The following is a 288,358-nucleotide window of genomic DNA, read 5'->3' as shown; positions in this document are numbered from 1 at the left end:
TTTAAAGATTAATGTTACAGGGTAATTTACTGCAACTTCACAGATGGTATTTGAATCTTTCTAAATGGGCTTTGGAATCCAGTGCCCAACTCCATATATTCTTAGGTTAACATTAATGTAAATGTGGAATTTAAAACAGTTCTAAAAGATCGTGATAGAAATTTCATTATCCCCCTTTGAAAACCATAAATTCTGAAAGGATTTCATGAGCTAATATTTTTACTTTACTAACATGTTTAAGGTATAACAAATTCCTTATATTTGATCACTAGTCCCTATATGTTGAGAATAAACAAAAATAAAATATATTACATGTTTTAAGCCATTCAAGTTCTAATCATAGGAGAAGTTAGTGTTCTTACTTTTACAGCTTCCTTTATGAAATGCTTTATAGATTCCACAAACACACATTGCTTTTAGTGTCTTTCCTTTGATGTCTATAAAAGACCCATTCAAAACTGGAAGTAAGTGCTCCTAGTGTGCACAACAGAATTTGGCTGAAGTTATTTGAAGCTACTAGCGATAACCTTTCTCTACATGTCTTTTGGTACCAACAATACTGTTAAGCTGTAATTAGTGTAACTAACAACTAATATGAGAGAGCAGACTGAAGGTCACTCTTAAGAATTTAAAGGTATTAACAGGTTAAGGTTGTAGGGCATCCTATCCCCCAGCTTAATCTGTTGCCTTAGCTGGTGAGATTTGTTGAAGTCATCGGTGCCCTCTAACCCTGAGGTGTTGCTCTCTCATAATTTATTGGTCACATGCCAAGTTCCTCTTTCCTGTCTAGCGAGATGACTTTAGAAATGGCATATTCATTTTAAATTTCTTGTTATCAATGCCTGCAGATTTTCAACCTTTTAATGTAGATGAAAGATTACATTTTAATTTACTTTAATGTTCTTGTCCTACCAGCCTTAGACTACATTGAAATTGTCACTTTACTATATTATAGAATATGATTTGTTAAGAAAATTTAATATGTTTTATAAGAGGAACACTTAAAATTTAACTACTAAATCAGATGTTGTATAACTGATTCTAATACACACTAAATATTCCACTTTTTATGGGCTACTTCTTCAAATTTAATTGCCCTCCTGAGGCTTTTGCTTATGTTTACAGTCAACTCTATTGCACTTAAATGATAAGAATTGAACAGAGGAATAACCTTTTGTTTTCCTGAGATGTATTTTACCCTTTTCTGGTATCTGGCTGTGGCTTCTTCCTCATCTCATTTTGTGATACCAACACATTAGCAAGAGGAATGCCACAGAGCTTTAATCATTTTTTTTTTCCTTTTCCCACAAAAGTCATACATACTATGATCATTTCTTTAATTTATACCTAGAAAAACTACAGAATCTTTTTTTTCTTTCAAAGCTACAGGCAACAAGACAGCACTATTTAGAAAGAATCAAAGGAAAACTTTTATACTACTACCTTAGTCTTGGACTGTCGTGGCTATTATATATAGATTTTTTTAAGCCCCCAGTATTTACTGTCCATAAAGTAACTAAATAACTAAATAAAGTTTTAAGGTTACAAGCATCAAACCATACAACCCCAAACAAAATAGTATTTTAAATGCACATTATCCCAGGTTTCTGGACCCATGGACATGTGAATATTTTAAAAGCACAGATGTAAAATCCATAGTTCTCATTTAAATACCACAAGAGATAATTAGAATTTTTTCTTCTCTTTAAAGTTTCTTCTCTTTAAGTGTCTCTTAAACATGAATGAGACCTCTCTCTCACTATTTTATACATATTCCTCAGGTGATTCTTGGATAAACTGTTTTTGTTTTAATAGTTATTTGTTTATTCTAATAGGTATTAGGAAAAGATGTGAATAAATCTGAAAATCATTTAATGGCTTAAACCCATTATATTATGGATTGGAACTGGGCATATAGAGAAAGTAATTTGATATAAAGAAAATGCTGGAGCCTGGACTCTGTGGCACATGCCTATAATCCCAGCAGCTTAGGAGGCTGAGGCAGGAGGATAACAAGTTCAAAGCCAGCCTCAGTAAAAGGGAGGCACTAAACAACTCAGTGAGACCCTGTCTCTAAACCAAATACAAAATAGGACTGGGGATGTGGCTCAGTGGTCAAGTGTCCCTGAGTTCAATCCCCACAACTATACTAAAGAGAGTGAAAGAGGGAGGGAGGGCAGGGGGTGGGGAGAAAGAGAGAGAGAGAGAGAAAGAGAAAGAAAGGGGAGAAAGAGAAACAAAGGAAATTCTGTATAGACCTGGCAATCTATGCATATGAATATATGAAAATGCTGCAAATAACTGAAGTTGGGGAAATAATGCTCTATCTAAACATGAAATTCCCATAATTTTTCTTTTAATCAAGAATTCACAAGATGTCCTTATCTCTTCATTTCCACTGTTTATTTAATTCATGTGTACTTGGCAGTTAGGTCTTTTGTTTTCAAATTAAGTCACCTATTCTGGACCTCAATTGGACTAGATGATATCTGTGACTCATTTCCTGTGATTTTTTTTCCAGACCTGGGGAATGAACCCAGGGGTGCTTTACCACTGAGGTATACCCCCAACCCTTTTTGGTTTTATATTAAGACACTGTAAAAATAAAATAATAATAAAAAAGAGTGTCTTAATAAGTTGCCCCAGCTGGCCTCAAATTTGCAGTCCTCCTGCCTCAGCTTCCCAAATTGCTGGGATTACAGACATGCTCACCATGCCTGGCTTCCTGTGAATTTTAAACTGCCTACAGCAAGCTTATCAGTCCTAAACTAATAAATTCCTCAAGGATGGGAACCACATCTTTATAACTGAATGTATGTAATGCCTAGCATAGTAACAAACCCAAATCATCATTAATGTGTTATTGATTGATCTACATATTCTTCTTCTTTTTTTACCCCAGTAGTAGGAACTGAACCTTGAGGGGCTCTACCAGTGTCTCACTAAGCTGTCCAACTGACCTCAAACTTGCAATCATCCTGCCTCAGCCTCGCAAGTCACTGGGATTACGGGCATGTGCTACCATGCCCAATACAATTTATATTATATGTTCTAATAACAAATTTAAGAATCTTTCTGCATACCCATATGCTTACCCCAAACTAATAAAGAATTTTAATTACTGCATCAATAATCTAAACCTTTTTACAAATGAAGAGGAGACTAATGCTACCCTTAAAGTTCACACACTGATTGAAATTTTTTCATGCTAACATTTTTTGTGCAATGGCACCAAGGATAGAATTGGAAAGTCCTTTTTTCTCCTTCTACACTATCTTATGATTAACTGTGAGAGTAAGACATCAAAGCTGAACTGACTTCAAAGCCTGTAACACTTTTGGTTTCTAGCTATTACTGTAACCAGCTGCTTCACCCTGACAGCAATTCATCTTACAGAGCTGCCTCACTGGGTTCCACCCCTCTGCTTCTCACCTTCACCTATCCAAACCTATCAAATTAAAACCTATCCTTTAAACAAATCTTAGAGTTAAACCAGTCCAGGAGTGTGCACATTTGCTTAATTTCAAGGTTTTACCATTAAAATAGATCAGATTATTTACTTATTTATTTATTTACTTCTTCCAAAATTATGCCTTTCACCCCAGGGCTTTGGTGTATATTAACATTAAATATAATGGTTTTCATTATGTTTATTTCAAAACTATAACATATATAGATAAGTAATATTGTAGTCACACCTTCCGTTTCATGTAGGCATCAAAAAGTGAAAAAGTGACAAGTGTGGTATTTGACCCTATAAATCATAAAGTAGAAAGGAAGAAATCCAAGAATTCTCACAAGTGCCTGAAATGGAATTCTTGGAAGTGCTGCTCTCTCTGGTAAGAGAAATGAAGATTCTTGAATATATAGTTCTCTGTATGAATGTTAATATAACATTTAAGCTTGCCCTAGACTCTTAACCAAGCAGCCTTCTTGTCATAAGGTAGTAAAATATTATGCAGCCAGTTTCTTGACCACTGTAGAACTCAAGTTGAAGATTGTCATTTCTTTTTTCATTTAATGGTTCATTTTAAAATCCAATGATATGAGTTTGTTCAGTATAGCTGTTGGTAAATATCCAGTACCTTTGGGAGTATCTCATCTCATGAGATCTAGTAGATAGAATCCACATTAAAAATCTAGTACCAAAATAACTCACAAAAGACCTACTTAATGATAGTTGTTCTAACCCTAAACCAGATATGAGGTTCTAAATACACATTAAGAAAAAGACTTTTCAGTGGTAGAGTGCTTGCCTAGCATGGGTGAGGCACTGGGTTCCATCCTCAGCACCACATAAAAAGCATAAATAAAATAAAGGTATTAAAAAAGGGAAGAGATTTTTTTTAAAAGACAGAGACTCTGATGTTAGGTTATGGAAATTAGATAGACTCAATATAACTAAATTGTTTTGATAAATGAAATGGAGACAGACATTATTACCCTATATACATATATGAAAAAAAATTAAGTTAAAAAAAGAAATGAAATGGGCTGTATTGCAAACTGGCAAACTTTCCATCTTTTGAAGCATTCAAATGAGGCTTAATGACCGTCTTCAAGAACTTTATTTTTCCCTGGTGCTGGAGATTGAACCCAGACTCTTGTGCATGATAGGCAAGAGCTCTACCACTGACCTATACCCCCTGCCACTTTTCAAGAATTTCATAGAGATAATCTTACGTTTGGTAGATTACACTAAAAAATCTTAAATATCTACTGAAATTATAGGGTTCTATGTTTCTTAAAGGACATGAGGAAATAGGATTGAATGATGGTAATAGCTTGTAACTATTGACTGCAGTCCCATATTAGATGAACTTTACAAAGAAATCATAAATAAACTGGGTACAGTGGCACTTGCCTATCCTCCCAGTGATCCGGGTAGGCTGAGGCAGAAGGATCACAAATTCAAGACCAACCTAGACAACTTAGTTAAAATCTTATCTAAAAATTAAAAGGGCTGGGAATGTAGTTCAGTGGTAGAGCACCCTTGGGTTCAATTGCCAGCACCCCCCCCCTAATTAAATAACTCTTAAATTAGTTTCTGAAAAGGATTTGAAAAGGAAGAGACATGATAGCCTTAAAAGACAAAAGACTTTTTGGAAAGAAACAAAATGGTACACATCTCTTCTGGTGCTGAAGTTTAGAAGGAAAGGAACGTACTCTGAAATGCTCAAAAACATAAGCATAAGGAAAATGAGAGGAAGGATTTTTTTTTTAAGAGCAGGACTCCAAATGAATTTTTAGACTGCTAGGGGGAAAAAAAAGGATTTTCTATCTGAATTAATTAAAGGAAAGGAACAAAAGAAGTAGGAAAATTAAATTTCTAGTTTTTGGAGAGAAATGGTAGACATCTTGAAATGTTCAATTGGATTTAGGAAGGATATTTAAAAAGTAGTTTCTATAAGGAAATAATGTGACCACATCAGCTTATGAACAGGATAGCTTTGCACACATCCATCAACAAATAAGACAAGGAGGAGCAGGGAAGAAGAGGACCTCCAGGAATCACATTGAGAAGTGATTAAAAAGTTCATAGAAGGTTTCACAGTAAAAACAGAAGGAATATATTCATTGAAAGTGGTAAGAATCTTATCCATAGAAAATTTCTTAATTGATAGTTCTCTCCATTTTTTTTGAGGAGCATATTAATTGCATAATTGTATAGGACTATGAAAGCACAATTTGAGTACAGAAAGATCAGAGTCACTAACAAATATGTGTCTTTGGTCTAATCATTAAATTTCTCTGACTTTCTCATCATTGTATTATATTAGAGAGTTAAGTATATGATCTTCCATAATCCCTTCCAGCTCTAAGATTCCCTTCTAATTCTTTAATTTACACAGAATTAAATAAACACTCTATAGCCAAAGAACTGGGTTTCCCAAAAAGCCATATCATAGCTTACCACTATTCTGCGTCATATTTTATTTTGAAATAGGAGTATGAACTATACTGAAATGATCAATTATAGCAACACCAATATTACTCAGCACTTAACATCACTACATTGTTATTTACTGATTGGGAATTTGTACCTATCTTCTTTTAAATTACACATTAATCTATGAATGAAATTAGTCTTATAAATCACATGTTAATAGAAAGTTTGGAGCAAGTGCAATTCTCTGAGTATTTTATGTAACAGTTTATACACATTTATCGCTGATCAGTGACATACTGTCCTCAACTGTTATTAAACCACTTACCAGTACTTAATGAAGAGAAATTACCAACTAATTTTTCAAATGTTTAAGTATATTCCTCCATATGTATATTATTTAACTTTCTAATTCTCTATGTATATGACCCTTTCAAGGATTCCAAATTCAATTCTCTTTACTCCAATAAAGAAAGGCGGGGAAGCAACTGTGGTGACAGTTCTGAATCCTTTGGCTGAAGTCCAACTTACTGGTTGTTTTACCACACTTAGTTCCACATGACTGAGTTGAGAAGGCAGAAGTGGCACTGCTCTGTGCTGACCTATTGGTCATGACCACTCCTACCTCATTCTTAGCATTTTCATCCTAATCTACTTCCACACATAATGTACTTCTGCAGCAGTAAAAGAAGATGTAAAAATCTAGAATCAATTAACCAATGCAATTGCTCAGGATGCACTGGGGTTTTTTTTCTTAGTGTTATAACTTAAAGCATTTGTTCAATAGCTACTCTCATGTGTTTCACATGTGAAAGAGAAATTAGAAAAAAAAAAGTCTCCAAAACCTAAATTAAACATGTATGTCAAACTGTTATCATAAATAGTGTACATTTCTTTCATATAAAGAATATACTTTAGCCTTCATCAAGAAAAATATGCCTTGTGAACAGCTGATTATACTGTGTACATTGAATCAGAATGTCAGAATCTTCTAAATAAATTGTTGTTATGGAATAAGGCAGAACTTCAGCTCTGAATTTATATAATTCACTCCATTGTAGATTTTTTTCTTCATCGAAGAATACATTTCTCTGCCATAAATTGTACTGAGTATGAACAGCAGAATCATTTGAGGTTCATTGAAAATATAGGAGAACATCATGTTTCCTGTCCTTTTGTTAAACTTGGCATATTGATTTTTTTGCACAGCTTGCAGCACAGAAATGTGATATACAGCTATGGCAAGACAAGCTAACCACATGTGAATTTGTTAAGTACTGCTGGATTAGCAGAAATTGTCTGACTGTGCAAATAGCAAGATTTGACTTCTGCAGGAACTCTTTATGACTTAATCAATTAAAATAACAAGTTTTGATTTTATTGCTCAGAATAAATCATTAGCAAAAATTCATTTTCTTTTGATCACTCATTTATAGGATGTTTACACTTATTTTGCTTCTTATTTCAAGCAAAGTAATAAATATGTAGAATTTGAACTAAAAATTCAAAATCAAATACAGAAAGATAAAGATATAACAAATGTTACCTATTGTTTTAACAGTGGTTTATAAATTTTCATGACAGTGAGAGTCTAGATTTTTATTTAAATTTTCCATGGCTCTTCATTTTTAATATCCTTTTAGCATTCATGCTTTCTGTTCTTTTAGGCTCAGAGATAGTGAGATTTGAATTTGACTAATACTTCTTACTGCATTTTAAAATAGAACAATGTAGAAAGAGAGTAGAAAGTAGAGCTGGTTTATTCTTTTCCCCACCTTATTAAATCCTCTTCTTAAATACATCCATTAGATTGCTCACCTTTACTGGCTTCAAAGAGTAGAGGTGGAGAAAGGATGAGCTATAACTCAGCAAAGTGGTTTCCTGTGGTTTCTTAGAAGTGCTAATATGCTACCTATCATATTTATAAAGTTCTCTTGAGTTCTCATAAGCAAATCAAACATTGTAAAGTTTTCTGCAAAATAAAACTGACAGTCTATCTAAAGTGAGAAAGTGTCCATAATACGTGTACATGATAATGTTGTCATCTACCTTTTGCAAAAATACTTTCTGTAAGAGAGTATCTATACACATAGATTTCTTTTCTAAAAGTAAGATTTAAAAGAATTTTTTTTCAAAATTTTCTCTATTCTCATTACTTTTAAACAGGTAGACATCTTATGAAATTATATGTCAAATTTATAAGAAAGTTTTTTAAAATTATCTGGTAAAAGCAAAAAGCATGAGTTGTTCCCCTAATAAAAAAGTTGGGGGGAGGGTTGGAGCAAAGAAGAAAGTGCCACTGGTTTGTGTTAGGTGACACTGTGCCCTGCTTGTCTAATTTGATTACACAGAGCCCCTGAAGCCTCAGGCAAAGCTGATTTTAGCCATAATCAGCTTCTTAACCTTTTGAGAACTAACGTAAACACTACCTACCAGTGTTTAATTATGTTGCTCTGCAACACACTACAAAGTGCAAAGGTAAAAGTGTAGAACTACAGTAACACGTTATGATAAAATTTAACAAGATAACAGGATTGCAGCAGAACAAGTTTCTATATAGGTGATAATTTTTAAATTAATAAAGAGACTTAAAGGTTCACTTAAAATATATATTACCTATAGTTTTTGCTTAAGTTCTATCTATAAGCATTTGAGCATGCTTGTACTACTTCTTCATTTTCACTATCCTGTTCTCTGAAATTCTTTTTATTTTTTTAAAAATTTTTTTGTAGATGGACCCAATACTTTTATTTTTTTTTATTTATTTTTATGTGGTGCTGAGGATCAAACCCACTGGGGTTTGATATATACTCATATACTTATGAGTATATATATACTCATATATGAGTATATAAGATGTCTCTTATAGGCATCTTTTAGACAAAGTCCTGTTTATTTTGCAGTGTATATTGTAAAAATATATTTGTATAACATCTTGACATATACAAAGGGGTTGCTGAAGACCACAGGCATAGATAGAGCCTCCACATGTGCTAGGCAAACACTCTACCACTGAGCCACAACCCCAGCCCCTCTTTGATTTCATACTATATGTAGAGAGTGAATACACATATATTAGTATATAAGAAATGAAAGAGTATTTATAGATTTCTTTCATTTTTCAGAGTAAACAAAAGTGATTGTATTATCCATACATGTAGAGTAAAATCTTTTTGGTTCACTTGTATAAATAATAAAAATTCATTAGAGGAAGAATGGAATTTCTTTATAGTTAAATGGAGTATCATAGTTACATAGGTAAGAACCTAATTTTTTGATTTAACAAGAACTTTTGATGCAGGAATCTGATATGCCATATGGGAAATTAATATGTAAAATTATTATTGTACTTTCTATAGTCGGTGTAACTCTGGTGTAGTGATATGAGTAGTGGAGTAGAGAATCAAAAAGGTTGAATAATGTACTTAACAAGAATGTATCTTCAAATCATACTTGGTGGGAAAACCCCAACAGGAATGTTATGTTCTCCTGAGTAAGAGTTGAAGTTGACCACAAGAAATATAGAACCATAAGCCATAGCCCATACTGGTAGGCCTCAGTACCAACTAGTAGGCCTCAATACCAGCAATTTTACCTGAAATTTCATACTCTGTAAAAATTCTGAAGGGTAGACTCAATACTCCCCAATGGTACATATTATAACAATTATCCTATATGAAATTAAGTTAAAGGAGAAGGAAAAGCTAAGTTAAAGGAGAAAGGAAAGCTTCAAACTAGTATAATTTTTTAAAAATCTAATATCAGTCCCTCATAAATAACTTGGATATGGTATATAGTTTATATTCTATCATGTAGTTTATGCCGTGGTTACCATGAGCTTAAGAATTGCATACAAAGAAGATTTTGGAGAAGTGAGAATCATAGGCTCTTTCAGAGTTTGAGGCATTAGGGCACATTCACTGAGCAGTGCAACCAGCTCATGTAGCTGAACTTCGCTATGTGATGAATAAAGCTGTCCTCATTAATAAATAGCTTAAAATCATTAATGCAAATACCATCTAAAAGGAGTTCAGGAGGGTTTTGTAACCATGAATAGTATTATGGGATAAATGAAGCCAAATATCAAGTAACTGGATGTTTGAAATGTTTTTCTAACTGAACTCTGTTTTTGTTTTGTAATTGATTCGTTAAAAGAAAATTATATAAAAGCTCTTATAGGCATCTTTCAGACAAAGTCCTGTGTATTTTGCAGTGCATATTGTAAAAATATATTTGTATAACATCCTGACATATACAAAGGGGTTGCTGAAGGCCACAGGCATAGATAGAGCCTCCAGCTGACTGGTCCAACCGGCTACCCTGAGGCCTAAAGGATCATGATCTCTGCTCCCTTATAACCTACTCATGGCCCCCCCAGGATGCCAAGTGCTATTTTAAAGGAAGTAGTATACTACTTTCTGACTTAGTATGCCTTTTCTTAGGAGGACCCTGAGGAAAAATATTTCCCAGAACTCTGCATCCCTGAACAATTATTTCCTTTTAGCTTCTGGACAATGAAAAACTTATTCTAGTAGTTCCCAAACTTTATGATAGTATTACCTGCACAGTTGAGACCTCTTCCCTGTTATAGTTAATTCAGAATGTCTAGGGTCATTTTCAAAGATCCTCAGGTCTTCACTGAGTTGGGAACTATTGACAGCAATTATATTCCCTCTAAGCTTTAGCCACTTGAAAGCTTATACCTAGATTGGTAGCTCACCTGTAGCAACCACATAGGACTGTTCATACCCATTCATTATTTTCTTATCCATTTTTGCTTTTGCCTTAAATTTTTCAAAAGTTTTTTTTACTTTCATAGAAATGTATAGTGTTATTTCAAAGGCTATAATTTAGGGCTGGGGAGATAGCTCAGTTGGTAGAGTGCTTGCCTTGCAAGCACAAGGCCCTGGGTTCAATACCCAGCACCACAAAAAAAAAAAAAAAAAAAAAAAAGGCTATAATTTACATACTATAAAATACATTCATTATTAGTGTATAATTCAGTGATGTTTTAGCAAATTTATAGTTGTACCACTGTCACTGTGATCCAGTTTCAGAATATTTTCATCACTCCAAAAGGTTTATTTTCATTCAGCTGTAATTAATCCTGTTCCTAACTACAGCTTCATAACAACCAATTGTCCACTTTCTCCATAGAGTTTCTTTTTTCTGAAAATATCACAGAGATAAAATTATAATATATGCAGTCTTTTGTGTTTGTTATCTTTCATTTGTGTAATTTTAATGAGATTCATATATGTTGTAGAATGTATTTGTAGTTCATTACTTTTTTATTGCTGAATATTATTCCTTTGCATGGATATTCCACATTTTATTTCTCCATCAATTGAAGGACATTTTCAGTTTTTGACCATTGTATATCAGGCTGCTGTGAGCTTTCATACACAAAGCAATGTAGGCATAAGCTTTCCTTTCTTGGGTGTATATGTAGTAGTCAAATTACTGGGTGACAAAGTAGGTGTATATAGGTCTTCAGGAAATTACAAAACCACTTCCCAAAGTTGCTACTCTAGTTTACATTCATACCAGCTAATTATAAAGTTCCAGTTTCTCCATCTCCTTACTTGCTATGGTCCATCTTTTTGATTATAGCCATTCTAGTGGATGTGTATTGTTATCTCATTATGGGTTTACTTTGTATTTTCTTAGCAGCCACTTGAGTATTAGTCATACTTATATCCTCTTTGATGAAAGAAATACATTTATTTTGCCTGTTTTTTTAATTGGTTAATTATTGTAGGAGTCCTTTATAAATAGACTTGAATACTTATTAGATACATGGTTTACAAATTTTTATTGCAGACTGTGGATTGTTTTTCTTTTTTTTTTGTTGTTGTTGTTGTTGTCGTAGGTGGACACAACTTCATTTCATTCATTTATTTTACGTTGTGCTGAGGATCAAACCCAGTGCCTCACACATGTAAGATAAATGCTCTACCACTGAGCCATGATCCCAGTACATGTTTTTCTTTTCTTAATGGTATCTTTTAAATAGCACAAGTTTTTATGAGTTAAAAAATTTTTTGATAAAGTCCTGGAGGTGTACTTCAGTGATTGCCCAGCATGCACAAGATCCTGGGTTCAATCTCTATCGCCACCAAAAAAAGAAAAAAAGAATAAGAAAAAAATTGATAGATTTTTGCTTATCACTGTTTTTCATTTATAGGTCATGTTTTTGATGCCATACCTGAAAAATTTTTGCAAATCCGAGACCACAAAGTTTATTTCCTACTTTACCATACAAGTTTTGTAGTTTTGGCTCTTAAATTTAGGTCTGTGATTCATGTTGAGTTGATTTTTGTAGTGGGATGTTGTAAGGATCTAAGTTCAGTTTTGGGCATGTGGCTACTAATTTTCCTAGCACCATTTGTTGAAAAATCTATCCCTTCCCTATTGAATTGTTATGAACTGCTCTTAAATGTCAGCTGACCTCAATGTGTTTATTAATAGACTTTATATTCAGTTTCATTGATCTCTAAGTCTGTTTTTATGCCAGTACCTTGTTTGTTTTGAAGATTGTAGCTTTATAATAAATTTTTAAATTAGGTAGTTTAAATTCTTCTACTTTTTCTTTCTTTATATCATCTTTAAGTGACCTTAGCGATTTTTTTTTGTAGTTTACTTTTACTTCTTTTACTAGATATTTGGAAGTTTTTATTTCTTTTGATGCTATCATAAATGGAATTCCCGATTTTAACTTTGAATTGTCTATTGCTAGTATAAAGAATTAAAATTATTTTTGCATTTGGATTTTGTTTTCTATGACATTAGCAAAATTTATTAGTTCTAGAATTTGTTTCTGTACAAACTTTAGAATTTCCTACTTACAGAACCATGCCATCTATGAATGTGAATCTAATGTGCCATTGATTTATTTTCTTACCTTTCTGTTCTGGCTTTAACCTCCTATACAATTTGAACAGAAATGGTGAGAGCAACTTTACATTCTGATGTTTTCCTCTTCAGGGTTGTTGTTGATGGTGTTGTTTTGTTGTTGTTTTTATTTCATTCTTGTTTTAGAAACTTGCCTGGATTTAATCTTTAGTATCTGTCTCCCCTTCAGGATGCACATTATATCTTTTTCTTTCTTTTTTTAACCTGTTTTCATTTTATTTGGGCTTTTTTCCTAGAGATTATCCTCTCACCTGCATAGTTTGATGGCCTGAGTTTTTTCTTAATGACCCCAAGCCAGTAAGGCTCTGTGGATGAATTTGTGAGATGCAGAGTGAATCCAAAGTTTGAAGTCTATTCTAAGCTTTTATTTTCCACCAGGCTTTCCCGGGACTTCTGCCAGCACTTAGCCTCCCAGTCAGCCCCCTGGTAGGCTCTCCGTATTGAATTTCTTTTGGCTAGTCTACTAGTCTGCCACTCACCCCAAGTAAGACCACAACCTCAGACTAGCTCGTAACACTGCTGGGAATGAATTCCTTTTCTTCTACTCCAAATCCCAGTAACAAAGCTACAAATATTCACAGATAATCCTACTCTGGAAGCACTACAAGCTGCCTCTATAGATTGCCACCATTATTACCTGTAGTTCAGCAGATTTTCACCAATAAACACTGCTTAATTTGTTGTTTGCCTTTTAACAATTTTGTATTTGACAATTCTGTAGCTCTTTTGAAAAAAGAATTTGCCAACTTCTTCTCTTGTCACTGAAAGTCCTGCCTGGGTTCTTTTTTCTTTTCTTTAGCTACTGGGGAATTGAACCCAGGGATGCTTTATCACTGAACTACATCCCAACCATGTTTGCTTTTTAACTTTTGAGACAGGGTCTCACCAGTTGCTTAGGGTCTCTTTAAGTTGTTGAGGATGTCGAAATTGTGCTCTTCCTGCCTCAGACTCCCAGGTCACTGGAAACACAGGCAATGCACACCCACCTGAGTTCATTTTTATATGCCAAACCCTTTCTGGAGTGTGATGAAAGAGTAAATAAATAAATAAATAAATATAGAATAAAATAAAGAATAAATGAGAGTAAAGGAAATATAAAAATAGGAATATAAATTTCTTATGAAGCAGCAATGACAGATAAACTCCTATGACAGATATTCCCAGTATGTCTAGGACTTGAAGTGGCTTGGTATTGCAATAATAGAGTTTTACACTGGCAGAAAATACAAAAAATCCAATCACCATTGGTGATTTTTTCATTCAGATGTAACTAACATACATGGTGTTGGGGGAGAATGTATGTGACCAAAAAAAAAAAAAAGAACCAGTTGGACGGTACTGCTACCCTGGGATCCTTTTTGTTTCATCATATTTTGTTTTCTAAGGTCAGATCCCAAAATTTATACAACTTTATACTATAGGAATGTTTTAGAAAATGCAGTGATAAAACTGCCAGATTGAAGGTTTCTTAAGTGCTACTGTCCAAAATCACCAGGCTTGCTTGAAACTAGTAATTCTTGTCAGAATATACACTCTCAGTGTGTGACTTTTATCTGCAGGTGGCAGAGCATATGTTTTAGCACCAAAAAGTGTAAGGTGGCAGAGGGAGGATATTTAATGTGTTGTAACCTCTTTTTATTTTTACTTTTCTTTTCTTATAGCTACTTAGTTCAGGTCAAAAGCAGACTATCTAAAATGTTTGTAGATCTTCAGAGCTATATTTAAATTAGGAAAAATTATTCCTAATCAATTTGGGTTATTTGTTTTTATTTAACATGAATCGAGGAATCGAGGTTATTGAACCAGTGCCTCCCATAAAGCAAAAATACGGTGGTATCTTATATAACTAACATCCAGAGGGTGGGTTCTTCTCTTCAAGTGGTTTTTCTAGCTAACTTATAGTTAACCCTGTACACACCACAGTCACTTTTGTTTTTATCCTTACTGTGTGTAACAATCCATATTCCTAATTGAGGAAGTAATGGTGTATGTATGACTGGCAATTAGGTATAGCTAGCAAATATCACTTGGTAGTTTCTAGTTAATATAATTCTTACTACATGATTCAGACCTATAATTGTGTGGATTAATCTTACTTAAGGCCTCTAGGTGAAGGACAGGAGTTATAAACTCAAACCCCAATTGATTGGTGATGTGCATGCAGGAATAACAGCCACATGTTGTCAGATTTTCTAGTTTTTCCAAAGAAGCCTTAAATCTGCATATTTATTTGAAGTTTCTTTGATTTTAGGAATTGTAAAACACAAAAATTTTAAAAACTATTATATAGGTTGAATAAAACAGCAACCATTCATTCCCATAGGTTACACTTTGTGACCACTGGTAGGGAAGAATAGAGTCCCTCTGACAAACAGCCTCTGCCTAAATATTTGGTCCTATGCTCTTGTTCACAAAAGCATGTATAATGTTCTTCCCACATGGTTGTCTTCACTATGTTACTGTAAAATTCCGAGGTAATGTGTTTTATTGGAAGGTTGTACTGAATTAGACATCTACAAACCTTGATTCTAAAGCTAATACTTTTTAAGCCTTTCCTCTCTTAACTAGGCCCTGGCCTAAGCATTTTATAATGTATTAACTCAATAAACTACAGTTTTAAGTCATCCTTAAAATTTTTATGGTAAGTCAATCATTTAACTTCTGAAACTATGTTTCATCACTTGAAAAATTATAGACAAATTTATTCCCCAATTTTTCTTTGTCTTGTTTTTCCAGAATTGTAAATATATATTTATGAGAATGTTCACAGCTATTAAGATGACTGAATAATTTGCCACTTCAGAGAGGCAAAACCTAATCAAACACCCATAGAAGTGTTATGAATTTTTAAAAGTAGTACCTGTGACAATATTCAGTTTTTAACTAAACAGAAAATGTTTTCACTAATGTCTTTCTTCATCAAAATTATAATAAATAAAATGAAAAATAATTCTGACCACATTAAGATAAAACTCATATATCATAAAATTCATCATTGTAACTATTTTAAAATGTGTAATTTAGTATCTTTCAGTACATTCACAATGTTTTGTAAACATAACCACTACTTAATTCCAGAACATTTTTATAACTCTTAAAAAAAAGAAACCTCATACCCATTAAGCAGTCATTCATCATTCCCTCTTCTTTCCTGCCCCTTGAAACCACTAATCTGCTTTTTGTTTCTGTGCATTTGCTATTCTAGAAATTCTATATAAATGGAATCATACCATATGTGGCTTTTTGTGTCCAGCTCTCTTCACCTAGAATGTTCTCAGGGTTCACCCATGTTGTAGTATGTATAAATTCTTTATTACTTAACTGAAAGACTTTTGAGTTGTTTTCACTTTCCAACCATTATTATTCATGCAGCTGTAAACATTCATGTATAAATTTTTGTTTGAACTCTGTTCACTGTTCGTTTTTTTGTGTATATACCTAGGACTGGAATTGTTGGGTTATACAGTAATTCTATGTGTAACTTTTTGAGAAATCACCAAGCTGCTTTTCTGGCCACATTTTTTACATAAGGTTTTACTGCAAAGAGAGACTCGTATATTGAAAACTTTCATATTCCCAGGCCCCCAAAAAAGTTTAGCAGTTAATCTCAACTATAAAGTGATGTGAGTTCAAATCTCTCTTGAAATTATTAAGCATTTCTCTGCAGACTTGAGTTTCCACTGGAGAGCTTTTATTGTATACTCTCTGACCAATAGATGCTTAATTGAGGAGTATGGGTATTGGGGGAGGTTAGTAACAAGACTTTGAGCTTTTTAATACACACACAGAGAGGAATGATGTCTTTAGCTAACACACACACACACAATTATTTTTTCTAATTTTTGTCTTCAGTTGAATAGGACAAATGCTTTACCCTACAATTTAGAAGCATAATATCAGGAAGTTTCAGACCCTAATCTGATGTGCCTTAAAATAGTTATAAATTAGGGAGGTATCTTCCAAGTTCTCAATAACTGTGTTTTAAATTTGTTAGCATGTCCCTGGGGGTGGGGGAGATCAACAGATCTCCATTAGAACCTGGGCCAAAATATTTTTCAACAATTGCCAGCTTTCTCTATTTAAAATTTCTGTACCATTAAAATTTCTAGGAAGTTTGAGATATTCTTGAGAAATTAAAATATTGAGCCTTTTAAAATACTAAATGGTTTTACATATATACTTTGAAATTTTGACCATGGTTAGCTTCCCCCATGGATCTGAAATATTTTGTTCTTGGAATTAAGCCAAATCTCCCACTTGCATGCATTTAACTTATGTTGAATGTACCCAGGCCCTGGCATTTGAATAGTCTTTTTTCTTTATCTGAATACTTTCTGACTTGAATAAAAATAATACCATAACTTGCTTCTCTCCTCTCCCCCATTTCCACTTGTAAGCAGATGACTTCATACTATGTACCTGCTGCCTTGTGAAGAAAGCAACCTTCTTGGTATGGTCTAACTCAGATTTCCTATAGCTGCAGGCTGGAGGGGATTCATGGAATAAGACCTTTGAAATTCTGATTTGAATTAGTTGATTAAGTAAAATTAATTTATGAAGAGGAGAATTATAGCAGAGCTTTTCTCATACTCTCAAAGGTATATATGTTCCCTCAAAGTAAAGATCTGATGGTTCTAACAACAGCTTAGAGAACAAACGGTCATACTTCCTGTGATACCACTGATGCATTGGGTGGTATGAGATTAAGTTAAGGATTTTTAAGTCTACATCATGCACAACCATAGAAACAAAAAGTTGTACCCCATTTGTGTACAATGAATCAAAATGCAGTCTGTAAAAATAAAAAATAATAAAATAATAAAAATAAATAAGTTAAGAGTGTATTTTAGTCAGACTTTCAACTGCAGAGTAAGTCATAGCAGTGCTAAGGAAATGGCAGAGACTCAACAATGTAAGATTGTAAGTTCACTGTAAATTATACGGTAGAATTGGGCAGAAATAACAGAAAGTGCCCTTTCTATTACTAATAAACGTGTTTTCTTTCATTTGCATTCTTGCCTTTCCCATCCTATCATACTTACAGTCCTTGTTTTTAGAAATAAAAAACAAAATTCTTAATTGTTTTTAACATTTTGTTATACTGTCTTTATGTTTTGTTATCAGTTATGTACGTATTCCCTAGCAGGTTTCCTTTACCTTCCTTGAAGTTATTTTGTGAGCATCTACACCGGAAGATGCCACTGTGAAAAAGCTAGTTTAGCTTATTGCTTCTTAGTCCTTTGAAATCTCTTCTAAAACTCACCAACTTGGCAGCCCCACGGAGACTGATAGACTCTTTTTGAGGGCAGAATGAGGTAGATGCCTATGAAGTGAAGGTGGCTTCCAAGAAATGGATTAAGCAATGTGGGAATGTTAGGGCACTGAAAGCACCAGACCACTTGCAGAGAGGCAGTAGCCAGAGGTGGAGGCAAATGCTCAAACTGTTAACATCAGCTGCCACCCTTAGGCCACTGGTACTTGTATAGAGTATCTTCTCCAGCAACCAAAATATGTCTTTTTACTATTTTGATCACATTTATCACTCTTTGAAATAGTTTTACCTTCCATTCTGCCTCATATTAATTCCCCCCAACCACTTGTAGTGTCACATCTTAGCACCCTTTTCAGTTTTAGTTTCTACAATCTAATCTTTTTAAGCAGACTCCAATTTCATCCACTTATTCACAGAAGCGCCTTAAGAAAACAAAAATAGCACTAAGAAATCAAAAGCACCCTGAGTCCTGGAGCAACAAGAAATGCAGTCACTCTCTAGTCCACCATGGAGAAAAGATAGCTTGTTAAACAAATGATGCTGGGAAAACTGGAAATCCATATGCAGCAGAATGAAATTAAACCCTTATCTCTCACCCTGCACAAAACTCAACTCAAAATGGATCAAAGACCTTGAAATCAGACCAGAAACCCTGCATCTTATAGAAGAAAAAATAGGTCCAAATCTTCAACATGTCAACTTAGGATCAGACTTCCTTAACAGGACTCCCATAGCACAAAAAATAAAAGCAAGAATCAATAACTGGGATAGATTCAAACTAAAAAGCTTTTTCTCGGCAAAGGAAACTATCAGAAATGTGAAGAGAGAGCCTACAGAGTGGGAGAATATCTTTGCCACTCATACTTCAGATACAGCACTAATTTCCAGAATATATGAAGAACTCAAAAAACTCTACACCAAGAATACAAATAACCCAATCAACAAATGGGCTAAGGAAATGAACAGACACTTCACAGAAGATCTACAAGCAATCAACAAACATATGGAAAAATGTTTAACTTCTCTAGTAATAAGAGAAATGCAAATCAAAACCACCCTAAGATTCCATCTCACCCCAATTAGAATGGCAATTATCAAGAATACAAGCAACAATAGGTGTTGGCGAGGATGTGGGGAGAAAGGTACACTCTTACATTGCTGGTTGGGTTGCAAATCAGTGCAGCCACTCTGGAAAGCAGTGTGGGGATTCCAACTTGGAATGGAACTACCATTTGACTCAGGTATCCCACTCCTTGGCCTATACCCAAAGGACTTAAAATCAGTGTACTACAGTGATGCAGCCACATCAATGATCATAGCTGCTCAATTCATAAAAGCCAGATTGTGGAACCAACCTAGATGCCCTTCAATTGATGAACGGATAAAGAAACTGTGGTATATATATATATATATGTGTATATATATATATATGTATATATATATAATGGAATATTACTCAGCCATAAAGAATAATAAAATTATGGTATTTTCAAGCAAATGGATGAAATTGGAGAATATCATGCTAAGTGAGATAAGCCAATCTCAATAAACCAAAGGACAAATGATCTCGCTGATAAGCGGATGAAGATACATAATGGGGAGTGGGAGGGAGGCAAGAATGGAGGAAGGAAGGACTGTATAGAGGGAAAAGGGGTGGTAGGGGTAGGGGGAAGGAAAAAAATAACAGAATGAATCAAACACCATTATCCTGTGTAAATGTGTGATTACAAAAATGGTATGCCTTTACTTAATGTACAAACAGAGAAACAACATGAACCCCATTTATAATTATAAGATAATATAAGAATGGAGGAAGGATGGACTATATAGATAGAAAAGAGGGGTGGGCAGGGTGGGGGGAAGGAAAAATAACAGAATGAATCAAACATCATTATCCTGTGTAAATGTATGATTACACAAATGGTATGCCTCTACTTCATGTACAACCAGAGAAACAAGTTGTACCCCATTTGTTTACAATAAAAAAAAAGAAGAAATCAAAAGCATTGTTAGCTTTTTCTCCTCATTGATAAAGGTAAGAGGGACGCTAACCCTGTTTGCACATCTGCTGTGTGCCATTCCCTTTATGTACATCATCTTGTTTACTCCCCAGGTTCATCTTTTTTTTTACAGATGGCTAAACCAAGATTCATATAGTTTCTAAGTGGAGAACTTGAGTTTCAAACCCGGATCTGGTAGTCGTAAACCTCACTAACTCCCCAACACCCGCCAGTGAGCAGGTGGGTGTTGGTTCCCAAAGTTAGTTGTGGTAGCAGCCTTGTGAAAGAGGGCCAGGGAATTTGTCTCCAGTTTTTAATACTTACAAATATATCATCTATCTATTTAAGGTAATTTTGGGAAAAGCTAATGGAATTTATGAGGAGACCAAAGTCCCTGCACATTTGCAAGTTATCCCTTCACTTTCCCTAAAGGACTTCATGGGAGTGAATAGAGTAAAAATTAAATAAGTAGTTGATAAATAATTTTAATTTTTAATTTCCATTTTTTATTTAAATAGTTGTTGCTTTTTTGTGCCAGTGAAATATCTCAAGTAAAAAAAGAGAGAATTTATTACAATTTTAACATGGTAGAAAGAGCAAACCAATAGAGAAAAAGTTCAAACAAAGGATTAGTAATTTAATAATGAAACTCTTAAACTTGAAAGTACCCACAAATTGTTTTTATTTTATTAGTGCATTATAGTTATACATAATAGTTGGGTTCATTTTGACAAAACCATATATGCATGGAGTTTGATTGACTCCATTTCAATTCCTGGTGTCTCCCTCCTTTCCCTCCCCTGTTCTCTTTTCCTAGTCTCCTTCCTCTACTGGTCTTTGTTTCACTCATTTATTTATGTGTTTTTGATTTGTGCTTTACAGAGATACATAGAGGAAGAATTTATTATGGCATATTTATACATACACATAATGAGATTTTGCTAAATTCATTCTACATTTCCTTCTCCTTCCCATCCCTGCTCCCTCCCTCTCAAGCTCCTTCTGTTCCATTAATCTTCCCTGTATCTTTATGATATCCAATCCCCCCTTTTTTCCCCTCATTTTTTCTATCTTATGAATATGAGAGAAAACACTTGACCCTTGATTTTTCTTTCTATTTCACTTAGCATGTTCCATCTATTTCCTGGCAAATGCCATAATTGCATTCTTTTTTATGGCTGAGTAACACTCCATTGTGTATGTATACCACATTTTCTTTATGCATTCATCAATTGACAGGCATCTGGGCTGGCTCCATAATTTAGGTATTGTGAATTGAGCTGCTATAAACATTGATGTGGCTGTATCACTGTAGTATGCTGATTTTTGTTCTTTTGGATAAATACCAAGGAGTGGGAAAGCTGAGTCACAGTGGTTCTGTTTCTAGATTGAGGAATCTCCATACTGCTTTCCAGAGCAATTTCACTAACTTGCACTCCCACCAGCAATATACAAGTGTACTTTTTTCCCACACCCTCACCAGCATTTATCATAATTTGTATTCCTGATAATTGCCATTCTGACTGGAGGGTGTTGAAATCTTACTGTAGTTTTGATCAGCATTCCCCTTAATATCCATGAACTTTGACAAATATATATATTTGAGATATGAGTGCAAATCCCCTTTGATATTTATATTCGAGAATGCAGGGAAGTTAAAGGAAGTTAAAATATTAAGAAGGAATCCTATAGTAGCACTGGAGTGAAAGTTAAGAGATCAAGTCCTTTCCCCACTCCACTCTTACCCAACCCAACCATTCTATTAGTTCACTCATTTAAATATATATATATATATATATATATATATATATATATATGATCACTGAACTGCTGCAAAATTCTATGCTCTTTTTAAAGGGACCTATCTTTGGGTCAGATTTTTTTTTTGTATATGTAAGTTATAGTCTTTATTGTCAGTTGATCCCAAAGGTTGCATAATAGTAAAAGGAGAATTAAAGTTCTTTATCCTGCCACTCTCAGTCTGAAAATTCCACCTCAATATGCAATATGAGAAGTAGAATCAAAATGTCAGAGCAGTTCCAAGTAGGTTAAAGATGTGTAAGCTATGATGGACTAAAATATTTACAAATAAGAAATTGGATAAGTTTATCCCACTGCACTCATTTATGACAGGCAAGTAAACCATGTGATATGCTTTAAGCCAGTAAAATAGCAAATTCACCCCCCTCCAAAAAAATCTATAATTTTAATCAAAAGTTTGTTTCAGTCATTGAAATTCTTTTATTGCTGCTTACAAACATTAAAGTCAATCAAAACATCAGTAGCTTTGCAAGATCAATATTTTTAATATGTTTGCATTGCAGTGCTGCAGATTTTTGGCTAATGGATCGCACCCATATTGATTTCCATGGGAAATGTTAGTCTGATACTGAAATAATTAAAAAAAAAACAGGGATTATTGGTTTGGAATTTTGAAAGAGATAGAAGTATAAAAATTGGTTATTGACTAAATTGCTTGGGGTGGGTGAACCTTGGGCACTTGCAATAAACTTGTAGCATTTAGTCATTACTGAATACTACCTTAGTCCCTTAAACTGAAAATCAGTCAATAACCTATTATAACGATGCAAATTATGGTAAAATAACATACTAGGCATATAAGAATCACATTTTTATCAAAATGGATATGCCTAAGTGTATGTGGGAGCGTATTGAAAGTGTATGCTGAAATGTAGTGACTGATTGTGACTTTGAGATTCATGCTGAAGATAGTTCAAGTAACATTTTTAAAGAGATAAACTGCTTCAAAATAGCAGTAAAAAGAAACATACAATTATTCTATGAACAGTAATGAAAGTGCAAACACTACAGCTTGTCAAATGACAGATTCTGTTATTTTGATTCAGAGCAAAATTACAATTGTTACTGTGTTCTCAAAGCACAGAAGTAATGTATGCAAGAATTAGATCAGATGCAAACACATTCTCCACAATGTGAATCTAGTGCATATTACATTGCTCTTGTTTTTCAGCCTTTAGTTATTAGGAAAGACATATTTTCATCTAGAAAGTTTACTCTATGTTTTCATTTGGTTACCATTATAAATTTATGAATTCTTTATCTATCAGTGGCAATCTAGTGTTTTGGAGAGAGGTTTTTAATATAAGTTCTGTGCAGGCTAATAACACTTAAAAGTAGCAGTTACATATTTTATTATTATTTTTATTTACTGAATTTTAAAAATTATATGTTATTCACATACTATGGAAATGTTTATTTGTTTTGAGGGAAATGGGGAATTAGGTTATAAAATGAAACTAAAAATTTGAAACTACGTCTTGCATTTTTTGATGCCATCTCTCTAATATAAGCCTGGTCAATATTTTTCTTTCATAATAAGTCAAGCTCTCTTTAAAAATAGACAATTGATTATGATTTATTCTATTGCAGGAGATGATAATAGTCCAGTGATAGCACTGGCAGACCTTATCAATTTCATATTCATCTTAAATCTCCATTTTTATCAAATTTCCTTCATTCTATTATGACTTGTTTTTATCTTTTATCATTATAACTAGCATTACCCTAAATTTAGTTGATAAGAATCACTTTTCCTATTGGGTTTGAAATTTATACCTGAATTTGACTTTTCTCCAACATTGTTTCTTCCCAATCAGTCAAGCTGTTAGGACATTCAGTTTTGATGGATCCAGCCTTCAAAATGATTTATGAGAGAGTAATCTTCACTGTTAATGTTAGGTATACCATACCTGAAAATAACCAAGTTGTACAGTAGATATATGCATGTAAGCTGCGCGCGTGTGTGTGTGTATGTGTGTGTGTGTGTTTGCTAAATAATTCAGTGGCTTTCAGCTGTGGATATTATTAGAAAAGTATCCATGGTCTTTAAAATGATAGGATTCTAATTCCCTAGCCTGCTATTTCCACATTTTCGTGTACGACTGCTCTTCCTATTGTTTATGTCTTTCTAAGAATCCCACCTGGAATTTGTGTCACTTATCATTGTCAGGAAGCATTATTTCCTCAACATATTGAGCTTGTGTAATCCCTGTTTAGAATTTCCAGTTGTCTAACTAGTCAAGGAATTGGGCATGGCAAAAATAGGAAATCATCAACTCTTAGATTTCCAGCAGAGCAAATAGGTAGTTCTGCAAAGCTCCATAGCCCACCCCCTCATGTGCCTTTGCTCTCATCTCATCTAGATTTTTTCATCTAGGTCACTAGTGCCATTTCTACTCAGGATAGTTATCATCTGACAACTTCCTGGTAACTTGTGAATTGGTCCAGAACATTCCTTGTGTCTTTATGAGGAGGCTCAGCAAAAGTTAATTTTACCTTTAGCTATGAAGGCACTGACTCAGAGTAGGATTGAGGTTCCAGAGGAGGGTAGATTTTATAAATGCATTTATGGACACTGGACATTGGCAAAATCTGTTGTACTCAAGTGACAGCACTCAAACCAACAGGGAGGACATTCTTCATGTATTGAATGTCAAAACAAGGAAGAGATTTTTAAAAATGGGAAAGAAAATTTCAAAGAGCTGTTCCTAATGCAATCTTCTGTTAATGGTTAGTGAATACGAATGTCAAAAGTTCATACCACAGTATGAACAAGATGGTTTGATTTTATTTTTTAGATAAAAACAGGCTTTCTGTATTCTGTATCATGCTGATTAAAAAAAAAAAGCTCCTTCTATAATCACACACTATTCAGATAGTCTATACCAAGCCTTATCTATAAGCAGCTGGAAAATACCTAGAGATCTTTATTTATTAACAAGTTATTATATATAAATATAACCCAGAGAGTGTGTGTAAGACAAGCACAGGCTCTGGAGCTGCATTGCCCAAGTTCATATTCTTTCTCTGCCATTTCCTATCTCTATGACTTTAGACAAGTTACTTAATTTTTCTGTGCTTCTATTTCTTCACTAGGATGAGGATTAAATACATGTGCAGCATTTATTACTTTATATACAATCTAGTCTGATATCTCTGCTTTCAGGAGCAGAAACAAAAGATTACTTTCTAGTAATTTTCTCTCTGAAATCCTGATTCCTGCAATGTGGGAGAGCTCTGGCATCCTGCACCCTCATGGCACCCTACTATAGTGTCTATTACTGTACAGTATCTATTTACTTGTCTCTTCTGCCTCCATTAAACTAAAAGCTTTATGAGGACAGAAACTGTGTCTATCTTATTGTTACTATTACTTCAATATGTAGTACATAGTTTGTACTCATTAAATATTTGTGTGATGAATGTTAAATAGAATATAATAAAAGAAGTATCACAAATATTAGAGTATTTATCTGTAGAATTGTTTAAAACTATTTTTTAGTTGTTGAAGGTCCTTTAATTAATTTATTGTATGTGGTGCTGAGAATCAAACCCACTGCCTCATACATGATAGGCAAGTGCTCTACCGCTGAGCCACAGCCCCAGCCCCATCATCTGTAGAATTTTTTGATTCTCTTACTTTCCTGGCATAAGAAGAGCTGAATTAATGAAGTATTGATTTCTACCTCTTTGTACTGGCCTCTGCCTAGAGTATTCCACAGACGCATCTTTTATTTCCTCAGGTCTTAATTCGAAGGTCATCTTCTCATTTAGTCATATCCTGATTACCTTATTTAAAATTGCATCTCTAAGCCTGGTGTGGTGGAGCACACCTGTAATCCCAGCTACCTGGGAGACTGAGACAGGAGAGTCACAAGTTCAAGGCCAACCAAGGCAATTTAGTGAGACCCTATCTCAAAATAAAATTTTAAAAGGACTGGGCTACTCTGCTACTGTAGCTCAGTAGCAGAGAATTTTCTTAGCATATGCACAGCCCTGAGTTCAATCCCCAGAACTGCAATCAATCAATCACTTATCTGTCCCTACTTTGTTCTATTTTTCTTTAACACGTATGACAGCCTAGCCCTCTATGTATTTTAGTTGTACTTATGGTATGTTGTTGGCCTCTCCTGCTCCCCTCGGGAATGTTGTGGTTTTGCTCACTGATATAGATTAAGTGCCTGGCACAGAGTAGACCAGGTTCCTTAAAAAATATCTGTTGAATTAAAAAAGTTGATGTTATAGGATTACCAATTTGCAAATAACTCTTTCTTGAAATTAATCATGTGTGGGTTTTTTTGTTTTAAAAGTGCATGCTTTCATAAAGTGTTTCTGAGAGTATGTCTTTAAAACTTATGTGGGATCCTAATGTCAGAGGCATTTTTTAAATGGCTAAACCCTAAAGCACACTATATCTTAAATATGTGAATGTGAACTTTTCAGAAGATGGATGCAGAATCTCTGCAAGGTTTTAAGTAAGAATAATTTAAAAATCTGTATTAAAACATTTCATTTTGACTTGGTGTTTTTATTTGAATTTTATTTTTACATGTTATTGCAGAAAATGCTACATTGCACTAATATCAGCAGGGAAAGTGGTATGCTGAAGTGGTGAGATATATCATTGTAACATTATTTTGTTACATCTTTTTCACTAAGATTAAACTATAATTTGGGTGTTTACTTGTTTTAATGCATTATAAGATCATCTAATACAAAATTGAACAAGATGAATATCAGTAGAGAAGGTACAGCAGTACAGAGTAGTGCATGACTGACATTGTGGCATTTTTATATATATTTTCCTACCAGTTCCCTACACTAGCCTCATTTTTTTTTTTTATTATTGTATACAAATGGGATACATGTTGTTTCTCTATTTGTGCATGGAGTCAAGGCATACCATTTGTGTAATCATAAATTTACATAAGGCAATGATGTTTGATTCATTATTTTTTCCCTTCCCCCCACCCCTCCCACCCCTGTTTTCCCTCTATACAGTCCTTCTTTCCTTCATTCTTACCTCCCTCCTTATCCCTAACCCTAAACCTAACCCTGACCCTAACGCTAACCCCTCCCACCCCCCATTATATGTCCTCATCCGCTTATCAGCGAGATCATTCGTCCTTTAGTTTTTTGAGATTGGCTTATCTCACTTAGCATGATATTCTCCAATTTCATCCATTTGCCTGCAAATACCATAATTTTATCATTCTTTAGGGCTGAGTAATATTCCATTGTATATATATGCCACAGTTTCTTTATCCATTCATCAACTGAAGGGCATCTAGGTTGGTTCCACAATCTGGCTATGGTGAATTGAGCAGCAATGAACATTGATGTGGCTGTATCTCTGTAGTATGCTGATTTTAAGTCCTTTGGGTATAGGCCAAGGAGTGGGATAGCTGGGTCAAATGGTGATTCCATTCCAAGCTTTCTGAGGAATCTCCATACTGCTTTCCAGAGTGGCTGCACTAATTTGCAACCCCACCAGCTATGTATGAGTGTTCCTTTTTCCCCACATCCTCGACAACACCTATTGTTGCTTATGTTCTTGATAATCGCCATTCTAATTGGGGTGAGATGAAATCTTAGGGTAGTTTTGATTTGCATTTCTCTTATTACTAGAGATGTTGAACATTTTTTCATATATCTGTTGATTGCTTGTACATCTTCTTCTGTGAAGTGTCTGTTCATTTCCTTAGCCCATTTGTTGATTGGGTTATTTGTATTCTTGGTGTAAAGTTTTTTGAGTTCCTTACAGATTCTGGAAATTAGTGCTCTATCTGAAGTATGAGTGGCAAAGATATTCTCCCACTCTGTAGGCTCTCTCTTCACATTTCTGATAGTTTCCTTTGCTGAGAAAAAGCTTTTTAGTTTGAATCTATCCCAGTTATTGATTCTTGCTTTTATTTCTTGTGCTATGGGAGTCCTGTTAAGGAAGTCTGATCCTAAGCCAACAAGTTGAAGGTTTGGACCTACTTTTTCTTCTATAAGATGCAGGGTCTCTGGTCTGATTCCGAGGTCCTTGATCCATTTTGAGTTGAGTTTTGTGTAGGGTGAGAGATAGGGGTTTAATTTCATTCTGTTGCATATGGATTTCCAGTTTTCCCAGCACCATTTGTTGAAGAGGCTATCTTTTCTCCATTGAATATTTTTGGCACCTTTGTCTAGTATGAGAAAATTGTATTTATTTGGGTTTGTGTCCGTGTCCTCTATTCTGTACCATTGATCTACCTGTCTATTTTGGTACCAATACCATGCCGTTTTTGTTACTATTGCTTTGTAATAGAGTTGAAGATCTGGTATTGCAATACCCCCTGCTTCACTCTTTCTACTGAGGATTGCTTTACCTATTCTGGGTTTTTTATTCTTCCAGATGAATTTCATAATTGCTTGCTCTATTTCTGCAAGGTCCATCATTGAGATTTTGATTGGAATTGCATTGAATCTGTATAGCACTTTAGGTAGTATAGCCATTTTGACAATATTAATTCTTCCTATCCAAGAACATGGGAGATCTTTCCATCTTCTAAGGTTTTCTTGAATTTCTTTCTTTAGTGTTCTGTAGTTCTCATTGTAGAGGTCTTTCACCTCTTTTGTGAGATTGATTCCCAAGTATTTTATTTTTTTCGATGCTATTGTGAATGGGGTAGTTTTCCTAATTTCTCTTTCTGAAGATTCATCACTTATGTATAAAAATGCATTGGATTTATGAGCATTGATCTTGTAACCTGCTACTTTACTGAATTCACTTATGAGTTCTAAAAGTTTTCTGGTGAAATTTCCAGGTTCCTCTAAATATATAATCATGTCATCAGCGAACAGGGATAGTTTGAGTTCTTCTTTTCCAATTCGTATCCCTTTAATTTCTTTGGTTTGTCTAATTGCTCTGACTAGAGTCTCAAGGACGATGTTGAATAGAAGTGGTGAAAGAGGGCATCCCTGCCTTGTTCCAGTTTTTAGGGGGAATGCTTTCAGTTTTTCACCATTTAGAATGATATTGGCCATGGGCTTAGTGTAGATGGCCTTTATAATGTTAAGGAATGTTCCCACTACCCCAATTTTTTCTAGTGTTTTCAGCATGAAGGGATGCTGTATTTTATCGAATGCTTTTTCTGCATCTATTGAAATAATCATGTGATTCTTAACTTTAAGTCTGTTGATATGGTGAATGACATTTATTGATTTCCGGATGTTGAACCAACCTTGCATCCCTGGGATAAAACCCACTTGATCGTGCTGCACTATCTTTTTAATATATATTTGTATGCGATTTGCTAAAATTTTGTTGAGAATTTTTGCATCGATGTTCATTAAGGATATTGGTCTGAAATTTTCTTTCCTCAATGTGTCTCTGTCTGGTTTAGGTATCAGGGTGATATTGGCTTCATAGAACGAGTTTGGGAGGGTTCCCTCTTCTTCTATTTCATGGAATACTTTGAGGAGTATTAGAATGAGCTCTTCTTTAAAAGTTTTGTAGAACTCGGCTGAGAACCCATCTGGTCCTGGACTTTTCTTTGTTGGTAGGCTTTTGATGACTTCTTCTATTTCATTGCTCGAAACTGATTTATTTAAGTTGTGTATGTCCTCCTTGTTCAGTTTAGGTAATTCATATGTCTCTAGAAACTTGTTGATGTCTTCGAGGTTTTCTGTTTTGTTGGAGTATAGATTTTCAAAATAGCTTCTAATTATGTTTTGTATTTCAGTCGTGTCTGTTGTGATATTTCCTTGTTCATTCCGAATTTTAGTAATTTGAGTTTTCTCCCTCTTTCTCTTTGTTAGTGTGGCTAAGGGTTTATCAATTTTGTTTATTTTTTCGCAGACCAACTATTTATTTTGTTAATTTTTTCCGATTGTTTCTTTTGTTTCAATTTCGTTGATTTCGGCTCTGATTTTAACTATTTCCTGTCTTCTACTACTTTTGGTGTTGGTCTGCTCTTCTTTTTCTAGGGCTTGAAGCTGTAGTGTTAAGTCGTTTATTTGTTGATTTCTACTTCTTTTGTTGAATGCGCCCCATGAAATAAATCTTCCTCTAAGTACTGCTTTCATAGTGTCCCAGAGATTTTGATATGATGTGTCTTTGTTCTCGTTTACTTCTAAGAATTTTTTTATTTCCCTCCTGATGTCTTCTGTTATCCATTCATCATATAATAGTGTATTATTTAATCTCCAGGTATTGGCGAAGTTTCTGTTTTTTATTCTGTCATTTATTTCTAATTTCAATCCATTATGATCTGATAGAGTACAAGGTAGTATCTCTATCTTCTTGTATTTGCTAACAGTAGCTTTGTGGCATAAAGTATGGTCTATTTTAGAGAAGGATCCATGTGCTGCTGAGAAGAAAGTGTATTCGTTCTTTGTTGGATGGTATATTCGATATATGTCGGTTAAGTTAAATTGTTGATTGTGTTATTGAGATTTATGGTTTCTTTATTCAATTTTTGTTTGGACGATCTATCCAGTGGTGAGAGAGGTATGTTAAAATCGCCTAGTATTATTGTGTTGTGGTCTATTTGATTTCTGGAATTGAGAAGGATTTGTTTGATGTACGTGGATGAGCCAATGTTGGGAGCATAGATATTTATGATTGTTATGTCTTGCTGATTTATGCTTCCCTTAAGCAGCATGTAATGTCCATCTTTATCCCTTCTGACTAGTTTTGGCTTGAAGTCCACATTATCTGAAGTGAGGATGGCTACTCCAGCTTTTTTGCTGTGTCCGTGTGCATGGTATGTTTTTCCTCATCCTTTCACCTTTAGTCTATGGGTGTCTCTTTCTATGAGATGAGTCTCTTGCAGGCAGCATATTGTTGGATTTTTCTTTTTAATCCAATCTGCCAGTCTATGTCTTTTGATTGATGAGTTCAGGCCATTAACATTCAGGGTTATTATTGTGATATGATTGGTATTCCCAGTCATTTGACTCATTTTTGTTTTTTGACATGATTTGGTTTCTCCTTTATTTGGCTATTCCTTTAGGCTACTTCCTCCCGTTGCTGATTTGCATCGTTGTTTTTTATCTCTTCCTCATGGAATATTTTGCTGAGAATGTTCTGTAATGCTGGCTTTCTTTTTGTAAATTCCTTTAGCTTTTGTTTATCATGGAAGGATCTTATTTCGTCGTCAAATCTGAAAGTAAGTTTTGCTGGGTATAAGATTTTTGGTTAGCATCCGTTTTCTTTCAGGGCTTGGTAAATGTTGTTCCAGGCCCTACTAGCTTTTAGAGTCTGGATTGAAAAATCTGCTGATATTCTTATTGGTTTCCCTCTGAATGTAATTTGATTCTTTTCTCTCACGGCCTTTAAAATTCTGTCTTTATTTTGTATGTTAGGCCTTGGTGTGGGTCTGTTGTAATTTTTATATTTGGAGTCCTGTAAGCCTCTTGTACTTGGTTTTCCATTTTGTTCTTCAAATTTGGGAAATTTTCTGATATTATTTCATTGAATAGATTGTTCATTCCTTTGGTTTGTTTCTCTAAGTCTTCCTCAATCCCAATAATTCTTAAATTTGGCCTTTTCATGATATTCCATAATTCTTGTAGATTCTGTTCATGATTTCTTACCATCTTCTCTGTTTGGCCAACTTTGTTTTCAAGATTAAATATTTTGGCAGAAATAGAGCAAGCAATTATGAAATTCATCTGGAAGAATAAAAAACCTAGAATAGCTAAAGCAATCCTCAGTAGCAAGAGCGAAGCAGGGGGTATTGCAATACCAGATCTTCAACTCTACTACAAAGCAATAGTAACAAAAACGGCATGGTATTGGTACCAAAATAGACAGGTAGATCAATGGTACAGAATAGAGGACATGGACACAAACCCAAATAAATACAATTTTCTCATACTAGACAAAGGTTCCAACAATATGCAATGGAGAAAAGATAGCCTCTTCAACAAATGGTGCTGGGAAAACTGGAAAACTATATGCAATAGAATGAAACTAAACCCCTATCTCTCGCCCTACACAAAACTCAACTCAAAATGGATCAAGGACCTCGGAATCAGACCAGAGACCCTGCATCTTATAGAAGAAAAAGTAGGTCCAAATCTTCAACTTGTTGGCTCAGGATCAGATTTCCTTAACAGGACTCCCATAGCACAAGAAATAAAAGCAAGAATAAACAACTGGGATAGATTCAAACTAAAAAGCTTTCTCTCAGCAAAGGAAACTATCAGAAATGTGAAGAGAGAGCCTACAGAGTGGGAGAATATCTTTGCCAACCATACCTCAGATAGAGCGCTAATTTCCAGAATCTATAAAGAACTCAAAAAACTCTACACGAAGAATACAAATAATCCAATCAACAAATGGTCTAAGGAAATGAACAGACACTTCACAGAAGAAGATGTACAAGTAATCACCAGATATATGAAAAAATGTTCAACATCCCTAGTAATAAGGGAAATGCAAATCAAAACTACCCTAAGATTTCATCTCACCCCAATTAGAATGGCGATTATCAAGAATACAAGCAACAATAGGTGTTGGCGGGGATGTGGTGAAAAAGGAACACTCATACATTGCTGGTGGGGTTGCAAATTAGTGCAACCACTCTGGAAAGCAGTATGGAGATTCCTCAGAAAGCTTGGAATGGAAACACCATTTGACCCAGCTATCCCACTCCTTGGCCTATACCCAAAGGACTTAAAATCAGCATACTACAGAGATACAGCCACATCAATGTTCATTGCTGCTCAATTCACCATAGCCAGATTGTGGAACCAACCTAGATGTCCTTCGGTTGATGAATGGATAAAGAAACTGTGGCATATTTATACAATGGAATATTACTCCGCAATGAAGAATGATAAAATTATGGCATTTGTAGGCAAATGGTCGAAATTGGAGAATATCATGCTAAGTGAGATAAGCCAATCTCAAAAAACTAAAGGACGAATGATCTCGCTGATAAGCGGATGAGGACATATAATGGGGGGTGGGACGGGCTAGCATTAGGTTTAGGGTTAGGTTTAGAGTTAGGCTAAGGAGAGCGGTAAGAATGAAGGAAAGAAGGACTGTGTAGAGGGAAAAGAGGGGTGGGAGGGGTGGGAGGGGTGGGAGGGGTGGGGGGGAGGGGAAAAATATAATAAACATCATTACCCTATGTAAACGTAAAAAAAAATAATAATAAAAAAAAAAAAAAGATTAAATATTTTGTCTTCAATATCTGAGGTTCTGTCTTTCAGGTGTTCTATCCTATTGGTTATGCTTTCTATGGAGTTTTTAACTTGGTTTATTGTTTCCTTCATTTCAAGGATTTCAGTTTGGTTTTTTTTTTCAGTATCTCTAACTCTTTATTGAAATGATCTCTTGCTTCCTGTATTTGGTCTTTTAACTGTTGATTGGTGGGATCATTTAATGCCTGTATTTGCTCTTTCATCTCCTCATTTGCTTCCCTGATTGTTTTAATTATGTACATTCTGAACTCCCTTTCTGACATTTCTTCTGCTGTGCTGTCATTGGGTTTTATTGATATAGTATCTAGGTTTGTTTGGGACATTTTCTTCCCTTGTTTTCTCATATTGGTCAGATGTCAGTGGGACCCTGAGATATTGCAGATTTCCTCTATTGGCTTGTAGTGTCCCTGTAGATTTCCAGTGTATCACCTCCCAGGCTTCAGTATCCTGAAGTCTTGGAGGAACTTGATAATGCAGTGCTTCCAAAGAAAGCTGCCCCTAGCCTGCTACTGGTTCCAGGGCTTGGAGCTGGCTCTGTGCGGAAAGGCTCTCACCTGGGGGCCTGTACCGCGCAGCTGGCCGTGTGGGAGGAGCCCACCGCCAGAGTGTGCAAGGCTACCTGGGGAAGACTCTAGCTGCCCTGCCCTGCTCTGTTAAGCCGCCCCTATCTGTGCCTGCCGCCCAGGCTGAGCTTCACCCAGTGGGGGAGACTCACCCCGTGACTCTATTTTAGTCCAAGTCTCTCAATGCCTCCCCTTCTTGAGTCCTGGGTTCTGGAGCGATTGGAGATGCAGTCACCCTCTAGTCCACCATCTTGGATCACCCCATGGACAGAGCCCGCGGCCGGAGGGGGCAGGGCCACCTGGAGAAGTCTCTGGCTGCCCTGCCCTGATCCCAGAGGCTGCTTGCAAATCGAAGCTCTCCGTTGGCTCGGGGACTTGTGGCTGGCTCTGTATAGAAAGGCTCTCACTGGGTGGTCTGCTCCGAGAAGCTAGCCTTGAAAGACGCCTCCCGCCGCAGGGGGCCGGGCTGCTTGGAGAATTCCCTGGCTGCCCTGTCCTGGTCCCTGAAGCCGCTTGCGGGCCCACAGCATGCCGCGCTGTCTCCGGTACTTGGAGCTGTTTCTGATCAGAAAGGCTCTCACTGGGGGGCTTGCTCCGAGAAGCTGGAGAAGCTGGCCGTGTGGGAGGGGCCCACCACCGGAGTGTACAGGGCTGCCTGGGGAAGACTCTAGCTGCCCTGCCCTGTTCCGATAAGCCACCTCTATCCAGACTTGCCACCCAGGCCGAGCTTTACCCGGTGGACAAGACTCACCGTGGCTCTGTTTTAGTCCGAGTCTCTCAATGCCTCCCCTTCTTGACTCCTGGGTTCTGAAGCGACTGGAGATGCAGTCACCCTCTAGTCTGCCATCTTGGATTGCCCCTTGGAAAGAGTACACTAGCCTCTTAAGATGTAAGTTATCTAGAATGAGTAACATATCAAATCCATGACATCCCCATCAATGCAGTAGTATAGTAATTCAGGGAAAAAGAAATAAGGATTACAAGAGAACTATTGAGATAAGTAAAAGAGAAATTTGGAAGAACGTATGATTCTATCTAGTCATAAGATCCAACAAGACATTAAGTGATTGAGAAGGGGAGATCCATTAAACAAATACTAAAAGGTGGGTAGAATTGGAAAATTCATAGAAAGGAGGAAAAATATTTCAACTAGGATTGTCACCATGAACAAGGACTTGAAAGTATAGGCTATGTGATACAATAAAATAAAGGTCATTTAATAGACAAATCATAAAAAAAACACATGTATCCCATTTGTTTACAATAAAAAAAAGACAAATCATGAGTATGAATGGAGAAAGAAGAAAACAAAAGTTATAAGTGTGAATGAGATACAAAAAATATAGGCCATCAACAGGAGTCCTAAAGCTCAAGAAATAATACCAAGAAATAATATATGGGATAACATCACATTGAAATGCTTCTACACAGCAAAGGAAACAATAACATGAAGAGGGAGCTGATAAAATGGAAGAAAATCTTTCCCAGCTACTCTTTCAATAGAGAATTAATATCTATAATATATAAAGAACTCAAAAAACTTAATACCAAGAAGTAATATGATAATAACCAAATAAATAAATAAATGGACAAATGAACTAAACAAAAAATTCAAATGGCCAACAAATATATGGCAAAATTTTCAACATCTTTAACAATCAGAGAAATGCAAGTCAAAACTACACTGAGATTTCCTCTCACTCCAGTTTCAATGACAGTCATCAAGAATACAAATGATAATAAATGCTGGTAAGATTGTGGTAAAAGGAACACTTGTGTACACTGTTGGGATTGTAAATTAATACAACCACTATGTAAGTTAGTATGGTGGTTCCTCAAAAGGCTAGAAATAGAAGCACCATGTGACCCATCTATCCCACTCCTTGGTATTTAACCCAAAGAAGCATACTATAGTGATATGTGCTTACCCATGTTTATGACAGCACAGTTCCCAATGAGTTATGGAACCAGCCTAGGTGTCTATCAACAGATGCATGGACTTAAAAAAATGTGGTATGTACATGTATATATACACACACATATATATACATGCACATATATATGAATACATACACATACATACAAACACAGTGGAGTTTTATTCAGTAATAAAGAAGACCAAAATTATGTCATTTTCAAGAAAAAGGATGAAGCTTGAGAACATCATGTTAAGCAAAATAAGCCAGACTCAGAAAGGCAAGGGTCATAATGTTTTCTTTCATATGTGGAAGCTAGAGAAAAAAGTAAAAAAGGTGATCTCATGAAAAAAGATAGGAGATGGCAGCAGGGGAGGGAGGAGGAAAAGGATTGGATAGGTGTTGGGTTAAGAAATTAATCAAATTATTATATGTGAATGTATAAATATGTAACAATGAATCCCACTATTATGTATAATTATGTACCAATAAAATATTAAAATAAGGCTAAACAGTTTTTACTTTATATTTTAGACTCAAGGATCAAAAAGTTTGTGAGGGAGGAAATGAACTATCTGAAAATTGATCTAGCAGCAATGAATAAAGTATATTGAGGAGGGAAGGCTGAAGAGAGGGAAAATGCAGCTAAAAGATTATTATTATAATCCCTGCCAAAGGTAAGTAGTCCTGAATGCTGGCAATAAGCATGAAAGGGAAGAAAGAAAATAGAACCCAAAGACATACAGACATATAATCCATAGGATTTAGCCATAAGAATCAACTTAAGCTCTTTCTTCAATTAGGACAGTCATATTTTTAGTGGGATTTCTGAAAGAATGGGACATAGGATAGGGAGGTTTCAGTGGAGGTTCAAGAAAGATTTTTTGCAAGTTGCATGCCTCGGAACCAAGACATTGCAATGGTATATTTTAAGACACTGGGCATTGGAAAAGTTGATGGAGAAGTAGACCTAATAATGAAGACTTAAGATTAATCTTTTTTTATTTAAAATTTATATTCTTTTAAGTTACTTGAAGATGCAGTTAATATTGGTTACTAAGATTATTAAACCTTCAGGATGCTCTCCTCTGGTTTTGTAAAGCAGAAGCATCCCAGAGTCATTGTAGGAAAGAGCTGACATAGATTAAGACATTATTCAATGGAAATAATCTGTTTTGGATGGGGAATGGATGGGGTAGATGTAAGAGTAGATCTTAATTTGTTCTCATTGCAATTACTACTCTCCATCTATATCTATTTACTAAAAACTGCTTTCAATTGCAATCTGTATTACTACAGAATATCACTCTGGTATATTTGCACTTACTCTTTGATTTCATGTTCCACTCTGATTTTTCCTTTCTTAAGAGGATAATCATGACTTAGCCTATTTGTTGTTTACACAATAGTTTTTTCTAGGTTCCCCTGCCCCAGGAAGTGAGTGATCTTAATTACATATGAAATCTCAAAAAAAAAAAAAATCAGACTTACAAAAGTTGAGAATAGAATGGTGGTCACCAGAGACTGGGAAGACCAGGAGAAAGGCCACTGGTCAGGGAAAGGGAAACATTGGTCAACAGATAATAAGTTACAGTAGATAGGAAGAATAAATGCTGGTATTCTATGCATAACAAGGTGATTATAATTATATTTCAGAATAGTTAAAAGAATTTTAAGTGTCCTCACCACAAAGAAGTTATAAAAAGTTGAGACTGATTTGATCATTCTACAGTGTATACATGTGTCAGGACATCACATATTGCTACCTAATTACATATAATAATTATTTGTCAACTAAAAATAAAACTTAAAAATACTAATCTCAGCAAGAAGGAGGATCCCAAGTTCAAAGTGAGCCTGAACAAGTTAGAGACACCCTGCCTCAAAATAAAAAATACAAGATTTTTAAAAAGTGCTGGGGATGTAGCTCAGTAGTAGAGCACCTCTGGATTTAATCCCTAGCATGCATAAATAAATAAATAAATCTTCTGTCTACTTGAAAATTGCTAAGAGAATGGTTTTAAATGTTCTCACCACTAAAAAATAAGTACGTGAGGTGATGGATAGGTTCTGCAGTGTGAAACTATCTGTAAACATCACATTGTACCCCGTAGATACAGACAGGGAAAACAAAGAAAAATAAAATAACTGTAGAGAGGGAAGAGGAAAGATCTTTAAGCAACTGGAAGAAAATAAGAATTTCTGTTTATTTAAGATTAAATAGACTTGAATGGTTTTAAATTATGTAAATAGCTACTAGGAATGTGAAAATGCAAAGAGAAAGTCGATTATAAGGATAGAGATACCTTTGAAAGCTGAATTTAATCAGCTCAATTTGGGGAAGAAATTGTCTTTAGAGAGAGGGAGGATGAATTTAATGCTGGTAGGCCTTCATATTTGAGGATGACAAGTGAAAGAACTCCATTCTGAATAAATTTTGTTTTGCTTTGAAGTAGGAAGCCAGGTCATGTACTCAAGAAAAGGGAAAGATTACAATCTAATGTTTGAAAAGTAAAGAATGCAAGATAGGCTTAGTTTTTGCAAATGAAAGTATCTAAATTTTCTACTACAAATGGTTACTCTAAAGAAAATCAAATAATTTTAAAAATTAAAATCCCTAATCACCCCATCTCTGAAAAATAACCCATTTCTGTTAAAAGTATATACACTTCCAGATTTTTATGAATAATGTAAATATGTATTAAACACAAATGGGATCATATACATATATATATATATATATATATATATATATGTATGTCAAAACATCAAGAATGAGTGTTTGGAGTAGAAGAAAATTCATCAAAGATCATAGAGGTCAAACTATTGGTTATATTTTTCACATAAATATTGAGAACTCCAAGGATTGTTGTTCCACTTGGGTAGAGAGAAGGATGCATTGAACACACACACACACACACACACACACACACATATATATATACACATATATATACATATATATGTGTGTGTTTCTATCACTTGATTTTCCTTGTTTTCTTCTAATTATAAAAAAATCTAGTTATTAATGTTTATATTACTTACTGTAGCTTATATATTTTATCATGTCAATTGTGTATAGATACATTATTCTTTTTAGCACATTGTATGTAATTGATTAAATGTATCATGATTTTATTGATCCTCTATTGAAAGTTGTTTATTTTCTTCCTTTTTAAGCTAATATTAACAGTATTAAAGTAAATATCTCTATACATTTTTCTAGTATTTCTGTAAAATAAATTTCAAAATGTGAAATTTCTAAGTTAAAAGATAGACACATTTAGTTTGGAAATATAGCACATTTCTTGGTAAAACAGTTTACATGTATATACTATTATTAATCATTTTAATCTTTGCTGTTCTTCAGAAAACTCAATTACATTAGTGTTTATTTGGTAAACAAGGAGGTTAAGTATATTTTTACATAATTATTGGCTATTTATACTTACCTTGTAAATTACCAGATCTTTTTTTTTCTATTGAGCCTTGGTCTTTTTCTTACTGATTTCTAGGAGTCCTTTATAAATAGTGGGTAATAATTATTACTATATGTGGTATATTTTTTTCCCAGTTTGCCTTTTATTTTATCTTGGTTATCAAGGGATTTTTCCATACAGAAGTTTTAAATTTTTATGCAGCCAAAATTATAAATCTTTTTTTCTACACTTTTTGGTTATTATGCCTTAAGTTCTATCCCACAATCGGTCATTTTCTTTTGTACTTTTATGATGTCTTTGACTTCTAAATCATAATACCTGGCAAGTTGTTTAGGATCACATAGTACAGTGGTTGAACAGTGTCAAGGACTAAGTTGTGGTGGACACTGATTTTTTCATAGGAGTGATCAGTTTATTAGCTAGGGAGAAGCCAGTCAACTGGGTTCATTGGGGTTTTCTAGGCAAGTGCCTTAAGTGGACAATGGGCATAGCAGATTAGGAAACATGGTAAAATATTGAACCATGGACTCTAAGCAGTTAGATAGGGAAGTGAAAACATAAAAGGACCATGGAGAGCTTTCTCCTTCAAAACAGTAAGTGGACTGGAAGCTCTGATTTTTTTTTTTTTCTTTTAAAGTAAGAAAAGGAAAGTAGGTTAGTTAAACAGGAGGTTGTAGTCAGGTTTGGGAAAAGTCTGAATTTGTTATTTCAGAGGAGTGCTGCAATGTTCAGAGTCAAAACATCAAGAATGAGTGTTTGGAGTAGAAGAAAATTCATCAAAGATCATAGAGGTCAAACTATTGGTTATATTTTTCACATAAATATTGAGGACTCCAAGGATCGTTGTTCCACTTGGGTAGAGAGAAGGATGCATTGAACACTGGATCTTCTTTCAGTCTTAATGTTTAGAATTTCAGCCACCTTGGCCATGGAGAAAATTGATCCAACTGCTTTAGTATGAGCTTGTTTCCGGGATCCTCAGGGGGGTTGGAAATACATCTGAGAAGCTATTAGAGCCTGGAAAGGTAGAAAGAGACAAAGAAGGTGAGAAGAATCTAGAAGGAAGTAGGGTTTTTATTTTTTATTGGTTCTTTTTGGGTTTTAGAAGAGTGAATAGTGGGTTAGTTCTCTTTCTTCCCTTCTTTATACACCTGCACATTCAGATTCCTAAATCACACCAAGAGATTTCAAGCAATAAATCCTGGGTGAGAAAGTACAGTCATTTTTTTCTAGTACATTTGTGGGAGAGAGCATGAAAAAAGAGGATGAAGGTTTGTGAATATTTTTTACATTTTTTAAAATTTTCTTTTCAATGGGGAAAATGCAGTCTATGGCCATACCACCCTTAACATACCTGATCTCATCAATCTGGAAAATACAACGTAAACAGAAAATAATTGTACTCAAATCTGTATACAAGTAAAAGGAGGAATTTAAGATTATTATCTCAGTCTTCTTTCCTTTTTTCCAACACTTAGTTAAAATAATTATTCCTCCTGCTCTTAAAAAAAAAAAAAAAAAAAAAAAAAAAAAAAAAAACTGTTTTGCTGCTAAAGTTTGTATTCACTTTATAAATTAAAAAAATAAAATAAAATGAACTTTCAACGTCACAAGGCTTCTCTATAATCTGATAGTTTCTTTCCAGAGTGAAGCTCAAGATAAATTAGAAAGCTTAGCAGTACCATTTTAATATATGACATTTCTAATGAGAAACATTACAAATATAAGATTTAAAATGATTTATGTCAATGACAAAAAAAATTGCAAAGCCACATGACCTAGACATATTTTTCTTGTCCACTCACAGTGAAATAGTTTGCAGAAATAGAACTTAGTTGCTGTTTATACAGGTTTGACCATGGGGTTTGTCTTTTTTGTTTGTTTGTTTTTGGGTGGTGCTGCAAATGGAAATCAGGGCATTCTGCAAGCTAGGCAAGTGCTCTACCACTACAACCCATCCATCTGCTGCCGTTTTAAGCAATAATCCTTTACACTTCATACTTTAATGGATAGCAACATTGCAAGAAATATAAATGCTGCAAACTGATTTGTTAAAATAATGTAGTTAAGTAATAATAATTACCTATATAATAATAATTCTACCACTTGCCCATTTTTAAATCTATGTTCATCTGTTTAATTTTGACCTTATGTGACATAGTTGCTAACTAGGAAATTGCACTACAGGAAATGTTTTTAAAAATTAAAAAGCACCTATTCTCCAAAGAGCTATGTAACTGGATCACTAAAATACAGATTCAAATAAGAACAATTCCGTCATAATAACTTTCTTTTTTTTAATTGCTAATTGTCTGAATCCTACCAAAATGTTTGTTGAGGATAGTGAAACTTTTGTGTATTTGTAGGTACAACTGCATTTCATTGATTCTTCTTTTAAGAAACTTTTATTGAGCGTATGCTATATGCATGGAACAGGAGATAAGTGGTGAACAGAAGATAAGTGGTGAAAAGGAAGATAACGATTATGCTGACAATTATAATAATAGCAGATAACACGTGTTGAATATTCCCATTGTACCAGGCATTTATGTGAATTAATCTTCACCGTAACCATATGAAACAGATTATATTACTATTCTGCTTTGCTGATGAGGAGAGAACTCATAGATAGGAAATAGTGCAGCCACAATCCAAACACTGCAAATCTGGTTTCAGAGCCAGAATTCTAACTATTAAATTGTCAAATACATTTATTTTTCCCAATGGAGCATACATTCTAGTAATTCACTTATTTAACCAATATTTAATGAGTATCTACTATGTGTCAGGCACAGTCCTAAGCCCTGATTTGCAGTGATAAAGAGATGAATAGAGCCATGACTTATAGCTTCCAGAGCCTCTAATAAACAAAGAAAGTATATCATATTAACCTAAATACTAAACATAATTAAAGTTATTAATAAAATAAGATTATTGAACAGTTGAGTGTCATTCAGTATGTTAAAATACTATATATTCAGAAAGGGCCATGTTTTTAAATCTTATAAGGAGTTTTTTCATCTGTGGTTCAAATGTATATCTTACTTTAAAAAAAATTTTAGCCTAATCAAAATTATTGAAGAGGTGTTTCTTTCAGGTGCTAGAAGGGAAATTTTTATATCAAAAATGAGACTTTTCATTCACTAAGTTCGTGTGTTATTTGAACTTAAATTTTATCTCAGTTTCAGGATTAATATTGCAATAACAATATTACAGTGTAGCAAACTGTTATTTCAGTGGATGTGATCAAAAGAATTGTGGAGAATATTTTTTAAGTAACATTATCTCCTAAAGTTAAAAAACAAACTGTTGAGTACTTTGCACTTTTTTGTCAAATTTATTAATTTACAACCCCTTTAAATATTTGCTGCTGGATCACACTTCTTATTTAAAATGTCTCCATTGGGAGAGAAATCGTATCTTCAACTCAGACTATTCTTTTATGTATAATAGGCTGAAGTAATTTAAGATAGTTTAAATGACCTCACGTGGTAGACTATTCACCTGTAATTCCAGTGACTTGGGAGACTACAGCAAAAGAAATTGAAAGTTCAAGGCCAGCCTGAGCAACTTAGCAAGACCTTGACTCAAAATAAAATAAAAAGGGGTCAGAGGTAGAATGGCCCTGTGTTCCATCCAAAGTAACGACAAAAAAAATTGTTTAAATGGAAAAGAAAACATCAAATAGTAGAGTTTCAATAGTTAACAAATATTTCAATTATATTAACATTTAGGATATGTCAAAAATTGAAACTAAAAACTCTTGCCTAACAAGTCATCATTTGACATTTGGAAAATTTGGTTAATATTGTTATAAACCACTCTGTGTATAGTTTGTAAATGAACATTTAGGCCTTGTTTTAGCTCTTTCTCCTTTCTTCTGATTTTTACTTGTCACTAATAATCTTACCACTATCTTCTTTTGACATGATGCTTTTGGACTGGGGATGTTGCTCAGTGGTAGAATGTGTATTTAGCATGCATTGGGCTCTTGATTCAATCCCCAGCACTGTTAAGAAGGATTTAAATTCTGGGATGCAAGGCCTGTGCCTGACCTCAGTGAGCTTGCACAATATAGCCCAAAAAGGCAGAAAATTCATACAAGAAAAATACCAATAAAACAGATAATACCATTATATTTTTATAAAATGTGGTTTGATAGGTTAGAGGTTGAATACTTCGTTCCTCATTGAGATAATTGAGCCTAAACTGGGTTTTATCAGAGAAGTAATAGCTAATTTTGTGGAGAATGGAAGGCATTCTGGGAATAGAAAAGTAGTGGGATCCAAGGTAGACAGAGCAGGGTAAATTTAGTAGCATTTTGGCTAGAGTGTCTTTAAGGAAATTACAAAAGAAGTTAAAAATAAATTTACATTTAGCATCTAAAGGGTCTAAAAAGTTTGACCTTTAATTTATAGGCCACGGAGATCCCTGGAGGTTGCTGGGGACCAATTAAGAGACAATTACAGGAATCTGGGGCTAGTGTCTCCCAAACTGTAGTACTTGGGACATAACTCTCAAAAAAGTAGAGACAATAATGAAAGTTCCTCTGTGAGGGTTTTTTTAATGAATAAGAGGAAACATTGGATATTAAATCTCCTTGGATTAACAATGCACATTAACACATTAAAGGCCTACACCAAAGAAACTCAAAATTTCACAAAATTATTTGCATATAAAAGACTGCATTGCATACCTATTCACACACACTGTATTGTGTTCCATTGAAACCACTGGAAATTTTGGTCTTATCTTTTACCTAACTACTTATAAGTCTACTTAAGAAATAATAAGAAAAAGGAAAAAATTAAATGTAGATTTTTTTTTTTTAGAAAGGGACAAATATTATTTCATCTAGACCCTATCTTTAATCCTGGTAATTAGAACTGAATATTACCTTTGACTTTCTAGTCAAAACGAGTAGCTTTTACTATTTGTATACCCGTCCTCTCTCCCTCACTGAACCATAAAATACCCAAGAATAAGATTAACCCCTGTTTTACATCTTTATCATCTCTACATCTGGTTAATAGTAGGAAGTGAAAAATTATTTGTCTAATTGAAAGTAATAAGAATACTAAAAAAGTTTGCTACTTGTTTATGGACACACAGCAAGGTAGCGGGATATATAGAAAATAAATGAATTGCAAGAATTTGTATAAGATTTTAGTTATAGGAGTGGTAAAGAAAATTGAAAACAAGACAGTATATTTTAGACGTAACTCTAAAACCCACTAACGGTATGATCTTCATAAATTTACTTAACCTCTCTTGGACTCAATTTCCTCATCTAAATTCTAGCTCCAAAATATCAGAGATCCCTATTTTCTATTACTGTAGATAATCAAGCAGTAACTAGATATGATACCTTTTACACTGGAAATATATCCTTATGAGAGACCACATTTAATTACACCAGAGTTTTAAGTATTTACCTCTTTATATCTGTACTTATATAATATTCCTGAACGTCACAACTTTTTCTGTTTTCTTATTTTCCTCTTCCTTCCAGGCCTATAAAAAATGATGGAATCTTTAAAAACATACCAGTGTGTATACTTATATAATATTAGGGCTGAAATTTTTGAATCCTAAAATGTGAAAGCTCCAGTTGTCAGAAGATCATAAAGTCTTTACTTTTAAGGACTGTTAAAAATCACCTTCTGTGAGATCTCAGCTTTGGGATTTTTCTGACATTTCAAGACTTAAATTTGAAAGTGTAGAATCTCTATAAATACAACGTTACCACAAGCCCAAAAAAGTCAAGAAATGCAAAAGGTTAGATTCTTACTAACTCCTCTCCCACATTATGCTCTAAATTGAGTTTTGTATCTTAAATACGTAATCAGAAATACTTGATATGAAATGCAGTTTAAATTATGACATATTAAGCTTTTCTCTTTGAATTGTGAAGAGTAAAATTGTGTATGTAAATCATGCAATATCACATTTTTTGCATGTGCCCTTAAGGCTTTTTTATGTTTTCTTCACATAGTCCCCTCATTTACAACTTTTATCTTGCTGTGGACTAACCATATGGGAAATCCACTATTTTAAACTTAAGCTATTTTTGTGGTGTTACTGCATAAAAAAATGCCTTTAGAGTGGAAAAATCATATATATTTTAAACAGATTATATAAATAAAAATTAATTTTTTCTGACGGTCATTTCATGATTCAATTCAGAGTATATAATTTTTAATTCCTAAATATTTCAAAGTCTGCATTTCCATAGCTAAGTGAAAATGAAAAATAATAAAGGAGAAGTGCATGAGACCTGGCCATTTTCAATGTGTTGAAGATTTAAAATCATGTGTAATTTACATGAGACATATAAATGAAAGGATAGACTTCACTAGGCTTTTTTTTTTTTTTGCTTTAAAAATAGGCTATTTCTTTCCTGCAGCAGCATCTCACATCTCATACATATGTGCATATTTAGTTTTCTATGTAGCTTTCAGTCCCAAAACACTAATTATAATTTTAAATTATCAATAAGATATAGGCTTAAAGTACAGTAGATGTTGAATTTTGTATCTCTTGTAGATTCCTTATCTAAAGAAAGCAACTTCTTTATGTCTTTATTTTCATTTTTCAAAAATTCTAATGAACTTTATAGCTACTTATATTTCATCTTTTAAACGTTAAAAACACTCTTTGGATTTATACTCTACTAATAGGTATATACCTTTTATGTCTAAGAAAATATTGCTGTGGTAATTCATCAGTGTATCAGGGAACAAGTGAAAAACCAACACGTGGCCTTGGTTCACATTGCACCACCTAAAAGCATTTGTTTGAAGCCCCTGTTGGTAGTACTTAAAGAATGGTTTGCCATTGATTTGTTTGTATCCCTGATACTGTCATTTACCAAAAAGCCTTGGTCATACTGCATTTAGGTTCTTGTATGTTTATCTTTGAATTACTGCCCTATATGATTATGATTGTCCCAACAAAAGTTTACCAGATAGTAGTTCCTAAAGATTTTTGCTATTGCTCTCATATTTTCTACCATGATTTTTATATATTTCTCTTCTAATGAAAGGTTAACTGACTTCTATAATTCTGTCATCTTTTGTATTTTGTACAACACAGACAATCATGTTAAAACTTCTCAGCAACTAAAAGGTGATTTCCATAGTAGGTCCAGCTTTGGGAACCATATAAAATGTTAACACTTCTCTGTAGAATAGAGCATTGTTTGGGGGTTGGTACCATGTAAGGACCATCCTATATCAGTCAGCTTCCCAAAGAATGTTTTGTTCTTTTTTGCATAATGGGATTATTTCTGAGAATGGCTCTCTTGGCCCCAGATATGCTAACCTCTCAAAACACATTTGGGTCTTTTAAGCTTTTTCAGTATGCTTTGCAATCATTTCCACTTATTATCCACTCAGTTGTTCCACTGTTCTCTCCAGTGTACATAAACATTCGGTTACACAGTGGGTAAGAAGTCGAGGAAGGACTGCAAACCCCAGGACAGGGACCAAGGCCCAGTTTGGTCTCTACTTGGCTAAATTCCATTTTGGACAGCTCATTGTTTTTCTTTGATGTGTAGGGTTTAATTGCTTATCTCTAGCCATAAGGCTCAAATGGTGGGAGCTTTTACAGAGAGAGCCATTTGCCCTTTCCTGAATTAAAAAACTGAATATCATTAACAGTTTATTTTCCATAGAGAACCATACTGTAAGTGTAGTACAAAAATGTCATTTTTGACTGGCCAGTTTTGACCAGGCTAGTTCCTGATTTGTCTCATGACCTCACAATAGCCTCTCATGCCAGCCTGGCCACAAGCTTGATTATTTTGTAATTTGATCTTAGTGGGGATTCCAGCCATGCTTCCCTGCTCGTGGGCAGCAGAACGTGGCAGCATGCCTGCTCACTTGCCTGAGCGCCTATGATCAGATTACGCCTTCTCAGCATTTTTTACGTTGGCTGCCTAAAAAGTTCAGAGAAGCTTGAAGTCAGCCCACTTGAGTTTTACAGGCCTCAACAGAGTGAAACAGAATAGGAGCTATTAATGAGCTCAGAAATCTTGTTCTCACATGTGTTCTGACTTCAGGAAGTCAGAAAGTCACTTGCCACTGAATACCTCTATCATTTAAATTTTTCAAAGTGAACTTTTTTGATGCTACAACTTTCCAACTTTATTTTTCAAACTATCTATTGGGCTGTAACTTTCAGCTTTTAGATCTATTTCCGTATTATGTTAAGGGTCTTCATAAAAGATGGGAAGTTCTACTCTTTGTTGTTTGTGTTTGTGTTACAAGCCATCAAAATTAGGAAAGCTTTCTTCTTTCATATTGTTCGTTCAGCCAAGTATTTGGGGGATGATGATATTTGTCAACATCTTTATGAAACAACATGGCTATATCCTGTCGAGGTTACAGAAGGAAAACACAGTGTCCAACCTGGCACTGTGACATGACATAGAAAATCAAGAACACATACTGCTTTCATTTCCTCATCCAAATATTCATTGAGCACCAAAAATGTGCAGGCTCTCTGTGAGGCACTGGTGATAAAGAGGCAAAATAAATGCTTAGTTCCTGTTCCTGGAACTTAAAATTTAGTATTGGAAATACAAGGATCTAGAATTTATTTAGAAGTTTTTAAAAATTATAATAATTCCAAAATTTGTAAATGGTGAACCTGGGAAATAGAGGAAAGGACTTTGAAGTACATTTATAGAGACTCCTTTCTCATGCATTGAGGAATTTTCTCTGTGATATACTTGTTCATATGACTGAACAAAATATGCAATACATAGTTCATTGTTCAAAAATGAAGAAATCACGATTATAGGTTAAGATATCTTAAAATCCAGCCAAAGCTCAATCAAAACAGTTTTGTGGTCTGACATTATTATTCATATGTTCAGTGGACCAGCAAGAAAGCCTCAAAAATGAAGCATAAACAATGTGATGCCAGTTTGCTTTAAAATGTCTAATATATGTTTTGTAAACAAAGCTCATAAAACTTAGTACTCTACTAATTAAATGACAAAGATTTTATGAATACATGAAAAGCCAGAATTTTAAATGCCTACAGGGGAACAGGTGCTGTAATGACATCACTCTGTGTCATGCAGTTGTTTTTTTTTTTTTTTTTTTTTCCCCGTTGATACTTGTATTTGGTCATAATGGAAAGAAATTGATTCCAAATGTGTTTTCTTGACCCCCTTCTCCATTCATGTTAGTGCCTAACCTTAAATGATGTTTCTACAATCTCGGTTGTATTTACAGTAATTATATGCATAATGTAGCATATTATTGTCTGGACTTCCTGTTTAATCAGTACAGAGCTTCTTACAAGTGCAGCTGAAAAGGGCAAACAAAATTAAAGCTTTATATACCAAAACAAGTTTGATTTGCTAAGCTCCCAGCATTCCAAAGTACACAAATTTGTTCCACTAAGTTTTCCGATGGCTTGCAGATGGGCAATGATTAATCAGAGAGCTAACTGTGAAGTAGTTTGCAATTAAACTGGAAAGCTCTGAAGCATGCTAATTGAATCAGAAAATTAGAGACACTGAACAGTAATTGGCTATTTCTCATGCAGCAGGTGCCAGGCCACTCATCTGTGGAACAAGGTATTTAAGGCACATTAGCACTAGTAAAAATACTTCTTGATATGGAACAGTTAGATTTTCTGCTCATTTTCACCATGGATGTCAAAACATACAGCTGTGCTATCTGGTACTTGCAATTCATGTTTGAAGAATTTAAGTTAGGTAAACATATGGGAGAAAAGTAGTGGGCAACCTCCAAGTGCCCAGGAAGCATTTTAGAAATGAAACCAAAAATGAGGGGCTAAGGTTTTTGTTTTTTCAACTCAATCACTTTTGCTTTCTTATCATACATATTTAGAAGTTGAATTTTCTGTTTAATGTTAGTTTAAAGCAACAACAGTATAAATCTAGTACTGCTGTGAGCTTAGTAGATACATAAAGCCAATTCATATCATGTCTCAGCATGAGTTTATATCTTCTAATTAGTACCATCATTTTATAGAGTGAGCACATGCTAGGAAAGTTTGTTTGCCATGCCAACAGGGACCAGGACATGTAGTTTTTCTTTAGTGGAGCGATCCTGCCATAGGATTGTGAACAATTGTAACCTAACCAGTGGGTAATCAGGCAAGAATGGGATTTAATGAGTTCAACAGTAGAGATTTTTTAATAATCATCATTTTCATATTATCAAGGGTGGGGCATGTGACTTTTCTTTCCCATTGGTTTAATTAGAGTTCAGTATTGTCATTAGAAAATGAAAAGTACAAATGAAAATAAAAATATACCAAATTATACAGTGTTGGGAAGCAGAACATTACAATATTCACATGTTAATCATATTACTTAGCAGATGATTGCAAAAAATAGTAAGTTCAAACCATGAGACATAAATTATAAATTATAAACTGTGCATAGGGGGTATGTTATAATTGTACTCATTAAATTAAGGTAGGGAGTTTTCTCTGCACAAATAATGTTCCTTCGTCAAGTTTAAAGTTTTTTTATAATATTTTATTAAGATTACTTGGCAACATGTTGTTTAAAAAAAGGTTTTAGGCTGAACACACACTTTACTAAATGTACAACACACTACAAACAATACTTTATGTCTTTAAGCTATACTTTTTATTAAAGCAAAATCTGCTGTTTGACAGGCCTCCTTCCCCACCCCCAATATACACACCATGTGCATTTTGCATTCTTTAGTTTGAAAGCAGTTCTGAAACATTTACATGATCAATGTCTTTAGCTTGAGGGATAAAGTTTGCTCTTCCATGGACAAGTGAGAAAATATTGATCATTTTATTCTATTTGCTATTTCTAAATTCAATATACCTCTTGAGTCGATAAGCGAGATCGAGAGCATATTCTTTTTTGTGTATCCCTGGTTGTAGCTTGTTCTCAAGATCCAAGATACATTTTTGATTAATCACGAATGCTCTGAGGTCATGGAGAGCAAATGTGTTTGTGGAGTGTCAGCTGATGCTGTCAGATAAATGTCTTAAGCTTAGCCAGGGTTCATGCCCCAGCTTTAGGCTGTGCCAAATGTCTCCCCTTGTTGAGGAAGATAACAGCTACACTGGAGGCGACTGAGCTGTTTGTTCACTGAAAGGGCTGACCTTGCCATATGGGGCTACAATCAGGTGAAAGAAAGAGTGTAGATGTTTTAATTGAAACTTTATAAATTTAAAGTTTTCATTTGATTGCGATCTTGGTATCCACTAACTTATATTCTAGGCTTCGTCACTTGTCTGATGATAATCTTGTCTCGTTTCTGATTAGACTCCTCAGGATAAGGAATTTCTCCCATATTGTTCTTGGTGTATTCTGAGAATATTTTGGCACTGTCAGTTATTATTAAAATACTACAAAGGCGTGAAGATGTTTATTGAAATGAAAGACATACATTTGTCTTTGGGTATGTGTGGTAGAAATTATTCCTGCTTTGTAGTGTTTTCAATTTCACTAAACAAAAATATGGTCTGGGCAAAAAGAGGTCACTTGTGTTAATGACCCTTGTCCATGTACCCTCTTATCTTCAGAGGACTCATTTAATCACATTTTCCCCCATTTACAGTAATTTGTCTTCTTTTACTAGACAGAGTCTATAAATAGGAAACAATGACAAACCTAAACTAACACCTGGAGAATGCTTTGTACTGAGGCTTTCTCTGTTTGAGACCAAAGGCAATAGGATTGATCATATGTGGTGCATAAACAAGTGAACTCTCTATAGGCTGTTTGTAGGTATTTGCTGGAAATACATTTTTAAACTCTTTTTTGTTTGTTTCATCTTATCCCAGTTTGTTCTTTTCTCTATATAAACTGGTCTACTTTTCTTTCCTCACAATAAGTTCATGCTATCATTGGTAAATCATCAGTTCTAATTAGATACAATAATGCTGTTAAAAAAAAGAAAAAGAAAAAGAAATAACACATCTGTCATGAACTCCCACTAGATCTCTTGGAAATGAGACATTTTAAATATTTTATGTTGAACACAAAATATCTTGAGGAAATGGTTTTATATTCTGTATCCCAAAACAAAACCATCAGTGTCAGCAAGCAGTGCTGCTTAAAAACATTCCATTTCAAATTATTTCATTTAAAATTTCCTCACACTTGAAATGTAGATTCTACAGGAGATATATATATATATTTTTCAACATCGAAAAGTAGAAAAACTTACTGAAAGTAGAAGAAAATAAAAGATGCTCTATTAATTTTGAAACCTTTTTTGAGCAAATGATACCGGAAAAATTCTATTTCATTTCATTAGCTAATGATAACTGTGTTTCATTCTATTGGTTATCAGTGAGCAAAATGAGTTTTGATTTGGTTTGGTATGAATTGCCTTGGTTTCTGCAGTGGCTAACATTAAAAACAGACTGAGTAGAAATGAAACAGACTGAGGATAATGTCCATGGTCAAATGTAAAACTTCTGGAGATACAATTAAAAGAGTCAAATCAAATTGACTTGCTATATCCAGTTTTCTAAATTATTTAAAAAACAACAAATTGACAATGCCCAAATCATGTTTGTAAATCATACTTTAAGTATAAATATGGAGTTTTAAATTTCTCTTTTCTTCATAGTTAAGCACAGTTTAGTTCTGGACTAAATTCTGTGGCTATTGGTTTTTTATGTATTCCTTACCCATCATCCTTGATTGTTTTTTCTCCTTCTCCTCATTATTTTAAGAAATATTTTTTGTGCATTAGAATATCAATGATGCATACAGCAACATTTCTGTCACTCCTTCTTCAAGACTACAGCCAAAATTCATATTGTTCTCTGTCCCATCATTTTAAAAATAAGGAGCATTTTTGTGCTCAAGACAGATGAAGGAAGGAAATTGGAATTGTTTGATTGTTGTGTAGAAGACTGATAATTGATAAGGATACAAGAAAATATTCTCCTATAATTTGGACATAACTCTCAACATGACTTAGACTCACCTGTGAAAGGAAATAGATTAAATTGGTATTGGCCAGGACTCACTCAGCTCTTCCTCAGTTACTACCTTCGTAACCAGTATTTTCTAATGTACCTAAACACTAACCAGTTCTTTCCATTTAAACAAGCTTTACTATATGTGTTAACATTTTTTTTCTTCAGGCTTATCTTCTATTTTAACCCTTTCCCAGTTATTTTTCTTCCCATTTAAAGTCTAAGTGATCATTTATTTTCATGTCCAGTCAACCAGTGTAAAAAAAAGTTAGTACATTAAAGAGGTATTTTTCCTAAGATTTGAGCCTCTTTTTCAGTATAAAAGCTTTTTTAAATAATTTGAGAATTTGTTTTGTAAATACTACACGTCAAAATTTTTTTCTATAAATTGTTTTCCTTCATCTAAAAATAACATATAAAGTCTGATGGTATTTTCTATTTCTGATTAGACCCATAAGTTCTAATTTTATTAATTAAATGTTAAGGATGATTTCAGTTATAGTTAAAGTTTTTTTAGGGGTGTGAGTTCTTAGCTCTTGTTTGCCTCTTGGAACAAATTCTCAAGTAATATTGTAATTCTGCATTATTCACTTCATCATACACAGTGACTTTTTACCTTTTAATTTTTATATTTATTCTTTACTAAGTATTAAAAAATTAAAGCTAGGTTTTCTATTCTGCTTTATAGTCTATACTTTTTAGTTACAAAACTGATGGTAAAATCATTATTAATGGCTATTACTCAGTAATACTTGCTATAACAGTCTGATGAAAGTCTATATTTTTTTGACTAATTTGGTTTCTTTAAGATTCTAGATTTGAAATTACTGTGCTTTGTTGGATAGAATCTATGCAAAATGTCTGGTTTTAGGAGTTTACTATGCTTCCCATGCTAATGAGGAAAACAATTCACTATTTTCTAATGTATAATCAGTGTCAACATTTTGTATATCACAATAGAAATCTTGAAACAGTACATTCTGGATGCTCCTGTGAGAGGCCAAAGTAATTCATTATAAGAAAATTCATTATAAGAAAATCACTTTTCTCTTATAAAGCATTCTTTTAAAAACCCAAGTAAGAGAAAAAAAATTAAAGGGTTATTTTAAATAGCACAATTGTAAAGGAAAGAAATTTGGAACTCTTTTCAACATTATAAAAAATGTACAATCACTATTTTAGTTTTGGACATGAACAGAAGACTGATCATAGTCCTTAAGAAAGTGTGTTCCTGGGCTGGGGATATAGCTCAGTTGCTGGGTTCAATCCCCAGCACTGAAAAAAAGAAAGAAAGAAAAGAAAGAGTGTCCCTTTCATGACTCATAATTTTTCCATATTCAGAAATGTGCAAGAAATATTATGTTTGTAATCTCCCATTATTCATTAAGCCTAACTAAAATCAACAATAAACAATGAAATTGTGCCTTCCATTATTCTGAGGTGACTACTCTTCTAAATAATCCGGGGTTTTTCCCTGGACTTAATGGCATAAATGGCATTTCCAAGTAAAACTAGTGGACGTGGTATGTGGCTCTGAGTTATATTTAGTATGCTTCCTTTACCCTCAGAGAAGCTTACTGAATTGACCTCAGTCTTGAAGAGCCACAGAGTCACTGTAGGCAGACTAAGGAAATGCTGCTCTGTTCAAGGAAGAGAAAGAAGGTCAAGCAAGTAGAGCAAGGAGAAGATACAGGTAAGAGCCAAACTGTTCAGGGCCTAGGAGACCCAACGGCCCACATTTTTATTTTGTCTTAAGTCAGTGGGACACCATGGGAGCATCTTGAACTGGAGAGTGATCTTATCTATTTTATATAGAGAAAATGGATTGGTAAGCAGCTGACCAAATAACAGACTGCTAAAGTAGCCTAGACAGATTATGGTGGTAGTAGGTATAGATGGAAAGAAGTGTCCAACATAATCACTTAGATATGGGAAGTGAAGTGATAGGATAGATGAAGGATGAATCCTGGATATTTGGCTTGAACATCTATGTGATGCCATTTACGAAGATAAGGAATTATAGGGGAGGAACTGCTCTGGGATGGGGATCACAAGTAAAAATTTGACATTTAGCCATGCTGTCTTTTTATGTTTAAACTTTTATTTAAGGAAATAGTGTAGAGATTAGAGACAAGTGTTAGGGTAAGAAAGGAAAAATAGCAAATGCATGACTTTTAAAAATTCTCTTTTACCAGCATATGGAACTTCTCACATGACCTAGAAGTTATTTGACTAAAATGTAAAAATCCAACAGCATATGATCCAAGACAGTAAAATTCACCATTGACCAACATGGGCTGTAAACACCCTCAAACTTTTTTTTTTCCATACCAGGGAATGAACCCAAGGACACTTAACCATTGATCCATATCCCCAGCCCTTTTTATTTTTTATTTTGAGACAGGGTCTCCCCAAGTTGCTTAGGACATCACTAACTTACTGAGGTTGGTTTTGAACTTGCGATCCTCCTGCCTCAGCCTCCTAAGCTGCCAGGATTACAGGCATGCACCACCATGCCCAGCTACACCCTCGAATTTAACAACCTCTGATATTACAGACTTCATTGAAGTGCCATTTGGCAGTGTGCCACTAAAGTTGGGAAAAAATGTTATTAGCCTCAATGTGACAATGAGCACATAACATGAAAAATAAGTTCTCTTTCCCTTGATACTCTTTTAAAAGAATTTTAATAAAATTTTATTAAAAATCCATAATTTAATGTTGCCTTACAAATTAAGGAACTCTTTTATACTTTTTTTTAATGACTGAGTAACCCTTGGCAAATAGATTTTCCTTAGGCACATTCAAACTTGAAAAAAGTGCTTCCTGTATCTTGTCTCATTCTCGAATCTTGTCAGATATGAAAAACCTGTTCCCAGATACGAACTCATTCTTCCAATTTCCACAACAGTAGTTTTAAACCATTGAAGGGATGTGATACAACTGTCTGAAAGCCATGCCCTTCAATTGTGGAGTTTTATCCCCTTTTAAAAAATAATCTTTTTGTGTGCTTGGAATTTTTTGTTCATTTGTTTACAACTTGAAGCAAGGTTGTCTGCTTTGGCTGACTGGTTTTACTTTCATTTTGTATGTGGTGGAATAATAGCATTAGTAAGGAAAAACAGAGTTAGGAAGGAATAAATTTGGTGTACACTTCAAAAATGCAAATTAGAATGACTCTTTTATAGTCCTATCAACTTAGATACTCTAGAAAGTACTTTAGAATGTTCCAAAATCATTATTAAAACATTTGAGGATCTTAAATATTTTTTGTAATTATCAGCTTGCTTTTGCACACATCAAATTATAGACCAATCCAGTTTCCCCCATGGCAGATCGACAGACCTGGTAGATTGAGTAGATGCGATGTCTGCATTTATATGTTGACTCTAGTAAAGCTATCCATTGTCTCTTTCATGGTCTGATGATCAATAAGGAGGGAACTGAATGAATGATAAGACAAGGACAGAAGACTTTGATAAGAAACTGCTCTTATCATAGTGAAGTAGTAGAGAAATATCAAAATACATAGCAAAATGATGTTGATGAATATCTCTGGGCTTATTTATACTCATGTTGTCATATTCCTAAAAACTTGGAAAATCATCTTAAATGAACTCAGGTTTGCATTTTCCTTTTTGTCTGTTTGATGTTTTAGAAAGTCCCTGATTTTTTTTCATCCTCATGTTGCTTTTTAAAGCTTCTGCCAGCCAAAGTCCTGTCCTCATTCTTTTGTTATTTTTATTTATGTGGACTGTATTCTATTTTGCTTTTATAAATCATAATCCTTACAAATAAGATGGCACTAATTCAACATAATATTTTCATTACTTTTTAAGTTAGAGTAACTTTCTTACCAAAGTAAAAAGAAACATTAGTAGAAAAAATAATTTAGTGATTGAGATTATTCATTAGAGTTCATAAAATTAGGTAAAAATGAACATTCTATTTAGTTATTCTTTATTTCTCCTTCACCAATAAGACTTTGATCTCTTTGAGGTAACCAACAGTGACATTGAGCTCTTATCCAGTGGCAATGAAATTCACCTTTAAGTATACAAAAGCTGTAATATGAATTTACATGTAAATCTGCTTAATAAACCAATGACTATCACTAGCTAAATTATGGCTTAGCTACCAAAAATGCAACTATGGGCATCTGTAAAGAATATTTGGAACCACTAACACTACCTTGGACACTATAAGAGGTGTGTAGATGTGTATAAAAGTAGGTATGATTCCTACCCATTATGAACTTACAGTTTAAGGAAAATGCTAATTTTAACTTCTAAAACTACTTAGCAGCCAGCAAACAGGGAAATGACTAGAGTAATTGAGAAGAGAGGTACATCAGAAAGGGATTTCAGTCTAAAGATGGAAAAGGGAGGTGAGGGAAGCAATGGAAAGGGTTAAAAAGAAAACTTAGTGTAAAAGGTAGAAAGAAATAATTAAGGAATATCAAAAACCTGTTCACTGCCAGCATTTTTATATATGCAATTCATCACCAAGAACTGATAAGACTTAAATCCTGTAACTTATTATTTTTGGCTTTTCTCAGAGTATATGAACTGGAGTTTACAGATTCATTTCTGGACTCCAAAGGAATAAAAATTCAAAATTTCCTTTTATGAACCACAAATTATACCACATTTCTTATATTTACAATTCATGAAAAAATTTATTTTTAAGAATTGGGTCTATCCTTATGCATTAGGCGTCCATGTACACAGATAGCAGCATTTACTGACAGTGTTCTATATCCAAGTACTATACCAAAACTAGAACCTTCAGGGAGAGCTTCCTGAACAATGAGTTTTGAACCAAATTTGAAGGAAGTAATGAGTTTTTGAGCAGGAATGTGACCTTAACAAAGCTGAGGCAGTGTTAATAAGAGAATAAAAATCAATCTTGTAAATAGCAGAAAGATCAGTAGAATAGAAGGAAGGGAACAGGGAGAGAGGAGTGGAGGGAAAAGGGAAATACTAGGGACTAAATTTGAGCAAATTATATTCCATGCTTTTTTAATTATGTAAAAAGGAATCCTAATGTTAGGTATAATTTAAAAGAAACAATAAAAAATCAGAATTTAATCTTATTGATTGTTAATACCTGTCATTGTTTAGAAGAATGCAATGATCATCTTTAAAATGGCCTATTTACCCAAATTTAATAATAAATCTCCTTTTCTCTGTCAAATGAGGCAGGACAAATAGTGTTCATTTCATGTTCCTATAAGAATGGCTATAGCAATATGTATTTTCATATTTTGATGAATTTATAAAAGTTGACCTAAGTACCAAGAAGTTCTGAACTGAAAAAAAAAAAAAAAATACAGCATTACGTTTTTCCTTAAGTTCCATAGTATAAAAGGTACACCCAGTTTCTTACCAAGAGCCTTTTTAAAAAAATCATCCTGATTTATTTCTGATTATTGAAGTGGGCAATATTCCTTCCATATGTCATCCATGTGAAATAATGGTGTATACTCTGATAAGATCTAGATGAAAGGATCTATGAGTCTACATTTATTAAAATGAAGGTTGAAGTTTTTAAAAGATACCTACCTAGATATCTTGTGTAATCTTCTATCAGGATTGTATCTCCATTTCAGTTTGTATGACACTACCTGTTTTGAATAGGATAAAGACTCATTGTTACTGTCAGGCCTGTTTTCAAACTAAATATTCATCTAGTCCTTTGTGGCTGCCATTTTTATCAGACATTCAGAACAGCTTCCCTTTGCTGATCTGCCATTTTCCTGCAAATCACTGTTTCACTTGTATGATTTCTAGTGAGACAAGCTTAGACCTGGCTGCCTTTCTCTCAGTAACAGAGAAAAGAAACGTCTCTGGTGTCTGTGCTGCAGTGAAAGTTGATTCATGTGTAAATTATCATTTGGCCTTTATTTGCTTGGCCTGTGGAGAGTACACATGCAGATAAAAGGCTTGATAGGTCAGGGCTCAGTACATGCAGGTTTCTCCGGTGGCCTCTATGATAGCGTTAGAATTGTTGTCATAGATTATCAGACACGCTCTGATGTCTTATCATTATTTATTTGCAGTTTTTTGTGTAAAACAAAGTCTAACAGGAAATGCTTCTATAGTAATAGAGGACCATGTACCTGGCCCTGTTTGTTTTATCAGCTTATATTCTAAATGATAAAACTTGGTTTGGATTTTCTTGATGTTCTTGGTGTCTTTACTATTTCTGCCATCAGTGTTTGTGTCTCCAGTCTGTCTCCTCTTTCTTTTACATAGTGCTTTAGTTTCTTCAAACTTGATTATGGTCCAAATTTGTTGTGAATGTTAGGTACCATCCTAGTAACATGTTCTATTAATCAAAATGCTGTTTGGGCTACATGTAGCAGCTTCTAGACACTATGGAAAGGAGATATTATATAAGCCACAAAATCTGTTATCTGTGCCTCAACTGGTTTTCTTTAAAATGGATTTTAACATGGATTCATTATTAACTTCACTATTGAAATAAGTAAACTGGGGTTTAGGTATTTCTAGTAATCAATTCTGTAGGGAATTTAATAGCTAAATCTGTATTCATAAGATAAATTCATATATATGTGTCTGTATATACATATATATGCATGTATATATGACACTGAGAAATACATTAATAACTTTCTAAATTTTTGCCTTCCAACTGCTTTTATTATTAAAGTCTTACAATATCTGTCCTAAGGGTAGAGATGATATATCTATTTGTACAACTTTTATTTATTTATTTGTATAATTCATATTAGGTATATTAATCATCACATCATGATTCATTTTTTGATGAAGAATGTTAGAAACCAAGGGGATATATTTTATAACACTTACCTTATTAAATTGATGTTTATCAGAACACTGTTGATACATGACTGACACCTTTGGTAAGCTTTCATCTTATTATAGTGAAATTAAATGAGTTTTAAATAATGCAGTTAATATAAAATACCACCTTCTACCACCTTTTTTTTCAAAAGTAAATTTTCACTGTTGAAGAAATTATGACTGGAAATAAATGCTTTTCGCTGGGCCAAAAAATGTGTAATTTTTTTATTGTAACTTTTGATATTCCATTAGGAAAACAACCCACTATTTATTTAGAACTTACTTGTGATTAACCACATGTAAGTTACCTTTATCCAGTCATCATCAAGGCCTGCATCTCCCCTTCCTTTTTCTTTCTTTCTGCTCATCCTCCACCACCCAGCTGAGATTTCCCAAACGACGACAGTAGTCCCACTTCCTTGTCATAAATATTCTTAGAGAAAATTTTTCTGCAGAGTTCATCCCACAGCCTTCTTTTCTGTTCCAAGAGGAGCAAGGGAGAGATGGGTATATTCAACCTACTGATCCCCTTCTCCTACCTGGTTAAAATAGCTTCTCTTCTCATTCTCTCCCAATTTTCTTTCTCAACACCTCCTAGGCTAAATAATTTACTAAGTTTAGCCCAAAGGGAAGGAAAAACCAGGAGGAAACTTTTCACTTTCTTTCAGAGGAAGAGAAATGTTAGCTCAGCTGCCTTACCCTTAAGTCCCAAAATAGAAACTATATTTAAAAGTTCATATTGTTAGCCTGTAAAGAGAGTGTGGCACAGATAACCCGATTATTTTATTATTTGATTAATGTCAGTTTGTATATTTTGGTTTCAATCAGGTAAGGGACTGAAGAAAGCACAACTGAAGAAAATAGACTGGCTCACAGAATAAGAGACTGGGTACTTGATACTGGTACTTTGAATACTTCCCCTCCAAAACTCAAGTGTGGCCAGTGGAATGCACTGAAAGGTGGGACTTCAGGGAGGTAGTTGAGTCATGACATTGGGGCTCTTGTGAATATAATTTGGGGCCCTTATAGAAGGACTGAACCCAGAGAACTCACCCCTGATCCCCTCCCACCTTCAGCCATATGGAGACAACAGTATTTCTCCCCTTTGGAGATTGCTGCCTTCCCCAGACCATCAAATCTGTGGGTACCTTGACCTGGAACTTCTCAGTCTTCAGAACTGTGAGAAATACATTTCTGTTCTTTTTTTTTTAATATTTTTTAGTTGTCAATGGTCTTTATTTTATTTATTCATATGCGATGCCGAGAATTGAATCCAGTGCCTCACACATGCTAGGCAAGCACTCTACCTCTGAACCCCAGCCCCAGACCTACATTTCTGTGCTTTGTCAATTAGTTAGTCTCAGGTATTTTGAGGCAGCAGCACAAAACAGATTAAAACAGGGTAAAACTCAAAAGATGAACTTGTGAAACAGTAGATTTGTATAACCCCAGTTCTGAATCTATCTACTCAGTGATCTGCGTGGAGAGAGGTAAATAACAGTAATAATAGGGATTATCATCTCCTTGCTCCTCACATGCATGAAAGATTGTGAAGAAGTCATATAATTCTGTTTGTACATTGGTATAATTGATGTCTTGTTAAAGACATTTAAGTAGGTGTGTAGGTGTTTTTAAATGTATTTCATGTATTGTGTATTGTGGTACATAATGTACAAATATAACATTTAAGTGTATCAACAGTTGTGGCAATTTCCCTAAGAATATATCTTATGCATCTGTGTTGAGATAGACTTGCTATAATTATGACAATTAAAGACATTTAAAAGTAGTAAAACAGATTTGGTTTATATACAATAATTTATTTACCCTGGTAGCTGAACTCAATACAATATCTCTCTTTGAATTTACTTTTATCCAATATGGGATGGCCTATTTCAGTGGAGCCTTTTTGCCTACATGGAATAGATTCACTCATCTAACTTAACCCCTAATACTTTGAGTTTATAGTTAGTATTCCAAAGAAGATTCTTTCAGAAAATACTAAGGCTGAATTCTATACTAAAATTTTAATTTAAACCATCTGGACTTTATAATTTACTGTAATTTGAAAGAATCCAATATGGGTTATTGTAAGGTAGTTATCATCTTCTGATTGAAAAGTCATTGAAAATTAATATTACTCTACAAAAGACCTATTCTTATTCATGAGACATGAGTTTCCAGAGAGATCTGTTTCCCTTACCACATATTAACCAGCTTCTTCTGCTTCCTCTTTTTTCCTTTTTTTTGCGGGGGGGTTGGTGTGGAGGGGTACTGGCCATATCCCTAGCCCATTTCTTTTTTTTTTTTTTTTTTTGTGATGCTGGGGATTTGAACCCAGGGCTTTTTGCTTATGAGGCAAGCATTCTACCAACTGAGCTATATCCCCAGCTCCAGCCCATTTCGTTTTTAATTTTGAGACAGGGTCTCCCTAAGTTGCTTAGGGCTTTGCTAAGTTGCCGAGACTGGCCTTAAACTTGTGGTCCTGCTGCCCCAGCCTCCTGAGTCTCGGTGTGCACCACTGCACCCAACTGCTTATGTATTCTTTCTGCCCTCTTAGAACTTGCAAAACACATGGCCCTCAGGTCTCTCCCTGACTTTACTCTTGACTTTTCAGCTGTAATCCCCCACCAGTCTCTTATCTCTTATTTTCTTTCATTCAAATTCTTAAGATTCATTTTTTCATCTTTTTGCCCTAGATTGTAGTGATGGCTGTATAGATTGGCTATAATCAATTCAGTGTCTATCCCTGATTTCATTAACTCTGAATAAGAGGCTTTAGGTCATGTGAAACAATAGTTGGTCCCTTACTTTCATTCCCAAAATAGGTCTAAAAACAATATAGCTTTATTAGAAGAAATAGTAAGTATTAAGAGCAAGTATTATGATTCACTCTCTGGTATATAATCTGTCTAAAATCACTATCCTTAGTTTGGGGCATAAAACTAGTAACATCTCCCTTGCTAAATGTCCCTTCTTCAAGGAAGTCCCCCTAGACTCTATGCTTCTAGCATAAGCTCTCGTAATACTCCATATTTCCATCATAAAACTCTCATCATATATCTCTATATCACCATAAAGCTCATCAACAGTTTCATAATTACTTATGCAATGTCACTGTTATCTCACAAACTCTTAAGGTCTGAGAAAATAGGGATCATACCTTTTTCACTCATCATTCTATCATTTATACTTGACATAGTATGTGACTTATCAGTATCCAAACATTTTTTTGTTATTTAGTTAATAAGTACCTTAAATCTGTAAGAGTCAAGTGGTCTAAATTTGATTAAAATATCCCCATTTCTGGCAGTGACATTATTACTGTGTGTCACAGAACGCAGACTCTGACTAATCCCTCTCTTCAGTATCATGGCAATCATCATGTTTTTCTCATTCTTCTATCTGTAATTTCTTTCTTTATTCCCACTACTACATCTTAATCCTGTCTTTTTTACCTCTAACTGGTTTCCCTATCTGTAATCTCTTCTCTGCTGTTTTATACTATACATCTCCCTAAAAATCAGATTTCATGTCTCTTTCTTCATGTAAAAAAATCACTTGCCCCCACCCCTACTTCTACCTAAAGAACGAAATCCAAACTTTAATGCCCTTCATATTCTTTTTCATGCCATATCTCTAATTAGGTCTTCTACTACTGCCCTGATTGAACTACCCAAACAAGTCTAATTCTGTTCTCAAAATAATTATGTGCATTTCTATCCATCCTTTGGTCACTTACCTTCTTCCTTCACCATACTTAACCATTTGTACTCGTCTTTCAAAATCCACCTCAAATTCCTTTTTTTCCCCATAAAACTGTCTTCATTGTGCAGTCTCTATAATCACTTCTTCTAAAGTTAGAAGACTTATTACCTCTGCCATTCAGCTGGTTTTTAATATAAGCTGCCTTATAATATCTATCTTTTTCATATGTACAGTATGATGGTGAGGACTGTAAACTGCAATCAGACTGCCTAGGCTTATATCTTGTCTCCACAAATTAATACCTGGGTAGCTAAACAATTACTTGGTCCTTGTGGATTTTAGTTGTGTCATCTATGTCATCTCTAAAATGGTGGTAATAATTTTACATATTGTGAGAATTCAGTGTAGTCATGCTTCTAAAACAAGATTATTTTAATATTTTTGATTAATCACCTATTTAAAAATACCTGTTATATGCTTGTTACTGTATAAAGAGACTAAAATGAAGCCTTCGGTTAACAAGAAAGTAACTTGGATCCTATTTCCCAGTTAGAGTATTAAGAGCCTTGAAGTTCATTCTTTCAATCCTTATATATTTACTGAATATCTGCTATCTCAAAACCCTTTGCCAGGCATAAGGAATTACAGGGAGGCAAAATGGAACTCAGAGTGGGTTTTAAAAGAAGAGTAAGAATACTTAAGTTCTGAGGAAGTAGGAAGATACTAACAAATGAGTGAATAGACATGCTTATTATATATAAAGGGAGAAGGATTCGATTCCCTTGTGTAGAATGAGAGTTCTTGACCTTCAGGACCATTTATAACGAAACCCCCCATCATTGTGCCTTACACGTGGTGAGAACTCTCGAAACATGTATTGGCATCAGTGAGCATGGTGGTGATGATGAAGACTTTAGAGCACCACAATTTCCAGCCTCCCTTTAGAGCTGTTAACTTTATTTGGCTTCTTCATTTCTTCATTTTCTACTGAATGAATGCCAGAAAGTCTTTTTCAAATTTTTTCTGTCTGATGAAGACTTAGATAATGTCTGCTTCTTTTGGTAACTAAATATCCCCCAAACTCAGTTTCATGCTTCAGTGAGAAGATATTATGGTATTGCCAATGGAAACCACTTCACATTTGGGCAACATCATGATGTCTAAATGGCTCAGATTCAAGTTTCAGTATAGATCCTGGTTCCTGCACATTTGCTGTCAAAAACCACTTTATAGGAGCCAAACTGTGGAATCCTTCCAAGTGTTAGGCACTATTAGAAGTACCATTAAAGTACTGCAGAGTTTCAAAAAATTATGAAATTCTGAATTTTTAAAATATAACATATTCTGTGATACTTTCATGAAATTTTATTTTGCCCCTTGTTTCTGTCATGAAGCTAAAGGTAATTGAAATCTTCATTTTTATACATCATCACAGGACTCCAAGTTGAAACTTCTATAAAAATTTTATACTGTTGTATATGTTAGTGAATATATAGAACAATTCTGGTTTTCAAATGCAACTGTGAAAAAGTACTTAGAGAAGTCATATATTGTTCATGGGGTTTGTTTTGTTTTGTTTTTGCTGTATAGCTTAGTCTCTTCCCTATGCCATGTCCCTCTCTACTTCCTTTGGTCAGCCTACAGGAAATAAGATACAAGTAAGACATCATACTTAAAATACAGTTTGTATAAGATCAGAAATTATTTAGAGGTAAAATAGTTTGCTGTCTGTCTGTGATACAATAATTATATTAATTTAGCACAAAATTAATCTCTGAGCTTCCTTACAATCAAGGCAAAAAATGGAATAATGACTCATTTGAAAAGGTATTTTTCTTATAATAAATTCAAAGAGAGTATCACATTTTTATTTACAAATAAATTATTATTTGTGAAATGATTTTAGTGTCCTTTATCAGAATATATACTCCTTGAAGTCAGTGGTTGCATCTGTTTTGTTAACCTTCATATCTCCAATTCTAAAATAAATATTAGTTGAATAAAAATGGAATGAAATCACATGGATCCTTATCCAAGAAAAATGGACTAATAAATGGGTCCTATCTTCCACCAAAGCACTATATAAAATGCATTTAGCTTTCTTTATGTTGTTGATTCTTTATGTCAATGATCACTAAAAACCTGTAGCATAGTATTAAATCATGATTTAGTGGCAAGACTCACTTGGGATATCACACTGATTTTTATTATAACTTACTAATAATTTTATATCACCAAAATGGGAAAATGTAGAGAATGGATAATTTAAATGTGCTTTAAACTCCTCTGTTAAATATCAGTGTCTTAACCACATTTTATGCAAGAGCTATGTTTGAAAATGTAAGGCTAAGACCTCTGTTTTGGATTTTGTGACCATATCTTATGTTTTGACTTAGAGATAATAGATAAGCTGATAGTAAAGTTGATGTCCATTAGAAACTTGAGAAACCTAACTTAAAATCCCATAGAAGGCTACTCAACCTTCATGGAAAAAAATGTTGTTTGTAACCTTCTCTTTATCTAATATAGATAACAGCCACTCAACTAATAGGGAAATAGGAAGCATTGTTTTAAAGAAAACATTGCCCATTATTTAGCAAATGTGCTAATATTGTTTTCAGTAGGAGTCTCTATATTGGTTTGCTGTATCCCAGGTACTATATGTTGGAAACATAGTGGGTTAAATCAGAAATTGTGTAATGCAATGCCATTTTCATTATAGGCAGACTTTATGTATATAACACTGAAATTTCATTTTAGTGACACCACAAAGTACAATTTGGAATAAGGCAGGTACATCTTAGATCCTTCCAACAGGCATTATTACTATAATTTCCTCAAGAGTATGACCTATGTCTTGTTTTTTTAATATGCCAACTACTTAACAGTATCTGAATAGACAAGGCACTCAGGAAATGTTTGAAATGACATTAACTGAGCTCTTGTAAGATTATCACACAACCTGTATTCTTCAGAACAGCACTGAATTTGGACTATAAAGTACAGATTTTTTAAACTTATTAAACTTCTCTGTTGGGACATGATCATCTTATCCATTTTTGTAATATATTTTGTTACTGAAAAATATAGAATATGTCAATGAAAAATCAAATATGATAGCTGTCTACTGTCCAGCTTCCCTACCAACTCAGGCCAGTACCCTGATGCATTGTTCTTGCCAACAGAAACTATATTCCAGTTTTCCCACTTCTTGTGCAGTCTTTCAAAGAATAATAGCAGATACTAAAAAATTCAAAAAGGAAGCACATTGGTTGGGAGTTTGTTACTATTCTCTGTGGTCTGAGGGAGGCCAGGCCTCTGTGGTATTGATATTCCATTCATCTTATCTCAAGTCTACAGATATTGAAGAGTGCCAACCTACTTCTGTGTACAATTCTCAATCTTCTCTCTGGCATATGGAAATCTCACTCTTTACAGAGGCTCATCTTCCACATCCGCAGTTCACACTTTCTGAGGCAAGACACATACAACACAACCAACTCCTGGCAAGGAGTGAGCACAGCATGAAAAATAAAAGACACAGAGGGGCCCTGACCCGAAGAAGCTTTAGCCAACAGATGTATATCCCTGGTAACCCCTTATTGAATTACAGAAGCTCCCCCATATTATTTTTACCATATAAATGATTATGCAAAGCTGCATCCTGAACAAATTTCAGAAATCTGCCTCATAATTGTTATAGGTAGCATTGGTCTGTTCTTTGTTTGGGGAAACAAAAGAAAAATGTGTAGTGCTGCTTCTGTGTTTCTTTTTAAAATCTACTTAAATGTGAAAATAAGTTAAAAATCAAAATAATGAACACTGTCTTATTTCTTCCTTTTACTTTATTTTTCAAAAATAAATCTGAATAGTACATAAATCCTTAAAATTATTTCTATGGGGTATAAATAGCTCTTTTTAGTGCAAGTCCTATTAACACAAAAGCCAAAAAGTAGCATCAAATTCAGTTTTAACCAAATAAACAGTTAAAATTGTGTTTCCCATATTTCTTGAAGCTTTTAACAATCATCTTTTTTATGATCTTCTCACTCAAATGATTGAGTTACTGAGAATAACAGGCTTATCCACAAGTTAGACGCAAAACATGTATTATTTTGTCATTTTTAGTATTTGGAAGTTAGCACCTACATCTTCCTAAAAACATTTAAAGAATTTTGAATTTTTTATTTTTTTCATAATGATATATTCTTTTCTCTAGAAAACATAGCATTTGAAGTGAAGTATTTATCTCAGAAAATGTCTGTTATTCATTTGTAATTCAATTCAACATATATTGAGCTCCCAATATTTTAGAAGACATTACCAGTCAGTCAGTGGATGTGCTTTGCATGCTTCTATGTATGAGACACTATTGTCCATGCTGAGAGGGGATACAGCAGCAGACTCAACAAAGTTCTTGCCCTGAAGGAGCTTACATTTTTATCAGAGGAGGTGAACAATAAACATGACAGCTGTTAAGTAAATTCCCAAACGAATGATTTCATGTTAGAAAATGGTATGACATACACTTAACAGGATAGTGGGATGAAGAGTGACCAGGGCTAGAAGTGAAGAAGTTGAGTGGTGCTTCTTCTCCAGCTAAGGGTGTCATGGGCAGCCTCTACATTTCTTTCTCCACTTTGGAGATGTATAGTTCTACTACTACTGCCCTTTGTTTAACTACTGGAAAATACCATATTCTTTTGTACTGCAGAGCAAAATAAGATCACTGACTGAGTCATTTTTATCCAGGAGAAGTAAAGCAAATATACTAGTCCCCACAGATTTCTTGCCCCGTCCCTTATGCATTACTAACTGGTTTTAAAAGGTGAAACTTGCCACCTATTTGCCACCACCACTTACACATATCCTAAACAATGGAAAGGAACTCAGATGCTGGGCAGCAGGGGAAAAAAAGCACAAGTGACCAATATATACCCTGAATAGAAAAGGTGACTCAAGATTAAAGGCTCAAATATAGTGAGAAAGTGAGAAAAATAGATGGATACTAGGCAGAGCATGAAGTTTTCTGTTACTGAGATATTATAACTATAAAGCTGTCCTGTAAAATGGTAAAAGCCAATTTCCAATTCATATATACATGGTCATTTTTATGCAAATGATAATATTTGTAAAATACTTTTACATATATAAATTGGAGTTCTCAAGAACAATGATGTGAAATGGGTATTATTGTCTTAATTTTGCTTGTGGAGAAATAGAAGTTCAGCAAAGTGATTTGCCCAGAATATCTCACCCAGAGTTTGTGTCTATAAGTCCAGTTTACTTTCCTCTACCCTACAGCTACTACTAGGTATTTTCAAGAGAAACTAGACATGAAAAGAAATCATCAGAGAAGTAATAGAATTGTGAATCTGAAGCTATGACTTACATATCAGTGAGAAAGCATCAGTACTGTTTTTTGGCAACAGAAGGCTATTGGGGTAAGAACAGAATAGAATAATGGTTCTCAGATTCTGTCAGAAAACTAATCAGTGATTTTCAAAAGGAAGGTTTCCAGACAGTAAAGTGGTGCTGTTGAAAGTTTTACACATGTTAGAGAAGGATTGGATAAAGAAAATTGGAGAAACCTCATGCCCAGGGTGTATTCAAATAATTTTATGAACAAATAGGCACAAACAGTTAGTACTAAATTATAATTAGAGAGGAGTTAGAAGTTCTGGTGTGCTCTTTCTCAGTAAGGTGACTACAATAACAGTAATGTACTGAACATTTCAAAAAAGCTTTAAAAAGTAATTTAAAAGTTTTCACCATAAATAAATGAAAAATTCGAGACAATAAGTGTTTAATCTGATTTAAACATTACACAGTGTATGCACATATCAAATCATCAACCCCACTAAGGTGTGCAATTTTATGTTTTTATGTATCCATTTAAAAGTAAATTTTCATGTGTTTATTCCCAGGGTTAGTATACCTGTTGTTGTTCTTGGAGCTACCTGATTGTTTTTTAAAGGCAATTCAAATAAAAATAAATAAATAAAGTAAATTTTAAAATAAGATTCAGTAGGAAGATTATTAGAGAGGAGGAAGGGGACTAGAGGAGGCAGGAGTGGATATGATCAAATTGTTATTTGTTTGTACAGATATGCCTCAGTGACACCCATTATTCTATACAGTTAATATGCATTAATAAGAGAAAAAGAAAAAAGTTAAGTAAGTAGACAAAATAAGTAATAAATTCGGTAAACCTCAGCATATCAAAAGGAATAAGGACAATATCGTAACAAAATCAGATAGGAAAATACATATTTTATGTGATGGTCCAACAACTACATATTCTATAGTATTGCTGAGGCTGGGAGGGTAGCTCAGTGCTAGAACCATGCTTAGCATCCCCGGCATAAGAAAAGAAAGGAAGGGAGGGAGGAAAGACATTTCTGTAATCTGTTGAGAAGGAAAGCATGGATACAATGTAAAGAAGGTATTTCAGGCTGAAGAAAGGTTATAGAAAAAGTAATTAATGCTTTCATAGCTTTTTCATTAATGTATAGTGTAATGTTCATGACTGTAAAATGAAGATAGAAAGGACCCCAGGCTTCATTGTAGAGGAAATTCAAATTTCAACTCTTATAGAAGATCATTTCTCTGGTCCCCTATAAACTCTCTTCTGGTGGCCACCAGAAAACTAGATGTCATTAAGGATTTCAAGAAGGTCATTACCATAGAAAACTATTACAGTTTTATTTTATCCTGTTTTCTGATTTTCTGAATACCGTAAACTCTCTGTAAAACCATTAAAAACATACAGTTCATCTGATAATTTTGCTAAATTTGTTCAACCAATTGCATATAAATTCCTCAGTATAATTTTCTACCAACTGTGACATCAACAGATATAAGAGATGACAGAAATCCATATCATTTTTTCATTCGAAAAGTAGTACCCTAACAGATGGCTGAGTTTATTTTGTTACTAAAATTGTCATTTTGATTATTAAAAATTATTTTAAATCAGTGATTTTAAATTAATATAAACATTTCAACTTTGAGGGGAGGCCAATACTAGTAAGAACTACTTCTATTTCCTTTTGTAAAACCAAGAGAAAATTGAAGAAGATTAATTCATTTAATCCTTCCACAGCAGGATCCTCTAAAGTAAAAGTTACTTGAAACTTCTTTGAGGACATTTTAGTACCAGATTATATTTGACCTCAAGTACTTTCTGCATCAACTCAAAAAGTGCTGTATTGTCTTCTTTTATTCTCAGAAAATATTAGGTACATTTCCTGATTTTGTGACTTCATTATCATAAATCTTCTTAAAGTGTCATATAATTTAAATTATTATTATATGCCCATTAGTTCTGCTGCCTTGGGGTGTAATGATTCATATTAGTAGTCTATATAATAAAAAGAGCTGATGAACTTTTACTGGACTGTCCTTTTGGGGCTATAATTCTCAACATTCTCTGGAAGCTTTGCAATTCTTTCATGATAAAGTGTTCTTACACTGTCTTTATTGTTGACAAGTTTACCCACAACTTGGTTACCTATAAATGTTAACCTAATACCATGTTGATCTAACAAATTCCTTACTTGAAGAGTCACCAAGCATAAATGTTCAGAATGTCATCCTACCCTGCAATATCTGTTGTAATTTGTCTCCATAGATTTTTTTTATTGTTTTTTCATATAATTATTAGTGCATATTAATTTTATAAGATAATGGGCTTCATTGGGATATTTGCATACATTTCTAAAGGTGCTTTGATTGTATCTACCCTCCCTAATACCCCCCTCCCTCTGGTTCCTTTCCCCTTCCATAGTATCTCCCCTTCTACTTTGATGTTGTCTTTTTTTTTTCTAATTTTTTAGATTCCACGTATGAGAGAAAATATGAGATACTTACCTTTTTACATCCAGTTTTATTTCACTTAACATGATGTCCTCCAGTTCCATGAATTTTCTTGCAAAGGACATGATTTCACTCTTTATATGGCTGAATAATACTCCCTTGTATACATTTTATCACATTTTCTTTATCCATTTATTTATTGATGGGCATCTAGGCTGATTTCATATCTTGACTATTGTGAATAGTACTACGATAAACATGGGTATGAAAGTATCTCTAATATATGTTGACTTTGATTATTTGGAGGCATATACCTGGGTAACTAGATCATATGATAAATCTATTTTTAGTTTTTTGAGAACTCCATACTGTTTTCCATAGTGCCTATACAGATTTAAAATCCCAATAAAAGTGTATAAGGGCTCATTTCCCCCCACATCTTTGACAACATTCATTTTTTTTTTCTTGATAATAACCATTCTAACAGGGGTTAGATGGAATCTCAGTATAGTTTGAATTTTCATTCCCCTAATGACTAAAGATATTGGATATTTTTTCATGTATTCATTGGACATTTATGTTGCTTTTTAATTTTTTTATTTTTACAGACTGCATTTTAATTCATTGTACACAAATGAGGTATAACTTTTTCTATAGTTGAACACGATGTAGATTCACACCATTTGTCTAATTATACATGTACATAGGGTAATGATGTCTGTCTCAGTTTACTATCTTTCCTTCCCCCTCTTCTTCCTCCCCCTGACATTTCTCTCTGCACAATCCAAAGTTCCTCCATTCTTCTTTTAACTGCCCCCCACCCCCCATTATGTATCATCATCCACTTATCAGAGAAAACATTCGGCCTTTGGTTTTGGGGATTGGCTTATTTCACTTAGCATGATATTCGCCAACTCCAACCATTTACCTGCAAATGCCATAATTTTATTCTTTATGGCTGAATAATATTCCATTATGTTTATATACCACATTTTCTTTATCTTTCATCTATTGAAGGGCATCTTTGTTGGTTCCACTATCTAGCTATTGTGAATTAAGCAACTGTAAACATTGATGTGGGTGTGTTACTGTAGTATACTGATTTTAAGTCCTTTGGGAATAAACCAAGGAGTGGGATAGCTGGGTCAAATGGTAGGTCCATTCTAAGTTTTCTGAGGAATCTCCATACTGCTTTCCAGAGTACCTGTACCCTAGGTTGCTTCTTTAAACAAGTTCAGTTCATTTGCCCATTTGTTGATTGGATTACTTGTTCTTTTGGTGTTAAATTTTTTTGCATTTTGTATATGTTATGGTTTGCATGTGAGGTATCCCCGAAAAACTTATATGTGAGACAATGCAAGAAGGTTCAGAGGAGAAATGATTGGGTTCTACCCTTAACCTAATCAGTGAATTGATCCCTGATGGGATTTACTGAGTGGTAACTGGAGTCCAGTGGGGTGTGGCTGGAGGAAGTAGTTCACTAGGGGCATTGCTATGGTATATATATTTTGTATCTGAAGAGTTGAGTCTCTCTGCTTTCTGATCACCATTCGAGATGCTTTGCTTTGCCACACACTCTGCCATGATGTTCAGCCTCACCTTGAGCCCTAAGGAATGGAGCCAACCTTCTATATGAATTAAGACCTCTGAAATCATGAGCTCTTAAATAAAGTGTTCCTCCTCTACAGTTGTTTTGGTCAGGTTTTTAAGTCACAGCAGTGAAAAAAGCTTACCAAAATAGATATACTCTGGTTATTAATTTTTTGTCAGATGAATAGCTGGCAAAAATTTCTCTCATTCTATAGACTGTCTCTTCCCTGTTGTTTTCTTTGCTGTGCAGAAGCTTTTTTAATTTGATGTAATCCCATTTGTCAATTATTACTTCTGTTTCCTGAGCTATTGGAGTCTGTTCAGGAAATCATTGCCTATACCTATAACTTGAAGTGTTTCCCTATGTTTTCTGTGAGTAGTTTCAAAGATTTCAAAGACCTTAAAGTAAGGTCTTTTGAGTTGCTTTTTGTACAGGATGATAGACAGTGGTCTAGTTTCTGCCTCATATCTATCTTTCTGCTATTTGTCTAGTCAGGTTTTTGATTTGTTGTTGTTGCTCTTTTTCCTCCTCCTCCTCCTCTGTTGTTTTTTTTAAATTAAATTTATTGTATTTTATTGTAATTGCTCTGAGATCACTTTAGCTTGGCTTTTTAAAATTATTATTTAATGGTTTCTCTGGGAAATTAGGAGTTGGTTGATTGATCCTTATCATAGTCTGATTAGAGTTAATATCATAGAATTTCATGTAAGATGCTTACAACAGTATAATTTTATTCATCCTCCTGTCCTTTATGTTGTCATTGTCATATACTTTGCACTCATATACTTTAAAACCACACAAAAAGTTGTTGTAACTTTTGCATTAAAGATTCAGTTGTGGGACTGGGGGGAGGTGTAACTCACTGGTAGAGCACATGCTTATCATCAGTGAGGTCCTGATTTCAATTCTGAGCATACCCTACCCTCCAAAAAAAGATTCAGTTGTATTTTTAAATAAATTAACAGAAGAAAAATGTTACTCTTTATTTTTGCACTTATGTTGATCATTTCTGGTGCTGGGCATTTCTTGTAGGTTCAAGTTTAATCTGGTATCATTCACCTTCAGCTAAAAGAACTTACTCTGTCATGAATTGCAGTACAAGTGTACAGCACATTCAATTTTTTTTATTATTGTATACAAATGGGATACATGTTGTTTCTCTATTTGTACATGGAGTCAAGGCATACCATTTGTGTAATCATAAGTTTACATAGGGCAATGATGTTTGATTCATTTTTTTTTACATTCTCTCAATTTTTGCTTATCCAAAAATTTCTTTACTTGAATATTTTTTATTTGAATATTTAAAAGGCCTCTTCACTGATTGAAAACCAAGTGAGTTGATGAGTTTCTTTCAGTATTTTAAACTTGTCATTTTATTGTCTGGTGACCTCTATTGTTTCCAGTTAGAAGTCAGCTGTCACCTGTATCATTGTTGTATGCAGTATCTTTTTTCCCATGGTGACTTTCAAGATTTTTTTCTTTATCTTTGGTTTTAATAGTATTACCAGCATGTACTCAGTTGTGTGTGTGTTGATGTTATTCTTGTTTTGTTTTGTTTTAATTTATGCTGTTAAGCATTTTCTGAGCATCTTTGATTCCTAAGTTAATGTTTTTCTCACTGTATTTGGGATTCATGGATACAAGTCCTTCAAATATATTTTTATGCCCTATTCTCTTTTTTAACTATTTCTGGGACTGTACATGTTTTATATAAACTATGTGGCTTTACATTTTCTCATGGGTCACTCATGCATTGTTCATTTTTTCCAACGTTTTTTATTATTTTTTTTTTCTTGGCATTAGGCATTGAGCCCAATAGCACTCTAACACCAACATCCTCAACCTTTCTTATTTTTTATTTTTGGACAAGGTCTTGCTAAGTTGCCTAGACTGACTTCAAGTTTGATGTCAGTGATGTCAAATGATCCTCCTGCCTAAGACTTCCTGTTGGCTAGGATTATAGGCTTGCACCACCATCCCCAATTTTTACAATCTTTTTTCTCTCTGTTCTGTAGCTTGGATTATTTCCATTGATTAGTTTTCAAGTTTATTTGGGCTTTCTACTTCCTTCCGTACTCCACTAGTAAGTCTATCCAGTGAATCTTTATTTTAGGTATTCTACTTTTTATGTTTAAAATCTCCACTTGGAATTTTTTTTGGTACTAGGGATTAAACCCAGTGGTGCTTAACCACTGAGCCACATCCCCAGCCATTTTTAATTTTTATTTTGAGACAGGGTCTCACTAAGTTGCTGAGACTGGACTCAAACTTGTAATTCTCGTGTCTCAGCCTCCAGAGTCACTGGGATTATAGGGATGTACCACCATGTCTGGTTTCCACTTAGATCTTTTCTGAGATTACAGTTTATCTGTTAAAATGCTCTATCTTTCACTCATTATAGCCATCTCTTAAGTCCTTAAACATAATAATTGTTTTAAGATTTTGTTTTCTAATATCTAGGTTATCTTTAAGTCTATTTTTGCTTTGTTTTCTTTTCTTTTCCCCCACTTGACTGTGGATCACATTTTGCTGTTTCTTTGCATACTTAGTAAATTTTTATTATATGTTGGACATTGTGAATGGTGAGCTATTGAGTCTCTGGATTTTGTCATATTCTTCTGAAGAGTGTTGGTTTTTGTTTTGGTGGGCATTTGAATTACTGGCTGATGGCCTCAATTTTGTTCAGTCTTGATTTTACACTTCATTATGCTGAGTTTTGCACTTAGTTTTAACATAAACTCTTAGAGCCAGGATATCATCTTTCCTCCTAAGGAATGACCCTTCTGGGTTTCAATGGAAAACTGTAGGTGTTTATGAAGTCTCTCAAAATTGGCAAGATTCAAACTCTTAACTCTTCTGTGATGGGCAGAAATGTAAGTCTCTGTTCATGTCCTTCAACTTTATAGTTGTAACTGTCTACCAGATCCTTGGAGTCTTCCCTATACGAAAATAGTTTATAATTCAACCAAAACTGATAAGAATTTAATGAAGATTGGGAATTATTTCTTTCTGTGGTTGACTCCTTTCTATAATAAGTTTCCCTTCCTAGTTTCTGACTGTGCTTTCATCCCCAAACTCCATCCTTAGGCACTGAAACACAATAAAGCAGCAGCCTTCTCCTTGGGTTCTAGCCACCTGCTCATTGGGAAAGGAAAGTCCTCTCAAGTGAAAAAACACCCAGTGCATATTCTTTTGTTGAAAAGTTTAATCTCCTTCAGTTCTGCCTGCTTTGAGTTACCCCTCAGTGCCTTCAAAGAGCTGTATTTTATATTTTCTTCAGAGTTTAATTATTATTGCCAGTGGAAGGGTAAACTGATTACTAGCACAACTACTCTCAGTATTATAGCTTTTTAAAACTGCATTTGTATTGAAATACAGTTGATTTTTTATTATTAAAATAATTCATTTTATTAACAATCAGAAAAGTATATGTTTATATGTAAAAGTCTGAAAGGATATATTCCAAGTTGTTGTGAATGTTAAGATTACTGGTGATTGCAGCTACCTTCTTTTTATGTATGTGTGTTTTCCTTTTTTTTTTTTTTTTGTATTAAATAAACTTAGGTACAGTAGCAAATCTTTCTTTTGTTCTTCTGGGCAAATGATTGGTTTGCGATGACTATAGTAAGATATGGTTGTGCTTCTTTGCTACACTTTATATTATAGTCTCAGTAGGCTAAGTATATAAAATCCTAGTAATCTACATGGTAAATAATATTCTTTTGGTATTTAGGAATATAGAAATTGAGACAACTCAAAGTTCAATTTTTCTCCAGAATTTCAAACATATTTATGGAACAGCCAGAAATAAATCTCAAATTTCAAGTCCCTTGGTTTAGCTGTGTACACTATTTCTAAGCCATCAGCAACAATGTAATACAGTAAATTCCACATTTTCTAATGAGTATAGAAAAAAATTATTATGGATAAAGTAAAACCTTAAATATTTTGGACCAACAAAAAACTTGTAGAACTAATAAATGATTTCAGCAAAGTAGCAGGATATAAAATCAATACCCATAAATCAAACATATTCTTATATGTCAGTAATGAATCCTCTAAAAGAGAAATAAAGAACACTACCACTTTCAAAAAAATAAAATAAAATACTTGAGAATCAGTCTAACAAAAGCGGTGAAAGACCTGTACAATGAAAACTATAGAACACTAAAAAAGAAATTGAACAAGACCTTAGAAGATGGAAAGACCTCCCACGCTCCTGGATAGGCAGAATTAATATTGTCAAAATGACCATATTACCAAAAGCATTATACAAATTTAATGCAATTCCTATTAAAAATCCCAATGACATTCTTCATAGAACTAGAAAAAGCAATCATGAAGTCCATTTGGAAAAATAAGAGACCCAGAATAGCTAAAGCAATCCTTAGCAAGAAAAGTGAAGCAGGAAGCATCACAATATCAGACCTCAAACTATACTACAGAGCTATAGTAATAAAAACAGCATGGTATCGGCACTAAAACAGACATGTAGACCAATGGTACAGAATAGAAGACACAGAGACAAACCCATGTAAATACAATTATCTTATACTAGACAAAGGTGCCAAAAACATTCACTGGAGTAAAGATAGCCTGTGCAACAAGTGGTGCTGGGAAAAATGGAAAGCCACATATAGCAAAATGAAATTGAACCTTTATCTCTCATCCTGCATGAAGTTCAGCTCACAGTGGATCTTAGGCACTAGAACAGAGACCCTGAGACTACTAGAAGAAAAAGTAGGCCCAAATCTTCACCATGTCAGCCTAGGATCTGATTTCCTTAACAAGACCCCTAAAGTACAAGAAGTTAAATCAAGAATCAATAAATGGGATGGACTTAAACTAAAAAACTTCTCTCAGCAAAAGAAACAAAAAATAATGTGAAGTGAGAGCCTGCAGATTGGGAGAAAATCTTTATCACTTGCACCTCAAATAAAGCATTAATCTCTAGGATATATAAAGAACACAAAAAACTTAACACCATAAAACAAATAACCCAATCAATAAATGGGCTAAGGAACTGAACAAACACTTCACAGAAGAAGATATACAATCAACCAACAAATATATGAAAAAATATTCAACATCTCTAGCAATTAAAAAGTGCAAATCAAAACCATTCTAAGATTTCATCTCCTTCCAGTCAGAATGGCAATTATCAAGAATACAAGCAACAATAAGTATTGGCAAGGATGTGGAGAAAAGGTACACTCATACATTGCTGGTGGGAATGCAAATTGGTGCAACTACTCTGGAAAGCAATATGGAGATTCCTTAGAAAACTTGGAATGGAACCACCATTTGACCCAGCTATCCCACTCCTTGGTTTATATCCAGAGGACTAAAAATCAGCATGTTACAGTGATGCAGCCAGTTCAATGTTTATAGCAGCTTAATTCGCCATAGCTAAAACATGGAACCAACCTAGATGTCCTTCAATAGATGAATGGACAAAGAAAAGGTGGTTATATATATATGATGGAATATTACCCAACTTTAAAGAAGAATGAAATTATGGCATTTGCTGGTAAATCAATGGAGTTAGAGAATATCATTCTAAGCAAAATAAGCCAAAACCAAAAAATTGAAGGCCAAATGATATGCAGTTACTAATTCACAATAAGACGGGGCCTGTAGGGAAGAATAGCGTTACTCTATATTAGGTAGAGGGGAGTGAAGGGAAGGGAAGTGGGGGTATGAATGATAATAGAGTGAAACAGACATTATCACCTCATGTACATATATGACTGCAAGACCAATGTGATCCTACAATATGTATAATCAGAAAAATGAGAGATTACTCTCCATTTATGTATGATCTAGCAAAATGTATAAATGCATTCTACTGTCATGTATAACAAATTAGAACAAATAAATTTTTAAAATATTTTGGGAATTTCACGTTAGTCACTGATTTTAGTCTCCTCTCTTTTAAATCTCTTACTAAATTGAGCAAACACAAAAGTTGACTGATTTTAATTTTACTACAGTTAACCCTCCAAGAACTAACATCAAAATGACAAGAAGGTGTACATTGAGATACCAAGGAATTTCCTCCTTCACTGGGTTGTTATCTTCTTTATAAATAAAATATGCTCAAAAATGGGTACTTAATGTAGTAATTCAGTGGTAGATAGATAAATTTAGACATATTTTAATTATATTCTTGTGTTTTACTAAATGGTTTAGTAACATGTTATAAGACAGTTAGAAATTAGTGTTCTTATTCTGAATTTTCAGATTGGTATTAAACCACCCTATATACCAAATAAAACTATCTTTTAAAATTCTATAGAAATGGATAAAAGTAAAAGGAAATAAAATTAAATCTTAATAGTTTTTAATATGTACTTCTGTACTAGACTGGGTACTGAAGAGTAAAGAAGGTGATAAGGACAACTGGCAAAGAGGGAAAAGAGGGGTGGGAGGGGTGGGAGGGGTGGGAGGGGTGGGGGGGAGGGGAAAAATATAATAAACATCATTACCCTATGTAAACGTAAAAAAAAAATAAATAAAAAAAAATATTATAATAGAAAAAAAATAATAAAATTCAATGTAGCTATTGAAAAAAAAAAAATAGTGCAGTAAAAAGTTTCATAACTTGTAAAATTTGAGTTAGATAACCGGAATGTATCTACAAAAGAGAATTTCTGTATCATTTAGTAAACATACTAAATGGCATGGTATTTGCAACCTGCTGAAAAAGAAAAATAATACATGTGCACATATGTGTGCAGAGTTAAAAACCTGAATGATTAAAACAAATGTTGTAGAAGGTTTTAAGAACTGGTGAATCTGGATAAAAGATATTCAAAAGTTAACTGTATTATTCTTGCAGTTTTTTAAGTTTGAAATTATTTTTAAATAATTTTAAGCAGTATTTCTGAGCCCATTTTCTTAGAATATATATTCAAATTCATTTTTATATATCAGTCTGAAATATCAGAATCATATCACTATGCATGATGTATTACCAAGTTTCTTATTTCTTAAAAGAAACACTTTTGGACTTGAGATTCTAATCAAAAGAAAATCTTCATGTTTGACTTTTTAAAAATCAGACAACTCATAGGATGAACTTAGGTATGGAGAAATATGGGAAAAAATATTGACTAAACAGCAATTTTATTAAGAATGAAATATTTACAAATGAATTTTATTCCATAGTTGTTTTAAATAAAAATTGCTTGTAAAAATATCCACTTAAATTGTGTGTATTTGCAACCATATGTGACACTCTAATTAAGCATCTGTCAACATTTCTACATATTTTAAATTTGTAGAATCTTGCTCTGGGGCCTAAAATTTCAACACTTAGAAACTTTCACCAGAGACCTAATAAAAAAATAGATTAGTTTTCTTTTTGGCATGAAATATGATTAAATAATACAAGAGAGTAATTATGGCAAAACAGATTAAGTGATGTGAAATTCTTATTTTTTCCCTTGTGAAAATAGTTTTAGTTTGAACTTTTCAATTTGCCTTGTGAGATTATTCTAGTTACTTTCAGAGATTTTTTTTAAATTGAAGAACTAATAGTAATACACAATGATTCATCTTATTTATCTTACTATGTAAGTTGATAAGATTCAAGTAAATATTCTTATAAACTATGTATTTAAGCATTATTATAATTCATGAGTCTGCCCTGATCCATGTTGTATAGATGAAAAACTCTTAATTCCATAGTTATGAACACTAAAACTGAATTTCAATAAAATTCTTATTTCTAGAACTACTTTCTTGTCGTTTGAATTTGCAAGAGATTCACTTATATGAATATATTTTATGTTTGATCCATGGTCATAAAACATGAACTCTTATGTTTGAGCCAAATGCTATTCTGAAATAAAATGTAAAATATTCTTGATTATAGAGTAAATACAGTTTTTTGTCTTGCATGTGTAAAATACAGGTTTAGGATTCAAGTGAAAAATTGTTCCCCAATATTCAAAAAACATTCTCTAATACTTATTTTAGATACTACATACTTGGGGTTGTATCATTCCAGGTTTTTAACATTTTTTTCTATTTCACCTTTAAAGTTAAGAAACTAGATTATATTTATAGTTTAGCATATTTCACTGAGACCCATGTGCTGCCCTTCATCCTTTTGATTGTTCCTTCATGTCAGAAAGAGATATGTGTTGTATATATGTAAAAATTCCACCTTCTGTATTAGTCTACAAGCTTATTGTACTATGTTCGAGAAAATTACTCTTTTAAAAAATACTGGAATGGTTACACAGAAACCTCATGTTTAGGAAATGACCTATTGATTGACTCTCTGAAGTTAGAAACATTGACCTTGAGGCCCTTTTCTCCAATAGGTTTGCTTTCATAGCTTATCAAAGATTGCTATCTATGGTCAGCTGAGAGCAAATGCTCATCTTCTCACACCCAAGACTTATTTAAGGTGCTGTTCTAGCAAAAAAAAAAAAAAAAAAAAAAAAAAAAAAAAAAAAAAGCTAATTGTATATATATATAAGGAAATACATGCACACATTTCTTATAAATATTATGCTAACCCATGACATTCATAGTCACTTTCTCCATTGTGGTAACTGCTTTTCTATCCTATCACTGTGGCATATATCATCATTTTATTTGGTGACATGGCTACTATGCTGCTAACTTCTGTGTTCAATGCTCTTCATTAAAAACACATAACCAAGAAAACTGAATCTAATAACAGGCTTTTTTTTTAAAGATAAAGTTGTAGAATGAAGGGAGTAAAGGAAAACCAATAGAAATTAAATAGGAAAACACATTAAATATTTGCATATGGTATACTGTTTACTTTCCAGTAAGAAAAATGCTATCCACTTGGGACTATTATTTTCTTAGGCCATCCATATGATCAAATCTTGTTCTCCTTTGAGCAACAGGGAATAATTAGTTAATTTTTTAATTAAGTTAATAAAAAATTGTTACTTTTTTATCTTTTTGGTGGTAGTGCTAGGGATCAAGCCCAGGGCCTTATGCATGCTATCACTGAGCCACATCCCCAGCCTGACTTTGCTGGGCCTTCTAAAAGATTCAGTCTACCATTGTGTATGTGTGGGAAGGACAGAATATGTGATAAAAATTATGTAGAGAGGATATTTAATCTTATTTTTTTAATCTACATTACACCAAAATGCTTCTGAAAATCTACATTGGTGTCCCAAATACAACTATCATTTTCTCATTTTCTATTCTAACACAAGAAGTAAATAGATCTCATTACTTAAAGAAAAAAAATAAGCAATCAAACTGTCTTAAATTGGCATCACCAGTTGGCTTATATTCCAGTAGTTCTCTATTGTGGAATTTAAGAGCCTGGGATTTGGCTTCAGCTAGTTCAACAAATATTTATTGAGAGTCTCTTAAGTGTCAGGCACTTTTCTAGCTTATAGGAATAAAGGGATCAACAAAGCAAAAACCCTGCCTCTATGGAGCTTATGTTCTTATTTACTAAGTACTGTGATGTTTAGAAAGTTCTGTAACCTTTGCAGACCTAGGTGTCTCCATCAGCAAAATGAGGATAATACCACATACTTTGAAGAATTATTGTCAGCATACATGACTTTGTGTGTGAAAGTGATTAGTGTCATGCCAGGAACATGGTTAATAATTTTAAGTTTGATTTTCATTTTATAAAAATGATAATAATTACTGTAAGTACACATTACAACCATATTACAAATTAAAATCTACCTGCTTAAAATTGATTTTTTAAAATTCTCCATATTCTGTGAACTATTCATTGGTAATGTTTTATGGTGAGCGTAATACCTAAGCTGAAAATTTTACAGATCTGCTGTCAGATTTGGAACTTCTATAATCTATTTATACATATACAGGAATGAACCCAAAACTACTTTTAGAAGAAAGTCTTGGCCTTCCTCCCTGAGGAACTCCTTTGCCACCGCCCGCTTTGATAGGTATTTGGGTACATGTCCTGTAATTTCTGGATACTAAAGCATATTGATGTATCCCAAAATAGCAAAAATAATCTGTCATTCAGATCCTTGCCCAAGTATGTGATCTCAAACTTTCTGTTGTACATTTCTTATTGGGAATAAATTAAAATAATAATAATATATGACTGTCTAAATGATGAACAGTCCATCCATCCCTTTAGATATGCATGATTTTATCCCTTGAAAAAGCCAAACTAGCCCAGACTATCAGGTCACCTGAAATACATCAGCTTAAAGTTCTTCTGAGTTACATCCCCTGAGTTTTTCTTTACTGTTGTGTCAAGTCTGCACTGAGGACTCAGCCACACAAAGCCACTGCTGTCCACAATGGTTTGCTCTCATCACCTAGATGCAGTGAATCATAATCAGTTGTGTCACCCAAAACTCAGTGAAATTATTGGCCATCTGGCAACTGTGAAGTTCCTTGCCTTATCCCTACTTTATCTAATTTCACTACTAGCCCTTTATTCATCATATAGTGTTTATATAAATCATCTCAAATGCTAGTTTTAGTAGAAGTTATGATTAAATAACTATTGAGCAAGCAAACATAACTTTATGGCTCTATTCTTCCATAATATGATATATAATATGATGTTAAAAATATTTACTATTAGAATATTGTAAAGGTTTATCATTTCTTAAATCCCTTGAACAGTTTTTAAATAAATAATATTTTTCTAGCAACAGGTTATAGCATTCTTTATTATTGTGATTCCTAAAGTATCTTTGTCTTGATACTATAGGTTTTTTCTTCATATACTGCTTCTTTTAGGAAAGTTTTCTTCAACACCCCTGTATTTCTACTGATGGATATAAATTTTGACCCCAAAGCATTGATATCTGAGCAACTCACGACATCTTATTTTCAGAAACCAACGTCTTCCTTTTTTTATGTGCAGATTAATCATCTAATTTAACCTAACAAGTGAATTCAAAGGTGTTTCCCATCAGTATGAATTTCAAAATTTTCTCTGTGGGATAGAAATAAAATAATAGGTGCCATCCACCTACACTGATCCCTGAAAGATATATTTGAGATTCTTTGGGAATAATTCCCATCCTTTGCTACTTTAGCAAAGTGTTGTATACAGAGCAAAGAAATGGAAGTAATATGTTCTTGCCAAATTCTCTAACACATACAAGTACATTTATTCTCCATTACAATATCTCAGATGGCGAGATTATAAATATTTTTAAACTCAGAGGTAAATTTAATTACAGAGGAAGAAAATTGAATTTCTTAAGCAACAATGAAAATTTTCAGCCTATTGATCATCTGGAAGTTGGGAGGGGGAACACATATGAAGCCCAATTAGAGTTTTGAAATGTCTTATTAGGATATTAGGATGAAGTTCACTATAGATGTGGTGTTTATGATTATAAACAGTGTTTCATAATTCTTCTTAGTAATTGTTTAGGCATATTCATTTGTGTTCAGTTTTTATTGTAAATCAGTCCTTAGTAGAAATTCATATTGAGTTTAATTTTTCATGAATTCTCTCTATTCTGATATTCTATAGTACTATCTGATGTTGAGTAGTCAGTCCTATCTAAAATATTCTCATGCTGTTTTCTAATCAAAGCAGTGTTTACTATTTTTACATAATATATTTGTGAGTATATTATTTAATTTAAAATTAATTAATTTGTATCAAAGGAAGAGGTTAAATATGTATCAGTAATGTTGTGTAAAGAAATTCAGGATCCTTTAATAATTCTTGGCATGTAAAAGACAGTTACATTGTGAGATTTGAATAGGGGAGGGGAAAATATTAAGAAAGGACATGATTTGGGGGAAAGAAACTGGGAATAAAATTAAAGTAGTATCAGACACAGTGAGGACAACTCTAGACTTGGAGACTGAATGTATCAAAAACAGTCTTATTTCCCCATTACCTTAATTAGGATGAAAAGATTTAAAAGTGTTAGAAGCATAACTGATACTTTCGGAAATTGTCAGAGTCTGTCATAAGGCATGAAGGAGCTTTCATGACCAATAGTCAGCAACTGGATAATATTAACTGGTCTTTCCAATGTGTATCATTTTTAAAAACCAATCAAAATAGAAAATGTATTGGGACCAATTTTATATTGTTCATAATAATTTACTTTGCATGATTTTATTTATCTCATTAGTTAATGGTATAAATATATTTGAGACTATCTTGTTTATAGTTTTAAAGTTTCTTACATTTTATAATTGGAAGAAAAAAATACATCTAAGAATTAGGAAAAACAAAAAAATCATTCACACATGGTATAATTGTTTATGTAGGAAATTGAAAATCTACAGATGAATTTTTGGGATAAAAAGATAATTCAGCAAGGTTGCTGGATACAAAATCAATATGGAAAAATCAAATTCATGCTTATATTTCAACATGCAGTTAAAGTAAAATGTTTAAAAGTCTATTTACTGTAGCATCAACAAATACATGGTAGTAAAAACTTAAAAGATATGTTTGTGGATTCAGTCACTCAACATATCAAAGATGTCAGTTTTTCCCAAATTGATACACAAATGCCAGCAAGATTTTTTTTTTTTAAGAGATAAGGGTCTTGCTGTGTTGTCCAGGCTGGCCTCAAATATCAGGACTCAAACAATTCTGCTTCTTCAGAGTAGCTGAGACTGTACACCTGTGCCACCAAGCCCAGCTTAGCAAAGTTGTTTTTGTAGGTGAAAGTTTCTAGAGTTTCAAGACTACTCTCACTTCTAATACCAACTGTAAGCTTAGATATCAGTAAAACTACCATCAGGTTTGATGATTTACCAGAATTACTCACGGAACTCACTGACAGCTATTTTAGTCACAGCTGCTACTGCTTATTACAGCCAAAGGATACTGAAACATAAAGAAAGAAAAGTAATTGATATGGGGTAAGGTTATTAAAGGAAGACTTACTAGAGGAAGTGAATGTGAAACTGGATCTTAAAGCTATTTGACACATTTTCTGAATTTTTTTACTGTGTCAGTTTACAGATATCAACTACATTAACACAAAATGTCTTTGTAGCCAAGTGCAGTAGTACTTGCAACTCTGGAGGCGATGAGGATCACAAGTTCTAGGCCAGCCTTGGCAACTTAGCAAGACTCTGTCTCAAAATTTAAAAAAAAAAACCAAAAACTTTTTTTTTAAATGGTCCTGGGATGTAGCTCAGTGGTGGAGCACACCTGACTTTAATCCCTCATACCAAAAAAAAAAAAAGAAAAAAAGAAAAAATGTAATATTTGCCCATCACAACCTCTGGACTTCAGATTTCTTAAGTGTGATGTGAAATTTCATTATTATTTCATTATCTTTATCATTTTTATTATTAAAATGAAATTTCATCTAGAGTCAGCCCACATCTTTACTGTTTTATATTTTCATATATTTCTATTTGTATCTCAGTTTGGATCAAGCCAAGTACATCTTGGGAATATGAGCTATTGATTAGTTAAAATTTGATTCTCTGAGAGTTGTCAGTTCTGACCATTCCCTAACCCTCTTTTGATGCTGTTAACAGTTTGTAGCTAAAGAGATCTGGAAGATATTTTGAGTGTAAATGCTTATCAACTGTTGAACTCTGGACCACCTCAATCTACCTCATCAGTTTGTTGGTACAAGCAAGAAAAAAACTCTGCTTCTTTCAACTTTTATTAGGGTATGCAGCCATCATTATATTTGAATATTAAAGGAATTTATTTCTTAACTCTGAAAGCCAGCACACACTTCAATATACTATAGCTTTATCAATCTGTGTTGAAGGTGAATAAAGTCTGACTCCAGCCTTCAAAAGCTTTACAGTAGTAACATCTCTGGCTGAACTTCAGAGTTGCCAGAATCACAGATATTCGGTCTCTGGGATTTGACTTCAGAAGGTAGGGACCTGGACTTTACTTTCTACTTTTGAAGACAAAGGAGATAATACTTAAACACAGGACAATGTGTTGAGAAACTAAAGATATTTTTAAAGGGAAAGGTCTTACAAATGTGAAAGGATTTAAGAAATGAACTGGGCCTAGGGGGACCAGAAATATTTGCAGAAGAGTTGAAGTCATGATAACCCTGAAAAGGCTGGAGCCAGAGAATGGAGGACTTTAACCCAAATTAAAGAATTTCTACCTATTTGATAGATTGGGGGAAGCCACTGGATATTTTTGAGTAGAGGAAGAAGTAGAGGACACAAATGATATTTTAGAATTTTTTCATCCATTAACAAGGGCACAAAATAGGAAAGAGATGAAAGGCAATGAAGTCAGTTCAGAGGCAGGGTCTCAATTCTAAATGATTGGTCATTAAATCTAGATTAGCTAGGGGGAATGGAAAGGAAAAAAGATTAGAAAAGCTTTGCTTAGGTGTACTCATCAAGATTTGTTAATTCATTGGATCACAATGTAGCAAGCTAGGGAAAAAGAAAAATCAGAGGTGACTCAGTCTGTGAGGTAGAGTGCTAAGAGAATGTTGTGCCCTTTCATAGAAATGAACTCAGTGGAAAAGCCTAAGAAACAAGCCTAGTTATGTCTGGACTCCTTGCAGAAAATGGAATGCTGTGATATTGTGTGCCCCATCCCAATGTCTAACCACATGACAAAACAATCCTTATTCTAAGGACTGAGAAATCAGAGGTATCACCACATATATAACAGAAGCAGAATTGTTAGAAAAAATGTTTGTAGTTCAACTTCATTTTATACTCACTACTTTTAAATACTATTTTACTAGGCTCTATTTCAAGTCTTACTGCATCTTCCTATTACTGTATCATTGGTTTTATTTATTATAAGTAAACTATCAGTAAATGATTTTTTGTACTTTGAAGTGTATAGAAGATTGAGGTTCCGAGGAGTTGGTGAATACAATCAGGAAGACTTCAATCCATCTTTCTAACTCCCCATAAGGCATTCTTCACATACCATACCAGCCAGTGTACTCTAAAAACGCAAATCAGATTACATTTCTCCCCTGCTTAAAACCCTGCTAACAGCTCTCCCTGCACACTTGGAATAAAATTCACCACAGTCTACGAGGCCTTACATGACCTGAAGGCTGCCCACCTCCCTGAATCATCTTCTACCACTTTCTCCCACCCATCATGCAGTTCTGTCACTCCAGCCTTTCAGTTCCTCACCTGTGAGAATCATTTTCCTTTTTAAAACCCCTGACTTTAGGAGTCTTGTTGAAGAAGTCGGTTCCTAAACTGACATGATGGAGTGTTGGACCTACATTTTCTTCTAGTAGATGCACCAACTCAGGTGCCCTTCAACAGATGAAAGGATAAGAAATGAATGGATATGTATATCACATTTTCTTTATAATGTGTGTGTGTGTGTGCGCGCGTGCACGCGCGTGTACACAATAAAATATTACTCAGCCATAAAGAAGAAAAACTTTTGACATTTGCCTATAAATGGATGGATCTGGAGACTATCATGCTAAGTGAAATAAGCCAATCCCCCCAAAAAACAAATGTCAGATGTTCTCTCTGATATGTGGATGCTAACACACAACAAGGGTGAGGGGAGGAATAGAAGTTCAGTGAATTAGACAAAGGGGAAGGAAGGGAAGGAATGGAAGACAAGAATAGGAAAACAGTAGAATGAACCTGATATAACTTTCCTGTGTACATATATGATACACCACAGTGAATCTCCATATCATGTACAACCACAAGACTGGGCTCCCACTTAGAATAAAATATACTCCATGTTTGTATAAATACATCAAAATATACTCATGTATAACTTAACAGGACAAATTTTTTTAAAAAAATGCCATTGTTCTTTTCAGAACTCTTTCTGCAGCACTCTGCCCACAGACATTACATGTGTCATTCAGGTTTTGGGTCAAAAGTTTTTTCCACTTAAAAAACTTCCCACCTCTCCTTCGTGTTCTTCACATTCTCTGTTGTGCTTTCTTCATAGTACTCCAACTCTCTGAAATCATGTTCGTTGGCTTCCTTTTTGTTTCTGGCAACTACTACTACTACTAGCAAGTATGCTTCAGAAAGAGTCTTGTGGGTAGAGTGACACATGCCTGTAGTCCTGGCAGCGTGGGAGGCTGAGGCAAGAAGATTGAAAGTTCAAACCCAGCCTCAGCAACTTAGGCCCTAAGCAATTTAGCAAGGCCCTATCTCAAAATAAAATATAAAAAAGGACTGGAGATGTGGCTCAGTGGTTCAGTCCCCCTGGGTTCAATTTCTGGTACCAAAAAAAAAAAAAAAAAAAAAACCAACAGTCTTTATGTATCTTGATCACCACTGCATCCCAGTACTAAGAAACAGTACCTGGCATACAATAAATACATGTATGAATGTATGAGTTAATCTGTCACAGGAACTCTGGGAAAACTGTATGCTCACAAAACACATACGTTATAGAACAGAATCCTCACTTGAGGAAGAAGGACCACAAAGATATTTGGTTTTTGTTTGTTTGTTTGTTTTGAGACAGGAACTCACTATGTTGCCCAGGATGGGCTCTAACTCACGATCCACCCACCTTTGACTCCCAAATACCTGAGATGATAGGCATGCACCACCATACTCAATTTGTTGTGCTTCTGAGTAAGAAAATAATTTTACAATTCAGTCAAGTAGCTTTCCCCTATGTTCTAAGAGTTTTATGGTTCCAGGTCTTACATTTAGATCCATTTTGATTTGATTTTTGTGCATGGTATAGGATAAGGGTACAATTCCATTCACATTCCAAGTCACATCCCCAGCCCTTTTCATTTATTTTTAAATAAATTTTAGATGTCAGTGGACCTTTATTCATTTATTTATATGTGGTGCTGAGAATCAAACCCTCACACATGCTAGGCAACTGCTCTACCACTAAGCCACAACCCCAGCCCCTGCTTTTCATTTTTTATATTGAGACAGGGTCTCACTAAGCTGCTTCCAGCCTCACCTTAGCAGCTGCTAAGGCTGGTCTCAAACTTTCTATCCTCCTGCCTCTGCCTCCCAAGCAGCTGGGATCATAGGTGTGTGCCACTGTGCCCTGCTATTTCATTATTTTTTTGTTCATTTATGGTGCTGGAACAATTTCATTCTTTCGCATGTGGAAATCCAGTCTTCCCAGTACCACTTATTAAAAAACCTATTCTTTCTGCATTGTGCCCTCATGGTGCCCTCATCAAAACTGAGTTGACAGTATATATTTGAATTTATTTCTGGGCTCTCTCTTCTGTTCTATTGTTTTACATTTCAGTTTTTATGACAATACTATACTGTTTTGATTACTATAGCTTCCTAATACAATACTATTTAAAATTAGTAAGTATGATGCTTCTTATGTTTTTCTCAGTATTGTTTTGGCTAGGCTGGGGTTTTGTGGTTCCATATAAATTCTAGGATTTTTTTTCTATTTCTGTGAATGGCATTGGAATTTTAATAGGGATTTGCTACAATATAGATAGACCTGGAGGACATTATGCTAAGTAAAATAAACACAGAAAAATATTGCATGATCTCACTTATGAGTGAATTTTTTTAAGTCAAATCTACAAGAGATAAAGAATAGACAGTGGTTATCATGGGTAGGAAAAAGGGGAAAAAATGGTAAGATGTAGGAAAAAGTATACAAAAGAATACAAAGCAGATTTGTTGGATGGAAAAAAATCTAGAGATCTAAATGTACAACAAGAGAACTATAGTTAATAAAATTTCATTAGGGAATTGTGTTAATAAATATATTTTAGCAGCTGGTCACAAAAAGTGATGATATGAGATAGGTATGTTAATTTGCTTCAATGTGCTAACCATCTTACTACCCATATGTATCCCATGGTATCATGCTATAAGTGACAAATAAACACAATAAAGTTTAAGTTTAAATAATACTAAAATAAAATAAAATGCCAGAAGAAAGTAACATAAGAAAACTAGAAAAGAGCTTTTGGCCACACTTGGACTTGAGTTTTAAAAGGACACAATATGTCCCTAGAGGCCAAGTCTTCTAGCAACCAAGTACAGTTCTATTCACTGTAGTCCTCCTGTTGAACTTCAGCTCTATAGATTTGTTCATATTCTATACCTGGTACTTTGTATCCTTGGACTTATAGCTTGCCCTCCTTCCCACTGGTGTGAAAACAAAAGCACTTTTTTTTTGTATTAATGAATATATTTAAAGAGCTTTTGCTAATCAATTAAGGAAAGACAAACTATGTAGGAAAGACAAAACTGGACAAAGTATGCAAAGTTGAAAACAAAAATCAAGGGAGAAATACTTATGATAAACATTTCTATGAAAAGATTCTGAAAAATCAAAAAAAATACAAATGAAAAAGAAAGTACTTCCCTACCAGCTCTCTGAGTTCAGTAGACAATTGAGGTAATAAAAATGCATCCATTTGTTATTGTTTGGGAGAAGGTTGATTCATAAGTAATTGCCCCAGGGTTCAATGTCAGAGACCAAAAGCTACTACAAGCTGTCTACTTCACCTCAAGAATAAGTTTACTTCCTAGAGTTGTCCCCTTGGATCTTAAACTACCCCATGACCCTCCTCCCCTCCTACCTCCACCAAAGATATACTTCATTGAAAAGTTACTAAACAAACAAAAGGACAGGCTTCCCCCCAAACTGCAAATGATCCAAAAGTTTCTGCCAGTGATTTCATCTTTATTCCTCTTTGCTGGGGTCAAACTTGACATCCTGTCTTTAGGGTCTCAACACAATGCCAGATCTAATAGACTTGCAACTATGTTAGAAATGGAAAGCGACTTGCCTGTATCTTACACAGCTAACTTAACAAGGCAGTGTAATGTGTTTACTGAGCTGCACTTAGCATTTCCCTTGCACAATCTCAGTGAACCCCACATCCTGCCATATTCACTACCTCCCAGCGTAGTGGTGTAACACTTGTCTTTTCTAACTTGTAGGGTCGCCATTAGAAGCCTTTCTGTGTTTTAACATTGGTATGTTTGTATTTTTTAAATTATATTCTTAGAAACTCTAATGTTAATAAATTTTAGTTGTATTTTACTTATTTTAGAAGGCACATTAGTTTTCATTGCTCTGGTATTTCTCTGATTCTTTTTAACTTTCTAAAAATAACTGCTGATGAGCTCATAAATTCATTAGTTAATCCCACTGGGACACAATAATACATATTAGAGACCTTCTGATTTTCATGTATTAGATTTTCTCAAGAATTCCCTTACCTGGTATTATCAACATAGCTATATTGACAAGGTATTCGTTACTTTCTAATTGCCCCTACTTTTTCTTGTTAAAGATCAATTTTTAAAATACAGCTTTGTCCTTTTGAAAATGTCATAGACACATTATCCTGTTAATATTAGTGTGTTTCATATCTTTGTAGTTTCTCACCTCCTTAATCGTAGGAACTTACAAAGTTTATTCATTTTATTACCTTTTGCTTTAAAAATGCATTTTTGGTGGGAGGTGCACAGTAAAAAGACTAGGGGCATGTGTTTGGTTTTTCCCCCTGAAATAAAGATATAAAAAACATGATCTTTTGTATTCAATGGTAATTTTTGTGAACAGTAATGTTCCCTATTCTAAAGAACCTAAAACGTAAATTATGCATAGATTATTCCATGATTGATCTAAGGCCATGTAAAATAAAATGAGTAGCAATAATTAGAATAGTGAATGATTAACCAAGAAATTCTTCTGGATTATCTTTTTGGTATAATCATTTACTCTACCCTCAAATTGTACATCACTGTTTACTGTTTATTATTTTCTATTTACCAGTAAACCTCATCTCTGGCAAATCTAACTCATGTGTATTTAATATCATTTGAAGAAAGATTTTTGCTTTCCCACAGAATTCATCCCTCTATTCATTGACAAGTATATAACCTACTTCTTCACTTTAAAATATTTGATTTATAAGGCTGGTGGTATACCTCACTGGTAGATCACATGCTTAGCATGCACAAGGCCCTGGATTTAATTCCTAGCACCAAAACAAAAAATTCAATTGCAGAAATCATATTTACATTCCACTTTTTAAGGCAACTGCTGTATTAAATGGGATACAGCATCAGAATAGTATACATCTGGCAAAATGAACATCAGGATTTGGGCTAACTCAGTAGCATATCTTGACATAATTTTTGACCCTCCAACACCTAAAAAAATTCTCAGCACTAAGATCAAAAGAAGTGTAGACAAGTATGCCTTGTAAGAAACACTTGGATTGGAGTCATCACAAGAAGCAGCAAGGGAAATAGACTAGACAGAAGATACAGTAATGTTTTCATTTGTCTTATTCTGTTCTTTGAGCACTCTCAGTGCTATTTTCAACCATTTTTATGTTTAATTTCTAAAAGCAATTACAGGAATGTAACCCCCTTCTTTGTCATTTCTATCACAAGATACTTTTTCTTAAATATGTAGTCTTTTGGGAAAACAAATGATACATTTTAGCAATTTGATCTTTCTCACATGATTTATAAACTCATCCTTCCTACTTAAATTTTCTAATCCTTTTGACTATTTGTGTTATCTTTACTGCCTTGAAATGGGTTACAATTCATTTTTACAAAAGTGATATAGGCCAAGGATAAATATTCAGTGTGGTATTTTAATTAGAATCTCCCCTGCCTTTTGGTTATTTCACAATGAACAACATCATCTTACAAACAGTATTTGTGGAAGAACCATAAGGAAAACAATAGGTAAGTGTTCTCTGCTTTGTATAAAGATAAAAGAGATAGTTAGAATAGGGTTCTAGTTATTGGGAGAATTAGTCTCTAATGTTATTTAAAAAGTTAACTATTTGTTTCTATTTAAGCTGACCTTTGATTACCTAAATACTTCCTATTATCACAAATATTATGCAATGCTTTTACTATCCTGAAATAAATTCCATAGTTAACATAATCTACCCATTTAGAAGATTGTTAAATCATTGTAATGCTTTCATTAATGTAAAGAAGGAATAAAGGTAATTTATAATAAAACTAATGTGCACTTCAATATTAAAAGTGCTTTGGAAAATCTATATGAACAGACATAATAAAAGTAGTCAGATACTTGATCCTATGCATAAAATCATCATGAATTTGACAGCTACAAATGCAGATTCATACAGGTATGCTTATTGGCAAAGCAGTACCATGGCACATTTCCATCAGTGATGAGATTTTCTCATGGGGTTAACCACTCTCAGTAATCTTCTGTAAAACACAAAGTAAACAATCTCTTCAATTTATGAGGTTGTTGCACTTTGAAAATTCAGTACATATTAAAATTGAGCTAAATATACTTTATTTGCAGAACAAATTCAAATTATAAGACCATATAAATATAAATAGATATTTCAAGTATAAGAATGGCAATGGAACATTTGAAAACCATGTGAGATGCAGAACAATTCATCATACTGTAGGATCCTACAAATTATAGGATGTCCACCCATCACTGACCTTCTCCCACTCAATGACAGTAGCCACCTTCCCATCATCTTGAGCACCAAAGATATTCCTTTAAATATCCAAAATATCTGGAGAGGTCACTACCATCCCCATTAAGAGCTACTGATTGAGACTGAGCAAAGGCACTTTTTTATAATGAAACACTGTGACCCTTTGCCTTTTACTTTTATATTGAATTGATTTTATAGATTAGGAAACTGAATTTGCCCCAAAGTGAATTATCCCAGCTAGAATAAGCCTGCCTGTTGAAAAGGATATAGAAATCATTCCCTGAAAACTGGAAGGCATTTAATGTGGGAAAGTCTTTTACACCCTACTTTGTGTAAGCCTCTCTAGATTAGGAAAATGGGGATCTGAAAAATGAAGAGAAGTTTACAGGCCCTAAAAAGGGGAACTTTTGATAAGGGTAATGTTGTGCCAAAGGAAAGACCATGCCCTGACTTAAAAGCTATGCTTCTCTTTTTAAAAAACATGGTTAATGATAAGTGAAGTAGTTTCCCTTTACTGCCACATCATTGCAGTAAAGGATCACACACACACACACATGCTAGGGACTGAACCCAGAGCTTCACACATGCTAGACAAGTACCACTGTACAACAGAGCTACATCTCCAGTGTTTTGGTTTTTTGTTTGTTTGTTTGCTTGTTTTTTTGTTTTTTTGTTTTTTGGTTTTTGGGGTTTTTTTTGAGACAGGGTCTCACTATGTTGCTGCTTGTGGCTTCAACCTTGATGATCCTTCTGAGTAGATGGGTTTGCTGGCATGTGCCACTGCATCTGGCCTAGATGTTTTTCAATTGGCCCAAACTTTAATCTTTTATATCCTTTTGAATAGATAATTTAATGGTCTAGTGTTTCTATATTATGGAATAAAATCACCAGTCTTTACTTCCTAAAGTAATGTTTTTGTTTTGTTTTGTTTTGTTTGTTTTGGGTATTTTTTTGGCAGGACCTCGGGTAATAGGATTGAACTCAGGGGCACTCAACCACTGAACCACATCCCCAGACCTATTTCATATTTTATTTAGAGACAGGGTCTCACTGCACTGCTTAGTGCCTTGCCATTGCTGAGGCTGGTTTTGAACTCTGAATCCTCCTGCCTCAGCCTCTGGAGTTGCTGGGATTACAGGTATGTGCCCCCATACCCTGCTAAAGTAATGTATTTTTTAAGTACTAGAAAGCTACTTTCAAAAGTTTTCATTTGCTGTTATGGGTAGATTTTCAGATTAAATTGTAAATATTTTTATTGAACTTTGTCCCTGAAGTTTTGAAAATGGTCTCCCAACATGATCTTAAAATGTGCATATGCAGCTCCCAAGATGGACATACAGTTATCCAACTTCCAAATACTATTGTTATTTAAAATCCACTTTCAAATTTTCAGAAATTTTATATAAAATATTATCATACCCTTATTTAGAGAGAATTTTCTCTCCCCTACCCCATTCTCCATAATTCAGTTGATGGCCTACCTCACTTACTATCTTTATTGCTGTTAACTTTCCTTCCTCTGACAGAAGCACACATTCTCATTATTTATACTCTTAAATTACAAGAGTAAATGTTGAGAGTCAGTGTAGGTACTCGATTATTTCAGTGGCTTTTGTCTTTTCAGCCAGGACTAATGAAGCAGAGTCATCACAAACTAAAAATAAAAAGCTTTTGTGATAACTTTATTACCAGGGAAATTTATTCATCCTTCAGAAAGATTGTCACCAGGAAAGAAGAAATAAAGGAGTTAAAATTGCTTCAGACCATTGACTCCTGAGGTCCCTCTAGATTCATAAATTGAATTGGTTTTCAAGTGGTGGGAGGAATTAGGAGAGGAGTTCCCTGAGAAAGCTTACAAATTGATCATATACTTGGTAACACTAGTAGGTGTAAATGTGATCACTATGGAGGAAATGCCAAATGTGGCAAGAAGCTTGGGAAATAGGTAGGAAAAGAGACAATTAACACCTTTTTCTTTCTGTGTGTGTGTGTGTGTGTGTGTTTAGGATAAGTGTTGCCATGTATTGTATATCTGAGAATGGTCTTTCAAAAGGAAAAAATACAGCTGATTTTAAAATATTTTTATAAGCGCAATTTAATAGTTGTTATTAAACAAACTGGGCTTGTAGATACTATAGAAATAGAGAAAGACATTTCATAAACCTGCCTGGAAACTGGGCCTGCTAGATATATCCACAAAGTTTTATTTAAAGTAGGCATGTCTGAGGACATGTAGAACAGATCAGTTATATATGGAGAATATAAATGCCTCCAAATTTTAAAAATTCCTTTATCAGTTGAATAAATCAGTAAAAATTGTAATAATAAAAGTGTTTTGGGGGGCTGGGGTCGTGGCTCAGTGGTAGAGTGCTTGCCTAGCATGTGTAAGGCTCTGGGTTTGATTCTCAGCACCACATACAAATAAATGAATAAAATAAAGGTCCATCAACAACTAAAAATGTCCATAAAAATAATTTTTAAACAATGTTTGGATATATTTTAAAGAACTTGAAATTTTATACACCTATTAATGCAGACAAGCATATATATAATTTTCCTCAAGAATTCTATTAAGAATTGTCAGAATTCAGTTAGGCACTTTAGGATCTGCCAGAATAAACCTACACTCATCCCTCCCTCCCATCGAATAATATTGAGTTGTGCCTGAAATGAGTAAGCAAATAGAGAAATGACCTCATTTTTTAGTCTGAATACAAGTAGTGTTGGGGGATATTTCTCAAGGGTATGACTTCAGTATTGGATCTTAGTTCCAAATGCAGGTTCATAAGGCCAATCTGCCAAGGAGAATAAGATGAGAACATCCGTGTGAGGGCAACTATGAAGAGAAGGGTTCTCCGGCAAGGCCAGTTCCCACAGCTAAGTCACATGCACAGATTGTAGCTTCCTACTCTCTGGCCGACCGACCGCAGCCATAGCATCCTTATTGTTGTAACTCCCAGATTGTGATACTGTCACAAAACTGTTGCTAAGCAACAAATGTGGTTACCAGGTCTCAGCGAATAGCTGAAGGGGAAAGCAAAGTGTTGCACCATTGTAGAGTAACCATAGCAATGACCTACTATTACAGACTAAAGAATTATCATTAACAATGTTAAAGTATCAGACAGAGGCCCTGAATTTGGAGACTTCCAAGCAATATCTCTGCATAACTGAGTGATCTAAAAAGAGATTTAAACTGTTTCAAAGCTATTCACTCATTTCTATGTGAGTCTTTGTAATTATTTTTATTTTTGAATTTAAAAAATTGTTCAGTTATGAAAATGTTTAAATGATATGAGCTTTCACAAGTAGTCAAAAACAGATTAACCTATTGCTTCATGTATTCTCATGCCAACATCAGTGTTATTTGCCGACTGTGTCAAACCGAAGATAGATTTGATTTGGAAAACAGTGCACATTAATATTAAATCAAAGCCATAGAAAGAAGCAGTAGTAAAATAAAATAGCCCTGTAAAATTGATAACTAACCTACGTTTTCTGGTTTCCTCCTGACAAAACAGGAGGCCTAAATGCTATTTTAGTAGCTACTGCTTTGAAACATTTTTTAAGTTCTTCTAGATCTGCCCCCTAAAACCGTAAAAAGGTCCCCCGCTAGGATACTTCAAGGCATAGTCTCTTGAATCTTTTCCTTCATTAAACATCCCACATAATTTGGTCCTAGTGACCTCGCTGAGACAATCATGTCTAACATCACAACTTCTGGGAGAGGCAAGACAAATCCCTTTCCCCCCGCCTAGGGAAGCAAAGACGTTTGGGTGCTCTGGGGCGGGTTGTAGAACGCGATCCCGCTCGCAGGGGAAACCAGTGCTGGTGCGCGCGGAGCCTGGGGAAGTGGGTGGCTGCCAGGCGGGAGAGGGAGTGGCCCTTCCCGCCGAGCTCCTCTATTGGCCCGGAGGGTTTCAGGCCCCGGACTTCCCGGCCGCGCCTCGGGCGACCCACGGGGCAGGTCCCGACCGCGTTCCCGCGTCGGGGACGTGATGGGGTCTCGGGCCGCAATCGGCCAGAGGCCCCTGGGACTTCGCACCCTGGGACTCCGCGGAAGTCCCGGTACCACTGAGCCCTGGGGTGGGGCCAAGTAAGCCCTCAGGTACAGGTGCTCCCAGGAGCTGCAGCGCCCGGACCATGCCTCGCTTCCCCTCGAGGAGTTGGCGCAGGGGCGGGGACCGGGCGTCGCCAGGGGCTCCAGGGCTGAGAGGACCCTGGATCCGGGGTCGAGGGCGTGTCGGCGCAGGGCTCCGGCTGGACGCGCCGCGGACCGCTGGTGCCTCGGCTCTGCCTGGCGGTCGCCACCCCCACCTGCGCCGGGCGCGAGCGAGCCCCTCGTAACCAAATCTGTGTTTTTCGGCAGGCACCGACCGTCACGAGCTAACTTCCTGGAAGAGCTTCCCGTCTATTTTCAAATTCTTTACCGAAGCCTCTGAGGCAAAGACCAGTTCCCTCAAGCCGACTCTGACGCGACGCTCCCACCGAATAAAGCACGAAGAGCTGTAAGAGGAGAGCGAGCGAGACGGGGGAGGGGAAGTCAAGGAACCACTCTGGAGCATGCATCCACACGTCGCCTAACTGCTGTTGGGGAGCAGACTCCCAGCCCCTCATTAGATTGTTTTCTTCCTAGAGCACAGGGTCGTGATATATACATCTAAATAGCGTTTTGCATTATTTCTAGATGAGTGCAACTGTCAAAGCAATATGGGTTCACTGGTCGTGCTTCCTGCGGGCTGAGCTCGGGCTTCGCGCTGCCCGTCAGCGCGCAGATTAAGGCTGACAGCGCCCTGCCCGGCGCGGCCGGCGCGGCTCTAATTGCCCTGACGGAGCCGGCACGGGCGCTGCGGGGCGAGCGGCGTCTGCGCGGTCCTACCGCCCGCTGCAGCGCTGCCGCTGCTTCCCTCATCGTCCACCCCCTAATCATGTCCATTTTTCCCCTCTGAAAGGAGCAAGCTTTTATTCTAGACTTCAGACTTCATTTTAACCAAGTTTTTCCCCGAGGGCATATTATGCCCCCCCCTTAGGAAGTACCCCCCATTGCCAAATTTAAATTCAGAACATGAATGCCATGATGTACTATGTAGTTTTGGGAGTGCAAATTGTTCTCTTCCTAACGATCTATTTTCATTTCGAGACCAGAAGAAAATCTTTGCATAAAAAAAATCTATTAAAGTACCGAATCTGCTTTACTGCTGAAAATCCTTGCAAGCTGAATGTGAGACTTTACACAAGTCTCAAATTTCAGAAGAGACCGTTTAAACCAAAACATAATGAGCAGATCTTTTAAGTATAGGTGTGAAAGGTCTAATTTTCAATGGAACCTCCAGCTATCTCATTAGGATTGACTTTACTTTTTATATATGTAATGTGTATTGAGTGGTATTGTGATTTAGATAACACACTTAAGTTTTGCTTTTTAAATCTTATTGTGGAGAAAGGTGGTGGTGGTGCTTGCCTTTGTTGTTAATCCTTACTAGAGTGATTTACTTAGAGCTTTCCTGAGCCAAGTCCTTTTACAGATAGAGTTTTTTATTATCATCAGAAAAATGAAACTCTGTACTCCGGAGCCTTTTTCTGCTGAAAGGCTAAGAAGGGCTAAAATGATTCTTTCTGTTTTCTTCTCCAATGGGTAAAGAGGGACATTGTGTGAAAGATTTTCTCCTCTTGGCCCAATGTCGTCATTTTTATTACTCCACTTCCTCTGTAGGGTTTTACCCTACAGTTTCAACAATTAAGTATTTTAATACAGTTAAGATTGGTCAACACTGAAATACAAGGGATAAAATAAGATTTTGCTGATTTTCAATTTAAAATATTAAAATTTAACATCAATTTTTAATTACTTGAATTTAATTATCTAGTGAAGATTGTAATAGACAAGGTTCTGAATTTAATATTTTTCATTCTTTTAAAAAGCATATGCAACAACTAATATGCCTGCCTTATTTAAGGACATGATAAAATGTACCCAAAATGACTTAGAAAAAATGCCTCAGAAAAAATAACCTGAAATCACTCACCTCATGGATAAATGTTTTTATATTATGTATCAATTACAGCAAGTTTTAAAACCAATAATATCTCATGCTGTGTTTGGAATACAGGCACATTCATTAGTTCCATAGTTTCAATGATGGCAAACTACAGTGATCTTTTTTCAGTGGTCATGTCTGTATCTTTTGATGTTATTTAAGCAGAAACAACATAAGAGGAAAAATGAAAATGGCATTTTATACAGCTTCTAGGTGGTTTAAAATGTAACCCCAATAATGTCAAGCACATTGGTCTGTGGAACTGACCCTTTTTTATCTGATTTTCCTATTTTAGAAGTAGTGGTGGACTATGTAAAATAATGGTATCTTCCAGTGAGAGGATTTGAGAATTGATGTGAATTGAATATATTTTTCCAAGTGTTACAAATTGTGTGGTGTTTTCAGTATATGAAAATGTTCACAAGAAACTAATTTTGTAGCATTAAAAAAAAAACACTTGTATAATGCTAAATATGTGAAGCTTCTGCAGCTGAATTAAAGCAAAGTAAATATGCTCAGTTTATAAACCAAAAGACTCCTATTCCTTCTCTCCAGTTTTCTCACCTCTTTTTAAAAACCTTTACTTGTAACTAGAGAAAAATCACTGTTTAATTGCCTTTAATACTTTAAAACTACTGGATTGTAAAGCCTTGTTTAACTATCTATAGAGAGCTATTTGCAAACTTAAGTTGTGTAAATGTAATTTCTACTTGTGGATCTGAGCTGTGGTGACCCAGAGAGAGCTAGGCAAACCATTCCAGACCACCAACTGATTACTGATCAGTTTCCTTGTTTGTAATGTAGGATTTTTAAAACCTGTTGATTATGGGTCTGTTGGTATAAATGTAATAGTTATTGTCAACTCAATTTTTCTGCAGTAACAATAGCAGTTGGTGGTAGCCGCCTGCTTACCGGTGGCCATTGTTACAGTATTTCTGCTCTGATCTTCTCCTCCCCATTTTTGGTGTCCTTGGGTTTTTTAGGTGAACAGAGGTTTAAAGTTAAGATATAGAGTTTTTACTTTAACTATATACTTAGTATGTAGAGCAAGTGGAATGGAAAGAGAGTTGTTGATGAATCTAAGATTCAAAATAGTCTTGCAAAATTTAAAAGCCACCTAAGCTTTGGAACTTTCTAAAGGTACCTAACCATGCAGTCATTAAAAACCTTCATGAATATTTGAAAGAGAAACCATCAACTTGTCATAATTGTTCTTTCCCATATTTCTGCCTTGTGCTTCAATTGGGTTGCATTCTTGTTGATATGTCAAAAAAAAAAGTAAAGCACAGGCATTTCCTATATATTATATATTTGTTTACCATTTTTAAATAAAAAGTTTTCCCAACAAACAGCAGCGTATTATTCTTGCTCAGAGTTCCTTTTTTCACCAGCTATATAGAGGTTTTTAAAGCTGAAACATAAAAGGAATAATGGAACAGAATTCATCAATATTTTAAGCCTTATAGGTACTTGTTTTTACTATTATTGCTATAAAGTAATATCCTAACTTCAGTTGAGTCACTATTTGGCTACCACTATTCGCAAAAGTAACATTTTAAGTCATTTGTTTTTACTATCTAAAATATAACTTTAGCAAGAAAATTTGATGCAGCATCAAACTATTGTTTCATAAAGTAAATTTTAATTTACTATAAATAAATGTGTTTTCCAAAGGGAGTCCAGGGAGATTAAATTGCTTCCAAATTCCTATATGTGAGTCCTTGATGTACTATGTTCAATCTGAAACTAACTTGTTTACATTTGTTTTACAGTTATTCCTTCCCTCAAACCTGTAACTCCTTTGAGAGGGTGTGGGTGACAAGATATGCTAACTATGTTATTACTGCTAATAAGTTAGAATTTATTTCATGTTTCTCTGGATTATGTGGAATTCCAATCCAAACATATGTGTGTGTGTCTTGTTATAATCATTGTTTTTACTGTAAACTGATAGGTTCCTGTTGGTGGCTGCACTCCTAATTCATTTAAGAAAGATTACTATTACAGCAAGTGTAAAAATTTCTCAAAAACTTTCCCCATGTCTCTGTGGGGGAAAATGTCTTTAAATAAATGAGAGGTAGTCTTATCTTTGAAATATGGGTGGCAAGGGGAGGGGGGTAATGGTGATTTTATGATTACTTATTAGGGACTGTAATAATATAAAATAAAAGACTCCAGGAGGTACTCCCTTTCAAAAATTGAATACTTTCCTTCCTTCCTTCCTTGTATAGAATGACTGAGTGGGAGTCTCTTGAATTGTTCGTCTTCCTTTTATCTAATATTCTATTAATCTCCAAAAAGATCAGTTTGAGTCTGGGAAAGGGTTTTTAATCAACACTTCACAGAGCTTAAAGCTACCCTACCTAAAGCATCAGCTTTGTTAGGCGGTTTTAGATTTAAAGCATTGCAACTGTCATGCACTGTACTAAAGTAAAGAATGTACACCAAGTGGAAGATGTTGAAAAGAGGGAAATAGCACAAAGTCGATTAGTGGAGATTCAAGAATAGAAGAGTCATCAAAGCATTCCAGCATTTATCTGGAAATCTATGTAGGGTTAAAAAAAAAAAAAGCAACAATGATAGTTTTAAACCTCACACTTAGGAAGGATGAATGTTGATTTAATTGATTCATTTGGATCGATGTTTTTAAAGTTTCACACCACTGATCTTTCATGTAGTGATGTCTTTAGCAGTCAGTGGTCTGACATGAGCCTTCTCAGATTTCATCAGTGGAACTTTCCATGACATCTAAAATTATGCAACAGCCTGTGCAATGTTAACTTTGGAATTGGGAGACCTCGATGCCAAAGTGCATATTAGATTGAAGAACTCTAGATAATTCTTAGAACAAAGGTTTTATAGGAGTAATCACTGTAAATGAGCCACAAAGGTTAAAGAATTGCTAGATAGTAGAAAGCCGTCCTAAAAGTTTGACCATTAAGTGAACATCACAGTGTGACCAGTATTTTCCCCTTGAATGTAAAAAACTTCAAAATGGAAATTTGGCTTAATTCATGAGACCTTCCAGGCAATATTTCCTAGTCCTTTGCTTTGAGATTTGTGAAAAACCTTTCACTATATTTTCTGTATTGTTGGAATTGAGTTCTGTTTAAAACACATGAAATATGTTTCCAGAAAGAAATCTAGAGAGGTCCTTCATTTTTTTCCCAGATGATTCAGCTTTTTCTTCTTTGGCTATTACATCGGGTGATATGGAAAACCATCATAGGTTAAAAAAAAAAAATGTTGAACTGTACTTTGTGACCAGCCTGCAGTGCCAATACAAAGAATCTGGAATGAAAAGACAACCAACACCCCAAGAATGATATGTCTCTTTTTAAAGTTTACAATTTGAATAATGAACTTGGATAGAAACTTGGCAGGAAAACAAACCATGGCACCATCACATCACCAACCATTTTCACTTTTCTGTCCAATTTCAGAGTGCATGTGTTTGTGAGTATTTCACTAGATCAGTGACAGCTCTTTATTTGCATAATTATATGCTCTGGTCTGAAGAGAAAACTAACCCCCAAATTTCATGGGTCACCAAACTGCAACAATCAATGTTTTATCACGTATGCTAAGCAAAATCTAAGAAGCTATATGAAGTTTCTTGGGGAGTTTTTACTCCTCAGAAAATTAAAGAGTTTTCCTCTCCTGAATAGATTCAAAATCTTTCCAAGTTCTTTGTAACTGAATTCTGTTTGAAGGCAAAACTAGAGATTAACATGTAGATCTGGATCGTAGACTCTAGCATTACTTCAAAGTGGCTTAAGAGGAACATTGTTGGTGCACTAAACCTTTAAATTCTAAATACTGCCCTTCATGCTATCAGGAAAAGTTGTTGGTCAAATTATGATTAGCCAAAATGGAAGTCCAGGCAACCATCATTGACTACAAAGTTTTCTTCCTTCTTTAAAACAGCTCAGGGTTTTTTAAAAACACCTAATAAAAATATGTCTGTGGGCACATATATGTGTATGTCTTACACACATAGATATCCATCCATGGGATGCAGACACCCATCCCTGTGCACGCCACCTGAAATATACAGACAGCATATACAGTATGTGTATGGCATGTCTATTTGGTGTCTGTAACACAGTATGTATTGGTCACCATGAATGTTTATAAACATATTTTCTGTTAAGTCTTTAATGTTCAAAATCTGCAAAGCATTGTATTCAATATTTTTAAATATCTCAAGTTCATTTGCATTGATAAATACTCTTTGTATGTTCTATTTGTATGTAAGGTTGACTTTATTTCATTAAAGAAAAATTGATTTAAACTGTTGATGTCTTTAGTTTGTAGGAAGTCTGCCAAATTTGAAATACAATAGAGTACAGAGACATAGTGACTTTTCATGGAGTTATTAAAATCCTGGAAACTATGTCTTTACCTACATTCTTGAGAAATACACTAGGTGTATGATTTAATTCTGCAAAAGGACTTAGGTGTGAATTTCATTTCAGAGCATATAATGCAATGCCTTTTATCTGAAGGGATTTGTCAGTTTTTTCATCAGGCAATTTACTGTCAACCAGCAAAACATCAGGAAAAAAAGAAACATTTGAGTGAAAATTTGAGTATTCTGTTCTCTAAAAATGAATGAGAAGTCTTTTAGATCAGGCACCAGAAGTTTCCTAAAATGATCATATTATTTCAAGTGAAAAGGAAAACAATTTCTCCCAAGTTTTTAATTAAAGTCGAATTACAAATTAGACATTTTCTCAGTTTTATAACCTAAAAAACTTACACTTGTGAGGAACACTGTTCAGGATTACCACATCTCACCTTTATTACTGTTATTATTGAAATGTTCACCTGGTTACACTCCCTCTGACCCTTTCCCCCATCTTCTACCTGCCCAGAAATGCTGTTGGGACTGAAGGTCTTGGATTCCTCTATGTGAAAATTCCTCAAAATTGAATCTGTAAAAACAAATAAGTAAATCAAAGTTCAACATTTTTATCAAAATGAGTTGGTAAGCAAATGAGTCAAAATGTAACTATAAGTTTAGAAACTGTGTCTCTGAGTTAGATGAATTGCATTTCATTTTTTTAAGTGTAAGCTAAGGAAAATAACAGACAATATTCATGCCTATTTACATTTTTTCCTCTATTTGACCTTTGTGGGAATATTGCTTAGAGTATCAGAAAGGGCTCTCAGTTTTCTGCTCTGCCAGAAATGCAGAAAAATCTGTTATTTCCCACTGAATTCCACAGATGAGGGGATTGACCCTATACCTAAAAGGCCTAGGTTTCCCTTTTATCATTTTCATTTATTTTTGCTCAAATACCAACTAATCCCATTGTTTCTGAAAAGGGCATCTCTGATCCAGTTCATCTTCATGTAACTTCCAAACAATTTTCAAAGATGTATTTTCTTCTCCCTTTTTAAAACCATAATCAAATAAATGGCTTTTTTCCAATAAATGTTCACACCTTCTCTGGGCACTTGGCTAATCAGGATTTATCAACTGAAGAAATATTGATGGTTTGTTGTGGTGGTTTTGTTGTGTTTTTTTGTTTGTGGGTTTGTTATTTGTTTTTGTTTTTGCTTTTGCTTCAGTAAATTACTTAATATCATCCCTTGGAATAACCAGCTCTAAAAATAACCCTAGCACAGAGTGTCACAATTTGGCTTTCATACAGGTTTGAAAGAAAACCATTAAAATTGCATTGATCTCAGAAATATTGATCTAGTGCTTGATATCAAATATCAAATGAAATGCTGTCAGTTGCTGCTGATCATTGTGTCAGCTGTTTGAATTCACGTCCTCTTCTTCATTGTCACATGCATTCATGTTGCTGAGGCTAAGTAAGATTTTCATGATTAAAACAATTAAAATCAACTCTTTTCCTGTTTTTCACATTTCTGGTTTGACCACAGATAAGTCTACTTGTTTGTCACATGATGTGTGTGTGTTTCACAAAAGTATAACTATTTACTAAGTAATAGGTTATGTTTCTCTGTACTTCCATACCCTAGCTTTAAATTTTTTTCATCTGTATACTGCCTTCTTTCTGGTCACCGGTCTTTTAAAGAATCAAATGTGTTTTTTAAAAACGCAGTTGTTAGAGCACTGTTTTAGAACTTAAAATTTAAACATAGCCATTTCTAATGTATGTACTCACACTACAATAGGTAAATTGCTCATTTTACTCTTGGTGACAGATATACCACAATAGACTTTGGCAAGTGTGAACTTTAGAGAATTATTAAGGTGAAATTCAATATATAATATCTATAAGTATATTCATAACTTTCTCAAACTCATGTTATCTAGGAGGTTAAGTCATACTCAGCTTTTATTTCCTGTCAAATCTGGAAAAAACTAATTGGGAGTACGTTTTGAGTCTTAAAACATCCTTTTTGTTTCCTCTTCTTTATGTTGTATATCAGTTATTACTGATTACATTACTTTGAAATATGGAACACTTTAAGGAGGAGACTCATCTATAATGATCAGTTTACATTGCTGTTTAAGCGGTAATGACTGAGAAAGAGCAGAACCCTCCTAGAACACTGTTGAAATTGTACAGCTACATTCGTATTTACACATTTGCGGGGAGGAGAATAAACTCTGGCCGCACGAGTTGGTGTCCCTTTCCCCATTTTACACCTGAGCTCGGGTTGAAGACAGCGAAGTGAAACGAATTGAAACCGCGCTCTTCCCAGCACCATGGACAGCGCCCAGCGCGCCCCCTTCCCTCTCCCCTTGGCCAGAACCCCAAAGTTCAGGCCTCGCCAGATTCCTCTCTGCGACCACTCCCCCATCATAGGAAACCGGCTCCTAAAAATCTTAGGATCTGAGCCCAAAACGACAGTACGTTTAAAGAAGATGCAGCTTTGTGGGTAGAGAGTCTTGCTTGCTCCATGCCCGGTGTTAATCAGAGCGCCCAGAGTTGACACACAATTTGCCTGCGTTTCTCCCCGAATTTGCATCTAAGTCTACCCTGAAATCAGCGCCGCTCTCAGTCATTTCTCTGGTAAGGGTCTTCCCTCCCCTAACCCTAACTTTTCTTCAACAAACTTTTTCTTCAACAAACTTGGACCCCTTAGCCGTCCAGCTCTGTACCGACTCTGATTTCTGTACCAGGAGCGCATTTTTTCCCTGGCTCGTGATTTCAGTCGCGACAGATCTGTCTTCCAGAAGACGTACGTCCACACCTACCCGGCCCTCGGTTCCATGGTTCTGCCGGTGGCTAGAGCTGTCGAACTAGCTCCGTGCGCCCAGGCATTGGTTAATTACCGACCGGAGAGAGGCGGCTCGGCAGCAGGCGCCCCGCCGGCCGCGCGCTAAAAAGCCTGACAGCAACTTATTTGACAGCACCAAAAAGGGGGCGCGACAGACTCAGTATCCATCACCTCTTCTCCTTTGCAGACTTCAACTCCTAGCTGTGATTTTCCGCACATCCCCTTGTTTGACTTTCTCTTTTACTGTCGCCTTATACAAAGTACAATGAAGGAAGATCACTTCCGTGTGGTATCTTTTCCATTGCGTGGTCTCCCTGGCAACATTGAAGTCGCCACTACTAAGACAAGACTAGTTTTTAAAGATTTCGAATTGCACCTTGCTGTATTGAAAATCGCCTCATTTGTTGGGCTCTGAGTGAAATCTCTCCTACCAAGAACTGTATTCTAGCCCCCCACCCCTCTCATCACTTTGGGAACGAAAATATTACGTTTAAAACAGGTCACAACCAAATTTCTATTAAAGATCAATCGTACAAAAATAGTTTCAAACAACTTAATCCAAACTTTTCTGAAAGAGTGAAGAATAAGTGAAAAGGGGAAGACTTTGGTGTCTTAAAGGGGTTACTTTCCTATGAGTTACCCTTTATAAGCCGATTTTGAAATTGCTTCTATATAGTAGCATGAATTGTAATACATTTCAACATAAAACTATTTTCTATTTGATGTGGTATTACAGTGAAAATTTTCAGTGAGTTTCTCAATTTAGAAGCAAGTTAGCCTTAAACCACTGTATTTTTCTGTCCCTTAAGACATACAAATATCTAAGTAAATCTTTTCACTGGTTAACAATTTAATTTGTTTTCTTAGAACAGCCATAAACATGTTTTCTCATACAGCACTGCTTGCGCAAACTTTTGGTCCTTTCCTAGTCTGCAAGTCATCCTGAGCTCTTTCTCCCCTAAGATAATTTTTCCTCATGGTTTGCTCATTCTTTCAATGTCAAGAGTCGTTTTGTCTAAATACTAACACAGATCCGTGGTACTAGAGAAATTTGGTCACACCGGGAGCTATTTAAAAGAGCGGCAGGACCCTCCTAGGAAAACTGGGGGAAACTCAACTTGGGGAATGCAGTTTGGCAGCTGAAGTGTTCAGGGTTGCAAAAGGAACCTGTTGAATAATAGTGACTTAGGGTCACATTCTAAGCTAGGGTGCACCTCCCACTTTCTGAACCCGCAGCTGAAATATCTCCATATGTTGGCATGTGTTTGGTTTGCATACTTTTTCAGGAAATCATTCCATAAATCGAGCTTTCATTTTTTAGTAAATATTTCATTCTAACCTTCTGAAGTTCAAGAGTAAGAAAAGGGAATCAGGTGCAGTGAAAGACATGAGTGTGGTGTCATCTTTGTCAGTGGGCAGGTGAATTGTACAGATTTGAGTGGACAGCATTTACTGAAGTCCTGGACACCTAGAGTTTGTTCTTTATCTGGGTTTGGGGGAATCTCTTTCTCTCACAGGAAATTTCCATTATGTCTGGGGAAAGGGAGAAGTAGCTAAGATCTTTATTTATTTAATCGGGGATTTCTTACTTTAAAGAAAAGTGTATTCCCGATCCAGTTTCAGAATGACTTAGGTTATTTCAAGTCAGAAACTCGTAGACCTGAGTTGATATTTCAGGACAACTTTTGCCAGAAAAAAGAGTTAAGAAGTTTGAGAAGCTCACTTTCCATATACTAAGTCAAAATGGTAAGAACATTGATCAGATCTCTCAGGAGGAGCTTCTTTAACAATGTTTGCTCACTACCTGTATGTGTTCCATGAAGCTTTAAATCATCCTAAAACACAGAAGTCCATTTTATTTTAATTATCTAAGTTTCTTTTAACTCCAACCCTACTATTCTATAAAATTGTTGCTGTTCTATCCATTTCCCCCTCAAAGTCTTTAAAAATAAGTTTCCTTATCTCTTGTCCATTTGTCAATGTCAGGTATACACTGCCTATTTAAAGAAAAATGTGTACTTCATTCATTATAGGAAAACAGGCTTCTTTATTTGGTTTCTTGGAAATTAGAAATTTCTAAACATTTTCCAAGATCCCTTGGGGAAGGAAGACATAAAAACCATAACAACCAAATTTCAAAAATGACAAAATTGGTTAAATTCTGCACAATGATCATTTGAATGCAGGAGATTAAGGAAATGACTTCAAACTTTCCTGAATGTTTTTGCATAGGAAGGCAGAGGTGTCTGATACCTGGCTTCCTCTTCTGCAACTTGACCTAGGAGCTATCTTGAGGAGTGGGGCGTTAACTCTAAACTTCTTACCAGACATCTTTTTAGCCAAACTGGTCTTCAAATAATTGATTTGGGACATGGATGACCACAGGGAGGTGGCAAAAGACAGTTACCCCCATTAAAAGAAACACCATGATTTCAGTCTTTCCTGACATAATTAAAGGCTTTGGTAACACTTCTTTATTTTGTCTCATGCTGTGAAAAAAATCACCTACTCCTCCAGTGAATGAAACTTTAAAGAAACTTTCAAATAAATTCTGTAGTGTAATATCTGCCCTTTAAATTTACTAGGTGTGCAAAGCAAGAAGCAAACCATTACAACAAGAGAATTACACTTTAGCTATCTAGTAGTTTAACATGAGAGAAAATGAACCTAGTTTTCAGTTTAGTCAACTTTTAAAGCTACAAGTATTCCTGGAAAGTAATACCTAACTGGATTCAATTTGTAGGAGATTCTAAAGTAGGATCTCAAGAAGGTAAAATATATCAAATCTCTTCAGTAAATGTTTGAGGGGGTTTTGTAAGTATTTGACAATCTGGTGGTCCACTAGAAGCACAGCATATTTAAATCTGAATCTTCATGATCATCTTTCAATCCTGAATGAGAGAGAGAGAGAGAGAGAGAGAGAGAGAGAGAGAGAGAGAGAGAGAGAAAGAGAGAGAGAGAGAGAGCCATTTGCTTAACTTAATCTGGAACATATGTTTGCACCAGTAGCAGGTTTTTTGGTGTGTGGCTGGGGCTGATCAAGTTGTAAATTTTCCTCTTTAGGTTTTCAGCGCCTGCTAGTTTCAGCCTAACACCTAGAGAGAAACTTTGTGGGATTCTTCACCAAAACAGCCAAGATTTGACAAAAGGTTTCCAAGCCACCCAGCTCAGTGTTCCCAGAGGTGGAACATTTCTATACAATTAGTTCCCAGAATCCTAAAAGCAACTAACAAGTTTAACTCTCCTTTGTTAAGGTATTGTGAAAATGTCTATATAGAGATTTTTTTTTTCTTTCATTTGCAACCATTGCCTTCTCTCACCTGCAACCCTTTCTTTAAAGGACAATGGAACGAGAGCAGTGTGTGCTGTGAAAATGACATCTTCATTCGACAAAACAATGTTCCAGGTCCTTTTGGTTCATCTTAATTTTTTTCCATCAGAAACTTAGAACTATTGATTTTCTTTCTTTGTGTTTCAACACAAAGGAGTTTTTAAAAAGTGTCTTAACTATCTGAAGAGAATCATTTACTCGTTAAAATATATGCACATTCGAATTCACAAATCACCCTTCCTGTTAAACAAACTTTGTGGCGACTTTTATTGAAATATTAAAACATAGACATGAATTTTTAGTATTTGGTCTTTAGATAAATCATACCACTCTTTAGATCAATTAGTGATATCCCATAATGACAAATGAAAGTAAACATTTCCCTAAGGTCAGTTTAATTTCATCCTGAAATGGGAATGGGGCATAGTGGTAGGAGTGGATAGTGGACACTGGTGGTAAATCTACAGAATTGTAAATATTCATCTGAACCTGAACCTGCTGATTTACCTTCTTCCTAAAAACCTCCATCAGATTACTGAAGAAAAAGTTAAGGAGGCTTTTGAAATGCATCACAACGAATAACTGAGCCATAAATGTGCCATACATTCAGGTGCAGAATTTCCCTAAATTTTTTTATTATATTGATTAAGATGAGCAGCTCCTCGCTGGATGTTACCTTAGTCAAAAGAAAACAAGGGCAATAAAATTACCAGCACTGTGCTAATCCAATGCCCACAACTAGTTCAGAACAACAGTGCTAAAAAGCCACTTTAATTCTGAAATGAAAGGTCCTGAGACGCCGAGCGCCATCTAGCAAGCAAAGTTAGAATCAAAATGTGCCTGAGTAGAGCACAGAGCACCGAGAGACCAGGGGATAGGGAGGCAATAGGGATTTATAGGTGCACTTGCTGCGATTTAACCACCAGACAAATCTCACCTAAACCCAGTACTACCTGCAAGTTTCTGCTCTTGGATCCAATGACCAATTCAAACAAACTTAACTACTAAGGTGAGAAGTACCATTTCTGCCTCAAGCTAAGGCTAAAGGACAGCTCCTCACAGGATTGCTTATTGTTTTTAATTAGAACAGACGGTCTCTCCATCTTATCCCTCCCTCCTCCCCAAAATGAGCCCATTGTCTAACTAGTCCCACACCTCCTATCCAGATGTGGACAAAGAGCAGTGACTGAAAAGCTCACCTTGGGCTGAAATAGCTCCCAGGGCTTCAGCGCAGAGGAAAGCGCATTGCCTTGCCGGAAAACCTAGCAGGGGTTGAGAAGTCATTCTGAGTTTATAAGGCTGCCCAGACTGCTCCCGACAGGCAGTCTGAACTATCTCTGAGTGGCATAAGACAGAGATTTACTTAACAAGCCATGAACGGTCATGGAAACTGAAATCTGCCTCCTAAATATAAACAGTATAACTTTATTCTTCTCCAGGCAACCTGGTCTTTGATTTCTTTTGGCTGAAAGAAAGTCAAAGGTAGCTAGGATGCTGCCAAATACCCCTGTTAGTTTATAACTCAAGGGGCTAAACAACACTCTTTCCATTTTTAAAGTTTTAGTGGTGTTACCTAATTAAATGAATATTCTTTGTAACTGGGTTAACAATATAACTACAAAATAAAGCTTCTGGGTTTTGATATGAAGAAAGTGAAGAATAATCTGCTTTCTATATAGGCAAGAGCCCCATACTTTTCTTTTAAATCAGTCAATCTGAATTCTAAAGAATAAGAAAGTTGATCTCAATAATATGTCTGTTTTCTAAAGAACTATTAAATCTTACTGGAATTTCATTAAAGCTGGAAAAATGCAGTGTATCTATGTGCTAGTCTTAAACTACTCCTAATTTCCCGCTATTGAATACTGCCTCTGTAATAACTCATTGATTCACATTGTTTTTAGAACAGAGTCAAAGCTTGGGTTTTCTATTGTTCTGTCTTCCTCCTCTTCCCGCATCTACTACAATTTTTCCCAGTAAATAATTGTGTAAAACAACTTCCAAAATAAAATATTAAAATATTTCAGTTGAGCTTTAAATGCTATTAATCTCAGGTTTGTTTCTCAATGAGAATAGATATAATAGATATGAAATAGCATTTCTCTTTATTTTCTACTATGCTATTTACTGTCCAAAACAACCACATCAAGAATAAAAGAAGCATCAAATAAGAATATACTCAGTATGCTTATTAAAGCATCTTCACAGGTTATAGTATTTACAGAAAAAAAAAATTCAACAAAAATCACAACCCACCCAACAAATCTTAACCAATAAACAGAGGACTCTAGAGCTTAACTGACAATTTAGAAAACATCTAAAACATTTCTACAAAACCTTGTCTCCATGTGCCTGAAAACAAGTACAAAAACCTGAGGATGGACAGTAGATAAAATTCTCATTCCCTCTCCTTCCCCTCTTCCCCTCTGAAGTTCAGAGGAAAAGTTCCCAGGTCAGTCTTGCTTCTGAATTGCAATAAAAATCTAACTTTGGGTGTATGTGTGAGTCTTGTTAAATAGCACATTTCTCCCATCGAGGTCTTCTTAAACATGGAATCTTCTCCTAGACAGGGTACCCAGCTGTTTAATTTAACATTGATTTATTGCTTTTAAAAGTAAATTTACACACATGCCAGCAGCGCTCTGTTTTGTTTCCCCAGACTCTGAGATTTATTTTCTACTTAGCGCTTGTCTGACAAAACAATGTCCTTTAACTTTATTACACATCGATGAGGAAATCTGTCTTATTTTTGTTCAGATTTATTGCTGTGTTATTTGTGGGGACTTCTGTGATCCAAAAGGACTGAGGTCTAAAAATAAATAAAAAATTAACCAGAGATGATCACAAAATAATAGTAAAAGTCTTAGATTATGGCCCAGTATATACCAACCTGCTGGTTTGGGGAGTGGTGATGTGGGACAGACAATGAGGCTCCCCTAGTAAGCAAAGTAACCAAGGAAGGGGGTATATTAATGGGCAGGTAGTGTTTGGGGGCGGGTAGCTAATCTGGGTCCTGTAGTATCTCCAAGTTCTCAGTTAAAATGTTCTCTGGAACTATAGGGCAGCACATCGCTTTGGTGTGACTCCTCGCCCGGTAGCTGCCTTACCTCCCTGCAGAACTCCCAATTATCACATGTTCATGAAGACTGAGCCCAAGGGAATTAAGATGGACTTTGAAGCAGCTTTTACGGTACACTTCATCTATATTTGGGTTTTCTTTAGTTCCCATTAAAAGGGCCACTTTCTTCTTTTCATTGATATATTGTCTTTGTGTCCTTCACTTCACACTCTTTAAAAAAGTTCTCTCATCAGATCAAGTGCAGAAAGGAGGGGACGACATAATATCCATCATGATCATGATAACAACAACAACAACAGCAAACAACTGGTCCTGTGGGTTCACCTCTGTTCTACAAGAATGTTTTCTCCTAAGGCGTGATCCTTCCATTAAAAAAAAAAAAAAAAAAAAAAAAGAGGTCAAAAATGGAGATAATAAAAGTGTTTCTAAGGTTAAATTATATGAAAGCAGGCGTTAAAAAAAAAAGCCTGTGTGAGACAAGCTCTCGCCTCCTGATTTCTCACAGAGGCATCTAATATTAATCTAAAGACTTTTGAATGAGGAAATGAGGACACTATAGCTTTTCTAGTAAGATGTAAAAATATGATGGGTTTTATTATTGGTACGAGGGAGAACTTTTAAGATATTCACTTCCTTTCCTTTACAAACATACCATCTTTAAAGATTCTTATCTGAAAGCCTGACTCCTCTGCTGCTTTATCCACTCTGATCAGTGAGTCCACAAAACACGTTAATATATTTCAATAATTTTTTTCCAACTCCAAAAAGATTTTTTGAAGTTAAGGGATCACTCTCCTGAAAACACATCAACACATGTTTGCGCACGCACTTCAAATCTAACCAAAAAGGAAAGAAAGAAAGATGAAAGGAAAGAAAAGGAAAAAAATGAGGAAAAAGAAAGGAAAATATCTACAAGGGGGAGGGGAAGTAACTGGGAAACACTGAAAATTCTCCTATTCATATTAGGAGCTCCCCCCTCCCCGTTTGCCCTTTGAAAAGGGGTCCTGTCATTCAGAAAGGAGCCGTTTCTTCAACCTCCTCCCCATCCACCCAGAAGCCGGCCCCCCTCAGCCTCGCAGCCCGGCCCTGGCCCACCCCGCGGCCCTCCCCGCACACACACAGTTTCTTCGGAGTGCTTTTTCAAGTAAGAGCTGGAGAGATGAGAGGTGCGGCTTCTCCAACGCGGAGCCAGACAAGTACTTCTCATCCCGGCAGAGCGCTGCCCGGCGCGGCCCGCCCGAGGCCGGGCAGTTCTTTTTATGTCAAGAAGCCACCCGGCATCCTGGGCTGGCCGCCCCTCCCCACTGCGGGACCGCGACGCCGCGCTCGGGCCCGTCACGTGGACGCGCCCGGAGCCCCCGCGGAGCCCTTTGTTAAACCCCTCGAGCCCCACGCGCGGTCGCAGAGGCTGGGGCGGTGCAGCGGGAGGGTTGCGCCAAGGTGATGACCCGGCTACCTCTGCTTTGCCTCGGCTCACCGGATGGCCCTGAAACACTTTGGGAGGATGCCCCCAAGCCCTTGGAAACCAAGATTCCCAGCTCTTTGGGGGAAACGGACCTGGGCCACCTCCAATGTTTCAAACCAAAGGCACAAAGGGCGGGGGCGAGGGGCCCAGTGGAGGGCGCGCCTCCTCACAGGAGTGTAACCACTGAGCTGACTTCCCTCTTCCTTTTCATTCCGCTTCACTAGTCAGTCAGAGTCTCTCTCTCTCTCTCTCTCTCTCTCTCTCTCTCTCTCTCTCTCTCTCTCTCTCTCTCTCTCATCACTCTCATCATCTGCCACGCTCAGAGGCTCAGTGGGTGGGAGTGTGTGTGTAGAGTGTGTGTGTGTGTGTGTGTGTGACCGTATGTATTTAGGTGGAAATTTCAAAAGGATATATCCTACACTTATAAACTTGCTAGGGTGGGGGAGGATGATCGCCAACAAATGGACTAGTGGGAGAGTTTAAGCAACTTATTCGGGAGGAAATAGGGGGTCAGATTTGGTCTAAGTGGAACATCTGCAAAACATTCAAGCAGCTTATTCAACAAAGAATCTAGCCATTTATTGTAGAAATAATAAAAAGCCACTAATGATTATGGTTCCCACCCCTTCCCCCAAAAGGCCAAATCCTAATGAAATAATTCAAAGGTAGGCCTCATTTCCTAATAGTGGAATTAAACAACAACAAAAAAGAGCCCAACTAAACTTTCCAGCTCTGCCTTCTTAAGGGCCTGGGAACCTTGCTGAGAAATTAGGTAAATAAAAGGCGAGTTGGAATTTCTGTTGAACTGAAGCTGCAGTGCCCCGATTTTCACATAGTTCTGCCTTGATATGCAATTAAATTACAGTAAATTCCTCTTTAAATAATAAAATTTGGAAGACTCTTCAGTATTCAAAGATGTCTAGGGTTAAGGAGCTTTTAAAACGTCAGTTTATAAATGGCTTGTGCAATGAATAGCTACCTTTAAATCCTAAGACCATTATAAATATGCTATACATCTGGGTGTCAGTTTATCTCTCCATATTTCTTTTTAAAATGAGGAAAGCATTCATAAAAAGCTACTTGGCACACTTTATTTTAGGAAAGCAGATGTTAATTTTTTCACGTATCATTTTATGACCAAGTACATGTGTAACGTTGGAAAGCATCCAGAACGCCTCTATTATTTGCTAAATGACTGTTAGTTGAGGCATATTATTCTCAGCCTAACCATGGTATAGGTTATATCAATAAAGTAAACATCTGTGGTTTTTTTTTTTTTTTAACCAGGGGAGGGGGATATAAAGAGTCGCTGAGGTTGAGTGTGTGTGTGTGTGTGTGTGTGTGTGTGTGTGTGTGTGAAGAGCACACCTGCATTGTAGCAAATAGGATATTTATATTGTTCAGTGCAAAACAAAGTCCCTCAGTCGGGCACTCGGGGATATTTACATGGCGGGAGATAAAGTTGAAAGTCTTTCCCGGCGTGCCAAATGGGATTCTCCCTGTGGCCTTCTGCGTAGCAAGATAACAGGTACTGAGCGCTCCTGGAGGCGTCGGGCCTTCTCCTGCCGCCCCTCCTTCCCAGCAGCCGGCCCCAGGCCCAGCCCGGGTTGAGCCAGGCGTTCAGGCTCTAGGAATTCCCAAGCACCGCGGTAATTTCAGCGGGGTTCCCAGCCTAGAAATATGCTCAGGAAGCGTCCTCATTTGCCCTGTGTCGCTCGAGGACGCCGGCGCCCAGGATAAGCCAGTGGCGTGATAATTAATGGAATACAATATTTATGGTCCGAGGTATTGACTCTGAGGCAAGCGCGCCGTGTAGACAGTCCGTGGGGGTCTGACAAACAGGGGGTGAGTGAACAAACATAATGACCAAAGTACTTATGTCTATCGGGTTTACTCACTTAAACCCGAGGTATGTAACATCGTGATAAATATTAATATCTAGGTAAGACAGCCCCACAGCACCGCTGTCCTCCTGAGCTCTCCCTTCCTGAGCGCTGCCCTTTTGCAAAAAGGCCAGGGAGGAGGTTTTTAACATAAAATGCTGCAAATATGAAAAATAGGTCACCAATAAAATTGGTCTCAGCATGGAGCGTAATTGCAACAAAGTGCCGCCGAGTAAAATCGAGAAGTGAGCTGGCTGAGGCGGCACAGTCGCGAACCATCTGGTGTGTATTAAAAGTGGTGCTGTAAATATTGCTGAGAGCTAATGCATTATCGGCTTCTATAAGTGCACAGGGCCTGTAAGCTTTCCATATGTTAGAATATGTAGATCGAGTGAGAGTAGGGAAAGGTGTCCTATCAATCACTGGCTTCTAAATCATTGTTTTGCCCACTCTTTGTGGAATTTTGGGTAAAAACGTAGGATATTCATGCTCACCCCCCCTTCCTTCTCTCAGCTCCTCTTTCTCTTTTTCTCTAGCTTTTTCTTCCAGCTCCCTCGTTCCATCCCCTCCTCCTCTCTCCCTTCTCTCCAAGGGGATAGGGCAGGCATTGCTGACGTCATTTCACATCAGTAAAAGAGTAACTGTTTCGGAGAGAGGGAGAAAAATTCATCTGTTTTTCATCAGTGCTAAAGTTTGCCTTTTTAATAGAAATGAGCTGCCCAGCCTGAGTAACCCTTCTGTTTTGAAACTTATAACCACCTTTTGGGGGGTGGTCCAAGAGGTTGGGAGATGTTCTTTATCCTGGGAGCCAAATTGTCCTATAAGTGGTTCTAATGCCAGAATCAGCTCTTATAGATAAAACTAATTAAAATAAGGTGCAAAGATGATGTCTCCTAGAGTAGATTTCACATCCACATCTCCTAGGCAAGTTTTGCCAAGGAGAGTGGATGACTCCTGGTTTCCTGATACTTTTACTTTGAGTCCTGGAACTTCTTCCCTTCTCCCTCCGTAATTCCACCCCACACACACCGAATTACCACACACAGTACAGCTAATAATTTTCCTGCTGTCACATTACTTTTCTGGTGAAAATAGAGTCCTCTTTTTTATTGATGATACCCCCACATTTAAGAGTTTATATAATTATCCCCTAATCCTCTCTGAGCCCCCACCCCATATCCCCTAGCTACAAGTTTTTTTTTTTTTTTTTTTTTTTTTTTCTGAAATCCAGGGCTAGGAAATTTCTCTACATTGTCTGACAGAGATCATTTTCTCTGTCCCAAAGTTGGCCTGGTCTCTTTCATTCTTCCTATTCCATGTCATTCCCCCCCTTCCCCTTCCTTTTCTCCAACATTTCTCCCTCCTGTACATGCATAGTACAAGCCTCCAGCACTTCCAGTGTGGATAAACCTGCTGGTCATGACAACCCAAGTTCAATCAGCAAATAAATAAAGCTCTTACTTTTTTTTGGCTGCCGGCTGCATTCCCCCTCTGGCCGTTGCCTCCTTTAATTATAGGAGCTATATTTCTTCCCTGGGAGACATTCGAGGGGATTTTTTTGTTGGAAACTTGTTTCTGCTGAGTTATTTTGGAGCCAGAACCAGTGAGTGAGTGGCCGGTACCCAGAGGCTTTGAGTGAAGTGAAGATTGAGACATATCGAGTTCCTTCTAAAAGGATCATTTCATGTGGGAGGTTGGACACAAAGTTTGCACTCGTGACTGGCATTCCAGTGAGAGACATGCATATTTTAAAACAACAAAGCAAGCTGGAAAGAAGGCTTAGGGGAGGGGGAGAAAACTTGGAAAGAAGTTACTAAGTGACAAACATCTGTCAACATGGGATAATTTGTACACTTCAGTGTAAAACTATCTGCCTAGTTTGATGGAGTTCAAGGAACAGTATCTAGGAAAGCAAAGTGAATACATATTTGCCATGTGAGATAAGGTGAAAAGACACCCCCAAATAAGTATGAAAATGATTAAAACTGCATGAGTGAGTATAATTTGAAAATATTTCTTAGAATAGTGGGGGTATCTAAAAGTACGTTTTCCTGATGGTTAATACAAAATTAGATCCTATGAGATTTTGAAATATGTACTTTATTTGAAAACAATGGAGAGTGATAAAGTAATAATTAGGATGCTAATTTTATCTTGTAGTAAAACAAAACAAAGTAGAAGAGAAACAAAAGCTTAAGCAACCCCTGGTTGCTATGTTCTAGAAATTTTTAAAAGTACCAGCTTTACGTGTGTATGTGAGCCAAACATAAACATCTACCTCTCTTTGCATCAACAAGGAGAAATGGCAAAATATTTTCAGAGGATTTTCTCTTTCATTTAAGCTTCGAGTTTCAACAAACATAATACCCTTTGAGAGAGAAAAGCAAAAAAAGTTCCCTCTTCAGGAGGGAAGTTTTAAAAAGCAGATCAGGAGAAATGCTGATAGTTTTTTTTTTTTTTTTTTTTTAAATAAGCTGAATATCGAACAATCACATGGAAGTTCAGGCTCCAGCTTCCATGGAGAAATCTTTTTCTTTTCCAGATCTGAAGACAAAAGGAGAGGAGGCCTGGTGGTGAGCGGATATCTCTGTTAGTTGTCAGCACAGGTCCATGGGTTAGGAATGCTAATGAGCCTCTTGGCCAGCTGAAGACTTGGTGTCTCTCTCTCTCTCTCTGTCTCTCTCTCTGTCTCTCTGTCTCTCTCTCTCTGTCTCTCTCTCTCTCTCCCTCTCCCTCCCTCTCTCCCCCCCCTCTCTCCCCCCTCTGTGTATGTGTGTGTGTTTGTGTGTGTGTGTCTGACGCACACACACACACACACACACACACACACACTCGAGCTCCTGCCTGCCGACTGACAAGCACACAGACCGACCCTCGTGCACGACCCTGTCTCTCTCTTTTTTCCTCTGAGCCCAGAGATCGATCGCTGACCCCACCGTTGGGCCAACGCTTTATTTATCTGGCTGCGCAATGATATTATCAGCCTTAAACGTTATATACAGCAAATGTCTTCCTAAATCAACACAATAGGATAGCTTGCAGAGACCAGCCTGGTCTTTCTTAAAGAAATCCTCGCTCTTTTTCTTTTTCTCCCTCTGTCCCCCAGACACCCCTTCTCCTTTCTTTCTTTACATTTGGGAGTATTTTATACGCTGGACTTGGGGGATTTGATCCTTTACTTTCAGCTTGGTTAGGGGAGACCTTAGCAGTCCAGGAGATGGATAGACACCATTATCCAGCTATCACTGAGATTCTCATCAGGGGTTCCCTTGTCAGCGGGATCCAACTGCCCAGACTCCTCTATTCACATGATCCGGATTTCTCAAAATTGGGATAGGAGGGAAAGCAAGGGGTGGGGAACCGAGTTGCAACCTTGCACCGTGTTAATTGTTTTCTTTCCTCTCAATTACATTCATAAACCTATTTTCTGCATTGCATGTTATTTCTTTGTGCTTCAAAATTGAAACCACGTGCAGCGCCTTCTCCCCTCCGCACACACAATAAATGCACTGCCCCCTCCCCCAACCCATCACGTAACTATTTACATCTTGGTTACTCATTCTGTGCTCAGACCCTGGGAGAAGAAATTGGCCCCGTGGGACAAGGTGAGGCTTTGTGAAACCATCTCTCAAATCCGAATCTCGGGCCCTCTTCTCCTGGGCTCACCTCTCGCTCTCCCCACCGCCCCCCTTAAGCCCACTCTTCGCACAGGTGGTTTAAGTTTACACTGGGAGAGAGCTAGCAGGGAGGACATCCAAGTAGAACGGCAGGTCTGCAGTGTCGGGCCAGGCCCACTTGCCACCTACTCTACACCCTTGCTTGCCCGCCAGTCGGGGCCAGTCGGAGTCCCCTGTGGCAGCGTGCGAACCTCTGTTGCTCCTAGATCCGTGCGCCCTGGCGCAACAGACCCTGCACAGGGAGCCACTACTCCCTGGGGAGTGTTCCAGTCCCTGGTCTTCCCAGGCAAAGAAATCCCACAATAAATAAATAAATAAACTCCGAAGGGGGGAGGGGAAGCTGGAAAATGGATTCGCTGACAAGGAGAGATAATAAATGAGAGGCGCTTTCAGATAGATATCTCAGACGTGAAATTGCGCCCAGCTGGTTGTGTAAGCAAACAAATAGTTTCATGTTAGGAACTCTCAACTTGTGGCTTGATGAATAGAACACGACAGAGGTAAATGGGTCTTTAACTCATTTAGGAATACAACTCTTTGGCTTCTCAAGTAAAAGGCCCAGTGACGCCACGGATCCTGAGCAGGCCCTTTAACAAGAGTTTTATTAGTTCCCACTTGTGTGCCCCTTCACTCCCTCCTCACGCTCCTCATGGTCTCCTATTTGCAGAGACATTGATGATTTGTTCTGAGGAATCCTGGAGCTGACGGGAGGCGATTCAGTAACTGTAGGAGATATAAGAAGTGCCTACCACTGGAGTAAGAGGAGAAAGATATTTTTTTAAATATACTTTATTTTTTGCTTGTCCTGAGCATGCAAAATCTCAGGTGGGCTGGGAACTACGGGGGACCAGATCCCAACAGCCCAGAGCGCAAAGCTGAACGGTGAGGTCTCCCAGACCCTACAAACACCCTTGTAACCGGAAGGGAGAAGTCCCGAAGGCACGAAATGGTCCTGGTCGACAGGGACCGCATCCTCCTCTCTGGTATTCCTTCCACATAGCCTGATCCCAGATAGGGACGTGGAGGGGTGGGGGGCGGGCGCGAGGGACTGCAGAGGTCTTACTTTTTCTTCCCTGAGTCCCTCATACCCCGATGCAGAAAAGGCGCGGCATAATTCCCTAGAGATTCCAGGAGGAGAGCACGTGCTAGGATAGCCTTTCTGATGTTTTCAGCAAAGCTTACGGCTTAAAGTAGTTTAAACTGACTTTAAAAGTTCCTAAAGTTCCTTGTCCAGCAAGTATTTGGATTAGAAAAAAAGAACGTTAACTTTCCTAAGTCACAGTTAATTTCATAAGGAAAGTCACCTTATGTGGGCTGCTCTCCAACTGATAAGATGAATTTCCTTTGGACCTGGGGAACCCGTTAGTTCCACCTCGACGAGTTAACCCAGCTCTACTCTCCCAATTCTTTAGGACTGAAACAGCTTTGACAGGCTGAGGCAGGGCTACATGCCCCAAGACAACCGTCTGGTCTGCACCTGTCTGCAGCCTTACACCGGAGTTCCATGGCTCCCCCTGGCGCATGGCATGAAGGCGGGCTCGGTACTCCGGAGCCTCCTGGCGGCCACCCGGGCAGAGGAAGCTTCTGCCTGCTCCACCTCACCCCTTCTTCAGGTCCTGAGCCATAGCTGCAACCAGGGTCTGAGAAATCACTGTGCTTGGAAGCCGGACAGCCCGGCCGCAACTGGGGCCTGCCGCTTTGCACTATGAGACCTCGGGTTACTCGAACTGCTCAACCCTCATCCCCTGAGACGCAGCCACTGGTCAATCCAGGCAGGAGGAGGACGGAGCTTTTAGATTGCCTGGAGTAGAAGGCCCTTTTCGGTTGTCACAAGGGTCAATCCACGGTTTAGATGCTGCCGTCTTGGTTTTTCTAAATTGTCCCTTATGGAGAGTTGATTCTCGAGTCCTTTCCACATTCCAAGAATGGAAAGCCTTTGGGTAACCTGTTGGGCCCAGCAGGACTGCCCAATGATCCCTGAGTCCCTGGAAGGTTCTGTCTTTCTGAATGAGACACAAAGTGATCTCTGATTCTGTGACTGTCTATGTGTCATACAGGTGGGGACCACCTGCCACCCAGGAGATAACAGGAGAAACCCACTGCCCTGACCTCCAAATAGGTGAGGATATGTGGGAACCCCTTCCTCCCTGGTTTCCTGTCAGACCAAAGAATTCCTGGCTCCTCCAAGAGCCCAAGGGAGTTTATGAGATCATATGAAGCCCTGCACTTCTCCCTGTGCAGTGGGGTTTGAGCCCCAGTTTGGGCCCAGGCTTAGAGGGGTGGTTAGGATTTCCCAGGCCATGAGTAACCCTGGACCCTGTGAGCAAGAGTCAAGTCATCACTGCTACTTTTGAACACTGGAGCAAAATCCTAGATCATCTCTGGCCTCTTTCTATACTGGGTGCCTTGTTCTTGGACCTTGATGTTGAAATTAATTGTAAAGTGTGTTTCTGATCTATGAAAATGTTTATCTGTTTTCATTAGAGGGATTGCATTGTAATGAATATATTTACATCTCATTTCAAGAAAGGCAAGAAAGATTGGTGAGCTTTCTGTGGTTGCTGGTCTCCCAGCCACCTCGGTGCCCTAACTGCAGCCCATCTCACCCCAATCCCCACACTCTGCCCTTAGGCAATAGAAGTGGGTTCCTATACCTCCTGTAAGGTGATCAGGAATTTTATATTAGCTCTCCTCACCCTCTCCTGACTTAGGTGTCCAACCTGCTGGGAATTCAGCTTGGGCCCAAAGAAGTCCTTGGGTGTGGTGCAGAGGATCACTCCAGGGAGTAGTTCTGGTTGCTCTAGGGCTTTACACCCTGCTGTTCTACCTTGGGTGGTCCCCAGGCAGCCTGATTTCTGATCTTGAGCCTACAGTGGTTTCTCCACAGTGAGCTAGGCCTTGCCCATGCTATGTTGCACTCAGAATACTAAAAACCTTAAGCGAATTGGAGTGCGGGAGCCTGTTAATGCATTTTTTGGGGTAGCACCTGGAGACTTCTAGACAGCAAATTGAAAGCAAAACATTGCCAGTGATTTCTGAAAGTGAAGCTCTTGCCTCATACAGGCCTGTCTGGGGCTGGGGGGGAGGGGGAGGGTGAGAGGTGTTATTTTTGAAGATCTGGCTTTATTAATACACTAAGAAAGAGCTCCCTTGGCAGTATGTGTTCTCACAGCTCCAGCTCAGATCCTATAAAACATTCATGCTCCGAAAGCTGTTACAGAGAGCTGCCCCCCACGCACACCCAACTAGAGGCCCCAAGGGGAGGCTTCTGCCCTTAAAGAGCCATAAGGACCCAAATGCCTTCTGGGAAGAACTCCCTTCAGTTCAACTCCCAACTCCTAGGTTCTGGGTCAGCGCCCTGCTAAGAGTCACAGGGGCAGGGGGCACTTCAGTCCACCCACCAGAACTCCAGGACCATCTTAGGAGCCCTCATCATAGGGTCTGGAAGGAAAGGGTAACCACAGTCAGATCTTCAGAGGAACAAAGTCAGAAAACTCTGAAGTAGAGGGCCTGACACTATCCTGGAGCTGGGGAGAGGTGGGACCCTCCAACCACTGGCGTGCACCTATCAACCCAAGGCTCAGAGGACTCTGAGCAGCACCCTTTTTTTTTTCTGCTCTGCTTAAGTACCACCCTGTATGTTTCTCCCAAATCTCTCCAACTCATCAAGTTCCCACCCAGCTGCTGCCATCACTGGTCACTGAAGCAGACTGTGTCTATGTTCTTGGTGCCTAGAGACAGCCCCAGGGCCTGACCCAGACCCAGGCTACCCCAGTTCCCTACCCAGATGTGTACAGGGCTACCTTTAGTCCACAAAGTCACAACCATTCCTGTCCTCCACCAGGGCATCCTACACTTGAGGACTCCAGCCTTTACAGAGCCTGGACCTCCACATTTACAAAACCAAGACAGTGACTAGTTTTCGTAAACTAGTATTCAACTCGGTATTGGAACTTAAATTTTTCTACTTCCCCCAAAATACCCAATTCTAGTAATAGTTGAGCTGGAAATTAACAAGGGGGTTCTCTTGTACTGATGACATCAGCCAAGCAACCACACACATGGGTTTTGCTAAATTCTTTTATTTTTGTTTAAATTTTCACTTCAATTTTAATTCTTGAAGAACAGCCTCGACAACATATATCGCACTCATTATAAGAAGCAAAGGGTTATATCAAAAATTATTAGTATAGAATCACAGGAAATCTGGTTTGGAACCAGAAAAAAATACAAAACAGATATAGATACATAGACACAGGACAAATTTTTTATAATTATTTGGAAAATGTTATTTCCCCCTAATTCTTGTTTCCTTTTTTCTTTATGCGCATACGATGTTTAAATTTTACAAAAAATGAAAATAAAGACTAGTATTTTACAAAATGAATAACAATGTTCGGTGTGTGTGTGTGTGTGTGTGTGTGTGTTTTTCTACATAGGATTCAGTCCATTTCCATATGTGTTGTTTTTCTGTACAGAATATATCCACATCCGTCCACAATAAATCCTGGAAGGTCCATTAGTCTCCTTCTGTTTTTTTAAAAATTCTTATGGTCCTCTCTTCCAAAAAATGTTTTCATTTTCTCACCAGACACAAGATCCTTTTTCTTTCCTTTGCAACGTGCTTATAGATCTGATCCTAAAAGAGTCTCTTTTTCTCCTGGTTTGCAGCTCCAGTTGCATTTCTGCAGGGTGGGCTGCTTCTGTCCTCATCATTCCTTCCCCTGCCTGGTCTGCCTGGCCCTCCACACCCGGAGTCCCCGAGGCTTTGGAGTCCTTGGCCTGGGTGAGTCCTCTGAGTTTCTAGGGGCGGGCAGGGGCAGGCAGGAAGCGCCCAGGGTCTAGGAGCACTGGATGGACATGTAAGGCCAGTTGAAGCTGCTCCCAGACAGTAACATATCTCGGATGAGAGTCTCAATGGGGGTTTTACCTACCAAACGGACGAAGAAGAGCTGCTCGATGACAGAGGAGGATACCGTGCGCAGCGAGGGCAGTCGCAGCAGCAGTTTGCCAAAGCGGCTGGGCTGGTTGGGGTACTGGCTCCTCACATATTCCTCCAATGCGCACTGTGATTTCTCCTGCAGGCTTTCGATGTGGGCGGCATCCGACAGGCCACAGGCATCTGCCGGAGCAGCCACAGGAGGGAGAGAAAGGGAAAGGGGGCACATGGTTAGCTGGAGAGCAGCAAAGGCACAAACAACAAGCCATTAATTTTTTAAAGAGAAGAAAAGAAGGAAAAAATGGAACTCCTCCCCTCCATACCTTCCCACTCTCTCCTTCACCATTTCTTTCATCAGCCCATATACAAATAAAAATAAATCAAATCCCCACTGTAGCATAGGGGAGCTGGAGAGAGATGCACACACATGCAGAGGCAGCAACCTCTCTAGATTCTTTGTTTTTCCCCTTTTCCCTTTGGATTAAATAATGTACGATGCTGGAGCCATCTTTGCTGTGTGTAGCAACCTGTACTCGCCTGCAGGGGAGCATCTTTCTGGCTGTGTTCTTTAAAGGGAGGAATTTCCCCATTTTGCCCCATTTTGAGGTGTTCAGACCCCTGTAAAAAGTATACAGCGTGGAGGCAATTCCTAAAGCCTTCTTGGAGTCCCCTCTCAAATCCAAGTGACCCCAACTAGAAAACTCAAGGAGAACCTAGATCGTGTACTGAGCACAAGTGTGTGTCCCCGCACGCGTGTGTGTAGGGGGGCAGGTAAGGAATCATGGGCTGGCAGTGCCTAAAATCAGATCAAGCTCATGCTTTTAGCAATGTAGGATTTGAGATCCACTATCTATGCAAGCAAAGAGTCTGCAGCAAATCCTCCTTGAGAGTATACACTTCTATCTGTGCCTTAAATCAAGTAATTGAAAATTGGTCACATCTCTAAACTGTATACTAATCAGGAGGAATATGGCTCAGTTATTCTAGGCAGCCGAAAGGAGACATCTTCGGTGAACAGACACAAAGCTGGGCTAGAGGCAGTAGCAGCTGTTGCCGGTTCAGAACCAGGGAGCGGGAAGTTAAAGGAAACTTGGGGGAGATAGGTTTCCTGTGGTAGGACCTAAGGAGAAAAAAAGTACCTCTGCACAATGATGACATCTCAAGATCTGTGCACTCATTTCATATCAACCAAGGCCCTTATTGGTCTTCTAAAAACATTTCAAGACATCAGATGATACTTTATCAACTAACCTGAGGCAAGCAAATGGAGGGTTTAGGTGGAATCAGAGGAATAGAGTGAAGGCTTCCACCTTAGTTCAAATACTTGTGTTGTTTCTCATATTAATAATAAATATTTTAGAAATAGGAAGATCACAGAGGCCCTTAGCTAGTCAGGAGGTTCACTAGAGATCAAAGACATAGTTTGCTAATACATAGATCTGTAAGAAATACATGTGTGGCAATGCCCCCAAAAGGACACTATATTTTTGTGAATGGGCAAGTGTGACCCTAAAGAAGACACCACGAATGATTCAAAGTGAAACCCGCATTCACTGAGTTTCTGAGCTTTATATCCTTATGTTTCAAGAGCTAGGATTTACAAAGCATTGTAATACCTTCATCTACAAGGCTATGGCCTCAAGCAAAAATACAAATAAAACTACCGATAATTCAAGATCTTCTGAGGCAAGTCCCCTTTGACCTCAGATTCAGACTGGGTTCCTTTCATATGTTTAATTACTAGAGCCACCTGGTTGAATGTATCCACACTGGCTTGAATTGGGAAGCCTGTGAGATTTCATGGCTAGCAGGGCAAGGGCAGAAACTCTTTGGGGTTTCACTGCTTAAAGAGGTGTGCCCTTGGTTCTGTTTGCTAACTTGGTCCAGTGAATGACCATCCTGCAGATCCATATTTACATATATCTTACTTTACATGAATTATCTCTCATTATGCCATGAATCACTTTCAGCCCAAGACAATGCAATATGGAAAGGAACCATTGATATCCCAGAAAAAAATTTAATGATCCATATGGCAACCCCTCAGATCAGTAAAATAGTTATCTGATATTTGGAAATAGGGCCCCCAGAGTGCTCCTACTCCCAGACAGGCCACTTCAAGAGAGAACCCCGGGAAAGTTAAGCTTGAGTTCTGTGCTCTCTGCTTCCATTTCTTTCCTTCTTTGGGAGTACAGTGCTTCTAGCTGGGCCTGTGGTCTCCCTCTAGCACGAGCCCTAGTTCTGGGCCTGGCTTCTCACCCTGGGTATTCATTAACCCCATTGCAACAGAATTTTCCTAAGTGTGGACTAAGAGTATGAACTCACATCAATTGGGGGATTACCGTGGCAAAGTTAGGCGAGCAGGAGGTGAAATGCAGTACATATTTACACTCATGAGTTATATTTCAGATAAGAAAAGGAGATGAATTGTGCAAAATCCATGTCTCACTTTTTATATGGTAGTGTCAATGTGGGAACCCTCAATATTTCTTCTACAGTGTATGGAAAAGAAATTATGTAAATAAATAACCATTACTGCTCAGGCCCTCCCGGCTTAGCCTTTGTAGTGCAGAGAATGTATTTCATGTTGTATATTCAGAAGAGTTTAGTGTTCAGGAAATATAGATGTAATCAGCTGCCATAACTAGAAATCAAAGTTATTATTGTGCTGAAAATGGATTTATTGTATTTATGTTAACTAGATGACTCCTTTCAGAGACAGTCTCATTTATTTGAAGGAATATTTAGGTGTATGAATTAATGAATTTTTTTTTAAAAAAGTAGTTTAGGTCATGACCTAGTCCTTGGATGCTGTCCAGAATATTAAGGATTAAACATACCATCCGGAGGCCAAATGTGAAAACCACCACAGGGGACCCCCCCGTGCCAGCTTCAAATACTTAGCCAGAGCAAACCACGTTGGACAATATGTCTAAAACTGTCTTTTCCATCATTCAAAGTTTGCTTAAAAGTTGGATGACTTTGAGAAGGCTACCCATGAATTCCCTTCTGGCTGGCAATCAAAACAAGTTTAGTCAAAAGTGGAAATGTGTTGTATGGAGGAGAGGGGGGTGAATTACTACTGACAGCTCTATTTCCATTTTCAGATATTCTGCTTGCAGTTTTCCAACAAAATAATATTATTGTTCACTTCTCGGCATCCCTTGCACCTTGAAGACTTGGTTCAAGAAACTTCTTTGGAAAACTTTTTTTAAAAAATGGTACACTTTTCACAGGAATGTTTTAAGATGGAAAGTTAAAAGAAAAGCATGAATAATTCCATAATGTTCCCCGCAGCCGGCACAGTCCTTGCCTCTCTCTGGGAAAGGGCACAAGATCAGTAGAGTCAAGGGGAGTCAAAGAACCTTGGGGGAACAAGGGGGGGGGGGAGACCTTTCTTGAGAAGACCTCTGTCCAGCTCCAAGTCACATTTCTGCTTCAAGACACCTCACTGGATGAGATTTTAAAACCCTAGCTTCCCTGACACTGGCTTGCTTCCTGATGAATTTGGCTAAAGAACCGGGTGGTGGAGAGCCAGCCAGGCCCCATGCCTGCCAGAGCTAAAGCAGCCTGGTCGCTGCTTCCCAGGCTCTTTGTCACTTTTGAAAAACACGTTTCCATCAGGAAGACTTATTAAGATAAAATGCATTCAAACACCAAGGAGGCTATTCAATAAATCTTCCATTTGTTTTAAGGTTTGCACTTTATCCTCTTGCAAAGAATACTCCTTCTCTCACCAGCGGACCTGCATTTGCACTGAAAGTAAAAGGGGGGCAGTCCAAGTCCATGGCTCTGGCCACCCTGCATACAAATGAGATACTCTTGTCTAAATAAATTATCTGCTGTTCAGATCGATATTAATACTACATTTGCTACATTGCAATATTGTGCAAATTTAAGAGTCATTTTAATACAATGTAAATACGATTCTTCACGCATGAAAGCCAAGAAATATTGATAGATTTTACCACTGCTTACTGTTCAACAAGGCCTTGGGAAAGTGGTTTTGCCATCTCTGCTCAAGAATGGTTTTAATTTGGCCTTTGGAGGGCCCCTCTGTAGGATAGATTTATTAGAATGGTTTATTTATTCTCCGAATGGAGGAATTAAAAACAATAGTGCCAACAATGGTGATAAAACTGCAGCTACCCCTACTCACAGTGGGCTCGGCCCAAGACCCAATCTAAGCAGCACTGTTCCACACCAGCCTCCTTTCTGGCTTTGTTTATATTTCCCCCCATTACCTGCTGTACGGGGTGTTTATATGTTTCCCTCTTACAGGTTACAATAATAAAAGGCGGGCAGTGTTCTCAGAGGCTCAGACCAGAGCCCTTCAAAGGAAACGTTAATGCACTTTCCTGGAAGTTAATTTGAACCATCTATCATAAGAGAAATTGTTAACATCCATGTTACAACCACCTACACTCAATTTGATATTTTAAAGGCACTCCTTTAAATTTTCAGTGTTCCGTGTGTTTTGCATAGCTATGAAATTTATCTCCAGGCCGGGAATCCTTTCTTATTTGCGGATTCTACAGTATTGCTTTTGTTTTTTATCTTTCTTGTTTAGATCGAATCCGTTTTTTATGACCCTCAATAACCTCAGCAACTGCAAACATGAATGGTTTCCGATAAGGGAAAATCAGGCAGCAATAAAGTAGGATTATTTATGATTTATTTGCGCGTATTCTTCTCTTTCCACCTCTATGTGTCTCTTTCTGTCGGGAAACTCATCCAGGGAAAGTGCCACACAGAGTAGGAAGTCACATTCCCACGTTCTCTTCCTTCCCTCTCCTCCCACAGAAATGCTGAGCTCTGGCTCACGCTCGCTCACACACACACACTCACACTCACACACACACACACACACACACCGTACACACGCGCAGCCAGACGGATCCACAGCACCGCCTCCCCCTCCTCCCCAGATGCACACCCACCGCAGCCGCGGACCCACGCCGGGGTCCCGGCCTTCAGGCCCGGCTGCCAGCGGGACGCAGCCGCGCAGCCTCGGCTCCCGCACTGCCGCGCTCCCAAGATGGCAGCGGTGCGGCCGGCGGGGTTCCCGCGCCGGGGCCGGAGACCTACGCCAGGCCCAAAGTCCGGTGAGCGTTCGGCCTAAGGCCGTGGCCCTGGCGACGCGGGAGACGCGGGAAGCCAGGCCTGGGCAGGGAGGCGCTTGCCCTGGCTCCCGGAGCGGCCTGCCCTCCCGGCGACCGACCGCAGCCTCACCTGACGTGAACAGCACGATGGCTTTGAGGCAGCTGTACTCGGCCGAATCGACGTGCAGAGCCTTGAGCTTCTCCACCTGCTCCTGAAAGATGCGGATGTGGTCCATGAAGGCCACGACGCGGTCGGCGGACATGGGCGAGGCGTGCAGGCCCGCGGCGGCCAGCAGCGGCGCCACGTGCAGCGGCATGGAGCACTGGGCCGCGTTGAGCACGAACAACTCGCTCCAGGTGAGGCGCAGCAGGGACACCTGGTCGGTGATCTGCAGATCCGGGAAGAAGGGGATGTTGCGGGCCCACTCGACGGCGCTGAAGAGCAGGCGCGCGGCCAGCTCGCAGATGTTCTCGATGCCCATGATGTTGTTGGGCTGCATGCACTGGCTGCCATAGCGCGACGTGGGGTAGGGCTCGGCGCGCAGCAGCAGTGAGATGTAGCCAGACAGGTAGCAGTGGCCATTGAGGGGGTCCCCGTTGGTGAGTGCGTACTGGCCTGGATTGGGCTGAGTTGGAGGCATTCTTCCTCGCTGAACCGCTGACAAAAGAAAGAGAGAAAAGAGGCAATGTGCATCCAGGGGGCTTGCGAACATCGCGCGCCGCAGCGCATCCGACACAATGCAGCAGCTTTTCCCGCAGCCACACACGCCGGAGCATATCTAAACCGTTGGTTCTCAAAGCCCACACCTCGAGGAGATTTTGGGCGAGGCCCTCCAGTTCTGCAACTCGATGTGTCCAGCCATAGCCTGCGCCCCTGATCATCTCAGCTCCTGCGGAACTAGGCCTGACTTCAGGGCCCCCAGCTCCGCAAGGCGAAGAAAGTGCCATCCAACCCCTCGGCTTCCAAAGAGGAACATACAAATAAATGAAATCCCATTTACCCCTCCAGAATGAAGCAAATCAGGGTTAAGGGGGAAAAAAAAAAAAAAAAAAAGGCGAAACCTGAGAAAGGTTGTGGTTGGAGGCAAATACCTAGCGGCCTCTTCATTTGCAAACAAGCAGCGTTTTGCTCATAAAATGTTTCCATATTCTCTTAAAATGCTATGGTATTATCCTTAACATAGATACAAGTTACATATCCTACTAACCACTTACAACTTTTGAGTAGAGAACAAGTATTCCTGTACCCCTCCCTTTTCCCTCCTCCCCATCGCCCCACACAAAGTTCTCACTATTAAAAGCAACAGAAAATTGAAATTTTTCAAGAAAAAGGTTTAACTTACAGTAGCCAAACATTATTGAAAAAAGTGGGAAATATAATTAATGTCTGTTCTGATCCGTGCCACTGCAACCTGCAGCCAGCTTTTGCCCAGTGAATGCACGAGCTTGCAACTGCAAAAACACTGGATTCATTAACCATCTGAATGCAAAACGTAAGCATGCTTTGAGTTCTTAAAGCTGACCAAAGTTTTTTTTAAAAAAAAAATGTGTATGTTTTACTTCAACAGTGCCAACGTTTTAAATTGCCATGTAAACAAAGACAACTTTAGGAAAAGTTAGGGCTACTGAACTCTCCCCCCAACAATTAATATAGATATGTCCATGTACATGTAGCTGCCTTATTTCAGGTTGTGCACTATTTTCTTAAGTTTGCTTTGATTCTAATTTCAATGCAAGTTCCAATGCAATTTAAGATCTTGAAGCATAATGGCTAGAATACTTTTTTCTAATTATAGTTTTGAACTTGGCAGTTATTTTTCAATTAAATGAGAGCACAATTCAAAGTTTTTTTTTTTTTTTTTTCCCCAAATGCCTACAAAATCTCCCTGGAGCTAGAAATGAAGTCGTCATATTTGCCTGCTCCTTGAAATCTGAAGGAATTCAATTTATTTTCTTGTGGCATATAAAATATAATTTTAAAGTCAATTACAAGAAGGAGTAATCTGCATTCTGCAAAATTGACTGGTTCGCTAATTTGACTATAAGGCATCTTTAATGATTGTCAGGAGATAAACTTTAACTATAAACAGCTAAATATATTTATAAGAAAAGTGCTGCATCTCTTGCCACATGAACATGAAGCATATCCAAATACATCAAAAGTTGTGTGTGTGTGTTTTTAAAGCAAACCCATACAAGAGGGATTAAATGATGTGGAAGCTCATGCCAGCTGCAGTCTATGCATTATGGCCAAATCAGAAGGATCGGTAAATGCCGTTGTAAATTGTAATTTGTATGCAGTATTTAAGCAGAGGGTGGAGTTTGATGAAGAAATAAAATGAGTATCATGCTTTAAAAAAATGACACTACTATGAAAGCACAGTTCAGTCACAAACTTTCCTTTCAAAGTAGAGGGGTGAAAACAAGGCCATAGCTCTGGAGGAGGCGGCCCCAGCTCCGTGAAGAGGAGAGGGAACCAGTGAACAGGCCAAAAGCCCCCCTTCCCCCCTAATTAGACCTACAAGTGCAATAAATCTCACTCCTCTTTTTCCAAGCTAAGCTTCCAAAAGGATGATGGCAGCAATGAATCTACAGCTCAGGGTACTCCAGCCCCCAGCCCTCTCCCTTTTAAAATAAAGGGTATGAAAAGGTGAAGGGGAAAGTGGAATGAAAAAAACACAGAAACAGTTTCCTGGGGGAAAATAAACATCCCTGCCCAAGTTCATGCCAGCACATCCCCAAGCATCCTCACGCACACGCGGGAAAGAGACACACACCGAGCACATCCAACAGAGGAAGGGAGGGGATTTAAGCCATAGCTCATGATCCCAGGGACACAATCCTAAGCAGGCAGCGGGCGGGGTGGGGGAGCCGGGGAGAGGAGAGGAGCGCAGGCTGGGAGGGGGAGGCAGCGGCAGCGAGCTGAGCGCGGGGGGGGGGGGGACGCTGGGGGAGGAATGCAGCGGGGACTGGGGAAGCTGGGACGGGCCGGGACCACAGGAACCCCAGGAACCCCAGCCCCATACAACAGCCACCCCGGCGAGAGAGAAAGAGAGCCAGGGAAGCGGGCTAAGCGCGGGGAGAGAAGCAGAGAAGAAATATTCACCTTCCCGCCTCATGCCCACTTTGAGGCACTTCTTGAGGCGGCAGTATTGGCACTGGTTGCGGTGGTGCTGGTCGATGGGACAGTTCCTGTTGGCACGGCATGTGTAAGTTAAGTTCCTGCGGACGCTCCTCTTGAAGAAACTTTTGCAGCCCTCGCAGGTGAATTGGCCGTAGTGCTTGCCGCTCGACTTGTCCCCGCACACCACGCACTCGATATGCTGCTGGCTCTGGCCCGAACCAGGCGGGCCCTGGCCCTTGTCCCCCGCCGTGCCGGGGGTGGCGGGCGCTCCAGGCTGGCCCGGGGTCTGCGGCGTGTGCGGAGCGCCCGAGCCCGCCTGCTGCTGCTGCTCGCCGGCGCCGCCGCCGCCGCCGCGGGCCGCCTGCGCTGCGGGGTTGGGGCCGCCGGGGTTGCCCCCGGCCACGTCGTCCTGCGGATCTCGCCAGCTGCTAACTACCATTGCCATATCTTTGGGCCCTGGGAGCGCTGGGGGGAGCCGAGCTGCTCGCCGAGGGCCGCGGGGCGCGCGGGCGCGCTGGGAGGGGAAGGGGAAGGGGAAGGGGGGAGGGGGAGGGGGCGGGGGGCCCACCGGGCGCCCCGGGGTCGCGGGAGCCGAGCCCGAGCCGGGCACCGGCCGCTGCCTCCGCCGCTGCCGCCGCTGCCGCCGTTACTGCCTCGGCCGCCCCGCTGCTGCTGCGCGCCCGCCCGCCCTGCTGGCGTTTTGTTGTGGTTCCTGCTGTTTTCTTTCTCTCTTTTTGCAGCCCCCCCAGGCTCTCAGGCTCCCCCCCCAACACCCCTGCTCCCCTCGCCCGCTCCCCCCGCGCTCCGTTCCTGGGGGGGCCGTGCTCTCCTTCCCCCCTCCCCACCCCCCGGCGAGCAAGCTCCCTTCTCTCGCTTTTTTCTTCTTCCCCAAGTTGCAAAATCAGAAATGGCACAGGCGGCAGCCGGGAGCGGCGCGGGGCGCAGCGCCGGGGGCGGCGGGCATGGGCCACGGCGCGCGCACACACTCGCCCTCCGCCTTGCCCGCACCCCCGCGCACACACACACTCGCACACACACTCGCTCACCCGCGCCGGGCGCCCGCCCGCCTGCTGTCCGCTCGGGCTACGCGCAGCGCGCGGGCTGAGCCGACATAGAGGAAGCCGGCGAGGGCGGAGGCGGCGGCGGCTGAGGAGGAGGTCGCGGCTGCAGGCGCCGCTGGAGCTACAGCCTCAACTGCTGCGGCTATCGCCGCTGGAGAAGCCCGGGCCGGGGCCGGAGTCCGAGCTGGAGTCGGGGCCGTTGCCCGAACGGGAGCCGAGGCCGGGACCGCCCTCGCCGCCGCCGCTGTCCCAGTGGGAGCCCTCGTGGGGCTCGGGAGTGCGGGGAGCGGGGTGAGTCGAGCAGGATGCCGGGCGAGGCTGCCGGTGGCGATCAGGGCGCGCGGGTGTCGGGGGGCCAGGTCCAGGGCCGGACGCAGCCAGCCATTCAGGAAGGCAGCGCTGGAGAGCGGGAGGCAGCCGGCGAGGAAGATCACACACTTTGCTCTTTTTGTTGTGCCGGTGGCGCCGGGCTCTCGCTGCCTTCTTCTTTCAAGAGGTGACGGAAGGGGGAGAAAAATACAAGATAATTCACGCCGGCGACGAATTCACAGCGAAATAGAAAAAAAATAAAAATCAGAAGAAAGTAATTGCAAAAAAAAGGAAAAAGAAAAAGCGAGAGAGACATCCAAAGTAGGTCGAATAAATAATCTTCTTTTCCTCTTTCTTGCTCCTTCTTCTGCTTCTTCTGCTATAACACACAGAGCTAGTTAAAAAAACCCTGGAGATCTCCCAAAAATGTTCTTTTTTTAGTATTTTAAATAAGTGCTCTTCAGCCGGGAACCAACACCCTCCCTCCAAAAAAAAATCATATATGTATAAAATAAAGATAAGAAGAATACGAAGGGGGTGCCTCCTCCTCCTCCTCCTCTTTTTTTTTTTTTTTTTTTTTTGAGTTTAGTCCTCTCTCTTCTGCAGGAATGGAGTAAAAGAGACAAGGAGGAGGGAGAAAAAGAGAAAGGACAAGAAGGGGAAACAACTAGTAGAATATGTAAGAAAAGAGAAAGAGAAGAGAGAGGGAGAAAGAGGGCAATAGAAGAGAGAGAAAGAGACAGAGAGACAGAGAGAAAGAGAGAGAGAGAAGAGGGAGAGGGGAGAGAGAGAGAGAGAGAGAGAGAGAGAGAGAGAGAGAGAGAGAGAGAGAGAGAGAGAGAGACCTAAAAATTGAATGCGTTTAAACGGGAGGACTCGCAGAGCAATGTTTCCGAAAGGGGGATCTGCGCGAATGTCTGTATATAGTGAACTTTGACACTACTATTGAAACTGACACGTTTCTATGGAGATCGCTGCCTTATATGGAGCTCGTGTCAAGGAGCCAAGAGAAGGGCTGCTGGCAACTGATAATCAAAGGCGACTGACTGGTCAGAGCCCTGAATCGGGGGGGAGAGAAAATGGGAGGCTAAGGTTAGCCAAGCCTCCTGCACGCCATTGGCTAGAGAGCCCCTCCCCCTCCTCTTTTTTCTTTCTTTCTTTCTTTTTTTTTTTTTTTCCTCCCCTCCCTCTTAGCTACCTACAGTCTGGGATAGCGAGGGGAGGAGGAGAGAAAGTGAGGGAGGGGGGTGTGCTTCTGACAAGCGCAATTTACATTGAGATCGCCCTGCGCTGCTATTTACTCTGAGACCTGATTAGTATGGGTCGTCTATGGTCACACACACACACACACACACACACACACACACACACACGCACCCGAGGGGGGGAAGGGGTGAAGAGGGGGAGAATGCCTTATAATGGGAAAAAAAACTAGAATGAGAATGATATTATTTTTATTTCTTCTGAAAAGTTTTTAGAATTAGATTTCATGAACGTGAAGAGAAAAATCATTCAGTGTTAGGAAAAATTTAATGGGACTAAAACCCCATCATTTTAATGATTTCTGAAATATACTGGGTTTAGTTTGTTTTCTTCTTTTACATAGAACCAAAATCTTAGTCTGAATTTTGCTCATTTTATGTACTTTTTTTTTTTTTAAAGAAAAAAGGTAGGGTCATCCTGCTTTTTGATCCAAAGTATTTCTTGATTTTAAAGGCTTAATTACGACCAAGCACACTCGTGAAATTTACAGCTATTGCCACAAATTCGATTCGAATCGACGGTTCCTATTCATCCCAAAGATGATTTTAAAATAAACTTTCCAATCAACCCGTTGTTTTCATCTTCATCCTTTTTTTTAATCCCCAGACTGTTTCATACTCCAAACAATACTTAAATAATTTTATTAATAAAACAGTAGTAAGTCCTCATATTGTTGTGTGTCGGGGGCTGTTAGAGCGGCCAGGAGTCCCAGGAAAAGAGCAAACGAACGAGGAGAGGGGGAGGAGAAGGGAGAGAGCGAGCAAGAGCAAGAGCGAGAGGGAGGCGGGGGTGGTGGTGTAGATACTAAGACCCCGATTCCCGAAGGTGATTGGTCGCAGAAGGAGGGGCAGGCGGGAGGAGCGGGTCCCGCCGCGGGGCCTGCAGGAATCGCTGGCTCCGGCTGCCACCTAGCGGACGGGAGCCGCTCCCGGGCGGCACATAACCGAGTCCCTCCTCCCCTCCCCGCAGGCAGCCTGTGCCTTTTCTCCAAACGAAGACACCACTTTGAAAATTCTTTCAATGGATTTTTTTTTCCTTGAAAGATCGTACTGGGAGAAAATGATACTTCTATTAGTTACATATTCTCCAATCCCACACTTGCACCCCCCTCGTTCGTTTTGAGATCGCTCCCCTAGGCAGGCTCAGGCGGGCGCGGAGCGGAGCGGAGTGACAAAGCCGCCGTTGCCGCCGCCAGGGGTGGGAACCGCGCTTTCCCGCCCACCCCTTGACTGGGGAGAGCGTAAAAGTTTGACTCAGCTCGAGCGTTCCGAGTTCCAACAGGCCCTCAGGTAAAGGTGGAAGTAAATGGCCACGCTGTATTGACAGAGGTAGGGTTTGTTTTTTAATACTCGTTCTCACTTTAAATTTCACCAGGGAGGGGTTTGTGAAGCACTGCGCGTTTGGGGTACGTTTTGCGCTTCTCGGTCTCTCTAGTCTGCAAAGTCGCGAGTCGTAGACCGTTTAGTGACGAGCGAAGATTTTAAAGAGCAGAATAAAGGCTTTCTCTTGTCTGCCCCGCAGCCCCTCCAGCTTGAATAATGGAGAGACTGCCAATGCACTCCGCGTGCGGCAGCCCATTGTACGCAGTTGATGAAGAGGAGGCGACCGGGGGGTGGTAGGGGCTCCTTGCCCTAGCCCCTCTGCCCAAATAAATGTGCTTGTGTTTCCTGGTCAGTTAAAAGATAAAACGAACATGATTGAAATAGACCGAAAAATGAAAGAAAGAAGGAAAAAAGGAGGAAATAAAGAAAGGAAGGAAGAGCGAAAAAAAAAAAAAAAAAGGAAAATCTATGTACAAATTTAAATTTTACTTCCCGTACAGTTAGAGGCAGGGAGTTCAAGAGCAGAGGAAGCAGGCATAGAGAGGGAGACTGAGAGGGAAAGAGAACGCGGAGAGAAGGAGAAAGTGGGAGAGGAAGCGGGAATCAGCGCCAGGGAACCGGAGGCCTGCTGGACGCCGGGTCCACAGGCCCAATCGCGCTCGGACCCTGGACTGTGCGTCGTGGGCACCAGAAGCGAGATTCGGCCAAGTCCTGCCCCATCAGGCAAGTAACGCAATGATTATCATTTCTTTTGAACTTGGGATTGGTAACACAGTCAGGCAGGGGAGGCAGTTTTGGTTCTCACACAGGAGACAGGAGTCGAGGCAGCCAGGGCTGGACGAGGAGAACTTTCCCCCGGGCCTTATTCGGGAGTTGCCCTTGCTTGGCCTCTGTCCCGCCGCGTCGCCTCCAAGGAGGTAAGAATCCTGCCAGCCCGTCATCAGTTCAAATTCAATACGGGTTTCTCCCATTTTGATCAGCTATTCCCAAACTACCCCGCCCCCGCTACGGCGGGAAACGGCTGCGGGCGCTGGGGAAGCGGGACTGTGGACCTTCAGGCTTAGCATTAGCTTTGCGGTTCCAGCCAGTGCGGAGCCTTCGCTGCAGTGCAGCGGGCGGGCTCTGGTGCTCGCATCTTGTCTGACTGCGGCCAGGACCTGGCGAGCTCGGCTTTTGCCGCCCACCTGCGGGCGCCGTTTGTAATGCGATCCCTTAATGTAACGCAATCGATGGCTGTCTGTTTGATGTGGGCGATAGTGTCAGCGGATTAAAAGGGACATCAAACCGTTCTCCCAAGCGGAGAAGCTGCTGCTGCTGCTGCTGCTGCTACTGCACCAGCGGCGGCAAAGCACTAGGATCTGCAGCCTTGCAGCCCAGCCAGACTCCTCATGCCTCGTCAAGGGGACTGGTGGCAGGGAGGGGGTCGTCTCCCCTGAGTGGGGACCAAGGGGGTGTGTGTGTGTGTGTGGTGTGTGTGTGTGTGTGTGTGTGTGTGTGTGTGTGTGTGTGTGTGTGTGTATGTGTGTGTGAGAGAGAGAGAGAGAGAAAGGAAGAGCCTCAATTAAAACCAACAAGCGCTTTCCCTGGCGCTAGGCAGGGGCGCGCCGTTTGCGTCAGAGGGCGTACAGGGCGGGCGCGCAGGGCTGGGGTGGGGGGCGGGGAGCGGCCGCCCGGACCCCGCCCGGGGTCTGTGTGGGCTCCGGAATGAGCCAGCCTTGCCTGTCAGGACTGGATCAGGGTCAGGCCTTTCAGGCGAGAGTTAAGGCAAGGTGGCGAGAGGACCAGCTGAGCCGGGGTGGGGGTGGGGGAGTGCAGTGATGCCTACCCATCCTCGGTATGGGCTCTTCCCGCTCCCACCAAACTTGCAAAGGCCCCTGGGACACAGCATGACCCTGGGGGCGGGTGAAGTCGGGCCCTGGAGGCCTTAGGCGAAGCTGAGGACTCTTCTGGAAAGAAGAGGGAGAGTGCTGTTCCCAGCATCCGTAGTCTAAGGAGTGGGGGTGGATGGCTGTTGGTAGCGGTGAGCAAAGCAGCGGAAGCCCTTGGTTTTCGGAGAGGAGCCACTAGCGCTACTTCGGGGCAAATGTGCCCACTTCGAGAGGGGTCAGGGAGAAACCGAAGCTTTTCCAGAAGGGCATAGCTCTCTCTGGGACTCAGTAGGCTTAAGCATCACTCTGGGCTCACTTTTTCGTCTTGACCCTGTGCTTCCCAACCTCAGTTGCACATCCACAGAGCGCTCCACTTGTATTCCCAGCCCCGCCTCCAGCAAAATGGCTTCGGTGGAGAGACAGGGGTCAGTCAGCCCAGGTCCTGGGGAGCCTTGACTTTCTTTCTTCAAGACTGTGATTTGATACTGTTCCAACTTGGCACTCTCGTCCTAGGCCTAATGCACCCCACACCCAACCAGGAGATAACGATATCTGTTGTGTAGGACACCTAATAAAAAAGTGATCATATTTTTGGAGGGGACCTGGGTCCCCAAACTGTGAAATTTCACACACGTGTCCAGGCACGTTCAGAAGTAGAAAACGCATTTTCCACCCTTCTTTTCTCCAGATTTCTCTCCCTTCCTTCTTACCTACTCCCTTCTCTCCCTGAAACATAAATTGAGTCTGGACATGGTCCTTGGACTCAGACCCTTTGTGCCTTTTGCCCCAGCACTCTACCAGAGGCTGTTAACCAGGCTGGCAGGGGCCCGCTGTTCTCCGTCTTCTGAAGATCTCTCTCCGGGTTAGATGGGGCGAGGTACCGGCAGAGCCTTTTCTGGCCTGGGCTCCACGGCCTCTTTTTCTGGACTCCTCTGCCTTCCTGGTCCCCACAGACCTGTTAAATGCACGCAGGTCTTGTGGGCTGCTAGCATCATGGTTGGGTGTTAATCACTTTTTAAAAGACCTATCACACAGCACTTGATGTCTCCCAGCCTGACAGTCAGTAAATGTGATCTGGTGGAAGACAGCAGCAGAGATCTGTGGCCGCATATATAGAGGTGACTTGAGTCCCAGGCTCCAGAATCTAGATCTAAAAGGTCTTTCTAGCCAGTTAGCATTGGCGCGCCTCCCGTCCCCCATCTTTCTTACCGTGAGGGCTAAACCATTCTTCACTAATCCTATGGCCTCTTTGATATTGGTATTTTGCTCTCCCAAAAACCACGGTTCACTTTGGCTTTTTGGTAAGTCACACTGAACAAAGGGTTTTTCCCCCGTTTTTTTGGTGATATTGGGGATTGAACTGGGGATTGAACCCAGGGACACTATCACTGAGCTACACCCCCAGCCCTTTTTATTTCTTATTTGGAGACATTGTCTCCCTAATTTGCCCAGGCTGGCCTAGAACTTTCAGTCCTCTTGCCTCAACCTCGGAGGTTCCTGGGATTACAGGCCTGCATGGGCCCTGCCAAAGGTGGCTTTGTAAAACCATTTTCTAAATCTAGTTCAAGAGTCCCAGAATCCTACAGATGACCAGATATGTATAGAACACTATCCTGTATAACTCCTCCTTACCCCTAAGTCCTGAAACAAACAAACAGTATTATTCTGTTTAAAGATACCACAGGACAGAAATTACCATGTTTTAATCAAGCTTATCTGAAGTGATGAATATGCCTACAATCTTTGGGAGAAAGATCAGTTCCTCTGATCTTGATGCAGACTTTTGCCAAAGAACTTATTTTAAGGGTACTGAATCAATTAGTGTCCCTTCGGCTAGGAAGTATACAGTTGAAGATGTATTTAAAATGGTCTTGCACATATTTTTTGGAGGAAAGGGTGGAGAGAGGCACAAGAATGCTCATCTAATGTTTTGTGATTACTAAAAAATGAAACCAGAACAAAAAGATCAATCCTAGCTCAAAAATCACTCCCCTACTCCTAAGACTGAAATCAGTCTGTATTGCAGCTGCTTAGCTGTAAAAAGTTCTGCCTTTGTCAATATGAAAACCAGTGTAGGAAGGCCAGGTTAAAAGCCAAGCTTCTTCTTTTGGTCTGTGTATTCTTAGTCTGCCCATATAGTTGAATGAACCATAGACCCAGGCTTGAGTGCTCACTATCACTCTGGTAGCCCAGGCATTTCTTCTTTGTCACCTTTGGGTTGAAAAGCTCAGAGATAAGTGCTTTACCTTAGTAATCGGTTTAGTTTTTCTATCTCAGACTGACCACTTAAAGCATATGTTTTGGAAAAGAGAGATAAGGGAGCACTCCCCCTTTATGCCTGGGTTCCCAATCAGAGGGCTCAGAAGTAGCATTGTGGGAGGATGGCTGGAGAGCAAGTGCTGACCTTTGGATGCAAATCAAGCCTTTTTAGAGAAGGAAAAGTGACAATCATTTCTAGCACATCAGTGAAGCCAGAGCCAAATATTTACTTTTTGTAAAAATACCAAGTCTTGGCTATCTAAATGCATTTGTGCAAAAAGAAAGAAAGAACTGGAGACTTTTATGTTATAAAACACATTTCTTTATTTTAAATGCCCAATTTGAGTGAAGAATAACTGCATGGCTATTCTTCCCAGGGAAAATGGGTTGGATTTGAATGAAAGTTGAAGTTTGAAGTTACAGCACACTGACAATACAATCTGCACTATATAATCATTTCCCTTAATAGTTACCTGTCAGAGCACCTATTTCTTTTACTACAGGATTAGCCCATCAGAAGTAGATCTGAGTTGGACATTTCACTGACTAAAAACTACTTGAATATGTTTAAGTCTTTAATGTCACTTTCTCCACTGTCTATGACATAAACTAGTGGAAAAATACTGGCTGGAAAAGCCAGCAGATCTGTGGTAGCTGTAGTCATACTGCAATCGTGTTTACCTATCAAAAGGTTGATCTAAATAGTAAGCCTAACATTTCCTTCTAAACTGTCAGTGAAAAGATATGTTTATTACAGTGTCTTCCCATCATTGAGAAAGAAGGTTTAGGTAAAGTTTAGATGAAAAAGAATGAGCACAGTACACCACTGATACAAACCACATGTAGCAGTAAATAATTATGACCCATGCTATGCTATGTATATTTTATTTACCCATGTCAGAGGTGAAAAAATAAATGTAGCTCATCTATGGGAGGAGTTAATAAAGTATTCCAGATGCATGATCTAACAAAACTCAGGGATAGTTCTGTGTTTTATTGTTAACCCCTTGCATGAAATCTTCTGAAGCTGAAAAGAGAAAGGAAAGGGCTTTTGTGCTAGTTGATCCTTGGCTATTCTAGGGCTCAGGTTGGTGTGAAAGGGATGAGGAGGTCACTTGAAATCTCCTTTTATCTACTCTTATTTTCTCTCTGGATCAGCAACTTTGAATAGACATCATCTAATCGCTCTTAATGCAAAGAAACTATGGGAGCAACAAAAATGCCTTTACTCCAGAATTGAATACATGCATGTGTACAGCTAGCTGAGCTCACATTAAACTGCATCTCTGCACACATGTGCTTAGAGATTTTCCTGGGCACATGGGTGTTTATATAAATATTTCTCATATTCTGTTGGGGGGTATTGGATGACTTATTTTGCTTTTTATGCAAAGTAGGCATATACATCTACATTTAGCTTCTCTACAAAATCCAGGTTATATTTTCAGCTGATTCTTTCTTCAGCTTTTTCTTGTTCTCACTTTCTGGACATAATTAAGTTTTTTGGGGAAAAAAAAAAGCAAATAATTGAGAATACAAACAGCCTTTTAGTGAAGTAGTCTTATTTCCTTTCCGTTTTCAACTGGAAGTCACACTGACAAGAGGATTTCTCCTCAGAGGGTGGAGATGATGTGACAGGTGGGAGGTAATGGGGTAAGACAAGACCTTTACTTTGAATTTCTCTCCAAGATTTTTTTTTCTTTTGTTCTTGCTTGGAATTAAATTGGTAAATCACAATAAATAAGTGGAAAATAAGAGCCCAGCATTAGGCAGTTAAAAAGTTTTTCTTCTATACATACATATCCGCAAATACTTGAAGCCGAGCAATTCTTTACAATTTCTATTGAACTTAGAATAATTTTAGTAAGTCTTATACTGACTAAACATCATTCAAGTTGTCTTCCTTAGATAGTGTTACATTAATTTCAAAAACAAATATGGGTATCTAATATGAATGGTTACCCAGAAAAGGATATTTAGTTTCTAGGAAGAAAGCATCAGGCTTTATCCCCTAAGTGGACTCCTCCATATTCTAAGCAAATTCACATTGCTTCCAGAGCCTGGGACACTTTGCTGTACATTTCTTTAAGGGAATACTCAGTTACCAGGGCTACAAGTTCTCATCTTAACCTACCAGTTTCTCTGCCCCGTATCCACATCCCAAAGAAACTTGGTTGTCAGGGTTGGGACCTTGAGTCTCCCTTCTCCTGTCACCAACCTGCTAGAGATTGCAGTTCCAAAGTTAGAGGTTGAGTGGGGGAGGATTAATCCCTCTTTAATTCCTCTCCTTCCTGCCCTCAATTCTGAACCCCAACCGATACATTTCCTTGGGTTTCCTGATGAATAGGAGCATAGAAACTGCGCTGACCAATAAAGATTAAATTAAGTAGAAGAATCCCAGCCACTGGATATTTGGACGCTCCGGTGGGGCGTCAAACCAACGTTAAACACATTTTTTCCACTCATTGTGCACAAATCCTGGACCTGTTGGTTTAACTTTAGGAAGAAAGGAAGGAAAAGAAGAAGTGGGTAGGAAAAAAGTCAGGGAGAAACCCCAGTTTCAAGGAAAAGTGAATTTATGCTTAGAGCGGCTGAAGGCAGAAATAGGGCTTCCTGACCTTTCTAATCTTTTCTTTCCTGGAACTACTCAGAGAATTGGAGGCTCCCTCTTTCCACAGAGGGCTCAGAACTTAGGATTTGGCAGGCCTAATTAACATTTATCCCTTAGGAATAGTGGGGTGGCCGGGGCCATGATGGGTGTGCGGGTGAAGGGCATGTTCAGAATCCAGTCCCTTCCTGTGTGGTGATTTTTTTTTTTTAAATAAAGGTTTTGGTAGCATAAACTGAGCTGTTTCCTCTGCTTACTACTCAATAGGAAAAACAATGGTTTTCTCTGTTGGTGTGCAGCAAGCTGGACACTGAACTTGAACCTGAGGTGCGGTAGGGCGACCCCTCTTCTGGGAGCCACCCGGGGCTCCAAAATATCAGTTGTTAACTCCCACCTGCTCCTCTAATCCCAGGGCGCAGTCCGGAGGGGCAAAAGGCAAGTCCCTTCGTGGCAAAGGCTTGTCCATGCAAATACAACACTGAATAAATTAACCTCAAACCAGCTAGTTGGGGTGTAGTAGTTTAGCAGGACTAATTGCAGACAATGTAGTTGAAATGACTTTTCCAATTAGCTGCTGGTTGGAGTTTAGTTGGAAGAACTGTCAGCTCCAACGATGGGTAATTGCTTTATTGCTCACAAAACTATCATCTATTTAGAACATATGTGCTAATTACTCTGGATGGGCGTCGAAAAAGAGACCATAAATCTAATAGCACTTAAAAAAAGTCTATGGTGCTTGTAAGCAATCCCAGTCCCTTATACATTCTTTCCTGCCCAGGTTCGCGTGATAGATGTCTGTCTTTCAGGAAAGCGAAGGTTTGGATTGGAGATGCGGACCGGATTCGCTGGTCAATTGCGTACAGGAGAGCAAGCGTCCCGTGCGTGCTGTGCTGAGGCGATAAATCACTGTCATCAAAACCAGTCCTCTCTTTAGTCGCGCACTTTTTTTTTTTTCATTTTCGCAAAAAGATTACTTTAGAAATCTTTTAATTGGATTATGCTGGGAAATTAATCTCCTTTAGCCTTGGCTAAATTTATTGTGGCCAGCATCGGGAGGAAAGCCCTGTAACCGCAGTGAGGGCTATGTCCCCTTGTTCCTTCCTTTCCTCAGCTCTCCAGGGTCTCCCAACTGCGTGCGACAGAGGTGCCTCAAGTCCTCAAGAGTGACTGAAGTGAGAAAGCTTGGAAAGACACATCTGGTAGGAAGGCCCCGGAGATCTCACGTGAACCTCCTTTGTCCTAAATGTCACGTTTCTGTCCCGGATTCTTTAGTTCCACAGCACCGTGCCTTTATCCACATGAAATTCTGGGGTTTTGAGGGTCAGCTACCAGGGAAGGAGGCTAGAGGAGCAAGAAGAGGAAGTGGGTGGGATGGAGGAGGACTGCCAGCCCAACTCGCTAGTTTGCCCTCTCTCCCGCATCCCTCCTTCTGGGTTTTCAGCAGGGAGCCGGGGCCCTAAGGACACTCTCCAATTTTCTGCGCAAAAACGCACGGCTCTTTTTTTTTTTTTTTTTTTTTTTTGCGTTCTTCCTGGCATAGCTCAGGAGACCGTTCCTACTGATGTGCGCAGCGGGGGCAATGGCTTTCTCCCCTCCATCTAGCTCCTTTAGCACCAATATTGTCAGGAGGTCAGCCCTGTCCCGAGAGGCTGCAGACTCAGGAAGTTGATGGTTGGGCCCCGCCGGCCGCGCCTCTCAGCGGGAGATAACAACATCTGCCTGAAACGGGATACCTACTTTTGCAGCTCAATTTAGCTCTTAATAGCAATCCTCTGAGGTGTGGTTAATTGATGGGGATAAAGGCGTAATGACTTGACGGGGAGACGCCAATGATCCTTTAATATACTTTTAAAAGAACAACAACTACCCCAAACACTGGCGAGTCATTGCTCTGTGACTGGGGCCCGGGCGAGGTAGGGATCTGGAGGGAGGGCGAGGCCGGGATCTGGAGGATGGTAAAGCGGCGTTGGTGCTATTTGTTTCTAGAGGTGTCAGTGCCTCCAGGGGCGAGAACCTGAGAGCCACCAGGGAGCGCAGGTTGGGCTGGCAGGGGGTTTTGCCAGGCTGCTGGAAGGGACAGAGAGTTTGGAGAGCTCGGGTTGACAAGTGACCTGGTCCATTGGCGAGGTAGAGCCCCTAGCCCAGAAAGATGCTACCCCATCCTGGATTCCACCACTCTATCAGTCTTCTCCCTGCATGGGACTAGTGGCTATACGCCCAATTCCTCAACCTACTCGCTTTCCTGGGCTAGAGCGACCCCTCTTCTAGTGTGAGCAAAACTGTCAAGTGACCGCGCTTTGCAGGAACTCCGGGAGTTAGACTGTCTGGACAACTTCTGAGAGGCTCCAGAGCCATCACAGAGAAGCACGCATCCATGTGCATGCGCGCGCAAACCGCCCGCAAAAGCAGAGCTCCAGCCCTGAGCACGTGGTGGTATTTAGTCCAGGTCTGCCTAGAACCCAGCGGCGAAGAGTCCTGGGATTTACTTGCTCTAGTGCTGGGTCCTGGCGGTCAGGTCAGAGCAACCCTTGTGCAGCATCCACTCGGACCTCTGCTCATTGCTCTTTCCTCAGCACCTTCCCTTTTACTTGCTTGGTTTATCTTTGCTCAGTTCTAGTTGAGTCTCTAGAGTATAATGGAGTGTTTCACTCTGCTCAAGTTCAGAATTTAGGTTCAAGCAAGCACTAAAATGGAAAGAAAGAAAAATCTATTCACGTTTTCTTTTTGTGAATGGAAACCCATCAGGGAGGGACGGTGATGTTCTTGAAGGTTTTGCAAGTTTTACGCTTTGGAGAAAAATAACCTTAACTCTTCAGGGTTTAGCTCTCTTTGGAAGGGGAAGGAGAAATGACTTTCTAATCATCTATATATTATTGCATTGAGAGACTATAGTTGTTTAAGACTGCAGCGATGGACCATCTTCCTCCCTAAGCCAACATAACCGGAATGAAAGTGTCCCACGAAACTTAATTTCCCCAAACCCTCTTGCGGAGAAGTATGTGTCTCTGGATGAGAAAGCTTCAAGGTCAAGGATTTGAAGATACGCAATTAAGATTCTGAACTAGCAGTGTTCTTGTCTTGATGTGGTTCCGTCCATTCAGTCACTGCGTAACTTCAGTGCGGTTATGCCCTCTATGGATCCCTAGGAAATCAACATTCACTGTCTAGCTTGTGACTCCTCCATGGCCCCAAGCCAGGAAGAATGGCAAACTGGGCTCCAAGGCCACAGCACTGATCTTCTGACTCCTAAGAGTCAGGGACAAGGTCCCAGGTCCAAATGCATGCTCTGGCTAGTGACTCCTGCTTAGAAGCTCCCCTACCGGGATGGAGTTCAGGATCTATCTGGCTTTAGGTCCTCTCTGAAGAAGGTAAACCAGGTTTTTCTGATTGGGTCGCCGCGGTCCTGAGATACCTCCAGCGGCCTCGGGTCTTCCAGAGCCCTTGATCACCGCAGCCCTCGGCGAGGTAGATCCCTAGGGTCGCACTTGCCCCAAGTCCAGGAGCATTCTCACCGCATTCAAGGGCCTTTAATCCGGTGTGTCTCACATCCCTCACTCCACAAAGGCGCTACCTTGAGAACAAATTCTTCATTCAGCGAACGACGCTCCCTTGTAGAGGGGGCCCCTTCCACCCTCTCCCCAGGGGCTCCAGAACTTCAGCCAGGTGCTCAACAACGACGGGAACAGTTCCGGAAGCGAGGCCCACATCCGGGCACCGACCCTCGATCTCGGAGTTGGTGGCGGGTCATTCGACGCAAGTACAGTAGCTCCCCCAGCAGAGGTGCCCGAGCCGCGGGATCAGCTCACTGGGATGTCGTCCCGACAGTGACAGGCCGTGCTCTTTCATGCGCCCAAGGCCATCACCCCACGAGCAGGGGTAGTGACAAAGCCCGGAACCTGCGCGGGGGCGGGGGATTCAAGAAGAAAGCCAAGACCCGGCCGTGGGGTGGCGCACGCTTTCCAAACCCCAGGTCTGCACTGGCAGTTTTCGTCCTCTCGGGTCAGCGCTGCAAACCTCTTAGGAATGGGCTTCGAGGGAATGTGAGCCAGCCCCCTCCCAAAACTGTACGGTTCAGAGATCCAACGTCGAAAGAAGCGGCTTTTGCGCGTTTTCATTACGCTTCTTTGCAGGCACTGCTTGGAGCGCTGAGCCTTGCAGCTCTCGCGGGCTGCCTGACAATTTGCCCTGTTTTGGGTAACCAGCCTTTCTCAAGTGTTAGTCTGGGAAGGGTGGGCAGCAAACCCCGATTTTCTATTTTAAGGAAGAACTTGGTTTTAAGAAGCTGGAAAGCCAGTGGGAGTTAACTTTGTGGCCTTCGATATTTTTTAAAACATCCATCTACAAGTCAGGAACAGCACAGGAAAAACTGGTGTGTGGTTCATAAAAAAGATCTTGAGAGACCATATCTCAAGAGTTTTTGCAGAGATTGCTTTATAATCTCTCAATTTAGAAAGTTGTTATGTACTATGGCACCAATACACTGAATAGTATCTTCCTTCAGACAGGGATTGAGAAACGGAAATACCACTACCTTCCGGCCAAACTGTTGTGAGGACCGATTACAGGGGAATTGAGGCTCCAGATGTTGCACTAGAATCGATGCAAGTGTGAGCAGGTAATGTGGAGAAGAATGACATTGTTAACAGAAAGCATCTAATTAACAATGACTTCATTTGATTGGAAGGATGAAGAAGGCTTTTTAAATCAATCCAGATTCACTGGCCTAACCTTGGCCAATTTATGAATATGGAGTCCTACCGGGGTCTGCTTTCTTTCAAAGATGTCATCTTAGAGGTAATAGCATAGGTGAAGTCATTTGGTTACACTGTGGAAACTTTTATAGTGCCTTCCTTAGGAGTTTAATTCAGTGCTTCTTCATTTTATTAGGAACAGACTGACTCCATCAACTGTGCTCTCCCTGTTTAGAGGCAGGACTGCTTGAAGCAATTAGGTTCACCAATTAGCATACTTTTACTGACCCCAGCAGCAACACCACTCCTTAGATTATCCATTTCTTCAAAGTCAGGGAAAAGCTGGAGCACAACATGCTTCCCAGGTGTCCATGTTCGGGAAACAAGCCCACAAGCAGGGCAGTGCAGCAGTACAAAAGACTTTCTAATAGTCCTGCAAATGTTTGTTTCAGCAACTCTGGTGATTTTTTAAAAAAATTTTAAGCCCCTATTCTGATTCTGGATCCCATTATACCACCTTGCTTTGACGTAGCCTTGAAAACCTCTCCCCTTTGGTTGTATTTTGGCAGAATTGCTTTTAAGAAAGTTAATTGTCTCCCTTCTCTTCTGTCCTCCTCTGTGCTAATGATGTTGTGGATGTGGAAACCTTAGGGTCCAGAGAGTAGAAGTCACTGAAGGACTACTTAAAATCCTTTTAGGTAATAAGAGCTCAGAATTGTGTGTGTGTGTGTGTGGTGTCCATGTCCATGTCATGCATGCATGCATACATGCATGTGTGTGCCCACCCACCTGTGTCTCAAATCAGAGGCAGAGGACAGATATGGGGAAATACATTATTTTTCTTAATTTTGAAGGTGCACCTGCAAGACTGTGTTACAATTCTTCCACTGTAAGCTCAATCAGCTGGTGGCCAACATCTTTAGTAAAATAAAATCTCTGGAGCCTAAAGCAGTCTGTGAAAGAAGAGGTTTTTCTCTTGTCACTGTCATGGGTAGTGAAGGGATTAAATTTGCATGGCTATTGTCCCTCTCTCTCTTCCCTAAAATATATATTCCTCTGTAAGTTTTCAGTAGATTAAATTGCTGACAGTTCATCAGTAGCAGTAACAATGTAATTCTCCTAACCTTATTAAATCAACAAATACTAGATTCATGCATTGAATTAAAAATGCATCAGCATAGCCAGGAATTGAGATTATATGACCACAGACCTCTGAATTGAAGATGTCACTCAAAAATTGGTTGTTTAACAGGTATTTAGTTTCTTTTTGTATTTTGGATCTGTGAGTAGATGTTCTTTTTTTTTTTAACATTTCAGAGACCATTTGTGATAGTTTAAAAAAATTTTTGAGTTTGTGTATTTTTGAAAAACCTTTTACTAATTCCTAACATTCCACCATGAAAATGATGCATGCACTTAACAATAGTAATACACTGTGATTATATAGTTCTTGTCATTAATTTTCATCTAGGGAAATAGTTCTACTCAGAATACATTATCTGGGTAAAGCATATTCAAGGTGCATAAATTTCTACATAAGCATAAGTAAATTTAGATGTGTATGTTTTTGTATGAGTAAATATACTCAGTGTGTAATATTGCTGTACATTGATTATTACAGTCTTTTTTTTCTTTTTTCTTTTTTGGTACTAGGGATTGAACCCAGGGCTGCTTTACTGCTGAACTACATGCTCAGCCCTTTTTATTTTTTATTTTGATAAGGAGTCTCACTTAGTTGATAAGGCTGTCCTTGACCTTGCAATCCTGCCTTGACCTCCTGAGTTGCTGGGATTACAGGCACATACCACCACACCCTGTTATAACAGTCTATTTTAAAAAAGAAATCACACCTTCAACACTGTCTACTCTATCACAAACTGAGTAATTACTATAATTTTTAAAAAAGTTATTTATAATCTGATTTGCTTGTTGAAATTTGCACTACAAAAGGTGACATTAGACATTCAAGTCTTTTTTTAACATATATATATATATATATATATATATATTTTTTTTTTTTTTTTTTTTTTTTTTTTTTTTTTGCGGTGCTGGGGATCGAACCCAGGGCCTTGTGCTTGCAAGGTGAGCACTCTACCAACTGAGCTACCTCCCCAGCCCCAACATATACTTTTTAGTTGTCAATGGACCTTCATTTTTATTTATTTATATGTGTTGTGGAGAATCATACCCAGTACCTCAAACATGCCAGGCAAGTGCTCAACCACTGAACCACAACCCCAGTCCCCATTTCAAGTCTTAAAACTTAACACAGCACTTAGCAAATTACAAATATCTCAAGTGTTATATTTTGTGGATGAAGAAATGCCTGAAGCTGGGCACGGTGGCGCAAGCCTGTAATCCCTGCAGCCCTGGAGGCTGAGACAGGAGAATGGTGAGTTCAAAGCCAGCCTCAGCAATGGCAAGGCACTAAGCAACTCGGTGAAATCCTGTCTCTAAATAAAATACAAAATAGGGCTGGGGTCGTGGCTCAGTGGTGGAGTGTCCCTGAGTTCAGTCCCCAGTACCCACCACTGCCCAAAAAAGAAGTACTTGAAATGTGGTTTACCAGAAACTGTCCAGTTAAATTATAGCTTAGTAGGTAAATTTATAGTTAGACCCTACTGAAAACAGGAAACATTTATAGCACCAGAAAGTTAGAAGGAAAAAGTAACATTACTCTAGTCAGATATTTTACTGTATTAATTATGCTAATTATTTAAAAATATCCCCTATTTGTGTCAGCCAGTATGTGTGATACTGAATTCTAAAGATATAGTCATTGGCCCTTGGGTTCACTGCACTGTGGAAGAAAAATCTTTATTTGACGAAACAGGCAATCAACTGAAATCTATCCTCTTTAAATAAACTGATTCTTCAGTATTTTCCCAGTGTTGGTGTAGGTTGTTGTCTGTGATGTCCCTCAGGGCTCTTTCCTCTGCTCTCTGATTTGGTATATAAAAGCAGCCCTGAATGATGGATTACTGTGTCATTGCAGCTAGCGAAGGATTAATTTGTTTCATTGATTTCTCTTTAGGCAGATTGCCAGAATTTGCTGCTTCCCACCTTTCCTCAAGACTTCTACAAGTAATAGACAGTAATAGCCTAAGACAAATCAGCTCCTTCTAGTAAAAATAGAATCAGGAAACTAAGAGTCCTAGGAAAGCTATGGCAAACTTTTTTTTTTTTAATTGACATACTGGGGAGAGCAATTAATAAACTATTTGTTTAAGAATTTTTAATTGAAAATATTTCTGGAATTAATAGCATACAACAAAACATGTCAATAGATTGTAAGTAAGCGTTTATAATGTTTAGTCCATAAAAATGTTTTCTAATTTGTTAGGATCCTGTTTGACAAAGAAAAAATGTTTTATGTATGTGGATCACAAATACTTTCCTTTCTATGCCAGATTTCAGAATCAAATAATATGTCAATACAACTTTATGGAAGTTTACCTGTACATTTTTATAGTGTCATTTGAATTTCTGGAAACTTTGGACAATGCCTAAGAGCATAGAAATATAATTGTCCAAAGAAAAAGTAACTTTTCTGATTAAAAAGTAGCATCTACTCATAAGAGAGAATTTGTAAAAATTAAAAATGGTATTTTGAGTATTTTCTTAAACCTCTCCTCTGAGCATTTAATGTAATATGAGTTTAATTGTCATTAAAGTCATTTATATAGACTGTATAATGTTTTCTTTCTTTTTTTCTTTTTCAATGCTGGGGATCAAACTCAGGGTCTCATGCATGCTAGCAAGCACTCTACTATTAAGCTAAACCTCCAGCCCCAACTGTAAAATGTTTTAAAGTATATACTTTAATGAATCATTGCCCTACTTTTGAAGAAATTAGATTTTTAATTTTCTACTAGTGTAAATAAAGCTGTAATGAATAACATTTAAAACCTTTGATCATTCCTATGGTTATTTTCTTACAATGTGTTATTAGAAAAGGAATTGCTTGGACTGAAGGAATAGACTGTTTTTGAAGATTCTTTTATAACAGTTGCCAAATTGTTGTCCAGAAAGAGTCTACCAATTTATAGTAGTACATATTTTTTTTCCCTCTAGAGATTGCATTCTAATTTATGTTGCATGAGCAAAGAAAACAGGATAACATTCTTTTCCTTGTGTTCTGAAAGCAGTGGTAGAATTTTGCATATACTTAGTCTTTTAGAAGTATTTCTCCTACTGCAGATGTGAAATAGGCTGGTTATACAAATCTATTTGTTTCTCTTCTGTAGTGCTGAAAATTATATTGATTTAATGATCTCAAGTTATACTTTTTATGCAATTAGTAGTGTAGTAAAAACTAATATTGTCATGTGCTAATGTCTTTTTTTTTGCCTCTATTGTGCTATGGTAGTAGTCCATGCATTATCAGCAAGTTTGTGCTTTTCCTGTGCTTTGCTGAATAGAAAAAGGAACATCTGTTTCCATTATATATCTGCATCATAATGATAACAATTAAATAGCTATTATGGTAGTATACAGTAAATATATTTTGTTGAATGACCTACACTTCCTTTCTGGAAAATTTCAGAGATACCAGAGGCACTTAGTTTTTACAGGTAGGGTCCATGTAGGGGTTTAGAAAGGCCTTTGCTTACTTTAGGTAAGTTATTACAGTTCTTATTTTTCTCAGTAAAATCAACCAACCAAATTCATGATTAAATCCAAGGTTTTCAGATGTCAGTCTGGAATATGTTTTTCTTAGGTGTATGTTTAGAGTACAAATTATTAGGTCTCTCTCTTAATGCTTTTGAATAGGTGTAAGATGCTACTAATCATGCAGTTCATTTTTTTGTGCCTTTTTTATTTTTTATTTTACTAAGTTGGAAAATCGAAAACAGATACAGCATATTTCACTTTTCTTCTTATATTAGGGGGACATAGTGATATTTACCTTTTAAAAAATTTGGTGGTTAGGATCCAGCCCCGGGTCTTGCATACAATGAATACACATTTTATTGTTGAGTTATATTCTCAGCTCCTATATTTACCTTTTAAGTTTAGCAGAATGTTTGAAACTATGCACAACTATTTCCATTGACCTTTCAAATTCCAGAGGAATGTTTTCATTTATTTTACTTTTTGGTTAAAGATATTTTGATGGTTATATTAAAAATGAGTAGAAAGTATTTCAGATGAAAAATAATTATAAGTAAAGAAAAATAAACACCTATATACCATACATCCAGTTTGAGAAATACAGCATTACCAGTACAATTGAATGTATCATTGAATATAGTTTCCAGATTATATTCCCTTATGGCTTCTTAAAGACGTAACCATCATCCCAAATTTGGTGGTGATTATCCTTGCTTTCTTTTAGGTACTTCTTTTTAACATGATCTAAAAATTTGACCTAACTAACCTCTACTTTAAATAAGTGAATTTTAAAATGTTGGATCTGTAACTGTTGTTAAACCCTTTTAAGTCTAATCACCTGTAACTGGGCATGTTTCTCTGTTTTACTGTCCCTGTTGTCCTTTACTGGTCTCTGATGTCTTTCTAGCCATCATTAGAAAAATATTTATTATGTCTTGTTTGACATGTGTAACAAAATGAAAATAAACTAAAAAGAGAAGCATAGAAAATGTCATCAAGACAATATAGTAAGTTACAGAGCAGGGAATAAAACCCAGTTCCCCTGAAATCAATTTAGGCACCCTTCTCTTCACTTTGCCTATCATTTTTTTGGGTCGTTCTTAAGTGAAAGGGAAAGAAGAGAGAGGGAGGTTAAGGAGAAGGACAAGAGAAGAAAGAAGAGAGATTTTTCCCTTAGATTTTTTTTTCCTATAGGGAAAAACAATATATCCATGTCATCTTGGAAGCTCCTCATAGAATGTTAAGACAGTGTGTCTCCTAGAGACTGTGAATCCCTTCTATATTTTTTGGACTTTCTTGGAAACAGTGATAGTTTGGTATAATGAGACACTCACTGAGCTCTTTAACCCTGCAGTTAATTTTCTGCCCTCTTCAGTCTAATCAGGGCAGGAAAATAGGAACGGGCAAAAACACAACTGTCTTTTTACATGTACATGTATCTAATTTTCAATATATTTTGCAGTCAGGACTTTAAGGAATTATTTTCTCCTTTTTTATGTAGTTCATGCTATGTTCGCATTACAAATGACTTTTTATTTGAAAATGAGTTCGTTCCTTGTTTCTGTTTCGTGACCAACTTGCTAGTCCTAAAGTGAAAATAGCACAAATAGAATAATGTGGAAACACATTTTTAAACTTTCTTTAGAGAAAAATCCTGTTCTAAAACTTAGAATTACATGCATGTACTTTCTTTTTCAGGTTTTTACTCAAACAAATTTAATTCATTCTTAGTTGAAATGATTAAGCTTGAATCATAATATTCATACTGTGCTATGCATCTATGAAAAAATAGCTGCAAAACTGGAGGTTGGAGTTATATATCCTATTGTAAAATCACATTTTCCAAAATCTGTTGCTTCGAAATCAAATAGTTGGTTGAGTAAATTATTTGCTTTTTTCTATAAACACATACTGGAAACTTATAATACCAGTAATCATATTTGTTAGAGTGGATGAAGCTACTAATAGCAATTTTGTCAATGCTATAAATATTCTTGAGATGTATTTAATAAGTAAACCAGATAGCACATTTGTCTTTGAATATTTTAGGTCAAATTATCTTATGGGTTCAGCATCTTCTAGTAGGAAAGCATATGAGTGAGGAGAGATTTGTAATCAGATACCAGTATTCAGTACTCCTTTTATTTAGGCATTACTTTAGTCATCCTTACAAAATATGATTTCTTTAATTTCTGTCTAGGAAGGCTTTCTTTCTGAGGGAGCATATGTGTGAGAATATTTTATGAAGCATTTTTTTATCTAATTGTAATTTCTGGTGAACATCTGTAATATAAATAATTTTCTATACTGGTTAAATTACCCCATGTTGCTCTCCTCTACTAGGTAGATAAATTGAATAATGTGGGATTTTTTTTCATATACTAACTTAAATATGTGTACTGTTCTTTGTGACTTCATTTTAGTCCAAGTTGAAATTCTTTCAAAACTAATAACATTGGTTGTATATTTTCCATTGACATAGCCAGTACACAATTTGTAGCTATGATTTCAGAGTTGTCTGTGGGCAAAAAGGGTGGAATTTTCTTCAGCCAATGATAGATTTGCATGTTGTAAAAATTTCTTTGTGTCCTTTCTTGAATTCTCAGATCTTTAGAATTTTCCCACTATTTTATTCTTAGGAATATTGTTAATTTTGTCTAGTGTTCTTAAGATGTAGTCAACACATTTATTGAGTTTATTTCATACTTCAGTCATATGGCATAAAGATATAGTCCTTGCCCTCAGGAAGATAATAATTGATATGATCTTTTCCCAAAAATGTAACAGATTATGTTTTCTTAATATAATACCCTCATGTGATTTTATTAGTGTTACTATATTGGGACTTTAAAAGAAAAATAAAATATATTTTGCTTTCTCTTGCTATTTACCTTTTGAAAAAAATCTTGGAATTATAATTTGGGGCTGCCAAAATTAAAGTACTCTTAATATATATGTTGAATAAATAGAATATGGCATTTTAAAATTTCAGATCAATTCTTTAAAATAAGATCTTAGATTTTTTTCTCAATACTCTATTTTGTTTAAATTGAATGTTAATTTAATTTTCTCTCTGCAAATAAAAAGTTGTTATATAACAGTATTCTCTGAAAAGAGGCCTTTATTTTGCTTAATTTAGTAAGAAGCAAGTTCATTTTAATTTTCTTTTTCCTTTTTCATAGTGGGGATTGAATCCAGTGGTGCTCTAACACTATATTTTCTGCCCTTTTTATTTTTTTAGCTTGAGACAGGGTCTCACTAGATTGCTGAGGCTGGCCTCTGCTTTTTGATCTTCCTGCCTCAACCTCCAAAGTAGCTGGGATTATAGGCCTGCACCACCACACCCAGTTCATTTTTCTAAAACTCAACTGACAAAGCCTAGCTGAGTTAAAGTTAGGAACTACACTAAATATAAAGGCAAAACATGTTTTTATAAAGATTTTTCAAAAAACCTTATATTTGATCTTGATCACACATTAGCTTTGATGCTGCTATTGAATTTATTATAGCATTAAATATATTCTTATAGCTCATCAAATTTTTTTAAATGATGCTAAGAATAATTACCATTTACCTGTCTCACAAGAAGTGGGTTGTTGATATATTTTCTGGCAAATTTGACCAGCGCAGATAACTGTTTTAGATGAAAAGACTGACAAAAATACTATTTTTTTCTCTATAATAATTGCAGTCTTTCTAGGGTTAATTGTATAACTTTTCATGTTTGAAAATATGAAGATACAGATATAAGTTTCAGTTTATATGTATTATAATTAGCAGTAGAAGTAAAATTTGTATGTCGTGTAGAGTGTTTGCATGATGTACCAGATCCTTTTGGATTTTAGTGATATTTTGGGTTTTGCATTGCTTACATATTTCTCAAAATAATTACTTGAATTCCAAAATAAGCTCTTTTTTGTTGTTAACTTGTTATTTGCAGTGCAAGGGATAGAAATTTGGGCCTTGTGTGATATATACCATTGAGCTATTCCCCCAGTTTTAGTTAATTTTTGAAATATATATTTGATAAGATTTTTATTTATAAAGAGGCAAACACATTTAGTAGATGATTACAATGAATTTAACCACACCACTAGGGTTATCCAGGTAGTTTTTTGAACTGGTTAATGCTTAGTGATCTGAAGGAAGAAGGGAGTGGTATTGTGGGACTTCGAAAGCCAAATAATGTCTATTGTCTATTGACAGAACTCAAAGTCACCAAGATCCTATTTGTACTTCAGTTCTAAGATTAAGTTCAAATGTGTTTTGAGTTGTATGTTGGTTAACTTTGTGTTGCTATGGCCAAAATACCTGACAGGAATAATCTAGAAGAGGAAAAGTTTATTTTGGCTCATGGTTTTAAAGCATTCAGTCCATGGTTGGCTGACTCTAAAGCAGAAACATCATGGCAGAAGGACATGATGGAGAAAAGCTGCTCAGAACAGGAAGCAGAGAGAGGAAGGGGCTTTGGAGAAGATAAACTCTTTCAGGACATCACCACCCTTGTGACCTACTTCTTCCAACTGGGTGCCACCTCCCAGTAGTACATTCAGCTCTCTGTGGGTTAATCCACTGATGAGGTCGAGCGTTCATGATCCAATTGTTGCCTGAAAAACCCCAACTCTGAACCTCACTTGCACTGGGGACCATGATTTAAACACATGAGCTTTTCTAGGGACATTTCAGATCCAAACTGTAGCAAGTTGTGACAAATTAATTCTAAAATTCTGAAAAGTCCTGAATTTTATAGCAAGGAATTAGCTGAAGTCAATAGTTTTTATACATAGTATGTATGTTCAAGACTTTTGTTCTTACATAAGCTTGCCTAATTATTTTCCTATCCAAGAGAAGTAAATAAAACCCTTTAACTTATGAATTTTCCTGTTCTATAAACAGCAAAATTCTATTATCATTATATGCTAAGCAAATTTCATATATTATTTAATTTGATCCATTTATGTAAAATGTAAAATTCCCATTTTACTGATAAAGAATTCAAGGCTCAAGCATGATTGAGTAATTTGCTTGAGTCATGTGGTTAATAAATGACAGTGCAAGGATTTCAACTGAAATATGTATCACTCTAGGATCCATTCCTGCTATATGCCAATGCCTTTGTTTCTTTACCAAGTAATTCATTATGCTATCTTTTGATTATGGTTCAAATTACATTCTCACAGGCATGTAAAATGCATAAAGCAACTGTCTTAAGAAGCAAAGGAAAACTTATATAACCTCCTGGTATTCTTTTTTTAAAACTATTTTTAAAATAGCTTTATATTTAATTTAATTTTTATTTTTGTATGGTGCTAAGGATCGAACACAGTGCCTCACACATGCTAGGTGACTACTCTACCACTGAGCCACACCCCAAGCCCTCCTGGTATTCTTATATACCATTATCTATAGGATGATAACATTCCAATGTTAGTTTAAATTATGGTATCTGTATCAATTTTGCTATATAGAATGAAGAAAGAATTATATCTACAATATAAATTTATTTTGGCATTAGGTTGACTTAGCTATTAAATAACATATTTGCTACCAGATTGAACAATAAATAGCAAGAAATTTTTAAATTTATGATTTCTAACCTTTAGAATATTTTTGCTTTTAGTGACTTTCAGGGGGTAAAAAACATGGTTTCCCTTAGTAGGTGTATTATTTTGCTTGGGCTGCCATAACAAAGTACCACAAACTGGGTGGCTTAAAAAACAAAACAGTTTGATGTCAAGTTCTGGAGAATGGAAGTACAAGATCAAGGTGTCAGCCTGGTTGCTTCCTTCTGAGAGCTGTGGGATAGAATCTTTTCCATGTCTCTCTCCTAGCTTCTGGAGGTTTGCTGGAAACCTTTCTTGTTTCTTGGCTTGAAGATTGATTATTCTGATCTTTGACTTTATATTTACTTGGTGTCCTTTTGGTGTGCACATTTGTCTCTGTGTCCAAATTTCCCTGTTTATAAGGACACCAGTAATATTAGATTAGGGCCCACCCTAATGATTTCATCTTAATTTGATCATTTGCAAAGGCCCTATTTCCAAATAGGGATCTCTTTCGGGGATACAATTCAATGTATAACTACAGGCAATTTTTCTGAGGTAGTATATTTGAAAATTCTTTAGTAGTAGTTATACACATAAGTTTGAAGTTTATCAAAACATTGGTATAATTATATGAATATATGTCCATAAATGAGTCATGTACAGATATTTGTTTTGGAATAGGATTGATTTTGGGCTTGCTTTATTTTTATAAAAATTTAGGAAGAACAATTTGTAGGATAACTATTGTGCATAGTTTTGGATAAATTAAATATGATTAGATATCAAAATATATGGGACAGTAATAAGATCAGTATAGCTGGTAGTATGATGAAGTTTGGATTTCCATAGGCATTTTGGGCAAGAAAATGTTGCTGAGGAAGACAGAATATGAGTTAAAGTCCAATGCAGGAATAATTATTTTATATATGCTGGGTTGTGGTGATGAAGGGATATTGCCAGACCATTCAAAATATTTAATGTTGATTTTAGCTGTTAAAGTTCAAGGAAGGTTTAGTTTTCTTTTGTAGTATATTTGGAATATATCAACAGCAAGAAAAACATGACCCAAAACCCTGATACTCAGAGTTAGTTGATATTAACATTTTGGCATTTGATATAATTTCAGTCATTTGCACCATCTTTTTCATTGAGATTGTATCGTATACATAGTTTTCTAAAATAAATTAAATTCTGTATTGTTCTCTAACTCTGGGTCTGAGTTTGAGACCCATTGGGTAACATTCCTGAGAGTCATTAGTGATGAGTTGGATCACCATATTTCCCTGTACCATATGGTCAAGCCAACTTTGTCTTGTCTGATTGAGTCCTTTGCCTTCAGTCTTGTCCCCCACCTACCTCCTTTTGTACTGCTGCCAAGGCCTTTTTAATAATTATGTCACTCTCCTGGCTTAACTCCTTTAGTAAGGATAGAGGTCCAGCTTTTTATCATCTTTGTGATCTTCCTCATTCCTTTATCTTCTCATCTTTACTTGCCCCTCAGCTATTTGACAGTTTCAGAATATTGTATACCCTTTTGCACCTACAAAATTTTCACCTCTTCCCTCCACTAAAAATGTCCTTCATCTATGTGTCCCTCTTTCTAGCAGCTATTTATTCTTTAGGAGTCATTGCAAATGGCAGTTCCTCTCTGAAATCTTTATTCTAAGCCCGGTTTTCCTTCTTTTTAGTATCTGTAACACTTTCTGTAAAACTTGTTATAAAATTGATAATAGGGTTTATAGTGGCCAGTTGTCATCTTTTCCTCTCTTACTCGACTCTTGTTGATGTTTTTATTATTACATGTGATACTGGGGATTGAACCTGAGAGTGTTCTACCACTGAGTTTCATCCTCAGCCCCCATTCTTTTTTAAATTTTATGGGCATGCACCACCATGCTGGACACCAAACTATTACTTAAGTGCTGTGCTAGGTATTGTAAAATTGGAAACCAAAATGAAGAGGAACTTTAAGGATTTTTGTGGCCTAGTGGAAGACTCCTAGTATTAGTGAGTTTGTGCTGGATGGTGGTAAGGAAAATAATGAAAAATTGTTAAAGAGAATATACCTCAATGGCCGATTAAAATGGAATTGTGACTGAAAATGTGTGTTAACAGAGTTTATTTGTTACAGGTGGTAGTGAACCTGCATTGCAGGTTGTAGCACATGTTTTCAGTAGGTGTGTTGAAATTTCCTGAACTCTACCTGCAAGAGGAGCCCCAGAGCTTCAGCTCTGTGGTTGTAGTCATGCCCTGGTATGAGGCTGTTACTTTTCCACTTCATCTTTTCTGCTCTTGCAGGGGAGCTGTGTTAGAATTTAGCTGTTAGTTTTTGTGAACAGCTGTAGAGAAACTGAAAAAAAAAATGTTTTATTAATATCAGCAGTTTTTGTATAATGCCTTGTTAGTTTTATATGAGTTTATAGAACGCTTAAAGAATGTTTTACTCATTATGGGCACTTAGCATTGTGATGTTGTTTTAGTTATATCTAGTTGTTAATGGCTTCTTATTGATTTTTAGGTTTTTAGTCTAATTTCCTTTTCTCTTAAATAATAAAGAGGCACATAACATTAATTTTACTTATTAAAAATGTGCTCCAGTAATATGTAATCAGCTCCTCACTCTTATGGAAGACATTCAACTAGAAACTGATAAAATTCCACATCAAGAAGCAGTAGAAATATTTTATTATAAAACTTATGTATTAACAAGAATGAACACTGTAGTTAGTAACCAAAGTATTTTTTTCTTCATAAAAAGTGGGAGCATTTTTCAGAATTCTGGGAAATGTCAAAGTAATTTTGGCTCTAGTCATGCTGCATTTAATGCTATTGAGAATATTGCTAACATTAACAAAAATATTCTGTAATTTCCTCAGATATTGCTACTGGTGATGAGGGATGTAAAGTTGGCATGCTTTCATGTTTTGAGCATTATCATTATGCACTTCTGATTTTACATGTCAGAAGCAATATTTTTGTTAAGACTGCTGAGAATATTTTTAGTTAGGGGTAGAGGTCAGGCTCTTATTATTTGTATATTAGTGATATATAGAATAAAATAATTGTGTCAGAGTAAATACATATATAATTTCATACAAGTATATTTATACATTTGTCAGAGTTTATTTTGCTCTATCAGAATATGGTGATTTTGCAAGGAAGACAAGTTTTATTTCTATATTGATTATTTTATTTTGTAATTTTCTGTGACCATTGTGAATACTCATCTTGCAGATATAAGCTGTTGTTCACCAGGGAGCTTTGGTAAAATTGTCTAGATGAGCAAGTCCATCTTCACTGAGGAGAAACAACTTGAAGCTCATCCCTACTTATGGTGAGTCAGTGTCATCTTCATATATGGAAGATCAAGATTAATGTTATTTTGTGTTTGTAGTGTTATCAAACAATAATTTGAGTTAAACTTTGTTTTATGAGATATTATTGGACTGTTGAACTATGATGCTTCATTACTTGAATCTAAAGGATAGCACAGAAATCACCCAGACAGAAAAAAAAAAAAAATGGAAGTAATCATTTATTGTTTCTGAATGTACTTAAAAGCAGTTTTATTGTTTGTTTGTTTATTTGTTTTGAGCCCAGGTCTGGCTGTGTTGCTCCAACAATTCTCCTGCTTCAGCCTCAGGTAGCTGGGACTATAGGCATGTGCCACCACACCCAGCTCAGAGCAGTTTGATTAGCTCATCTCACCTTTGTTCTTATTTCCATATGACATGCCAGCTAATGAATAATTCATGACTCTTACATTCAAATACATATATTATATACTTATTTTAAAATGTATTACTTATTTGAGAAACTTATGGGTAACTGCCATATCAATGTAAAGGTTTTCTTCCATTTTCAAATAGATTATTTTGTCTTTCAACTGGTAGTCATTGTTAATGCTTGTCCCAGACTGCTATGCCAGAGATAACAGTGAATGACTCCATATGTTTACTATTATTACAAAAAATCAGTAGTGATTTACATAGCAATCTGCAGTTTAGGCTACTATAATTTAATGCATATTTAATAATCATAATCTCATTTTGCTCTAATACTTATATTTATGATTTGACCTAATCTTATCTAACCATGAAATATGTATATATGTGAATGTGCATGTATGTGTATATTTATGTATATGAATATATTTAAATATATTCGATACAGGTATTGATGTTGCTTTGGCCCTTTTTTTATTCTACCTGCTTTCACTTGATTCACCTTCACTATCAGATCATCGAAGTAAGTTTTTTTAATAGTCTTGCTTTACTAGTGTTTTTCCTTTTTTTCAAAGAATAAATTTTATTGTGTATATTTAAGGTTCACACCATGATATTAAGGAATGCATACAGGTAGTAAAATAGTTACTATAGTGAAGCAAATTAGCATATCTATCATCTCACATAATTACTTTTTTGTTGCAAGAGCAGCTAAAATCTCCTTATTTAAAAATCTTAAATACAATATACTTTTATTAACTATAGTCTCATGTTGTATATTAAATCTCTGAACTTTTTCATCCTATTATTGGCTACATTGTATCCTTTGACTTACATCTTCCCATTCCTCCCCATAACCATAGTTTCATTCTTTTTCTCTGTATATGTTAGCTTTCTAAAAAAGATTCTACATGTAAGTGAGATGCATTATTATTTTCCTGTGTCTGGCTTGTTTTACTAGTATGATACATTTCAGGTTCATCCATTCATTTTGTGACAAATGGCAGAATCTCCTTTTTAAGGCTGAATGATAGTCTCTCTTTATGTGTATGTGTGTGTGTGTGTGTGTGTGTGTGTATGTGTGTGTGTGTATGTGTGTGTGTATAAATATATATATGGACTAGGGCTGTGGCTCAGCAGTGGAGCACTTGCCTCACGTGCATAAGACACTGGGTTCAATCCTCAGCACCATATAAAAATAAATAAAATAAAGGTATTGTGTCCACCTACAACTAAAAATATGAAAAAACAGAATTGAGATTAAAATAGATCATGACATATAAGTTAAAGAAATCAGAAAAAATTTGAAAAAATATATATACATACATATATACATATGTTTACACACATACATGCAATACATATGCATATACACACATGTGTACATGCACACACATGTATATCCATTTGTACACATGTGCACACATGTGTACACATGTGTATATATTTATGTGTGTATATATATGTGTGTGTGTGTCTGTGTATGTATATCTCTATATATCACACATTTTCTTTGTCCATTTGTCTGTTCATGGACCCTTTGGTTGTTTCTGGATCTTGTCTATTAGAATAAAACTGTAATGCACATGGGAATGGGGAGTGCTGTTATCTTTATGCCATGGTGATTTCATCTCCTTTGTGTATACCCAGAAGAGGGATTCCTGGGTCTATGGTAGTTCTTTAGGAACCTCCATGCTATTTTCCCTAATAATTTTTTATTTCTTCTTTATTGTTACTATCTTTTAACTTTTTCTTTCAGAGTATAAATAAATCTCATGGTCAAAGACTGGTAGAAGTGATGCTCACTAAAGTCAAAACTACACTTAGATATTCTATTCTTGCCTCCTCATCTTATTGTACCCATATGAGCTTGCATGATTATGGCCAACCCAACCATCTAGGCGAACTGTTTTCAAATAGGCCATGTAGTGAAAAAAGAGTAGCATTTTTTTGAAAAAAATTTTTATTTGGAGGAAAGGTTGTTATTGTACAACTTTCTTTTTCTCAAAAAGACTTCCAGTATGTCTGTTGTAAAATAGGACTCCTGTCTTATGCTTTACAGATAATTATTATATGTACCTTGATGCATTTTCATAATTGTATTCCCTGAAAACATTATTTTAGATGATCTTTCTCAGTATTGTTATTATTATTTTTACATATAGCCTATGCTAAACCTTTTCAGTGGAACTAGGCTTTGGAAATGTCTTTAGTGTTATAATGTGAGTAAATAAAATAATTAATATACAAGCTTGAGTTTATAAAGGTAGAATAATTCTTTTTGTAGTTATGACAATAAAATGCTCATTATTATTATTGAATAAAATTTGCTTAGCTTCATGATATGTACTTTCCATATCTCATTCTGTCTTCACAGCAGTCATATGAGGGAGGAATAATAATCCCAAGTTTCTAGATGAGGAAGCTTAAGAGTTAAAGAGCTTAATTACATAAGATCCGTGGCTGACCCAGGATTCTGGACTACTAACCTCTGAGCTTCTACTTTAAATTCCAAGTGCTGTATAAAACTTCAAGAACCTTTTCCCCCAAGCACTGGGGATCAAACCCAGGGCCTGTTCATGCTCAGCAAGTGCTCTACCATTTATCTACACCTGCAACCCACTAAACTGAACGGAGCTTTCATGTATACAACTATAGATGGGGCTGCTTCCTTTTAGTCTAGTCTGACTGGTTCATAATGATCATGTACTAAAGTTTTGATTATGGGGCTGGGATTGTAACTCAGTAGTAGAGTGCTTTCCTAGCATGTGTGAGGCACTGGGTTTGATCCTCAGCATCACACAAAAACAAATAAATAAGATATAGATATTTTGTCTATTTACAACTAAAAATATATTTTAAAAAAGTTTTGATTGTGGTACACCAAAATGTGTCAGGACAAAACATTTGCTTTTGTGATTTTATGTAGATACAACTTTTGACAATCTTTTAGTATATTACTATATTAGGTACTAAACTTATTGTTATGTGTATATACATATGCTTATGTCGCATGTGTTCTTTAAGTAGAATCTCAGTGGTATTCCCTGAAGAACTTAGGTGGTATGTTTTGAGTGTTGGCTCTACTCTTCAGGTAGTAGAATTGCCATTTAATTCATAAGTTTGCTAGACATTGAGACATTGGTTCTGGAACATTGTGTACATATAAATGTCAAATAGGTCTTCTAAATGGTGGTATTAGTTGTTTAATGGATACATCATGAAATGTGACATGTTAGTTTGACCATTGTTGAGGAAAACTAAATGCATAAATTGTTTAGATATTATGGAAATTTGTGTTTCTGTGAGTTTTATATTTAAAAATCCTTCAGTGGTTTCTTTGTTTATAAAATACAGGTATTATTATTATTATTATTAGCGTATATACACGTCTCCTGTTATTGGGCAATTGCAGACTGCCTCAGGCAGTTCCAGGAACCTTTTCCTGTCACCTATCCAAAAATTATTGGTACTCCTTGCATGTTAAATTTCATTTAAACTGAATGGCTTGTAGTCATGTTATCATGTAAGTTTTTTGTACTTTTGTTCTCAGTGTATTTTCCTTCTGGACAGTATGGTCTTTCCTCTCTGCTCCCTTGGCAAGTACCAACTTTTCATTCTAGCTTCATCTTTGTTAACACCTTGAAATCTCTCTCTCTCTTAGTGACTGACCTCTGTCTCTAAACCGTTCCACTATATGATTCTATTCTAGAACCTGTATTTTATTGCTTATTTATTTTTGTGCATCTTTCTTAACTAGATTGTAGACTTTTTAATGGCAATTACAAATGCTACATATCGAATGAATATTTATGTCCCAAATTTTTAGCATAATATATGACATAGAGTGGGTGCTTGATAAGAACTTTTTGAATGAATGGATGGTTAATCTCTCCAGGAAAGAAAAGGTGATACTAGAAATTAATGTGATAATGGTGGTAAAGTGAATTCCAAGGTAGAGTGCTACTGTACATTGCAGGGAGCATTCAGTGTATAAAAGAGGATCTTTCCCAACTCTCACCATAATCACATTAGTTTCTTGAAATGTGTAGTGTATGTCCAGAATTTTGTTATCCTGAACCATCAAACATTTGTTATTGGAAATTTACTTACAAAATTTAGAAAGCTGATTTTTTAAAACAAATATTAGATTTCAATAATGAATCCAGTAAATTTTAAGTCTATTGTTTTCCTTAAGGAGATCCATAGGTACTCTGGTATTATAATCAGTCTAAAGTTAGAAAAGGAACTTTCTGTTTTAAAAATTATATAAAGGAAATCAGAAGAGGGTCCATTTGTTATCACACTTAAAGTTTAATTTACTCTAAATTTGTAATACTTATACTCTGTAATCCCAATTAAAATACTTACTATGACTAATATTACTATACTGGTAAATTCTGACATGGTTCAGTAGTTTTACATTTGAAAAATACTCATATTACCCCTTTAGTAATATGCTAAGCTTTAAGTTGATGTTATATTTTGTCTGTGTATAATTTAATAGGATTATATTAATTAGAGGTTATATGTTCTTTCACCATCATATTGTAATTTTAACTGAGTACTTCACAATGGAGATATTTTAACTGAGTAAATACTATACAATGAAGACATTTAAAGAAAGCTTAAGTTTTATGGTATCAATTGGATTCTATTAAATGACTTATTTTAGAATATATAGAAACAATTTAACACAATATACTGAATTAGAATGAACTGTGCTGAACTGTGTATTCACTAAATACTTAAAATGGGGAGAGGGTTTTGGGATTAGAAGGAATGACATTTTCCTTTTTCAAGCATAAAACACTAAGACAATTTTGTAAGAAGATATTACATACAGTAGTGATTCAATTTGTACATTCTTTTCTTAAATTAATTTTTAAAATTTGGTCTAATTGGTTATGGACCGAAGAATGCATTTTGACACGTTGTACACAAATGGAGTATAACTTCTCATTCCGCTGGCTATGGAATGGTGCTGAGTCACACCAGTAGTATAATCATACATGTAGATAGTATTATTATAGGGTAATAATATCTGTCTCAATTTGTTCATTCTTTAGCCTACTTAATAGTCACAAACTTTTAAGTAAATTTGTGTGATTTAATTTGTGCTGCTCAGAAACGGTGATCAAAATGGCAATAAAAGTCACATAATTAAATAACAATACCAAACAAATAAACAAAAAACAAATGGATTTTACTGTGGTCCATTCTTCATTCAATTTCTGGCAACCTTTATGATTACAAATCACTTGGTTGACTAACTAGACATTATCAATGTGAATTATGTATCAGGTTCATTTTTCCTGGTTAATAGTTGGCATATGCTGTATCTCTTATATTTTGTATCAAATTCTTCTAAAAATATTTTTAGTTGTAGATGGACAAAATACCTTTTTTTTTTATTCATTTTTATGTGGTACTGGAGATCAAACCCAGTGCCTCATATGTGTAAAGTAACTGCTTTACCACTGAGCTACAACCCCAGCCTAAGTATCAAATTCTTGAACAGTAATAAGATAGAATCAACTCTTTATTTCAGGAAAACTAAATCATCTTTTTAAAAAATGAAATGTTGCTAATGTTTTAACAATGCGTTATAATTCTTGCCTTTGAATTTCAGAATGGAATCCACAGTGATGATGTTATTTTTCAGATTAAAAAAATCTTTAGCATGATTTTCCAACAGGCATAAAACTTCTGTTGATACTGGTTCTACAGACCGCTTCAGCAGTCTAGGTTGTAAAAACAGTTGTTTTTTTTCTTTTTTTTTTTTTAGTATTTAAAAAGCCATGACTGAGAAACCGCATATTTAAAAATTTTTTCCTGAAAAGAAATTTTTCCTGAAAGGAAAAAATGTAATTTTCCTTAAATGTCTAATTTGTTATGAGGCCATGATGTTGCAGATTCAAAAATGTGGGACATTCTAATGATTAATAGGGTGAATATCTTTTTGGGTAAGGAAAAGGGTCCACAGTGACCTGAATCTTGAGTCTTTTAGTTTGTAAAACTGAATCAAGGGGTCAATTCTACTTTCAAATGTGTCCTGTTCTCTTTTGACTTAATAAGAATTCTTCATGTGTAACTAGACTGGTAACCGAATGGCAGAAAATTCCTTTAGAACAATTACGTTTTTTCTTTTTTTATTTCTCTTTTTCCAGAATTTCAGCTTTTTTTAAAACTTTATTTTATTTAGTTTTGAATGTGGTGCTGAGGATTGAACCCAATGGCTCATGCATGCAGGCAAATGCTCCACCACTGAGCCACAATCCCAACCCTAGAACAATTACATTTTCTTGAATCTAATCCACCCAAGCAATTGAAAGTAAAATGAGTGTACAGTCTCTAATTTATCAACAAATTTCTAGGGTAGAGGATGTACCTGAATGGCAGGGCTCTTGCCTAGCATGTGTGAGGTACTGGGTTCAAATACCCGTATCACCCACCCACATACATACAAACACACACACATAAAATTAAATGAACCATATTTTTGGTGTCACATTTAAGAAATTTTTTTTCCTAACTTGAGTTGTTGAAGATTTTCATCTTTGTTTTGTTTTAGAATTTTAATTGCTTCATACACTTAAGTGTATGATCCATTCTATGTTAATTTTATATGTGGTGTGAGATAAAGATCTATATTCATCTTCTGGCATGTGGATATCCATTTTTCCTTGAATAATTTGTTAAAAAGGCTGTCATTTCCCCAGTGAATTTATTTGGCACCTTTGTTGAAAATCAACTGACCTTTTAAGTAAGAATTTTTTCTTAATGTAAGGAATATTTCTGGGCTCTGAATTCTGTTTCAATGATCTATTTATCTTTTTGCCAGTACATTGTGTTGATAACTATTGCTTTACATGAAGTTTTGAAATTGGAAAATGTAATTTTCAAAATTGTGTTGGCAATTTGGTATTTTGCAATGCTATATAAATTTTGGTGTCATCTTGTTGATTTCTGTCAAAGCTGCCTACATTTTGATAAGGATGATGTTGAATATATGAGCCAATCAGGGGAGAATACCCATCTTAGCAATATTGAACTTTCTACTCCATTTATTTGAATGTTGTTTGTTTTTATTTTCCACCCCTCTACTAGCTTTTTATTTTTTTGTGCTCTTCGTTTTTAAAAAATATTTTTAGTTGTAGATGGATATAATTATTTTATTTTATTTTTTATGTGGCACTGAGGATTGAACCCAGTGACTCACACATGCTAGGCAAGTGCTCTGCCACTGAGCCACAACCTCAGTCCTCTCTGCTTGCTTTTTCTCTGGTCTTTTTTTCTGTTTGTTTTTTGTTTTAAACAGGTTCATGTTGATGACTGGGTATGAATTTCCTTTAATTTATACTGCTTGGGAGATTGGGGCTTTTTGAATATGTGAATTGGCATCTTTAATCAGCTCTGGTAATTTTTTCACTCTTCAAATACCATTTTTCTTTGAATCTAAATTGTAAACTGCACCATTTATGTACCACTAAAAGAAAAAAAAATAGCACAAAAGTCTTACTAATAGTACTATGTGTGTATGTGTGTGTGTGTGTGTGTTTTCCCCTCCAGTGCTGAGAATCAAACTCAGGGCTTTGAGCTACCACTGAGCTACACCCCCAGCTCAATAATAGTACTATGTGATATGTGAATTGATCATACTGATTTTGAAATTTGTCATTTTCCCAAAGGAATTGGTAAATGTTTTCTCAATGGCATTGCTTGGACATGATCTTTTTTATTCTTTTATCTGGAGGGGGCAGGGGTACAAAAGATGGTGGAATGAGACAGACATCATTACCCTATGAATCTACATTGTGCACAACCATAGAAACTAAAAGTTGTACCCATTTGTGTACAATGAATCAAAATGGAGTCTGTAAAAACAAAAAAAATAAAAAAATAATACCACAATATCATATGCTTATAGTTTTCTCTTATTCCTATAAATACTTAGTCATTGTTTTGCAAGAATCTAATGACCACTTAATTGTGGCTGTTATTTCAATTATGAGCATTTGCTTCACTAAATAGATTGTGTGACCCTTTATATATACGTTTAACAAACTTTTCTGAAGTACAATACATATCACAATAACTACTGTGGTTTGAATGTGTACCCAAAGTTCATGTTGGAAACTTAATCCCCAGGGCAACCGTGTTAAGAGATCTGGGCATCTGGGTTCTGCCCTCATTAAAGGATTAATGTTGTTACCTTGGAGTAGGTTAGTTATTGAGAAACTAAGACCTGAGATAAAAAGTAAGTTTGACCCTCTTCTTGCTCTCTTTCTTGCCTCTCTTCTCCTTCCACATCTGCCATGGGATGACATAGCAAGAAGCCATTACCAGATGCAGTCCCCTTGACCTTGGACTTCCCAGCCTCCAGAACTGTAAGAAATAAATTTCTTTCTTTATAAATGACAAAATCTGTGGTATTCTGTTGTATTAACACAAAATGAACTAAAACTGTAACTTCTCAATGCTAATGCAGAGTTTTTGAAGATATTTAACAAGAATTAAAATAAATTTATTTACTGTTGACAGTGCACAAAATTCAGCTGAAGTGAGGACAACATGAATACCACAACACATGATGATTGCTGCCTGCAAAATAGTAGTTCTAACAAACCACCAATTTTGAGATGTAGTTTGATTTTTAAGATATTTAAAAAGTTTGTAAGTTATCATTAATAAATATGGGATTGCTCTTGCTTGCAGTTTTTCTTCTGTCATTCTGGAACTGAGACTAAACACGTATGAAGTTTTCTCAGCCTTCTCTGCTTGCTAATTCCTAGACACTTTTCTGAATAGTTCTTTATCTATCTTCCAATCCATGAATCCTCTCTTTTTCTGGCTCTGATATGCTGTTAATACAATGCATTGAGTTTAAATTTTAGTAACTGAAATTTTCAATTTTAGAAATTTAATCAGGCTCCTTTTCAAATTACTTTTCTACTTTTTATAGTTTTCTATCCCTGCAGATATTTTCAAGCATGCCATTTAAAAAATATAGTAAGTGTAGTTTTATATTCTGTATCTGGCAATTCTAATATCTGAAGTCTTATTAGATTGCTCTCAGTTGTCTTATCTTTATGCAGGTTTTTGCCCATGGTGCTTTGTTTCCTTGTCTATCTTATTGCCCTTGAAAATTATTTGGAGAGTCTTGGAGACTTAGAATGAAGATACTTTCTTTTTGTAAGAATTTGCATTTGTTTTTGCTAAGGAAACTAGGATCATTTATCCAAAATCATAACTTTAAGTTCCCTTTCAAATAAAGTGATGAGATCCTGGTCAGCAAATCCCCAGGAGGGCCAGCCTGTAGCTGAAGATTTTTTTTAGAACAGAGGTTTTCCCCTTCTTCTTTTCTTTTCCCTTTCTCTCCTGTCCTTCTTAGTGTCTAAGCAATCTTTGCTGAAGTCCTGGGGGTGCGGTGGGGGACAGGCAGGACATGTTTCACTATAGTTCCATTTTGGGGTCTAACAACGTGGAGAGATTTTTCTGTTAGACACTTCATCTTTGGTAAAACTTGATTTCTAAACCCCTTGCCTTCAGTGTGTCAGAATTGAAGTTTATATTTGCTTCCTTGCAAATGCCCTGAAAGCAAAATTGGCTCAGGTATTTGATGTTTTGCTTATCAGAGAGATAAACACTAGATTTTTTTAAAAAACTTTACTCAGAATTTGGCTAACAGTTCCCCATTATATTGTCAGCTCATCACTTTTTGTGATTATATTTTAATGTCTACATTTTCAGTTTTTAGTAAAGGGGATGACTTCAATTACTGGGGGTGGGGTGGGGGGAGTGAAATTTCCAACCAGGAGATATTTGGTAATTTCTAGAGGCATTTTTGATTGTTAGATCAGGAAATGCTAGCATCTAGTGGGTAGACATATAGGTCAGCTCTCCAAAGAATTATCTAGACCCAAACGTTAATACAGCCAAAGTCTTAGTAACCTAGACTCCCATTACTGAAAATAGAAGCCCAAGAAGATAACTTACAATTTCAAAATTTGGAGGTACTAACAAATTGTCCTACTTTCACAAATTTTATTTTATACTAATGAATTTATATCGAATTTCATGTTCCAACTGCAGAAAATTTCCTAAATCACTTTTTTTTTCTCTTCATGAGCATTACTATGTAGTATGTTTTTTCCTGGTACTTGTTGGCAGGGGCAGAACTAGGGTGAGGTGAGCAAAGTGCTGGCCTCAGGCACAAAGCTACAATAAACAAAATACAAAAAAATTTTTAAACATATTTTTAGTTGTAGATGGACACAATACCTTTATTTTATTTGTTTTATGTGGTGCTCAGGATTGAACCCAGTGCCTCGTGTGTGAGGCAAGCTCTCCACCACTGAGCTACAGCCCCCATTCCAAATACCAAAATTTTAAGTAAGAAAGAATCAGTGATAGTGCTTTGCCATGTTGGAACCTGAGACAAAAGGAAAGGAAAAATTAGTAATACTGACTATTTCAAATTTTAATGTTTTGTTCATCATAGTTTATCTGCATTAATTTTCATTGTTTACAATTATGCATTAAAATATTTATTGTAATTGCTGGGTTCTTTTTTTTTTTGGAACCCTTTTAAATGTGCAGAGAGGGAGTATCTTGCTCTCCTTGTCATAGTCTTGGCCCTGCTTGTGGTGAGCTTTTCTGACTAGGGATGACACAGGGATTTTATTTCTAGGGCAGGACAGGTGTTTGGCTTGCAGTTTTAATATAAGAGTAGAGGAAGGTTTGAAGGACAATGATATTCATATTTTTAATTGTGTCTAATTATACTTACAGTAAAAATTCTTGTTTGGGGATCCAAGATGTTTTAGTCAGCTTTGCGTCACTGTGATCAAAATACCTGACAAGAAGTACTTAGAAGAGAAAAAGTTTATTTGATGCTCAGGGTTTCAGAAGTCTTTGAATCTATAGACGGTCAGTGTGTGCTCCAGTCCCAAGGTGAGACAGCATATCTTGCAGGGAAGGACCCAGCAGAGGGAAGCAACTCCTCTCATGGTAGAGTTAAGAAGCAGAGTTGAGGGTGGTAAAGGGCAACAGGAAAGATATACCCTTTTGGGGTATACTCCTAATGACCCACCTCCTCCAGCCATGTCCCATCTTTCTATAGTTACCACCCAGTCAATCCATTCAAAATAGGATGAGCCAAATAGGTCACAGTTCTCATAATCTAATAATTTTACCTCTGGATATTCCTGCATTGACAGGAAATTCTGAGAGATATTTTGTATCCAAACCATAGCACAAGTTAAAGCAGTAACCGCAGCCCATAGGTGTACGAGTCATAGCAATAAAAAACTGAGTTGGTGATTGCAGTTTAAGAGAGCAGTCACAGAGGAAGCAGCAATTGACGTCTTTAGGGAGGAGGCATAGCTACCAGGTTTAAAGCCAGTTATTTGGCTTACGGTTATAATTTCTATTGAGGGAGACTAAAAGATCATTTAACATTGTACTTCCTGAGGGGAAAAAAGGTAACGAGAACTCATTCATTCTGATTGGGATACATAAGAGGCAAGGAAACCTCAGAAACTTTATGGTAGGCCTGTTATCACATGAGAGAGGTGAGGCTCAGAAAACAACATGGAATCCAACTGATCAGCATTTATCGTCTCATTTCCCATGCTTCCCAACCTCAGCATTGTGACCAACTAAATGGTAAGAGCCCCAGTGTGCAATTGAAGTAGTTTAGGTATTTCTTACCTCAGTCAAAATGAACTCATTCAAAGATAGGGCAGATCCTGCAGGTGGAGCTTCGGACATTGGTGGACACTATATTAGGGGCTGGGGAAACTCAGGCAGAAGAAAGGAAGTGAGAGCTAATATTAGAAAGTGTTTTGAAGCATTCATTTCTAAACTGTTAAAGTGAAAATCCATTTTCTTCTGTTAAACCTGTGATATGTATGTCATCATAAACACTTTCGTACTTGCACAATAAAAGAGTGACTGTCTTCTTTGTTGGTGTCCCAGGCTTTTTATCCCTGAATCTCTCAATTCTAATTGTATCAATTAGAAATGTAACAATTTTCCAGAGGGCAAAAAAATGTCTGCTTTGTGTATGTTTCTAAATTCTTTTGAAAGGAAAAACTCTTCTTCATCTTGGCATGCACATTTCTAGAACATGTTCTTGTTTTAGATTTTAGCACAACTCTACTAAAACCATAAAAGGTCACTTTTGAGTTAAGTGTCAAGAGTCATGTTAAAACTACCTCTATCTATTTGCATTATAGAGGAAACACTGAAGGATTCAAAACAATTTTAGTGCTGGAATGTCAGAAAATTTAATAGATTCTGGCAATCAAGATTTCATAACAGCCCCTTGAGCCTATTTGGTTAAACATAAGAATGATGGGCTTTGTAAGTAGCATTTGTAGGATGAGATACAGACCTTGAAATACAAAGGAAAAAAGTAGAATTCAGAAATATCTTTGTGGAGGATAGGCCTCAGTAATCTAAAAGATTTTACCATTTTTTAAAAACAGGTTATATACTCATGAGTCATATTTCTCCTTGTTCCAAGAGGGTAACCAACAATGATGATCCTTCATTTTCTTTTTCATGACACAATTACCCCCAATCCCCAAACAACATTGTATATTTATAAAACAAGTGACTACTTTAATATATAATTTTGGAATGGTATCAGTGACAATTTAAAAACATTCAGAATAAACTGATCTCTTAGAAATTTATTAAGTTAACTGACATTGCTGAGAGCATTTATAGTCATGCATATCCTAGAAACCTAGAAAATGAATTATTTTATTTTATTTTTTGAGATGAGGGTCTTGTCTTCTTGCCCAGGCTAGCCTTGAACCTGTGATTCTCCCATCTCAGTCTCTGAAGTAGCTGAGATTACAGGCATGCACCATCACATTTGGCTCCAGATCTGCTTTTTAAATTACACACAGGTAGGCCTATCAAAAAAACTTATGGGTTAATTCCCATAGATCTACTGGGGATTCTGTACTACTGGCCTGCCTGTAAGGAAGTTGCCTTACTTTTTCTCTATCTTTTTATTTCATGTTTTTTTTTTTTTTAAACAGATTTATCCTATGCATATCAACCTTTTTTAGAGTTTCAGGTTGTCATGTTGCATTCTGATTGTTTAAATTTCCTCCCTTAATTTCTTATAGGAGATTCTGTTAGGAATTCTGTTTCTATTTTAATTTTTCTTTTAAGTTATTTTTAAAGAACAAACATTAAAATTTTTCCCTACCATATTTATTTTCACACTTTTAGTTCATTTCCCCCTTCTCTTTGGTATTTTTCTTTATTTATTCTTTTATAATGGCTGCAGTTATACCACAGATATGACCAAAGAGTATCTCTTTCACAGATCAACAAATATAAGGACTTATTCCTTCATTTTCTTTCTATTGGGTCGCTCAATTTCAGGATGGCATTCTAAAATCCCTTGCTCTAGGAATACATGACTTAACTTTCCTTAACATATGTTTTGCTCTGCAGATGTCATATTCAGCCTTTTGGAAAAGATATTGCTTCCTGAAATTGCATACCATCCAACTCCTATAGGTGTCTGTTTTAAAATCTGTGTTTTCTGAAACAGACAGTTATTGGCTTTTGGTTGAACAGTGAAAACAGAACCAAGAGTTTGGAGAATTCCACTTGGGAGATGATCTTCCATATAAGATGCCTTGCTTCATCTTGCTGATAATCAAAATGGTGGTGAAGCCCCCTTAAAAATACTCAGAGGAGGTAGGTCAACAGTTTTTATGTCAGTGTTGGTATAACTTTTATACCAGTTGGATCCTATTATTTCCCAGATGATCCATTTCTCAGCCTTGTGGAGCCATAGGAGAATCCTTCGGTGTAAGGTCCTCAGCTTTTTTTTTTTTTTTTCATTATTGGAATGAAGAATGTATTTATGGACACTAAGAAAAATGCAAGTCTTCTTTTTATTAGGGCATTTTAATTGTTCAGAATCATGGGTTTCATTGTGGCATAGTAGTATATGCGTATAACATACTTTGATCATATCTATCCCCCCATTACTCTCCCTTTATCCCTCTTATTTCCCTTCCCCTGGTCTCTTTAATAGTCTCCCTGGAAATGGAAATTTTTTAATGAGGAAATTTTATTTTAATCTTTTATTGTTCCTTTTTAATTATACATACCATTAGGATTCATTTTTACATAATTAAAAAAGCATGAAGGGGCTGGGGTTACAGCTCAGTGGTAGAGTGCTTGCCTAGCATGTATGAAGCCCTGGGTTCTATTCTCAGCATCACATATAAATAAATAAAATAAAATTCATTGACAACTAAAAAAAAAAGAAAGAAAAAAAAAAAGAAAAAAATCATGGAATATAATTTGCTCAAGTTCAGTTCTCAGTATTTTCCCTTTCCTTCCTCTCTTCCCTCTCTCCATCCCCTTCCCATCCCCTACTCTACTGGTCTTTATACTATTTTATTTATTTATTTTTGGTTAATGTCTTGTGGATACACATGATGGTAGGATTCATTGTGGTATATTCATATATGTATACAGGAAACTGAGGTTAGATTCATTCAACTGTTCTTCCCTTATCCCATCCCTTCTCCCTTCCCCTCAGATATGGAAATCTTGATTCTAGGAATTACATCATTATAAAATATGGAAAATGGGATTTGTTTTCACTATTTTATTTCACTACTATATTATCTTCTTTTAATGTTAAACTAAGGAAATCTTTATTTTATTATTTCTTTGTCTATCTTATTTGAAATTCTTCATTCAGGTTGTTGAGCAAATAATATTTTATCTCAAGAAAGATCTTAGTATAAAATAAGGAGACTCATTATAGTAGGAAAAATACAAGATATTGTATTAGAAGACCTGAATTGGCATCCTTGCAATATTACTTATTAGCCAACTGACCTTGGATAAATCAGGTAATCTTTACTTAGCTTTAGCTTTTTTGTCTGTGTAATGGGCATGATAAAATTATCTCACAGAGTTAACTGTGAAACTTAAGTAAGATAGTGTTTTGACGGTGCTTTAATAATTATAAAGGGTACATTATTATAAGTGATGCCCTGTTATTTAACTTGTATAATTGGTAAGTTGTTTGCTTAAGGTATGTTTTGAGAGGCAGTAAAGACACAATACTTAGAGTCAGATCCTCCATTTTTGTCTTATTAGAAGTGTGACCTAGGGCTGGGGTTGTGGCGCAGTGGTAGAGCAGTTGCCTAGCATGTGTGAGGCACTGGGTTCAATCCTCAGCACCATATAAAAAACAAACAAACAAAATAGAGATGTGACCTAAACTCTCTTAGCCTCACCCCCCTCTTCTGTAAAATGAGAATGATAATGATTACCTCTTCAGGTGATTGTGAAGATTAAGTTTGCTAATCCATGGGAAGCACTTCCAGTAGTGTCCAGCACATTCAACAGATGTTACCTATCATCACCACCCATAATCACTATTTTTATTCTTGGATTAAAAAGGAAACCCTTTTCCCAACTTAAAATTCATATTTATCATTTATCAAGTGGTTTCCTGGCTGCGAAGTTTCAAGGTAATTAATTTAATTTTTCCTTAACGGTGAATGTTTATATAAATACAGTGACATAGCTTTCTTCACTTAAAGCTCATTTATGGAATACTTGTTTCAAAAATTAGATATTCTTGATAAATTGTATGCATACAGAATTTTGGTAAATTTCATTGTGTTTTGGATACCATAAAGAAATTTAGAAAATAACTCCTGAAAACAAATCCTTTGAATAATAAATGACATTATTTTATTCACTCTTAAGATAAATTTTCACAGTTTAAAAAAGAAACCTGGCTATATTCTCATTAATAATGTGTGAGAATCAATTAATCTATTTTAAAAGATTCACCAAAATGATCAAAGCAGCAGCCTTGAAGGATTAGTTGAAACATGATAATGGATTTAATAAAGTAATTTCCTCAGGTAAATGCTTAATGTAAAGACTGACTAAAACAAAGACTAGAGTTTTAAAAACATATGAATAATTAAAAGACTCTGCTTTCTTTTATATACTGATAAACTTAGCAAGATCCAAGGCAGTGTAACAATTGAGATTAACTTTTAATAATCAGGGCAAAAATCGATGCTTTTTCTTTGTCAAATGCAAACCATGTCTTACACCAGTTCTAGTTTAAGCACGATTGCTTTCACATTTGTGTTAATGCTTTGGTGAAGTGCACAGTGTGAAAGTGAATTAAATAACTGATGATTGCTATCTAATACAACACTGATTCCAGCCATCAAAATGTTGCAGTTTTTGTTCAACTACAAGAGTCTGAAGCTCTGGTTTCTGTGACAACTCAAGGTCGGGTGACCTGGATATGTCTTGCCAAGCTGTTTCTGTGGAATAAATAGGCTGTTGGCAAACAGGATGGCTCAGCATTCTCTCTCAAGATTTCAAGTTCACAAAGTATGAGACAGCTGGGCAAGGGTCAAAGGTGAAAGGTAATAAGCCATTCTGGGCCTGTTCTTTTGTGGAGCCTTTGGCTGTCTTTCAGACCGAGGTCTTGGAAATAGTTCATACAAAGGCCTTCTGCCAACAGACTACTGAGAATTGGCTCAGGCAGAGTTCTGTTACAAAATCCTCTTCTTCTCTTTCTCTCTGTGTTGGTGTCTGAAACTTATAAAAATGCAAGGATTTTTATATAAAAACTAAGGATATAAACGAAAGAATCAAATAAATTTATGTATATACAATGAATTTAGAACAACTTTTCTTTTTAGGGACAGAGGTCCCAAAATTAAATTTGTTATAATAAATTCTTGCAAAATTGATTGCAAAATACATTTTTAGAAAAAAGAATAAGAATGTTAAAATAACAAGATTAAAAATTGGCAAAGTTTTGGGTCCAGTGTTAGCTTTTAAAGAAGCAACATGTCCCTGTTCTATCTAAGTCACCAGAGATAGTCTTTAAACAGTCTCCTGAGATATTTTCATTAAGGAACTTATTTACTAGGGTATGTTATGGTATTGCCTGTTAAGATTTGCTGTAAATTATGGAAAAAAAGATAAAATTAGACTTCTTCAAGATTTCTTTCTTTTTTGAGTGGGGGCAGTTCTGGGGATTAGACCCAGGTTACTTACCGTTGAGCCACATCCCCAGCCCTTTTTATTTTTATATTGAGATAGGGGCTTGATAAGTTGCTTAGGGCCTCTGTAAGTTGCTGAGGGCCTCCTTAAGTTGCTGAGGCTGACTTTGAACTTGCAATCTTCCTGCTTCAGCCTCTGGAGTTGCTGGGATTACAGACATGTGTCACTGCATTGGGTTTATTCAAGATTTCTTATCTTCCTTTAGACTTACTGCTGTTATTTTTGCTCAGAGTAGGAATTCATTTCAGGACTAGAAGAAACAAAGTAGATGCTATATTTGCCTTCTTTACATTAAAGCTTGATTTTAGTCCTCTTTAGTTACTCTACTGCTATATTCATCAGCTTACTAGTTTGTTTTCTCTTTTTTATGGGTACACCATTACAATTTTAACTTCTGTTTTGGCCAAGTTTGGTATAGTCTCATCCCTGGATTTGTAATATGTTGTTAATAAAGATGTAGGGTACAAGAAATTCTTAGAATAGAAAAAGGTGAGGTGAGGGATGATGAAAAGATGGAAAAAGAATCATTCCCAAACACAAAGTGGAAATCATTAGCCCTTTAACTGTAAATACACTTCTTTGGAATGGTAGCAATTACCAAGAAAGCACCCAGCTAAATAGAAACATAAAAATATTCATTAGAAAATTTTGTTTACTTCCTAGAAGTAGAACCAAGGCATGCAATTTGGATCATAACCAGTGAGATCTTGGCTTTCATTATTTTGTCTGTACTAAGGAGGATAGGCATGGGAAGGATGGGACTTTCCAATGTGCTTCATTAAGTCTGATTTCTGTCTTCCTCCTAGAACAATCAAACAAACTCATTTTGTATTTCAAACAAAATTTTCTGAGAATATCTTAATTCACAGGTGGTCTTTATTTACTTTCTCCAGTAAACCCTAAAAGAGAAAAATTCCTTGAAATCTGGGCAGTGATTTGCCTTAATTTCTTTTACTTGAATTTCTTGATATGAACACTGCTGCAATATGAGCTGTTATACCTATTGGCAAAATAGGGTTCGTCTCTGTTTGTTATTTCATTAAACAGGATAAGTTCCATGCCTTTATTTACTGACTTCCAGCTAGACTATGTTGGACAATTAGAAGATGGTGAATTTTTGAATAATGTATTTAGAACATTTGGGCAGATATTTACTTCTTCAATCTAAAAGTTCATATACAATAACTTGAAAAATATTTCAAATGCTTGATTTTGTAATTTTCATTCTTCTTTAATCAAAGAAATGTGAAAAACACGGTTTTTTTCCCCTTTGAGATATGTAGAAGCTTTACTTTATATTGCTACAGAAATGGAGTACTATGTTATTCTGGTGTTTCAACTATGACCACCACCTACCCTTTGCTCCTATGAGCCATTTTCTTTGCTTTGGGCAGGAGATGATAATTTATTTGAATTCATTAGAATTCTCATCACATCTAGTGCTATTCTTGAAATTTTCCTTGAAATTTATAGACTGAGAATCTGGTTCTTGATTAAATACTTTCTAATCCAGGTTAAGGCACTCTTCATTCAGTATAACCAGTATATTTCTTATTGAATGAATAAGGGGAATGTTAATCCAATAAAATCAATACAACAAATTTCTTCTGTTTGGATCTTATCAAAATTTCAATAATTAGTTTACTTTCACAGAACTTTTCTTTGGATAATTGAGTGCTATCAGTAAGTGAAAACAGGACTGTGGAGTTCTCAGTATTTTCAAGGGATTTGGCATTCTTTAGAAAGAGGCAAAGATAGACATGTTCATGAATAGAAAAGTGGAGAGTAACCAAACAACTCTATTTCCAAGATTAAAAGGTTCAAAAGTAAGCAATTCTGCTTGACTATTAAAAGCGAAAATATTTAACAATTCTTAGTTTTGAGCATGTGAAAACTATAATACTATGTATATGTGTAGTTCCCAGTTTTTAATAGGTAGACTACATTTTCTATCTAATTTTTATGATTTATATGATGTTTACCAGGTTACATATATGTATACAGATGACAATTATATATATAATTGTATACAGATGACAATTAATAATAGTGAAGGTGAATTTCTTTCTTTAAAAACCTACAATACTCAACATTGAGGATCTAGATAGAGTAATGCTGAATTTGTCTTTCCATAAATAGGATTTTAAAAAAACTTTAGTAGGAGAAATTTCAGTTTGTACTGAGTCATCATAGATGAGTAATATTCCAGAAATTCTTCCTCTTAGTTTAGATTTAAGTGTTATTTTGTCTAATTTTTCAAACACAGCATATTATGTTTTAAGTGTTATGTTGAACAAAATGTGTAGTAACAGTTGTTGCAAAGTCCCCTCCTATAAAACATCACACATTCCTGGCAATCAGGAAATGGATATTGTATATGTACTGCACAGTTGGATATTTTGCTTAGTTAAAGACCAAGAAGTACTGGGCAATAGCAACAGACATGAGACTTTTAATATATATTCCAAATAGATAGCATTGTTTTTGAGGTCCTTCCCCTAAAGGACCTGTTTTAGTCAGCTTTTTCACTGCTGGGACTTAAAGAAACAACTGGAACAATTTTGAGGAGGAAAAATTGATTTGAGTGCTCATATTTTCAGAGGTCGTAGTCCATAGAAGGCTAGCTCCATTCCTGGGGGCTCAAGGTAAGGCAGAATATACGGTGGAAGAATGTGATAGAGGGAAGCTCACATGATGATTAGAAAGCAGATAGAGAGGTCTCTACTTTCCAGATACAAATATATATACCCCAAGGCCACACCCTAAGTCCTACCTCCTCCAGATACACCCTACCACTTCAATTACCACTCAATTAATCCCTATCATAGGATAAATTCACTGATTGGTTAAGTCTTTTATAACCCAATCATTTCTCCTCTGAATCTTATTGCATTGTCTTACATGTGAGCTCTTGGGGGATACCTCACATCCAAACTCTTATAGGATCTTTAATAGAATATATATATATATATATATATATATATATATATGTATATGTAATTTATTGCCAAAGTGTACAGTGCATAAATAGAAATTAAGGGACTTCTTAGCATCAGGAAGGTGTGGGCAGTTTTTTGAGTTATCTTTATTACCTTCCATGTATGAGTATTAAGGTGGATATATAGTTCATATTTTCTATTTGGATGATGAACAGAATGGAGTCACATCATTCATTTCTTTAAATATATATGTTATATCATATATTATAATATATATTATATGTAGCCAAAAAGAAAGAGAAATTAAAATATTCTACTCAATGAATGTGTGCTCTAGAATGAATGTGAGATGTAAATCTGGGATTGCTATCAGTCTCAATTCCTTTTGTGTCGTGGACTGAGTGTGTTTCTAGTGCTTAAAGATATGTGGCTTTTTAAAATATAATATGAAATGTAAGCCAATTAATTCATCTGGTTCTCAAATCAAAGAAACAAACATAACTGTCTATGAAAGTATATCCTTCTTTAGCATACCATTGCCTCAAGATTTTTTGACCATACGCAAATATTTCTTATGTACTGATCTTAATTTTTATTTTTACTTTTATTTTTTGGAGTCAAACCTAGGGTCTCATACAGGATAGGCAAACTCTTTACCACTGAGCTACATCATCAGCCCCAATGTGCTGACTTTATTTTAGATCTTAATCCCTGGAAAGGGATTAAGGGTCATTTATTTGTAGTGATATTTTTTGTTTAATTAAACATTTTAATAGTCTGGCAGACTATGTTAATCTATTTTAATTCTATACCAGTAGTAATTTCAACACCAGCTTGTACCATAATGACATTTCAGATATATATTTTAGGGAGTTGGAAGAAGCATAATCCTGAGGGTAAAACCATCAGCTTTGAAGCAAATCCACTTCAGTTTCTTATTGCTGCCACCCTCTATTCGTGTTCAATATTCTTGTTTCTTTATACTGTCCAAAGTACTTTCAAAATGCATGTCATTTAATACTGTCTATCATGTAATTGTTACTCGTTAAGTATTTGAAGAGTGAACAAACTATTTCACATACACATAATTCTTCTCATTCTAAAGATAAACAAGTGGATGAAGACAAATACAACGTCTTAGAGCTAGAAAATTTGGGTTCATATTCCATTTTTGAAGTTACATGATCTTTGAAAAATCCCTTAGTTTCTTAAGACTCTGCTTTCTCATAAGTAAAATGGGATCTTATTCTCTGAAGGGTTATTGAAAGGATTGGATGAAATCATCAATATGAAAATGCTTTGAAACCATAAGTGTTCTTACAAGTGTAAAACTGGGATCATAGTATTCCAATTCACTATCCATTTTAAGGCCATCAGATTAAGAACATTGGGAAAGAGTGGTTCAGTGCTGCTGGTGCTGTTTCCACACAGCCTCAAGTTTGGAAATACTAGTTTTACTTGCCACTAGGTCTGTATCACATTGCTAATATTTATCATAAAAGCGGTTTTAAGAAAACTCGTTCTCATGAGCCCTGTTATGGTTTAGATGTGAGGTGTCCACCAAAAGCTCATGTGTGAGACAATGCAAGACGTTTTAGAGGTGAAATGATTGGATTATGAGAGCCTTAACCAAATCAGTGAATTAATTACTTCACAGGGATTAACTGATTGGTAACTGTACACAGGTAGAATGTGGCTGGAGGAAATAGATTCCTTTGTGGTGTGCCTTTGGGGTTTATATTCTGTCCTTGTTGAGCAGAGCTCTCTCTGCTTCCTGGTGCTATGTTCCCAGCTGCTTTCTTCTGCCACACACTTCTACCATGATGTTCTGCCTCACCTCAAGCCCAGAGGAATGGAACCAGCTGCCTATGAACTGAGACCTCTGAAACTGTGAGCCCCAAAATAAACTTTTCTTCCTTAAAATTGTTCTTATCAGATCTTTTTGGTCACAGCAGTGAAAAAGCTGACTAAAACAAGCTCAAATCTCAAAGGTCATTTTATGCCTGTGATATATTGTGGAAGTCCTTTGAATAATAATTAAAAAATAACATATTATAAATGTTTCCTCCCCTCCCCACCCACTGAAACTCCCTTAAGTTTTTAATCTATGAGTTTACTCACAGCCTCATTCTTCCTGTTTTACCTTGGGTTTTTCCCCAAAATATGGAATAAAAGACTTGGTAAGATGGGTTTGCTTATTTTACTCATCTCTTCTGAAAAGAATAATATAAATGAACTTGATTAGTCATGACATTTAAATTTTATGGCTTGAGTATATGGCTGATAAGTTCCTGATTATTATTGCCAGTAACATTCTAAATCTGTAAGAAAATACTTATTCCATATTTTTCAAATTTGTTTCACTTTCTGATGAGATCTTGGAGAATATTCTGCAATTACATAGTTAATTTTTTGCTCTCAAATATCTAATATTAATGTACATTGAAATAATGGGATTTGCACTATGAAATCTAAAACAAGCAAATGAACATACAAAGATTAAACCAGCACCAGAGAAAGTGTGAAAGTGGAAGTATTTAATAAAATAAATTTTGGTTAGAATTATAAAGCACTAAAAGGAATCACAGATGTATTTTTTACTTGGTTGTAGTTTTCTGTCAGGTAAGGTATTATCAACTGGAGAAAGCTGCTCATTTCTCTGAACTGAGCTCTGATTTCTCTGAAATCAGATTTTGTATTCCCAAAACTCCACTCTGCAATACCAGCACAAACATACTTTGGTCGTTGTACAGCACTTTAAAGAATCAGCAAGAAGGTGTCAAGCAGTAACTTATTCTAGTTTAGAACCTACCATGCCTTTTTAAAAACTTGTGGACTTTTAGTAAAAGAATAAGACAGAATAAATATACTTTGTAAAAACACTTATGAAACAATAGTGTAAATTGATTAAAGAGATTGCATTTGATCAGTGAGAGGTTTAGGAAAATATCCCCATCATATTCTTCTATTAACAAACTACATTATGGTTTGTATTAGCTGTGTGATTGAATGAATCTATCATTGACTAGTGCTTTGTAAGATGGAAGCAGTATAATAATTCCAAATCAAATAGTGAGATCTCTTTTGATAGTGTAAAAGACTCAAATATTTTTGTCCCAGTCTAAACATCCTAGAGGTGTACTCCAAATTTAATACTTAGTATTGCTATTATGCATTTAAAGTATCTAACTTCACTGTTGTACAGTGAAAAGATAAAGATTCAGAACATTTGGGCCAGGATTTGGCTTTTCTCCTTACTAGTTTGGTGTCCTTTAATGAGTTACTTACATTCTCCTGCTCTTAGTGTCCTCATTTGTAAAGTATGGCTAATAGTATTTACTCCTATAACTCAAAAGGTATGGTATAACTCAAAAATTTATGTGGAGACCCTTTACAAATTATAAAGTAGTGTTAAATATGCCACCTAAAATACTTCATTTTGAATGGTTAGTGATAATAAAGAAAAAAATGATAAATGTAAATTGTTTATTATATTTCTCTTAACATTAATATGAGAGGTACCAACCAAAATCTTTATTAGGTATAGCCAGAATACTCCAGAAAGGTTAACTGCTTTGTCTATCATCAGTAGAGGATTAGAGAAAAACTTAACATTGGACATAGATTTCAAGTCTTGTGTATTCTTTTATTTCAAATTTCAGCATTACAATCTTGTTATCTTACTTTTTAACTTGTTTACTTCTTGTGAAAATACTCTTTATGCATGTTCATGTGTAGTATGTATACATGTAATGCCTGTGTACATTTTGTCTGTGAAAAAAATACTGTAATAGGCATAATAAGAAGTCTTTTTGAGGAGAAAAAATTTTTTTAATCATACATTTACATAGGGTAATGATGTTTGATACATTGTTATTTTTTCCTCCCCCCCACCCCCCCCACCCCTCTTTTCCCTCTATATGGTCCCTCCTTCCTCCATTCTTGCCCCCTCCCACCCCCCATTATGTGTCATCATCCGCTTATCAGAGAGATCATTTGTCCTTTGTTTTTTTTTGAGATTGGCTTATCTCACTTAGCATGATATTCTCCAATTTCATCCATTTGCCTGCAAATGCCATAATTTCATTATTCTTTATAGCTGAGTAATATTCCATTGTATATATATACCACAATTTCTTTATCCAATCATCAATTGAAGGACATCTAGGTTGGTTCCACAATCTGGTTATTGTGAATTGAGCAGCTATGAACATTGATGAGGCTGTATCTCTGTAGTATGCTGATTTTAAGTCCTTTGGGTATAGGCCAAGGAGTGGGATAGCTGGGTCAAATGGTGGGTTCATTCCAAGTCTTCTAAGGAATCTCCACACTGCTTTCCAGAGTGGCTGCACTAATTTGCAGCCCCACCAGCAATGTATGAATATACCTTTTCCTCACATCCTCTCCAACACCTATTGTTGCTTGTATTGTTGATAATTGCCAAACTATTTTATTCATAGTTTTTGTGCAGTTATTTGTGCCAGGAATAAGTTCATTACCTTTTCTCCAATACTGTATTTGACCCCATTAAGTATGAAAACTTGGCCACCAGCTTGTTGGATCCATGATTATTAATTTCTGTTCATATTATATATCTTTTTAATACATCCTTAAGTTTTCATTGGTGATATATAATATATATTAGAGATATACATGTATTATATATATATTGAGATGTACCCTGTAAAAAAAGGGCTGGGGTTATGGCATAGTGGTTAAGCACCTCTGGGTTTAATCCCACCCCCCTCCCCAAAAAAAGGATATTTTAAATACTTTTTAAAGTTCTTTTTGATTGCTGAAAGGCAAGCAAATTACAAATAATGCCAAAGCTTATACACGTTCAGCTTTTTCTAGGTTTACAGGGGAAGCTCATCAGACTTTATGATGGCCCCTCTCACATATCACTTGTAGATCATCCTAAATTAATTTCATTTTTAAATGGGTTCAGGAGGTAAAAATCCTTTATGCATTTTAGACTGGGGGAGGAAAAATGTATGTCATTGAGTTATGTATTTTTTTATTTTTTTCAAATTCAACTTGATTGGTAATTTATTTTTGTATGGAAAACACACGTATTTTAAAAATTTAAATAGGATTTTGAAGGCATTGTGCTATAATTTGTTTATATTTCAGTGTTTTTATTAAGGCTATTCTAAATCTTGATACTTGATATGTAACTTTTTTCCCTTTAGAAAATTTTGGAAATTTAAAAATGATATTCTGAAATTTTATAACTAACTAGCAACTAGGATAGTGTAGCTCTCCTTTTGGCTTAGGTGTTTTCAATTTAGATTTGTCAAATAGTAATAATTTATTGCATGTTTAGTATTTGGTATGGAATATTCAGTGTTGGGTGTTACTAGAAATACTAGCTGAAAATATAGGTTGGGAATTCCTTGTACAGAATGCTTGGAGCAAGAAGTGTTTGGGATTTTCATTTTTTTAAAAATTTTGGAATATTTATATATACCTAATGAAATACCTTGAGGATAGGACCCAAGTCTAAACCTGAAATTCATTTGTGTTTTTATTTATATTTTATGCAGATAGTCTGAAAGCAATTTCATACATTTTTAGTGTGTCTAATTTTACTAACCTCTCACATGAGGTCAGGTGTGGAATTTTCCACTTGTGGCATCTTGTGTGTACTAAAAGTTTTGGATTTGGGAGTATTTTGGATTTTGGATTTTCACATTATGGAAGCTTAACTTACATGTTTAACGTCTGTTTTTTCTCTTTCCCCTTTCAATCATTGGGCTTAAAACAAGTATTCCTTTAAGTAGCCCAGCATTTAACGTCCAATCTTATATGACTTTGAGTATATCCTATCCATCAACTCATAATAGTGGTCTCCATTAGGTTTCCATGAGGGTCAACTTTTGTATTTAGGAAGCATAAAATGTTTTTCAAAGGGTATTCTGTTTCTTGTACTTTCCAAGCTGAATTTCCTACTATACTCAAAATACTTTCTTTCTGTACTGATGTTCAGGAAGAATACTGTATTTGTTAGCATTCTCCAGAGAAATAGAACCAATAGGATCTGTCTGTCTGTCCATCTATATGTCATTTACCTATGCATCTATGTACTTACCTATCTGTTTATCCATGAAGAGATTTATTCTAGGAATTGACTGAGAAGTTCCATGATCTGCAACACAAACTAGGAAAGCTGGTGGTGTAATTCTACTCCTAGTCAGAAGGCTTGAGAAACATAGGTGCTAAAGGTATAAATCCCAGTCAAATCGTACAAGACTCATATCCTAAGGGGTCAAACAGACAGGGAGGAAGCAAATGTGACAAATTCCTTCTTCTTTTCCCTCTTGTTCTATTCAGGCCCTCAGTGGATTGAATGATGCTCAAACACTGGGGAGGACCATGTACTTTGCTGAGTCTACTGATTCAAGTGTTTATCTCATCCAGACACACCCTCAGGACACACTTAGAAACAATGTTTAATCTGAGCCCCCTGTGGCCCACTCAAGGTGACACAGAAAATTACCCATCATATAAGTTAAATTCTGTGTATTTTTTATGAAAGGTGATAAAGGTAAGGAATGTCCCAATAATTTTTCCATAAGTTAAAAAGTAACAATTATTTGTCATTTCCTGCCATTACCACCATTCAAAATAACCTTAAAATCTCCCCATTTTATAACAGTAATGCAGGTCAGTCAGAAAAGATCATAAATAATTGGTCTTCTCTCTGATCTGAAAAATTTCTGTCATATACTGGGTGATGTACTAAAAGTTATGTGGTTGAATAGCACACAGGGACCCAATTGGTCTGCATTCTTTGGCTGCATGGTAATTTGTACGGAACACTGAATGGACTGAGCTATCTGGCTAGTGTTATAATTGGGAACAGTTGAGTTTGTCTTTCTTATCAAGATCTTCAATATTTTCTAAAATACATAAATATACATCAGAACTATGTATAAGTTTTGGATTTTTGTGAGTCAAAAACATTCATGTGAACAAATATTCAATTTATATAATCAACTTTCTATTGAGGGTCTGGGGATATTCACAAGAAAATAGCTTTAGGATTTTAAATGTTGATGATAAGACCTATTAAAAGTCACAGGTACCTAGTAAAAAAACCTCTCTCTTTGAAAAGTAAGCTTCTTTGAGAGCCATGGATCCTTTACTGACTGATCATATGATTTAATCTCTTCTTTCTTTTCCTGTCTTGTCTGTGGACATCTAGAGGGCTCAGCAGTTAAGGGAATTTGAGTTTCTAGTGTGAAGATTTGATCTGAAGGAATGATTATTATAAATAAATTATTAAGCCTGTATTTGAAGGAAGAAATGAAACTTGATTGAAAGTTCTGAACTTAAATTGTCAGTGAAATCAGAGACTCTCTAGTTTAGCCTATACATACAAGGAAATTTAAATAAATAGAACACAAGAAAGTTAATATAAACTGGTACTAGAAAGTTAATAAAAACCTCTCTGACTTGTCCAGTGCTATTTTCAGTGTTTTTTTTTTTTTTGGGGGGGGGGGGGGGGGGGAATGGGGATTGAACCCAGGACCTTATGCATGCTAGGCAAGTGCTCTACCACTGAGCTATACCTCCAACTCTCTATTTTCAGTATTTTAATATACATTTAATTGTTTTGATTTATCTGTAAGATAGACTTGTGGTTGTCTCCTGCTCTGCCAATATGATATCTTCTAGCCACATGTAGCTATTTGTATTGAGATTAATTAAAATAAAACAATCTGGTTTCTTAGGAGCACTAACTACACTGCTAGTGTTCAATACCCGACAGAGCTAAAGGCTACTATAATGGACAGTGCAGATACTGAACATTTTTATCATTGTAGAAAGTTGTGATATATACCACTTTTTGCAATTTTTAAAACTTCATATAAGTTTCATCACACTGTACATATTCTGGAGCTTGTTTGTTTCACTCTACATTATGTTTGTGAGATTTATTTACAATGGCATGTATAGTATCCTTTCCTTGTACACTGTAATTTATTTATTAATTGATTTGTGGAATTTGGTTTATTTCCAGTTATTAAGTGTTAAAATAATGCTGTAATTTTAATGCATTTTATGCTTGTTCTTGTACCAAATATGTGAAAATTTATTTAGGTATGTGCTTGTTGGTTGTGATCATTATCAACCTTGCAGGATATGGCCAAATCATTTCCAAAGTAGCAATGCCAACTTAATTAACTGAAGCAAATGTTTCAGTTAGCAGTCATATATTTCCTTCCTTTTATACTTGCTAGTACTTAATATTATTAGACTGTAGTGTAAAATGTTATTTCGTTTGAATTTGAATTTTACTATATTTAGTGAGAATGAGCAGAGCAACCTTTTATGTGTTTATTGGAATTTGAATTTCCTTTTCTGTGAATTGGCTACTCACATTGAGTGGGTTTTTTTTTTTTTTCTTGTTTGTTTTAAATTGTCTTTTATTTTGTGAAATGGTTTATTTTTTCCCTTTGATTTTCTCCATTTCAGTTTTTGGATAACCTAACTTTTTGGATAACTTAACTTTTCCTCAATGGTTTATATTATCAACTTTCTCATATACCAAATTGCCATACATACATCGGTGTGTTTTTGGATTCTGTATTCTACATGGCTGATTTGTTCATTTTTGCCCATATTGTATTACCTAAATTATCAAAGTTTATAATGGGATGGTGGCTATTAGGGTAAGTCTTCCCACATTGTTCATCTTCTTCAAAACTTTCCTGTTTGTAGTTTATTCTTTTAATGTGAATTAAAAGAACATTTTGTTAAGTTCTGTTAACCATCATGGGATTTCTTTTAGAATTGAATTTGTAATTTGGTGAGAATAGGCATTTTTATTTTTATTATTTCTTCTTTCTACATTTTTTATTGGGTTCATTATAGTTGTATGTAATGATGGGATTTATTTAGGTATGTGCTTGTTACATATTTGTACATACATACAGTAAAATAATATAATTTGGCCAGTATCACTCCCCAGCACTTCCCCCTCCCTCCCCTTCTTGTACTGATTTCCCTTTGATTTTCATAAGATTCCATCCCCCCAACTTTCTTTTCCTTCTTCCTCTCTGGATTCCATATATGAGAGAAAATATATGACCCTCGACCTGAGTTTGGCTTATTTTGCTTAACATAATGGTCTCCAGTTTCATACATTTTCCTTCAAATGACATAATTTCGTTTTTCTTTATGACTGAATAAAACTCCATTGTATATATGCCACATTTTTAAGAAATTCATTAATCCATTGATGGTTGAGAATATACATTTTTATGAAACAGTCTTCTCATCCACCAACATGGTATATCTTCCCATTCACTTATGTTTTGTTTTAGTCAGTTTTTTCACTGCTGTGACTAAAAGGACCCAACCAGCACAATTGTAGAGGAGGAAAAGTTTATTTGAGGGCTCACAGTTTCAGAGGTCTTAGTCCATAGAAGGCGGGCTCCATTCCTTGAGGCTGAACATCACCCACGCCAGGGTATGTGGCTGAGGAAAGCAGCTCACTTGGTGATCAGAAAGCAGAAAGAGACTCCACTCCCCAGATGCAAATATATACCCAAAGCCACACCTCCATTCCCACCTCCTCCAGCCACACCCTAGCAGTTCAGTTACCACTCAATTAATCCCTATCAGGAGATTAAATAACTAATTGGGTTAAGATTCTCACACCCAATTATTTCTCCTCTGAACTTTCTTGTATTTTTTCACATGTGTGCTTTTTGGGGACACCAAATCTAAATCATAACAAGTTTCTATTTATGCCGGTTGGTTAATTTTTATCATTTCTTCCATATTGGTGTTACTGAGATTTTGTGAAATATATTCTTAAGTACATTATGATTTTGTTTCTATTTTGTGAATGAAATCTTTTATTGCATTTCTACTTGGATGTTGCTTATGAATAATAAAGCTGTATTTGGTCTGGGGATTGAACCCAGAGGTACTTTATTACTAAACTACATCTCCAGCCCTTTTTTTATTTTTTATTTTGAGACAGGGTCTCACTAAGTTGCTTAGGACCTCACTAAGTAGCTGAGGCTGAGCTTGAACTTGCAGTCCTTTTGATTTACCTTCCTGAGTTGCCGGGATTACAGGTGAGTGCTACCATGCCTGGCTTTGCATATCATTCTTATATCCAATAATATTGTTAAGTTGTCTTATTCATTTTGACGACTTGTAGATTATTCTGGATCTTCTATATAATCATATCTGTAAAAAATGACATTTTTTTCAATCCTTATAATACTTTTTGAAATTGGTTAGGATTTCCTGCAGTGGGTTGAATAGAAGCAATAATAACAAACATTCTTACCTTGTTTCTGACTTTAAAAAGAGTGCTTGATGGCCATGGTGCACACCTGTAATCCCAGTAGCTTGGGAGGCTGAGTTAGGAGGATCGTGAGATCAAAACCAGCCTCAGCAAAGCGAGGTCTCTAAATAAAATACAAAATAGGGCTGGGGATGTGGCTCAGTGGTTGAGTGCCCCTGAGTTCAATTCCTGGTTAAAAAAAAAAAAGAATGGAATGCTTTAAAGTTTTACTATTAAATATCAGATTAAGGAAATTTTCTTATATTCTTAACTTGCTATGAGGTTCTTTATAATAGATAATATATGGATGTTTAATTTTTTTCCTGTATCTGTGAAAAGATCTTATGATTTTTCTCCCTTAATATGTTATTGTGGTAAATTACATTAGTAAATCTTATTTTATTTTATTTTTAACTGGTACATAAAAACATTAAAGTTGTACCTACTAGTAGGGTACCATGTAATACATGTATACATTGTGAATACGTTAGTTTTAATTGGGCTTTGTGCATGCTAGGCAAGTGCTCTTCCACTGAGTCATTTCCATAACCACATTAGATTTTTAACCTATCATTGAGTTCCTGGGAGAAACCTTACTTGATCATGATGTGGTTAAATGGATACATGTAAGTATGTGCAAATATATAGAAAGGTAGATGATATAGACAGACACATACTTTGTCTCTTTAAATTTGCTCATATTTTATGTAGAATTTTTCTATTCATCTATGTTGGTAAGTAAGACTGGCCTATAGTTTTACATGGTCTTTGGTCATTTTGAACATTAAGATTATACTAGTCTTATAAAATGAGTTGAAATGAATAGTTTTGCCAATTTTCTATTCTCTGTAATGTCTTACTTAAAAATAGGGGTTATTTATTTTTTAGGAGGTCAATGCCTAGTGTGGACAAAACAGGAGTTATCTATTTCTTTGAGTAGGCAATTTAGACCCCACAGTTATCTTCAGGTTTTGCTCTTTCACAGGACGCTTTCCTACCCAGAGCTTTGGCAGTGAACCATCTTCCTTCCTGCTCTCCCGGACTGGTGAGCAAAGATATTGTTGTTTGTAACCTCCTACCCCCTTATGGAATAAGCCTCTTATTAGCTTACACACTTGCAATGATGGCTTGAGTTCTCTCTGTTTCTGGAGCTTTAAAGCTACATATGAATTTTTTTCTGTCTGCATTTTATCCAGCATTTCTGTGTATTTGGAGCAGGAGCAATTTGCTTTGTCATGTTACCAGAAGTAGATCAACTGTATTTACTTCTGTTACCCATTTGTCATTTCTTTTCTGTAATTAATTAGCCTGAAGGAAGACACATGCAAATCACATATATTAAATAATTTTATAAAATGCATCTTAAAGCAAAAATTATGACTTTTCCACCAAACCTTTCCCCCTTTTTTTTCACTTGAACAGATCATTGATACCCTGTTCTAATTATTTTAAGGTGTTTTCCAGAATATTCTCATCTTTTTCTCCTGTCTTGCTTCTATTCTTTTGTCTCCAAATCAAAGGAAAATTTATGCAAAGAACTTAGGTCAGCCCATCTTAGTGCTTCTTTGTTTGTTTGTTTCTTTTTATCCTTTTCTTGTGGTGGTGGAGATTGAACTGAGGCCCTACAAACTCAGGACTCTATGCATGTGGGGCTAGCTACCACTGAACTACATTCTTAGCTCTTTACTGCTTATTAAAAGGGCAATAAATTAAGTCATAAGGCATTTAGACAACATTATAGAGAATGTACATTTTAAAAAATAAAATAGAAAAAATTACCTAAGTATAATTTGTGGATACTAGTACAGATTCTTAGTTCAGGGTATTTTTGAATCTTCGAAGATACTTTATTCAATTACATTTATTCCTGTTTCATTTTATGTCTTTGTTCACTTGCACCCTCTCTAACTTGTCTTCTCCCCTGATTCTTTCTTTTATACTTATCCTTTAATTATAGTGTAGGTATTTCATTAAGACTGCACCTGATATTGGCATACCACTTACAGGAACTTTTGTATTTAATAAGTTTCAACTGGATCTTTTTCTCTCTGAATTTTTGTATTGTAATGATATGCAATAAAATAGCTTGGAAGTGTACAAGTCTTAGTTAAATCTTTAGATTTCTTTGAGAGGTTTGCAGCTTTCAGGAAAATTCTCCTTTAGAGATGCAACTTGGAATTTTCAACAGAGGCAACAATTTTGCAAAACTGGGAGAAAATTGTTGCAACTACTTTTGAGGTTAAGTAATAAAAATAATAGTAATTTCATTTTCACTTGCTTTTATTAGCATTCATATTATATAAAATGTTTTATCTAGAGGGGAAAAACAATGGAGGAAAGACTGTTAAATTTTTCTTTAGACTGTTAAGTGATTCCAAGGAAATTCAGTATTCCTCAGAAGATGTTATTAATACACACACTAGTATACACACACATACACTCCCCCATACATGCACTCCCATGTTCTATATGTTTATAAACATATATATTTTTGATTATAAGACTTTCTCTGTAAGAAAATTTGAAACATAATACTTGGGTTAGCTTTCCATCCCTGTGAAAAATACATGAGATTGCCAGGTGCAGTGGTGCCCGCCTATAATCCCTGTGACTCGGGAGCCTGAGGCAGGAGGATCTCAAGTTCAAAGCTAGCTTCAGCAACTTGGCAAAGCCCTGAGTGACTTAGTGAGACCCTGTCTCAAAATAAAATATAGAAAGGGCTGGGATGTGGCTTAGTGGGTAAGTACCCCTGGGTTCAATCCCCAGTAACCCCCCTCCCAAAAAAAAAAAAAAAAGGAAAAGAAAAATATTCTGAGATTAACAAGTTATAAGGAAGAAAGTTTTATTTTGGCTCATGGTTTTAGAGGTTTCAGTCCATGCTAACTTGATCCGTTTGTTTTTGGACTTTTGGTGAGGCAGTACATCATGGCAAAAGCACATGGTAGATAAAGCCTGTTTACCTCATGGCAGCAGGGAAGCAAAGAGAGAAAGAAAAGATTGCAGTTCCCATATTCTCTCCAAGGGAACTTCCCTTATGACCGAAATTCCTTCAACTAGGCCCCACTTCCTAAAGGTTCGACCACCTCCCAGTAATGCCATGGGTGAGAGATCAAGTCTTTAACATATAAGCCTTTGAGAGAAAGTTAAGATCCAAATTACAGCAACACTACTTCAGTTATTTTTAAAAAGAGCATTTAGAAAATTCAGTGCAAAAATGGCATACTTGCTATTTAAAGCTGTGTATTGATCAGCAAATTTGAAAGGAAGATGTTCTCTAATTGACCCTTGATTCAAATGATAGGAAATAACACACTGAAGGCATTTACTGACATATTTAAGGAAAACATGAGAAATGTGGGGAATGTGAGAAAGCTAGGGAGAATCTTTACTTTGACTTTTCCTGATATTTCAGGATATGACATTTTACATCATTTTCCTCATACATTTATTATGTCATCTGTGGCAAACTTACATCAACCTGGAGTTATGCATATAATACATTAAATATAATCTGAGTATAGTATATACATTTAAATATGAATTTGTATGTAGAGACAATACAGTATAATCAATTATTAAGCAAAAAACAGGGTTCAGCAAGATAATGCTCCCAGGTCCTATAGTTGTCACTGTTCTACAATGATGTGGAATTAGAAAACTCTTAATTTTTCATCTTATTGAATTTCCCAAAGTAGGATTTTTGAGTCACATATTAAACAGGAGCATGTCTTTTCTCAGAACCTGTAAACCATCTAGTTGAAAGATTGACAGCTGGTGGAAGAGAACACAACCTTATATTTGGTTTCAGACAGGCAAGAGTTTTAGTCACAGCTGTGATGATAAGGAGGCAAGTGGGAGGGCTTGCCTTCCACACAGCAAGTTAAACAAATGCAGCATAATATCTCCATTGCTATCCAAGTCACTTCCTGCTTCAGCATTCTTCATGCACACCCTTTACATTCCTTGAATAGAAACTCAACCAGAAACCTAGGCTTTAACTTAATTTTGTTTCTATCATCAGAGTATGGGAATGACAAGATAAAGCCTACTACTAACCACTGAAAGATTTGGAAGAATTATATATATATTTTTTAAAATAGGCCTTTGCTAAATATATTATAAAAAATTTAAAAAGGGCCACATTACACTCATTTGAACAGAGTCTTTCACAGTCATTGCTTTTCTTCTCATGCAGTTTTCTCTGTATGTAGTAACTCTCTTATTGAAAATTGGCGCCATTTGATGCAGATGTCTTCTATATTCAGAACAGTGAAGAGGAGGCTAACTAAACACTTAGAAAGTGACCCATGTAGCTACATATTGTGATTGTCTCTTTATTATACACACAAGGATCTTGAATTCTGTAAAGAGATCATCTTCAGGAAAAAAGTTGTCATACTTTGAGATACCAAATATGAATATTCAATTAGCAAGAATGAAAGAAAAATATCACAAAAGCGATAGTATTTGAATTAAGAATAGTTTGGTTCAAATACTTTGTATGGTAAAGCCAGAAGGAGATAAAAAACACCTGTATTTCTTTGTTAACTCATGAACAAATAAATGTAGACAATGTGTTTATCTGCTGAACAGTAAAAATGAAGTTTTCTTAATGCATATACTAAGGAGGATGCCTGTTTCATGATGTTCAAGGTAAGGAGACATGGTAGAGAGAGAAGGCAGTAATAACAGAAGTTCTTGATAAAAGTAATTTGACAAAGCAGGGAGGGTGGTCCTCCTACAGAGCCAAGATTTGCCTTATGCCACACGCTGATTCTTGCATAGACTTTTTGTCAAGATATATTTTCCCTGGATTTAGAATTTATAAGATGTGCTTTGCTAATATTAACACAGCATTTTCTTTCCCTCATAGACAAGTCTGCTTGAGCAAAGCAAGACATATATAGAATGCATTTTTCATTATTTAATTAAGACAAATATATCCTATGAATGAAAAAGAAATAGAGTTTCCTCTTGTTCACTTTGATTTTATTTCCTAAGGGATAGCTAACAACAATACTTGAAAAACAGTTGGATATTTAGTGTTGGAGAAGAAATCTATTCATTTTTTTCCCCTTCTAATCTTTCATCATGGTGGTATTCAGTTTCTTCATCTTCTATATGGCATCTATCCTATACAAAACTTTGAGAAATACATTCTATATTTAGTTTATAGTATCCATAAAACATTCATTCCTGGTTTTAAAGTTGTAAAATAATTCATAAGATTTGTTTAAGGAGTGCATTTCCAAAATTAGCCCTAACTAGTGATGTTATTTAGTGGACTTCTCATTTTTAAGAGAAATGAATTTTTTCTTAAATATTAAATATTTGCTAATAGCTATATTTGCATATACAAGTGGTACCTTACTACAAAACTGTAAAGAACATATTTGCATTCATTTGTTAATGATAAAAGCTTAAGGAATAACTTTTCCCCCAAATAGAACAATAAGAATTATCTTCGTAGTTTTTTTTTCTTTTTTTGGTGCTGAGTATCAAACTCAGGGCCTTTCACCTGTTAGTAAATACTCAAATACTGAACTGAAACCCCAGCCCTACTCAGATTTTTACTTGCATTATATGATCAAGATAAATTTTGGTCTTCTGTCTTTTGATGAAACTCTGTAAATGTTTAAATTTAATTATGGAAAATGTGCATGTTTATGACTTGCAGTTTAATGAGAATTTTGGAAAGGTTCTCTATTTGTATTTTGTCCATTTTCTTCATCTTATTTTCTCACTTTGAGAGAATTGTAATATAATGCTAGATTTGGAATACAATTTTCTTTTTTTTTTTAATGAGGAAAGATAAAAATCAATCATCAGAGAAGAGACGCAGACATTAAAGAATAAAGTATTGAAAAGAAGAGCTACACACCTGCAAATCCAATGGAGAGTGTAGATTAAATCTGGGTAAGTCCAATGTCACTATTTGTAAAATGTACGATGTTTGAAAGGATAAAAGAAACCCCACCAAACCTTATAAATAGTTATTTAGGTAGAGCTTACCATAGGGATTAAAATTAACATCCTAAATTTGTAACAATTTATAACTTCACTTTAAAGTGATACCAGCTGAGCTCTAGTAATGTACATTGATTTTGCTCCTAACTCCATTCTTCCCTTCATGTTGTTGTGATCACAACTTAAATCTTTAGGTATTATGTGTCCATTAACATAGGTTTATATTTATTTTTTTATATGTTCATCTCTTAGCTCATACAGAAACTCAAAGGAGGAGTTATATGTCAAAATACATTAATATTAGGTTTTATACTTACCTATATAGTTACCTTTAGCAATATTTTTTATTTCTTTGTATGATTTTAAGTTTCTATTTGTTGTCCTTTCATTTTAGCCTAAAGGACTCTGTTTAGTATTTTTAAAAAATTTATAGTCTAGTTCGTCTTCACTTTGGATGCTAATGTATGAACAATTCATAAAAATATTATATTTTTAAAGGGACAAAGAGAAATTACAATGGTAAAAGTAAATACACTTCTTGTAATTGCAGTAAGTATAAATGAATAGATATGTCACTTAAATGACTAACAAATTACTACAGATTACAAGAAATTGTAACTGTATCCTATTTGTCAGGAGACATAGCTCAAAACTAAGGATCTATAAGCACAAGTAAAACAATTGAATTAACTGTTCCTGGAAGTTGCTAACAACAATAACAACTAAAAGCTGAAGTGGACAATTTGTGTTGGACAAATTAGGTTTTAAGGGGAAAGTCTCTATGCAATGATAAAAACAATTTGCCAACTATATATAATAACTCTAAATAACTAGAGTATATATCTTAGTCTTAACATATGTAAAATAAAAATGAAATAACAAGTAGTAGATGTACATCATCAAAGTGTACTTTTTATAAGTTTAAAAAAATGATAAGGATATAACTGTATTAATAAATGCACCTTAAGAGAACTTCACTCTGTAACATAGAATATTTATTCCTTTTTTCCATTGGCATGTTATAATTATACATGATAGTGGAATTCATTATGCCACATTTGAACATGCACATAAGGTAATTTTATCAATCCCATTCCTCAGTTTCTTCCTTTTTCCACTCTTCCTCCCTCCCTCTGATATGCTCACCCTTCTCTACTGATCTCCCTTTTATTATTATTATTATTATTTTAACAAGTGTACTAAAATTATATATGTGAAATCAGGATTATAGAGCAGGTCTACTAGCAATGAACTTCCTTAAATTTTGTTTATCTGGGAATGCCTCAGGTTTTTTATTTTTTGAGGGGTTGCTTTTTGGATATAAATTTCTGATTGACCTTTTCCATTTCATAATTTAAATATTTCTTCCTGTTTCCTTTGGCTTCCATAGTTTTGGATGAGAAATAGTCTGTTGATCTTATTGAGGATGGCTCCAATATGATGAATCCCTTCTCTCTTGTAGCTTTCAAGATTTTCTCCAGCAGTTTGATTACAATGTATCTTGGTGTGGATCTCTCTTTAAGTTTGGAGTTCACTGAGATTATTGATGTGTAGATTCATGTCTTCCATCAAATTTGGAAAATGTTTGGATAATGTTTCTTCAAAATTTTATCTACCCATTTCTTCTTTAACTTCCATAATATGAATATTGGTGTGCTTGATGGTGACCCATAGGTCTCTTAGACTGTTCATTTTTCTTTACTAATTTTCTGTCTGTTCCTCAATTTACAAGTTTGAAGATTCTTTTGCCTGATCAAATTGGCCGTTGAACACATCTTGTGAAGTTTTTGTCATCTCTTATGTTTTTCAGCTCTTATAATTTACTTTTTGTAATTTCTATTCCTTTGGAGATAATTTTTATTTGTTCATACATAGTTTATCTAATTCCCTTTAGGTAATTTACACTTTCCTTCAATTCTTTGAATTTAATTAAGACATTTAATTTAAAGACTTTGTCTAGTAAATTTTAATGTCTTACGCTTCCTTGGGAATGGTGTCTGTCACCCCACCCCTGGAATGGGTCACTCTTTCTTACTTTTTGGTGTAATTTATAATGTTTTGTTGAGAACTGGATATTTTGAACATTGTAATGTAGTAATGCTGGAAATCAGGTTCCACCCCTGACACCAAGTTGCTATTATTGCTTGATAAAGGCTGCAGTTGTTCATTTGTTTAGCAACTATTCCAAATTGTACTGAAATCTATATTCCATTATTTCTACAGTCAGTGAACCAACAGGGATTTCCTTAAATGTCTGGATCTAATGAGAAAAGGAAAAATAAATTATGTTCTGTTTCTTTGAATTCCTTTAACTGATGCCAGTGAATCTGCTTTTGCTCATCAATGTTGAATCAGTGGCCAGCCTCTGTTTCACTCCTTCAGCCAACTGCCAGATAGAGCAAAATACAGAACTACATACTTTGGGGGAGAAAGACTGTAGTCTATCCTGGCACAAACCACCCATGCTTGGACTACAGTGGTTAACCCATGATTGCATTCAGCAGGGCTTAAGGATAGTAGTTACTATGTGTAACACTGAAATTGTACACATTTACAGCCTTTCTTCATCAGGCACCTTCTTGGACACTACATTTAGCTAAAATCCAGGGTTCTGAAATAGTTGATTCTGACAGTTCTTGCCATATCAATGGTTATATTATTGGAGAGACTATTACGGGAGCTTCCTACTTCACCATATTTCATGGTATCATTCCCCTCCATGTTCATTCTTAAAAGTGTTCAGGCTGAACAATAATTTATTTTATCACCTACTGATAATTAATGGCAGGAGCAAGAAAAAGTGATGAAAACAAATTTTTACTAGAAAATATAAGCTATGAGAATCATTAATAGATATTTATTAACTTCTCAAAGAGTAAAAGAGCTTAGGTGAATGCTACAGGGTTTGTCTAGTTGCAATTCAATAGGGTTTCTGCTCTTTAGGACATTTCTATCCTAGTGCAGCACTGCAGTGGTGAATGTTTTTGTTAGAAGGATTGATGGCTCATTTTGATTGCCATCCTGCATTTAGATAAGTGGTATTGTCATTGTTAACTTGTGAAGTCGGAGGTGTGGTCTGTGGAGCAGTCTCATCTCTTGTTGCTGACATGGGTGCCATATTGTCTGTCTTTATACTTGCCTCCCTTTCCCAAATCTGTGGGTGGGTCATGAACAATTGCTTCATGGCTGTGTGCAGTCTGCAGGCCTTATGTTGTGTAGGCCTGCTATAGACAATGCTCTTTAATTGGGCAGAAAAGTTGCTGCACTGGCTTCTTTCCCAACTCAAAAAGCTGAGTACATGCTGTTACTGCAGCATTTCCAGTCTATGCCAGATCGAGGAGCAAGATCCCAGGGTTGAAAATCAAACTAGGGGCTCTAAATGCTGGTAAATAATATTACATTTTGACTGTTGAGTCTGATCATATTTATAATTGTAGGAGGTGCTTTATTGAAAGTGAATTAATATACTCTTACTCATTCTGGAAATTTGCTTCAGCTGCTTTTAGAGTTCCGCTTAAGATGATTTTCATTAAAGTTTTTGGTAACTACTTAGAAAAGAACAATAGAGTACATTTGAGAAAAAATTGCTTTCAATGAGAGATGTTGGGTTGGTGGCTGGCAGGCTGCCTCCTCTCTCCCACAGATAGGAAGCTACAGGTGATAGCAAATTTCGTTTTTAAAAAATATAAGTGAATAAAAGTGGAATAGTGAAAGTGACTTGTCTTTTATCTTGATCTCTATTAAACATGACTGATACATGTTTTGGTGGTGAAAGTAAGTAAAATAATTTCCTATTTATATAAGTAATTATATTTTATGGTTGCATTTTAAACTCTGGAAAAAGGACATCATGATAAAATGCCTATCAAAATATTAGCCTATATCAGATGAGAAGACCACATATAGTATCTCATAAAAACTTTAAGAATCTTATTACACTCAAAATATAGAAATTATAAACATCCATTAAGAAACAAATAGTTTTAATCTTTTTTGTAGTTTTCCACTTGATGTTAATGTTGTGTACATTAGTATCGATGCTTCAGTTTAATATTACTTTCTCTAGCACTAAAATTGCTAACACCATAGCTTTGGTAATGCACATTTGAATATTTAATTATGTTGCTATAAACAGCTCTAATGCTACATTTTCATTGAATATGATGGGCCTTCTGTTAGTGCTGACATTTACAAAATATTACTTTGTTTTTCTGTTGTATACACAATGCAAAGTATTCCCACCTGAGATTTCCCCAAAGTTTCACTTGGGAAACAGAACATGATTTGAGTGATGTTTGTGTTGTATGTTGCTGAAGTGAAGTTTTGCTTTGAATCAAGTCAAATGATGAAAACATAGTCCAGCTTTTTTTTTCCAGCAGAATGCAATTACCTCTAAGGCCTACAGTAAAAGACCAACTAATTGAGAACACTTGTCTTTGTTTTCAGTTAGCAAAGATTCTTATTAAGAAATGTCCATTTTTTAAATTCAAAAAGGTGGGTTTATATTTAATGAACTAAGAGGTAGGAGCTCTGAAAATCAAAGCATGTGCAGGTTATCTTCTTCCTCAGGGGGATATCTACTACTGCTGTGCTTGTGTGAAGTAATAATGAGATACCATAAGCAAACAGTAGATGATTCATGTCAGATGGTTCTCCAATAATGTTAGGGGGGAAAGCAGCTGATGTATGGGATATTGAAGGCAGATTAAGTTGTTAATGTATATTAGTATATTCTTAATTTCCTTTTAATTGAAAAAGACATATTGACTTTAATTAGAACCATTTCACAGGAACTGTCAATTAGCACATGTCAAACTAGTTAATTCAGAACAGAATTCTTTTAATTAGGGTCTGCTTTCCTTTAACTATGGGGCCAATGAAATCAGCCTTTCCTTATCTAGATTTTAAATGTCTCTAAGACATATAATACAAATGTAGACTCTTATCTATTATTAGAAGCCCATATGGATAACATTAAAATGATGATGCTGGCATTGTTCATGCAGCACAAATCAGAGTCCCTTTATGACTGTTAGGAAAAAAATGGCTTTGAACAAAGACTACTTTAAATACCAGATTTATCCTACTTTAAAAAGACTACAAAATTTATGACATGCATGTTCACATTTAAAGTATTATTTAATACGTCTGCTCAAATAAATGGGCCTATTCAAACGTTTTGTGTGTTCTATCAGCCGAATCCACATAAAACATTGTCAAACCATGCAGCAACATTTTTCCCTTAAATGAACTGTAATCAAAAAGGGAAAACAGACTGAATGATATTTTTTGGCACAACATAAAAATAGCATTGTTAACTTTCATTGCATCCAAAGATTTAATACCAATAGTTGATACAGTGACTAAACCACTAGTGGTGAGATAATGTGATCTTAGTAATCAGACAGTGTAAAACCTGAAACTTGGCTATTGCATAATATAATGATGTGACATTATAGCATTTTGTTACAGTTGGCGTGAGTCACATCCAGTGAGCTTGATAGGCAGGGTTGTATGGTGTTCACCTATAAAATAAGAGTGCTCAAAATTAAAAGAGGTTAATTAAGTGATACTGAAAGGGGGAATTAATGTGAAGTCTAGCTTTCTTTATCATGTGAGATTTAGCAACTATTTTACTGAGTTCTAGAAAGTAAGGATTACAGATATTAATGAAAGGAATATTTAATAAGCTAAACTCTGGATTCCGAAGGGAATTATCTGGTAAGATACTTTCTCATCCTGCTATCAGTGTATTTGGCTTAATGATAGCTATAGTGCTCCTTTATGAAGTGTGCTGCACTCTCATTCTATCAGTGACTGCAGTTGTGTCATTCAAACTAAATGAGGAAGGGTAGTGCTCTGCTAATCTTGGTTAACATCGGTGAAACAATAAAGGCAATAAACAGGTGAAAAATAATAACAAAAAAATCCCTTTTTGATCTTCCAGGGTTGACCCCTTCTTCTTTTGAACTATTTCTAGTGAAAACTAAGCGCTCTGTGTTTAAAAGATATGGCCAACATTTAGCACATCCCTATTTTGTCTAGATATGTGGGTTTTAAACTTTTTTGGTGTCATATAGTCCCTTGTGTCCGTATATTATTTTTTTTGTGTGTGTGTACATAAAATTTTATTGTATTTTCCAAAACTTTGTATATATTTTGTTAAAAGAAATTTTATTATGTATAATTGAGGTCTCTGACATGAAAAAATACTAATCTTCATCCCTGAAAAATCCACAGAGGCTTACATGCACTAAAGTTGCCAAAATGGGAGTCATCTTTGCTACAGAGTGAATATTTGTGTGTCTCTAAAATTCATATGCTGAAATTTAATTCCCAGTGTATTGGTATTTGGTGTTTAGGATATGATTAGGTAATGAGCATGGTGCTCTTATAAAAGAGACCCTAGAGAGCTGCTCTTCCCTTCTGCCATGTGAGGGCACAGTGGGAGGATGGCCATGTGAATCAGGAAGGAGGTCATCACCAGCCACAGAATCACTGTTGGTGCCTTCATCTTCGCCTCCTAACCTCCAAAACTGAAAAGTGTCATAAGCCATCCAGTGAAAGGTATTTTGTTACAATGGCCAGAATGAACTGAGACATTCTTTGAAAGTAATTGGGCATAGCCTGCTGAAGGATATAACTTCAGTTTGATATTATTCAGGTCTTATAGTGTTCTAGGCATTACACTTGTTTCTGAGAATGTAACAATGAGTAAGATGAGGAAACTGAGCAAGTAATTGTGCCAAGTTATTGACATATTTTCATAATTTCTGTGAATTCTTTTTCTTTTTTTTTAAAAGCAATTTTTTAACTTTTTGAGTTGGTTAAAATTTGATCTATTTTTATAAATTTTTTAAAGTTATAAATGTGATAAGGTCAACAATTTTGCATAAAAGTTGCCTGAAAATATAATTATGGAAAAATTAGAGGAGATAAATTTTGTTATAAGTTTAACTCATCATATTTTATCCTCTTTCCATCTTTTTTTTAATTTTATTTTGGTTAATAATCTCAGGTAACTAATATAAATTTCAAGCATTTTTTTTTGTTTGTTAATTTAAATTCTGTAATTTATAATTATTTATAAAGAATATATAGGGCAAATCAATGTTTACAGCAGTTCAGTTCACAATAGCTAGATTGTGGAACCAACCTAGATGCCCTTCAATTGCTGAATGGATAAAGAAACTGTGGTATATATACACAATGGAATATTACTCAGTCATAAAGAAGAATAAATTATGGCATTTGCTGGTAACTGGATGAAGGTGGAAAATATGCTAAGTCAAATAGGCCAAGCCTAAAAAAAATCAAAAGCTGAATGTTTTCTCTGATAAGTGCATGACAATATATATAATGAGAGGGGTGGTGGGGGGAAGAGAAGAATGAAGGAACTTTGGATGGTGTAGAGGACAAAGGGGTGGGAGGGGTGGGGGACAGAAAAATAGTAGAATAAAACAGACAGTATTACCCTATGTATATGTATGATTACATGAATGGTGTGAATCTACATTGTGCACAACCATAGAAATGAATAGTTGTACCCCATTTGTGTACAATGAATCAAAATGCAGTCTGTAAAAATAAAAATAAAAAAGTAATATACAGGGGATAGTGATATTATTTTTATAAACTAGTTTCATTTAAACTCAAAGTAATGTGTAAATGATCTTGAGAGGGATGTTAATTGATTTCTCAATTATCTGTAATTAGGTTATCCATGCAGTGCTAGGTTTTAAATTGAATAAGTGGCTAAGCAAGATCTACTTTCCAAAAATATTGACATATCTAGAGTCTGCTATTCCATCAGATATTCTCAATTCCTTTGTATCTCAAAAGTTTTTTTTTAAGTTCTTGTATATATTTTGTTTTGGTCTTTAAGAATATACTGTAGCATTGTTAAATATTTATTTAAGTGTACATATATACTTAATTTATATATATGTGTGTGTGTGTGTGTGTGTGTGTGTGTGTATATATATATATATATATGCATGTGAGTGTGTCTATGTGTGTGTTTAATAGTATGCCATAAACCTTAAAATCTCAGCTGAGTAATAGAAAAAGTGTACCTTAAATTAACTTAATTGTTAGTAATAATTGAAACCAGGTTTTATAACTTGGAATAGGAAAATGTGTGGATATGTAACTAAAGATATATTGGGTGATGATAATGGAAGCTTCCCAAAGAAACCTCATATATTAATATTTTTACTTGTGTAGGCACTGCCTATAAAATAGGTAAGATTGAGCTATGAGATTTTAGATATTTTGAGAATTCATTCTGTTAAAGACTGTGTTGGCAGAAAGAATAAGTAATATTTTTATTACTCAGAAACTCTGGTTTACTTTACATATGACAGATTTTATAGCATTTTTCTGATACCAGTATCTCTGCATTTTTTATTGGTAGGTCAAAAATATATATATATATTTTGCCCCAGTTTGCTTCTTAAATATCTGAAGCAGTTTAAATTCTCTTGTCTATATTAACATATGGAAAGTTCACCCTTGGTGCGTTTGTTAGCAACAAAAATCTTTTGACCTTTGGAAATTTACATGATTCATGAGACTTGATTTAATTGTCTTAATGGTACAGGTGACATAGGTTTTATATATTGATAAAATTAAACAAAAATTATTCAGATAATACTTGTGAATCAAAACCATAGGCATTTCAGCATTTTAATATTATTTCAATAATTTGAGCTATCCAAATTATCTGAAACACAAAATTTCTAGAAACACTGGAATGCTTTATTTATTTCAAAACATTTTATTTGTTCTTTTTAGATATTCATACATTAGAGTGTATTTTGACATACATACATGGAGTATAAATTATTCTATTAAGATCCTATTCTTCTGGTTGTACATGATGTGAATGTACCCTGGTTGTGTATTCATGTACACACATAGGAAAGGTATGCCCATTCATTCTACTGTCTTCCTTTTCTCATCTTTCTTCCCTTCCATTTTTAATTGTTGAATTTTAAGTTAAAGTGGAAACTTTCTTAATTATTTCATTCACTTTAGATTTCTAATCAATATAGTGTTTATTTGCTTAGGGACTAAATTTATTGCCCTGTGATTTCAGTTTGCTCTGTATATATGCAATTATCACTCCCAAATCACACATTCTACTTAATAATGAATAATTATTTAAAATGTTGATTATATGTTTTATTATCATTTATTAAATTTATTTTTTATGTCTTGAGTGAGAGTATGATTATATAACTTTTGGAGAATGATAGGGAGATATTTGTATCTATTTTTATTTTCAATCAGCTAGCATTAGCTTAATTTGGTTCAATAACACAGGCATTTACCGAACACCTATTATTTCCAAGCACAGTTATCTTCTAAGTATTAGTTCAAATGTTTATCTGCCTTTCTCCTGACTTCATTATGAGGAACCTGTTAAAAACTAATAATCATCAATAGATTAATAATTGCCTTTAAAATTATTTATTTAGTGTTTTACAGATGAAGTATTCACAAATCCTTTACGTAAACTGAACAATCTTGTTAGAGTTATTAGTTTAATTTTCTTCATTGATATCATTTGGGGTTCTGCATGTAGAAATACTGTGCTCAAATTCCAGCTTTACTATTTACTAGTTTTGTGAACTTAGATAAGTTACTTAAACTTTCTGGTGTTCAGTTCCTTTCTCTGAAAAAATGGGAATAATAATACCTACCTTACAGTGTTGCAAGGATTAAATGAAAAGAATTTAGCATCATGCATGTCACATACTAAAATAAATCTTGATTTGTATCTCTTTTTCAAGTGGTTTTGTTGTACTAACTGTCTCCAATGAGATATTCAGCTTTTTGTTAGGTAAATTCATCCTTATATGGAAATACAATTGTTGATACAAATGCTCTACCAATTTGATTGATATTAACAGGGGAATTGTACCACTGTCTGTGGTCCTTCAGGAGGAGCTAGCTGATGGCAGTCATCTATTCATGACTAGCAGTCCCTTCTTCACTATGTGTGTGATGAATTATATGACTATCATCAGTGAAAGGCTTCTAACAAAAAACTTTGATTATAATAGTTTGATGTGGAGGATTCTTGAACAGCAGTATTAGCTCCTTAAAATATGGAAAAATATATAAATATCACCTGAAACCAAGTGTAATCACTAAATATTTTTTTTGCTTTTTAAGTTTTGCAGTACTGGGGATTGAACCCAGGGTCTTGTGCATGATAGGCAAACATTCTACTTCTAAACTACATCCTAGCTACTGTGTATTTTACATAAAATATGCTGAGAATTTTGTTAGGTCACTACATTCTATTTAAATCTAAAATGACTGCATATATTTCATTTAAGAAAAAAAACTAAGTTTTTTTGATGTTTGTATTTCTCTAGTTTTCTGCTATAATAAAAAATGTTGGAACACACATCTTTACATATTAAAATGTTTGTTTGTATTTCTGATTATTTCCTTTGGATAATTCCTAAGAGTGGAATTACTGGTCAAAAAATGATACTTGGTATATTGAACAGTCTTCTAGAAAGTGCTAATTTATACTTCAAACCAGCCCAACATATAACTAAAAAGTGGATTGTTTTTTGAATATAGTTTGGTTATTAGGTCAGTTGATTAGTGTACTTCCCACCCCCAATTTATTTTTGTTTAATTGACTCATTTTCACATTATTTAGGAGGAGGCCCAAATAAGGTTCTAATGACCAGTGTCATCTCACCTGGGATTTCAAGAAGCTTTTAATTAAAAATAATGTTTAAAGTGATATTTGGAATAATTGGTAACTTGTATTTTCAGTTTGACAATCTTATCTTGATTTTGTATAATATGATGAGGTCTCTGGGACTAATTTCTATAGCAATTTTAGAGGAAAATGCGATTCTTTTTAATGTGCAATTAAAGTATTTGCATTATTGGTAATATATATTCTAGAAAACTTAGGGGTAAAAAATCAGCTCATTTTATTTTGTAGTAAAATCAGAAATAGGAAAAATACACTAACAGATATTATCTAATGAGGGAAATGTTCCATGCAGATGTTTGTTTTTCTATTAATCCCTAAAATGACTATATGCTTTTATTATATGAGTAATATCAGATACAAACATGGTACTAGGAATAATATATGCACTTACAGAAAAGATAATAAACACAATATGAGTTTAGGATCTTAATAAATTCTATTTTAAAGGTGATTAAATCTCTAGATAATGTAAGATTTGAGATTTAACAAAGATGTAATATCTGTGTATGCTACTTTTGAGAGTTAATTTAGATATTTTCCTCTTGGTTAGCTGAATTTAGTGCAGTTTCTAACTTAGAGAAATGAGAACTGGGGTCCTGTGTAATGGGTCTTTTATGAGTCACAGAGAATAGAATTTATTTGATTATTTTTCGAGCCTCTATCTAGGTACACTGGCAACCAATTTTATTTTATTTTTTAATAGTATGTAGATAGGAAGGTCCTGCTTTCAAGCTTGAACTCAAAAGGGCACATTAAAGGAAAAGGGAAGCCATAATTTTTGTCTTTTTGGTTTTTTTTGCCATCACTATACAGCATTATTCATTTTTCTTCTACGTTGGGTACCTTTCAATGTTACTATATTCACAGTGATGTTGCATTTTATTATGTTAACACCAAGTTAGTACATATGTAAAGTAGAACTTTGCTGCTCTTACTATTGTTTTTCATTTTTGTGTTGCAATACTTAACTTTAATGAGTTATTTCAGAATGGAAATACTTTAGGGAGACACATTTTGTTTAAGCCAGATTAGACTGTTAACTAAAATTTGGACCTATCTGCTGGGAAATGTGTTGCGGTAATAAAAAGATGAATATAAAAAGTTGTTATATATTGTATATTTGTCACATTTTCTAGTAAACATAAGTCAGTGAATGCAGAGCTTTTGGTTGGCAAGAGATAAATACATAAATTCATCCTTTTGCATTGGTATTAGTCTTAGGACCACAACTGCTAACTACACATGCAATACCAGAAACAGGATGTGTGAATGTAGGGAGTTGGAAAGATGCAATAGGTAAAGAGTGCATCAGATAGAGTTTCAAGTATTCATGGAGTCCACATGTATTTCTTGAGTATTTACTGCATGCAAGTACTAGATGCCATGGAAGATGAATGAGATATGGGTTCTACTCTAAGAGAACTTACAACCTAGATCAACTCCAAGACCTTTTCCTACACTGACAGTCTTTAATACTGTGGTTATTTATTGAATTCCAGTTCTTTATTCCTATGACTGGGCTTATGTATATATATAGAGAGAGAATAATTTTCTTCCATCAAATAATTAGGGAGTACAAAAAATGAGGTTTCCCACAAATATTTTCACCAATGAGCCAGAATGTCTCTGTTAACCATTCCATTAGGTAGTTACATACAAATTATCAATATAGGGGGGTATAACAAATACTGTGCCAAAATATCACATGTGTTTATCAGAAATAGTTATTTGAAATGAGAAAACTGAAAGAGTAAAATATAAAACATAACATTTTTGGTGGCAGGTAAATGGGGCTTAGAGTCAGGTCAATAGAATGGAGCACTGGCTAATGAGGAACAAGTCTCAGAGAGGTGAGTTTAGGTCTGGGATGATCCTGGGAAGCTTGGCAGAAGATAATGCCCTGGAAGAAGTACCCAAAAAGAGGAGAGGAGCCTTAGTAGAATGAAATGTGGATAGCAGAGCTCAACTATCTAAGTGTCTCTGGGCTGGAATGTTATAAGAATCTGAAAAGAGTGGTGAGGCAAATCCTTGAGTTTATATGATCCAAATGAGGGATCATTTTTGAGATACATTTGATTATCTTTCCTAAAATTTGTAGAATTAACAGTGCCCATTTTCTTCTGTCTTGAAGTTATGTGTGTAATTGAAACTAATTTAAACACAATTACTAAATAATGGAATAAATGTAATAATAATGAAATAATTATTTAAGACTACTTAAGACTGGGTATCTTACAGGTTATCATGTAGTTTAATAAGTCTTACTGTCTTGCTTTCTTGTAAATATCCCGCTGATTTTAAAAATAAATCTATATTTTCTTTGCTCTATAAGCCTAATGGGAAAAACCATGAACTTCATTATGAATTGTGCCAAAATTTGTTCCACAGTTTACTTTCCCAGGACTTATTTGAATAATGGAGATCATGTTCTACCTATAATCTCATGGAAGGACTTAGAAATAAGTAATTTGACCTTGTGGGTATGGATTTGGGAAAGGAACTGGACTGAAATTAATAGATTCTATGTTGGCTGCTGCTTAATGTTTTAGAGATTGTTCTTCAAAGAGCCTAGTTGAATGCCAAGTCCAATGTCATTTGGTGAGGGGTGGTGGAGTCATATATACAAAATCATTATAAACTTGATGAGATTGCTTGCCAGTTTACATTTATTAACTTGATTAAAAACCAGGATGGCTTTTCAAGCCTTTAGCTATGATCAGTGAATAAGCACCAGATTCACTTAATATTAACAAAAAAGGGTAATGTCAGGCTCAGTAATTTTAGCAAATATACTTTAGTGGATATGTTTTGACTTTTAAAATAGAATGTGAGGATTAAAATAAAAGATGTTGGTCATGTTTTAAGATATTTTAAAGATACATTCTGGGGAAGGAAGAGAAGGAAATTAAGCAGATGAAATCCCAAGCACTCAGAATTCCTGACACAGGAGGAATGGCTTCATGACCCTGTTTTAGTCTGTTGCCTTCAGCATGGGGATTTGATACTGTTGGTACTGGCTGCTGCCTTTCTCCTTGGTGTTAGAGGAATATCAAATCTATTCTTAGCAGTTTCTGCAATTGAGAACTTCTGTTGAAGCTCCTGATTCAAAGGAAAAAAATTCTTTGAGGAAATACACAAGTAAAAAGCAATTTATGGGCAGTGAAAACAAAAGGAATAGTAACAGATGGCAAAAGTAGGTAGATATTAGGAGATGGAACAGAGAAAGATGAACAAGAAAGAACAGGTGGGATGAGAAAAGATAGCATTTTCAATTTTTTCTGTTCAGGCCTCAGCTGAGACTTGGCCTTACTCTCTTTTGCTTCCATCCCTCCAGTCATCCTCCAGCAGGTGAAAATCTGACCTAAATCTGGGGTTGATCGAGATCACCATCTGTTTTACCTCTGCTTCTAGGTTCACATGGCCACCATCACCATTGCTCTTCTTTTTACTCCTCATTCCACTGTCAATATTATTCCTGTAATTATTTAAAGCTTCCCACTTAGTTAATTCAGCAGCTATTTTTCAGTGTCCCCTTATACCAGAAGTGCTATAGGCTTTGGAGATATATGTACTCATGGAATTTCCTTATAATAGATAACAAATATGTATATTTGATTTATTATAGAAAAGCAGAATTGAGAGGATAAAGAAAACAGTATGAAACTTTAAGCAGAAAGCTGGATGAAGTGAGGGAATTAAGATATGAGTTTCAGGGCAGCATGTATCTTGCGGCAGGATCAATCAGTGCAAAGACACGTTTGTTGTATTCAAGGATCAACAAGAAGCCTGGTCGATGGAGGGGAAAGTGTAGGAAATGAAGTTGAGTTAGGCAGAGGCAGATCACAAAAGGCTTGCTATGCCACAGTAAAGTCCTTGGATTTTATTCTACTGTGATGGCAAGTCATCACACTTAGGGAGTTGAGAGCAGGGAGGGAATATGATCTCACTTCACTCTAGGAATATTTTCACAGATGAAAGCAAAGCTGCAAAGTATTAGAAGAATTCTTAGACACTAACGCAGTTGCATTTATTAATATAAACACTGCAGAAGAAATGGGAGGTGGTTTTTCAGGGACAGCTTAAGCTGGATACACTTCCAAAGGTCTGTTTACCTCTGGAAGACTGTTGCAGAACCACAGAATTAATGTCTTTTTTCCTAGAAATAGCTCATTGGTTAGTTCTTTCAGAGACCAGTGGAAGTGGTCAATGGTGGTCAGTTCCAATAAATATGTTTTTGTGGGCTTATTACATATCAGGCAATCTGCTGAATGCATTTGTGTAGAAATTTGTCACATTTTACAGAGAAAAACTTGGAGTTAAGGGTCCTATTGTGCCACAGTTGCTTTAAGTTCTTGGGTAATTACCAAATATTCATATTAAAGCAAGTTCTTTGCCTGAATTACTTGGGTAATTGCAACAGTGTAGACCTGGGTATGAATCTTGTTTAATCAGGCAAAGTGCTGCTAAATTTCTAAGATTATGTTAAATAAAAGACTTGTCTTTTGTTTTGGAACACATACTTTTAAATCATTTTCTGATAATGAAGAACTCTATGGTTATTTTAGAAAATTTTGAAAATACAGACCTTTACATATATACACATATGTACACACACATATTTTGTGATACTCTTTGTTTTCCTTCTGTTATTGTCTCAGACCAATGTAAACTAGGTGATTCTGATGGTACTGTCATTATATTTATTTAAGTAGTGGAAGAATGAGAGGACTGTACTTTGCCCAATGTTGCCAATCACCTAGACTTGTAAAATAATTTATTACCTGCAAATGTGTTTTGGAAACTTAAGAAATGTATTTGATAATTGAGTTTGTCTAGTAAAATTGTTACAGAGGTCATCTGTAGAATCTATTTCTGTAGATCATTGAATAACATAAGTTTCATGTCCTTATAGCCTATCTGTAGAGCATATTTAAAATCCAATATTTATTTGGCATAGTTCATCTAAAAAAATAAAATGCTCCCTTCTTCATTTGATAATCTCCTTGCCTTGAGGGTAATACAGCAGATGGTAGTCTATAAGTCAGATGTTTAAAGAACATTTATTATTATCATTATTACTTTAAATGTGTTTCTATTTTGAATTCATATTCTGCCCAGGTGACTGGATTTTTGTCAGTTTGAGGCCTTACTTTTTCTGGTTCTCTGTTAATTTTTGGGTGGAGGCGTTGAGTCCTGCTAATCATCTTCATCTTTCCACAGTGGTGGCATTTATAGAAATGGTCATCCTTTATTTTATTTCTATAGTTGGCTGATCATCACAGTTGGCTATGACCTCCTTTATTCCTATTCAAAAGATTAATATGGCAAAGCAACTCTTTTTGCAACTTCGTGCTATTGATACATTGTGATTTTTATGTGCTTTCCAAACTAAAATGAAATGTGGAGAACACCCTGAGGCTGCGTTTGTTCAAGCCTTCCAATGGTCAGGTGGGGCCTGGGAAACTCTGAGGCTAGTATCTTGTTTGCTTCACATATTATCTATCCAGTTCTGTGGGATATTTATGCCTTTCTGAATCCCTATACTTAGGAATAGGACTTAGGTTGCCTCTGTTCCCTTGCAAGAAAAATGTTTATATCCATGGTTTCTTTGACACTGATTTTCCCCATTCCAGGGTGTTTGCATTGTCAGGGGGGTTGAAAAAGTCTTACTTATTTACGAAGGTGTTCTCCTAAGTCTGTTTTCTGTGCCATATGTTGTAAACCCATGGGCTGCATTTGAGCCACAGAACTGCTTTTGTTTGGACAGTATTTTAAAAACTGGAAAAATTTACATAAAAACCTGAATTTCCAGATACTTTTTATGGGGAAAATATGGTATTTCCATATGTTAGGAATCAGGTGGAGCTGCATAGGAGTTTCTTAACAGGTTTGCTCAGTCTGGTGCCTGTTTCCTTTTGTATTTATTATTTGTCTTCTTGGCTCTGATAAGCATGTTTTTATGGCCCAGGATTTTGAAATTTGTAGGTCAGAAATGACTCCTTACTTCTGCTATCTTTTGTCACTCCTTTACTGAGGCATGGCGAACCTTTGTACTATCTGAATAGATGGAGAGTCTGAGACCAGTCAGGACAAATGTTGGCTAGTTTCAGCAATGTTATGCCATCACAAGATATTTTCAGATTTTTTTTTTAAACTAATTTAAAGATGTTTTGTCAAGTTAATTTTTAAAAATTAGTTTTATCAATTATGAATTACATAAAATGCAATTCACCAATTTTAAATGTCTAAAATTCAAACTGTTCTCTAAATTGATTACATTATTTTACATTCTCACCAATAATGTATGAAAATTCAGTTCTTCCATAGTCTTGTTACCATTTGGTGTTAATATTTAATTTTAGTTACTCCCATAGATATATTGTGTCTAGTTATATCTCATTATCTCATTGTGGTTTTAATTTGCATTTTCTTAGTGATGAAAGTTATTGAACATTTTTCATGTATTTTTCCATTTGTATGTCTTTTTTTTAGGAGTGTGTTTAACGCTTCTGTTTAAAAGAATTATTTTTTATTTTTGAGCTCTAAGTACTCATATGTATTATACATACAAGTCCTTCATCAGATGCATCTTTTCAATATTTTCTTCCATTTGGTGGTTTGCCTTTTTATTTCTTAGCAATTTTCTTTTTCAGTACTAGGGATTGAACCCGAGGCCAGTTTTTTGAAGAGCCGAAGTTTTCACTTTGATGAAGATCAGTTCATGTCTTTTGCGTCCTGTCCAGATCACACTTTTCTCATTTGTTTTCCTCTAACACTTAACACTTAAGTCTATAATTGTTCTTACACTTAAGTTTACGATTCATTTTGAGTTAATTTTATTTAAGGTGCGAGGTAAGGGTAGAGTTTCATTTTTTTAAACTTGTGAGTATTTAGTTCTTTTGAGATTTTGAAATTCTCTTTTGAAATAAAAAAAAATTAAATTCTTCTACCTACACACAGTATTTTGGATTTTCATGGGAACTTTAGAATGCACATAACAATTCCTACAAAAAGACTTACTAGGATTTTTATTTGAACTATATCGAATCTGTAGATTAATTTGGGGAGAATTGACATCTTAAAAAGATATCATATCACTTTGTGTTTATACACATGGTGAATTACATTGATTTTTCAGAAGTTAAGTCTTACATTTCTGGAAAAAAATGCTTTTTCTATATCTTTTGAGATAATCCTGTGTGTGTGTGTGTATGTGTATTACTTAATATGATGAATCACATTGATATTTTAATGTTAAACTAACCTTTGTGGGATAAACTTTACTTGACCAACTGTCTTATTTATGATAGGTATTAATTTCTGGTTACCAATAGTTTTGTCTTGCTTTTTTTATTATTATTATTTTTTTATTATTATTGTATACAAATGGGATACATGTTGTTTCTCTATTTGTACATAGAGTCAAGGCATACCATTTGTGTAATCATACGTTTACATAGGGCAATGATGTTTGATTCATTATTTTTTTCCCTTCCCCCCACCCCTCCCACCCCTCTTTTCCCTCTATACAGTCCTTCTTTCCTTCATTCTTACCACACTCCTTCTCCCTAACCCTAAACCTAACCCTAAACCTAATGCTAACCCTTCCCACCCCCCAATATATGTCCTCATCCGCTTATCAGCGAGATCATTCGTCCTTTAGTTTTTTGAGATTGGCTTTCTCACTTAGCATGATATTCTCCAATTTCATCCATTTGCCTGCAAGTGCCATAATTTTATCATTCTTATGGCAGAGTAATATTCCATTGTATATATATGCCACAGTTTCTTTATCCATTCATCAATTGAGGGACATCTAGGTTGGTTCCACAAACTGGCTATGGCGAATTGAGCAGCAATGAACATTGATGTGGCTGTATCTCTGAAGTATGCTGATTTTAAGTCCTTTGGGTATAGGCCAAGGAGTGGGATAGCTGGGTCAAATGGAGTTTCCATTCCAAGCTTTCTGAGGAATCTCCATACTGCTTTCCAGAGTGGCTGCACTAATTTGCAACCCCACCAGCAATGTATGAGTGTTCCTTTTTCACCACATCCTCGCCAACACCTATTGTTGCTTGTGTTCTTGATAATCGCCATTCTAATTGGGGTGAGATGAAATCTTAGGGTAGTTTTGATTTGCATTTCCCTTATTACTAGGGATGGTTGAACGTTTTTTCATATATCTGTTGATTGCTTGTACATCTTCTTCTGTGAAGTGTCTGTTCATTTCCTTAGCCCATTTGTTGATGGATTATTTGTATTCTTCGTGTAGAAGTTTTTGAGTTCTTTATAGATTCTGGAACTTAGCGCTCTATCTGAAGTATGAGTGGCAAAGATATTCTCCCACTCTGTAGGCTCTCTCTTCACATTGCTGATAGTTTCCTTTGCTGAGAGAAAGTTTTTAGTTTGAATCTATCCCAGTTGTTGATTCTTGCTTTTATTTCTTGTGCTATTGGAGTCCTGTTGAGGAAGTCTGATCCTAAGCCAACAAGTTGAAGATTTGGACCTACTTTTTTCTTCTATAAGATGCAGGGTCTCTGGTCTGATTCCAAGGTCCTTGATCCATTTTGAGTTGAGTTTTGTGTAGGGTGAGAGATAGGGGTTTAATTTCATTCTGTTGCATATGGTTTTCCAGTTTTCCCAGCACCATTTGTTGAAGAGGCTATCTTTTCTCCATTGCATATTTTTGGACCCTTTGTCTAGTATGAGAAAATTGTATTTATTTGGGTTTGTGTCCATGTCCTCTATTCTGTACCATTGATCTACCTGTCTATTTTGGTACCAATACCATGTGGTTTTGTTACTATTGCTTTGTAGTAGAGTTGAAGATCTGGTATTGCAATACCCCCTGCTTCGTTCTTGCTACTTAGGATTGCTTTAGCTATTCTAGGTTTTTTATTCTTCCAGATGAATTTCATAATTGCTTGCTCTATTTCTGCAAGGTCCATCATTGGGATTTTAATTGGAATTGCATTGAATCTGTATAGCACTTAGGTAGTATGGCCATTTGACAATATTAATTCTGCCTATTCAGGAACATGGGAGATCTTTCCATCTTCTAAGGTTTTCTTTAATTTCTTTCTTTAGTGTTCTATAGTTCTCATTGTAGAGGTCTTTCACCTCTTTTGTGAGATTGATTCCCAAGTATTTTATTTTTTTTCGATGCTATTGTGAATGGGGTAGTTTTCCTAATTTCTCTTTCTGAGGATTCATCACTTATGTACAAAAATGCATTGGATTTATGAGCATTGATCTTGTAACCTGCTACTTTACTGAATTCACTTATGAGTTCTAAAAGTTTTCTGGTGGAATTTCCAGGTTCCTCTAAATATATAATCATGTCGTCAGCGAACAGGGATAGTTTGAGTTCTTCTTTTCCAATTCGTATCCCTTTAATTTCTTTGGTTTGTCTAATTGCTGTGGCTAGAGTCTCAAGGACGATGTTGAATAGAAGTGGTGAAAGAGGGCATCCCTGCCTTGTTCCAGTTTTTAGGGGGAATGCTTTCAGTTTTTCACCATTTAGAATGATATCAGCCATGGGCTTAGCATAGATTGCCTTTATAATGTTAAGGAATGTTCCCACTACCCCAATTTTTTCTAGTGTTTTGAGCATGAAGAGGTGCTGTATTTTATCGAATGCTTTTCTGCATCTATTGAAATAATCATGTGATTCTTAACTTTAAGTCTCTTGATATGGTGAATGACATTTATTGATTTCCGAATGTTGAACCAACCTTGCATCCCTGGGATAAAACCCACTTGATCGTGGTGCACTATCTTTTTAATATATATTGTATGCGATTTGCTAAAATTTTGTTGAGAATTTTTGCATCGATGTTCATTAAGGATATTGGTCTGAAATTTTCTTTCCTCAATGTGTCTCTGTCTGGTTTAGGTATCAGGGTGATATTGGCTTCATAGAACGAGTTTGGGAGGGTTCCCTCCTCTTCTATTTCATGAAATACTTTGAGGAGTATTGGAATGAGCTCTTCTTTAAAGGTTTTGTAGAACTCGGTTGAGAACCCATTTGGTCCTGGACTTTTCTTTGTTGGTAGGCTTTTGATGACTTCTTCTATTTCATTGCTTGAAATTGGTTTATTTAAGTTGTGTATGTCCTCCCCATTCAGTTTAGGTAATTCATATGTCTCTAGAAATTTGTTGATGTCTTCGAGGTTTCTGTTATGTTGGAGTATAGATTTTCGAAATAGCTCTAATTATGTGTTTGTATTTCAGTCGTGTCTGTTGTGATATTCTTGTTCATTCCGAATTTTAGTAATTTGAGTGTTCTCCCTCTTTCTCTTTGTTAGTGTGGCTAAGGGTTTATCAATTTTGTTTATTTTTTCAAAGAACCAACTGTTTATTTTGTTAATTTTTCCAATTTTTCTTTTGTTCAATTCGTTGATTTCGGCTCTGATTTTAACTATTTCCTGTCTTCTACTACTTTTGGTATTGGTCTGCTCTTCTTTTTCTAGGGCTTTGAGCTGTAGTGTTAAGACGTTTATTTGTTGATTTCTACTTCTTTTTTGAATGTGCCCCATGAAATAAATCTTCCTCTAAGTACTGCTTTCATAGTGTCCCAGAGATTTTGATATGATGTGTCTTTGTTCTCATTTACTTCTAAGAATTTTTTAATTTCCCTCCTGATGTCTTCTGTTATCCATTCATCATATAATAGTGCATTATTTAATCTCCAGGTATTGGAGAAGTTTCTGTTTTTTATTCTGTCATTTATTTCTAATTTCAATCCATTATGATCTGATAGAGTACAAGGTAGTATCTCTATCTTCTTGTATTTGCTAACAGTAGCTTTGTGGCATAAAATATGGTTTATTTTAGAGAAGGATCCATGTGCTGCTGAGAAGAAAGTGTATTCATTCTTTGTTGGATGGTATATTCTATATATGTCGGTTAAGTCTAAATTGTTGATTGTGTTATGAGATCTATGGTTTCTTTATTCAATTTTTGTTTGGAAGATCTATCCAGTGGTGAGAGAGGTGTGTTAAAATCGCCTAGTATTATTGTGTTGTGGTCTATTTGATTTCTGTAATTGAGAAGGATTTGTTTGATGTACGTGGATGAGCCAATGTTTGGGGCATAGATATTTATGATTGTTATGTCTTGCTGATTTATGCTTCCCTTAAGCAGCATGTAATGTCCTTTTTTACTCCTTCTGACTAGGTTTTGGTTTGAATGTCCACATTATCTGAAATGAGGATGGATACTCCAGCTTTTTTGCTGTGTCCGTGTGCATGGTATGTTTTCCCCATCCTTTCACCTTTAGTCTATGGGTAGTCTCTTTCTATAAGATGAGTCTCTTACAGGCAGCATATGTTGGATTTTTCTTTTTAATCCAATCTGCCAGCATGTCTTTTTGATTGATGAGTTCAGGCCATTAACTTCAGGGTTATTATTGTGATATGATTTGTATTCCCAGTTATTTGACTCATATTTGTTTTTTGACATGATTTGGTTTCTCCTTTATTGGCTATTCCTTTAGGCTAGCGCCTCCTGTTGCTGATTTGCATTGTTTGTTTTTCATCTCTTCCTCATGGAATATTTTGCTGAGAATGTTCTGTAATGCTGCTTTCTTTTTTGCAAATTCCCTTTAGCTTTTGTTTATCATGGAAGGATCTTATTTCATCGTCAAATTTGAAGGTAAGTTTTGCTGGGTATAAGATTCTTGTTGGCATCCATTTTCTTTCAGGGCTTTGGTATAATTTGTTCCAGGCCCTTCTAGCTTTTAGGGTCTGGATTGAAAATCTGCTGATATTCTTATTGGTTTCCCTCTGAATGTAATTTGATTCTTTTCTCTCGCGCCGTTAAAATTCTGTCTTTATTTTGTATGTTAGGTATCTTCATATAATGTGCCTTGGTGTGGGTCTGTTGTAATTTTGTATATTTGGAGTTCTATAAGCCTCTTGTACTTGGTTTTCCATTTCATTCTTCAGATTTGGGAAATTTTCTGATATATTATTTCATTGATAGATTGTTCATTCCTTTGGTTTGTTTCTCTAAGCCTTCCTCAATCCCAATAATTCTCAATTGGCCTGTTCATGATATCCTATAATTCTTGTAGATTCTGTCATGATTTCTTACCATCTTCTCTGTTTGGCCAACTTTGTTTTTCAAGATTAAATATTTTGTCTTCAATGTCTGAGGTTCTGTCTTCCAGGTGTTCTACCCTATTGGTTATGCTTTCTATGGAGTTTTTAACTTGGTTTATTGTTTCCTTCATTTCAGGATTCAGTTTGTTTTTTTTTTCAGTATCTCTACTCTTTATTGAAATGATCTCTTGCTTCCCGTATTTGGTCTTTTAACTGTGATTGGTGCGATCAATTTAATGCCTGCATTTGCTCTTCATCTCTCCTTCAGTGCCTGCATTTGCTCTTTCATCTCCTCATTTGCTTCTCTGATCGTTTTAATTATGTACATTCTGAACTCCCTTTCTGACATTTCTTCTGCTGTGCTGTCATTGGGTTTTATTGATGTAGTATCTAGGTTTGTTTGGACATTTTCTTCCCTTGTTTTCTCATATTGGTCAGATGTCAGTGGAATCTGAGATATTGCAGATTTCCTCTATTGGCTTATAGTGTCCCGGTAGATTTCCAGTGTATCACCTCCCAGCCTTCAGTAGCCGGAAGTCTTGGAGGAACTTGATAATGCAGTGCTTCCGAAGAAAGCTGCCCCTAGCCCCTACTGGTTCCAGGGCTTGGAGCTGGCTCTGTCGGAAAGGGCTCTCACTGGGGGCCTGCACTGTGCAGCTGGCCGTGTGGGGGAGCCCACCCCCGGCAGTGTGGAAGGCTACCTTGGGAAGACTCTAGCTGCCCTACCCTCTGTGATAAGCCACCCCTATCTGTGCCTGGCGCCCAGGCCAAGTTTCGCCCAGTTAGGGGAGACCTCACCCCGTGAACTCTTTTTTGTCCAAGTCTCTCGATGGACTCCCCTTCTTGAGTCCTGGTTCTGGAGCGACTGGAGATGCAGTCACCTCTAGGTTGCCATCTTGGATCGCCCAATGGAAAGAGCTTGCGGCTGGAGTGGCAGAGCCGCCTGAAGAAGTCTCTGGCTGCCCTGCCCTGATCCCAGAGGCTGCTTGCAGATCGACGTCTCCGTTGGCTCGGGGACTTGTGGCTGTCTCTATGTAGAAATGCTCTCACTGGGCGGGTCTGTTCCGAGAAGCTAGCTTTGAAAGGCACCTCCCACCCGCAGGGGTCCAGGCTGCTTGTGAGGTCACTGGCTGCCCTGTCCTGGTCCTGAAGCCGCTTGCGGCAGAGTATGCTGCGCTGGCCTCCGGGAACTTGGAGCTTGTTCTGATCAGAAAGGCTCTCAGTAGGGGGCCTGCTCCGAGAACCTGGAGAAGCTGGCTGTTGTGGGAGGGGCCCAGCGCCGGAGTGCGCAGGGGCTGCCTGTTGAAGACTCTAGCTGCCCCTGCCCTGCTCCGATAAGCCTCCTTTATCTGGGCCTGCCACCTGGGCCGAACTTTACCCAGTGGGCAGACTCACCCGTGGCTCTATTTTGGTCCGAGTCTCTCAATGCCTCCCCTTCTTAACTCCTGGGTTTCTGGAGCGACTGGGGATGCCAGTGCCCCTCTAGTCCGCCATCTTGGATCGCGCCTGTCTTGCTTTATAGAATGGGTTCAGAAGTGTTTCTTCTGCTTCCTATTCTGTAAGAGTTTGTGTAGAGTTGATATTATTCCTCCCTTAAATTTTTTAAGAAAATTATTTTTTGTTTTTAGATATACTGTTTTTAGATATACTATTTTGACATAGTATATGTATATGGGCTGCAACCCATTACAATTTTGACCCCATTCTTGTGGTTGAGCATGATGTGGAGATACACTGGTCATGTATTCATATATGAGCATAGTAGTTATGTCTGATTCATTCTACTGTCTTTCCTATTCCCCTCCCCTCTCCCTTCCCTTCATTCCCCTTTGTCTAATCCAATGAACTTCTATGCTTCCTTTTCCTACCCTCTCTTGTTTTGGGTTAGCATCCACATATCAGAGAGAACATTCCATCTTTGATTTTGTGGAACTGTTTTATTTCACTTAGCATGATATTCTATAGTTCATTCATTTTTCAACAAATAGCATCATTTTCATTCTTCTTTATAGCTGAGTAATATGCCATTGTGTATATAAAATTTTCTGTAGAAGGGCACCTAGGTTAGTCTCATAGCTTGGCTATTGTGAATTGAGCTACTATAATCATTGATGTGACTGGATCACTGTAGTATGCTAATTTTAAGTTCTTTGGGTATAAACCAAGGAGTGGAATAACTGGGTCAAATGGTAGTTCCATTCCAAGTTTTTGTGAAGTCATTTGGATTTGAGGTTTTCATTGTGCTAAGGTTTTAAAAGATATAGGGCTACTCAGCTTTGGTAATGTGTATCTTTCAGTGATTTTGTCCATCATGTAAGTTACTGTACTTAGATTCTTTTTTCTCAATATTGTTTTAATCTATATAGATATTCTATATTTCATTTTCATAATTAGCAATTTGTATTTTTCTTAAACAGTCTAGTTAATTAATTAATTTTAAAAATCTTTTCAGTGACCCAGATTTTGATTTCATTGATTTTTCTCATTGTCATCCCTTCTTCTATTTTACTTCTTTCTACATTTATCCTTATTATTTCCTTCCTTCTGCAAATTTTGGATTTAATTTACTTTTTTTTTTCTCAAGGCAGATACTTAGATCACTGGGTAATTTTTTCTAATATAAGCACTGCTTTAGCTGTACCCAAGCAGTGTTGATATGTTTCATTTTTCATTTAGTTGAAAGTATTTTCCAATTTTTCTTTTCTTAGGTTACTTAGATGTGTGTTCGTAATTTGCAAATATTGAGGTATTTCAGATATTTTATTATTTTTGACTTCTAGCTTTTACTCTGTTGTGACAAGAGAAATTTTTTTATATATCAGTTTTTAAATTTTATTGAGACTTTTTAAATGACCCAGCACATGATCTATTTTGGAGTATTTCTTGTATACTTGAAGAGAAAATGTATTCCCCCATTGCTGGTTGTGGTTTTTACGTATGTCAGTTAGGTCAAGTTGGTTGATAGTGGTGATAATTTTAGTAATTTTCTGTTTATTTGTTCTATCCTGTTATGACTAAAGTATTGCAACCTAGCTATCACTGTAGAATTATCTGATTTTACTTCAAGGTCTTTTGATTTCTACTGTATTTAAAAGATCTGTTATTAGACACATACACATTTAATATTCTTATATGTTCTTGCTGTGTTAGCTTCTTTATCATTATGAAATATTCATTTTGATCCCTGGTAATATTCCTTGTTCTGAAGTCTACCTCATCTGATAACAATATAGATTCTCCAGCCTTCTTTTAATTACTGTTTACATGATATATAGATTTGTACTTTTTACTTTTATATTTGCATTTTCATATTTAAAGTAGATTTTCCCATCATTTTTTGTTTTTCTTCTATTTTAAACCCAATCTAGCCATCACTAATGCAAATATTGATACAGTTAAATTTAAGTCTTATCACTTGCTCTTTCTTTTTCTTATATGTCCTATTTTCTCTTCTGTTGACTTATTCGCTGTATACCTTTGTTTTAGTCCCAATGATTGCTCTGGGTTTTAAAATATACATCTTAGCTGGGCATGGTGGTATATGCACGTAATCCTAGTGGTTCAGGAGGCTGAAGCAGGAGGATTGCAAGTTCAAAGTCAGCCTCAGCAACTTAGTGAACCCATAAGCAATTTAGTGAGACCCTGTCTCAACCATAAATAAATAAATAAATAAATAAAACAGACTGGGGATGTGGTTCAGTAATTAAGCACCCCTGGGTTCAATCCCTGGTATGAAAAAATAAATAAAATATACATCTTAAGCTTATTGCTGTCTACTTTTAGATAAGATCATAACACTTCACAAACATTGTAAGAATCTTTTAACAGAGCTATTGTTACACATTTTACTTCTAAATATTTTGTAAGCCTGTAAAAGAAACAAGATACTTTTTTCCTTCTCTTGCATACTCAGCACAATACTAAGAACTTCACCTTTAGTCACCGAAATGTGTGTGGGTATCCACACACCAAGCAATTCTCCAATGGATACCTGGGTGTGCTATAATTTAATGCAATTCTGTCAGTATATGCCTGGAGATAACATTGAGTCCCACAGGTTAAGGACTCATTTCAACAAAATCATCCCACACTTCAGGTGCCAGTCACAAGTCCCAGGTGGTAACCAATTAGCTATAAATTAGGGGTTCCCCTAATCTCATCCTTGAATGTGATTAATTTGCTAACATGGCTCACAGAACCCAGGAAAATACTTTACTTATGTTTACCTATTCATTATAAATGAAATTACAAAGAATACAGATTAAAAGCCAGGTAGAAGATATATGGGGCAAAGTATCTGGGAAGAAGCATGGAGTTTTCATCCTCTGTCAGTATACACCACTTTTCTGGAACCTTCACATGTTCAGCAGTTTGGAAGTTCTTGGACCCCCATATTTCAGGGATTTTTGTGGAGGCTTTATTATGTAGACATGATTGATTAAATCATTGGTCATTGGTCAAAAAAACCTCGATTTTCAACCTCTCTCCCTTCCCCAGAGGTTTGGGGTGGGAGCATTCGAACTGAAAGTTTTAACCCTCTAATCACATGTCAGTTCTCCTGGTATGATGATCAGCTTTCTGTCATTATGACAAAATACTGAGAAAATTAAAAGGATGAAAGATTTATTTTGGCTCATAGCTTCAGAGGCTTCGGTGCATGGTTGCTTGGGCCTGTTGCCTTTGGTGTGGTTAAGTAGAACATTGTAGAGGAAGAATTTTTTTTGGTGGAGCAAACTGCATCCCCTTCAAGGCATGCCCTCAGTGCCTAGACCCAAGACATCCTCCGGTAGGCCTTGCCTCTTAAAGGTTCCACCTTCTCCACCATCTCCCAGTAGTACTACAGGCTGGCAGTGAAGTCTGCAACACATGACATTTGGAGGACATATTAGACCAAATCAGAGCACTTGCCATCACCCCCGATCCTGAAGCTATTTAGGAACTCAAGAGTCACCTTATAGAATACCATCCAGGGAAAAAAGGGATTTATAAGTTCTATCAGGAACCAGGTAAAAGAGCAAATATTAGAACAAAAGTTTGCTTTAGCATCCTATTTACAAAGGTTTTACAATCTCTATCTCTGGAACCAGAAAAAGAGACCAAATATATATATTTCATATTACAAACCCTACAAATACCTAATTGCCTTAAATAATCAAGTATCTTTTAAGAAGACTAAAAATATAAAAAAAATCTATTATTTTTATTCACATATTTACCATATCTTATATTCTCCAAGAATGGGTTTAAATGTAGAATTACATTTCCCTCTGATATAATTTTTGTCTTTCTGCATGAAGAACTTAACATTTCTTATATAGTCAACTCTCCATAGCTGGGGGTTCTACATGCACAGATCAAACAAACTATGGATTAAAAAAAATTGGGAAAAGAATCATGTCTGTGCTGAACACATGTGGGCCTTTTTCCTTGTCATTATAACTGAAACAATACAGTATAATAATGATTTACGTAGCATTTACATTGCATTAGGCTTCGTAAGTAACCTAGAGCTGATTTAAAGTATGCAGGATGATGTGTGCAGGTTATCCTATGCCATTTTATATAAGGCACTTGAACATCTGAGGATTTCAGAAACCACTGGGATTCTGGAGTCAATCCCCAAGGATATCAAGAAATGACTGTAATACCAGTCTGATAGCATCAATTTCTCTCAGTATTTATCTGAAAAGAGTATTTTGCTTTCATTTTAAAAGATATTTATGTGGGTGTAAATGTGTTTTGGTTTGGTTTTCCTTTTGGTACTTTAAAGAAAATGTTCCATTGTCCTGTTTGGGATCAGACTCAGGGCTTTGTGCATGCTAGGCAAGGACTGTACCACTGAGCTAAACCTCCAGCTTATTGTCTGGCTTTTTATTAGAATTTTCCCTGTCCTTATTCTCCTGCACAAAATGTCTGTTTTCTCTTTCTGGTTTCTTTCTTTCTTTCTTTTTTTTTTTTTGGTACTGGAGATTGAACCCAACCGCACTTTACTCTTGAGAGCTACATCCCCTATTCTTTTTTTACTTTTTATTTTGAGAAAAGGTTTTTCTAAGTTGCCAAGGCTAGTTTTGAACTTGTGATCTTTCTGCCTTAATCTCCCAAATTGCCAGGATTATAGACATGTGCCACTGGGTTTGGCATCTCTCTTTTTTTTTTTAATTTTCTATTTATTTCTTGTTTCCAGAAGTTTGATTACATTGTGGTTTGCTATGATGTTATACATTATCATTATTTATGATGCTATTATGTGTGATATTTTCTTTAGATTTATTCTGCTCCAGATTTCTTGAGCTTCTTGCACCCCTGATTTATATTTTTTGCCAGATTTAGAAATTTCATGGTGGATATTTTTTGTTTTCCCTTTTCCTTCTGGGAAAGCAATTTCATATGCTAGTAGTCTGGATGGTGTGATCGTACAGGTAATTAAGACTTTCTTAAAAGTTTTAGATATTTTTTCCTTTTGGTTTTTTCCCAGTACTGGGGATTGGACCCAGAGCCTCACACATGTCAGGCAGGTGCTCTCCCACTGAGTCACATCCTAGCCCTTTAGGTCTTTTCTCTAATTATGCTTTCATTTGTATGGTTTCTGTTGCAACAAATTTGAATTCATTGATCTTTTCTCCTGACAGTGTTCTTTTCCTTATTGTTTATCTTATTAATATAGTTTCATTTCATATTTTAATCTTCTCATTTCTTGAGGCATTTAAAATATCTTCCTTTATTCAATGTTTTCATATTTCTCAATGTACACTTGAACACGTTTACAATAGTTGTTTTAATATCCCTTTCTGCTAATTCTACCATCTCTGTCATATTTCTTCAAGTTTCTACTGATTTCTTTCCCTGGATTATATGTCATATTTTCCTGCTTCTTTGAAATTCTTTTTATGAGATGCAGAAGTTTATGTTGCTGGGTGATGGGTTTGATTATATATCTTTAAGGAGTGATGAACTTCAGTATGCAGTTATATTACTTGGAATTGAATTCATTCCTCATGGTTGCTTGTAAGCTGTGGTAAGGGTTCCAGAGTAGTCTTTAATCTAAAGCTAGGTCAGCTTCACTGCAAACTCTCCTGATATATCACACGTTGTATGTTCACTCCACTCTGGCAAGTTGGAATTATTCTTAGTTCTGTATAAACTATGAGCATTGTTTGGCATATTGTTTTCTGATATTTCTTTTCTCAATCTTGAGGAGTTTTACTTCATGCACATGCAGATTAGTCTTTAGCCAGATTAGAGGAGATCCTCTGCAGTTCTTCAGAGCTCTCTTTCTGTTCCACTGCTTCCTGTCTGGTAATTTCCTCCACAAATTCCATTTGTTTCAGCTTATCCAGAGGTTTGTCTCTGTCATCTCATGGTGATTTTTGGATCTGTTTAGATTCCCCATCTCTACTCTATAGCCCAAAAAATGCTTCCAGGTGATAAGCTGGAGCAATCAGAGGGCTCAGCTAATTTGTTTTCATTCTTTCAGGAATGGCAGTTTTATAAGTTGCCTGTTATTCAATATCTAAAATTTTTATTTCATTTGTTTTATCCAATTTCTCGTGTTTATGACTGGAAGGCAATTCTAATAGTAGTTAATCCTTCATAGGTACAAGTCCTTGTCAAGTCATTTAAGATTTTTGTTAATGTTCTTTAAGGTAATTGTTGATTTTTGTTGTACTTTTGCTGAAAACATATATGAATCTAACAAACTTATAGTATATTCCACATGGTAGTATAATTTATTGTTCTAAAATAGTGTATTTCTTAATAGATACTGTTCTCAGCTCACTTTATAACTGAAGGCGAGAGATGGCAGGCAGTGTATAAAATCTTAATTCTAAATTAATTTCCAGTGGTCTTTGGACTGCATGTTGTGATTAGAATTTCCTTTAAATATATAAACACATGTCAGTGAAATCCTTCCTTTCAGAAACCTTAGTTATAAGCAAAGTAGTGGGCCCGCTGCACTCAAACATGCTTCACAATGTCAAAATTATGTCTTAAGTTAATATTTAAATGACTTAGTATTTGCTTAGTACATATCAGCTGCTTGGAAGGATGATTCTGAAATGTGCTCAATGGTAGAGAAAATTCAATTTAGAATTGAAATATGTTATAGTCATAATCAAGAAATAACTATATTTTGAATTCACCAAAAATTCAATAGCTGTCAGTTTTCATCAAAAACTTTCCTCTTAGAAACTCTGTTGACTAGACTTAGTCCTTTTAATATGGTTGCCAGGTTGTCACTGTTGCATTAACCAAAACCCAGATTTACAATTTGTTCATATCTTGTTTATTAAAATAGAGTTATTAGTAATTCTTTCTTAACTCAAAGTATTTTTAGAAGACTTGGTCTATCATCTTCCTGAAATGCTTGCAGGTAGTCACAGCAAAGTAACAAATATAGGTGGATGATAACTAATGTAACCTCCTTGGTTGTATGAAACCAGATAGATCAGATTTTCAAATTGTTTTAGGATATTCATATCCTGTAATGAGTTAAGAGTTTTTTTTTAAGAGTTCCATTGTTAATACTATTGAGAAACACAGGTTCCTATATTTTTTGTTTTGAATATTCATTATGAACATAAAGTTCTGAGAAATCTTACCATAAAGAAACCTGTCTGACATCAGAAGGAATTAGTATTGCAGTAACTTAAATCTACAGAGATAAAGCCAGCGCTTCTTCTCGGAAACATATAAATCCCTCCACTTGTCCCTGAAGTCTCATGAATCTTTCAGCCAAAGTTTTTTCATAAGTGACTGGTGACTTGGGCATAAGTTAAATCTGATCATATTTCCTTAATCAAAAAGTGAATATTTTTGTATATGTCCTATGAATTAGAAATGAATCCAAAATTAGAAAATCAACTATAAAAAAAGAAAATTAGCAGACTGATGACAATGGCTTTTCTATATCCAGAGGAAAAATGTCTCCAATTTTGTTGTTCTTTCTTTTCCTAGAATAATAACTGATATTTTTAACAATTTCCTTGCTTGACTGATGCTGTTACTTAAAGCTATTTGAAGGGATTTTTCTGTATTATATTTCCCTAGTGCTAGCCAATAGAACTTTCTGTGATGGTCAAATATTCTTTATCTGTATTGTCCACTGTGGCTGCTGAGTGTGTGAATGAAGTTACTGAACTAGTTCAACTAAGGAACTGAATGTTTAATGATTTAGTTTTAGTTAATTTAAACATAAAACTTATTCACTTGTGCCTGGTGTCCACCATGTTGAACAGTGCAGTCCAAGACTAGATGTATTAGTTCTCATGGGTTAAAATAGGTTTACAAATAAACTGAAATAGATTTCCAACCAGACAATATTAAGGAAGTTGGTAATTAGAAATTCTGATTTGGCAAAAGGGTTGATGTCTCAATATTCTATTAGGTTTGAAATGTCAAAAAAAAATCCTTATAGTAAAGTCAGATCTCTGAAAAAAATAAAAAGAAAACTCTGATTTTTCCCCATTTTTTATTAGTGCATTATATTTGTACATATAGTAGAAATTTACATATGTATCCATGTATACAATATAGCAACATAATTTGGCCAATATCATTCTCCAGTATTTTCCCTTTCCTTTCCTTCCTCCCCCAGGTCCTTCCTTTACTCCACTAATCTCCCTTTGATATTTGTGAGATTCCACCCTTTCTTTTCCTTTTTCTACTCTAGCCTTTGACATATGAGAGAAAACACATGACCCTGACTTTCTAAGTTTGGCATATTTCACTTAATGTAATGTTCTCAAGTTCCAACCATTTTCCTGCAAATGACGTAATTTTGTTCTTTGGATGAATAATCCATTTGTGTATATACCACATTTTCTTTATCCATTTTTCTATTGATAGACCACCAAAGCTGGTTCCATAGCTTGACTATTGTGAATTATGCTGCATAAATGTGGGTATACATTTATCACTCTAGTATGCTGACTGTAATTCTTTAGGATAAATACCAAGGAATGGTATAGCTAGGTCATATGGTGGTTCCATTCCTAGTCTTTTGAGGAACTTTCATACTGATTTCCATAGTGGCTGTAGTAATTTATAGTCCCACCAACAGTTTAAAAGTATTCCTTTTTCTCCACATCTTCTCTTGTATTTATTACTGTTTGTATTCTTGCCCTTCTAACGGAAATGAGATAAATCTCAGTGTAGTTTTGATTTGCATTTCCTAATTCCTAAAGATGTTGAACATGTTTTTCATACATTAGTTGGCCATTTGTATTTCTTCTTTTGAGAAGTGTTTGTTTAGTTCATTTGCTTATTTATTAATTGGATTATTTGAATGTTTGTGTTAAGTTTTTGAGCTCTTTATATATTCTAGATATTAATCCTCTACCAGAAGAGTAGCTAGCAAAGATTTTCTCTCCTTCTATAGGTTTTCTCTTCATGTGTTCTTTCCTTTGCTGAGCAGAAGCCTTTTAATCCCATTTGTTGATTCTTGGTATTATGTTTCCTGAACTTCAGAAGTCCTATTGAGAAAGTTGTTGCCTGCACCTATAAGTTGGGAGTGTTGAACCTATATTTTCTTCTAGTAATTGCATAGTTTTTGGTCTAATTCCTAGGTCTTTGATCTATTTTCAGTTGATTTTTTGTGCAGGATGACATATAAGGATTTAGTCTACATATAGATTCTAGCACCATTTGCTAAAAACATGCACAAGACACTAGTTTAAAAAAATATAAGTAAATAGCAGAAATATTGGTAGAGTAGAGGAAAAGGAATGGGAGAGGGAGGAGGAGAAGGAAAGAGGAAGTATTGGGGACTGAATTAGAATGAATTATATTTCATTCATGTATAATCATGTCAAAATGAATGCTATTGTCATGTATAGCTAAAAAAAAGACCATTATAAACATTGATGTGACTGCGTTACTGTAGTATGCTGATTTTAAGTCCTTTGAGTATAAACCGAGGAGTGGAATAACTGGGTCAGTTGGTGGGTCCATTCCAAATTTTCTAAGGAATCTCCATACTGCTTTCTAGAGTAGGTGCACCAATTTGCAACTCCACCAGCAATGTATGAGTGTGCCTTTTCCCCCACATCCTCTCCTTGCTTGTATTCTTGAAAATAGCCATTCTAATTGGAGTGAGATTAAATCTTAAGGTAGTTTTGATTTGCATTTCTCTAATTACTAGAGATATTGAACACTTTTATAGCAGTTCAATTCACAATAACTAGATTGTGGAACCAGCCTAGATGCCCTTCAATAGATGAATGAATAAAGAAACTGTGGTATATATATACACAATGGAATATTATTCAGCCATAAAGAAGAATAAAATGATGGCATTTGCTGGTAAATGGATGAAGGTGGAAAATATCATGCTAAGTGAAATAGGCCAAGCCTAAAAAATCATACTACCTAAAGTGCTATACAGATTCAATGCAATTCCAATTAAAATCCCAATGATGTACGTTACAGAAATAGAGCAAGAAATTATGAAATTCATCTGGAAGAATAAAAAACCTGGAATAGCTAAAGCAATCCTCAGTAGAAAGAGCGAAGCAGGGGTATCACAATACCAGATCTTCAACTCTATTACAAAGCAATAGTAACAAAAATGGCATGGTATTGGTACCAAAATAGACAGGTAGATCAACAGTACAGAATAGAGGACATGGACACAAACCCAAATAATACAATTTCTCATACTAGACAAAGGGTCCAAAAATATGCAATGGAGAAAAGATAGCCTCTTCAACAAATGGTGCTGGGAAAACTGGAAAACCATATGCAACAGAATGAAATTAAACCCCTATCTCTCACCCTGCACAAAACTCAACTCAAAATGGATCAAGGACCGTGGAATCAGACCAGAGACCCTGCATCTTATAGAAGAAAAAGTAGGTCCAAATCTTCAACTTGTTGACTTATAGACTTCCTTAACAGGACTCTCATAGCACAAGAAATAAAAGCAGAATCAACAACTGGGATAGATTCAAACTAAAAAGCTTTCTCTCAGCAAAGGAAACTATCAGTAATGTGAAGAGAGAGCCTACAGAGTGGGAGAATATCTTTGCCACTCATACTTCAGACAGAACCCTAATTTCCAGAATCTATAAAGAACTCAAAAAACTCTACACCAAGAATACAAATAATCCAATGAACAAATGGGCTAAGGAAATGAACAGACACTTCACAGAAGATGTACAAGCAATCAACAGATATATGAAAAAATGTTCAACATGTCTAGTAATAAGAGAAATGCAAATCAAACTACCCTAAGATTCCATCTCACCCCAATTAGAATGGCGATTATCAAGAATACAAGCAACAATAGGTGTTGGCGAGGATGTGGGGAAAAAGGTACAATCATACATTGCTGGTGGGATTGCAAATTAGTGCAGCCACTCTGGAAAGCAGTATGGAGATTCCTTAGAAAGCTTGGAATGGACCCACCATTTGACCCAGCTATCCCACTCCTTGGCCTATACCCAAAGGACTTAAAATCAGCATACTACAGAGAAACAGCCACATCAATGTTCATTGCTGCTCAATTCGCCATAGCCAGTTTGTGGAACCAACCTAGATGTCCCTCAATTGATGAATGGATAAAGAAACTGTGGCATATATATACAATGGAATATTACTCTGCCATAAAGAATGATAAAATTATGGCACTTGCAGGCAAATGGATGAAATTGGAGAATATCATGCTAAGTTAGATAAGCCAATCTCAAAAAACTAAAGGACGAATGATCTCGCTGATAAGCAGATGAGGATATATAATGGGGGGTGGGAGGGGTTAGCATTAGGGTTAGGGTTAGGTTTAGGGTTAGGATTAAGGAGGGTGGTAAGAATGGAGGAAGGAAGGACTATATAGAGGGAAAAGAGGGGTGGGAGGGGAGGGGGGAAGGGAAAGATAACAGAATGAATCAAACAACATTACCCTATGTAAATTTATGATTACACAATGGTATGCCTTGACTCCCTGTACAAAAAGAGAAACAACATGTATCCCATTTGTTTACAATAAAAATAAATAAATTAATTAATTTAAAAAAAAGCCCTTTTTTGCTTCTGGGTGTAGAACGTATTGTCTCTGATGTGGAAAGACAGAGGGATCCTTTAAGACTATTTTAATTGGGATCGCACTTTTTGCTGGTCCAATCTTGCCTTCAGTGGCCCATACTTCAGGGTTTATATCACATTCTAATAGAGGTAAACATAGTGATCCTTGAGATCCTAAATTCATTGTAATGGAAGTCTGAGGTTTTGAAAGTCCCTTCCCAATAAAGGGGTAGGGCATTCTGGGACTATCAGGAATGCATGAGAAAGCATCATCCCATCCCACTCACAGCTCAGTGGGGGAGTAAACTTTCTGGTAATAGGCCATCCAGACACCCCTTGCACCATTATAGTATTAGAGGAAAGAGGTCCAGGATAAGAGGTGAGCACTGAAAAACTGGCACCAGTATCTAAGAGGAAGTTGACCTCTTGGCTCCCTTTGGAGAAGCATACCCGGAGCTCATGTGTAGTGATAGGAGTTACAGGACCCATTAGAATCGACCCCAGGTCCCATCAGGCCTGTGTGGAAGAGTCTGGCCTCGAGGACCTACGCCCCTGAGGACAGTCACTTTTCCAATGATTGCCTTGACATTTAGGGCAGGGCTCCGGAGGTGGCCCTTTGGCTTGGGGACATTCCCATTTGAAATGTCCCTCCTCTCCACAATGGAAACAAATCCCTCTTGTGGCATGAGGTACATTCCGTTTTCCTCCTTTTTCACCCAGGAAGCTAACTCCTCTTAGGGCTAAGACCAGCGACCAGCGCTTCAGCCTTTTTCTTGTCTCTACACTCTCTTTCTTTCTTTTCCTCTACATCTCGATTATAAAAAACAGAAGTTGCAAGTCGGAGGATATCATCTAAGGATTTATCAGGGCCATATGCCAATTTCTGTAATTTCCTCTGAATGTCTGGGGCTGACTGAATAATAAATTTGTCCTTTAAAAGTAAATGGCCCTCTGTGGATTCAAGATCCACGGTGGTGTGTTTTCTCATTGCCTCCCTGAGTTTCTCCATGAAAATAGCTGGGCTTTCCTGGGGACCTTGTATAATTTCAGAAACCTTGGAATAGTTAATAGGCTTCTGTTTGATTCTCCTAAGGGCCTCAAGGGCTAACATTTGGAAGTGTCTGATCTTCCAAGCATCCTGTTCATCATTTGGATCCCAGTTGGGATAATTCCTGGGAACTGCTTGTGCTCCTGATGGACAGTTGGGTTTAGATCTAGTTTGGGCTCCTGGGACATGAGCAAGGTGTAGGTCATTGCTCAGTTGCTTTTAGGGTGGCTTCCTTCTCATTGGAGGTTAAAGTCTGGTCAAGTAACAGTATAATATCTTTCCAGGTGAGGTCACACCTGGCATAGGTTTTGAAATACCTCAATATATTTATCTGGATCTTCTGAAAATTTCCCTAGGTCTGTTTTTATCTGTCTTAGGTCTTGGAGGGAGAAAGGGTTGTATACTTTAATTGGTCCAAATTCTCCTCCTGGCATCTCCTGGAGAGGTAGTATCTTTGATCTGTCCACTGGGGCAGATGGAGAAAGGTTAGGGTATGGAGGACAGGAAGCCTGCTGATGGACATTAGCAGAAAATGGAGCTTTGGGGGTCCCCATGATTCCTTTCCCTCAGTAGGTGATTCTTTAAGGCTTTCTTCCCTTGTGGCAGTGGTTATGACCAAGTCTACTTTACATTGTTGGTATAATTTGGGGTTTTCCCTAGAGTAAGGAAGATTTGAACATAAGGTATCTCACACCATTTTCCTTCCCTTTTGCAAAATCTACCAAGTTGTAGAATGGTATTAAAATTTGTACTTCCCTCTGGCAGCCAGGATTCTCCATCAAAGAGTTTGTACTGAGGCCAGGCCTGGCGGTAGAAGAAAATGAAGCGCTTTCTCTTGAGTGTCTACGGGTCAAATTTGTCCCAGTTTTTCAGTATGCAGGCTAGTGGCAATAGTGTTGAGAGTGAAGCTCCCATCTCGGCTTAGGTCGCAGTGGGACCTCCAAATCTGATACTGCTGTTTCTGGTGATGAGTCATGCTTCCTCAGGTGTTGAAGTATAATGCCAGAGAAGCACCCTGAGTCAAGCGTAGAGTAGAAAGTAAGCTTTATTAAAGAAAAGTAAAAGCTGACTTCTCCCTGGTGGAAGAAGGGGACCCAAAGGCAGAATCCCTATAATGGTATTTATGCAAAACAATAATCAGTGATGCCAACAGGCTTCTAGAAATAGAATTTCTATTTTTAATGTTTTTGTTAGTGAATTATACATAATATTGGGGTTCATTTTGACATACATGTATGGAATATGATCTGCTCCATTTCAGGTCCCTGTTTTCCTTCCCTCATCCCTCCCTCTGTTCCCTTTCCTCTACTTCATTGTTCTTCCTTTTATTTATTTATTTAGTTATTATTTTTAAATTGGTGCTTTATAGATATACATAAAGGTATAATTCATGGTGGAACATTCATAGATATGCATAGCCTAATTAGGTCAGTTTCATTCCACAGTTGCTCCCTTTTCTTGTCCCTTCTTTCTCCCCTTCAATCACCTTCTACTCAACTGATTTCCCTTCTATTTTTGTGGGGTCCCCCCCTTATTTTGTTCTAGCTTCTGCATATGCAAGAAAACATTCAATCCTTGATTTTCTGAATCTGCCTTATTTCACTGAATATGTTGTTTTTCAGGTCAATTCATTTACTAGCAAATGCCATAGTAGGGATTTAGTTTCATTCTTCTATATATGGATATCTAGTTTTCCCAGCATCATTTATTAAAAAGTCTATCTTTTCTCCAATGTGTGTTTTTGACACCTTTGTCAAATATCACATGACTGTATCTATGTGGGTTTGTCTGCATGTCTTCTATTCTATTCCGTTGTCTTCATGTCTGTTTTGATGCCAACACCATGCTGTTTTTGTTACTGTAGCTTTGTAGTATAATTTGAAATCAGGTATTGTGATGCCCCCAGTGTTGCTCTTCTTGCTCTGTATTGCTTTGGCTATTCTATTTGGTCATTTATTTTTCCTTATGAAAAGCCTTTTTTTTTTTTTCTAGTTCTGTGAAGAATGTTGTGGTATTTTGATGGGGATTACATTTAATCTGTGTCACACTTTTGGTAATATGGCCATTTTGACAACATTGATTCTGCCTATTCAGGAGTATGAGAGGTCTTTCTGTCTTCTAAGGTTTTCTTCAATTTCTTTCTTCAGTGTTCTATGGTTTTCTTTGTAGAGGTCTTTCACCTCCTTGGTTTGATTTATTCCAAAATATTTTATTTTATTTTTTGAGGTTATTGTGAGTGGAACAGTTTTCCTGATTTTTTCCTCAGGAGATTCATTATTTCAGTATAGGAAAGCTACTAATTTTTGTATGTTGATCTTGTTTTCTGTGTCTACTGAGACGATCATATGATTCTTGTCCTTAATTCTGTTTATGTGGTGAATTACATTTATTGATTTGCATATGCTGAATAAACCTTGCATTTCTGGAATAAAACCAACTTTAATAGTGTACTGTCTTCTGATTTTGGAATTAGTTTGTTCTTGCTTTTCTAGGACCTTGAGGTGTAACACTAGATTATTTGGGATCTCTGTGTGTGTGTGTGTGTGTGTGTGTGTGTGTGTTTAAATGTAGGTACTCAGTGTTCTAAACTTTCCTTTTAGAACTGTCTTCATACTGAGCCAGAGATTTTAATATGGTATATCCCTGTTCTCTTTTGTTTCTAAGAATTTTTTGATTTTTCCCCTTATTTCTTCTATGACTCATTCAAAAGTGTATTATTTAATTTCCATATATTAAAATGGTTTATGTTTTGTATCTTATTATTGATTTCTAATTTCATTCCATTATGATTTGATAGGATGCAAAGAATTACTTCTTTTTTTTGTATTTGCTAAGACTTCTTTGTGTTCTAAAATATGGTCTATTTTAGAAAAGGTTCTATGTGTAGGTGAGAAGAAAATGGATTCAGTTGTTGATGGAGGAAATATTCTAGAGCTCTCTGTTAGGTCCATTTGATTAATAGTATTTTTTCTAAAGGGTTTTTACTTAGTTTATGTCTGGATGACCTATCTATTGGTGAGAAGAGAAGTGTGTTGTATTGGGGTCTATTTGATTTTTTATATTGTGTAGGGTTTGTTTTATGTATATAACTGTACCATTGTTTGGACAAAAATATTTACAAATCTTATATTTTGTTGTTGAATGTTTCCACTAACCAATTTGAAGTGACCTCCTTTGTCTCTTCTGAGTAATTTTTGCTTGAAGTCTACTTTGTTAGATATAGAGTAGCTACCCTTGCTTTTTTGTTTTTTGGCTACCATTTGCAAGGTATATCATTTTCTATCCTTTCACCTTAAGTCTGTGGATACCTTTGCCTGTAAGGCAAGTCTCTAAAAAATATATGTTTGGACTTTATTTTTAAATCCATTATGCAAATCTTTGTCTTTGATTGGAGAGTTTAGACCATTTACATACAGTATTATTATAGACAGATGATTTTTATTTCTTGCCATTTTCATTTGTTTCTAATGCTTAATTCAGACTTGATTCTCCTTTAATTGACTATTCTTCTATTAAGATTCATTCATATACTGGCTCTGATATTTATTTTTCATTTCTTTCATGTGAAATATTTCATTGAGTATTTTGTAGTTTGGCTTAGTGGTCATAAATTCTTTTAGTTTTTGCTTATCATGAAAGTGTTTATTTCATCTTCAATTCTGAAGGATAGTTTCATTAGGTAAAGCAATCTTGGTTGGCACCAAGGGCTTAGTATATATTATTCTAGGCCCCCCCTGGCATTTAGGGTCCAGGCTGAGAAATCAGAAGAAAGTCTAATTGACTTACCTCTAAATGTGATCTGCTGTTTTCTCTTGTGGGTTTTAAAATTCTATCCTTGTTCTGTATATTAGACTTTTTTGTTATAATTGTCTTGGGGGAATCTTCTTTGATCTTGTTTGTTTGGTATTCTAAATGCCTCCAGTATTTGGATTTTCATCTCATTCCTAAGGTTTGGAAAATTTTCTGGTATTATTTCATTGAAAAGACTGTACATTACTTTAGTTTATCTCAGCACCTTCTATGCCAATGGTTCTTAGATTTGTTTTCTTAATGTTATCTCACATTTCTTGAATATCCTGGTCATTGTCTCTTAACTTTTTTTTCATTATCATTGACTTTATTTTCAAGATTATATACTTTGCCTTCAAAACCTGAGAATCTGTCTGCTATGTGGCCTAATCTATTGATGATATTTTCAACAATTTTAAAATTTGATTGGGGCTTGTTTGTATGGCCCTAACTAAGGGCTTGGTGACCATCTGCAACTGTGGGACCTGTGAATGCAGGCTCTCTGTGGGAAGTATGTGGCACAGAAGGCTCCACCCTGACTGCTGTAGATCACCAGGTTGCTGCTCCTATGTCTGGGGTAGAGTGTCAGTTGGCCTGCTTTCATCTGAGCTCCTACCACTGGTGGCTGTGAATCACTGAGCACCCACTGTCTCTGATGAGGCTTCTTTGTAGCAGTGCTCTCTGAGCTCTTGGTGACTATCTACAACTGTGGGGCTTGTGGATGCAGGCTCTCTGTGGGCAGTCTGTGTTACAGAAGCCTCCACCCTGGCAGGTGTAGCTCACTGGGGTTTTATCTGTCACCTTGATGGGCATAGGATGTCAATTGACCTGTCTTCACCTAAGCTCCTGTGGATGTTGTGCAGAATGCTGGGTTTGTGTTAGCAGTACCTGTGAGTGATTTTTTCTCAGATCAGCTCCACCCCATTCCCGTTGTCCAAGGTGAGAGAGAGAGTTTTGGTAGTCTTCAGCTATTCAGGATCCATCAGTTCTTTCTAGATGAATTAACTAGACAACCTGTTTCAGAGGGGTTCCCTATGATTTTATTTCTTGCTTTCTGTAGGTTGGGGGGAGGAGAAACTGAATTGAGGGGTTCTCCTTGGATTTATTTATTGCTATCTGTAGGTGGGGAAGAACTAGTTTGATTTAATTTCTTCCAGGGAGGCTGGGTAGCTGTGGCTTCTACAAAATGGCCACCCTGCCCAGCACAGCATTCTGCCCACAATTTGGGATGAATTGTGTGATATTTACTTCACTGTCTTTGTTCCTTCTATCTCATTTTAACATGGTCTGCTTTTCTCTCCAACTGTTGCTAGGGAAGTAAGCTTGTGAACTTTTCCTCTCTCTCTTTCTCTTTTTCTTGCCCAGACTTCACCCTGGTGAGGGTTTGGGGTTAAAGAATTCTTTCTATATGTTCTGTTCTAGTAACCAAATTCCAAGTCCTTCCAGGTTTCAAGCTGTCCGGTATTGAGTTTCAGAGTGTTTGTTCTGTCATTCACCTCTCTGGTCAGCTCTTCTTTCATTGTCTGATTTCTAGCTGTGATGGAGTTGAGCATTGCTGCCTAGATCCTCTCTGTCATCTTTTGAGATGGGATCTAGAATTTCTTAGCCTGTGTTTACCATGCTGGACTCAATGCAGCAGAGCAGAAAACATTGTAATTCTATAGAAACGATTGTTCTTATCTTTTACAAAGTGTGAGATTTACAATAGAATTTTTAATAAAGTACTATCCTTATAGCAAATTGTCTCTAGCTGATTAGTTTTTATGATCATACTATCTTACCTTTTTTATAAAGTACTGAAAAACAGCAATATCAGATTTGGTATACTATTCTTAATGAGTGGCCTGTTACTGTTATTTTGGAATGAAGAGTAAAGTGAGATGAGCTGCATAATAGCTACATCTATGCCTTTACAGTAATAAGAAATGTTTGAAATGTTAGTTGAAAGAGAGGAATATCTTGTTAAATAAAAACTCTGTTCATAATATTGAGAGTTCTTGTCATGTTCTACTTTATGAGAACTTCATGAAAAAAGTATAATCTAATATACAACCCATTATTTTCAAGAAGTTGTCTATAATTTTTACTATTGTCTTATATATACTAGTTTATGTATTTGTAGCTTCAGAACATACTAATTTTAACTTTAATTATAGTTTTTTAGTATATAGAATTGTTCCCTTAGATATTTTTGTACATACAATGGAATATTATTCAGCCATAAAGAAGAATAAAATTACAGCATTTGCAGGTGAATGGGTGGATTTGGAGAATATCATGCTAAGTGAAATAAACCAATCCCAAAAAACCAAAGGCTGAATGTTTTCCCTGTTAAGAGGATGATGATATATAATGGCAGTGGGGGGTAAGAGAAGAATAGAGGAAATTTAGATTATGTAGAGGGAAATGAGAGGGAGGAGGGGGTGGGGGTATGAAAGGTGGTGGAATGAGACAGACATCATTACCCTGTGAATGGTCTGAATCTACATTGTGCACAACCATAGAAACAAAAAGATGTACCCCATTTGTGTACAATGAATCAAAATGCAGTCTGTAAAAATAAAAAAAATTGTAAATAATTTAAAAACCCCTAGTTTTTATATTCATCTATGCAAGGGTAATAAATATATTTATTGACTATTATATGAGTGTATGAGGGTACTAAACTTTCTACTTGAAAGTTTGCCTATCTGCTGTGATTATTAATTTCATATGTCACCTTGATTGGACTTCTGGGTATCCGGACATCTGGTTAAACTTTATCTTGGATGTGTCTGTAAGGATGTTTCTGGATGATATTAATAATTGAATGGGTGAACCAAGTAAAGCGGATTGCCTTCTCTTACGTAGTGAGCTCCATTTAGTTAGTTGAAGACCTGAATAGAAGAAAAAGGCTAAGCAACTGGGAACTCCTCATGCCTGATTGCTGGACCTGGGGCAAGACTGTTTTAGCAGGTCTTTTCCGGCCTTTGGATTTGAACTCAAATATCAGTTCTTGGATCTTAAGCCTAAGTACTTTTAGAGAGAAACTTGCTCCATTGGCTCTTCTGTTTCTCAGACCTTTGGACTTGTACTATAACTACAGTTGACTTTCCTGGGTCTCCAGTTGGCCTTGTCAGATGCTGTGTTCATGTGAACTATTTTTTTTTAATGAATCTCTCTTATTGGTTCAGTTTCTCTGGAGAATCTTGATTAATATACCTGCTTTCCTGTCTTTTTCATTAAGCCCATAACAGAACTAATCAAGCGCTATATTTAAGCTTTTGTTGTTAATAGTTGGATTTTGCGTATTATTTTGCACAGCTATCCTTATCAGACTGCTTCAGCGACAGCCCGTCACTATTGAGGCTAGACAAGGAAAAAAGAGGCCTGAGACTCATCACTGTCTTTATGTGCATTTCATTAATGTTGAGTTCCTAAAGACCATTACAATGTATCTCCATTTATTTTCACACTATCAAGAAAAGTTTGGTCTATCATGTCAGGTGATTTTGGACACTATGAACAGGAAGAAAAATTATTGGGTTTATTAATGGTCTAAATGAGATTATGATATTTTATTAGTAGGGGGTCATCAAACTTTTTTTTGTTAAGGGCCAGATTATCAAAATTTTTAGTTTTGTGGGTCAGATGGTCACTCTTAGGAATCTGTCATTACTCTTTCTGCTAATCAACTGTCTTTGTTGAACAGAGATAGTTGGAGAGAATACATAAGAAAAAGAGTTGTTTTCCAATAAAACTTTATTTACAAAAATATGTGATGGGTATATTTGACTTGCAGGCTGTAAGCCACTATCCACCATTATAAAGAATCTTACAGAAATAATTTGTCAAACATGACCTTTTTGAGAGGTTGTGTTGATCACTTGGTATTAGACCTCAGAAGAAAACTTAGGAAACTCAGCATATTCCTAAACTTCTGTTTCCAAAGTTCAGAACCACAGGCAATAAATACCTAAGTTCTCTGGAGAGGGTAGTGGACAAAGATGAAGAACTTTGACCCTAAAAAATTGAAAGTTGATGAAGAAAACCCAGTTCTGCTGTCATCCTATCTTTATTAGTGTTGCTGGCCTGGAAACCCACCTGATTTATATAGAGATTACATTAAACTCTGCATTATATAAATTAGTCTTTGAAAAAAAATCATTTTCTCTTTTCCTCGTAAATACCTCTGGTAGCTCTGAAACAGCAAATCTAGGAATGGGAGGGCTATTGAAATTAAGGAAAATATCAGTGATATGGCATATCTATCAAAACTCCTCTAAGATTTCATTTCACTCCAGTCAGAATGGCAATTATCAAGAACATAAGCAATAATAAATGTTGGTGAGGATGTGGGGAAAAAGGTACACTAATATGTTGCTGGTGGAACTGCAAACTGGTGCAACCATTATGGAAAGCAGTATGGAGATCCCTCAGGAAACTTGGAATGGAACCACCATTTGACCTAGTTATCCCACTCCTCAGTTTATACCCAAAGGACTTAAAATCAGCATACTGCAGTGAGGCAGCCACTTCAATGTTTAAGGCAGCTTAATTCACAATAGCCAAACTATAAGACCAACCTAGGTATCCTTCTACAGATGAATGAATCCCTCTACCTAATATAAAGTAACTCTATTCTTCCATATCCACCCCCACCTCCTGGTTATTGTGAATTAGCTTCTGCTTTATCAGAGAGAAAGCATTTGGTCTTTGGTTTTTTGGGTCTGGCTTATTTTGCTCATCATGATATTCTCTAACTCCATCCATTTACCAACAAATTTAATAATTTCATTCTTCTTTAAAGTTAAGTAATATTCTATCATATATATATATATATCCCAAATTTTCTTTATCCATTCATCTGTTGAAGAGTACTTATTTTTATTGTTGAATTCTCAATGGTAGCATCATGCCTCAAACATGGTAGATATTGAATAAATAATTATTCATATAACAATAAGCAATCAAATAAGTCTGTGGAAAATTAAAAAGGAATTGTAATCTTAAAACAAAAATAAGAGAAGAGAAAGATTTTAAGTGTGGAACTTTTCTTATTGCTATCAGATATTCCTTACTCCCTTCTTCCATCCACCCATCTCCCTGCCTTCCCACCCCACACACACTTATGATGGTTAATTTTATTTACCAACTTGATTAGGCCACAGAGTGTTCACAGGAATGCTCTGCCTGTACATGGTGCAAAGTGACACTGGACCTGTATACATGTATATAGGGTAATAATGTCTGTCTTATTCCACTATCCTTCCCACTCTCACACCCTGTCCCCTCACCTCACTCTCCTCTGCCCAATCCAAAGTTTCCCCACTCTTCCCTAGCATTATAGATAAGCATATGATTATCAAAGAAAACATTTGGCATTTGGTTATTTGGGATTGGCTTATTTCACTGAGTGTGGTATTCTCCAGCTCCATCCATTTACCTGCAAATGCCATAATTCCATTCTTCTTTAAGACTGAGTAATATTCCCTTATGTATATATACCGCATTTTCTTTATCCATTCATCTGTTGAAGGGCATCTAGGTTGGTTCCATAGTTTAGCTATTGTGAATTGAGCTGCTGTAAACATTGATATGAGTGTGTAAAGTGATGCTTTAATACACATCTGACATTATGTATTGATTACCACATTCAATCTAATTTACATATCTATTACCTCGTATAATAACCACCAAATCTTCATAAGTACAAGGAAGAAAGGATTGTAACAGCTCCAGTAAGACCTCTTAAAGTACTCTTTTTAAGTCATGGTCCCCAACATTATCTTTGCTCCCATCTTTTATGTTAGAACTGGAGCTAATCTCATTTCTTTCTTTTCCTTCCCTAGGTGAAATAATCACAAATGAAATTTCAAGGAAGATTCTATTTAAGTCCTGACCTTGAAATGTTTTTGTGAGCCTAAGAAGTTTGGACTTCATCCTGAGGGCAAAGAAATGACAAATGAGATCATGCCAGCTGCAATGTGAAGAACAGAGTGAGTAGTGTAACACTGGAGGCAGTGACACTAATGAGGCATCGAGGTGAGAGGAAATGGCTTGGACTAGGGTAAAGGCAGGGAGAATAGAAAGAAGTAGATTACTGGAGAGAAAGTAAAAGGAACAAATTAAGAGAATATCAAGAGAATTAATAGGATTTGGTGACTGGATTGGGTGAGTGTGGTGACCGAGGAGGGGAAGTCGAGGTTGATGGTCAGGTCTGACTTGGGCAAAGGGGTGTGTAGTGGTATGTGTAAAAGGTTGAGAATGTGAAAGGGAACATGAGTGTCCAGCAGTCAAGCTGCTGGGCTAGCTTACTACGTTCTATAGATTCATGTACTAGGAAACAGTGAGCTCAGATAGATTTAGATAGTTTATTATTCAAAGTAGACACCAAGATCTTCCTGTTTGTGTAGGTTCCCCAAGTCCTGTGATTCAGAGTAAGGCTCATGTAGATGCTGGGCATACAGTATATCTGTGACCTCCCAGTCTTATTAGGCTAAGAACAAGTTTGCCCAACCTTTGTCATGGAGGATTACCTAGTTGTTGTTATCCAGTCAGGATATAAGTGTGCCCTCTGACCCAGAATCTCTGGTCTGAGACATTCAAACACCGTGGACAATTACCTCCCAATAGCACTGTGATGATTTTAGCTCTGGACACACTGAATTTGAAATACCCATGATATCTACATAAAGATAACACCAGAAGTAAACTCTTTATAGGACTATTCAGCTTGTTTATAGACATGAGATGAAAATAAAACCCATTAACTTTGGCTATGTTAAAATAATAATGTGATAGTGTTTGCAAGACAGTTATAGCAAGTGTTTACTGTGGTGCATAATCACTTTGATATTTTAAATATATATAAGATTTATTATTTTATGCATTTCAAACTGAATTTACCTAGGCTTGAATCTTCTGTTGCTTGTGAAGTTTGATGATCTGATTATAACCTCAAACAAGGAAGTAGTGTAGTGGCAGGATACTTAAGACATACCAGGGAATTGGCTTTACAACTGTGACTTCTACCTGCTTTAGTCTAGAGTAGCCCTCTCCAGTATATGTAAAAACTAGACAAATGGGAGCCAGATATAAAATTTAAAAATGTATAAATGCATTTTATTGTCATGTACAACTAATTAGAACAAATAAAATGAAAAAAAATTGCTGTAGGACAAACCTCACAAATTCTTTATTCTACCCAAACATATACTCTCTTTCACCCTCTCTCCCTGACACACACAATCTTACAGGCACACAATCTTAAATTTTGCTTTAGTAAATGCCCATATTTTTTGTGGCTCTAGTTTCTAGTTTCAAATGTTGAATTTTATGTATTTATTATAGAAGATGACTTGTGATGATAAATAAATTAACATGTAAAAAAATTTCTAGTAACCATGTTAAAAATAGTAGAAACAGGTGACGTTAACATTAATAATGTGTTTTATTTAGCTCAATATATAAAAAAATATTACTTCAACATGTAACCAAGATAAAATTATCAGAGATATTTTACATTTTTTTCATACTAAATCTTTGAATTCTGGTGTGTATCTTATGTTATCACATGTTTCAATTTGGATTAGATACAATACAGGTGCCATAATCCAATAGTGCAGGTCTAGATCCTCAAGAAGAGTAAATTTTCTTTCCTCTGTCTGGTGAATATATTTCTTTGTATGTTAGAAGATAAAATGTTATGGTATATATTTTTTTGTTGTAAGCAGTTGGGCACTAAGAACAACTAACACTACAATGAAAAAAATGTCCACTTAATATACCTGGCATTTTAAAAAAGGAAGATTATGAGTTTTACTGTAAATTAGCTAGATATTACAGTGCCTAAAATAGGTAACTTGGAAGGTAAATTAGACTGTAGGGTATATCACTGTAAGCTACTCTAGGATTTCCCTTAGCAGAGTAGGTAGCCAGGAGAGTTAAGGTATAGTAGTAGTTCATCATTTACCCTTAAGGAATACGTTATGTATTAGTAGAATTTGTTCCATTATTTTATATGATGAGGTGCACAATCACAATTTGTGATTTGTGAACCTTTATTTATTTACAAATGCATTGACTCTGCAGTGCAGTAGCATCTGAAAAAATTTAAAGATTTCTATTAAGTAATTTAATGAAAAACAGTAATTGAGGGAAAAAGTCACCTAGGTGTCCTCAATACACCAATTAGATATAAAATGCCTTTGAAGGTCTGAGTATGCTAGTGGTTTTAGAAAAAGACTAGTTACAAAATTTAAAAGAGAGTTAGGAATTTCTAAGGTACATGGTAATAACTTACTGAATTTGCACTAAGTTCTAGAATTGGCTATGTATTTCAGTGAGGAGACCTTTAACCCTAATTGATGAAATGCAGTCACATTGAATTGGATATTGAGGGAAAGTACTTAGGGAAAAGTCAGTGTCTGAGCTGAATGTGAAAGTATTTGACTACTTGTAAAGCCTGTGGCTGTCTCTTTGATGATGATTATTATCTGTGATTGGTTTCTGAAAGTTTCTTCTATTTTTTTGAAGACTTGCGAAAAGCAAATGGTGAGTGTTGGTAGTTTAAAGCGACCAAACAAGCAAACAAATAAACAAACTTTCTTTTAAGAGTGTTCCATAGAAAAAGATAAATAGTTCTGCTTTATCCTTATTTATTGACGTTTTTATTTAGGAGCAAACAGCTTTAAATATTAGATGAATTCTATAGCAAAGTGATGGGAAGTGGGTGTGATGTGGGTGACGGTACAATAAGGAAGTCAGAAAGCAGCAGGGTAACATCTGTTTCATTTCTATAATCCAGAAGGACTATCCGAATATACCATTGCATTAGGAAGTTTATCAATCAACTACAGTAAAATAATCCAGTAAAGTTTAGTGTCTTATTTATTACTTAATCATTCCTGAGTTAAATCCATTGTCATTTAATATTTTGCTTTGGGATAAAACTTTGTGAATGAAGAGATTGCTGTCAAAGGAGTTTTAAAAAGTGTGGGATGGGATGTAGCTCAATGGTGGAATACGTGCCTTACCCATGGAGATCCTGGGTTCAATTCCTAGCACCACAAGCACACATATGCCCACCCCCCACACAATTTCTTTTGAAGAGTATGCTTGAACTAACTCGAAGGAGATGGAGAGAGGGGTTCTAGCAGAGGGAAAGGGATGCAGGAGCATAGGTGGTAGTTTGGATGAATATCATGGTAGCCAATGTGGCCATAGGAACAAAGGGATTATTATCATTTATTGATTTCTCTATTTTCCTAGGAGGGAGAACATTTTGTAATACAAACAAAGGGTTTCAAAAAATTTAAAGCCTTGTTTGGAAATAAATCCCTAAATATAAAACAATTAAGTGATATTAATGTCAAATTATTGTGGGGGCATGTCAGAAAACCTGGAAATCAGATTAAAGGAGCTTCTACTGGCCATATGTGGGACAATTTGAATTTCAAAATAATGAAAATAATATTTAAAAAGATCCATGAATCCATACTCATAGTAAACATGCAAACCAGTAACAGAGTAGTATACTCTCTGTGTTATTCAGTCTGTTACTAGAACAAAGTACCTGAGATAATTCACTTATAAAGAGAAAAGGTTTATTTTGGTTTAAAGTTCTGGAGGTTCCCATCCATGATTGGTTAATTCTGTTGCTTTGGGTCTGCAACAAGGCAACATTTCATGGTAGAGAACAACTGATCACCTCTTCAGCCAGGAAGTAAAAAGAATAAAGGAAGAGCTCAGTGTCCCATAAACTCATTTGAAGACACACCCACTATGACCTAAGGCACTCCCATAATGCCTAACCCCCTCCTCCTCCCAGTAGCTCCACCTGGAGTCTAAACTTTTAACACATATACTTTGGAGGACATTGTATATCCAAACAGTAACAGATACCAACTAAAAATGAAGGATGAATTAGTGTTGGAAAATCACCATTTTGCAATCATAAAATAACAAGAATCATCATTAGATGCTGGAACCAGTAGGTGAAAATTTGTTGAAGACCAGAATATTTACATAGCCTTGAAAAGCATCTCTCCATACATTGTTTATAAATTATGAAGGATAAAACCTTTTTAACTACAAAGAACTTTAAAATCGAGTAACCTGATAGATGCTGCCTTAACTACTTAAATAATCAGAGATTACCAGTAATTGGACAAGCCAGGATCATGTGCTTCCAGACATAATACACAGAGAAGAACACAACATCATTTATCTAGCATTACTGTCCAAAATGTATAACCTAAATCTAATTATGAGGAAATATTAGACAGCCCCAAATTGAGGGATTCTTACAAAGGAAATTGCATGTACTATTTTCAAAGGTCAACATGGCAAAAGACAAGCAAAGACTGAATCTGGACCAGGCAAACAAAAATTACCACAGGGACATTTTGTGGACAATTGACTAAGTTAAAATAAGTTCTACATATTAGATTAGATAATAGCATTATGTTAATATTAAATTTCCCAATTTTGATTATTGTACTTTGGTGATGTAAGTGAATGTCTTTGTTTTGGGGAAATGCACACTGGGTATTTAGAGATTACCTCTAATCATGGTATCTGAGATTTAACTCTCAAACAATTTTTAAAAATTGTATATAAAAGAGAAAGAAGTAAGGAAGAAACGAGGAGGAAAGAATGATAAAACAGTTGTGGTAAAATGTTAATAGTCTGGGTCAAGTCCAAACATTTCTTTATAGTATGCATGAAATTTGTCTGTAAGCCTAAAATTATTTAAAAACAAAAAGTGGAAAACAAGAAGTGATAGCATGCTGGATGAATTGGGCATTGAGAACTATTTAATTTTTGAAATGTTTTGACACCCCTCTTCCCTGCCTTTGTCTGTTTTCTTCAAAGAAAGATACTGAGGCATCCTGAATAGAGTTTGAAAATCACTGCACCAAAGTAATCATTCCTTCCAGCAATGAAAAGGGAGAAAGCAAAGAGCTTGTAAAATAATAAATGTCACTATTACAGGTAATAGTGATTTTAAATAAAGAAGGGGATATCTATTATTTCACTAGCTCTAAGAAGGGACTAGTTGTTCTTTTAAGTATTACTAATATGTAGATTTTGTTGATAAATATTGATAGATAATTTTAAAAAGGAATATATGGAAAAATATTGGGCATTAAGGCAAAGTCTATCTTTGGTCCAAGGACTCAGTGAATTGTGAGAAAGGCTGCCTGTAGGTAGTTAAAAAGAAGCTTATTTAGGAAGAAGCAATAAGTTTTACTTCTACTTTAGGTCAAAGTGAATGTATGTGATTGAAATGAGGCATAGAGGGAGTGAAGTATGGGAATTCTGATCAGCATAGTTATTTAAGTGTATAACCCTGGTAGGGATGGCTGCTATCATTAGAATGACAAGGTATAGTGATCTTTAGAGGTATAGTGATCTTTAAAGGTATAGTGATCTTTAGAGGATAGGGTTGGGATGTAGGTGTTGTAAATAATTAAGCATGTGTGAGACCCTGGATTTAATCTGTAGCACTACAAAAACAAAATTAGAAGACAGATGATAAAAAAAATCATTTGGAAATAGACAAGATAGCAAAGGAGGAATGTTAAAAGCATCATATTTCAGACCACTTTATTAATTGTATTGTCTATGTACTGGAGAATAGGACCTACGATGTTAAAAAGAGAGGACCCCTACTTGAGCCAGGTACCATTTCCCTGTGTTTCTTAGGGTTAACAGCATAATCCCTAGTCCATTTATTATTTCAAGAGCAAATCTGAAGATCTAGAAAACAGCATGGGACTATGAAAATTATGGAATTACTATAATCCTATAAATAGCAACATAGGTTGTTTTAGAGAATTTAGGTTTCTGTAAGGAAAATCAGAATTCTAATTGTTTTAGGGAGTTCTAGTTTTCTTAAAGGAAAACAAAACAAAAACAAAAACAAAAAAAATCTAATAAAGGTGACAAAATAAAGTCATCTTTGGAATCTAATTTGTGAGCTAATTGCTAAAATCTTGTAAGAGATGGAAATAAATAAATAAATAAATATATATATATATATATATGGAAATATATAACTTTTAATAAAGTTTATTTTCATTCTTCCTTTATTCTCTTATTATTGCAAATACTCTGTGGCAGTTTTGCAGACAATTTTCTTTCATAGCTTATATACCTTTCTTCTTTTTTTCTTTTCATTTATATATATATATATATATGTAAGAGATAGATTTCATTCATCTCATATATGCATATATACACATATATATATACACATCTCATATATATAAGAGGTGATCATGGCATAAAGGAAGAATGAAAATAAGCTTCATTAAAAGTTGAATAATGCACATATTACAATGAACAAGAAAAGCAGTAATACAATGTACCAATGATAGCATATTTAAAACCTGAGGTTTCCTGGCATTTTGGAAATAATAAAATGAAAAGTGACTAATATACAAAGGTGATATTGAAATAAAAAGTACCATTATTTTTAATATGATCCTTTCTTATAGTTTGGAAAAATATAAAATTACAAAAAAAGATGTGGAAAATGATATATAATTTTAAACTTTGTGGGCATGGTATGAAAATAGTAGTACCAAATTAAGGAGGAAAGCATGTTAACAAAAGGAACTATAATTGTAGGCAGTGTACAGGCAGCCTGCTTTATAAAATATCAGTAGTAGATGGAACAAAGAAATGAGGGGAATGGATAATTTAATGACTACCTATAACAGTTATTACTCTCCAAGATATGATGAAGAAGAGCAACCAAATCCAATGCTGCAGGACCAAGGTGGTTGGGTAATGGAATCAGGAAGAGGTGTTATCCTACTTGGTGTAGCTTCATTTAGCTGCTCAAGTTCCCTCTATGTGCTCCTTCCATAGTACTAGGTCTTATCTATGGCTGTTAGCAGAACTCAGACTTGGATGACTTGATGGGCCACTGGTCTTTGGAACATTCTGTGATTGAATGATCTTCATAAATGCTTTGAAAAAATACACAGTAAATATAGAAGTGTTGGTGTTTTGGTAGAATTAATGATCACATTTGTATTTTGACTGATGCTTTAATTTCTAATTTTATTAAATGATTGACCATATATAACACCTGATATTTTTAATTGTTTTGGTGGACTAAGTTTTAAACACTGAACTATAGTTTTGCTCAGTGAAAAGCACAGGTGTTCTGAAAGCAATAATAGCAAATAAGAAGTGATATTTTTATTTTGTCAAATAGTATTCATGTATACAGTACATGCTAGGATCCAGAATACAAGACTGATTTAATAATGGCAATCAAATTTTAGTAGAATTTCTTTGATTTTAACATCTTCCTTTTAGACTAGAATATGGTATCTTAAAGAAGATCAGACAAATTACTCATTCTGGGAACAAAGACATTTGAAAGCTGTCAGCTTACTGACAGTTATGATGAGCATTTATTTCAGGCTTATAAAACATATTAATCAAACTTGTTCACAGCATGATGGTCCAAAAAGTGTTAATTTATATTTGAGAGATACTTTAAATAAGTGAAGAACCCTGCTAACGTATATAAGTACAAAACTAGGGTGTTTTTTTTTCCCTCCAAAATGAGTAAATACTTTTCTCAGACTTACAGAATGAAGTATACTGCAGGATTCCGTTTATTACAAGACTATTTGTAAAAGACCTATGCACCATTCATTGAACCTTGAAAAACACTTGAAAATATGGGTTGCATTTGCAAACTTCAGTGTATGACATGGAAATCTGGCAAGCTGCCTGGCTTCTACTTAAAGGATTGTCATTCTGGGAAAAATAAATTTTTCTAACTAGACAAAAGTCAATGTTTTCATGTTTTACTGCAATCAAACTGATAGAGCTGACAATTTAATGTCTCAACACTTAAAATATCTGTGGATAATCAGTTACCTCAATCAATCATAAACACAAATCCTTCTATTTTCAAAGCCTGTGTGTCTGTGACTAAGATATAAAACAGTTTGGCGAGACTCTCTCCCCACAACACCTCACCAACTACCCCCACCCTTGTCTCAATATTCCTGATTTGTCTTTAGCTATGCAGATATTTTTACACATTATGCATCTGGAAATAACTTAACGATTCAAGTATGATCAAATTTAGAAAGTTTTCTTTCACTGTCCTGTTTTGTTTAATTTTTATGGGTAGTTTATAGCCTGCATGCCTGTCAGAAAAATATGGCAGCATGCTGGCATTCCCGCTGAAGACATCATTATGAGTGAAAAAATGCTCAAGGCTTTTTCAAGGTGGGTGCTGAAACACACATTTCTCTTCTTTGACTTCAGGGGATGCTGATAGCTACCCGAACAGGTATTTTGGGGTCAAATGGTGTAGTGCTGGCCCCTTAGGATTTCCTGGCAGGCACATGGAATGGCTCATTTCTAGAAACTTAATCATGATGATGGTGATGATGGTGATGAAGCAAGGGAGAGAGGGACAGTGACACACAAAGGCACCGGAGGGATTGGATCCCAGTTAGGTCTGGATTCTGCAGGGCTGACAGATTCAGCTCATGAAGCTTTGGTATTGATAATAATGGGAAACTTCAAACAGTTTTAGAAATCTCTTTCTATTAAGATGTGTTGCGGTATTGCCACAATATAAGAACAAATTTACTGGGGCACACTGTTCTTCTTTGAGCTAGATGGAATTTTTGTTAAGTAGTTTTATATTCCTAACAGATAATTACTCTGAACACTCAAGAAGCCAAATCCCCTGTTCCAAGTATTTTTGTGTATTTTTTATGTGCGGTATACATGTATATATTGACATACACATTCACCACCACGGCCTCCTTTTTTGTTTCTTTGATTATATGGAGCTTTGCAATCAAACTAAGCAGTTTTAGGACCCTTGGGGCAGCATCTTTTAGTTCCCCGTCAGGCTACGTTGCAAAACAATCAATCTTGCTCTCACACTCACTTGGCGGAAGTGCCACGACACGAGGAGCGCGATGCTTTGCTCTTGCCATGAAGCCTGGGTGACAAAAGTTTTTACAAGAAGCTGACTGTATTTGGGGTTATGAATATGCAATGACTCTCATTAGTATTGAAGAGCCAAAGCAAGGGCTGACATCCCCCGCCACTTTGAGTTGCTGCAGAATCGGCTAATGAATTGTCTAGCTCCCTCACTCACAGGGTCTGCTGTTGTGGCTCCTAAGTTCCAAGGGGAGTTGTCCATTTTGAGACGACCATTGACTGCAGAAATTAATTGTCAAGAACGACTCTTGATTCTGTGAAACAATGTTTAGGCAGTGCTTAGGTCGTCAAAACAGAAAAGCACTAAACTTTGCATAAGATAATATCATGAATAGGAAAATTTAGAAAGAGACACAAGAATGCATATATGTACTATATTCATCACTGTGTATAGATATGCTTCCATCCTGGATCATTGTACAGTGTGTAGATCTATATATAGATGAAATCAAGTCATAGAAACCTGACATTCTGTTGGTTTGTCTATTATCCTTCCAAATGGAACAAACAGAGTTGATAGAAAATTCCCAAAATGAATAAGGTTGAAACACAAAACTATTCCATCAATTCTTTACTGTGTTCTTTCTTTTTTATTCCTGGGTCTCTGCCAAACACTTTGCAGCTCATACACATACATCTTTCATGAATATGTTACTGATAAGGATCTGTTTGTAGCCACTGATTAAGATATCTGAAATAATTTGCAGTGTAAAAGAAGATTCAAAGCGCTCAGAAACCATTTAGAGTGGTCCCATTTCAATAGGATAAATTAAATGTGTTTTTCTATACCCCTTCTCCCTTGACATTTCCTTTCAACTTGGAGAGAACTTCTGTGGCTTGCTGCAGACTATAAAGGATGGACTGAATAGAAATTGAAGCTATATGATAAAAGGTAAGGGATATGCTATAAGCTGTGCAAATATGGCAATGAACAAAGAGTAAGTCCTTATGTTAGGATGTTTGCTTCTAGAGTCATTTATTTAATCTGCAGTGAAAAGTTATCTCTTGTAAGGAGACAGATATATGTTATTTTTGTGGCACTTTAGAGGGCAGTGTTTCTGCAATTGCCCTATCAGTTTGACCCATCACTGGAAACAAGAAAAAAAATAAAGCCCAAGAACATACATGTTAGAGTACCAAGAATAAATGTAGCTTAAAATAAATGCAGTTCTGACAAAAGTGGCTCAAGTATCATACATCAAACACTTGTTACCTCTGCTGGCCTTAGTGACTGCACATGACTAAGAACAAATCAGTGATAAAATTTCAAGAAAGATGAAACCGTCTGGGCCTTTGCAAAGACCATCAGTCATTCTGCAGAGCCATAATGTTATTTGTTCAAGTAATCCTTCGCTTCCTAGTTAATGGACTTAATACCCCTTCCACCTCTAGACCAAAGTCACCAAGGGAAATCTTTTTCTTTTTTAAAATTGGACACATCTTCCAGAGGACTAATCAGATCTGGTCACAAAACAAGTTATTAAATCATTCAGTTTAATTCATATATTTGCATTCTCATGGCATCTTGCTGTCAGGATTTAAAAATCCTACTGTTTTAATTAAGTACTTATTTAATCAGAAATAAAGTCCCAATAGAGTCACTCACAAGAATTTTATGATTTCTCAATGCTGTCTTTCTAGATATACATTTTCTATCATATGACAAAAGTCTACCCAGGTACATAAAAGTAAAGTATGCAACTCTAATGCAACACACTAAGATTTTAAAATATAAAAGTGGAGACAGATCAGGTGAAACAATGATACCTAAGCATAAACTACTTAAATTTAATGGAAATATTAGCCAATATCTGCTACTATGAATATGCAAATCACATTATAAGTGAAAATATTTTAGGTTTAATTGCCTCTGTGGTGGTTTTGACTTGGCTCTATAATTAACATCTACATTCTTGACTTTGTGACTGCTGTGAACATTATTTATGAAAGTTTTTTCCAAATATAATTTGGTGTTTTGTTTTTGTCAAATACCGGTGTCTAATGAAATAAAATGCAAACAACTTGTGCTTCTCACATTTTTCTGAGTAGTTCATTGACAATCATTCCCTGCAGCTCCTTTCCTGTATACAACTACAGTACGATTCTAACAGTAGGAAAACAGTATGCTGTATTGCTGCTACTCATATTATGTTGTTTTACCATTTATTGAAATAGAATCTGGACAATTGCAAGAAAATAGCAAACGTACACATAGATTTAAGTAATTATTTGATTCCCCTTTGTATGCTCTATAGCATACACATTCAAAATTGGTGTTTTGATACAGTTTTGTGAAGTGGGCCCAGAATTGGAATATCCTATGGCAGATCGTGTGCTGGAAATCAGATGTGTTTTCCCTCTTACACACATGTGTGCATTCATAATGGGGAGGGGAGAGAATGAAGAGGAGTTCAGACTTTGATGAACTTACCTAAAATTTTGGCAGTAGAGGCTATTTTAATTTGAGCATATGTAAATTCTGTCCTTTAGGGCTTAATATTATTTTCATTTGGATTTACATATGGATGAGGAAGCATCATAATCTTTTCAGTCTTTAGGATCTCAAGAGGTCCTGATCTGAACTTGAATGGGCCAAAGAATTTACCATCAGCAAACGTTACTCAATATATTTCCTTGTTAATCATAAGTTAACATTTATTGAGTACAACCTAGGTGTTGAGGGCAGGGAAAGATGGGTTAGGAAAATACAGAAAGCAGAATCTTGAGTACCAGGAAATTTACAAGTGGCTGAGGTGAAAGATCACAGGGAAACAATAGAGATTCATTTACAGAGATACTTATCAACAAATGTAGATTAATTTGGTGCACAGTGAGTGCAGAAATGCTTCAAGGTTACCAGTGAGATTAAGAAAAGCCTCAGGAGGGACAAAGGTAGAGACTTTCCTTTTTTTTGAAGACAAGAAAGAATACTCAGTGTTCTGTTAATCAGTGGTACAGAATGGAGCATTTCCTTACATAATAAATACCATTTAATTTGAAAGATCATACTTAAAGGTAAATCACAAGTTATATGTATTAACATAAAGTGCAAGAATGATCACTCTTAAAATTACGTTTTCTGCAATTTTAGGCAAATTTCAAAGAGCAATAGCAACTCTGCAGTCATTTGTTCCTTTGGACATCTGCTGACACTTCTAGTCACTGGCCTGAGTCCCTCTCAGACCATACTTTGCTCAACCACTGATGAGCAACCTGTTTCCTGTGGTGGAAGCTGGCAAGATCTCGATCCAGCTGTGCTCATCACCAGCTCCTGTGCTACAGAGACCAGCAGGCAAGTTCCTGCCTGGATTTTGGATCTTAAATATTTCATTAAAACTTGTCTTTACTTTGAACAGGACTTCAGTGTGTCTAAAACTCACTTTATTTCAATGTTAACATTTCCTTCTGAAGTGATATAATTTGAAGTTTAGAATTGGTGTTTGTAGTTTTCTTTTCATTTTTCATACTTAAAATTTATATCCTTACATAGGGAGGAAAAAAACCCTTATTTCCCACAATTGTCCTCTTTACAATAAGAGACAAGGATGAGAGAATATACATAAAAAATTAGCATTATAAATACCTTCCATGTTAGTCAGTTTGTTGCCATGACCAGACTATCTGACAAGAACAACTTAGTGGAAGAGAGATTTATTTTGGCTCACAGTCTCAGAGACTTCAACTCATGGTCAGCCAGCTGTAAGACAGAAACTGCATGGCAGAAGGGTGTGGTGTCGGAAAGTTGCTTAGATCACGGTAACCAGGAAGCAGAAAGGATGGTGGGGAGGGAGAAAAGAAGGGGCCAGGGCATGCAGCAATGACCTACTTTTCTTCATCTAGTTTCCACCTCCCCATAGTGCATTCAGTTCTCAGCGGATTAATCCACCAATGAGATCAGAGCCCTCATGATCCAGTCATTGCCTAAAGGCCCCACCTCTGGACCTCGCTCCATTGGGGTCCATGCTTTCAACATGAACTTTTGGGGAACATTCCAGATCCAAACCATAACAACTTCCTTTTTTCCTGAACTAACTCTCCGATAGTCTTGCCTAAGTATATGCATAAATGTTGATTCCATATTGATTGATGTGCAGCAAAATTATCCAAGATTCCTAAGTCCTATATTGTAGAAAATTACTAACCACATCCCTGGCTCTTAATAAAATTACACAGTTGTTTATCTACTATTATTTACTTTACTTTCCCATTGTTCATGAAAATACTTTTCCAGCTCTTTTCAGGTAATATAACAAACCTTGAGGTTACCTTTTCCCAGGGCCCTTGTTTTTTGAATAGAAGACTCTGGGATTTGAGGTGAGTGTGTTGGGGACATGGCAGGCACTGTGCTAGCTGCTTTCTGTATGTTATTGTCACGTGAATCATGTTGTGTGCATGAATAGGAATGGTGCAGAGAAATGTAGTTAAGTGATTTATAGGGTCTCACAGGTAGCTAGGTTTGCAGGGCTAGTGACTTGAGAGCCTATGTTCTTTGTATTAAATTAAAACATTTTAAGGTTTTGAATCATCTATGCTGGAAGTTCAGACTTTGTGTTAGTCCCACAGGAAAAAACACTTTTGACTGGCAGTATTATCCTGCCTGGTGCCCCTCAGATAGCATGAGTTGGATCTCATTAGTTTTGCCAACTCATAAGGCTGTTTTGGATAACCACACCTTAAGTCTTTTTATTATAAGCTTATTTCAGAGACTTTGATCTTTGTTTTGAACATATTCAATTAAATTCAATTTAGCGAACATTTATTGGATGCCTCTTCTTTGCCAGGCACTGTGCTAGATGCTGGTGGGTACAAAGACAGTCCATGTAGGGAGAGAGACTTTATAAGGTGTAATAATTATAATGCAATTTACTGAATGATATAATAAAGGCATATGCAAGGGATTGAGGGAACATATGGGGAAACAATTAACTCTGCCCTGAGGAAAGATGTCAGGCAGTGCTATATTGATTCAGAACCTCAAAGGACAAGAGATCAGAAATTTCCAGAAGAGGTTGAGAGTTCACTTCACGTAGTGGAACAGTGTGAGGATGTGTATGAACATGCCTGGAATGTTTAGGGGATGATGAGAGGCAAATTATAAAACCAGTCACAGATTCTTCCCTTTTTTGCATATAACCCCTGGCAATATGTCTCTATAGATTCTTCCATTAAGAAGTGGAGTCTCTTTTCCCATCACTGTAGCTGGGTTGATCATGGCCTATGGACCATAGCATAGGTGAAACAAGCAGAGGCCAGAAGAGTGCTTATGCCTTGGGGTTTCTGGGCTGGGAACCCTGAGGCTACATTGTGCATGAGCCAGGAGGACAAATGGCCACACACAGGAGAACTGAGGGTCTGGCTGACAGTGTTTGAAACACTAGACTTGTGACGAGGTCATCTTAGATCATCTAGTTACCAGCTGATCCACCATTTGCTTATAAACAGTGGGAGAGTCTAGGGGAATCAGTTGTTAGCCTATATTTCCTCTGACCTATCTGGGTTATCAGTCCATACAGAATGATCCAGCTGACTCCAGAATTATGAACTAAATAGTCATTTGGGTGTTTTGTTGTCCAGCAAAGCTGGTACACAGAGTGTATATGTAGAGTACGGGGAATGTGGGAAGAGGGAGTGACTGAAGATGAAGAGAAGGTGTTTCACTTGTGGTTTCATGCTTTGGAGTTCAGAATTTTTCTAATACCAAGTTTCTCAAACTTCCTTAATTCATATAGCACTTTCATCTTTTTGAAAATATCTTCAAGCTACCTGAAAGATTTTCCTTTAAATTGCTCAATTTTTGTGCTGAGAATTATTTTGAAAGTAAACTTAATATTAACATGACATCCCAGTTTGGTGTGTTTGTTCTGTTTTATTAACCTTATTAAATATGTAAATATTTAAATAGTTGATCTGTTTGCTATCAAATATCATCTTAGATATTATGAATGGTGCTCCTTAGGATTTCCTGTTTTAATCAGTAGGAATCAGGAATACAGGAAGAATAATTTGAGATGGAGAAGCTACTGAAGAGGTACAGGTGGATATAGTGGGTAGTAGACTGAGAGACTTCAGATGTGTTCTGAGGAAGAGAATGAATCTAGTGACAGACTTGACGTTTGTGGGGTGGGAATTGGTGAAGGAGAGGAAGGAGTATAAATACAGCTGGGGAAACTAGCTTAAGTAGTTAATTGAGTGGATGATGAAACTATTAAGAAAGGGCAGGGAGGAAAAAAATAAACATAATGGCCAGATGCACTGTTAACATACCTGTAATCCCAGTGATTCGGGAGGCTGAAGCAGGAAGATTGCAAGTTCAAGGGTCGCCTCAACAATTTAGTGAGAACCTAAGCAACTTAGTGAGACCATTTCAAAATAAAAAATAAAAAGGGCTGAAATGTGGCTCAGTGATAAAGCATCTCTGGATTTAATCCCCAGTACCAAAAATAAACAAACATTTTGAAACACTTTTTGAGCTTAAGGTAGTAGATCATTTGAAAACAGGTGTACTAGGCATTTGGATACGTAGATATGGGTGTAAGATATTATTTTTGAAGTCATCAGCATATGTGGGTGGTAGGAGGTTGAAGTCATAGGAGTTGATGATGTCATCTAGAGGAAGTAATCAGTAGAGCAATATTCAGCTTATCTATCCCCCTACCCACAGACTCTCAAGAAACACATTGTACTACAGCTTGAAATAGTGAGTGGTTTGTATATGTGATGATGGCGGGTATCTGTGTAGATGGAAAACATGTACTATTTGATTTTGATGTACTGCCTCTCATCCTTTGTTGATTTAGAGAGAATTGAGGGTTGGGCCAAGGAGAAGAATTAGTGAAGAGAAAAGAAGTGGTCTTCCAGGTCTTCCTTGTCTAAGAGGGAGAAAACTATTATAGAAGTGAAGGAACTTTAAGATGAAAGGGCACTCCTCAGTGCAGGATTCTGCAGAGAAGTGCAGTAGTATGAAGATTGTTCTTTAATAAGAGCTGGCTCATCCACGTACAGTAGTTGGCACATAAGTGGAGCACAGTGAAGGTATGGGTTAGTGATTTATGTAGGACTGCTTTGTGTTTGAAATGCTCCATAAGCCTTAAATATTCAAGTCCAACAGGATTTGTTATTGTACTATATCAGGCTTGGAAATCAATTGTGGTTTTTAAAAATTTTCTTTCTTTGTCCATAGCCAATGTCTCAGAAAAGACATTAGTCTTAGAAAGATTTGGTAAGCACCATTATTCTGATCTTAGTGCCAAGTAATGTTTGAGCCTGTTCTTAGGAAATAATGCTAGAGATAAGGATGCTGATGGACATCTTTTTTATGAGGGCTCCATGTGTGGGCTTCCTGCCTCTGGCACTTTTGGTTTCCAGAAGCAAGTTACTTGCTTTATGCTGCTTTAGGTTTATGGAAACAAAATTCTTTACTGGCAGAACTAGAAAACCATCAGCTTATCTTGTTCTCAAGTAATTTCTACACTCATATTAATACTTCTTTTGATATTAATACTATTTTAAAAATGAGTGTTTCAGTTACCTATTTCACTGCTGTGACTAAAAGGATCTGACCAGCACAATTTTAGAGGAGGAAAGGTTTATTTGAGGGTTCATGGTTTCAGAGGTCTTAGTCCATAGAAGGCTGGCTCCATTCCTCAGGCTCAAGGTGAGGCAGAACATCATGGCAGAAGAGTGTGGCAGAGGGAAGCAGCTCGCATCATCAGGAGGGAGAGGAGGGAGAGGAGGGACAGCCAGAGTATCCATTCTCCAGATACAAAAGATATACCCCAAAGCCAGGCCCCAATTCCAGTCTCCTCTGGCCATACCCTACCATTTCAATTAATCTCATGAGGGATTAATTCAATGATTGTGTTAAGACTCCAACAACCAATCATTTCTCCTATGAACCTTCCTGCATTGTCTCACAGGTGAACTCCTGGGGGACACCTCACATGGAAACCATAACAATGAGTGAATTTTTACCTGACTTTGCCAGGAGCAAAGGTCCTAGATCAGGATAGCAGAATTTCCTCAGATATGATTTGGTGCCCCTCCATCTTACTTAGAGAAGTGTCTGCAGCATACATTTGTTCATTTGACATCTGGCATTCACGACTCCTGTGACAGAGGCTTCCCCCAAATGTGCCCTGAAAGCATTCCTGCTGTGTCCCTTCTGTCTAAATACAAACACATCATAGGAAATGAACAAGTGGAGACCCAACTTTCCTGGAAGGAATCAAGCAAAGCCTCACCCAGCTCCTCCTGGACTTTGATGTCTAGCTTTAGGAAATTTGACCACCCATTGGAGTAGAGGCTGTTGTCCTGCTCACTTGGCGCCTTCCTCCCTTTTTCCTTCTAATCTCCCCAAGTGCCCTCTTTAGACTTCATTCTAAATTTTCCAGAGGAGGGAGTTGCTTTAGGACATTTTACGTATAAAAGGAGGGTGTCTTTCACTACAGATTCATCAGTGCAGCTGGATTTCATTACTTACAGATAAAAACGTGGCACTGTATTGACTGAGGGAGGGGAGGGACACATTTTAAAATAACGAAGTAGTCCAAAGCTAGGCCTATAAATAATTGTATTCACTTGGACTTGTTTTAAATGAAGATGTTAAAATGATAAAAGAAAATGGGCGTGTAACAAGGAAGAAAAGACACCAAAATAAAAGGAAAAGGAGAGAAGTCTTTTTGCTTTTCCCTTGCTATAGTCTTCCTAATTCCATTTTCTTCTCCAGGATAATGAGTGCATTTTAAGTGAAACCCGAGTGCTCTTTTTGCTCCCTGTCTTCCATTTCCTGCAAATACCAGCTCAGCCACTCTTTCAGATCCACTTCAAGGAAACATAGGCATGAAAACTGGTTTTGTCTGAACTGGCTGCAGTTCTGCAGCACATGCTGGGTCCAGTTGCTGGAGTGGGGAACTCAGAGCCAGGCGAGTGAGCACTTAGCTGAGTGAGGCAGGCGGGCCCTGTGGAAGGATGTAGGTGAGCCAGAAACTAATGGGAAAAATAGGGGGTTGTCACTAATTTTGATGTGGGGACATCTGAAAAGCTCTTCTGCATGCCAGGGTATTTGAATATTTGGCAAACAGCTGGCTGGGCTCTGGGAGAGTGCCTCTTGATTCGCCTCCTCAGATGTTCAAAGATAAAATGAGGCAGCCCGCACGCCAGCACATAGCTCATAGCCTTGCAGTCAGTTTTGAATTTAGATTTGAATTGTGATATCAATGTCATGGTGGCACATGCTTTGAGAAAGTACTTACAGAGAATAATTGAAAGATTCAGTGTGAAGCTTCTGAAAGCCATAATTTAAAGTTCCAGAAGCCTCCATATTACTCTCGCCATTAAAATTTAAAGTGACAGAAGCCCAATTATGTATGGTTATTTTCTTAAATAAAATCATATTTCTCACCCAAGTGAAAGATTCATTGCTGCCCACTAATCTCTGTCAGGAGAACCAATCTCTGTGGCGTCCAGTGTAGGCAGCGAAGACGGTAAGCTTTATCCTGGGGACAATGGAGCGGCACTGGGGGGGAAGCAAAGCTGGAAGGCCTCCACGGAGGAGCTGACTTGCAGGAGGCTGATTTGCATGATAATCACCATTATGGATCCTCTCTGGTGCCAGCCTCCACACTTAACCAAATGCAGTATAACTTTAATAGCAGCTGAGAAGCCCAAGAAAGGGCTGTAGCACACATTTTGCAAAGCCTGAATGACGTCAAAACCTGCTAGTTATGAGGAGGCAGCGATTGTAAAGCTGAACCATGCAGGGGAGTGGTGACTTGGAACGTAACTTTAAACCTGATCCAGGATATATCACTAGGGACTGTTGCAAGATATGAAGCTGCTCCTCTCTTCTCTTAACTCAAAGAAATCTGTTTACCAGAAGAAGCCTTGTCTTACTAGGACTTCTGTGGCCATTGAAACTATGGCATGAACATACATCCGTGGAAACTTTCCTCAGAAACATTTCCAGTGTTGAAATGTTAGTCTCTGTCAGTTAAGAGTACGGAGCCAGACTTTTAGACTATGACTCTTTCCACCAATTTATTTGACCTGTTTGATTTTACTTTACACTGCACTGCAATTTGGTGAATATGGTATAATGGTAGGCAGAACTGCAATGAAAAGTTATATAGGCCAGTCAAGCTTAAACTGCTGTTATTTGTGAAAAACTTTATTCCTTAGCATTCCTGGGGACAAAGAAGCCTGGGAATCAACTATTATTGTTATACATGACATTGAATGATGGAGTATATATATCTATCGATACTGATCTAAGCAATGTCTTATAAGTAACAAATCACATTATTTCTCAAAAGTTTCATGGTTTGATAGAACACTTACAAGTAAGTCTTAGTTCTGCTAAGTTTTGTCTTAATTTTAGCATAACCAGTCCTTTGGCAGTTTGCAGTTTTATTTTTTGTTTTCTGGATTTACCCTTAGGATCTATCCACCTTTTACAAAACTTATCCTGGGATATGAGCTTAACTTCTGAAACTTCCTTCTCTGTTGTTCATGTCTCAGTAAGAGACATCCACGTTCCCTTACGCCCATGATTCCATCCCAGTGTTTAGACTCTTGCAGTAAATTATGTTCTCTTTTATTATTTTTATTGTTCACCTTCTCTTGATCTCTTCCTTAAAAAGAAAAAAAAAATCCTTACTTAAATTTCCTACTCTGTCTTCTTTCTTTTGATTCTTTTTGACTTATCTACTTTCTTGCCACTGCTTCTTACCATTCACTCTTAAACTTTGGATTCAGCAACCTTGGATGCATTTAAACTACTTTCTCAGGCAAAGACTATTCTACTTAACAGACCACTTTTTCTCACCCTGCCCTAGAGGGAGAGTGACTTACCTAATTGGCAAATTTTGAGTGAATACCTGGGCCAGCTTAGCTTAATGTCACATTCCTTTGTGGAGAAGAGCCCACTTAGCAAGTGCACACATTATTTCTGACTCTAGGATCCACCCTAGCTGTCACTGCCCTGGCTTACCTGGATGGTGAATTCAGTAGTTCAGACAGCCAGGTGTGTGTTGCTCTTCACACTAAACTACTAAACTACTGCCTCCACCATGGCCTCAGTCAGTAATAAAGCTCACATTGTAGTCTCCCATCTGTTTTATTTTCATATTATTTCTTAACTTTTCAGAACCAGGAGAAGAGGATCATGTCAATTTGGGGTACTCCCTAAAATATCTCAGCAAATACAGTAATAAGTAAAATGTTTGATTCCTTCCTTACTGATCTCACTTTCTAGAAGTAACCACTTATTAATGTATACACTTTCTGATCTTTCCTTGTGTCTACAAATATACATATTTACATATATAAGCATATAATAGAAATATTTCATGTGTTTATGTTTCATTTATATCACATAACAGATAAATCATAACTATATGTAATTTCTCAACTCTGGCTACTTAGATCACGTAACAATTTGCTATTGCAAACACTGCTACAGTGAACATGATGGTGTTTTTATTTTTGTGAACTTGTGTTACTGTTCCTATAGGATAGATTTCTAGAAGTGGAATTGCTGGGTATTTAATAAGATTTAATTAATTAATGACAAGCAGACACACTGGTTGGAAAGGATTCTGAGAGAGCCCAGAGTTTATCCTACACTCCCAGAAAGGATATTTTCTTTTGGCTTTGACTTTGAAAAGTACAGAGAACAGGACTCCTTTTTCTTACAGCTTCCAGTGACTTGGTATCAAAATGGCACTGTAAAAGACATGATGGTAGTCCTAATTCTAGGCCAAGTGAAAGCAGAAGACTGAGTCCTACAGTAATATTCTGGTGAGCCAGGTTGACAAACTGATCAGAGAACACAAAATGAGGATTATCAAGTTATGGAAGTCTCAGATGGGGGGATTAATCTATACTGTAGAGTAGGGAAGTTTACACTTTGATACTTTGTGGAGAGTAGCTATGGGAGATTAGTTCACTCTGGTGTCCAAGATTGCAAACCTATCCCTCAAAATGGTCCTCAGCAATCTGTTTTTAAGACTTGGTTCTCTGTCTTGTGGAAGTGGGTGACCTATTGAGAGTGTAGTCAGATTAGTGATGATCTTCAATCTGGTTTCACTCCCTACACATAGAACATCAGGCCTGAAAGAAGAGTTGGGCTGGTCTTCACCTGGATTTTTCTGCTTTTGTCCCTAGGCTGGTTCCCTTGCTGAAGGGTGTAAGTCAACTTTTTTATAGGCTGGCCTAAAGAAAAGAAAAAAAAAAAAAAGTAGCAAGTTGGTATACTGTGGCAATCTGACTTCTTCAGGTGGCCCCCTCCAAAGCATATAGGATTTATTTGAAATATTTGCAATACTGTAATGACCTACACTTCTATATTATGAAACCTCTATATTATGGAACTGGCCATAGCATCAGTGGGTTTGGTACTGCAGATATGTGCTTGGTTGACTATCAATCACATCTTGAACATTTTCTCACTCAGAGCACATGGAAGCATGTTTCTATTAGAAACAAATGCAGTATAGGTAGCAAACTTGGCCACATTAAATGACCAGGAATTATCATATAATGTGTGTATTTATATAATGCTGGAAATGACCAGGCAGTCTGACTGTTATATCATTTCACTGCTCACCAAAGAAATTTGAAATGGACTTTTAATTATGATTGCTGATTTGCTGTGACTATATTCTTTAATGTGAATATATGATTAGGTTAATTTTCTTTAATTGAATAAAGCACTTAAACTTGTAGGCTTGAGTTTGTTGTTATGTACTGACAATGTTATGTTCTGACTTAGTCTGGAATACAAATTACAGGCACTCCTTGTCTGTTTTAGTTTTGAGGTCACTGCTCTTCCTTCCTTCACCTTAGTGTGGCTTTTTAGACTAATGGAGATAGAGCAGGGCTAAGTGACTATTAAACTCTTTTCCATATACAGTAAAAACCATTAACATGGACCTCACTAAATTTGAAATTTATGAAAATGAGGGCAGGGCCTAGGTTAAAGTTTACTTTTGCATTGTCTCTGAAGTAAAGCTTTGTTGAACTAATAAAGAGTATAAATAAGATTGTAGGGGGATGGAACTATTAATTTAAAAAGGAGACTTTTGAAACTCATCAGAGAAAAGTCTTGTAAGAGAGGTAATGAAGTATTGTGCAAAATGACACAGTGCAAAACTGGGCCCCTCACGAGCCATGCGACCTTGGCTTCTCTAAGTATTTCCTCCCCATCCATAAAATGGAGATAGTTATCTACTTTATGGGGTTGCTGTGAGGGTTAGGATTAATGTATAGAAAGTGCCTGGTGTGAAGCAGTTACTTCATAAATGGCAGGTAATTATTGCCAACCTAAAATGCACGGTGAACTGATTTCAAGTACTTTTCATTTTTTCACTAAAGCAAGGTACGTTGGCACCTCACAGTTTGTTAACCTCATCTGAGATATTGCTTTATTGTTATTCTTGTTATTTGATTGAAGGAAAAACCTGGCAGTTTGGTGGTTGTAAAGAGTAGGAGTTTTGGAGTCAGACAAACTCAGGTTTGGAAGTAGTTCTACTGCTTATTAGTTTTGTGACCCTGGGCAGGTTACTGAACATCTCTCAAGTTTTGTTTTCTAATTTGTGAAAATGAGATGTTAATCCTGTTTCAGTGTGTTTATGCTGCTGTAACAAAGTACCTGAAATTGGGTAATATAAGAAGAATAGAAATATATATCTCACAGTAGTAGAGGTTGGAAAGTCCAAGGTCCATGTGTTAGCATCTGGTAAAGGTCTACTTTGCTGCATCCTCACTTGGTAGAAGAGAAGGTGGGAGAGGGAGAATGGGAGAGAGGGAGAGTAGGGAGTGAAATTCTTCTTTTATAATAGCACCAATCCTACCCATGAGTTTGGGGTTCCCACAGACTATTACCTGTTAAAGGCCCCACCATTTAATGCTGTTAAAATGTCAATTAAATTTCAAGATGAGTTTTGGAGGGGGCAAAAAATTCAAACCATAGCAATACCTGCTCCAGGACTGTCCTGAAGACTAAATGAAATAACGCACATAAAGTGTTCAGTTCAATAATTTTCATGTGGTAAATTCCCAAATGTCAGCTGATGTTGCTACCTTTTGATGATTTGTCCACACATTAGACTTGGCATTCATTCAGACTTGTCTTCTCCAATTCACCCATTCATGAATTTTACTCTAGATATAATTTCTGTTCTGGGTGAGAATTTTAAGCATTTAAGTAAAAAACTAGAGAGAAGCAAAAATGGCTTTATAAATAGGGTGAAAAGAGAAAGAATAATATTTTTAAAGTGGGGACATGAAGAACTAAAGTTAGACCTAAATTACTGCATGGTGAATTTGGTGTATAACTTTGTGTGCTTTATTAGAGGTCTTTATATTAGCTAGAAATAAATGGAACGTTATACATAAGTAGTAAAAAGAACGGGGCATCCACCGGCTCATAGCATTCATTGGGAGAGTAAAACAGTAAGTCCATGGTGAACTTTATTTTCATCTTCCTCCTTTTCTCTTACATTGCATCGACTGCATGGGGGAGAAATATAAACACCATAATGTACTGCATTGAGACTATGATCTATCCTCACCTTAATGATAGGCTTTCACAGTTTGTAGATTCATCAGCTCAATGGGTCAGACTGAATTACTTCAATGACTGGCAAAAGGGTGCCACTGGTAGTGAAATGAAAGCAGCCAGGTGCATGTATTTATTAAGTGCTCATCAACAGGAGCAATATATTCTCTTCCATGCTATTTTTATAGAATGTGAAGTGCCCATTTTCCTTTCTAAAAACAGAAGAATTATATTTCCTGAGATTCTTTACTGTAACAATACAAATTTATAATCATAGCTATGCTATAAAAATCAAGTTTTTTTTTTGTATTATGCATAAACAGCGTGACCTTGTGATCATACTGGTGGGGACAGAACCAATACTATTGGGACATGTGCCTTTGGTTTTTCAGGACTGCCCAAGTTAAGTGTGTCATTTAAAAATCTGTGAGTTCATTAAATTGGCAACCAGTGGTTCAACATATGAGTTTTTATGTGCATAAATTCACAAGTCAGAAAAAAACTTTTGTCAGACCATGTTGTTGAAGACTTTGATAAGAAAATGTGATCAGCCTAATGCACACCTTGCTAATTAGTTGTATTATATCAGGCTTTTGTTGGAAGTACTGAATTGTTAACTGTTAAGGTATGGCATTATGTGTCTAGATCTGTCATATCAGCAATATCAGGCACTGGGCTAGAAACGGGATACAATAATAGCAACAACAAAAATGACCTGGTCTCATGTAGCTAACAATAGCCCTATGATGTGGGTATAGACAAAAAAATAAGTTTATAGAGTTTAAGTGATTTGTCCAAGGTTGGACCCCTATAAAGTGGCAGAGGTAGAATTATAGTGCTGTATTTGTAGCAGCAGCCTAACCTATATCCTGGTTAAGAGACGCCAGAATATAGTGGCTTAAACTCAGAAGGAGCTTTTTGGCACAATGGGGCTGCTGAATCAGCTCCAAACTGATTATGTTTAGACTTTGGTTAATGGAGAAATAAAACTTCTATCTTATTCCTCTTCTGTCCCTGGATATTGACCTCATTAATATAACTGAAGATACTTAAGTGTTCTAAGGGCATTCCTGGAAGTGGTACTCCTAACTTCTGTCCACATCCCACTGGCTATACCTAGCTACCAGGAGAGCCTGAAAATCATTTTTAGGTCATGCACGCTTTAAAATTCAGGGACTTTAATAAGGGAGAAAGGGAGAATTGGAAGTTTGTGTTACATGCTAATAAAAGTGTTGTTTCAAAGTGTAATTTTGGTTATAGGCTTGTCCAAATAACAGTGATCTTGTAATTTTGGGATATGTCTAAATCCATTATCCAATTTTTTCGAGTAGTATAATATCAAGGTTATGTATATATGTATGCAGTGTGTGTATGATATATTTAAATATTCAAAATATGTGAGATATCATGCATTTTACATGATTCCACAGTAAATTCTGGCCATCTGCAAGTGCTGATGCAGAATTTCACACTAGAAGTCCACTGGCTTTACTCTTTGGCAGAAAGGCTTGCAAAATCCCCAGGATTTGTCTTGCTTGCCTCCTCACTCTCAAAAAGGTCTCAAAGATCTATGTTGTAAGAAATGTGTTCTTAGAGAAATGCCTGCATAGAAAAAAAATTACTCTAAGGTTTTTGAATAAGATATACTCAGTACATCAATTGTAAACAACTCTGATCCAGAACTTGTTTCTCAGCATTCTTGGTCTATTCAGTTATTTAGACATTTACTCTTTACTATTGAAAAAACAATTAAACATTTATTTAGACAGTACATAGATATTAGTTGTGTTGAGATGGAGTCACAGATCCTTGCCTAGGTGTCCTATAAACCCACATGTAATTGCAGGAAATAAGCACTGGGTAGACCTCAGGTATACACTTATGTCTTCTTACACTATCTGGGTGCTTGCTCCCACTCCTAGATCTTACTCAGCTGCTGCTGGGACACATGGAGCCTTACACATATACAGGCCTTCTTGGTCCCTTTCCTTTGGGTCTACTTTTTAGATCTTACTTCCCTGTTGTCAACATGAAGTAGGAGAAGAAGAAAAGGATAAAGGTTTAATATATAGCTGGTCTAATTTGTCTGCTGTAGGTCTTACCTGGGGAGACAAGATGTGTTTGTGTGTCTATGGAAGGAACTTCTAACTGAGAGGTAGTTTCAAATCAGTTTTATCACACTGGTTCCATGAAGTAGAAAGAAGCAGTCTAAAGAGACAAAACCCTGAAGAGACCACAGACTGCAGAAGTTAAAGCTTTAATCTTTTCTCTCAATGTATCTAAAGCTCCACCTGTTTACAAGAAGTTTAGTTGAGTCAGTAACTTGATTCAGTGACTGGGCAGGAGGAGGGGCCCAGAGGAGGGTGGAATTTGTTCTCCTTGTTCTTTTGCAGTTGGCACTGGGTACTCTGAAGGTACCACAATAAGTGTTAAGACTGGTCTTTGTCCCAATTCTCAAATAACTGACAGACTATCTGGGGAATGTATATGAAACATTTATTGAAAACCAAGTACTTCTGTGTGTTATTGATTGTTCCAAAGGAATACAGAAAAGGGATAAATCAGTGTGAATTTTTGTCTTGGGAAAGGTTTCTTAGATTGTGTCACAAGTGCAGTGCTAAAGGATGAAAAGGAGCTAATTATGAAGAAGGCAGAAGAGAGGATGTGAACAAATATTCAGAATGGGCTTCCAGGTCAGCACACCTATGCTCTTGAAGTAGAGACTTCATGTAATAAAGTGAAATACTTCATGTGTGGTTAGCACATGGAAACCCATATAATATTTTTTTAAAAACAAAAGTTAATGTTAACTCCTTTAATTTTTCATGGAATGAAGTAAAAGTAAATTAATTAATGACTGACTGAATAATAAGTATATATGAACTATGTTTATGCAATATATAAAATGATATATATGTATCCACAGAAACTAAAAAACATCGTAGTGTTATAATTCATCTATGCTGGGTAGAGGGCATTCTTGTGAAGGATCTCAAAATATAGGTTTCTAGGCAACAGGAGGAAGTCAAGGTTAGGTGTGAGGTATATCATGGACTGGGAACCCAGCTTTACTGCAGTAGCCCAGCAGTCCAATCTTCAGTGCCCTGAAGAATGTAATGATCCTGGGACTGTTTCAGGGATTGGTATATGAAGAGACTGAGCTCTGTAGACCAGCTGGACAGTAGAAAACAGGTGAGGTTCCCAGTCAGGAATGATGGTATGGCAGTGGGCAACCTCATCACAGCTGGATGCGAGTCAGCAGCCAGGGTCCTGGAAAGGAATCTAGGGAAGGGTTGTATTAGAATTCTAGTCAAGAAGATTTAGATTTAGGGCAAAGCAGAGGTCATTGTTGGCAAGAGGAAAGCTAGTAAGGACAGAAGCCAGCTCTGAGAACTGGGCCAACAAATCAGGAATTAGTAGGGAACCAGAGCAAGAAATGATAAATCAGTTCAAACTCAGCACAATTCTAAGCATTATGGCCAATTAAAGAATTCCAGCCTATTTGGTAGGCTGAGATTGCTCCCCTCTAACCTGAACTGATGAGGATGGGTTGAGGTGGCAGTAGCGCTGAGCCTCCTAGAGACTTCAGGGATGGCTGTAATGGAAACCCAGGGGAGGCTGTATCACTTGGCAGGAGTTGAGATGATGCAGAGGACACCTAGTCCAGGTTAGGAGGCTGGCATAGTCCAGGCTGAGGGGAACAGGGCTTGACTGAGGAGGGGTGGTAGGAATGCAGGAGAAAAGGGGATAGGGAAAGACATTTCCAATTAAGAAGTCAGTAGGTTTCAGTGACAAGTTTGGTATCATGGGCAGAGAAGGCAGAACCTGAAACGATTCCAGGTGGATTTTAAATGCTTAAGTAATATGACATTTTCGCTCATGAGCTGAAGGGTGTTTCATGCACAAACGCAATTACTTTGGCCTATTTTTAAAACCCAAATAAAGTAAAGTAGTAAATAAATCAAGGCTAAGCTTTCTTGTGGGTTCATTGGCTTTACATCTCATTCCCATGGGTCTGCAGAGGGCCATTTCAGAGTGACAGTTGCCCCTGAGCATGGGAATGACTGACATGTGTCTTTCCTGGTCCAAGACACTATTACTGACGCTCATGTACATAGGCATGACTGAAAAGCCCAAGGTGGGACCCATTTGGATCCTGCCATGCTGACTGTCCTGGGGCCTTTGCTGCTGTAGTTGTTTGAAGTGTTCTGTGCCTCTTTTACCCACCTGGATGGATCAGAGTCTTTGCTGAAGAACATGTGCTCTTGCCTGACTGTAGCTTCACAGCTGGCTTCTCTATCTGCAGCTTTTGCTTCCCAGCTATTCATGTGATGCCACACAAAGGGAAGCAGGCAAGGACTTCACTATTCACAAAGGAGGATGGCGTGAGGGGGATGCTATTTCTATTTGTCAGGACAAATAGAGAATCCTTACCTGGGTTGGGAAAATTTCTTTTTACAGGTATGTGATATTTCTCTTTTTATTAGGCTTAGATCTTCATATGGGGGCGAAATGGATTTCAGAATCATTACTCAAAGTAGGAAAAAAAATTTTAAACAGCAGTATCACTATAAATGACCCTGATTGTATTTTTGAAATGTTGAGCTAAATACATTTTAGTGATCAGCGAAAGGTCAACTTTGGCACTTTTGAAAAGTTGTTCTTAGAAAGGTATGGATTAATCATCAGTTTCCATTTTTTTCCCCATAGATGTACTGCCTCCAGGACTGCGAGGACAGCCACTGAATTTCTGCTTCAAATCACTCTCACGTCTTCCTGTTGGGAGTAGAACCACTGGAGAATCATCTTGCTACCTTCAGCAAAGTAAACAAATCAAGGCATTGAGAATGCCACAGTGGTGGGAAACCACACCAGCTTTGCAGAGGAAGTTTTCAAGACAGTGAGGCTTACTAGCCAGAAGCCAGCAGAGACTGAACCCATCCTTTTCATTTGCTCCTTAAATTAATGTAACCCTTCCAAATTAATGTGAATTGAAACATGCATTGCCTTTCAACTTAATTGAGTACTTACTATGTGTGAATCACCGCACAAAATAGGGGAGAGAAATAGAGGGAGACAAATAAGATGTGGAGCCTGCCTTCAATGAATTTACAATTAGTTTCAGGATGCTTATTTTTTTCTTCTGCTCTTAATTAGGTGTGTCCTAAGACAAGAAACAAATGAGTGGAAAAGTGTACTCTGTAAGTATTTAAAGTCCCATTAATGAAAAACAAAATTAAACAAAACACAACAAACTCATGTGGGCAACTCAGGACATTTTAATTTCATTTTTTGGTTCAACTTTTGATAGATAAAATCCATTTTATTTTACTTATCTTTATTTTTTGTGGTGAGGTTTTATTAGTTCCATAAATATTCAGTGTATGTTAGAGACATTAATATGTAGTTTGAGTTAATTTGAATTAAGCTCTATTTTTTTCTTTAGATGTAGATCATCTGTTGGAAAAATGTATTATTTGTACATTTCTTGGTGAGTGGGAAGATGAATCACACCTGTTGTCTCTATAGGTATCAACCCTCTATGCCCTTGGGCCTAATATTCTGAGTGAGTCACTAGCATGAGAAAAAGGAAGATGTGAAATTTGGGGTGGTACTCCTGGACCCCTGATTGGACTGGGAAGGAGAAAAACACACCTAAGCAATGGCTCTGTGTGAAAATTTGACTTTAAGTTCTTATTTCGGTGTTCATTATATTGTCCTCTGTGTTCCCTAAGTTGAATGACTACAATTTTTCTAAAAATTTATTTCTGACTTGAGACTAAGTATAACTCATGATTTTTCCAGTGTTAAGGCATTGACATGACTGTAGACACTAGACATTTTATGTAGTGTCTGTGACACATTTTAGTATGTATGAGCCAACTATAGACATGTCTTTTGTCTTGAGTAGTGTCCATCTGAATTGAAAATGTGCCAGTTTTTTTTTTTAACATCAACAGACTTCTTAATTAAGCTGCCAATACATACTGCCAATAGCATTGTGTGCTGTCTGAGAAATGAATGATGTAAGTGCTGCTTCCATCTTATTAAACAATGCTGCTCCACATATAATGGATTTAAAGTGCTCTTTGAATGGGGTACTATATTGCTCCCTAAATAATTTGATGAGAATTCTCATACCCTCTCTTTTAATTTTTAAATTTACTATTTTGTTCTTCAGTAAGGAATAACTCTAATTTGACCAGTAACTGCCTATATGATTCCTTCTTAGGATGAATTGCCCCACCACCAAACTCCTCATCATCATAGTATATATTTATATCACTTTTAGTTTGCATGATGTAGCTTCCAGGAATTCTTGGTTATCAGTTTGTGTTATACCTAACTTTAGATGCTTATTCTTTTTAGATGCTTATTTTTTGAGGGGTTCATCTCTTCATTCCTGATGCCTTCCTAGCACAGTGCCTGGTGCATAGTAGGTGTGTGTTCACTTTGGTGATTATGGAGCATAAAGTAGCTCTTTCACTATGGATCTTAAGGCTCTATAAAAGATGGGAGGGGTTCTTGTTAACGGAATAGCACCTTTCTTGGTTTGTAGTTTACAATCAATCTACTGAGGATGAACCCAAGTAAAATGAACATTTTCATACAGTCTAGTCCCCCGGGCCTCTTAAATAGTGTCTTGGGGTCACTAGCTCAGCCTTGCTATTTGTACCCAGGTCCACTCTGCTGCCACTGACCCTTGCCCCATTCTCCCACACAGGGTAGGGCCTTTAAAGGGGCTGCTTCACTTTTTTTCCTCCAACTTGTCTATCAGTAGAATAAAAAGTACTCATTCATGGGGTACTCATGATATGCCAGGCAGTAAGTGCTTTATGTGTATTCTCTCACTTAATTATCTCATTTAAACTTCACTACATTCAAGTGAAATAGGCACCACCTATTGCAGAAGTCTTGCTTAAGGCATGGTATTGATATCCACATCTCTTATACTCCAAAGACTGATCTGTTAACCCCTACTCTCTGCTGCATCCCAGGAGAAATTCCAGTGCCTGGTGAATTCAAACATGTGTGTGAGTGGTATATGTGTAGGGGGCAGATCAAGTCTGGATAAAGTCCAGATTCATTGCATTTAATGTTCTTGAATGACACACTGTCTAACAGATAAAAACCCAACAAATCACAGTTGTTTGAAGAATGGGGGAAGGGCCAAGCAATTGGGAGAAAGCAAAATTGGAAGCAAACCAATTTGAGTCAAACCTTTAGCCTTTACCTCATAATGCTTTTTTTTTAAAAAAAACTTTCTTTCTTTTAAACATGGCTTGACATCATGTGATAAATCAAAGCCTGACGTAATTGACCCAGAATTGATCTCCAAATGTCTTTGGGGGGAACATGCTTTAACTCTGGTGGTTGATTCTGAGGAATAATTGCCACCCTAGAAAGGTAATTACATATGCCATTGTTTATACACATAATAGGCTCAGAATGCATGTTCTGCACAGAAGGAAGGAATATCCTGCTTGCACATCAGGAGTGTGCATTATGGATTATGTCAGAATGCCACAAAATAGCATTTGAACTGCTTCCTATTGTTGATCTCTCTCTCTCTCTCTCTCTCTCTCTCTCTCTCTCTCTCTCTCTTTCTCCCCCTCTCTCTCCCTGTGTGGTGGGGGGAAGTTAGAAGTGAGGAAGGGGATGGGCCATGAAAGACGTTTGTTGAGCTAAAATGGCAGTTCTTTGCTTTTTCTTAATTTTTCCATTTATCAGAAACGTCTTCTGGATCTTATTCATTTAGCTTGATCTGGTAAGAATGTGTTCTCCCTGCTTGGCATATGCTTATTAATGAGTGCTCACATATCCTTCCATTAATGATAGTTGACTTTGTGGAATTACATGGTAAGGATCCTTTTCCACAACATCTTCCCAAATGCTCTGGTTTGACCACCCACTAAGTATACCAACCAGCCAGCTAAGATGGTAGCCCTTCCTCCTACTGTACTTTCTGGTAAGCTAAGTGGAAATGAAGCCACAAATGACCAATCAAAGCACTTTATGCTTTTTTGTTTAGCCGTAGACAGGGATTATCCTAAGTAAATATAACAAAAAGGCTATTCTGTGATAGTCTAACCCTGGCAACCTATGTTTTCCCCCCCTTTTAAATCAACGCCTTAAAAATGTCATGACTTTTTGTAGTGCTGCACAATGAAAGAAATACATATGTATTCCAATATGGAACTGAGCATTGTTTGAGGCCAAAGCAATTCATCGTGGGCTGTTCTGTGCCACAGTGTCCAGCAAATTGCATGACCTGCTTGTTAGGCTTGACAACAGTGTTTTACCTAACAAAGGCCTCTGCAGCGCCGAGCAGCAGTGGAATGTCAGAATGAGCACATTTCACACCCAGATGTGCAGCCATAATAGCGTATAAGAAGATGCATGTGGCAGGGAGCAAAGAGTGGGGGCTGGGTGCTGGGAGTGGCGGGTGTGTGAGTGTGTAGGCTGGGAGCCAGTGGGAGGGGAGGCCAACAGTTAGCAGTAGGGACATGGCCCCACTGACCACATTTAATCAGTCCTCTGTAAACAATTCAACGTTTTCATTGTTCTCTAAAAACTAATAAAGAGAAACAAGCACTTTTCATTCATCTTGAAGTAATTTTCTGTCAGGTTAGAGCCCCTCGTGGCCTCCAGCTTGTGCAATGCTAGCTGTGTGATACAACAACTATTGCAATTTATTTTACAAACTCTGGTCATTCACATGTCAGTTAGTGTTCACCAAGCCGGCATCTGAAATTGTGCAGTTAACGAGTTTTACAACATTTCTATCAAGAGAAACTGTTTAGCATAACTGACTCTTAAGGAGTTATTATACCTCTAAAAATCCATTTTAAGGGGCATTATTTAAATAAAATAGAAAAACGGTTCACTGCCTTTTAAAGGGGCTACAAAAAAAGTCCATCAGCTCCAGCGCAGTAATCCTCAGCTTAAAGCACTCTTGAGAGTACTTCTGGGAATTGTCAGCATAATGAAATGTTTTGTGAAATGTCCAGATAGATTCCTCTCCTCAACAATTTTACTGCGCCATATTTATTTTCCTTCTAGTTTTTAAAGAAGTGAATTACTTTTTGAGAGGATGACTCTATGTTGTGTGGATTAACTGAGCACATTATTACCGAGGTGGTAGCAGAAGTGACGGTTCTATTTTCAGTGCTTTCGATGTGCATCTGCAGAGAGGGGCAAGGAGAAAGACAGCCCTCTCCCCACCCCAGTGCTTTTTGCTCCAAAAGGGTTAAATCATAGCAAAGCTGAGGGAATTTTACATTTTCCTTAGGCTATATTTTTCTCAAACTTAAACAACTTTGGTTCACAATAACACCTATAAGTACTTTTTTCAACTTTATAAAAGGGGCTTGATTTTCTTACCCTAAATAAATAAATGCAGGAAAACTCACACACATGTGCGCTGACACATGCATAATGACGCATATCCTTTAAGTCTTGCCCATTTCAATAGGAGATGCTATTGAACATTTTACTTAAGGAAGAATGGATTCCTCACATTAACTGAGATGGCCAGTGACCCCAAACCAATTAATGGCTAGAGTCCATATGGTAGCACTGTATAGCATAGCAGCAAGTTCATTTAACATATTATATTACCTAACAGGAGGAGAAGCCACCACTTGTAATGTAAATAGCTTAATAGTTCTTTCTATGATAAGCAAGACCAGAAGAAAATTTATGATCTGCTTTAACAAGAGATAGTCCATGTCCTATAAGACTGCACATTTTCATTTTGTCACAAATGGTTCCCTAATTTCTTAGAGTGATGTTTGTGCACATGACTTTAATTTTCTGAGGGAGATGGGCAGGTGTTCTTGTGCCTGTTAGCTGTGTCTGCCCATAAGAAGCCCAGTAACATCCATGAACCAAATACAATTTGACATAATTCATGCCTTTATTACCTCCTACAGAATGATACTATTTCATGCTGCCACATTAATGTTTCCAGTATGATACTGTCATTCCTGAAAATTTTTACCTTCTAAAGTTCAAATGTTGAGGAATGAGTTTTAAAATTCTCCAGATGCCTTAGATTTGGGGCAAATACAATATATTTGGTGATCAGCTTTTGTAACTTCTTAAAAAAAATTTAGTGGCACTGCAGACAATGTTTAGACAATGAGCAAAGGTCATTTCTGAAAACTCTCTCCTCTTCATGACCAAAGAACTTGTTTCTATTCTATTTCTGGTTTTGCAAATAATATTTACTCAGCTTATCATGTCATATTTTTCTGTTTTTTGTTCCCCTAGGATGTAAAATCAGGAGATGTCAATCAAAAAGTTTCCATGATTGCAATTTCAATTTATTAGTGTAGCACTTACATCTTTCTTAATACTCCAGTGCTTGAAATTAGTTAGGGCAGACAGAATGGATTAGCTTTTTATTGCTTCCATAACAAATTACCACAAATTCAGTGGCTTAAAAAAACACAAATTTATTTTAATAGTTTTTTAAGATGTTGATATACCTTTATTTTATTCATTTATTTATATGTGGTGCTGAGAATTGAACCCAGTGCCTCACACATGTTAGGTGAGCACTTTATCACTGAGCCACAACCCCAACCCTTAAAATGACACAAATTTATTACTTACATTTTAGTAAGTTGGAAGCTCAGAGGACTAACTCACTTGTCAACAGAGCTGCAGTCCTTCTGGAGGCTCTGGGGGAGAATCCAATTCCTTGCGTATCCTAGCTTACAGAGACCACTTGCCTTCCTTGGCTTGTGGCCTACTCCTTCATATTCACAACTATCAATGGCAGGGAAATTTTTCTCACATGGCATCTATCTTACCCTCGTCTATCATTACACCTCTCCCTTTGAGACTGCCTGGAAAATGTTCTTGTTTTAAGGACTCATGATTACATTGAAATGATTAGGAAAATTCAGGATAATCTCCTCATTTCAATGTTCATTCCCTATATCACATCTGCAAAACCTCTTTTGTCATGAAGGATAATGTTCACAGGTCTGGAGATTTGGAGGTAGGCATCTTGGAGCACCATTGATCAGCTTATCACAGGGAGTCTTTGAGAGGTCTTTTCCATATCAAAGTGAAGGATTAATAGTAGTTACCAGTCCAATAATCGTGCACAAACATAGTTTAAAATTTGAGAGTATTTGTCCCAACACATGTACATTTCCTTCTGAATTATAATACCATGAATTTCTACATTTTTATAGCTGGCAAACCTTAGTTTCTCTTTAAAAATTTCTTTTTATTATTTTTTCTAATTAATTGTACATGACAGTAGAATGCATTTATATGTTTTGATAGATCGTACATAAATGGAGTGTAATTTCTCTTTTTTCTGATTACACATATTGTAGGATCAGATTCTTTTAGTAGAAAAGTGAATACAAATGGATCTTCTAATGGTTTCTTTTTGAACCTCAGTGCATCATTTTGTGTGCCCCTGAGACTGTGTGCACCTCATTTTGGAGAGGAAGGAGAAAGAATGGATTAACTTGTGTAAATATGTTCTTTATTCTTTTTTGAGATCTATTAGGCTTCAAGGTAAGGAAGAGACTGTAAGAACTTTCTAGTAGTCCTTGATAGTTTTTAGAAATGAGGAAGAAAGTTGTTTTCTTTACATGTACTCTTACTGGTATTTGTAGATAGAGAGTATAACATGCCCAAAACTTTTCTGCAAATTATAGAATTATAAGACAAACTTTATAAAAGATTAGGAAGAGATTTTTTTTTCTTTTCTTTCTTTCTTTCTTTTTTTTTTTTTTTCCTGTGGTGCTGGGGATTGAACCCAGGGCCTTGTGCATGGTAGGCAAGCACTCTACCAATTGAGCTATTTCCCCAGCCTGAGATTTTTTTAAAAATCAGAAAGCCCCCTAAATGCTAATTGCTTACCTTGAATAAGGCCACCTCTCATCAGAATGACCATTATGTCAGTGTACTTGAAAATCCCTAAAAACAAATAGCCCAGTAACCATTTTAAACAATAGGAGAAAGGACCAAGGGAAACTGAGCTGAGAGAAAAGGTGATTCTGCTAAGTTCACTTTAAATCACAATTTTCAAGTTAAAAAACATCTATGCTATATCAGTCACACTTCAGCTCCCTGGCATGTAGGCTTATTACAGCATAGGAAAACCAGAAATTGTAACACAAGCTGACTCTACAGTCTCCTCATGTTAAAATTTGAGATGTTTTCAGAGCAGTCACCCTCAAAAATGGGTGCTTGCTAAGACATGCTGACATACCTCTGAAATCAAAAAGAGTTTCTACTGGGTGAATAAAAGTAGGTTGCCACAAAAATGTACATCAATTACAAAACAAGTCACTGAGTGTTTGCCAACTGCCATGAGTGTCCCGGAGGCAGTCTGGGCAGTGTATTTTTATTCAATTTGCCCCAGGCCACTTCCATTCTCTTCCTGAAAGGTGGACAGGTAGTGTTTTTAAATCCTTCACTGATGGTTTCCGTCAATGATCTCAAAATGGAACTGATAACATGTCAATGATTACTGTATAAAGAAGTTAAATATCACAGCTAAATTTCCTCACTGAAACCCAATCCAGGGATTAGCAACAATAGGGAATCTGTTTTATTTGCATTTAATTTGTACCTTCATACTATTATCTCCCATGTTTTAGTTTCAGGAAATGTGGTCTCAGACTATTATAACCACATTTCATGCTGCTGTTGCACTGTTATTTGATCTCTATGGTTGGAAATGACTTACTGAAAAAATAAAGTGAGCATACTTTATTTTAATTATACCAGTGCAGTGTCTAAATAAAAAATGTACTTTATATTTAATGTGGAGCACAGATTAACAGTTTTATGGGACATAAAATCTATCTATATCATTTTCTATTTACACATCGGTTATATATCTTTCTCTCAGCAAAACAAATGCCTATGGTGTTAGAACGAGGAAGGAGAGCATCGAAGTTACAATCACGCGGGCAGTAAATAACATCTTAATTGGTCTGGAATGTTGGAGTTTGATTTTTTTTTCCGCCTGGCTTTTATTTATTGATCTCTATAGCTTATTTATCTTTCCAGTGATTTGTACAAGTCTATCTCCTTTCCTCAATAAGCCAATCTATGGTGGTTTTATATTGCAAATCCCATCTGGGGAAATGGTCTAGTGAGAGAAGTGCAGTCGCTCCTGGAAAAACCATTATTTAAAAGCTTTTGTAGAGGTAAGGGTAACTTCTCAGTTTTTACACTTTGTCTTCTGGAAAAAAGAAGGAAAGAAGAAGTGCGGCTATTATGAAGTTGCCACCCAATGTGTGCTCCAACAATTCTTTTACTCTGCTCTTGTTTGGCAACAATAAGACAACAAAGAGGGATTCAGCGTACACTGGGAAATGTCTTTTAAATGTTCCTGCACATGATTTAGCTCCTAGTGAAGGAAGCAGACAGGAAAGGATTGTGCAGATCTAATATATCATATGTAAACCGTGGGTTTTCTTCTTCTGTATGCATTTCCACAGCTCCATTCCTAATATCTTTTTTAAAATAGCACTTAAGGATAAACTACACTTCAAATGACACATTATGCTCCATAGTGCAGTTGAGAACCAGCAAATGTAACCATTCTCAGGAAAGCTGGTTGGCAGAAATTCCAACACTTTTTTGAGTATGTAGATAACCACAGCTGAAGTCAACCCTGGGAAATTAGTGATTTTTTTTTTTCTTCTGAATCAATGATCCCCTTGTTCTTTGTCAAATCCTCACTTCCAGTGTTTGTCGTGATCCTCTTTGGTTGTCTCAAACTCATACAATATTAGAGGAGTGCTCTGAAACGTTTTCTCTGTTGATAGCTGAGGGAAAACTGAGTTTACAGATGGCATTACTATACTGATACTACACAAGAGATGCTTTACAAAGTGATTCTATAAACATATTCCAAGGAAGAGACTCTGATATCCCATCATCACCCTAATGTAACCTTAACTGCCTTGAAATGAGCTAATGAAACTTTTGGGCAGGCCTTTTAGAGAGTACATTTGCATTTGACATAATTAGTGGTAGGCAGATCACACTACATCCAGAGGGAATCTCCAGACAACTGCTTTGTCGACTATTAGTGCCTAATTTCTGAATGTCAAACCCTGCACATCTTAATTTCTAGAGAATAAGCTCAATTGAACTTGCTCCCCAGTTATGCAAAAACTGCTCAGATAAAACCAAGTGGACACCAATGTAATGAATGTGGTTATTAAATTGTTTCAATTGAAAGAACCCTATTCTTACACCATCATAATGGGAACAATTTATCCCCACTGATCGGCCTGTCTCTCTCTTTCTCTCTCTCTCCCTCTCTCTCTCTCTCTTTTCTGAGCTCTCTTTGATCTTGAAGCATATTGCGGTGGTGTGTCCTATTGAAAAGCGAAACTGGGGCAATTTTAATGCTTTTGTACCTTACCAGTGCTCTATTTTTTCACTGTTTAAAAATAGCTGTTAATTATAAGTGCAGTTTAAATGTCTCAAGTGACCCAGAAATGCAGGTTGGAATGAGACAGATTGTGTGTCTCATATAAAACAGATGTACTTTCACAGAGCATTCTGAATTCAGCCTTCACTCGGTATCCTCCTCTTGGGTTATTTCAATCAGGTATTGAGCTGGTCTAGCACTGTGCTATAAAATCTTACACATTTGAACAGGGAACAAGGAAAGTGGATTTTTTTTCCCACCCTGAAGAAAAGCCTCTTTCATGTTCAGTCACTTCAATGAGAGTGAGTGTGCTGCTGTTGGTGAGGATGATGGAACAAGGGTCACTTTCCTGGCCAAGAAGACGGTACAGTTTTCTGGAGCTTCTTCACTCTAAGTTTCTTGGGTTGGGGGACCCTGTTAGAAGAACACTGTAGTAGTGATAAACATATCTGCTTGGGTCCGTCCTCAGCTTATTCAACAGTTCTCAAGGACGAATTAACTTCCTGCTGGTTTTCAAAGATCTTTGACCCTTTGCCTGTTTCAGAAACATGTGTTTTTAAACTTTTTGATAACACTAAACTCTGGAGATAGTGACTTTGCTGATGATGTTTCAGGTACTAAAGCTTTAACAATCCCTGTGCTAACTCAATAAAAATCATGTTATCAATCTATTCTGCTATAGTCTGAACAAATCATATTTACCCAAATATAGGTGTTTGTATACAGTAGGTTTGAAGGTATTCTTAGTTAATATCAGTCCTAGAAGTGATTCCAAAGTTGAGTTTAAAATACAGTGCTATCTAGTGGTTTCATGATCTTATCCAGGTAACTTCAGATCTTTGGTACATAGTCTGAAACCTCCTGAACCCAAACAGTTGGACAATGGGTATATTCAAGACTCAATCCCCTTCTTCTACTGTGACTCAGACCTTGTGTTTCAGCCTCCATTGCCTGTAGAGTGGAGCATGTCTCAAAAACGGGAGGGCGAGTGATGTGCACTGGCCTCCATCTGCTTCTGTCTGGAAACGCCCAACAGGAGTTCTCCATCACTGTGGCAGAAACTTTCAGTCATTTTAGTCAAATTCTAATTATAGGCACTGATGTGAACACTTTTAACAGGTGATTTTCCATTTTAATCTGTAATTTTTACTTAATTAGTTGATTTGATTCAATCATTCCAATTTGTTCAATAAGATTCACTCTACCTAGTGTTTATAATTTATCAGTGATGATCTAAGGCACTTGAGTTATGGCCTCATTCTAAGCCAATGGTTTCTCTTTAGAAAGGGGAAAAGCTATGGCATCAGGTAATTTTAAGGCAAGCTAGCTATATCATAGAGTTGGTGTTGAAAGTGAATTTTTAAAAATTTTTGAAATTCATACCTTATAGACATACTCTGCTCTAAGGTAGATTTCTATTGTTATTAGAAGAGGAACGTTAACACATTTTTAGACATGATACAGATAATTCTATTTCTAAGTGGAGTAACAGGGAAAGTAGAACAAATTACTGTGTAAGATGAGTAGGTTTGGAAATGTGTTAGAGCTTTGTTGCTTATCTTCATATTAATGGGGGAAGTGGAAAAAACTAGTGTCATCTTGTGAGCATAGATAACTACTGTTTGTGGATGTTTGGTGGACACTGGGACGTTGAAATCCAGGCCTAGACAAGAGTCTGGGTAGATACTAGGTGTGGAAATGGATATGTGCTAGTCTCTGGGGACAATTTGGTTTTGAGCAGGTAGCCATGCTGAATGGAAATGGCCTAGTTCTGAAAGCTGGGTATTAGAATAATCTGTGCAAGAAAAACAAAAGCAAACAAACAAACAAACAACCAAAATACCAGGCAGCTAGGCATTTAAGTAAGAAAGAGTCTAAAATTTCAAATGCCCAGATGAGTAAGTAGTCTACTACCAGGCAATTGCCAGCAACCGGATGCCTGGGTAGCTGGAGAGGAATGACTAAACATGCAAAAGCACAGGTATGAGGGCTTGGAAACAAGAAAGAACTATGATGGATGAGGCAGCTTTCCTGCTTCAGGTGCCAGAGGAAGGGAGGGACCTCAGACACTCAGGAGGAGGAACAGGTGAGGGAACTGGATGCTGGCTTTGCCCATGTGAGAGCTGACTTCTGGCAGGCAGATGTCGGGATTGGATGCCTCAGGACTCTGCAGGAACTACTATTAGCTTCATTCTCTCAGCTTTGCCTCCCTAACAGTCTTTGTCCTGAAACCACCTCAGAAATTTCCCAGTCACTACTTGGCTAGAGCCTTTTCTCTACAGGTCATCTGATACAAGGCAGAAAGTCTGTATCAGGATAAATGCAAAGGGTACAAATGACTACAGGTATTCTTGATTTTCTTCCCTCTTTTTATTTATATTTTCTTCCCTAATCCCTTATCATTTTTGTCAGGATTTGTGTTAACTTAAGTGACATAGTAGAAAGTGTTAGGGCTCCTGAGTCAGATCCACCTGCATTCAAATCCTAACTTTTCTTTTATGTCACAGCTCCATGACTTGGTCTAACTGCTTACACTTCAGAATTACAGTTGGCTTTTCTAACAAAACAGATCACAACACCCAAATGGTATTTTTCTGCCTTTTCCCAGACACTCTTCCATACAAAGGAGGGGTTGACTTTCTACTCCCTAGGAAAAAAAGTAAGGGAGGAACTTTTCCATTTTCTCCCTTTTTCACTTTTCCCATTGGGACAAGGAGTCACTTACAGATTGGGCAGTTTGCTTTCTTGCTCTTTCCCTTTCTCTCTCTCTCTTTCCTTGCAGAATTCTGGCTTATATATTTTGTTCCTTAGTTCTTATGAACTAAGCTTATAAGAGTAGGTCTTATTCTTGTGGGGGAAACTTTTCCTTTGGAGAGATGTTAGAAAACCCATTTGACAGTAAATCCAAGTCACATTTTCTCATTCTGTTTTTCAGGATTAAAATTGACATTTTAATCTACACTGGTAGATCCTTGGGCCTTATTTCTTAATTGGGTCCATACTCAGAATGCCAGTAAATAATATCAATAAACAACACCACATATCTGCCTTTCTACTGCCTTCGTGGCCATGAGTTTTGAGAATCATGTGAGGGGCCTAACACTGTATCTGGCAAATAATGATAATTCAATAAAAGAAGGTTAATAATAATGGTCATTGTAATGATAGCTTTCTTCTTATTACTACCAACTACCCCGGGAACATCACTGTTCCTCTGGGCTGGCAAATCTTTTTCTTTCCTCAGTTTTCATCTATTGCTACAGACGAGCATACTCTTTTCAAGGATCTCTCCTACCTGCTGTACTCACTACTATAATGGTTTCCTTCTCATGGTATCAAATGTTATTTTTTATTAGTGGATGCAGAGTATTTTTCTGGTCCTCTTAGGGCTCTATGGTTGTTTTATGACTGGTAAGTTATACAGAACAGCAAGATGTTAGGAAATTCTACCCTCGAACTCATTAACAGAAGGGGAGGTTTTGCACTGGTCCTGCAGTTCTTGGCCTCCTCTAGCCTAGGTCCTGCCTCAGAAATAGCATAAATGATCCCAGATCTAGTGTTTGGCTAACTTACCATGATTTCCTCCCAGGTCGCCTGGCTTCTCTTCCTGAAAGCTCACCTCTGAACAATGAATTCTTCCTTGCCCTGCAGTCAAGGCTTTGCCTTGTTCAACAGTCCCACAATTCTGTGCTTTTGCTCTTTCTCTTCCACTCTTCCTTTCTGTTCTGCCCTCTGCTTCCTGTGCTCCTGCTTGCCTAGACTGCCCCACTGTGCTCATTTTGAGACTCAGGAAGGCCTCCCTGTTAGCCTGGCAACTCTTGTGGACTTTCATTTATTCCCTGACTAAATTGACCTCTCAGTCGTCATTGTCTGTCTTCCTACCATCACTTGTGGCCAACCATGGTTCCAGTCACTTGCCCCACTGTATCATTCTGACAATCTTAAGGGCCACACCTAAATCCCATGCTTTTCTTTTGACCTTACTTTCCTGTTCATCCTTACCTCTTAGGGTACTCCCCAACACTGACTTCTTCAGGCAGCACCCCTGCCTCAACTCTTCACTCAGCTTGGAATACTCTTCCTCTAGAAAGTCACAAGGCACCTGGTATATTTCTAGTTCCATGAATATTCATAAGAAATTTATATCTGTTACTGGTTCATGCCGAAGTGCAAAAAGTTCAATGTGTCGCTGCACTGAGTATCCTTTAGTTTTCAGACTAAAAGAATATGGACAGGTCTTTAGTAGAATATTAAATAAATTAATACATCAAACAGAATAGCAGTTTGAAGATAAATTATGTTGGTATTCAAATATTCTCTCTGAAGAAATTACATTGGTTAGCCACTATGCTTGGAACTTTTATACTCCTTGAATTCTGAATTCTAATGGAAATTTTCTCATTACTTACTTTTCCATGTTTTCTCCCCATTTGATTCTATTGTGGTAAAATGTACATAGCAAAATTTATGATCTTAATTGTCTTTAAGTGTACACAATTCGGCGATGAAAGTACATTTGTATTGTTGTGGAATCATCACCACCATCCAACTCCAGAACTCTTTTTTGTCTTGTAAAACTGAAATCTATATCTTTTAAACAATAAACTCTCTCTTCCTGTAGGCCCTGGCAACCACTTACTTTCTGTTTCTATGATTCTGACTACTCTCGGTTCCTCATCTAATGGAGTCATACAATTTTTATCTTTTTGTGTTAGCATATTTTCTCATCCTCTGTTGGATTTTATCTCAGCATGGATCCGAATAAATTTTTTTTTTTTTTTGGTTTCGTCATACAATGGTTAATTGATTATAGCAAAATACCATGATGATTGAAGTTGTCATTTTCCTTCTGCACATTTTGGCAATTTGTGAACATGGTCCTAATGACAGTTTATCTGGATTGATGGGAAAATTTCAAATTTTTATCATTTAACATTTTCTCACTGGTTGTAAGGATTAGGTTTTACTTTTGGAATGCTTTGTGTGTCTCTAGT

The 288,358-nt window shown here is 36.5% G+C and overlaps 2 protein-coding genes and 1 long non-coding RNA gene across 13 annotated transcripts in view; 2 read left to right on the top strand and 1 right to left on the bottom strand.

The window, feature by feature from the left end:
• Fam172a (family with sequence similarity 172 member A) overlaps positions 1 to 100,656 on the top strand; it is a 487,402-nt gene extending 386,746 nt beyond the window's left edge. For all 3 annotated transcript variants that reach the window (XM_047555170.1, XM_047555171.1, XM_047555169.1), the window contains one exon: positions 97,634 to 100,656. In XM_047555170.1, the coding sequence (XP_047411126.1) occupies positions 97,634 to 97,776 (143 nt within the window). In that variant the 3' untranslated portion in view covers positions 97,777 to 100,656. The remainder of the gene's footprint in view (positions 1 to 97,633) is intronic.
• A 23,351-nt stretch (positions 100,657 to 124,007) lies between these two features.
• Nr2f1 (nuclear receptor subfamily 2 group F member 1) lies at positions 124,008 to 133,562 on the bottom strand. The gene is made up of 3 exons (XM_047556316.1): positions 133,091 to 133,562; positions 130,115 to 130,642; positions 124,008 to 125,065 (listed from the first exon to the last, which is right to left on the bottom strand). The coding sequence occupies exons 1-3, from the start codon at positions 133,551 to 133,553 to the stop codon at positions 124,785 to 124,787; spliced, it is 1,272 nt and encodes a 423-aa protein (XP_047412272.1). The 5' UTR covers positions 133,554 to 133,562; the 3' UTR covers positions 124,008 to 124,784.
• A 3,127-nt stretch (positions 133,563 to 136,689) lies between these two features.
• LOC124987335 (uncharacterized) lies at positions 136,690 to 280,647 on the top strand. Of its 9 annotated transcripts, XR_007109170.1 has the most exons (9): positions 136,690 to 137,069; positions 148,300 to 148,413; positions 161,884 to 161,983; positions 162,823 to 162,897; positions 170,707 to 170,764; positions 193,711 to 193,770; positions 198,537 to 198,641; positions 245,232 to 245,378; positions 273,647 to 280,647. It is a non-coding gene; the product is annotated as an uncharacterized LOC124987335 (long non-coding RNA). The 9 variants fall into 9 exon arrangements; XR_007109167.1 differs by lacking the exon at positions 162,823 to 162,897; XR_007109169.1 differs by lacking the exons at positions 162,823 to 162,897; positions 193,711 to 193,770.
• Positions 280,648 to 288,358: the final 7,711 nt, after the last annotated feature.

The sequence above is a fragment of the Sciurus carolinensis genome, chromosome 6 (assembly GCF_902686445.1).
Source record: "Sciurus carolinensis chromosome 6, mSciCar1.2, whole genome shotgun sequence".
Classification (NCBI taxonomy): domain Eukaryota; kingdom Metazoa; phylum Chordata; class Mammalia; order Rodentia; family Sciuridae; genus Sciurus; species Sciurus carolinensis.
This window is presented reverse-complemented; position numbering and strand designations above follow the sequence as displayed.

Excerpts from the sequence above, each read along its gene's own strand:
- Nr2f1 (XM_047556316.1), bottom strand. The coding sequence starts at position 133,553 with ATGGCAATGGTAGTTAGCAGCTGGCGAGATCCGCAGGACGACGTGGCC. Across the intron at positions 130,643-133,090 it reads AGTGGGCATGAGGCGGGAAG|CGGTTCAGCGAGGAAGAATG; the intron begins GTGAATATTTCT and ends TTCTTTTGTCAG. Across the intron at positions 125,066-130,114 it reads CATCGTGCTGTTCACGTCAG|ATGCCTGTGGCCTGTCGGAT; the intron begins GTGAGGCTGCGG and ends CTGCTCCGGCAG.